The sequence below is a fragment of the Microcaecilia unicolor genome, chromosome 1 (genome assembly GCF_901765095.1).
Source record: "Microcaecilia unicolor chromosome 1, aMicUni1.1, whole genome shotgun sequence".
Taxonomy (NCBI): Eukaryota; Metazoa; Chordata; class Amphibia; order Gymnophiona; family Siphonopidae; genus Microcaecilia; species Microcaecilia unicolor.
In genome coordinates this window covers 399,888,629-400,176,986 of record NC_044031.1, presented here as the reverse complement: position 1 = coordinate 400,176,986, position 288,358 = coordinate 399,888,629, and the positions used below count along the sequence as shown (strand labels likewise).

General features: G+C 44.0%; 2 protein-coding genes and 1 long non-coding RNA gene across 3 annotated transcripts; 2 read left to right on the top strand and 1 right to left on the bottom strand.

The window, feature by feature from the left end:
- Positions 1-84,237: 84,237 nt before the first annotated feature.
- CD83 (CD83 molecule) lies at positions 84,238-105,089 on the bottom strand. The gene is made up of 5 exons (XM_030190087.1): positions 104,725-105,089; positions 104,526-104,641; positions 99,055-99,277; positions 93,572-93,678; positions 84,238-86,315 (listed from the first exon to the last, which is right to left on the bottom strand). The coding sequence occupies exons 1-5, from the start codon at positions 104,942-104,944 to the stop codon at positions 86,175-86,177; spliced, it is 807 nt and encodes a 268-aa protein (XP_030045947.1). The 5' UTR covers positions 104,945-105,089; the 3' UTR covers positions 84,238-86,174.
- LOC115460290 lies at positions 88,937-102,544 on the top strand. Its single transcript, XR_003940448.1, has 3 exons — positions 88,937-88,948; positions 95,235-95,243; positions 102,469-102,544. It is a non-coding gene; the product is annotated as an uncharacterized LOC115460290 (long non-coding RNA).
- A 55,766-nt stretch (positions 105,090-160,855) lies between the features above and the next one.
- Positions 160,856-287,411, top strand: RNF182 (ring finger protein 182). The gene is made up of 2 exons (XM_030211235.1): positions 160,856-160,917; positions 286,405-287,411. The coding sequence occupies exon 2, from the start codon at positions 286,596-286,598 to the stop codon at positions 287,337-287,339; it is 744 nt and encodes a 247-aa protein (XP_030067095.1). The 5' UTR covers positions 160,856-160,917; positions 286,405-286,595; the 3' UTR covers positions 287,340-287,411.
- Positions 287,412-288,358: the final 947 nt, after the last annotated feature.

Below are 288,358 nucleotides of genomic sequence, written 5' to 3'. Positions count from 1 at the left end.
TCAACCCCTCCAGTCCAATACCTTCAATGAGGCAAGAGTGATGCTCACTCCCTACTACCACACGTGCCGCAGCCGTCATCTTCAAAATAGCAATTCTCAGCCCTATGTGATGCATTCACGGATGCACTGGGTGAGATCAGTCTGCAATATAAAGGTATTTTCCCCCATAGGGTAGGTTCACCCTGCAAAGTGCATCTAAGGAGGCAGGAGCAAGTGGGCATCGCTCCTGCCTCATTTAAGGTATGGGCTAAAAGACCCTGGGTGAGGGGTTGGAGCGTGAGTACCCAGTAGACACCAGGGATGTTTTTTTGGGAGTAGGATAGGGGTGGGTGGACTAGACAACAAGGAATTGTTTTAAATTTAGTTGTGGGAGTGGCGGCAAGAGAGGAATACCACTAAGTGTTTTTCAGGGATCAGATCAAGTCAAGTCAGGTGGGGGCTGACCTAGACACCAAGAATTGTAAGTAGGAAGTAGATGGCTAGATGGGTGGAGTGGAGTGGAGTGGGGGTGCTCTAGACACTTGGGAATTGGTGTGTCTTGGTGATGTGGGGAGTAAGATTGAGGGCATGCCTTTAGAGGGGGCACAAAGAAGGTCAGGTGGTATATGTGGCTGGGAAGCAAGAAGAAGAGATGGGGATTGTATTTGGAAAAACGTGATTCAAAAGTGCCAAACCCCTCTGAGAAAAACTGCATTGGCTCCCAATCAAAGAACGTATTGCATTCAAAATCTGCACCATGGTCCACAAAATTATCTACGGCGAAGCCCCGGGATACATGACAGATCTCATATACCTACCAACCAGAAACACAATCGGATCAACAAGAACATACTTAAACCTCCACTACCCAAGCTGCAAAGGACTCAAATACAAATCAACTTATGCAACCAGCTTTTCCTACATAAGCACACAACTGTGGAATGCACTACCAAAAGCCATGAAAACAACTTATGACCATCTAAACTTCAGGAAATCACTAAAAACCAAACTATTCAAAAAGGCATACCCTACTGACCCAACCTAAATGCCTGAACCCTGCTACACAAGGAAACTAAAGCTAGTAATGGACATAACACAACTCTTCCTCTCTACGATTGCCAAATGTGTCTGTAACACATGAACCTTATTCTATCATAATACCACTTTGTACTTGTTCTTTACCGGCTAGCGAATGCCTTACGGTACTATGTAAGCCACATTGAGCCTGCAAATAGGTGGGAAAATGTGGGATACAAATGTAACAAATAAATAAATAAATAAACATTGTCTGCCCCATTGACTCTAATGGAAACAGAAGAAACAATTTGGAATCTGAAACCTTACTGAACGGGTGATTGATCCGAAAAGGAACCAGGCCAAAAGTGTTTCCTGTGCCCAACCCTCCTATCTGTTCAAGAATTTTACAGATATTTATACTGCTCAGGAGTTTTGCAAAAGAGAAGCCACAGAGCATCTGACTCCCTTCACCTGGTTTGAAGTATTATGAAAATGTCTGAGGTTTTATTTATTTAGACCTGATGTTTAATGTGAGCAAGTGCAAAGTGATGCCGTGGACGAAGTGTAAGACCAGTGATCATCCTTCAGAAAACATATGAGCACTTACTACAAAAATTGTTTTTCAATACATAGTCACTATATCACAGTGTGGGAATTTTGTAGCTAGTAGTATACTTACTATTCCCCTGTTATGATTTCTTTCCCTCCAATTGTTTAGCAGTCTATTTTAAGACTAGCAGCATGATTGTCAAAAAATGACAGGATTTGAAAGTTAAAATATTGTACAGTGTAGTGCTCACTCAACCAGTTCCCTACCCCCTCCATTGCCACTCCTCTCTCTGCCCTCCTTCACCCTTTCACTTCTACCATAACCAATCCAATCCTCCCCATCAATGGCAGAAGGAGGAAAGTACCTCCTGTCAGGTCAAACCTGTGGCCCTTAAAAATGGGTTACCATGACAACTATTATTGCCATGCACGCTCATGTCCCAGGGCTTGCTTTTACCAATAGAAAGCCCTTATACTGCATTATAGACACTGGCTTTTATTATATAAGAGGTTACAAGAATTGTGTAGCCAAAGCGCTTCCATTCTGCTGGCCAAATGAAACGAAGGAGTTAATGTGTGTGGCATTAAGGTTGTGTTTCTCTGTTCTTCACTATGTAAACGTTTTGTCAAATTTTGCATGTTTAACCTTAGGCCTCTTCACTCCCCCTTCTCTTTCCAAAAACACACACAATTTTAAAGCTTTGAAATAACTTTGAATTATTTTATCTACTCAGGTATCATGTTTGTTTAAACAATCATATAACAACTGACCCACTCCCTGTGCTTTGACTGAGCTCTTTCTCTTCCAGCGCTTTCCTTAGTGTTTAGATTTATCCACTTCAATGAATTTGTTGAGTTTTCAGTGCTCCTCCTCCCTTTCTTTGGGTAGATTGACCCTGCTGTTAATGAATGCTGTCCCTGGTGTCTGAGGTTTAAGGTGACTACAAAATGTCTGCTCTCACTGGAATCTCCAAAGGCAGGCCCCCCACTGCTAAAGGATCCAGGCCTAGAGGTAACCATGGCAATGAGTTAATTACAGTGACCAAGTTGACCATACTCATGGATCTGACTGACAGCACATTCAGAGCTTTCTTTTACCTTGAAATTTTCTCTTTTTGTGTTCTTTTGACAAGTTTTCCAGTTTTCAATAGTACGTCTGGCTTTTTAGAATTCCCCAGTTCTTCCAGCATGTAGACTTCCTCAGTGATGTTTGTCTATATAATTGGTAATGTTAAAGTGTCATTCCTGTGAGATTCTTATATGGAGCTGATTCACAAACTTTTACTATCATTAGCACATAGGCTACACCAATTTAGCATATGTACTAGCATGCTATGCACTATCGATTTAGCATGGGTGCATACCTATACTAAGGGACATATAGTAAAATTCATACAAAAAGGTTTTACCATGAACATAATAAAATGTTCGCATGCATAGCTCTTAATGGTTGATGTATTTAATATTTTTGTTCACCAGTTAAATGTTGTTGTTATACCAAACACACTAAAATAGCCTGTATACTACCTGAAAAAGTGTAGTATGCTAAAAAATAAAAAAGGCTGAAAATGAAAGAGCTGGTTCCCATGAGGTATTTTGCTCTATATAATGTTCACTCACAAATAATTAACAGTGCTCAATCTGCACTTGTATCCCCACAGTGCTTTCAATTCCCAGAGGTTTTTCATAAACACAGTCCTCTGCTGTGTCTATACTCCTTTTCCCACGAAAAACAGAGTTTGACAACTCATTTCAAAACGCTGCCAAAACTCCACAAACAACAAACAGAGGGGCCTTTATATTAAGCCATGGAGTGGCCTAGTGGTTAGAGCACTGGTCTTGCAATCCAGAGGTGGCCTGTTCAAAACCTACTGCTGCTCCTTGTGATCTTGGTCAAGTCACTTAATCCTCCATTGCCTCAGCTACAAACTTAGCTTATGACCCTCCTGGGACAAAGAAATATCCAGTGTAGCTGAATGTAATTCACCTTGAGCTACTACTAAAAAAGGTATGAGCAAAATCTAAATAAATAAATGGCAGGTACTAGCATGTGCCTACCATGCACCAAAAAGCACTGCCACAGGATGGGCTGAGGTGTCCTGAGGAAGTGTGCCTATCAATGTGCATTAATCCCATACTAAAAGGAATACTTTCTATTTTTTAGCGCGGGAGGTGTGTCTATGGGTGGAGCATAGGTGTGCCCTGCACAAATCAGGTAGTGCGGGTACATTGCCTTGTGCTGCCTGATTAGCATGGGAGCCCTTACCGCCTAGTAAATAGGTGGTGGTAAGGGCTCCTGAGGTAATGACCACCTAATGGCTAGACCATTGATTCCCAAACCTGCCCTGTTGATTGGTATTATTTTTGTATGTTTTTTTATGTAAACCGCCTAGTGATAGGTGGGATATAAATGTTTTATATAAATAAATTCAGGTTTTTAGGATATCCACAATGAATATTCATGAGATTGATTTGCATACACGGCCTGCTTGGTATGCAAATCTACCTCATGCATATTCATTGTGGATATCTCGAAAACCTGACTGGCTGGGGTTCTCCAAGGAAAAGTTTGAGAATCACCGGGCTAGACACTCGCAGAGTAGTTCTGGAAAGAGCAAAAGTGAATCCACAGTGGTGTTGAGCTTACTAACTGTGAGCTTAAAAGTACGAGTGCTCACATAATTTTGAATATAGGTGCCCTATTGAAAATGTATATATTTATTTCAGTAGTCTTGATATATTGCACTTCATCTGTAAACTGCAAAGTGGTAAACATTAGAGTGGACAAGGGTCCTACAGGTATAGGAATAAAGTATTGCAGACAAACAAAAAAGCAGGGGCAGGTAATAGTAATCAGAGATTTAAATATATGTATAATAGTTTTCAAAGATCTCGTGCCTGGTTCATGGAAAGATATTTGGCCAAGGTACAGTGTTCAAATTTGATTTTAAGGTCTTTTGTCCCTATTCCTATTGCTTATGTTAATGCTAGATCTCTGGTAAATAGGATTACTTTAATTAGGGATTGGATAACTGAAGAACAATTTGATATAGAGTGTATTTATTGGCTTCACAGTAAAGATGATCCAGTGATAGGTGAATTGTGTCCAAATGGTTACAAGTTGTTACATTAACTAGAGCAAAAAAAAGAGAGGGGTAATAGCTGTTATAAGTCCTTTTTTAAAGTAGAATTGGTATCGGAGTCTAGTTCCCCATCCCTTGAGATCTTAATGTGTTCAATCTGGGATCATTCACTTTCAGATCAATTAGGTTGCATTTTAGGTAGATGGAATATGGCTCAAGATGAATTCCTGGATTTGTTTCTCTAATGTTTATGTAAATCGTACGATTATTATTCTGGTTGGGAATATCAGTTTGCTATTAGAGGAAGCAACTTGTGCTAAAACTAGTTTTGTTCTAGATTTTTTTTAACCTCTGTGGATCTAACCCTACCAATTTCGTTCCCTACTCATGTAAAAGGTCACCAATAGATATTCTGGCTTATAGATTTCAAATTGAAGGGACTATTTTTGTAAAGGATTGTGTATGGGAATAGATTCCATGGTCAGATGACAATAAGTGCCCTTTTTATTTAGATTTTGCTCACACCTTTTTCAGTAGTAGCTTAAGGTGAATTGCATTCAGGTACACTAGATATTTCTCTGTCCCAGGAGGGCTCACAATCTAAGTTTGTACCTGAGGCAATGGAGGGTTAAGTGACTTGTCCAAGCTCAGACGGAGCAGCAGTGGGATTTGAACCAACCACCTCTGCATTATAAGACCAGTGCTCTAACCACTAGGCCACTCCTCCACTCCTATTTTTACAAAGATGTGCTAGCATTTAAAAATTAGCATGCACTAACCATGTAGCTACCCACAGGAATATTATGGGCATCTACATGGGTAGCGTGCACTAATGCTTAGCACTCGCTAAAAACACTAACATGTAGCTTAGTAAACAGGGCCCTAAGTTAACTTTTATTCTGCATTCTATCCACTTCTAACCTAGTTGAGATAATATTTAATCACCTCTCTGACTTCATGTTCAACTTTCTTTAAATTAGTCCCCTTATTTTCTAACTCTCTTACCTATCTATCCAGCTTATAATCGAAAGAGAAAAACGCCTATATTTCGACCCAAATCGGGAGATGGGCGTTTTTCTCGCAAAGGCGCCCAAATCGGTATAATCGAAAGCCGATTTTGGGCGTTTCCAACTGCACTCCGTCGCGGAAACGAATAAAGTTGGCGGGGGCGTGTTGGAGGTGTATTGGAGGCGGGACTGGGGCGTGGTTATCAGCCGAGGAGAGGTGGGCGTCTGTAGCTGATAATCGGAAAAAAAAAGCGTTTTTACCGCGATTTTGGGTCACTTTTTTTGGACCTTTTTTTCATGAACAAGTCCCAAAAAAGTGCCCCAACTGTCCAGATGACCACTGGAGGGAATCGGGGATGACGTCCCCGGACTCCCCCAATGGTCACTAACCCCCTCCCACCAAAAAAAAAACCCACTTTAAAAACTTTTTCCCAGCCTGTATGCCAGCCTCAAATGCCGTACCCACCTCCATGACAACAGAATGTGTTCGATCCTCTCACAGCCTTCCCTAGGTCAGATGTGGCTCTCGGGTGCACTACAGGGTCACATCAGCATTGCATTGTGGTGGGTGTAGGGTATTGGGCTCCGTGATTTCATTAGCTTGTGTTATAGTCTCACTATGTTGGTAGTTGGTACTTCTCCCATGGTGCTTTTCCGCCTGCCTACTGGGTCAGAGTGTGCCCTGTTGTTTTTCCTGTTGTAGTCCATGTGGTAGTGGCCATTTTTGTAAGCCAGTTTTAGTTCCCTTTCCTGTGTTAGCCACGTTAGACAACTTAGTTCTTACCTTGAATGTGGCTGAAAGAGGGCATTGTACAGCATTCTGCCAGCTCTGACCTACTGCTAATCTCAGTACCAGGGAGACTCGTTGCCAGTGGGGCACAACCTATGCAGTTAACTGTGAGTAAATGTGTTTATTCCAATAAAGGACGTTTTCGGAGAGATTAGTCTTCAGGTGTCAACTGGTGTGCCAATGTTATACAGCAGCAACAAGTCCTAGAGGCCTGCGTGTATGTAGGTCCCTGGAGCACTTTTAGTGGGTACCGCAGTGCACTTCAGCCAGGTGGACCCAGGCCCATCCCCCCCCCCCTACCTGTAACACTTGCTGCTGGTAAATGGGAGGCCTCCAAAACCCACTGTACCCACATGTAGGTGCCCTCTTCACCCCTAAGAGCTATGGTAGTGTTGTACCTTTGTGGGTAGTGGGTTTTGGGGGAGGGGGTTGGGTGCTCAGCACCCATGGTAAGGGAGCTATGCATGTGGGAGCGTTGTCTGAAGTCCACCGCACTGACCTCTAGGGTGCCCAGTTGGTGTCCTGGCATGTCAGGGGGGCGAATGTACTATGAATCGTGGCCCCTCCCATGACCAAATGGCTCGGATTAGGACGTTTTTGAGCTGGGCATTTTTAGTTTTCATTATCACAAAAAAAAAACAAACGCCCAGCTCAAAAACGTCCATTTTTTTCGAAAATACGGTTCGGCCCGCCCCTTCACGGACCCGTTCTCGGAGATAAACGCCCATGGAGATAGGCATTTGCGTTCGATTATGCCCCTCCACATGTTCCATCTTTGCTTATACCCTATGCTGTCTATTAAAATGTTTTATTATGTATTGCATTGACACTGTTGCAGTCAGAGATTTTTCAAGGTTACATTATCCTTCTTGTAAGAAAATTGTTTATAAGTCTATGCATTCGTCTTGCTTTATATATCAAGTGACAAAATGGTGGCACTTGCCGCACATCCATTTTGGGGGGAGCACTTACCGCCACCCATTGAGGTGACGGTAAGGGTTCCTGGACTAACTTCTGAACTGCTGCAGACGTTAAGACATATTGAATTCTATTACACTTTCTCCTTTTCCACTCCTTTGCTGTTACTTGCTTCTCTTTACTTCATTGATTTTGATTGTTAGCTGCATTGATGTATGTTTTTTTTGCAGACTGATGTAAGCCACATTGAGCCTGCCCATGGTTGGGAAAATGTGGGATATAAATGCTATAAATAAATAAATAACCCAGCAGTAACCGGGCAGCTTGTGACACTGCCTGATTACCACCGGGTAACCCCTGCAATTGAAAATCAGACCTAATTTTCTGTAGCGCCAGAAATGATGTGTGCTAGGGGTGGAACTACTGCCGGTGCCTGCATTGGGCCGGCGGTAGTTCCAGTTTGCCAGGTGTCAAACCCGTTGCCACATGGTAACCCTTTAGTAAAAGGGCAAGTTTGCAGATGTAGGGTTGAGTTTTAGTTTATTGTTTTTGATGCTGTATGTAAGCCACATTGAAGTCCTGAGAAATATGTGTGATATAAGTGTCAAAGAAAGTAAAGTAAAGAGAAATGATCCCTCATGTATATCTGATGCATGCTCACTAGCCCTCAACGCTTTACCAAATCCCTGGAATACGTCTAGCTGAAAGGCCTGGGAGAAAAAAAAAAACGTGTTAAGGCCGGTGTTAAATTTCAGATACAATAGCTCCTGTCTCAAATCAAAGGGAAGTTTGATTCTGAGAAAAAGGAGCAAAATAGGAGACCAAGGTATGACAGATTGGTAAAAGTGGAAATTTAACAAATTATAGTACATGTGCACATTGAGTATTGTAGAGAAGTTTAACAGCATGTTTTGAGCTCAAGATATTTTAGTGAAAGCACAAAGGGTCCTTTTACCAAGCTGCGGGAAAAAGGGCCCTGAGCTAGTGCCGGGGGCCATAAGGTGGGTTTTGTCATGGGCCTGACTATAAGGTGGGTTTTGTCATGTTCTTCAAAATACTAAAAAGAAGCTTCAATTAGTTCCCATGACAGCAAATACATTGCGTGAAAAAGGTGATTTTTATGACAAGGATGTTCTTTCTGTACAGTAAGTGGACTGGATAATATTTAGTCCACAGCAGGTCATCATCCCCCTCCTTCCCACCCCCAATGATTTGAAGGTCCTGACTGAGCTCCACCCCACCCCCGTAGTACCCTCTCCCAGTCTTACCTTGTATGTCTCTGGTAGTCTAGTGGGTCCTATGGGCAAGAGCAAGGTCTATTTGTCTCTGTCTGTCATGGCTCCGATACCACAAGACTGCTGCTAGGTGACGTTGAGGGGCATAATCGAACGGGGCGCCCAAGTCTTCCTGAGGGTGTCCTCGCAGGACATCCCTGCGAAGGGGCATGGAAACCCGTATTATCGAAACAAGATGAGCGGCCATCTTTCATTTCGATAATATGGTCAGGGACGCCCAAATCTCCACATTTAGGTCGACCTTAGAGATGGACGTCCCTAGAGATGGTCGTCCCCAATTTTCAGCGATAATGGAAATCGAGGACGCCCATCTCAGAAACAACCAAATCCAAGCCCTTTCGTCGTGGGAGGAGCCAGCATTCATAGTGCACTGACCCCCCTGACATGCCAGGACACCAACCGGGCACCCTAGGGGGCACTGCAGTGGACTTCAGAAAAAGCTCCCAGGTGCATAGCTTCCTTACTTTGTGTGCTGAGCCCCCCAAAACCCACTCCCCACAACTGTACACTACTTCCATAGCCCTTAGGGATGAAGGGGGGCACCTAGATGTGGGTACAGTGGGTTTGTGGTGGGTTTGTGGTGGGTTTTGGAGGGCTTACATTTACCACCACAAGTTTAACAGGTAGGGGGGGATGGGCCTGGGTCCGCCTGCCTGAAGTGCACTGCAGTACCCACTAAAACTGCTCCAGGGACCTGCATACTGCTGTCATGGAGCTGGGTATGATATTTGAGGCTGGCATAGAGGCTGGAAACAATTTTTTAAAAACGTTTTAGGGTGGGAGGGGGTTAGTGACCACTGGGGGAGTAGGGGGAGGTCATCCCCGATTGCCTCCAGTGGTCATCTGGTCATTTAGGGCACATTTTTGTGGCTTGGTCGTAAAAAAAAAAAAAGGACCAAGTAAAGTCAGCCAAGTGTTCATCAGGGATGCCCTTCTTTTTTCCATTATTGGCCGAGGATGCCCATGTGTTAAGCACGCCCCAGTCCCGCCTTCACTACGCTTCCGGCATGCCGCCAGGTACTTTGGTCATCCCAGTGACGGAAAGCAGTTGAGGGCACCCAAAATTGGCTTTCGATTATGCCGATTTGGGCGACTGTGGGAGAAGGACTCCCATCTCCTGATTGGTGTCGAAAGATGGGCGCCCTTCTCTTTCGAAAATGAGCCCAACAGTGGCTATTTTGTGACTGAAGCCACAAAATGGCAGGAGTGAGTGAGAATCGCTCCTACCCATTGGACCCCTAGATCATCAGGGAAATATAAAGTAGTGGTGGGAGTAGGGGCTCAGTCAGGGCCTTCAAGTCATCAGAGGTAGGAGGGAGGGGGAATCAGAAACTCCTCAGATGCAACATAGAAGTTAACCACGCATCTAGTAGCGCTACAGAAATGATAAGTAGTATCAGCCAATATTCAGACCAGTGCCTGGTTAGCTCTGTGGCTAAAGTTAAGACAGTCTTTTTGCAGTGCAGAGGTGATCTGTATGGATATTCATCAACTATATAGATAGTGCTACTGAATATCCATGGCAGCACAGCTAAGGGAATTATTCAGATAATAGTCCCTGTTATCTGGATAATTCTTTTTAACTATCAGGTCTTAAATATCAAGGATAGAAGCTGAACTTAGCACCAGGCTGCCAAGAGGGGGGGGGGGGGGGAATCCCTGGGCCTGGTCTTCAAGGGGGGAGCCTGAGCTAGGGCCCTGCAAGCTTCTTCCTGCTCCTTTGTGCCACCCAGGACCTGGATGATTGCATTTAACGCAATATCGCGTTAACGCAATCATCCAGGTCCCAACTCCTAGCACGGACAGGAATGGCGCAGGAGAGGACAGAGCGAGAGAACAGACAAAAAGGAGCAGGGGCGGAGGCCCGAGTGTGGGGGAGCAGGGGCGTGGCATGGCAACAGAGGACCAAGTGGGGGAGGGGGCATGCGCGCAGTGATTCAGTCCTGCCCCGGGCCCGGCTATGTCTCTCGGCAGCCCTGCTTAGCACATGTTTGAATGGGGAGCTAATGCAGCTGACACAGCAGTGGGGCTGCTTCAAAAAGTCTGAATCACTAGTTTTTTTAATAACTTGAAGTCTATATGAAGCTGCTCAGGTAGACCCACACATGAATCATTACTGTAATCCAGTTTCAAAATGACTAAATTATGTGCAAACCTATAGTCATTACATGACAGCTCAATAGGTAAAAAGTTCTCAAAGATCACTCACAATCAGGATGCATAAAGAGATCATCGGCAGTACACAAGAATACAATACAGTTGAAATTAAAATGACCACACTTTGAAACAAATGGTACTGGCTTTTTCATCCATTATCTGATATATGCCCTTTGAACTGTGAAGTTTCAATGTTTCCTTCATTTCTGTCACATCTCCCCTCCTCCGCCTTCCCTTTACTGAGCTGTAGTAACAAATTCAGGAAGCTGATTTTGTACTATTTAAACCTAGTAAAACTGTGCCAATGAAGGCAGAATAACTCTTGAGAGCTAATCACAAATACATGAATTTAGTACCACAAAAAAGGATTCACCTACAGTTATTTGCTGGCACTTATTTCTAAAATATGCAGGCAGACCAACACAGCAAACACAATAGTTTCCTCATTATCTTCTAGAAATATCCTTTTAGCCTTCTTTATCCAATCATATTGCCCATAAACATTTTCATGAGTTGTGTGCAAACTGGTCTGTTTGCTCTTACAAATTAACTCCCTTGTTTTCTAAGCCACGTTGTGTCTGCTTTGCCATGCAGCTTAGTAAACAAGGGGGTAATTTATTTACCAACTACAAATTTATTTTGCATCTGCCTTTCAGTTTATTGTGGATTACAACAAGATTTACCAACACAATAATGCTGGGGTGGGGGGGGAACCCAATTAATTAATTAACTAGAAACATAGTTTAATCTCCTACAAAGCAACTAAAGTTTTTAGTTTCTTTCAAAATAGCTAACATTAGATTCTAATCTGGACAAAGACGGAAGAGAGTTCCAAATATATGCAGCCTGAAATGATAATAATAATAATAAAGCAAATGCACTTTTCTGTTTTACACCAGCCATGGAAGGATAATTAAGCTTTAACTTAGAATGAAGGCCTTTACCATAAGAAGAAAAACACATTAAGCCCAATATTCAGACTGTGGGAGTTAGCCTGACTAACTCCTGCAGTCGGCACTGAGCCCAGACATTGAATGCCAGGCTGTTTCCAATGACTGGCATTGAATATCCAATTTAATTTTGGCCGGTAGCCAAGCCGATATTCAGCAGGTATTCACATGGCAAATATGGCCACCAAACATAGGCTGGTAATCGATGAATAGCTGGTTATATCAGGCAATATAACCAGCTATCTGCTAACCGCAAATTTTCAGCGGGTTATGAAGCTCAAATGATAACACAGGGAGTAACAAGACTCCTAATACTTTTAAAACTGATTCATTTTTCAAAGTTGTACTTTTCAAAGGAAGGAGATGGTTTACCAAATCATTTTTGTCTAGTCTGCACTGAGTTTAAGATCATATTCAAGAGCCCACTATTCAATCAGATCTATACAGGATTGTACTAGTTCTGTTGGAACAGATGATTTTAATTTAAAAATGTGTAACCCCAGGTTGGGTATGAGCATTAGATGGACTACAAAATGTAATTATAGTATTGTCTCTAATAAATAATCACCCAGCCCCTGCTTAAGAACCCCAAAACACTAGAAAAGTTTGGTCTTCAGACCAAATCAGGATTCCCCCAATAATCCCCACCCCTCGGCATTATTCCCCTCTACTCTCCACAACCTCCAGCAATGACCAGATTTCTCTACTTTCCTCGTCTTGAGGTTATGGAGCTGAGCCAGTGCAGGGCCTTCAGCATCTCTGCATGCTCCAGGCCCCAAGCATATGCACATGCTCAAGATCTTAACCATGCACAGATACTCAAGGTCTTGCACTGGCCCAGCACCATAACCTCAAGATGAGGAAAGAAGAGAGATCAGTTCGTCGCGGGGATGAGGTGGAGGGTGGAGGAGAGAAATGGTGGTTATTGTGAGGGGCAGGGTGGAGGAGAGAAATGATCGTTGCAGGGAAACTCAGTTTGCCCAACATTTAAAACCATTTAACTGGCCAGGAACGGGTCCTGGCCAGTTAAATGACACTTAACTAGTTCTCTGGCAATATTCAGCAGAAGAGAGCCGGCTATCTCCTGCTGAATATTGTCGATTAGCGCTTAGCGAATAGCCAGTTATATTGTGTTATATTGCAGTTAGTCCCCATGACAGCAAATACGTTGAGTGAAAAAGGTGATTTTTATGACAAGGATATTCTTTCTGTACAAGTGGACTGGATATTATTTAGTCCACAGCGGTCATCATTCCCCTCCCTCCCATCCCCAATGACTTGAAGGCCCTGACTGAGCTCCACCCCACCCCCCATAGGACCCTCTTATAGGCCTACCTTGTATATCCCTGGTAATCTAGTGAGTCCTATGGGCAAGAGCAATGTCTATTTGTCTCTACCTGTCATGGCTCCGAGTACCACAAGATTGCTGCTAGGGGATACAGTGGCATTGCGATATTCAGCTCATCGCTGGCTGTTTGGTGGCCGAATTGGGCTTCCAAAATAGCTGGAATATCTTTGGACGGTTTATACTTAACTGGCCAGCGCTGAATATCAGCTTGGCCAGTTAAATTTAAACTGGCCAAAAACACCTGGATATTTAATGCCAGTCACCAGAAATGGCTCTACATTGACTATCTGGGCTCAGCGCCGACCACTGGAGGCAGCCTGGCCACTTCCCACAATCTGAATATCAGGCCCAGTGTTTCTAATAATAGCCTGGGTGATTATTAGAGAGAATACAGAATTTTAATGGACAGGTTTAAAGTCAGGGTCAGGACTAGTAAAACTAGGAGGCTGGCTGGCACTAAATCCACTCATACCACACTCCTCTTCCAGTCAAAGAAACAGTCTAGAGCAGCATTCTAAACCACTAGAACTTGGAATTTCAAACAACACAAGGAACTGGTTCGAGTGCAACTATGTATGTGAAGTATATTGTGGAAATATTTCTTCTTTACAATACTAAGCAGTAGCTCTTGCACTCCTCCATTGCTCCTTAGGAATTACCCCAAAGGTAATTCCCCCTCTAGTTTGGTTCCTTATATATATATCAAAGTGCTGAGCTCCCTGAGCCTCGACTCACAGAGTCCATTTTGTAGGTTCCTTCTCGGGAGCTCAGCTTCTGACTCCGGTGGCTAAGTCTTGATCTTGATTTCTCTTCCTTCACTATCTCCTTGTGGAACTAGGAGGTGGGAAGCTGGTTCCCCAGTTCAACTTACTGCTTAAACAAGGGTAGCAGCTTTTGCAACAGTGGCATAGCTAAAGGTGGGAAAGGGCCCAACTACTTTGGGCTCAGGCTCACCTAACAGCAGCACACCTTCACTATGGCTAGTGGGTATCCTCAAGCCTTGCTGTCGGCCAGAACTCCTACCAAGCTCGGTGATCAGAAACAATGTCCTTGGACAGCCATCATTGCCGGCATACCTCTCATGCTCAGATTTCACACATGTGCTGGTGACGATTCAGGGACGTTGCTGCCAAATGTCTAACTTGGTAAGTGTTTTGCCACTGGAGGAGGAGGTCTTTAGCTGGTGAGGCCTTGGATCCCAACCAGCTAACGTATTTATATTTTGAGTTACGGGGTACAGGGGGATGGGGAGGGGGCAGAGAGTGGAAGGATGGTGGGGGCAGATAGAAAATTTTTGTGCCCACCTACTGTGGCCTCAGATCAACCCAAAATTGGTGGTCTGGCTGTGCTGGTGCTGGTGCTTTTTTGCCACTTAGTTCCTTTCTCCAGATGTTCTGGCCTGAGTGGCCAGGACAGTGACATGGTTGGGCTAACCAGGCCTACCCACTTTGGGCTCAGAACCACCCAGTAGCAGCACACCAATGATGTAGCTGGTGGGGATTCCCAAGCTTCCTTGCACTCTTTTCAGGAGTTCCTCAAGAAATTAGATTATAGAATCTGCTTGTATGAACATATATGTTAACATAAATTAAGAGTTCCTCAGTGAATGAAATAATATTTTAGGGGTTCCACAATAGTAAAAAGTTTGGGAATCACTGTTCTAAGGTATGGAGGTTCCTTTTAAGTTTTTTCCCACATGAGGGAAGAAAGTCAAGGGCTCTCTCAACATATCTAAGGGCTGGTGGGTGGCTCCCTGTGTGATAAAGGAAGACATCTGGCTCCTGAAAATCCTTAGCATTCACTAATGACTCTTCAGTGTGAAAGGGAAAAGCATAGCATATTCCCAATCTGATCTTGGCCACAGGAGTCATAAAAGCTAAGACCCAATCAGAAAAGTCCTCTTTTACATTAAAGCAGAGGATCAGTTAAATACAAACTTATTGACATGTCCAAATATATATTTTTGTTAATCCCTAGTTTGGAGAGACCCCTAATAGTTATATATATATTGAAGAAACCTGAACTCTTACCTTATACCATATGTAGGACATAATTAAGATGGCAACCCACTGTATCGATTAATTCTCCCATAATCAACATGGCAGGACACAGGTCAATACAATGGCAGACCTCCAACTGTACACAAATGCACCCCCCCCCCTTTCTTGGAATCCTAAAGGTGGATGTATGCTTAAGAAATAACTCTCCGTCAGGTATGGATATGGTTGAGGAATTACAGCAAGTAGCAAACAGCAATTCATGACAATAAATTCCTACATTTACCCCTCTGTAAAGTAGCTATTAGACAGTGCACTTTATGTAGTAACAATAAACACCAATTAACTTTATTAAACAATATCAAATTCTCTTTCTCCTCATTCTCAATGTGGCCTTAGGGAGAACCCTTGGGTTTACCATAACCTTTGGATGCAAAATTAATATAAACTGCAACACCATATCTTAAAGCCCTCTTTTACTCCCATTCTTTAATGCAGTCAGTGATCTACCACTGCCCTCTGCAGTGTCTGCATTGTATTACTTTTTTTTTTACCTGGAGTAAAGCAGTGGTAAGAAAGACAAAGGCATAAAAACACAACATTGAACAAGAAAACAGCTCAGGCAGGTTTCTTTAGTCAGGAAACAGTTCTTTTATAAGCGGTACCATTTCAGGTCTACCTTTCTAATGATTACTCCTCCAGAGAGAATCCTGATCACACACTAATAATGTTAGCTCTTCCTACTTAGTCTACTACCATCATTGAATGCTTTCTGATGGATCTCCCCATCTGTTAGTTATGAAACTGCTTCTCAAGTAGTACCTTTGATGATGACCAGATCATCTGGGCTAAGGACACAATACACAAAGTCAGGTTTTGTGTGGTAGACAGTTTTGTCACTGACCCATGCATCTCTTTTGGCTTCCACCATGCACATCATCGGTAGTGAAACATGAGTACCAAATCTTCCATAAGTTCTAGGTAAGTTTTTTAAGCTATTGCCAGCTCTGCTCCATCTCGGTAGTTTCTCCTATCCTCCTCTGCCTGGCTCTATCCATGGATCACACAGATAAGGAGAACTGGTATAGTTTATAATTATAAGACCTACTTCTCCTTCCATTAATGTGAGACTCCTCTGTGAGGATCTCAGTTCACTGCTCTCATCCCCTAACATATCACCCAGACTGTGATCAACTTCTGGTCTAGAGATGTTGCAGTCCATGAACACTCTAGACGATGAGTTGTCTTTCAGTGTTCCTACCACAAGACACAAATTCAAACATGTTTGCCAAGATCTTCCTTCTGCCTTTTCTTCCTTTTTGAGCTACATAGTGTGCTGTAGAAATCTATGGAGTACCATGCTGACCAAACAGCCGAACTGAGCTGTGAACCGCATGGACAGGGGAGGCACCAGAGTCAGAAAGATTGAAGTTGAGACGCATTGAACCTGCTGAACCACCAGAAACACTTTTTTGGTTTCAGCTGGGATTGGATGGCTGTAGGGAGATGCCACAAATTCAGACATTGCCCTCAGCTGTCTGGGACTCTCACTATGCCACTGCTCAGACTAGGTATGTTAGGGTATGGAAATATAAAATAGGAGGGACATCCCTAGGTAGTTGGGAATTAAGGCTTACTGCACCTGATGGCAGTAGAGAGTTGCACTGAGACAGAAATTTCACCCATGCCAGCCCATCTCAATGGAATCTAACCCATACCCACCTGTACCCCCTAAAATCCATTCCTTCCCCACAATTAACCTCCTCCATCCCCACTCATACCCACAGGAATTGACGCTATTATTTACTAGTTTGCAGCCCTCTGTTTCCTCCCAACCCCAGCAACCTTTGCTTTCCTTCCAATGTTTCAATGTTCGTTTCCATTGATATATTCCTTAACGATACGTTGATTTTGTCTCGTATAACTCTTCACAATGTAATCCATAACCGAATTGTAACAAATTGTATTTCCATCATTCATAATGTATTGTAAGCCACTCTGAGCCCGCAAAAAGGTGGGAAATGTGGGATACAAATGCAATAAATAAATAAATAAAACCTCCCGTGTTTTTTTTTTGGGATGGTATTCACTATTCAGTCAATGAGTGTTCCAGGCTGCAGTCTGGTGTTCCGGCTGCTTCTCTGGGCATTCCAAGCCTCATTCTGGTGCTCCAGCAGTCTCTTTTAGTGCATTCCAAGCCTCATTCTGGAGTCACTACAAACTTTGACTACACTCTCATAGGAATCCCATGGCAACTTCTTCCATCCCCACGGGAATCCTGTGGAACATCTTCCATAAATACCCAGTGTACCTGAATGTAACACACCTTGAGCTACTACTGAAAAAGGTGTGAGCAAAACCTAAATAAATAAATACCCGTGGGAATCCCATGTGTTCCACGGGTATTCCCACTTGCCTCATTCCCATGCAGCTGTCTAGATGGCAGCCCTGGTTCTGACTAAACTAGAAGTACAAAGAATCAAAAGGATACCTTCAAGTCAAAAAAGAATAAATTTCTACATGTAATCTAAAATAATCTTACACTTATATCCTGCCTTGTAGCTTAGAACAGATGAAAATACAAACTACAAAATGCAACAAATTAAAGGGCCTTTTCACTAAGCTGCACTAAAAAGTGGCCTATGGTATCAGCAGCATGGAGCTTTCCCAATTAGTGCATGGTCATTAGCGTTTCTCACTCAAGACTGTGGACTGCACCAATGTAGTATATTTGTACCTCTTTCCTAGAGGTTCATTTGCTCCTGACCATAGCTCCACGCTTAAATGCCTTTTTGACCCCTGAGGAAGGCTCTTAGCCGAAACACAGATCATGTAGGGTCCTAATAAACTTTGTTTTGGTGCTCTTACTACTGTGTTTTGGGCTGGTCATTTAGACTTGGTTCACTTTCACCCCTATGTACTTTGCTTTTGCTTTTTTGTGGAAGACTTGGATCCCCTTCTTGTACTCCTTGAGCTCTGTAGAAACCTTCATTGGTAAGGGTTGTCCAGAATGATGAACCGAAAAAAATCTTCTCATGGGACTTTTTGATTAGGCTATGTAAATACACACCCTGAAAATCCTGTGTGGATAGATCCCCTTCTTTTTCTTCTTCCAGAATGATAAAGTCAGGGTGGCAAAATAATTTGAAAATAAATATATCTTCGAGTCTTTCCAAATCAAGCTCCTGAGTAATTGCTTTCAACTTTAGGTGGTGACAGACTCTGAAAAATGGTTGTAGTCTTCTCTGGATCTCTCATGGGCTTACAAGCAATATAAAGAAGAGAGAAATTCTATACATAAATGGTCTGATTATCCTCTTAAGTGGACAGAAGTCAGTATTCTATGATTTGTTAAAGGGAAGCCAAACGATCAAGAGCTCTGCTTACTGGCCAGGGACAGGATCTGTTACATAGCCTTAGAGTGGAAAGATCTAAAAACACAACTGGATGACTTGCTGAGCCTGATTAGAGACATTTCTCCGAGAGAGCTCTGAAACTGTTATCAGTTCTGTAAAAATCTCCTAGGTCTCTGACACTCAACAGGTAAAAACGCTTTCGTATTCTTTGCAAGATCCTTAATCCTTTCCTGACCAGGCCCAAACAAGGAACCACTATCAAATGGAAATCTTAGGAGCTTTACTGACAATAGCAAATCAATGGCTTGATCCATACATTCCATCCAATTGCCACTCTGGTGGTCATGACTTCAGCCATAACAGAAATTAAATTTTATGTCATATCCTTGTGGATATTTGGAAGAGTGATAAAGTCTTGGGTGAACCCCTTTTCCTAGAGCCAGTGTAGTCCACTAAGTATGCTGCAGTGCTGGCAGAAATGTCCTACAATGCAGTAGTTGTACCTGGTTAGTAAATTGGAAGACAGGCAGAAGAGAACACTGAAAACTCAAAGGCTTTCATCTCTGAATATTGAGGGAGACTTGACAGATATGCTAATGCCATCAGTTCCCATTTCACTGATGACCTTACAGTCTGAATAGCTTCCCAATGACTTTGGCATTTGTCCTTTGAACAGTATCAGAAAAGGAGATGGGAGGTGACAGTCTTACAGTTTCTTAATGTCTCATAGCTCAATGCAAACTCTTTCATTAGCTCTTTTCCTGTTCGTGAAGTCAAAGCAAAACACTATTTAAAACACCCACATCGTGACATTAATGAAAAACTCCACACCACTTTAAAATTCCATTTTGCTGAAGTTTGTGTGGGAGGATAGATTATGGTTGTGATTTGTTCTGAATTCTACTGTGGTTAAAAGCTATACAAATAAAAGTAAACTGTAAGCCGTGATACTGTTTCTCTCAAATAGGTGTTAGAAAGAAATGAAAAGTTGTTGACAGTGTAGTCTGTAATTAAATTAGTCTGCCTTTTAAGGGTGTCACGATACAAAAACAATTTTGTTGTTATTGGCAGACAGGGTCAAAATGTACTGGGATGAAGGTAAGAAACAGTTTTTGGTGCAGGTGGTTTCTGAAACTGTGAGCCATGACTTTCTGCTATGCCACCTGCAGAAGATAAAGGTGGAAGGGGTCCTTTAATGATTTGGTTCATTTCTTAGAAGTCACAGCTAGTTCATAGCTTGGGATAGGGAGCAGTTCTCCCTGAAACCTTTGAAATCTAGCATTCTGCAAGGGTGAGTGCCGTCACCCTTACTTTTTAATGTCTACTTGGCACCCATTATGGGTATAATTCAGAACTATGGGATGGACTGCTACCAATTTCCTAATGATATTCATTTACCAACCAGTGTAGAAATGGATCAGTTTTCAGCATTGTCTAATCTACTGCCTGTTTACAGACAGTGGCAAAAAGGCTGGGTAAGGTCAAGTTAAAACAACTCCAGTAAGAGTGAATTACTATAGATAAACAGTCAGAATAAGGAACTGAAGGCAAGATATTCAGCCAAAGTAGTCACCATTTAAGTGCAAGAGAGTAGGCATGATCCAAGGAAACTGCATTTTAAGACATTCTGATGCAGGCAAATGAGTTTCTTGTAAGATTAAAATATCAGGGTTTTGTGTTTTTTTATGTGGAAGGGCATTTTTGATATGACTTCTAAATCAGATTTTGAATATTTTGCTGAAAACATCCAAAAACCAACTGACAAACATAACATTATGTGCTCAGTGCATTTTTCTTTTGTGACCATTTTCAAAACAAAAACATCCAAAGGAAAAATGCACAAAAACAAGCCACTGGGACATATGGGAGGCCAGCAGTCTTAGTAGACTAGCCACATAGACATCCCAGCAAAGCAGTGGGGCACCCTAGGGGAGCACTGCAGTGGACTTCACATATAAGGTCCAAGGAACACATCTCACTGTTACCCCCTTATATTTTATGGGGAGCCCTCAAAACCCACCAAAAACCTACTGTACCCAACTATACACCACTACAATAGCCCTTATGCCTGTAGATGTCACCTATATGTGGGTACAATCGATTTTTGGTGGGTTTTAGAGGGCTCACACTTTCCACCATAAGTGTAACAGTTAGAGTGGGATATGGGCCTGGACCCCCTTCTGTAAAGCCCACTGCACCAACCACTAGGCAAATCCAGGGACCTGCTTGCTGCTCTAATAAAATTAGCCATAACACCTGAAGCTGTCATAGAGGATGGTATGTACTGTTTCTTTCACATCTTTGGAGGATAGCAGGGGGGGTCAGTGACCACAGGGGGAGTAAGGGGGGGTCATGTTTTAATTTCTCCAGTTGTCATTTAGGGCAACATTTTTTTGACTGATTGATACAGTTCTTGACATGTTTGCTTTTTTTTCTATTATGGCAGAACAATGTCCAAATCCCAAATCCTGCCCCCAACATTCCCCCTTGTGATTTGGACCACTGCAGACAAACTGCATAGAAAAAGTCTTAAAATGGGCTTCAAAATAGCGATTTGGTCGTTTTGGACACAAAACATCCATCTGCAGCTTTGTGCTGCTTTTTGGATGTTTCAAAATGAGCCCCATAAGTAATGATTTTCTTCCTTATCCGTTCCTTAAATACCCACATCAGACTCTATGAAAAGTTAAACAAATAGAACATTACAAAAGAGCTAGCCACCAAGTGGAAAAGAAAGAAACTAAAGTGCTGAATTTGTGTTCCGGGATTCTAACTGGAAGAGTATAAATAGGAATAATTCTAAAAGATTATATTCATTTATAATGTGGATAGTGGGGAACACTGCACTGGAGTGCCTGGTCCTTTTAATCATCATGGAATCTCTTTCAGAGTTCACTCCATGGAAGGAAATTGAGCCAGTCCAGGTTTTCCAGTGAACCAAAGTATTGTTGTTGGGGGGGGGGGGGGGTTCCCATACAGCTTTTTCAGTGTCAGAAATTCAAACATCTAAGGCAAAAATTGACACCACCAGTCCTGGGTTCAGCTGCCTGAGGCTGCAAAGGTAGAATGGAGAGCAAATGAGTTAGTTTCTCAAGTGTGGAAGATTCCATGCAGATGAGAAACCACCTCCACCTTAACAACGTTAAAGCAACATTGAGGGTAGAAAATGGCATCTAAATCACAGGATTTAAATGTCATTCGTCACAAAATGTTTTCATGTATGGGTAATTATCAAAAAAAGTCTAAGTGGCCGCACCTGAAATGTCTACAGTGCCCTACAAAAATTAGCATTTCAGGATTTTCAACTCTCCACATCCCACAATTGCTATGGCAAAAAGAAAGCCCCGAGCAGGAAGTGCAATTTCAGTAATAGTGAGATTGAACTCCTTGTTAAGGAGATCACAGCACGCCATGCCAATCTCTTTGCTCTGAAGGGGAAAGGGGGGAAACGGGACTTGATATACTACCTTTCTGAGGTTTTTGCAACTACATTCAAAGCGGTTTACATATATTCAGGTACTTATTTTATACCAGGGGCAATGGAGGGGCAAACAATATGCACTTATAATGCGGTTTACCACGAAATAGGGAAGTGGAGGAATGCAAGAGGAAATGGAGGCAGCAGAAGAGATTTATGAGACACAAGGCTGGGGCCAACCCGCCAGATGTGGACACTGTGAACCTCAACCCTATGATCCGTATGGTGCTCAGGCTCCTTCCCCAGGACAGCATCCATGGCCTAGGAAGCCACACCACCTCATCACAAGCTGGGGAGTCAAGTAAGTTTGGGAGAACAAATCTGTGCTGGCTGTTCTATTTCATCCTCTCTTCCTCAAGAAGGGACAGTATGGGGGGCCTCATTGAGAGCACTCCCCTGGGTAGTACAGTTCTCAGGTAGGTGGGGGAGGGGTAAGAAGGCACACCAGAGTGCATGCTGAAAGGCCGGTTGTCAGGAGCCATGTCCCAAAAATTCAACAGGGAGTTCTGATTAATGGGCAGGTCTGGAGCCACTCAGCTTGGGTGGAGAGCCCCTGTATCTGTCATGTTTAGTGTAGCTGCTAAGTCTCAGAGGGCCCTGCAAGCTCTACCATTACCCCTGGCTGAATACCTCAAGCTCACAGCTCACCTCTGAGCTCAGAGACAATTAAACTAACCTTGTCTCTAAAGTTCTAAACTATGGAAAGAAATGGAAACTAAAATGATTTTGAAACCAATAACCAGACAGATGGTAAAGTATAAGTTACTTCTTTATTTTAAACCTATTTTGGGGTATAGAAAATGTGGTGTTCAAGTTAACAAAATTGGTTCTTTTGTTGCATAAACCTATTCAAACAATTCTTCATGTAGAACAATTTAACCAGCAGTTTAAATCTCTTTAATAGGTACAGTAATACCACTCTGGAACAGCAGTGAAACCACCAGATAAGTATTGACCAAGTTATCTTACTTTCTATCTTTTACTCTATAGCTATAACTTTCTTTTGTAGTGTAAGTCTTAAGACTTGATTCTTCTGTGATCTATTTTATGTTTTTCAGGGGCAGAGGCCCTTCCTTCTGTACCCACCTGGCTGTGTGACTGTCCGGCACCCTGGCCTCTGAAGTACTCAGTGTACCATACCCCTTGGCTCCTGCAGTGTTGGATGTAGAGGCATACATCTTTGGGTTGTATGATAATGCCATTCCTCATCAGCTGTGGTCTAGAAGTGCACATGGACGGGTATGTTCGGGAAAGCTACTGCAAGACTGCCAGGTTAACTAGATTTTCTCTACTTTCCCTATGGAGGCGAGGACACGTAGTCTAATGCAGGGGCGTATCTGCGTGGGGCCACAGGGGCCTGGGCCCCCGCAGATTTCACCCTGGCCCCCCTCCCGCCGCCAACCCTCCCCCGCTGCCATTTCTTACTTTTGCATCTGCTTCCTCCTGCGCCTTTAAAAATATTTCTTCAGCTGGCGGGGGACCCCAACCCCCGCCAGCCAACCAGAGGTGACGTCTTTCAAGTTCTTCCTCCACCGTGGCCAACGTGCTGGAGTTGAAAGCGGCTGAATCCAGTTCGGAGTCTGACGTCGCAGCACTGGATTCAGCCGCTCAACTCCAGCAGGTTGGCCACGGCGGAGGAAGAACTTGAAAGTTGTCACCTCGGGTTGGCTGGCGGGGGTTGGGGTCCCCCGGCAGCTGAAGAAATATTTTTAAAGGCGCAGGAGGAAGCGGACGCAAAAGTAAGAAACGGCAGCGGGGGAGGGCTGGCGGCGGGAGGGGGGTGGAGAGAGTCGTTGGTGGCGGTGGGGGGATCCGGTAATGGCAGAGGGGGGGTCGGTGGTGGTGGGGGGAGGCTAAAATGTGCCCCTCCCTCTGGCTCTGGCCCCCCCCCCCTACCGCCGGAGGCCAGATACGCCCCTGGTCTAATGGAGAGCCTGGAACAAGCAGCCAGAAGGCAGCACAGGTACATCAGGAGGAAGAGGACAAATCAATGGCAACTTAGGGCTCACAGGAGGGCACCGTGAGACAGGAAGAGCACGTTGAGGATACCACTACTACTACTACTACTTATCATTTCTATAGCGCTACTAGACGTACGCAGTGCTGAACACCAGCCAAGAACCACCTGCAGGGGATGAAGAGCAGGAGCAATTAGTGGTAGAAACCCCACCACCACCACCACTACTACTACCACTGTAGTATTGCAGATGGCCCAATAGAGGCAGAGGAGGCTGATGAGGAGCCACAGCCAGCTCGTAGGGGACCCTACCACCACATGGAGCAGGTGCTGTGGCTGGCCAACAAACTGCTGGTGCAGAATTTGCAACTGGCGGACTACAGGCAGCGGAAGCTACACCTGCTGTATAAGGGGTTCCAAGTCTAACAAGAATCAGATAAGTACATACTTTGGGCCCAATATTAAAAAAAAACTGAGCTCCTAAAGTTATGCTCTGTTAGGCTCCTCAATTTGTGCCCTATTTTCAGTAGAAAATTCATCAGTATACCACAAGCAGCCAGATTGGTTTCTCCTCTTCTAGCATCATTAAAAGGGATTCTGATTCATCTAGCTGGGGAATTGATGATTCTGCGCAGTTTGTATCACAGTTCAGGACTGCTCCCCCTCCACCCCATTTTCCTGGTCTTGATTGATGTTGAAACCTTTGGGCATAGTTCAGACAGTGGTACACCCCCAGTTTCATCTAGCCAGGTTTCACTTATTCCTAAGATGTCTACATGCTGTTCATGGATGACATCATGAATCATTGAGGATTTCTTAGCAGCTGATCTGATAAATGTATTTATGGAACTCTGGGGTCCTTTGACAAAGGTGCAGTAACAAAATGACCTTAGCACGCCCTTACACAGGTCTTTCCCAAATGCTAAGGCCATTTTTACCTGTAAAATAGCCTGTTTTCTATTTTTTATTAATGGCCATGCACTAAAGATGCCATTAGCACATGCCCATTTTTAAAAATTGCCACGTGAGTACTTACTGCCCTTGACATGCCTCCTCAAAAAAAAAAAAAAACATTGTGTAGCGTGTTCACATTTTGAAGTTACTGCAGGACACCTAAGCATATCCTACAGTACTCCATTTTTAGTTGCATTAGGTGTGAGTTATCACCTAATACAACTTGGTAAAAGAACCCCTTTGATAAGTTGTATCCTGTAATTATTGGGGCTAATATTCTACAGGGTTTAAGCAGACAGGCCATCCCCGGATATTTGTTTTTAATGTTTTATGTTTTATCATATTTTATATGATTTCTTATATATATATACATTTGTATCCCACCTAGCATCACACAGATAGTGCGAGTTAATCATTTTTTAAATAAATTAATAAAATGAATTTTGGAGCAATTAACCTCACAGTACTGCTGAATGTCCCTGCTGACTGCTGCAATATTATGCAGTTATTGCCAGAGCAGTCCATGTTCAGAGTCAGGGAGGATCCGTCGGTCCTACAGGCACAGCCATATTCAGTACTGAGGCCTGTATAGCTAAGCAGGTGAATAGGATTGCCTTTGTGTACTCCTATCCTTGCCCAAAGCTATGCGGGTGCCAGCACTTAATATTAGCCAGCACCTGCATAACTTCAGGTTGACCGCTGACCCAGATATTCAATGTCTGTGCCCAAACAGGCCATGGTATTCAATATCTGGGTTAGATTTAGCCCATGGTGGTCAGCAGCTTTAAAAATGCTGACCACAGCAAGCTGAGCTGTACTGTATTTAAATAATTTTGTGTGTGAACATTAAGAGGATTGGTGTAATGGTGAGTGAGATATGGGCTGTTTATTGATATTTTATTTGTCCCTGTAGGTTTTATTGTAATGTATGTGTGTGATTATTAGACTCTTGAAGCAGGCGACAGCCAAAACGTGGCCATGTTGAGTTGATTTTGCATGTTTTTCTGCTGCTATCTTTTGTGTCTGATCACTGACAGGCATATATAGGTACTAGCTTCTTCTCATATATGCTACTTTATGTAAGGGGCTTTTAAAAATAACTTTTTATTTATAGAAATGTAAACAATGTAAATCAAGATAAATTCTGGAATAGAAATGACAGTAATCATCCCACAATTATTATAAAGAAAACATTATACAAAGCACACAGATCTCATACACTGTATGATTAATGATCCATGAAGCTCTCCAGTTCAAGTTAGCCAATAAAGCAACAGATAAAACAAAACACATATACCAAATACGTTGACAGAAAGTTTTGAGCATAACTGTCAAAATAGAAAATAATGAGCAGCCAAACAAGCTCACAAATAAGGCTGGAGCTGTCAAGGCTATAGAAAGCAATGACAAAGAAAGTTTATCCCTCAAAAATATAAAGTTGCAATGTTCTTATGTTGTTAATACATTTGCAGGGAATTTAAGGAAGAACCAAAACCCTAACTGACCAACTTAATGTTTTAACTCTAAAAAGGACTTCTGCTTTATTTGTAATGCTGAAACCATAGCAAGGAACGTGCACACCCTCAAGTTTAAAAAATTAAAAATTTTAAAGTAGAAAAGCAATGCAAGAATCCAGTATCTGTATTTTTCCAATGCAAAATTTATGATCAGGTAGAGTTCATTATCTTCTCTTCCTCAGACCTTTCCAAGCTAGGAAAGGGGAAGTTCTACTGATAGGTGACTTCAATATGCCGGATGTTGATTGGGGTGTCCCAGCTGCGGGGTCATCTAGAAGCAAAGAGATCATAGATTCCCTACAGGAAGAATTGTTCCGGCAGTGTGTGACGGAACCAACGCGGGATGGAGTTGTTCTGGACCTGGTGCTTACGAATGGAAAGTACGTTTCTGATGTCAAGGTGGCGGACCATTTGGCATCTAGTGATCATTGTATGGTATGGTTCAATATTAAAACAGAAGAGAGGGCTCATTCGAGATTGCAGGTCCTGGATTTCAAAGGAACTAACTTTGCTGAGATGGGGAAATTTCTCAAGGAACAGTTAGCGGGATGGAAACAGCTGAAGGACGTAGAACAGCAATGGACTAGACTGAAAGGAGCTATATTAAAGGCAACTAACCTTTATGTTAGAAAATTACATAAAAGTAAGAGGAAAAGAAGGCCTCTCTGGTACTCAAATATAGTAGCTGAAAAGATAAGGGGAAGGAGGCTAGCATTTGCACGTTACAAGACGTCTCAGAAAGATGAAAACAGGAGAGAATACCTAAATAAGCGAAGAGAAGCTGGAAAAGCTATCAGGAAAGTGAAGCGGCAAATGGAGGAAAAGATAGCTAATACTGTAAAATTGGAGGACAAGACCTTTTTCAGATATGTAAGTGACAAGAGGAAGGGCCATAATAGTATTGTGAGGCTCAAAGCTGAGGGAGAGAAATATGTGGAAGATGATAAGGATAAAGCTGAACTGCTTAACAATTATTTCAGCTCTGTGTTCACGAATGAAAGACCAGGGGTAGGGCTGCAGAAAACAAAGGCTAAAGGTGATGGATGTATGGTAGACCAAGACCCGTTTACGGAGGACTGTGTTCGTGAGCAGCTCACCAAACTAAAAGTAGAGCAATGGGGCCTGATGGGATACACCCGAGGGTGCTTAAGGAACTCGGAGAAGTTCTGTCGGCTCCGCTGACGGATCTCTTCAATGCTTCCTTAGATACTGGAGTGGTCCCAGCAGACTGGAGAAGTGCAAATGTGGTTCCTTTGCACAAGAGTGGAAGTAAGGAGGAGGTTGGGAATTACAGACCTGTCAGTCTGACCTCGGTGGTGAGTAAGCTAATGGAAACGCTTCTAAAGAGGAGGATTATGAGCTTTCTTAAGTACATAAGTATTGCCATACTGGGAAAGACCAAAGGTCCATCAAGCCCAGCATCCTGTTTCCAACAGTGGCCAATCCAGGTCACAAATACCTGGCAAGATCCCAAAAAAGTACAAAACATTTTATACTGCTGACCCCAGAAAGAGTGGATTTTCCCCAAGTCCATTTAATAATGGTCTTTGGACTTTTCCTTTAGAAAGCCAGCCAAATCTTTTTTAAACTCTGCTAAGCTAACCGCCTTTACCACATTCTCTGGCAACAAATTCCAAAGTTTAATTACACGTTGAGTGAAGAAAAAGTTTCTCCAATTCGTTTTAAATTTACTACATTGTAGCTTCATTGCATGCCCCCTAGTCCTAGTATTTTTGGAAAGCGTAAACAGACGCTTCACATCTACCCGTTCAACTCCACTCATTATTTTATAGACCTCTATCATATCTCCCCTCAGCCTACATGGAATGCGGGACCTGAGGCAGCATGGCTTCACTAGTGGCAGGTCGTGTCAGACGAATCTGACTGTCTTCTTCGACTGGGTAACCAAACAGTTGGATGTGGGAGAGGCGCTTGATGTGTTATACTTGGATTTCAGCAAAGCCTTTGACACGGTTCCGCACAGGCGACTGAAAAATAAATTGAGTGCCCTCGGTATGGGACCTAGAGTAACGGATTGGGTTAAAAATTGGTTGACTGGTAGGAGACAGAGGGTAGTGGTAAATGGAGCTTGCTCTGAAGAAAAGGATGGTGTCAGTGGAGTACCACAGAGATCGGTCCTAGGGCCGGTTCTTTTTAACGTCTTTGTGAGCGATATTGCGTAGGGGCTGTCTGGTAAAGTTTGTCTCTTTGCAGATGATACTAAACTCTGCAACAGGGTGGACAACCTGGAGGGTGTGAATGACATGAGGAAGGACCTAGCAAAGCTAGAGGAATGGACCAATATTTGGCAACTAAGGTTTAATCCCAAAAAATACAGGGTCATGCACTTGGGTCGCAAAAATCCGAGGGAACGGTACAGTATAGAGGTTGAAGTGCTTCAGTGTGCGAAGGAAGAGCAGGACTTGGGGGTGATTGTGTCTGATGACCTTAAAGCTTTCAAACAGGTAGAAAAAGCGACGGCCAAAGCCAGAAGGATGCTTGGGTGCATAAAGAGAGGCATGACCAGCAGGAAAAAGGAGGTGATAGTGCCATTGTATAAGTCTCTGATGAGGCCCCATTTGGAGTACTGCGTGCAGTTCTGGAGACCGCACCTATGGAAAGAAATAAACAGGATGGAGTAGGTCCAGAGGGCGGCTACGAAGTTAGTAAACGGTCTTGAATGCAAAAATTATAGAGACAGGCTTATGAATCTCAACATGTATACGCTGGAAGAGAGGAGGGAGAGAGGAGACATGATAGAAACGTTTAAATATCTCAAGGGCATTTATGTACAGGAAGTGAGCCTTTTTCAAATGAAGGAGAGCTCTGGAATAAGGAGGCATATGACAAAGTTAAGAGGGAATAGGCTTAGGAGTAACCTAAGGAAGTATTATTTCACAGAAAGGGTGGTGGAGGCGTGGAATGGCCTCCTGGTGGAGGTGGTGGAGTCTAGGACTGTTCCAGAATTTAAAAAGGCATGGGATAAGCATGTGGGATCACTTAGGAACAGGTAGAATTGGGGGTTACAGAGGATGGGCAGACTGGATGGGTCATTTGGCCTTTATCTGCCATCATGTTTCTATGTTCTATGCTTCTAAGTTTCCAAGTTTATTTAGAATTTCATATCCCACTCTCGGGATAACATCAGGGTGGCTTACAAACTAATAAAGCAGAGAGAAGAAAGAGAGAGAACTAAAAATGAAAAACAAATGTCCAAGCTGCCAAAATACAACAAAGAAGCATCAGCCTGACCAACCCCTTTTCCTTTTCTCTTACCTGGAAGTAGATACTAAACTTTATCAGTGGCATCTTCGGAGCTTCTTGCAGGTACCATAGAAACATAGGAAATGACTAAAGGAAACGACCGTATGGTCCATCCAAATCAACAACCCAGCCTCTACAATCCCCATCTTCTCCCTCAAAGATCCTCAGTTCTTCTCCCTTGCCTTCCTGAATTCAGATATTGTCTCTACCACCTCCACTGGATGGTCATTCCATGCTTCCACCACACATTCTGTAAAGGAATGTCCTTAGATTACTCCTGAGTCAGTGGCGTAGCCACAGGTGGGCCTGGGTGGGCCGGGGCCTACCCACTTAGGGTTCAGGCCCACCCAACAGTAGCACATGTTTAGTGGTAGCTGGTAGGGATCCCAATCTCTGCCAGCTGAAGACTTCTCCCTGATGATAACGAAAACGCTACTCTCCAAGATACCGGCACCTGCACATCTCAGTTTTCATCCCATACCTGCTGCAGACTACCAAGGTGGAGAGAAGCATTTTCCCACCAGCTGAGATATTCTTTGGGGGGGGGGGGGGGGGAGAACATTTGGTGCCACCCACTTGTTGCCTAGGCCCACCCAAAATCTGCTGTCTGGCTACGCCCTTGTCCTGAGTGACCCTCATCCTATGACTCATTTCACCCTGATCCTATGACTCTTTTTCCAGAGCCCCCTTTCCAGTGAAAAAGGCCTGACTCCCATATATTTATAGCCTGTAGGGATTTAAAATGTCTCTATCATATCTCCCCTTTCTGTCCTTTACTCCAGGATATACATATTTACCCCCTGTTTACAAAGCCGCTCGGCAATGCCGACACAGCCTATTCAAAGTGAAAGTACCAGCAGCCGCTAGAGTGGTTTTGTAAACAGGGGGGTTAGCATGCAAAACCTTGAAATCTTTAACAGCAGGTAATCCAGTACCCTGGAGTTTTCTCCACCTCTGTTCCCAGATGCCATGAATTTGATGACCAGGAAGTCGAGTAGCCTACTGATTAGAGTAGCAGGCTGAGAATCACAAAAGCCAGATCCTGCTTCTCCCACAGATGCTCCTTGTGACTTTGGGCAAGTCACTTTGCCCTTCATTGCCTCAGGTACAACTAGGACTGTAAGTTCACTTGAATAGGAAAATAACTGTGTACCTGTTTGAACTTTGCTTGAGCTCAGATTGGGATAAGGTGAATAATTAAACTAAAAATAAATCTCAGATATTTGCCTTGAGAGGGATTACTTCAAATTCAAAATTTCCCCAAGCTGATTGTCTTTGGCTCCACCAAAATTGTCCTGAACACTTTATCCTCTGCTCCATTCTCAGAAACCTGGGCCAAGATCAAATCCACTTGGCCCTGCCTTCCTGTTCTCCAACAGGTCTGTCCCAGCTTCTACAAACGTTCAAGTGGGGCTTACAGTTTCCTTCTATGGTAATTCAAACTTCACCCATTTATCACATCTCATCTTCATGCTGGTGCTGACCCAGAAGCATCAACAGCAGCATCTGTGCCAGCAGACATCTTACCAGAAATTCATATTACATGGCATGTGACTTATATTCCCTGGAATACAGGGGTGGCCCATCCAGAGACAACACCAATATAATTTCAGTTTCTGTTATTCCCAAAGAAGTTGAGGCAGTCCATGACACCAGGCCACAAACTGTTGCAGAGCCTGAGGAGAAAACCCAAGGACTCTCCTTCCTTTTAACTATAGCATTGGCTTAAGAAAATAGGGGGGAAAGCTAATAAAATAAAACCCAAGAGGAAATTCAGGACCAAGGAGAAGAAGATTCATAGAATCAACATAATTTTACCAAAGGCAGATCATGCCAAATTAATCTAAAGAATTAGATCAAGGGCATGTGATGGACATGGTCTACTTAGATTTCAGCAAAATCTTTGATATTGTTCCTCATAGGGGCTCACAAATAAACTGAGCGGTTTGAGGATGGCACCCAAGGTGTAACTGGATCAGAAATTGGTTCACTATCAAACAACAACATAGGTTGGTGGTTAAAGGAATTCACTTGGAAGAAAGAAAGGTGAGTAGTGGAGTGCCTCAGGGATCCATCATGGGGTCAATTCTGTTCAATATTTTTGTGAGCAGTATTGCTGAAGAGTTAGAAGGACAATTATGCAATTTGAAAATAACACAAAGATTAGCCACAGAGCTGGCACCCTGAAAGGAGTGCAAAGCATGAAAAGTGATCTATAAATATTAGAAGCTTGGGCTAATGCTTTGTAGTTTTATTTTGTTTCTTATTTTGTAATGACTTCTTTTTAGCTTGTTAGCCCCATTGAACTCGAAATTCTATGGGGAAAATGTGGGGTATATATATAATTCATTCATTCATTCATACATACATACATATAATAACTGTCTCTCTCTACGATTCTCTTCCTCTCTACGATTCTTTAATGTGTCTGGTTATCAATAGAAATCAAACAAAATAAAACATGGAAAAGAAAATAAGATGATACCTTTTTTATTGGACATAACTTAATACATTTCTTGATTAGCTTTCGAAGGTCGCCCCTCTTCGTCAGATTGGAAATAAGCAAATGTGTAAACACGAACCTTATTCTACCACAACATTACTGTAGTTGATCATACCCCTTTACAGTACTATGTAAGCCACATTGAGCCTGCAAATAGGTGGGAAAATATGGGATACAAATGTAACAAATAAAAATAAATAGTGGTAGCAATGGGGTGCAGAAACTCAAAGGAGCTGATGTGTATGGACTAGGAAAGAGATGTCAGGGTGACAGTGTCTGAGAATCTCAAGGTGGCAAAACAATGTGACAAGGCAGTGACCAAAGCCAGGATGCTCAGCTGCATAGAGCTAGGCATTACCAAAAGAAATAAAGAGGTAATAATGCCCTTGTACAAGTCATTGGTGAGACTTCATTTAAAGTACTATGTTCCATTTTGGAGGCTGTAGCTTAACAAGATTATAAAGACCAACGCTGTCCAGATGAAAGTGACCAAAATGGTATGAGTTCTACCCATTAACAGTTTCAAAGCAGTAATAAACTGGTATAAATAAAATGTCAAACACAATCCAAAAAATACCATGTAAAGAAATTTGTGCAACCTTTGTGCGCTCAAAATAGTAATTGACAATGTTTCAAAAGTTTATAAGTATTTTTAAATTAGGAGAAAAGCCCTCTGAGACCTTAAAGGAAGCATACATTTGATTTACAGTGTTGCATTACCATGAGTCCATAACTCAAACAATGTTGTGCAGTAAAAAGTGAAGACAGTCCATTATAGTCAATCCAATGCTGATTCAGCACTTATATTTTGAACCCAACAGGGCCTCTGTTTCATACAAACAGGCTGGCTTCCTTAGGGGTTTAGTGCTGTTAAAACTCAATCTTTATTTTTCAAAGGCTCCACGTTTCCTGTCACACTGCACTCCGGACAAAATGAATCACTGCAGAGCACGAAAACGGAATAAACTTAACCGACCTTTTTAAAAAGGCATAGAAAGGAGTAACCTGCACAGAGCATCAGTTACAACCCTAAAAACCAAAGCAGGGTTAACCTGCATGGAGTAGCAGGTGTACAACCCTAGCCTTTTTACTTTGCTACTATTTTACTATTCTGCTATGCCTGCATCACCTTAGAACAGACCTCTGGCACTACTTTCCTTTAGCTGACTTTCTGCATCCATATACTTTCCTATGGTTCTGTCACAATAAAAGAGTTGTGGTCATGTAATATTGTGCATGTATTGTTATTTCTGATTTTTATTTTTTTATTTTTTTGTAATCCACTTAGAATTCAAGATGGGCAGATTTACAGGGGCGTAGCCATGACTTCGACGGGAGGGGGGTCCAGAGCCCAGGTGAGGGGGTACATTTTAGCCCCCCCTGGCGCCGCCGACCCCCCTGCCATTGCCGACCCCCCCCCCCTGGCGCCACCACCAACTTTGTCCCCCCCTGCCGATGACCATTTTGCCCCCCCCCCCGCCGCCACCGTCATCGCCTACCTTTGCTGGCAAGGGACCCCAATCCCCGCCAGCCAAGATCCTCTTCATTCTCCCGCAAGGCTTCATACTGTTTCTGACGTCCTGCATGAACAATGTGCAGGACATCAGAAACAGAACGAAGCTTTGCGCGGGAAGCAAGAGGACCTCGGCTGGTGGGGGTTGGGGTCCCCCACCAGCAAAGGTAGCCCAAGGCGACGGCAGGGGAGGGTTGGCGGCGGGAGGGGCTGTCGAGAGGGTCGTCAGCAGGGGGGTCCAGGACCAAATCTACGGGGGCCCAGGCCCCCATGGCCCCACGTAGCTACGCCCCTGGGGCAGAATATAAATGAATAAACTAAAGGGCCCTTTTACTAAGCTGCGATAGGGCTAACTTCCAGGTAGCGTGTGCCAAATCGACACTACTGCCGGGCTAGCTCGAGTGTCTGGCATTAATTTCAAAGTGCGTGCTGTTTCCTGTGGTAGAAAATATTTTTCTATTTTCTACCATAGGGGGGCGCTCCCAGCAGTTCCTGAGAGCATTCCTAGTGGCCACATTAGCACACCCTACCTGATTAGCGCACGAGTAGCTCGTGAGCCCTTAGTGCTAATAGTGCTAGGTCAACAGGTGGTGGTAAGTGCTCAGGCAGTAAATAGCCACATGCTACTTTTAATTTTAGCACACAGCCATTTACCGTTCCACAAAAAAAGACCTTTTCCCAGCCGCGGTAAAAAAATGGCCCGGTGCACACCAAATTCACACTTCCAGACTACCACAGGCCACTTTTTACCACAGTTTAGTAAAAGGGCCCCTTCATGAATACGGGGGTAATTCTATATAGGTTGTCTACAGTCAAGCGCCAGAATGATGCGCTCTGCGCGGATTCTATAATGGCAATTGTCGTTATAGATCACTAGCGTAGGTCTGCAAATACACGCCTAACTTTAGGTGCAAGCACTTAAGCTAGCTCAATGGCTGGTGTAATGTTTGTGCCTAACCGTAGTCCGTAAGGCTGCGTCCATAGGGCCTGGAGGAGACCACAAAGATTTTACATGAACAATGGAAACACCAGTTCTAGTAACCCTATGAAAAAGTTTTTTAACTAAGGTTTGCGAATGAATTGGAAAATGGCTATTCTCATTTGGAATGGATCTTATTTCACGTAAGTTGTGGTAACTGTAGTCAGTTGCACATGTAAATGCTAGTATTCTAGAACCCGCATGTGTAAGTGCTAGGCATACTCCTGATCTGCCTAAGCCCCTCCCGGATCCAGACCCTCTTGCAGTTGCGTGCAATAGATTTCGCACGCGCAATTACTGGAATACCAGTTATGCATGTAATTACCAACTGGTGTCAATTAGCATCCCTTAAGACCAATTATAACCAATAATTGGTCATAATGCTAATTAGAAATTAATTAAGCTATTAAGTTATGAATGCTTGAATATACACCATTTTGGGTTTGAAGAAGCCAACCAGATGATCAATGTGGAATAATGATTCAGATAAATAATAACAGGGGATAATCAGGTTAATACCACGTTTTTTCCGTTTACTGTTGTTTAATTGATCTCCTTGTCTTGTTTCACTCTCCCTATTTTGTGGTCTAAGGAAGAGTATAGAATTACCTGATTGAAATAATCTTGTGTATTATTTTCTCTGTATTTCTGGCAAGTTATTTTATTGCTTGTAAATTTAAATTCTTATAAATAAATAAATAAGTTATGAATGCAACTGCCTTTATTCTATAACTTGCATGCCTAACATTGGGGCCCTTTTACTAAAGGGTTGGTGCATGGCAATGGAGCAGAAGAGCACACATTATGTTCAAATAGTGCACACTTTTTTAAGAACAGCATACACTATGGCACTGAGATTTCAGTGCTAGGAAAAAACAGCACAGAGCACTATTCTATGAACAATCTTCTGGGTTCAGCGCCATTTGTAGACTAGCGCTTAGAGCCCATTTGTTTGTTTGTTTGTTACATTTGTACCCCACACATTCCCACTTATAGCAGGTTCAATGCGGCTTACATAGCAGTAAAATGACAGTGTAGTGCATAGAAAAACAGGCTGAGCTAATAGAGTGATGGAGATGTATAGTTAGGGAATATTAAAAGGGAGAGGGGTAGAGGAGGAAGTGGAAGGTTCTAGCATTAGGATTAGCAAACGCTAACTGGATAATGCCAAGTTAAATAGGAGATGAAAAGTGCTCCCGCATTAATTTTTTTAAAGGTACCATACATTAATGTGAACATTAGCACATAACCTGCAAAAAAAACCAAAAAAGTAAAGCCTTGAAAATATGCCACAGTAAATCTGAGCTAACAATGAAAAGTCTAGATTTTACCACACTTTAGTAAAAGATCTCCTTATATTTTTAATCATTTTAAACTACTTATGAACTACATGAAACAGACACTAAATGAAAAGGTAAATTAACAAAAATAAAGGTCAGAAAGAGTTTAGAAACCTACTTTTCATTTAGCATTATACACTGAATTAAGTATAAAACATTTCCATTCATAGGTTGGGCATCAGTATTCACACCAGCTGAAACTTGATATAAATGCCGGAGCCCAGCTCTGGGAATTTTGGCACAGAAATGGGGCTAGTCCTAAAATCTGGCAGTCAACGTTTAGGAATGCCCCTTCCACTCCCCTAGTCACCCCCCCTTTTGAGTTGCACACCAGGGAATTTTAGATGTGCTGTATTATAGAATAGGCCACAGAGAAATATGGTTGCGAATTGCATTTATTGCCAATTAATTGCAGTAATTATTGACATCAATTAATTGCATTAATTGGCTCAGAAGCTAATTAATTTGCTAATGGATCCTTTGATCTACATCCCAATTTCAGCACCGACATCTCAGAACCATATATAGAATCCGGAGATCTGTGCGCATACCCCCTGATTTTATACATCACGCCTAGTGTTCTGCTCTGAAATCCAGGCGTATTCTGTAACAACGCATGTAACTTAGTCGACTTAACAATCTTATCATCATTGATAACAGCACTTAACAAGCAATAATGAGCACTAATTGGCAATAATGAGACATTACGCGCACAACTCGCTAAGTGTATTCTGTAATGAACTGTGCTTAAATCCTAATGTGTGCAGTTCAAAAGGTCAATGGCTATGGGTGGGGAAATGGGCGTTTTGTGGGTGTTCCAAAATTTACACATGTAGTTATAGAATATGACCCAGTGCACATAAACCTATGCACAGAGATTTAGGCCACAGCTTTGTTGGCCTAAATGGATACACATTGTTTTAGGCGCTAGTATTTCCGCCTAAGCGTGTTCTACTGTATATACCCTGTTTAAATCTAAGCACCGCTTATAGAATACGCTTAGGCGGAAATCTTTACTGCGTGGAATATTTTAGGCACTGTCGTGTCTGCCGTGTCTCTGATGTCTATCTGATGTTGGTGAGCTCTCGCGTCTCCCCGAGCCCCACAAGGCCCCAGGGAACAGCCGAGCACCCCGAATCTTCACCCGCGGCGACCGCCGTTCACCGAGGGTTGAGCCCTCAGCTGCAGGCGGCCAGCAGGACTGCTGGAACCGCGGGGTGACGGCTGGCCTGGCTGGAAGTCAGCACACAGTCTTTAGGGAAGGACTAGTAGGACGGCTAGTTGAACACTAGGAACAAACACAGTCTTCACAAGAGGTGGCTAGCAGGACGGCTAGCTGAACACTAGGAACAAGCACAGTCTTCACAAGAGGTGGCTAGCAGGACGGCTAGCTGAACACTAGGAACAAACACAGTCTTCACAAGAGGTGGCTAGCAGGACGGCTAGCTGAACACTAGGAACAAACACAGTCTTCACAAGAGGTGGCTAGCAGGACGGCTAGCTGAACACTAGGAACAAGCACAGTCTTCACAAGAGGTGGCTTCTGATACACAAAACGGAAGCACTGGACCCCTTCCGTGTCTCCGTTTAAATCCCCCGCTCGTCCCTCCGATAGCAACAGCTGGAGCCAATCCTCTTCGACCAGGCAGGCAGAGGGGCCCGGATTGGTCCTCCCGTCCGGCGGGCGGGGTCTCCCTGTGGATGCACCAATCCGGCACGAGTGGGCGGAGCTACCTCGCTGGTCCTGCTCCAGCGAGGAGAACGAAGACGCCGGCGCCGCCATCTTGGCTGGCGGATCTCCTTCTCCGAGGCCGGCGCCTGCTCCTCTGGATCGCCGGCCTCGGAGCAGCTGACGGCAGTGCCGATCCCCTCGGCAGCCTCTCCCTTCCGTCCCGGATCCCACGGGCGCCCCTGGTTCCCGCTCCTGCCCGCGGACCGCCAGGTAAGGGCCCGGAACGGGACAGGCACCATATATAGAATCTGGCCCATACTGCATGCTCTTAATGACATTTGTTTCCACACACACACACACAAATATGTTTTTGAGGTGCCCATCCCTAACATACACTAGAAAACTATGGCAAATGTTCAAACCACATCAAAAGGCTCACAAAATAATACAATGTAAAGCCTAAAGTTGCTTGTGAACCCTAAAGCTGCTGTTGCATCGAGAAAGTTGGAAGCAATGTCACAGAGCAAGAAGGCTAAGCCAGTGGCGTAGCCAGACTGCCAATTTTGGATGGGCCTGAACCCAAAGTGGGTGGGCACAAAATTTTCTCTCTACCCCCCTCCCCCAGCAAAATTTAGTCACGCTAATCAGATGCATTTGTCACACAGGGTAAAGTGCTGCTTTTCAGTGCATCAGATTTCAGAAAATTTATTTAATAGCCTAACACCCTTTTCAGTGAGCTTTCAGAGGCCAAAACCTCCTGCCTCAGGTCAGTATAATGCTGTTACGGTATCCTCGCCTGACCTAAGGAAGGAAGTATTGGTCTCTGAAACTTCATTAACACAGGTACCATATTACTTTATCCTAAATTAAAAATAAAATTATTTTCTTTACCTTTCTTGTATGGCCATTTACTTTTTCTCATTGTGATGCTCCCAGTCTCTAGATTCTGCTTTCCTTCGTTTTCGCTTAACTCTTCTGCCACGGTTTCCTGGCCATTTCTCATTTTTGTCTCCTTTTTCTTTGCTTTCTTCAATATTTTTCTGCCCCCCTCTCTCTCTCTCTCTCTCTGTCCTGATTTAATTCATTCTTACTATCCATTCTTTAATTTCCTTCATCTACTTATGGCTTTTCATCTTTTTCTCACCCTTGTTCTCCCCATGCCCCTTCCTCTTATTCTCCAGTCTTTCACTACTCTCCTTTTCCATCCAGCAGCTCTATTCTTTCTCTCCCCATCCTTCCAGTCTCCCCTCTCTCGCCCCATCCTTCCAGTAGTCTCCCCTCTTTCTTTCTGCATCCTTCCGTCCAGTGTCACCTCTTTCTCCCTACCCTTCCATCCAGCGTCTTCCCTCTTTCTCTCCCCATCCTTCCATCCATCTACCCTCTCTCCTGATCCTTCTATCTAATGTCTCTCTCTCCCTCTTTCTAACCAGTGTCTCTGTATCACTCTACCCTTTTCTGTTCAGTGTCCCTTCTCTCTCCACATCCTTCCAGTCTCTCCGCTTTCTCTCCCCATCCTTCCATCCAGAGTCTCTCTCCCCATCCATCCGTTTTCCCTCTTTCTCTCCCCATCCTTCCATCTGTTTTCCCTCTTTCTCTGCCATCCTTCTGTTTTCTATCTTTTCTCCCCATCCTTCCATCTATATTCCCTCTTTCTCCCCATCCTTCCATGTTTTCCCTCTTTCTCTGCCATCCTTCCATCTGTTTTCCCTCTTTTCTCCCCATCCTTCCATGATTTCCCTCTTTCTCCCCATCCTTCCATGTTTTCCCTCTTTCTCCCCATCCTTCCATGTTTTCCCTCTTTCTCTGCCATCCTTCCTTCTGTTTTCCCTCTTTTTCTCCCCATCCTTCCATCTGTTTTCCCTCTTTTTCTCCCCATCCTTCCATGTTTTCCCTCTTTTCTTCAACGAGGCCCGCCCTGCATGCCAGCACCAGCCCCAGCTCCCATTGCCGGCCACTGCTGCTTTTCCTGTTGAGCAGCAGGGCCGGCACTACAAAAAGAAGAAGCGCTAACGGCGCTAAGGACGAAAAATGTTTTTAAAAAAAAAGCGCGGCACCGGCAGGCACTGTCTAGGCAGCCTTGAGGCATTGGCTGCTGGCTTACAGGCTCCTCCCGTCTCCTACATCACTGCGAGCCAGCAGCCAATGCCTCAAGGCTGCCTAGACAGTGCCTGCCAGTGCCGCGCTTTTTTTTTTTTTTTTAAACATTTTTTGTCCTTAGCGCCGTTAGCGCTTCTTCTTTTTGTAGCGCCGGCCACTGCTGCTCAACAGGAAAAGCAGCAGTGGCCGGCAATGGGTGCTGGGGCTGGTGCTGGGCGGGCCTGGGCTGAAATTGGATGGGCCTGGGCCCAGCCAGGCCCACCCATAGCTACGCCCCTGGGCTAAGCAATAAAGCAACAGTACATTTTCTATGGGCTGTAGGAGAAAACAATATTTATGAAAAAACTATCATTGGAGATCAGGAGGCATTGGAAAAACAGAAGTTGAATAGACCTCTTCTCTTTAAAGAAGGGTAGCAGCTTTTATTTGCCTAACTGCTGACAAATAAGATTTTGCAGCCCCCACAAAGCTGTCATGGAATTTTAAACCTCTTATCCACAGATTATGTGTGCTCCTTCTGGGAAATGTAAAGTGCATGCTTTTAATGCATCTTGCCTGAATGACCTGGCAGCTTGATCATTACAGTACAAAGCTTTTCTGTTTTGCAGTTTTATAATAAGAAAATTGTGTTAAAAAATGGGCCTGACCTAGGGTTTCAGAAAAATGAAATCCCCCATAAAATGATCCAGTGCATTTCTTTTATTTTTTATTTAATTATTTAATTATTTTTAATTGATTAGATCTTACTCAAATACAGAACCAATAATTTTGCCGTTTCCAAATTTCTATCCTAACATCATCCAGATTTGCTCCCATAGTGCTTCCTAGATATGGTTCAGCACAATTGTCATATCCAATCTAATTTTACAGTTTTGACATGTCACCTTCTACTCCAATCTCCCCGACACCTCTCCTTAGATGGTTAGTCCATACAGTTACACAGTCATACTTTCCTTTCCTGTCCTAGGATGCCCATAAACCTGGTGGTAGGTTTCCCAGATTCACTGAAATCTTTCCAGTATTTCTCTTCTCTGTTTTGCTAAGACATTCTATATTCCTTACAATCCCACACATTGATCAACCACCTAACCCTCCCTGGGGTATCCACAAGCTTCCAAAAAGCCAGCAACGCCAGTTTGGCTGCAGCAAAATGATAGTTGATCAGAATTTTTTGTTTCTGCTTTCCCTATTTAGTAGATAAATTCCAGAGTACCACACGAAATCCAGACCTGATTTGATAATCATTCTCCAAAAGGTCTGATTTTCCTACATTGCTGCCAAACGTGACTCATGGTCCCTTTTCCTCCACAATTCCTCCAATACGTCTTAGAGGTCACTGGAAATATATGTTTGAATCTGGCAAGTATCAAATACCAATGATATGTCAATTTGTAATTGTTTTCCTGGCCCTGGGTTGTAAGGGAATTCTTAGGCTGAGCTTCTTCCATTTGTTTCCATTGTTGCTCACTATAGGTTACTCCCAGTTTTTTCTCCCATGCCCCTTATGCTTTTTGTATGGTTCATGGATCCCCACGAATGTATTCACATTCATTATTAGACCTTTTGTTGTTTCACAATGTTGACACAAACTAGCCAGAAAAGACTTGCCCTTTGCCAACTGGCATTTAATTTCTCTGCTAGCAAATAAGTATGCAATCTGCAGACATGGGAAGTGATGGGAATCTAGAAGACCTTATTCCTGATTGAGTTCAGCAAAGCATAGCATAGTCCCATCCTCTGCCAAATTCACTCCGCAACCCTTATAGGCCTCCCGCTGTATCCCTGGGTGGATCACCTGATTGTTCTGTGGAAGTGTGACCCTAAGTAATGCTTTGATTACATGACTACTATGATACCTTATGAGGTGACCACAAACTTTCTCAAAATATTGCAGTAAGAACCCTCACCTATGCAAAGAGGTGAGATCAGGTTATTTCACTGCTGAAACAACACTAGTTGCCTATCCAATTTTGTATTCAATTTAAAATACTTACCCTCAAACACAAAGTTCTTCATTCAGGTATCCCTTCTTATCTTTCCTCATTGGTTCTTTTACATACCCCAGCTAGGGCTCTTCATACACTACATGATGGACATGTATTTGCTCCCCTACAGTGTTCTACACACCTTGACTCAACTTGGAGTAGTGCATTCTTTTTTGCAGCACCCGTCCTTTAGAAATATTAGAAAAGGAATGGAAAACAACACAGAATATTATAGTGCCTTTGTCTTGCTCCTTGGGGCATCCACATTTCGAATACTCTGTCACCGCATCTCAAAAAAGATATAGCAGAATTAGAAAAGGTACAGAGATGGGTGATGAAAATGATAAAAAGGATGGGATGACTTCCCTATGAGGAAAAGCTAAAGAGGCTAGGGCTGTTCAGCTTGGAGAAGAGATGGCTGAGAGAAGATATGATAGAGGTCTATAAAATACTGAGTGAAAGGGACTGGGTAGAAGTGAATCGCTTGTTTACTCTTTCCAAAAATATAAGGACTAGGGAGTATGCAATGAAGCTACTATGCATGGGCGTAGTTTGACTGTTGCATTTGGGGGGGGGCAAAGGAAGGGGTGGGGCATATTAGCATATTCATTTGCATATATATATATATATATATATATATATATATATATATATATATATATATATATATATATACAAATGAATATGCTAATATGCCCCACCCCATATATATATAAACATATATATATATATATATATATATATGCAAATGAATATGCTAATATGGAGGAAGGAAGGAAGGGAGAAAGAGCTGGCTTTTTTGGGAATAACCATAATGAAAGCCAGCTCTTTCTCCCTTCCTTCCTTCCTTCCTTCCTTCCTTCCTTCCTTCCTTCCTTCTTTATCCAGAACTCCCTCTTCCTCTCCAGTAGTATTTCCCCACCCCCTTTCCCATACCATGCCAGTTAGACCTTAGAAATGCATAAGCTCTATATGTAGATCATTCAAGAGGTAGTGTGTCATGATTTAGGCTCTAAAACCCTTTCTGATGTTTTGGTGCCACCTCAGTAAGGCACAATCTCTCCACTGCAAAACACTATACACAAACTTGTTCAAAAGCACACTCATAACCTTACCAAACCATAACGGCACTAATTCCAAGGACAGAACGAGCTACAACCTTATGCGTGGAAAGGCAGCATTGTAATTACACCAGGCTCTAAAACACCAGTACACTACCTAATGAGAAAAACAAAACAAAAAGGGCTGCAAATACTACATGCTAGCAGAATACTGCTCCTAGATCACACATGAAAAACACATGACACAACAGATATGACACAAGAAACTAGAAATGAAAAAATATGAAAGCAAAATACTGAACTGGAAAGTTACCTCAAGAAGTCAGACTCGGCATGCAGCAATACTAGAAAAATTGAAACTTACATGCAAAATATCACAGATGCACATTTCCAAAAGCTGACATATTCTAATTAATAATTTCTGAATAAAATACTTTTTTCTACCTTTGTTGTCTGACCATTCAGTTTTTCTATTCGCTTTGGTCCAAGTGTCATCAGTTTTATGCAGTGTCTTCTTTCCATTTGAAATTTTTTCTCTCACCATGTCCACCATTCTCCTGTGTCCTTATGCATCCTGTCTACCATCTGTAGCCCTGTCCCTATCCTTCCTCCAGTTTCAGCATCTGCCCTCAAAGTGTTCTGATCCAGCCCTTAAATTCAGCAGTTTTCCCTCCATCCATATCTAGCATTTCTCCTCACTCTCCTCCCCTCCCCTCCATCCATGTGCATCTACTTCCTCTGTCTTCCCTCCCCTCCATCCATGTCCAGCATTTCTCCTCTCTCCCTTCCCCTCCATCTGTGTGCATCTCCTTCGTTTGTCTTTCCTTCCCTCCAACCTTGTCCAACATTTCTCCTCTCTTCCCTCCCCTCCATCCATGTGCATCTCCTTCCTGACTTCCCTCCCCTCCATCCATCCATGTCCAGCATAGGTGGTCGGTGGCCCAACTGTTTGGGGAGGCTAAAGGGGGCGGGGCCAGGGGCGGGGCTTACATCCATAGTTGTCTGACAACACAGAAAAAATAAGTAAAAATAAGTCACAATTAATACCTTTTATTACATTTAGATATTAAATATGTATCATATGTCAAAGAACAAAGTGGTTGCTCAAAGCATGTACTAACCACAATTGCTCAGCTGTAAACACTATGCACAAATTTATGCAAAAACACACTCAGAACCTTACTATACCATAACACTGGGCAGACCCTAATAAACCAATATACCACCCATAAGGAAAATGCAGACCGTCAACAATATGAAACAAGGGATCATAATATCACAATTCTCATGTAGAGCCACAAAACACCCTTTTAGGGTGGATAGTGTTCACAATGAGCTCCTTTTATGAACGACTATATGTAGATCCTTCAAGAGGTAGTGTGTCATGATTTAGGCTCTAAAACCCTTTCTGATGTTTTGGTGCCACCTCAGTAAGGCCAATACACAATCTCTCCACTGCAAAACACTATACACAAACTTGTGCAAAAACACACTCATAACCTTAGCAAACCATAACAGCACTAATTCCAAGGACAGGACGAGCTACAACCTTATGCGTGGAAAGGCAGCACTGTAATTACACTGGGCTCTAAAACACCAGTACACAACCTAGTGAAACAAAAAAAAAACCCAAAATGGGCTGTAAATACTACACACTAGTAGAATACTGCACCTTGATTACACATGAAAAGCACATGACACAACAGATATGAAGGCAAAATTGGAAAGTTGCCTCAAGAAGTCAGACTCAGCATGGAGCAATACTAGAAAAATTGAAACTTACATGCAAAATATCACAGATGCACATTTCCAAAAGCTGACATATTCCAGTTAATAAATTCTGAATAAAATACTTTTTTTTACCTTTGTTGACTGATCATTTAGTTTTTCTATTCGCTTTGGTCCCAGTGTCTTCTGTTTTATGCAGTGTCTTCTTTCCATTTGATATTTTTTCTCTCACCATGTCCACCGTCCTCCTGTGTCCTTATGCGTCCTGTCTACCATCTGTAATCCTGTCCCTATCCTTCAGTATCCCGATCCAGCTCTTAAATTCAACAGTTTTCCCTCCATCCATATCCAGCATTTCTCCTCACTCCCCTCCATCCATGTGCATATACTTCCCTCCCCTCCATCCATGTCCAGTACCTTCCCTCTTTCTCTCCTACTATTCCATCCAGTGTCATCCCTCTTTCTCTCTCCATCCTTCCACCCATTATCCTCTCCCAATCCTTCCGTCCATTGTCTTCCTCTATCTTCCCTTCCTTCTAGACAGTTCTCTCTTGACCCTTTTCCATTCAGCATGTCCTCTCTCACCCCATCCTTCCAGTGTCTTTCCTCTTTCCCTCCCTACCAGTTTCTTCCCTCCTTCCAGCATTTTTCCTCTTTCTCCCTCCTTTCATCCAGCCAGCATTTCTCAGTCTGACAGCTAGGGTCTCCCCCAGTTTCTCCCCAGCAGCTTCTCTCTCTCTCCTGCCCATGTCCCCTCTTTCTCTCCCCATCTCTTTTTGGCTCTCCCCTGCTTTTTTCCATGTCCCTGGCTCTCCCCTGCTCTTTTCTATTGCCCCTCTTTCTCTCCCCATCTCTTTTTGGCTCTCCCCTGCTTTTTTCCATGTCCCTGGCTCTCCTCTGCTCTTTTCCATGGCCCCTCTTTCTCTCCCCATCTCTTTCTGGCTCTCCCCTGCTCTTTTCCATGGCCCCTCTTTCTCTCCCCATCTCTTTCTGGCTCTCCCCTGCTTTTTTTTTTCCATGTTCCTGGCTCTCCCCTGTTCTTTTCCATGGCCCCTCTTTCTCTCCCCATCTCTTTCTGGCTCTCCCCTCTTTTTTTCCATGTCCCTGGCTCTCCCCTGCTCTTTTCCATGGCCCCTCTTTCTCTCCCCATCTCTTTCTGGCTCTCCCCTCCTTTTTTCCATGTCCCTGGCTCTCCCCTGCTCTTTTCCATGGCCCCTCTTTCTTTCCCTTTCGCTCTCTGGCTCTCCCCTGCTCTCCTTCTCTCTCCTCCTACCGTTTCCACACATTCTCTTCTCTCCCTCCGGCCCGGGCTTCTTTACAGCAGCACTGACAGAAGAAGAAAAAGAAGCGCGAGGCCGCAGCAGCGTTCAGACATGCGCTGTCGGCTCTGCCGGTCCTCTGCCCCCGGAACGGGACATTGACGTCACGGGACTGAGACCGGCAGAGCCGACAGAGCATGTCTGAACGCTGCTGCGGCCCCGCGCTTCTTTTTCTTCTTATGTTATGCTGGCTTCGAGAGAAGCGGCTGCCGCTGCGCTGCTCAATAGAAGTGGCGGCAGCAGAAGATTTCGTCGTCGGGAGTCTCGGGGTACATTTGGAGAGGGAGGCAGGTGGGGCCGCCACGAAGCTCACAGCTGGGCTGGGGAGGCTTAGCCTCCCCAAGCCTCTTATACGGGGCGCCTATGATGTCCAGCAACTCTCCATTCTCCCCTGCCCTCTCCTCCATCCATCCATGTCCAACAAGTCTCCTCTCTCCCTTGCCCTCCCCTCCATGTCCAGCGATTTCTCTTCTCTCCCCCTGCCCTCCCCTCCATCCATGTGCATCTCCTTCCTGTCTTCCCTCCCTTCCATCCATGTCCAGCAACTCTCCTCTTTCCCCTGCCCTCCCCTCCATCCATCCATCCATGTCCAGCAACTCTCCATTCTCCCCTGCCCTCTCCTCCAGCCATCCATCCATATCCAGCAAATTTCCTCTCTCTCCCCTGCCCCTGCCATCTATCTATATCTATTAACAAAGAAGGAGAGGGATGGTAGTGCCAAATGTGGAGTACTATTACAAGGCAGCTATAGAGCAGAAGCCAAAGTGGGACTGTAAGCTTTGGGCACAGAAACAGCAACAGCAGGTATTGGTAGGAGAGATCCCATTGGGAGAGCTGTTGTGGACTCCCAGAACATTTAGAATATATGAGGGTGGGTCTTCCCTTTATGTGGATCATATTTTGAAGATCTGGGATTCTCAGTTTAAGGGTGAAGATTTATAGTTTATGGTTCATTGAACCTTTTTTACTGCCTTCCCTGACAGGTAGCAAAGCGTTTCACACAACAGTTCATGAGAAGAGGAAAGGAGCACCAATTAAAATAACAGGGACAGGAGAAGAAGGGAAAAATTTAAATATAAAGGGAAATGGGACTTGATATACAGCCTTTCTAAGGTTTTTGCAACTACATTCAAAGCAGGATAGTTTTGAATAGACAGCTTAATCCATTTCTCCATTGAATGGAATTAAGAACATAAGAACTGCCATACTGGAACAGACTGAAGGTCTATCAAGCCCAATAACCTGTTTCCAACAGTGGTCAATCCAGGTCACAACTATCTGGCATGATCCCAAAAGAGCAAAACAGATTTTATTCTGCTTATTGTAGAAATAAGTCCATCTTAATAAAGGCTTATAGATTTTTCTTTTAGGAAATTATTCAAACCCTGTTTAAACCCTGCTAAGCTAACTGCTTTTACCACATTCTCTGGCAATGAATTCCAGAGATTATTTACACATTGAGTAAAGAAATATTTTCTCTGATTTGTTTTAAATGTATTACTTAGTAGCATGGGTGTAGTTTGGGGCAACGCTGCAGGCAGCTCTCGGTCGCTCCTTCCCACCCTCAGCTTCCCGACAGCCCTCCTCTCCGTTCCTTCCTGCCCCCCCCCCCCCGTGGAATTCCCTTGCTTTAAGATTAGAAGACTTGAATAGCAATGATAATTTTCAAAAACATTTGAAGATTACACTCATTAACAGACTTGTCAGTTAACTTTGTTTCTATACAATTAGATGGTATAATTGTAATTCCAGAGATTTGTCTCAGTACATTGTTTTTAATCTATTGTAAACCACCTAGAACTTATGGGGTAGGCGTCTAGAAATTTAATGCAATGTTCTTTAATATGACCTTTGTATGCAAGAATTGCATTTAGATTCAGGTTCTCTCCCTGTAATAGCCAAAGCTTTTCATGTTCCAGGCTCTATTAAAACAATTGAGACCTGAGTTAGTGGATTTGACTATTGAGAATAACATGAGATCCTTGAGAGGTCTGAACAGGAAATCACCTTGAGGGGTTATGCTAAAATAAAATTATGTTGGCAATTTTTAACTGTCTCCTAGATCGAGACTGAGTATTGTCAGACTTTTTAAAAGAATGTTTGATGACTTTTCATGGACATAAAATATGTGTTTACTCTGATTTGTCTATGAACGAAGGAAGAGGAAATGTTTTCACAGACACACTGGATGAACTGGAAACTTTCCACATGGATCACATTCGGACACTAAATTTTATTATGATCTTGTCCAGCAACCACACTAAACACAGTTCAGGGAGATATACTTATATATCTCCCAAGGCCATTTAAAGTATTAAACTATTGCAGAAAATCTTGAAAAGGAGAAATCATTTTGATTGTACTGCTATGTTTCTATCACTTTCACATCATACCACCCTGTGTAGATGGTTGTTTTCCTTTAACATCTGGCTGTTGGTCTGATTTCAAGGACATTTTAAATCTATAATGTGATAATACTGGGAAAATATGTCAGTATATGAGGTTACAATGGTTTTATATGTCATATAGCAATAAATGAGGATTTACTATTATATATATAAAATTTTAACTGTTCCAGATTATATGATAATGAGGAACTAAAAAGGTTCAATTTCTCCAAAAATTGGCAAATGTGAGAGAAGCAATAGCAAGAAACACTGAGAAACTTACAATATGAACAGTCATACTAGGTCAAAGTCACACCTGACGGTCCATCTAACCCTGTAACCTCTCCCCCTCTCTCTAACAATGCAAAGTAGTGGGCAATTCATCAGTATGTTTGTAGCAAGGGATGACAGGTCTTTGGAAGGAAATGGAATAGCAGCTGACCTTGCAGTTAAGGTTCAGCCCATCTATACCAAATGGACAAAAATGGATTCTAGAAGACAATGAAAGGGCAGACATTATCAGATAAAGTGAGTTATTCCCTAGGGCTCAAATTCTACTAAGGGACTGCCTTCACTGATACTCAGAGGACAGGAAGCATTCAAGACATTAGTAAAAATACAATCTATCTGATTTGGGTCATCGAGAACCTGGAGGGAACCAGAGTCCACGTCCAGGAGACGTTATTACTGTAAGTACAGTGACTATTCAATGACAGGTATCCCTAGAGCAATTTCCAATTAGTTAAGCTTGAAACTCTGGCTATAGCCCACATGTGAGACTGTGACATGTGAAGGGACATTTTTGATATAACGTCTAAATTCAACTTTGGATGTTTTGCTGAAAACTTCCAAAAATCAAGTGGCGAGCATGGCCATTTTTGAACCAGAAAACCATCTTTTTTTTTTTTTTTTTCAAAAATGGCCATTCTCTAGATGTTTTCCCCAGATTCTATATATCGCAACCAAAATTGCATGCGCAAATCAAGTCTGGATTTGCGCATGCACTTTTAATTACTTAAGCCAATCAGCGCTGATAATTGCCACTTAACAAGCAATTATTGATACTAATTGTTAGAATTTACGTGAGCAACTTGCTAGGTGTATTCTGAAAAGAGGTGTGTGTAAATTCTAATGTGTGCTGCCAAAAAGGAGGTATGGCTATGAGCATGGAATGGGCGGACAGTGGGTGTCCTGAAAATCTACACACACAGTTATAGAATACACTTGCTAAACACCTAACTTAGAAACTGGTATTCACACTAAGTTTTACTTGGCATAAATGGACACACCTAGAGTTAGGCACAGATATGGCCGCTAGGCGTACTCTATAAACCAGCTAGGCATATTCTATATGCCTAGGTGGAAATATTTTTGGCAATGATTACATTACAAATTAACAAACAATTTTTAAAAATTTAAAATAAGGTGACACATTTTATTGAATTACATAGAAACATAGATTAACTTCAAATATTTTTGACTAGCTTTCAGAGGTCGAAACCTCCTTCTTCTGGTCAGGACAGTATACTGCTATTATGGTATACTTTCTTGACCTCAGGAAGGAGGATTAGAGAAGATGCTGGATAGAAGGGGGTGTTAGAGAGTGTGAAGATGATGAGGCTATTGTGAAGAGGAAGCTCCCACCTCAGGATCCCAGGTCCATCTTTCACTCAGGGTGAGCTGGTTCTCAGTATGCAGATGTTATGCAAATTAGTATCCTACCCCTTTCTACTCGGGGTGACCTGGTTCTCAAAAAGGCAAACAGTCAGGTCTTATCAACAGGATTTTTCTCATACAAATCTTTATTCCCGCCTCTGGGGCACACTTCTTTTAGCTTAAAACACTTCTTCTTGCACAGTTCAAACCCAACAGATTTCTTCACCCTGAGCCCTCTCACACAGGCATTTGGGCTCAGTACTAACTCAGTCCTGGACACACAGTCCCTCCTTGTAGCACACAGCTCTAGACACACAGTCTTTTCTCAATATTAACTCAGTCCCGGACACACAGTCCCTCCTTGTAGCACCCAGCTCTAGACATACAGTCTTTTCATCTTGGACACACAGTCCCTCTTCACTGTTCTAGACACACAGTCTTTTCCTCTGGGACACACAGTACCTCTTCACTGTTCTAGACACACAGTCTTTTCATCTGGGACACACAGTACCTCTTCACTGTTCTAGACACACAGTCTTTTCATCTGGGACGCACAGTACCTCCTCAATGTTCTAGACACACAGTCTTTTCATCTGGGACACACAGTACCTCTTTGAACACATAGTTCTTATTCTTGATACTCTAGGGCCTTCTTACCCCAGCCAGCTTCCTTCTTGGGAACACACAGTTCTAGACACACAGTCTTAAGGGCACAGCCAGTACTTCTCATGGGGATCCTCCTGCTTCAGTTACCAGCTCTCTCCTTTAGCTGCTAGCTCTCCTCTCTCCCTCACACTCTGGTGGGGTCTTAAGTGGTTAATGGCTAAACAGGACCCAGCCCATAACCTGCTGCACCTGTTTCTATCTCCAGGACTCTTCTCGGTCCTAGCGACCTCCAGCTATACCTCCCTTTACTGCTCCCTTCAGCGACTCACCCAGCCCTTCTCCCTGGACATTTTAGGGGAACAGCGCCCTCTAGGGGCCTAACCAGGGTAGGACAGCCTCTTCCTTCTCACAAGAGGGAGAGATTCTGAATGGAGAAGCTAGTCAAAAATGTATTAAGTTAATCCAATAAATTGTTTACCTTATTTTTCATTTGTTTTATTTTTATGTATTAACCTTTAGAGTGGGCTAACACAGCTATCACATTACTTCATCCTAAATTAAAAATAAAATTATTTTTATACCTTTGTTATCTGGGCATTTACGTTTTCTAATAGCATTGGTCCCAGTCTCTGGTTTCTGCTTTCCTCTGTCTTCTCTTAACTCTCTCAACAGGGTTTCCTGTCCATTTGTCATTTTCCTCTTTCCTCCTGTCTTCTTCACTTCCTCCACTGCTTCTATATCCCACATTGATCTTTTCCTTTCAGCTTTCTTCCCTCTCACTCTCCAGGCTCCCTCTTGCCTCTCTCTGTTTCTCTCTCTACCTCTTCTTCCATCCAGTATCTGCTTGCTATCGTTCCTCTCTTCCATCCAGTGTCTCCCCCCCCCCCCCCCCATTTCCATCCAGCTAGGGGACGCTGAACTTCTTTTTGGTTGAAAGGGCCAAACAGACCTATCTGCAGCCCTATACCAAGCTCTCTAATGGCTGATGTGCTGGGCAAAATATTGATAGGCCATGGTCCCTGTGACTCACCCCATTCTGCTTCATATTCTTCCAGAGTATCCTCTCCCTTTCATACAGCATGCCTCCTTCTCTTTCTCCTTCCATCCAGAATCTTGCTTCTCTACACTCTCCCCCTTCAATCCAGCCTCTCCACCATCCTTTCAATCCAGCAACCCCCTTATACTCCTTACATCCAGCATCTCTTCTCTCCTCTCCCCTATCTACCTCCCCTTGGTATCTTCTGTTGCCCACCACTCTCTTCCATCCAGCATGTCTCCCTTTCCATCCTGCATCTTCATTCTTTCTTTCCCCTTCCACCTAGCATCTCCCCACCATGTTTTCCCCAAATGGCTGCCGAGAATTTGGCGGCAGTCAATACGGCGGGGCCATCCGCAGCACAGAAGAGAACAGTGGAGAGCACCAGAGATGGAGTAGTGGCAGCGGGCAGGAAAGAGTGGGATTCTTGCCTGCCCCTGCAGCCGCAGAGACCACTACACCACCAGGGCAGTTGGCAAGGTAGTAGTATGAGGGAGGGAGATGGCGGCATTGCTGTGGGGGGGGAATCAAGGGTAAGCATGGCAGTCTCTGGCGCCCCCTGCCATGCATACCCTACTTACCGCATTCCACCGACCCTGTTAAAATGCATAAAATTATGTCTTGCTTACAAAAAAAAAAACAGTTACTAGCAGGGTGATTCCTTGCCCCTTTCTTCCTACTAGCCATAAAAAGAGAGTGTTAGTTGAAGGACCCCACTACTATACTTTTGGAATAAGAGGTAGGAGGCGTTCCTAGCACTCTTCTTACCAGCAGGGAAACAGGGACAGGGAAACCCCCTACCAGTAGTCTTTTTTATGTAAAGAATATGGGGTAACCCTTATTGCCAGGGGCCCAGATCAATCTCAGTTCGCCCCTGCCCTAAAGTGCCAGGAGTGGCAATTAGCCTCAGAACCAGGAAAGCTGCTGGACTGTTCAGGGAACCTATCTGCCACCCCTGCTTGCTATGAAGCAGAAAGAGAAGAGAAAGAGGAGGTGCAACACAACCCAGCCTGAAAGCAGGGACCAAGAAGATCAGCCAAGCTTCAAACATCAGATATCCCTCTGAGGAGAATCAGCTTTACTCTAAGAACTAACTAATAATAGTGAAATACAGTGGAGAATTTCAAGGAGAAACAGGGTTTCAACACATGCCTGCACTGAAGGCTGCTGTCTCTTTGACACCTCCATAACAGGAGTCTGCAGTCTGCATTGAAGTAGGTGAGGGTACAGCAAGACCTCAATGTGTACATACTGTATGCTTCCTTGTTACTTAGCTGCTAGCTTGCCTGCTCATTCCCACTGTTGTGCTGGTTACTGTTTAGAAGAAGGAATTTAATACTTTCAAGAACTACCCACTATGTTGCTAATCTTCCCCCTTCCTAAAAAAATTTCAGTGCTCTAAGCAACCACCTAGTTTGCCTAATGGAAGTGTTCACCCTTGAGAGGAGAAAGGGTTAATGGAGAGAGAAGTATGTTAAATAAGGATACAATAGGAAGAAAAGAGAGAACACACATTTTGTATCTCTTAGGGTTCTTGCCCATTGCATAGAATAATGTATAAATGGTTTATTCTGCGCTGAACTAGAAGTACCTTTTGTGTATACAAGGATAACAGTAGTCTACAGTGAACACTAGGCCATCAGAGCTATGTATTATATGTATATAGTTATGAGACTCTGTTAAACTGATTCTTCTCAGAGTTCGTAGATATAAGAGATGGATATGTATGCATGTATGCATTAATTGTGTGAGGCAATATGCTTAGTCAAGAGGAAACCTAAAAAGTGATTTGATGGAATTAACACCTTTATTAGGTTAACCAATATTCATGCCTGTCCAACTATTGTGAATTTTTAGCAAATTATGGGGTTCTTTTACTAAGGTGAGCAGAAAAATAGGCTAAACTAATGTAGGTGCGTGTTTTGGATGCACGTAGATCCATTTTTCAGCGCTCCTGTAAAAAAGGTCTTTTTTATTTTTTCCAAAAATGGACGTGCGGCAAAATTAAAATTGGCGCGCATCCATCTTGAGTCTGAGACCTTACCACAAGCCATTGACTTAGCAGTAAGGACTCTCATGTTAACCATGCAATAATCGCCTAGCGCGTCAAGTCAGAGTTAGCGTCCGATTTTTGCCATACGCCAGAAAATAAAAAAAATTTTCTGGCTCACGTAGCGGATGCATGTCAAATAAGAAATTACCGCACAGGCCACACGGTAGCCGGGGCGGTAACTCCCAATTGATGCACGTTGGGGGGCGCGTAAGCACCTACGCAGCTTAGTAAAAGAGGCCCTCTATTTTGGTTCCAACTATTGTGAATTTTTAGCAAATTATATTTTGGGTAGGTTGACACTATACATCAACAGGCCTAAAAACCTTTATGAACTTTTAATTATTGATGTGTTTCAACAAAAAAAACAACCTTGGTTAAGCAATATGTACACTAAGGCAATGAATTATTCAAATATCTGCATCATTAAATTATTTCTTGGCCTTAATAATCCTTCTGAAGGACTTTTATTCACTTAACGACACTGAACTGCCTCTTCACTACACAAGGGGGAGAGAGAAAGTGTTCCAAGGTTTTTCTTTTTTTTTCTTTAGCCAGTTCATTATTAGACAACCTCAGATAATAGATGCAGTCATGTCTAAATCAGATGACTTAAACATCAGACTTGCATTCTGCATTAAAACTTGAAACGAGAAGACAGAGCCAAGTACACTTAAGAAGCAAATGATTCACCCAAGGGTGCAGTCAGAGCTGTTGATAGAATATGTGTCTTTTTAAGTGGTACAGTGGTCAGAGACCTCTATGTTATAACAGCCAGTCTGTACTAGTCTGGTTTTTGCAATATACCTACACAGTGAACTCAGGGTAGCAATGCAAGGAAAATCTCTAAACAACTCAAAACAACTAAGCTAAATCTTCATCTATTTGAATTTGAAAGCTTCCACTTTTTACTGTAGCCTTTGATAAACATCTTGATTTCCTCTGTAGGATGACTGTTCCGTCTTTCTTACCTTTTTCCTTACAAAACCTTTCTTTCTTGTGTAAAATATGATTTACATGCAAAAACAAGCTGTTATAACATTACCCACCCAAATTTGTGAGTAGAAACATAATGACAGATAAGAGCCAAATGGCTATCCAGTCTGCCCATCCTCAGCATCCACTAAGAGTTCCCACGTGCCTGTCCCACACTTTCTTAAATTCAGGCACAGTTCTCATCTCCACCACCTCCACTGAGAGTCCATTCCATGCGTCCACCACCCTTTCGATGAAAGAGTATTTCCTTAGGTTACTCCTGAACATATAACCTCTTAACTCCATCCTATGCCCGCTCATCCCAGAGTTTTCTTTCATTTGAAAGAGACTCACCTCCTGTACATTAAAGCCACAGAGTTCAAACATCTCTATCATATCCCCTTCTCTCCCGCCTTTCTTCCAATGTATATATATTGAGAGCCTTAAGTCTGTTTCCATAGCTTTACGACAGAGACCACTGACCACTTTTGTAGCCACCTTCTGGACCAACTCCATCCTGTTTATATTTTTTCATAGGTGTGGTCTCCAGAATTGTACACTGTACTCTAAATGGGGCCTCACCAGAGACTTATACAAGAGCACTATCACTTCTTTTTTCCTGCTAGCCATTCTTCTCCTTATGCACCTGAGCATCCTTCTATATGTGGGCTGACAGTCTGACTGTATTTATATGTGTAACATACACATCTAGATGTTTCTGATGACATAGTTTGGATGGACCTGGTGCAGAGTTGCAATATAGGCATGTATTTTATAAAATCTACAGGTACACAAAGATTGTAAACACACATTTACATCTTCTTTGGAGCAAGTATAAATCTGCGCATGAGCATTTGTATGCTACCCACATTTTAGGATAAGCACTGCCACCCAGTCATAGAACATCCAGCTTTCCCTTTCTGGATTTTGACCAGCTTCTTCACTATACTGATCTCTTCCAGGAGTGGCCCATGGGGGATGGGTCCAAGTCTTTGGTAAGGCCTGTTGGCCGAAACACGGACCGTGTAGGGTCCTAATAAACTTCTTTGGTTAAGGCCCTTTCTACACCAGCATAAAGACAGGGAAGGAAAATCTGCTTGTATACACAGGATATTTAAAGGTAAAAACTTCCGTTTTTGTCCAGTTAATGGTATAACTTGATAAAGTACCAAATTTTTCTATTAGCTGGAATAGGATGGAGACAGAGGATTCAGGTGATGTGATATATAAAAGCATGTCACCTGCTTAAGCTGAAAGTTTAACAGAGTGACCCGCTATCTCCATTTCTTCAATTCCCTTTGATTGTCTTATACAGATTAAGAGGGGCTATAGTGCAATTATAAACAATAATGGAGATAGGGGGCACCCCTGCTTGGTGTCGCTAATGAGTGATAATTTTGATGATATAATGGAATTAACATATACACGTGCCAAAGGGTTAGAATATAAACAAGCAACCATATCAATAAATGCGTATTCCAACTGAAACCAACTCAATACAGAAAACAAGAATTCCCATTCAATGTAGTCAAATGCTTTTTCAACATCCAAGGAGATTGCTCAAGCAGATTTCTGCAAAGAATGGGCACTTGAATCACATGACCAAATATCCTGGTGTTGTCTGCCGATAACTGGCCCTTATTGAAACCTGCTTGAGAAGGATGAATAATCTTTGTGATTATTTTGCCAATCTTGCAGTCGTAGAGATTGGACGATAATTCTTCATTTAAAATGGAACACGGCCAGGTTTATCTAACACAATAATTGTTGCCTCTGTAAAAGAACCTTTACTACTCCTGGAAGAGACAAAGTTTGAGAACAGTTTATCTAGTTTAGGATATATGAAGGGATCCAAATGAATGTAGAAATCAATATTTAGACCATCATTGCCAGGAGCCTTATTTCTTTTTAATGACTTAATGGCTTCAGAAATTTCTGTAACTGACATCGGAGCATTCAATGATTCAACCATTTTAGATGACAATTCAGGTTTGCATAAGGGTTGCAAAAAAAAATCTGCATTGTTGATCAGAAGGCTGTTTCTGAGAAGTATAAATTTTTGAATAGAAGTCTAAAATTAAATTAGCTATGGTATGTGGGTCAGACTGTACTGATTTCCCATCATGAATGGCAGAAATGAAAGATGATTTTCTTTTTGCTCTAAGATAATTGGCTAAAGCTTGTCCAGCTCTGTTCATTCCCGTATAATAGGAAGCCTGTTCAGATGATATGATAATACCCGCTCTGGAACTCAAAACACCATTATATTGGGATTTCAATTTTTGTAATTCCAGAAGAGTAACTTTATTGTTAAAATGGTAATACAACTGTCCAAGCTGTTTAGTATCCCTTTCTATGTTGGAGAGTTCGTCTTTCTGCTTTCTATACTTTCAGGATATGAACTTGATTATTTCACCCTGCACATATGCTTTGTAAGCAGCCCAAACAGTATGATAGTCCACGTCATCTGTTTCATTGATGTTAAAATATTCTTCAGACCAAGTTAATAAAGATGAACAAAACTCCTTGTCTCTCAATAAACCAGAATTAAACCTCTAGGCCTTGGAAGGTAAAGCAGGTGAGGAAACTCTTTAAGTTGGGGGTCAAACAAGCATTATCTGATACCACTATTGGTTCTATAGAAGATTTAGCTGTCTCTGGAAGTAAAGATTGAGAAATAAATATATAATCTAGGCAAGTGTAAGAATCATGTGATGATGAATAAAAAGTAAAGTCAATATCTGTTGGGTGCATTATACGCCAAGAGTCTACCAAATTCCATGAATCCAGAAATGATATAAAGCAGAAGTGGATTTTAATATTTGTGGTTTACTAGAGAATCTTCTGTCTGTCCAGAGCTATATCCAGAGGTAAGTTCATGACTCCTGACAATATGATGTAGTCTGAGCCGGCCAGTGCCAATTGTGTGTTTAAATCGTAAAAGAATGGCCGGTTATCCACACAGAATGCATACACATTTACGAGAGATATGATGTGGTTGTCATATTTAATTTTCACTAGAACCCAGTGTCCCTCAGAATCACATGTATGAGAGAGAACAGAATAATTCAAATTCTTAGCGAACAGTATTAGTACCCGATTCCTTCTGCCATATGCTGGTGAGAAAAAGCAGTCTTTTACCCATTCCTGCTTAAGCTTGACCACCTCTTGTGCAGACAAGTGAGATTCTTGCAGGAATACAATTTCTGGTTTAAAACTTTTAAAATATAACAACAATTTCTTCTTCTTGATGGGGTTCTGTATGCCTTTAACATTTAGAGTAAGAATGTTCATCGTCATTTTTCTAGAAATCTATAAGGGTGAATAGATGTTATCCATAATAGATAAACATGTGAAGGCAACATCCATATTACTATGAGGATATTAAACAAAACAGAAAACCATCTTCATCCACTTACCACCTTACTAACTCCACCAAGGAAATGTGGAGTCGAGGTATGGGTTGAAGCGAAGAGGGAGCAGAAGAGCACTTATTTTTATGGTGAGTGATTCAGATGCTGGAACAGGTCAGGTACCAGCAAAGTTAAGATGTTAGCATCTTGGAAGATTCTTGCTCAATTATATCTTTTTCCAATTCTTTGGGTCTGTAAATGATTTAGTTTCATTCATATATGTGACCTTCATAATAGCTGGAGCAAATAATCCATATGTAGCATCTAGAGATCGCAGGCACGGTCTGAGATTCAAAAAGGCTTTTCTTTTCTGTGCAGTATCTCTGCAAAAATCTGCACTTATAATGAGATGGTTATCTTTCCACATAATAGGATGCTTAGTTCTCACTGCTTGGAGAATTGCGTAAACCTGTGGGAATCTTAGGATCTTTACAAGTAAAGGTCATGGCCCTTTCAGTTTTTGACTCCTATGGGAGGGCACCCTATGTGCTCTTTCCAACTCAAAAGGTCTGTTAAACTCAATGTTGAGAATTGAGGAAATCAGTTGTTCAATAAATACCCGAGATCCGGATATTATTCCTGCAGTTCTGATTACTCATGTCTTCCAGAGCTTCTTTAATTTCTAGTGCCATTTTGTGGGTGTCTTTAAAGACCATACGGCCATCCTCAAGGCTCTTATCCTCATCTTAGCTTCATCTAAATGAACTTCAAAGTGAGTAAAATGATCTTTCATTTGAGAAATATCTTTCTGGATAGATCTTACTGTAGAGTTGTTCTCAGTAAGCAGAATCATAGTGTTCTAGTTGTGGCCTACACTTCACTGTTGTTCGCCATATTTTTGCTGAGTGAGGCTGGGTCAGATGTCCAACGGTTAAACATGGAGTTACTTCAGAACGCTGATTCCAGTTTTGTTTGTCTTTGCGGTGACATCTTAGATGCAGATATTTCAGCAGGTAGGATGCACCTGAAACACCGGAAAAGTATATATCGTAGTAGTGCTCAAGGAGCTCAACCTCTATGCGTCTATTCAGCACTAGCACTCAAACACCCCCCCATGCCGCAAACTTATGATGCCCCTCATCCCCAAACAAATTGACATTTATTTATTTATTCATATTTGATATACCGCCAATCGCCAAATGGCATCTGGGTAGTTTACAATAAAAAGCTCAAGAAACATAAAAGCAGTTTTAAAAAAAGGTAGACAGATGGGGGGAATAGAAGGGATGGACAAAACAGAGAGTAAAGGGATAGAAGGAGAGACTGTGTTGGAAAGGCTTGGCTGAATAGCCACGTTTTCAGGAGTTCCTTAAATGTGGGGTATAATGACTCAGTTTTAAGATGTAATGGCAGGGCATTCCAATGTTGAGGACTGGTGTATGCAAAAGAAGTGGTACGTATGACATCCAGACGTATGACGGGGGGAGAAAAGGTAAAGTAAATGCTGTTGTGAAGAGCTTAATATGCAAGGGGATTGATAGGGAATAAGCAATCTTGAAATGCCTATAGAAAGTAGTTGCCATTGTTTTAATATTGCAAAAACACACTTAGCAGTCAATTCTAGTTTAGTAATGGAAAACATCATAATAAACAATGTGCTCAACTTAATTATGCCTACTGGATATAGGTGAGGCATAGGCACCCAGTATAAGAGGCTTGGGGAGGCTAAGCCCTCTCCAGCCCCAGTAGGTCTTTCCCCACCTCCCTCCCACTGCTGCTTTGCAAGACCAGCAGCAGCAGCAAAAGAAAACAAAACATAAGTGAGACTGCAGCTTCTATGTGGGTGGTTCCTGGTTCTGCCCCCTCTGACATCAACTTCCTTTTCCAGAGGGGACAGGACCAGTAGAGGCAGCCATGCATATATAGGCAGAGGCTCTGCACCATTGTATTTGTAATTGCTGTTGTTGCTCCCGAGAAGCAACAGCAGGCGGGGTGCAGGGAGAGGGAATAGGCGAAAGAAAAGTCACTGGCTGCATGGGGGAAGAGAGAGAAAGAGGGTAGGGAGTTGCTGGCCAGAAAAGGGAAGAAAGATGAGAGAAGGGGAGTAGAGAAAGAGGGCAAATGGGAGATGGAAGAGAGATGGAGGGGAGGGGAAGAAGAGATGCTGGATGGAAGGGGGAGAGAGATGGAAATGCTGGATGGATGTGTGAAAGGGAGAAAAAGGGGAGATGCTGAATGGAAGGGGGAGAGGATAGAGTTTATGAAAGATAGTGTAATAAGAAGAAGGGGAATGGGAGAGCTGGAGTGAGGAAAGGAGATAAAAACCTGTAGGTAGACACAGTAAAAAGATGGAAATTAAAGACTGGATAGTAAGAATGAAAGAAATCTGGAGCAGAGAGGTAGAAAAATAAATGGAGGAAAGCTGACAGGAAAAGATCAATGGATCTAGTGGAGTAAGTGATGATAACAAGAGTGTGAAAAATTAGAAAAGGACAGGAAACCCTGTCAAGAGAGTTAAAAGAAGACAGTGGAAAGAAGATCTGCAAATTCAGTGCTGATGCCCAGGCATGATCCAGGATTGAATATCAGGGTCTAACTTAGCCGGCAGTGATCAGCTTAAAAAAAAAAAATGCTCACCTCCACCAGTTGAATTTTGACCCAAAAGATACACAATCAACACCTGAGTTCTGTTAAATATAATTCTTCCCTAACACCTGCCCTTGCAGATTATATAATAAACTTCTTCTCCTCCCGCCATTAATTCATTACAAGCAGAACCTGTATATACTCTGAAGCCCTTTTAGTAAGGAGAAATGAGTTGGCTGCCTTACATGTCAATGAGTGAGTGGTACAGAGACTCAGAAATTTCTTTTGTGGGCATTATAAAAGATTAGCACTCAGGAGGTATGTCAATAGTAAACTTTTGTGTTTCAAGGTCTTTCCACCACACATATTAACATTTCGATTAATGTCGTGCAAATAAGGGCAACAGGGCATTGATTAGAAATGATCCAACAACAGGTTCACCAAGGTCAAGAGCAGCAATAGCATGTACTTCTCATTTATGATTAAATTTCTTGAGCCACAAAAGCACTTATTCAAATTCTTCTGCTGCCTCACTTGCTTCATCACCGTCATGCATTTTTCATTGAGTTAACGCCACCGCCATCTTTTGATGCCAGGTAGGAAAAGCAAATGATGTACATATGAGGTACCTTGTGAAGGTTCTATTGCTTGGAAGAAAAAGGGAGGAATTATAGGCTAATTAAACTTTTGTTGTATTAATTATTGTGCAGAATCTCGGTGACTTTGGAACGCAGTGCGATGGCCTCTTTGTACAGTTTGCAAATGTGCTTGCAGCTGCGGCATAAACAAGGCTGCTGATGTCAGCTTAGCCAGGGTATAATTAGCTGGACAAAAGGTTAGTTACCTATCCTTGTATGAACAAATAATGACAATGTGGTACTCACAAAGCCCTGGGCATTAGTGGAGATGAGAGGGAAGCGACGTAAAGGATTTGAACTGTAGTAGCTCCTGAAGGGATTGTTATAGATTGCAGACTAGTAGCTTCCTTTTTCCTTTTCCTGTCCAGCTGGAACACATACGTACTGGAGGATGTTTCCATGAACAGTGTGGAGATTGTGTGAGTGCTTCCATGGGCCACTGAAGAACTGGAGTTTCTACTATGGGGTAAAGCAGCGCTTGCATGCCTGTCACAGCATGGGTCCTTTTGAAGAGCTTGGATGGCTGCCAGGAGAAAAGGAGGAATTGTTACTGCAGATGGCAGAGGGAGAGGGACCCAGAACACTTTTATAAATGCACTCAAAATTTCCATATCAGTAGTTTCTAGTCTCCCTGTATTCTTAAAGTCTTTTTGTTGTTGGGGGGGGGGGGGGTTGTTTTTGGTTTTTGTTTCTTTACATGCATCATGATTATAATTACCTCTGGGAAATATTAGAGAAACCATTCATTTTCCAGCTAGGGTTCAGAGAGAAGTTGAAGGGTACAGAACATGATGGTTCTTGCTTAGAGAGTAATGCTTGTTTTCTCCCTGCCTTTCAAGGCAAATGTTCTGTTTTGGGTAGCTCCCAAAGCCTCAAAGGATTGCTCCTGTTTCCAGTTGACTCTTGGGCACTGACCAGAATACTGAGAAGGACCATAGTCTCAGCTTCAAAAGTGATTCTCACCAACCCAGCATGCTGCCTAAACTGAATTCTTCCAAAAGGACACAAGTTCATTCAGTTAATTCACAGTTTCAAACAGCATTGTGAGGCAAATTGCCAGCAGTCAGCACTGCATATTTCAAATCCCTGCTTCATTATCTGTCTTTTCTGTCAGGCAGTGTTGACTGTTGACTGATAACTTTCAGGGCTCACCTTGCTAGAGGCAATAGGGCTGCCTGCATTGCTTTGTTGACACCCAGCTGCCAGACATTTGTCTTGCAATGCTTCTTGTATGTCCTCTAATCTTTTTTTGCGGATGACGGGAAGATAGTTAATAGAGTGGATACCCTGGAGGGAGTAGAAACCATGTGAAATGATCTCCAAAAATTAGAAGAATGGTCAAAGGTCTGGCAGTTAAAATTTGGTCATCATAAAATAAATCAATACAGTATTTTTAAAAACTCCTATAAAAAATTAATAAATATGTAATGATAAAATGTGCTCAGTTCAAACCATTACAACTACTGAAGGAGGAACCATCACTGCACATTTAATGTTTCTATATAAAGATGTAGGTACCCACACCAAACGCCTCACCGGTTGTAAAATTCAACTAAACATACACAGTTGATGTTAAACATATATGAATGATATCAATTATATATGAATAATATTAGATGTGCAAAAAAAAAACAGCCAATGAACCCCAACACATCTCAAAAACATCTTTCTCAAAGTTGACAACATAGTTTCATTTCATGGTTGTAGTGAGCTGACAAGGGAGAAGCCATTGTGATACAAGATAAGGAGTAATGTTTACGGGAGGCATACTCTCAGCTGTCTGATGAACGGTTTTATGTGTGTTTGCAAGAGGATCCTACTTCTGGTCACCAGTGCATTCCAACTTTGCTGATGAAAGCAACATAAGCAAGCAGGTTCATATGAGTGCCGTGGAGGGGCATTTTCGATAAGACGTCTAAGTCCAATTTTTGGACGTTTTGCACAAAACATCCAAAATCCGAATAGGAAAGGAGGTCATTTTCAAAAAAAGAAAAACGCCTATCTTTTATTTCAAAAATACTGTTTCGGACAAGGTTTTGTGCTTTGGACGTTTTGTTTTTTGGTCCATTTTTGAAAAAAAAAAATGAATAAGTGCAAAACGTAGAGATTCATGCCATTGAAATATAGGAGGAGCCAGCGTTTTTAGTAGACTGGTCCCCCCAGACATCACAGGACAGCACTTCATAAAAATGCTCCCAGGTAAACATCTCAACTTTGCCACCTTATCCAGGGCTGCTGAGAGGGGGGGGGGGCATGGGGGAGCAAAATTCCCTAGGCCCTGCCTCCAAGGGGGAGCCTGAGCTTGGGCCCGGCACCGGCAAGCTTCTTCCTGCCTGCTTCCAGGTCTGTCCTCTCCTGCTTCTGCATGCCGCTCAGGACCCAGATGATTACATTACACGGTATTGCATTAATGCAATCATCCGGGGCCCGTCTCCCAGCACACAGGAGCACTGGAGCAGAAGAGGACAGAGCGAGGTAGCAGTGCAGCAGTGACTCAGTAACAGATAGGCGTGGGGGCAGGCAGCCTGGGGGGGCGTGCGCAGCGGTCCAGTCCTACCCCGGGCCCCGCTGTGTCTCTCGGCAGCCCTGCCCTTATGTTGTCCTCTGAGCTCTCCAAAACCGACCCAAAACATACTGTCTCCCCACTGTACACCACTACAATAGCCCTTATGTGTGAAGGGGGCACCTATACGTAGATACAGTAGGGTTTTACTGAGTTTGGGAGGGATCACAGTTTCCACCACAAGTGTGACAGGTAGTGGGAGATAGGGACCTGGGTCCCCTATGCCATAGTGCACTGCACCAGCCACTGCACTACTCCAGGGACCTACATGCTACTACTACTACTATTTAACATTTCTAAAGCGCTACTAGGGTTACACAGTGCTGTACAATTCAACATAAAGGACAGTCCCTGCTCAAAGAGCTTACAATCTAAAGGCTGCTCTAATAGACCTGACTTTAACACCTGAGGTTGTCATAGAGACTGGTAAGTCAATTTTTATTCACATTTTTTGGGGGTGGGAGGGAATCAGTGACCACTGGGGGGGGGGGGTATTGGGGGATCACCTCTGATTCCCTCCAGTGGTCATCTGGTCATTTAGGGCACCTTTTTGTGCCTTATTCATTCTGAAAACAGGTCTAGACCAAAACGTCTTAGTTTTAGTCCTGGACATTTTTGTTTTGGCCATTATGGCTGTAAAATGTCCAAGTGTTAGGCACACCCTAATCCCGCCTTCAAAATGCCCCGACATGCCCCCTTGTGATTTGGATGCACTGCAGATGAATTGCATAGATAAACATCTGCAAAATAGGTTTTGGAAATATCAATTTGAACGTTTTGAGAATAAAAACATCCAAATGGTGCTTTATGACACTTTTTGGACATTTTTCTCTTTTGAAAATGAGCCCCAAAGTAACTTAAAACCAGATAAGTACTTTTGGAAATCATAAATAAACAGAGAGATATAAAAAGCCACCTTGGATGCAAGCAAAGTTGCTGAAAAATGAAATTAAAATATACATATTCTAGAGAATAAATAAAGTTATGTCCCCAAGACTGAGGTCTTGTGACCTATGACCTATATGTTCTTAATGGCTCCTTCTCATTTGTTCACATTATACTGCTGTTAGCTGTGTTACTGAACTGCTGTATGAGGCTGCCATCTTTTGGCATACACTAGTAAGGGTTTTTTATTTGGCTGCATAATATATTGCTTCACTGCTGTGTGAGACTGCCACCTTTTGGCACATGGTTGATGTTTTTGTCTTAGAAAATGATTTTAAGTGGTGACTTCCCCTTCTCCAAGGAGGTGAAGTAGCTTGTTTACACCGCTTGGGTAGGTGTCCTTGTGTTATACATCTCTTTGTATCAGCTTTGATGATTCATATATATGTTCATCTTATTTATTAGTTTCTCATTTACTATTCATTTATTCATTTTATATTGGTTTGGGATTTATTCACTGTACATGAAGTGGTATGTAACTATTAATATCTTATTATTTATGATGTGTTTATGTTTTTTTTTTAATTTAAATTAAGGAATCCTGTTCAGAAGGAATGGATCCTAAGGAGCTTAGCCGAGATTGGGTGGCAGAGCCGGAGGCGGGGATAGTGCTGGGCAGACTTACACGGTCTGTGCCAGAGCCGGTGGTGGGAGGCGGGGCTGGTGGTTGGGAGGCGGGGATAGTGCTGGGCAGACTTATACGGTCTGTGCCAGAGCCGGTGGTGGGAGGCGGGGCTGGTGGTTGGGAGGCGGGGATAGTGCTGGGCAGACTTACACGGTCTGTGCCAGAGCCGGTGGTGGGAGGCGGGGCTGGTGGTTGGGAGGCGGGGATAGTGCTGGGCAGACTTATACGGTCTGTGCCAGAGCCGGTGGTGGGAGGCGGGGCTGGTGGTTGGGAGGCGGGGATAGTGCTGGGCAGACTTACACGGTCTGTGCTCTGAAAAGGACAGGTACAAATCAAAGGTAAGGTATACACAAAAAGTAGCACATATGAGTTTATCTTGTAGGGCAGACTGGATGGACCATGCAGGTCTTTTTCTGCCGTCATTTACTATGTTACTATGTTACTATTATTGTTCACTAATATGTTCTTTGTTTTCTTTTGTTATTAGTTATCATAGTCCCTGATGCAGCCCTTGTGTGGGCAAAACAGGACCACTGTTGTTGGGCTTATTTTAGTTTTAGACCTCACATGAATAAAAGTATTTCCAAAGGGACTTCCCTTGTGTGATCTGCTCTTTTCTTACCGCTGTTTTGGATCTTGTGGATTGCTTGCCCTGCTGTTCTCTTTAAGGATTGAGCCTGCAGCCTTAAACAGCCAGCAGCCACCATGCCATGGTCTTTAAGGACATCTATAGTGATGTATCAAGCACTACTTCCTATATTTTGTTCATCGCTCATAAGCTACATTACTGCACTGTTTTGCTACAAAGTGACTTTACCTCAATGAACTTTGAAGTAATTGAAACTGCAATTATTTGACTTGCAGACACAAAAATATTTGGCTTCCATAGACATTTTTTGTATAGTCAGTTTCCTGCCATTCCCTACATCTGTTTTGTGCCCAAAATACACAAATCTGTTTTCAAACCTCTGGGACGCCCAATAGTTACAGTAATCATGTGGATACACATATCCAGTTCATTGCTCACTAGGACAAGAAACAAATTAATTTTTGGACATATTGATCTCCTTGTCGGGGGAGATCAGTACCATTGTTTATAGAAAGGATATGGACCGTAAAATGCTTGTGCATTATTCCAGCTTTCGTCCTAGACATTTGCGGGATAAAAATTCCTATTAGTCAATTTCTTCGACTGAAACAGTTGTGCTCCTCCATGGACCAATTCAAGTATCATGTGATACAGATGTTCCATGGATTTCAACAACAGGGTTATCTGGTTTCAGGGGTCCTTTTACAAAGGTGCGCTGAAAAATGGCTTGCAGTAGTATAAGCATGGGTTTTGGGTGCGCGCCGATCCATTTTTCAGCACGCCTGTGAAAAGGCCTTTTTAAAATTTTAGCCGAAAATGGACATGTGACAAAATCAAGGCACATAAAAGTGCCCGAAATGACCAGATGACCACCAAAGAGAATCAGGGATGACCTCCTGTTACTCCTCCAGTGGTCACTAACCCCCTCCCACCATCAAGAACATCTTTAAAAATATTTCATGCAAGCCTGTACGTGTCACGTTCATGTGTCCTTGTGCCGGGCGGAGTACAGGGGCGAGGAACTCAAACCTGGGCTCTGCTGGGCAGCCGAGCAACCCCGAGGCTTCACCTCTGGTGACCGCCGTTCCCCGAGGGTTGAGCCCACAGGTGCGGGCGGCTGACAGGACTTCCGGATGCAGGCAGTGGTCAGAGACAGGCAGCAGGCAAAGATTAATCCGGGTTCAGGCAGTGGTCAGAGACAGGCAGTAGGCAAAGAGTAATCCAGGTTCAGGTAGTGGTCAGAGACAAGCAGCAGGCAGAGAGTAATCCGGGTTCAGGCAGTGGTCAGAGACAGGCAGTAGGCAAAGAGTAATCCGGGTTCAGGCAGTGGTCAGAGACAGGCAGCAGGTGGAGAGTAATCTGGGTTCAGGCAGTAGTCAGAGACAGGCAGTAGGCGGAGAGTAATCCGGGTTCAGGCAGTGGTCAGAGACAGGCAGCAGGTGGAGAGTAATCTGGGTTCAGGCAGTAGTCAGAGACAGGCAGTAGGCGGAGAGTAATCCGGGTTCAGGCAGTGGTCAGAGACAGGCAGCAGGCAAAGAGTATCCGGGTTCAGGCAGTGGTCAGCAACGAGAGTCAGCAGAGAAACACACAAGAGCACAAAGCAAAACCTACCGAAGTAGAAGCCGAAGCAGACAAGTGAAGAGAAGACGCTCTGAAAATAGCCCCCACCATCAGGAGTCAAGGAATCAGCTGGGAAGGAGAGCCCTCCATTGGCTGGTCCACCTGAGGAGGAGGAGTCTGGCAGCGAGCTCCAATCCTGCCGAGGCAGGAGGCGGGGCGAACACAGCCATGCTCCGGGACCGCACAGGCCGGCCGATAGCAGGCATGCAGCACGACTGACCCCGGACACGAACCCCGCACCCCGAAGGAGAGAGCCGGGGCAACCCTTGGAGTGCCGGCCCTGCCAAGATGGCCGGCGCTCCACTCCGACGGCCAGGCCTGCTCGGAGCGCAGCGAGGAGGAGAGGAGCGAGGTGAGGAGCGTGACAGTAGGCCAGCCTCAGATGTCATACTCAGGTCCCAGACAGCACATGAAGATCCCAGGAGCCATTTTAGAGGGTACTGCAGTGCACTTCAGACAGGTGGACTCAGGCCCATACCCCCCCCTACCTGTTACGTTTGTGGAGGAAACAGCAAGCTCTCCAAAACCCACCACAAACTCACTGTACCCATATATAGTTGCCCTCTTCACCTGTAAGGGCTATGGTAGTGGTGTACAGTTGTGGGTATTGGGTTTTGGGGGGGGGCTCAGCACACAAGGTAAGGGAGCTATGTTCCTGGGAGCATTTTATGAACTCTACTGCAGTGCCCCCTAGGGTGCTCGGTTGGTGGCCTGGCATGTCAGGGGGACCAGTGCACTAGAAATGCTGGCTCCTCCCATGTCCAAATGGCTTGCATTTGGACATTTTTGTCATGGACATCTTTGGTTTCGAAAATCTCCAAAAGTCAGAAACGTCCAAATCCAAGGATGTCCAAATTTAAGGATTTGGACATCTTTGATAGTATTTTCGAAATGAAAGATGGGCATCCATCTTTTTTTGAAAATACAGTTTTCCCCGCCCCCGGATTTGGACATTTTGCAAAGATGTCCAAATTGCAACTTGGATGTTTCTTTCGAAAATGCCCCTCCTAGTGTACCTAAATGTAATTTACCTTGAGTTACAATTTTAAAAGGTGTGAGCAAAATCTAAATAAATAAAGTTATATACCACTGCTTGTCTTGAAAAAACTTGGCTAAAGACAAGCCCATCTATTGTATTTATATGGGCACACCTGAGTCTTGTGGTAATTCTATTGTTTTTAACATTAACTCTTTCAACTAGGGCCAGTGGAAAGGTATTTTTGCCAAGGTATGGGCCCTCAGTTAATAGCCCAAACCCTTAACTAAAATGTGTTAAATTAACAGAAGATTTATAACAATCACCCCAATACCGACATTTCCTCTGATAACAAACACCCCAGTGGAAACAAGAGATGGCAGGACAGTTGCTCATTCCACTCTAGAGGCTACTGTTCAGTCTGAACAGGCCAAAATAGGGTAGATCACAGAAAACAGAGACAAGTACAGCCCAAAACACTAACACTAAAAAGGAAAAATTATTTTTTATCAATTTATTTTCCTTTTTGGAGACAAAAATGAACAAGATCGTAATAGTTCAGCTGATCATGGCAGGCAGCAACAGCTAGAGTGGCATGCAATAAGAGAGCAGAGCACTGAATCATGAGAGCAGGCAGGGCCATGCCAACACGGTAAGCGGGGTAAGCATGGCAGGGGGGCGCCTCCCTCTGGGGGGCGCCACCGCACCATGCTCACCTCGCTCGCCCTCCTGCTCCCATTGTTCAACTACTGCCCGCCCTCTTCTCCCCCCCCCCCAACATCCCTTTTCTTTTTTTTCTTTTTAAATTTATCTCCGTGGTGGTCCAGCAGTGCAGCGTCAGTGAAGGAGGCGGCGCTCCCGACGTCTCTAGCCTTCCCTTCGCTGTGTTCCGCCTTCTTCTGACGTCAAGGAAATGACGTCAGAAGAAGGCAGAACACAGCGAAGGGAAGGCTAGAGACGTCGGGAGGCGAGCGCTGCCTCCTTCACTGACGCCGCGCTGCTGGACCGCCACGGAGGTAAATTTAAAAAGAAAAAAAAGAAAAGGGATGTTGGTGGGAGAGAAGAGGGCGGGCAGTAGTTGAACAATGGGAGCGGGAAGGCAGGGGAGAGACGAGCATGGATGCGAAGGGGGAGGGGAGAAGAGGGCGGGCCAGGCCAACTAGGGCATGATGGGAGCAGGAGGACAGAGGAGAGAGGAGCATGGATGCGAGGGGAGGGTCATGGAAGGGAGAGAGGGGAATTGCTGGATAGGGATTAATGGATGACAGAGGAGCATGGATGGGAGGGGCAGGGCTCAGGGAGAGAGGGGAATTGCTGGATAGGGAATTAGGGATGAATGGAGGGGACAGAGGAGCATGGATGGGAGGGCAGGGCTCAGGAGAGAGGGGAATTGCTGGAAAGGGATGAATAGAGGGGGCAGGGCTCAGGGAGAGAGGGGAATTGCTGGATAGGGATGAATGGAGGGGACAGATGGGCATGGATGGATATGGATTGCAGGGCAGGGCTCAGGGAGAGAGGGGAATTGCTGGATAGGGATGAATGGAGGGGGCAGGGGACAGAGGAGCATGGATGGGCAATGGATGGGAGGGGTAGGGCTCAGGGAGAGAGGAAAATTGCTGGACATAGAGGGGAGGGAAGAGAGATGAAGGAGATGAAATGAGGGAAAAGGAAGAGAGGAGAAAACTGCACATGGATGAAGAAAATAGGCAGAAGCTGAGGACCAGAAATGAAGAAGAAAGGAGGAAAGGAAAGAAATAAATGGAAAGGAAGCCCTGGAAACGGAGTTAAGAGGACAGATAGCAGCAGAATCAGATACTGGGCCAGCATGATCAGAAAAGAAAGTCACCAGACAACAAAGGTAGAAAAAAAATCATTTTATTTTCATTTTAGTGTTTGGAATATGTCCAATTTTAGAATTTACATCTGCTATCTTATTTTGCAATGTATAGCAATTTGTTTCTAAGAATATTGCTGACAATTCCTGTCAGTGTGGCAAATGGTGAGCGATCATTTTCACGGGGGGGGGGGGGGGGGGGGGGGGCGCCACCGCCAACTGATAGTCTGCAGGGGGGGCACCAACTGATAGTCTGCAGGGGGGCACCAGAGACCCTAGGCACGGCCCTGAGAGCAGGCTGGGCAAGTGGCAAGGCAGGCAGTGGCATAGTGGCAGCAACTAAAGTAGCACTTGTAGGGGTGGCCCGAGGCAAGATGCTGCCTGATGCAAGGCCGAGATGCCACCCTCTCCCCCCCCCGGGCCAGATTTTGGCATATCCCCCTTCCTTGCTTCACCCCATTCCCCAACTTTACTTTCTTTCTTCATGTTCCAAAAGCCAGTGGCAGTAGCAATTCCTACACGCTGCAGTCTTCTCTACTGCAGCCGCCTCTGCAAGAGAAGAGGCAGGTGCCAGGCAGGACAGCGTATGGAAATCACGCCTGCCATCACCAGCTTTTGCAACATGAAGAAAGAAGGTAAACTCGGGAAACGGGGTGGAGGAAGGAAAAGGGAGATGCCACTCCTGAAAGAGTACTGTCTGAGGCCCCCGCCTCGGGTGGCCTAATGGTCAGGCCGCCCCTGAGCACTTGCAACGATACAACAGAACAGCAAACCAAGAGACCAGAGCAGGCAATGACACATCAGTACAGCAGGATCTTAGGGGGGGTTTTTTCTCTCTCTCTCTCTCTCTCTCTCCTTCTCTCTCTTTCTGTTTCTATGTGGGGAAAAAAAGAAATCAGCCAGCTGTGACTACAGATGCAACTAGTAAAACCACAGTAAGATATTGACGGCAGAGTGTGAGCATGAATTATTTTAGTACAGCTGTGCACTCAGTCCTTTTCACCATTTCTATGGAAATTGAGGGAAACCAAGCAAAGGAAGGTTGTCTTTAAGAAACACCATCTTTTCCTGGTGCTAGTTGTGAACAATGGATTCACAGTATCCCTGCTATTGATAATATATGTTCACTGAGCATGCTGGGTAGATGGCAGGACAGGAAATGCTAGAATACTTTGCTCAGGTCTAGTCATACTGAGGACTTGTGTGCCTAGTATGCCAAAGAGTCAGTGCTCAGCTCAAGAGCTTGATAGGCTTCACAAGTCACCATGTGAAAGATATTCATGCAGGGGTCTTATTGGAAGCACTAACACTAATCTCTGCCGCTTAGCGCTATAGCAAAGGACCCAGTAAAATATGGTTCAGTAGTAGGAAAGCAAGCAATAGGTGAAAGCAGGGTCGATCTTAGCAAGTGCGGGGCCCTATGCAGACCAATCTGATGGGGACCCATCCTAGCCCCGCCCCCACCCTAGCTCCAGGGCCAGCCACCCCTCCCTCCGAGCTCCCGGGCCATCCCCAGGGCTCCCCAGCTCCCTCCCTCCCTCCCAGCTCCAAGGCCTCCCGGCCTCCCACCCAGCTCCAAGGCAGGTCTCTCTCTCTCTCCCTCCCTCCCACCCACCCACCAGCTCCAAGGCCCCCCTCCCTCCCTCCCAGTTCCAAGGCCGGCTAGCCGGCCGGTCTCTCTCTCTCTCTCTCTCTCTCTCTCTCTCTCCCACCCCCCAGCTCCAAGGCCCCCCTCCCTCCCCGCTCCAAGGCCTGTCTCTCTCTCTCTCTCTCTCTCTCTCTCTCTCTCTCTCTCTCCCTCCCACCCACCAGCTCCAAGGCCCCCCACCCAGCTCCAAGGCCCCCCTCCCTCTGAATTTTAAAAGTTACCTCATCGTCGACGTCGGAGCGGCTGGCAGGTAGCAGCAGCAGTGAAAAGCATGCGAGCTGCTGGACTGCGCTTCGGGAGTCTTCCAAGTTCCTTTCCCTCGCTCAGCTCTGGTCCCGCCCTCAAATGAGGGCAGGACCAGAGCTGAAGGAGGGAAAGGAAGACTCCCGAAGCGCCGCCCAGCAGCTCGTACACTTTTCACTGCTGCTGCTGCTGCTGCTGCTACCTGCCGGCCGCTCCAACGTCGACGACGAGGTAACTTAAAATTCAGAGGGCGGGGGGACTGGAGCTTGGGCGGTCGGGGCGGGGCGACTTCAGGCGCGTCGCGCAGGGCCCCCTTGAGCGCGAGGCCTTATGCAGTCGCCTCGGTCGCCTCGCCCTAAGACCAGCCCTGGGTGAAAGGGTGCTACCTGATGGCCTTTCCACTCCTTCCACTGCTGCATCCCCACTGTACCTCTGCCTCTGGAGCTTCCTCAAACCCCTAGCTCAGTAGTTCCCAAACCTGGTCCTGGAGGCACCCCAGCCAGTCAGGTTTTCAGGATACCCACAATGAATATTCATAAGAGAGATTTGCATGCATTGCCTCCACTGCATGCAAATCTTTCTTATGATTATTCTTTGTGGATATACTGGCTGAGATGCCTCAAGGACCATGTTTGGGAACCACTGCACTAGCTTTTCCCTCCATCGCATCAGTGTGTTGCACTGGATGATAATAGTACCATACTTAATTTTATAGCACTGTTGGATGTATACTGCTATACAATAGTGATAAGTATTCAGATACAGTATGTCCCTTATCCAATCTAAGTGAGTACTTGAAGCAATGGAAGCGAAAGTGACAGAAGCAAGATTAGAACCTTGGTCTCCTTTGTTCTCAGTTCTGGTCGCCGTATCTCAAAAAAGACATAGTGATTCAAAGAAGAACAACCAAAATAGTAAAGGGGATGGAACACCTCTCATATGAGGAAAGACTAAAGGTGTTAGGGCTCTTCAGCTTGGAAAAGAAGGCTGAGAGGAAATATGATTGAGGTCTTCAAAATCATGAGTGGTGTAGAACGAGTGGAAGTGAATCGATTTTTTACTCTTTCAAAAAGTACAAAGACTAGGGGACACTCAAGGAAGTTACATGGAAATACTTATAAAACAAATAGGAGGAAATATTTTTTTACTCAAAAAATAGTTTATTTATTTATTAGTTACATTTATATCCCACATTTTCCCACCTATTTGCAGGCTTAACTCTGGAAATCTTTGCTGAAGTATGTAGTAACAGTGGTTTGCGTATCTGGTTTTTTAAAAGGTTTGAACAAGCTCCTGGAGGAGAAGTCCGTGGAGGGGCATAATCGAACGGAAACGCCTATCTCCATGGGCGTTTATCTCCGAGAATGGGTCCGTGAAGGGGCGGACCGAACCATATTTTCGAAAAAATGGACATTTTTGAGCTGGGCGTTTGTTTTTTTTAGCGATAATGGAAACTAAAAACGCCCAGCTCAAAAACGTCCTAATCCAAGCCATTTGGTCATGGGAGGGGCCAGGATTGGTAGTACACTGGCCCCCCTGATATGCCAGGACACCAACTGGGCACCCTAAGTCAGTGCGGTGGACTTCAGAAAAAGCTCCCACATGCATAGCTCCCTTACCAAGGGTGCTGAACACCCAACCCCCCTCCCCCAAAACCCACTACCCACAAATGTACAACACTACCATAGCTCTTAGGGGTGAAGGGGGCACCTACATGTGGGTACAGTAGGTTTTGGAGGCCTCCCATTTACTAGCACAAGTGTTACAGGTGGGGGGGATGGGCCTGGGGCCACCTGGCTGAAGTGCACTGCGGTACCCACTAAAAATGCTCCAGGGACCTGCATACACGCAGGCCTCTAGGACTGGTTGCTGCTATATAACATTGGCACACCAGTTGACACCTGAAGACTAATCGCTCCGAAAACGTCCTTTATTGGAATAACCGCGTTTACTCACAGTTAACTGCAGATCAGAGGTTGTGCCCCACTGGCAACGAGTCTCCCTGGTACTGAGATGAGCAGTAGGTCAGAGCTTGCAGAATGCTGTACAATGCCCTCTTTCAGCCACATTCAAGGGAAGAACTAAGTTCTGTAACGTGGCTAACACAGGAAAGGGAACTAAAACTGGCTTACAAAAATGGCCACTACCGCATGGACTACAACAGGAAACACAACAGGGCACACTCTGACCCAGTAGGCAGGGGGAAAAGCACCATGGGAGAAGAGCCTACCAACTACCAACATCTTGAGACTGTAACACAAGCTAATGAAATCACGGAGCCCAATACCCTACACCCACCACAATGCAATGCTGATGTGACCCTGTACTGCACCCGAGAGCCACATCTGACCCAGGGAAAGGCTGTGACAGGATCAAACACATTCTGCTGTCATGGAGGTGGGTATGGCATTTGAGGCTGGCATACAGGCTGGAAAAAAGTTTTTAAAGTGGGGTTTTTGTGGTGTGAGGGAGTTAGTGACCACTGGGGGAGTCCGGGGAGGTCATCCCCGATTCTCTCCAGTGGTCATCTGGGCAGTTGGGGCACTTTTTTGGGACTTGTTCATGAAAAAAAAGGGTCCAAAAAAAGTGACCCAAAATCGCGGTCAAAACGCCTTTTTTTTTTTTCGATTATCAGCTAAAGACGTCCATCTCTCCTTGGCTGATAACCACGCCCCAGTTCCGCCTCCACCACGCCTCTGACACGCCTCCGTCAACTTTATTCGTTTCCGCGATGGAGTGCAGTTGGAAACGCCCAAAATCGGCTTTCGATTATACCGATTTGGGCGCCTTTGCGAGATAAACGTCTATCTCCCGATTTAGGTCGCACTATAGGCGTTTTTCTCTTTCGAAAATAAGGCGGATAGTCTGCTATTGAGACAGACATGGGGAAGCCACTGCTTGCCCTGAGATTGGTAGCATGGAATGTTGCTACTATTTGGGTTTCTCCAAGGTACTTGTGACCTGGATGGCTACTGTTGAAAGCAGGATGCTAGGCTAGATGGACCATAGGTCTGACCCAGTACGGCTATTGTTATGTTCTTATGTAACCAACCTGTCTAACATCAATTCAAGAATGTGCTAAACACAACAAACTTTGCCTGAAACCAAGTAAAAATGACCAGACAGCAAAGGTAACATAGTAACATAGAGGGGAATAATTGAACGGCACCAGCGAAATACATGGCCGGCGATGTATTTTGGCGCCGCCTCAAACAGCTGGCCAAACCCGTATTTTCGAAAAAGATGGCCGGCAATCTTTTGTTTCGATAATACTGTTCCGGCCAGCCAAATGCCTTGGATTTGGCCGGGGTTTGAGATGGGCGGCTTCGTTTTTTAGCGATAATGAAAAGTTATGTCGGCCATCTCAAACCCCGGCCAAATTCAAGGCATTTGGCCGTGGGAGGAGCCAGCATTTTTAGTGCACTGGCCCCCCTGACATGCCAGGACACCAACCAGGCTCCCTAGGGGTCACTGCGGTGGACTTCAGAAAAGCTCCCGCGTGCATAGCTCCCTTACTTTGGGAGCTCAGCCCCCCAAACCCACTACCCACAAATGTACTGCACCCACTAAAACTGTTCCAGGGACCTGCATACAGCATCTAGGACTTATTGCTGCTGTATAACCTTGGCACACCAGTTGACACCTGAAGACTAATCTCTTTGAAAAAGTCCTTTATTTGAATAAGCACGTTTACTCAGTTAACTGCAGATCAGAGGTTGTGCCCCACTGGCAAAGAGTCCCCTGGTACTAAGATAAGCAGTAGGTCAGAGCTGGCACAATGGTGTATAATGCCCTCTTTCAGAACCATTCAAGGTAAGAACTACGTTCTCTAACGTGGGTAACACAGGAAAGGGAACTAAAACTGGCTTACAAAAATGGCCACTACCGCATGGACTACAACAGGAAACAAAACAGGGCACACTCTGACCCAGTAGGCAGGGGGAAAGCACCAGGGGAGTAGAGCCTACCAACTACCAATACCTACACCCACCACAATGCATTGCTGATGTGACTCTGCAGTGCAAATAAGAGAAAAGGTGTCACACTCACCCCAGAGCCACATCACAAGCAGGAAAAGGCTGTCGGAGGACAGAACACATTCTGCTGTCATGGAGGTGGCATACAGGCTGGAAAAAAAAGTATTTAAAGTGGGGTTGTTTTGGTGGGAGGGGGTTAGTGACCACTGGAGGTCATCTCCGCTTCCTTCCGGTGGTCATCTGGTCAGTTGGGGCACCTTTTTGAGACTTGGTCGTGAAAATAAAAGGACCAAGTAAACCCGACGAAATACTGCTTAACGCCGTTTTTTTTCCATTATCGGCGAAAGCCAGCTATCTGGTAGCCACGCCCATACCTGCCCATGTCCCGCCTTTGCTTCGCCGCCGACACGCCCCTTTGAACTTTCGCCAGCGAGACAACGGGAAAGCGGCGATGCTGTCAAAAAAAGCAGCTTTCGATTATACCGATTTCGCCGCTTTTCCGAGATCGCCAGCCATCTCCCAATTTGTGTCAGGAAATGGCCGGCGATCACTTTCGATTATGAGCTGGATAGTAACATAGTAGATGACGGCAGAAAAAGACCTGCATGGTCCATCCAGTCTGCCCAACAAGATAACTCATATGTGCCACTTTTTGTGTATACCTTACCTTGATTTGTACCTGTCTTTTTCAGGGCACAAACCGTATAAGTCTGCCCAGCACTATCCCCGCCTCCCACTACTGGCTCTTGCCACCCAATCTCGGCTAAGCTCCTGAGGATCCATTCCTTCTGAACAGGATTCCTTTATGTTTATCCCACGCATGTTTGAATTCCATTACTGTTTTCGTTTCCACCACCTCCCGCGGGAGGGCATTCCAAGCATCCACTACTCTCTCCGTGAAAAAATACTTCTTGACATTTTTCTTGAGTCTGCTCCCTTCAATCTCATTTCATGTCCTCTCGTTCTACCTCCTTCGCATCTGCGGAAAAGGTTCGTTTGCGGATTAATACCTTTCAAATATTCGAAAGTCTGTATCATATCACCCCTGTTTCTCCTTTCCTCCAGAGTATACTTGTTCAGGTCAGCAAGTCTCTCCTCATACGTCTTGTAACGCAAATCCCATACCATTCTCGTAGCTTTTCTTTGCACCGCTACATCCTTAGCAAGATACGGCCTCCAAAACTGAACACAATACTCTAGGTGGGGCCTCACCAATGACTTATACAGGGGCATCAACACCCCCTTTCTGCTGGTCACACCTTTCTCTATACAGCCTAACAACCTTCTAGCTACAGCCACCGCCTTGTCACACTATTTCATTGCCTTCAAATCCTCAGATACTATCACCCCAAGATCCCTCTCCCCGTCCGTACCTATCAGACTCTCCCCGCCTAACACATACGTCTCCCGTGGATTTGTATTCCCCAAGTGCATCACTTTGCATTTCTTCGTATTGAATTTTAATTGCCAAACCTTAGACAATTCTTCTAGCTTCCTCAGATTCCTCAGATCCTCAGGTAGAAAAAAGAATTGTATTTTTTATTGATTGATTAGAATATGTCAGTTTTTGGAATGTGCATCTGCCAGAACCGGTTTTAGACATGACTGGGGCTCTTGAGAAAAACGTCACTCATTGGCCTTCAATCTCCAGCATAGTGGTGGTAAATCTCCAGATTTGAGCTGGGCCACTCTTAAGGTCCCTGAACTCCTTTACCTTTGCTGGCAGGGATACAAGCCCCACCAGCCAAATTAAATAGACTGCCGCTGCTCCCTGCTGCTTCTCATGCAAGTATGTGCGAGAATTCAGGAAGTATTTTTTCACGGAGAGAGTGGTGGATGCTTGGAATGTCCTCCCGCGGGAGGTGGTGGAGAGGAAAATGGTAACGGAATTCAAACATGTGTGGGATAAGCATAAAGGAATCCTGCTCAGAAGGAAGGGATAACCCAGAAGCTTAGCCGGTGGTGGGAGGCGGGGCTGGTGGTTGGGAGGTGGGGATAGTGCTGGGCAGACTTATACGGTCTGTGCCAGAGCCGGTGGTGGGAGGCGGGGCAGACTTATACGGTTTGTGCCCTGAAAAAGACAGGTACAAATCAAGGTAAGGTATACACAAAAAGTGGTACATGTGAGTTTATCTTGTTGGGCAGACTGGATGGACCGTGCAGGTCTTTTTCTGCCGTCATCTACTATGTTACTATGTAATTCCTGGTATGCTGCTCAGAGGCAGAAACAAGCAGTGAGGAGTGGCAGTAGTCCATTTATTTGGCTGATGGGGCTCGGCATCCTTCTCAGCAAAAGTATGCCTAATGTGCCTGCACTGGGGAGGGGGGAGAGACAGAAACATAGAAACATCACGGCAGATAAAGGCCATATGACCCATCCAGTCTGCCCATCCTCTGTAACCCCTAATTCTACCTGTTCCTAAGCAATCCCACATGCTTATCCCATGCCTTTTAAAATTCTGGAACAGTCCTAGACTCCACCACCTCCACCGGGAGGCCATTCCACGCCTCCACCACCCTTTCTGTGAAATAATATTTCCTTAGGTTACTCCTAAGCCTATTCCCTCTTAACTTTCTCATATGCTCCCTCATTCCAGAGCTCTCCTTCATTTGAAAAAGGCTCACTTCCTGTACATAAATGCCCTTGAGATATTTAAAAGTTTCTATCATGTCTCCTCTCTCCCTCCTCTCTTCCAGCGTATACATGTTGAGGTTCATAAGCCTGTCCCTATAATTTTTGCATTCAAGACTGCTTACTAATTTCGTAGCCGCCCTCTGGACCGACTTCATCCTGTTTCCAAATGAGGCCTCACCAGAGACTTATACAACGGCACTATCACCTCCTTTTTCCTGCTGGTCATGCCTCTCTTTATGCACCCAAGCATCCTTCTGGCTTTGGTCGTCGCTTTTTCTACCTGTTTGATAGCTTTAAGGTCATCAGACACAATCACCCCCAAGTCTCGCTCTTCCTTCGCACACTGAAGCACTTCACCCCCTATACTGTACCGTTCCCTCGGATCTTTGCGACCCAAGTGCATGACCCTGCATTTTTTGGGATTAAACCTTAGTTGCCAAATATCGGTCCATTCCTCTAGATTAGCTAGGTCCTTCCTCATTCACACCCTCTGGGGTGTCCACCCTGTTGCAGAGGTTAGTATCATCCGCAAAGAGACAAACCTTACCAGACAGCCCTTCCACAATATCGCTCACAAAGACGTTAAAAAGAGCCGGTCCTAGGACCAATCCCTGCGGTACTCCACTGACGACATCCTTTTCTTCATAGCAAGCTCCATTTACCACCACACTCTGTCTCCTACCTTTCAACCAATTTTTTACCCAATCAGTTACTCTAGGTCCCACACTGAGGGCACTCAATTTATTTATCAGTTGCCTGTGCGGAACCGTGTCAAAGGCTTTGCTGAAATCCAAGTATATCACATCAAGAGGAATGCATTGTCCCCCCTAATCCCCATGCCCCCCCAAACTGCAGGACTAGCTACACCTGGAGAAAGAGCCTGTTGTTAAAAATTCCCAGCACACCACTGCCCAAAACCCAGTATGAACTGCTCCACAAAATCACTCCATTTGCAAAGTTACATACATCTACAGCCAAAGTTTGGTTTATGTTAGTGCATCTCTTCTTGAACTGTTTCATGCCCCTTTCTGTTTGTGAATTCCCCTTTTCTCGGTCTATTGTTCTAAACAATAGGCCACTTCCTCTCCCTATCACCCATGGGTGTTACAGTTTGATTAACATGTAAGCATCTTCCTTGCTGAGGGGTTTCTATCTCTTTTCCACTTGAGCACGCAACACCTGTGCTTCCAGTCCCTCATGCTGATGAAAACCCTGTACTTTAACCTCCAGGATATTCACCAATAGTTTATAGGTTTATTTATTTATATTCCGCCTATAACTAAGTGGAGTACAGCATAACACACATAAAATTACAAATAAAACAACAGCACAGAGACATAGGAACAAAATAAATATGTAAACTTTCTACTATCCCCTTCACAGATCCCACCCTCACTTAAACCTTTTAAAAATCAACATTTTCATATTATTGGATCAGTAATGACAAGAACCCAGGAGGCCTTATTGAACTTGACTCCCTTGTGGCCTCCTTGAAAAACTTCAGGACATCTATGATCTGAGTCATATGTGTCCAATCCTGACATCCCAGGGGGACTTCTGTACCAATCTCGACCTCCAGTGGCATCTGATGGAGGGATGGCCCACTAACTTCGCCACTATAAAAAAACAAAACTTTTTTTTTGAAGAGTAAAAGACAAAACAAAATAAAGTACATTAAATCAGGGTATGTAATGAAACAGAATATATGTAAAGTAAGAGTGACCACCAGTATTTCCACTATCTGTGTATAACATTAAATACTGTGACCTTGAAGCATCAAACCTTTCAAAGGGGCATAAGAGTGAAGGGGATATTGGTTTGTCAAATCACAGGTCATGCTTACTATTGTGAAAAAAACACAAAGCAAAAGTGCTATAATGTGTAAATGTTCACATATCCCAGTCCTTCCCAATCTTTTTCTGGCTGTGACCCCATTATCGGGACCTAATAAAATTATGTGACGCCCCCTACCCCCTCGTACGGGCAGAATAATGATACACCTATGGAGATCTCACAAGAGTTGTGACCCCCAAAGGCAGGTTATATGACCCCATTTGAGGTCTGACCCACAGTTTGAGAAGGTCTCACTACTACTACTACTGCTACTTTTAAAACAAGTAGGAGGAAATATTTTTTCACTCAATGAATAGTTAAGCTCTGTAACACTATGCTGGAGGATGCAGTAACAGTGGTTAGCGTATCTGGGTTTTAAAAAGGTTTGGACAAGTTCCAGGAGGAAAAGTCCACAGTCTGCTATTGAGACAGACATAGGGAAAGCCACTGCTTGCCCTTGGATTGGTAGCATGGACTGTTGCTACTAATTGGGTTTCTAAAGGCAAAAATAGAAGTATTGACAAAGTGGCAATGAAAAAATTATCATTAAGACCATACAATATTCAATGCTCTCATATATAAACTTATTATCTTTTAATCGAAAAACTTAGACAACAAAGGAAGGAGACAAAACAAAGTGACCACTTATCTTAATAAATACTCAAATCCAGCTCTGTGTTTTGTTTTCAAAAACATTTTTAGGAGGAGAACTGAGGCACATGATTGAGGACTAAAATAAAAATACAGAACTGACTTGAAATAGCTGTAAGCGCTATAAGAGGTCTGATAGCTCTCTTTGAGGGCTGTCTGATGCCACAGTCTCCTTCCTTTGTTGTCTAAGTTTTTCGATTAAAAAATAATAAGTTTATATATGAGAGCATTGAATATTGTATGGTCTTAATGATAATTTTTTCATTGCCACTTTGTCAATACTTCTATTTTTGCCTTTAGAAACCCAATTAGTAGCAACAGTCCATGCTACCAATCCAAGGGCAAGCAGTGGCTTTCCCTATGTCTGTCTCAATAGCAGACTGTGGACTTTTCCTCCAGGATCTTGTTCAAACCTTTTTTAAACCCAGATACGCTAACCAATGTTACTGCATCCTCCGGCAAAGAGTTCTGAGAGGGTTCTGAGCGTAAATGTAGATGGGGACATATCTACCACATTTTCATTGGTGCAAGTGGGTGTGCCTAAATTTACAAGTGACCCCTGAGACTTAAGCACTATTCTACAAACTGCACCTAACTTTAGGAGCGGCTTATGGAATAGCTTTTAAGCGGGGTTTTTTGTCACTGATTTTTTAGGCACAATTTATAGAATTCACCCCTATATGCAGGTACGTTCTCTATCCCTAGTGGACTCACAGTCTAAGGTGTTTTTGTACCTGGAGCAACGGAGGGCTAAGTGACTTGTCCTATATATTGTGAGGAATGGGTTGATAAGCAGAAGCGGCAGGGGAGAAAAGGGGCCCTTCTTCCATGTAGGGAGGAAAAGGGGAAAGAGGGGGACTACAGAAATTACCGATCCCAGAAGGCTGAGCAGGGCCGAGGGAGGGGGGAGAGGGGGTACTACAAGTCCCAGGAGCTTGAGTTGAGGAGGAAACAGGAGGGGGAGGACTTTCCTTCGCAGAGAAGCCAGGGGGAGGAGGCTGATTGGGAAATGAGGTCTGAGGAAGGGAATGAGGAACACCTGCTGGGGGAGGGAGGGACCGAGCATATGGACTGGCAAGTGGGAGAAGAGGATAGGGGGCAAGAGGAGATGGATACCTCAGCTTTTGCTCGTGGCCAAAGGGGACTGAAGGAACGTAAGTCCTGGAAAACACACTGTATGAGTTCTAGACCTGAGCGGGAGGTTGTCAGGAGTGAGGGCTGACAAATGAGGGAGGTGGGTCTCTAGGTTTAGCTGAGAAGAAATTGCTAAACCTAGGGGAATTCATACAGCAGTGATAAAGTTGGGAACTGGAGAGCATTTGAACTTGAAAGCTGAACTTTGTTTTACAGCTCTGTAGTGGGTAGAGAAATGAACTGAAGGGGCCTGTGCCAGGAACAGGATCAGTATGGAGGCATTTTTTGCTTGATAGCCTGGCTGGAGAGAAGCCAAGGAGCAGATAGGCTCGGTTGCTGGCCTAAAACTGTGAATGCTTGGTCTGCTCAAAAGTAGATGATGGCCTCAACCTGAGGAAAAGACCTCCGGACCTGCAGAACCCGGGCGGGTCACCAGGAAGGGGGGGAAGTCCTGGATGACGGAACTGTTTCTTGGGGATACACAAAGAGCCGTATTCTTTTGGAGTGGCCAGCCGGTCCTGAACTTAATGGGCTCGCGGCTGGCTAGAGTGAACCTAGCAGAGGAAGCATGATCTGTGTTTGAGTAACAACTAGGAGGAATACTTGCGGTGCGGAGGTGGTTCCCGGAGCGGAGCAAGGAGGGGGCAACCCCTCGAGGTGTCGACTGGTATCGAAGTGACAATATATATATATATATATATATATATATATATATATATATATATATATATATCCACCCAAAAAATTTAAACTTATCTGGACTAAGACGCTCCGATTGAATGAAAGAAATTCACACTAACTGCCACAATGATTTATTTGAGAAAAATCCTGTTAAGTCCTACATAACCATGTTTCGATTACTGCTTCAGGAACTGGTGTAAACGTTATGATGCAGAAACAGAGTATTACTGGATAACTTTACATATATTCTGTTCCACTAACTTCTCCAACATCAGATAAGTGGAATTCTACCTGATACCAACAACCTGAATCAGCTGGTACACATCTGCTTCTGCTGCTTCCTTCTTCTCATGTGGAAGTGTGATGTTGAGAAGTATTTTATAAAATACCCAAGTACCAGCATAGAGTACATGCCTCCATTTATACCTTTTTTTTTTATAGCAGATGTAAATTTGTACATGAACATTCACACACTATTAGGGTTGGTTCTGGGAGTCTATATTGTACAAGGTACCTCATGTTGCCTTTATAAAAGAGGCTTAAAATGGAAGCCTTTTTGTACTTCTCGCATAGGTGCCCTGTTATAAGCACTGCCCTTCTCTCTCTCTCTCTCTCTCTCTCTCTGTGCCTACTTTATACTCTCGTAAATGCCCCAGCAATTTTTACTAAAGACTACCTTAGCATGTAAAACACCATTCTACACACTCAGGTCCCTTAAAAAAAATTCACCCCATGGTGGCCTACACATGTGCTTTCTTTTCTTCTTCTTCTTTTTAAATAAGTTTATTCATCAACAAAATACAAGAACATGACAACAGAGCTACATCATAACACAAAGGCACTGACAGAAACAATCAGCTCTAGGCATCCAATAGTCTCACTAGACACCAGCATAGCCTTGAAATGGAACCACAGGTACCTGAAACCTAATAACAGAAGACAAAGCCCTCTGGTGGTCTCTTATCCAGAAAGCTACAGGCATCTCACATCTTGTCAAACATTTTTAATATTCTCCCAACCCCCAAACTCACAGAACATGCACCCAACAAACACACAACCCCCCCAGCCACACCCTACTCCCCACCCTCCCAACACCCCATGAACCATGGCAGGACTTCCTAAGGGCTGAAGCAGGCACATATTTGTGAAACCTTCAGCTATGCCCCCCCCCCCCCCCATCTGAAACATAAAGATATCCCTTCAAGAACTTCTTCCAGCAGGCCACATGGTTTAGTGTGACATGTATACCCTCGGAGTTCAAAAGACCCCAGCTTACACATCCACTGGGTCCACACAATGGGATCAGGAGCTGTCCCAGAGATTCATTCTTTCAGAATTTGTCTTTTCACCATCAGAACAGCATGTACAATGAATTTCTTTTGGGCTACAAACACTATTCAACCAGTCTCCCCACCCTCCTAAGGTTCCCAATCTCCCAGCATCAGGAGAGTATACATGAACTGATTAGGCCTAACCGATACCTCCTCCAAGGCCATGCACACTGCCCCCCAAAGAGGTGCCAGCACATCACACTCCAGGAAAGAATGAAGAAAGGTGGCCAAACAAAGCCTACAGTGAATGCACTCAGTGGTATTCCATAATTTCATCTGTACACATCTGTGCCTAGTAATATACACTCTATGGGCAAGCTCTAACATAATTTCTTGTAGGGGTACAGAAGAGATAAATTTGTAATTCTCATCCCAATAAACACACAGATTGTCAGCAGAAATATCAATTCCCAGCAACTCCGACCAACACTGAGCCAGGGCAGTCAAGTGAGAAATGGAGCAAGCTACAATAATATCCTTGTACCAAATGAACAACTTATTAAATTTGACCGGGAGGCCTCTAAGATCTTCATCAATCTCATTCCAGCAGATACTAAGCTCCGCCTTATGTTTTAGGGCAGCCCAATAGTGACGTAACTCTAAATAATGAATAAGATGAGAATTAGGAATGCTCCACTTCTGCTTGACCAGCTCAAAAGAGGGAAAGGAGTCATCCAAAAGAGCCAGCACACCCCCCAGGGTTCTACAGCCCTGCTGCACCCACAAACGAAATCTAAAATTCCCTTGTCCATCAGGAAACTCCAGAGGAACTTGAAGTCGATTCATTTTTCTATCAAAATCTTGGTAGATGGGGGATACACTGTCGAAACACCCAATCCCACTGATCAGTCTGATAGCAGAATTCTGCATCAGCTGTAGGCGCTTTAATTGTTTTGCTGAGATACCAGAATAGAGTGGGTTACAATAGTCCAATTGTGGTAGCAAGCAGCTTGAGCAACTAATATGAAGTCATCTTTCATTAATAGTTCAGAGCTGTCGCAGTCTGAAAAATAATTTTCTGCTGAAAGCATTAATCTGTTTCTCAAAAGATAGCATTGAGTCCTGAATTATACCTAGCACTCTGGAGTGGTCTTAAATGTTCAACACTTCTCCTGAAAGTAATGTGATGGCTGAAGCTGGGATTTTGTTTATGTCTCCCGTCCAAACCAGAGTACCCTTGTCTTCTGTTTGTTTAGTTTCAAAAGGTGCTTTGTGGCTCACTTGTCTATAAAGGAGATGTGGTTTTGATAGAGTCTGAGGTCCTATCCCAGCTGGGTGAAGCGGTGCCTAGAAAAAAGATGTCATCTGCATATGTCAGTACCAAAGTCTCATCCTCCAGCAAACAGTGGCCAAGGGAGCGTAAGTATACATTGAATACACCTGGAGAAAGCAGGGAACCTTGAGGAACTCCACAGCCAGGGGTCCAACTAGAAGATCTTCCTCCTCTTCCCTTGACGCTGTAGGTCCTTTTTAAGAATTGGCTGAACCATCTATGTACTTTTCCGGAGATGTCCAATTCATTTATTCTGAGAACACAGTCAATATGTCGAACTGTAGCAGGAAAGCTTGTTTTCCACCTCCGAGAATGTGTCTTATTTTTGTGGTTAGAACAAGCAGTTGTCTTTCTGTGCTGTGATATGGTCTAAAACCATGTTGCATTTTATGGATTATGTTAAAAGACTCCAAAAAGTGTTGTCCAGTCACCAGAAATTACAGCAATTTGGAATTCAAGGGAATGCCTTCTACAGGTCAGTAGTTTTCAGTTTATACACTAAACCTAGCAAAAAAGTCAAACTAAACAAGATTTCTTAAGTACCGTTGTTCCCAAATGTTGTATCTTCTCCTTCTCTTGAGTTCTGAGTAGGAGAAAGTCAGATGTTTTTCTACTTTTTGAATCCATTGAGAATATCTTCTGAATCTGTAAGCATTTCTAAAAACAACAACAAAGGAGATGTGTTAAAAATGAATGCTTGCTTTTGAGATGGGTTTAACATTCTTGTACACCAAAATGAGTATTACAAAGAGATTATCATCACTCCAGAATGAGGGATCTACTGTATATAAATGAATGTACTCCTATCTATGACCTGAGTAAAATGTTCTGAATGAGGTGAAGATGAGGACAAGAGAGGGGTTAAAAATGGCAAAAAAAAAAAAAAAAAACCCAAAACAAAATACAAAAAAAACCCCAAAAAACCCTAAAGTAAAACAGGTGAACCAGAAATGAAGACTTAAGACAGCCAGAAACACAATGTACTGCAATGAAAGCTGTTAGGCCATCAGAGAAAGGTTATTAATAAACCATTTGAAATGCCTTCTCTGCAGTTTTCATGGCAAGTTGTCCAATCAGAAAACAGGTAAAGCCATGGGCCACCAATCAGAAAACGGTTACCATGCCACTCTGTTACCATTATTGAACAAAGAAAAATGGTTGACAGGAGAGAAAAAGAGTAGTTACTTACCTGTAACAGGTGTTCTCCGAAGACAGCAGGCAATATATTCTCACATATGGGTGACGTCACGTCAGCCCGGAGGACTTTCTAGCAAAGTCTTCATCAAAATGAAAAAATGTCCCTCGTCGCGCGGGCGGATGCAGTGCGCATGCACGCGTCCGTTTTCCCGCCCGCCACGAGGACACATTCCTCAGTTAAATTCCAAGAAATAGAGGAATACAACTCCAAAGGGGAGGTGGGAGGGTTGTGAGAATATATTGCCTGCTGTCTTCGGAGAACACCTGTTACAGGTAAGTAACTACTCTTTCTCCAAAGACAAGCAGGCCAATATTCTCACATATGGGTATCCCTAGCCCCCAGGCTCACTCAACATAACAAAGAATGGTCAATTGGGCCTCGCAACGGCAAGGACATAAGTGAAATTGACCTGAAACAAAACACAACTAACTGAGAGTGCAGCCTGGAACAGAATAAAAATGGGCCTAGGGGGGTGGAGTTGGATTCTAAACCCCAAACAGACTCTGCAGCACCGACTGCCCAAACCGACTGTCGCGTCGGCTATGCTGCTGAAGGCAGTAATGAGATGTGAATGTGTGGATTGAAGACCACGTCGCAGCTTTGCAAATCTCTTCTATGGTGGCTGACTTTAGATGAGCCAATGACGCAGCCATGGTTCTAACATTATGAGCCGTGACATGGCCGTCCAAAGTCAGCCCAGCTTGGGCATAAGAGAAGGAAATGCAATCTGCTAGCCAATTAGAAATGGTGCGTTTTCCGACAGCAACTCCCCTCTTATTGGGATTAAAAGAAATAAACAGATGGGCGGACTGTCTGAAGGGGCATGTCCGCTCCACGTAACAGGCCAGTGCTCTTTTACAGTCCAAAGTGTGCAACTTGCTTTCGCCCGGGCTCATGTGAGGAGGGGGAAAAAATGTTGGCAAGACAATTGACTGGTTCAGATGGAACTCCGACACCACCTTTGGGTGCGTGCGGAGAACCACCCTGTCATGATGAAAGACAAGGAAAGGTGCATGAACTACCAGGGCCTGAAGCTCACTGACCCTACGAGCTGAAGTAACCGCCACCAAGAAAATGACCTTTAAGGTCAAGTACTTCAGATGACAGGAATCCAGTGGCTCGAAAGGAGCTGTCATCAGCTGGGTGAGAACGACGTTGAGATCCCATGGCACTGGAGGAGGTTTGACAGGGGGCTTTGTCAAAGACAAACCTCTCATGAAACGCATGACTAAAGGCTGTCCAGAGATACGCAGACCATCTACATGTGAATGATAAGCACTGATTGCGCTAAGATGAACCTTGACCGAGTTGGTTTTAAGACCAGACTCAGATAAATGTAGAAGGTACTCAAGCAAGGTCTGTGCAGGACAAGAGAAAGGATCTAGGCCCTTGCTGTCACACCAGATGGCAAACCTCTTCCATTTAAAAGAATAACACTTATGTGTGGAATCTTTTCTGGAAGCAAACAGGACTCTGGAGACACCCTCAGAGAGACCAAAAGAGGCAACCTCTACGCTCGCAACATCCAGGCCGTGAGAGCCAGAGACCGGAGGTTGGGATGCAGAAGCGCCCCCTCGTTCTGAGTAATGAGGGTCGGAAAACAGTCCAATCTCCATGGCTCTTCTGAAGAAAGTTCCAGAAGAAGGGGAAACCAAATCTGACGGGGCCAAAAGGGTGCTATCAGAATCATGGTTCCCTGGTCTTGCTTGAGTTTCAGGAGAGTCTTCCCCACTAAAGGGATGGGAGGATACGCATATAGGAGTCCTGTCCCCCAAAAAAGGAGGAAGGCATCCGATGCTAGTCTGCCGTGGGCCTGAAGTCTGGAACAGAAATGAGGAACCTTGTGAGTGTCCTGGGAAGCAAAAAGATCTATCGATGGAGTGCCCCAAACTCAAAAGATCTTTTTGGCAATAGTCATGTTCAAGGACCACTCGTGAGGCTGCATAATTCTGCTCAGCCTGTCGGCCAGACTGTTGTTTACACCGGCTAGATAAGTGGCTTGGAGAAACATTCCGTGTTGGCAGGCCCATAGCCACATCTGCACGGCCTCCTGACACAGAGGGCGAGATCCGGTACCCCCTTGCTTGTTGGTGTAATACATTGCAACCTGATTGTCTGTCTGAACAAGAACAATTTTGTTGGATAGCCGATCTCTGAAGGCCTTCAGGGCGTTCCAGATCGCTCGCAATTCCAGGAGATTGATCTGGAGATGCCTCTCCTGAAGAGACCAAGCTCCTTGAGTGTGAAGCCCATCTACATGCGCTCCCCACCCGAGGAGGGATGCATCCGTCGTCAGCACTTTTTGTGGCTGAGGAATTTGGAATGGGCGTCCCAAGACCAGATTGGATTGAATGGTCCACCAATTGAGGGAGTTGCGAAAATTGATGGACAGCTGGATAACATCCTCTAGATTCCCTGTGGCTTGAAACCACTGGGAAGCTAGGGTCCATTGAGCAGATCTCATGTGTAAACGTGCCATGGGTGTCACATGAACTGTGGAGGCCATATGGCCAAGCAATCTCAACATCTGCCGAGCTGTGATCTGCTGAGACGCTTGCACTCTGGAAACCAGAGACAGAAGTCTGTCCGCTCTGGGTCCTGGAAGATAAGCACAAGCTGTCTTTGTGCACAACAGAGCTCCTATGAATTCCAATTTCTGGGCTGGGACGAGATGGGACTTGGGATAATTGATGACAAACCCCAGCATCTCTAGCACCTGAATAGTCATCCGCATGGACTGTAAAGTTTCTTGCGGGGAAGTGTTCTTCACCAGCCAATCGTCCAGATAAGGGAACACATGCACTCCCAGTCTGCGTAGCGACGCTGCCACAACTGCCAGGCACTTTGTAAATACCCTGGGAGCAGACGCCAAGCCAAAAGGCAAAACACAGTACTGAAAGTGCTGTGATCCCAGCCGAAATCGAAGATACTTCCTGTGAGCTGGAAGTATCGATATGTGAGTGTAAGCGTCTTTCAAGTCCAGCGAGCATAGCCAATTGTTTTCTTGAATCATGGGAAGAAGGGTGCCCAGGGAAAGCATCCTGAACTTTTCTCGGACCAGATATTTGTTCAGGGCTCTTAGGTCTAGGATGGGATGCATCCCCCCTGTTTTTTTTTCCACAAGGAAGTACCTGGAATAGAATCCCAGCCCTTCTTGCCCTGGTGGAACGGGCTCGACCGCATTGGCGCTGAGAAGGGCGGAGAGTTCCTCTGCAAGTACCTGCTTGTGGTAGGAGCTGAAAGACTGAGCTCCTGGTGGGCAATTTGGAGATTCGGAAATCAGATTGAGAGTGTACCCGGACCGGACTATTTGGAGAACCCACCGATCGGAGGTTAAGAGAGGCCACCTTTGGTGAAAAAATTTTTACCTCCCCCCGACCGGTAGATCGTTCGGCACAGGTACTTTGATTTCGGCTATGCTCTGCTGGAGCCAGTCAAAAACCCGTCCCTGGTTTTTGCTGGGGAGCTGTAGGGGCCTGCTTCGGTGCCCGCTGCTGACGAGAGCGAGCGGGCTGGGGTCGAGCCTGAACCGGCTGACGGGAATAAGAAGTGTACTTGCGGCTTCTAGAAACATAAGGAGCACTTCTTTTTCTCCTAAAAAACTTCCTAGAAGAGGAAATGGATGCAGAAGGCGCCCGGCGGGAGAGAGAATCCATAGCGTTGTCACGCTGGTAGAGATGATCAATCATCTCTTCTACCTTCTCTCTGAAAAGGTGATCCCCCCGGCATGGGATATCTGCTATCTTCTGCTGAGTTCGTTCCTCCAGGTTAGAGGCATGCAGCCATGAGAGTCTGCGCATCGCTATGCCTTGAGCAGAGAAGCGAGATACTACATCGCAAGTGTCAAAAACGCCCCTGGACAGGAACTTGCGACACGCCTTCAGCTGCCTGATCACTTGACGAAAGGGTTCGGCTTTCTCCTGTGGGAGTGCGTCTACCAAACTCTCAAGTTGCCTCACAGAGTTCGCAAATGAATACTCGTGTAGAGCTGGTAAGATTGAATTTTGGCGGCAAGCAGACCAGCCTGATACGCCTTCCTCCCAAAAGAGTCCAAGGTTCTGTACTCCCGCCCCGGGGGCGCCGAGGAGAAGTTCCTAGAACTCTTGGCTCTTCTGAGAGCGGAATCCACCACCGCTGAATCAAAAGACAATTGAGCCCGCATGAGACTGGGTTCCCCGTGGATCCGGTATTGGGACTCAACTTTTTGGGGGACGGTTGGACAAGAAAAAGGCTTCTCCCAGTTCCTCAACATAAGTTCCTTGAGAGTCTCATGGAAAGGAACTGTGGCAGAAGATGTAGGTGGAGATGGATAGTCCAAAACCTCAAGCATTTTAGCTCTGGGCTCATCCACAATTTCCACAGGGAAGGGGATGGCCTCAGACATCTCCCGAACAAAAGAGGAGAAAGACAAGCTCTCGGGAGGAGAAAGCTGTCTTTGGGGCGAGGGAGTAGAATCTGATGGGATGCCTTGAGAGTCCTCACCAGAGAACTCCCCATGCATTTCATCATCATCCTCTGATGAGGTATTGTCAGATGGGGCTAAAAGCTCAGACAGAGCCGCCCAAATCTGAGCCCGTCTCGACGAAGAGGCTTGACGCCCTCTATGATGGTGTCGAGAAGTTGACGGTCCCTGAGACTCCGGCGAAGCTTCCTGCCCCGATGTCTCGGGAGAGCCAACCCGGGAAGTCAAAGACACCGGCGCCGGAGGCGGCACCGGTGAGACAGACCTCACCACAGGCTGAAGGCCTGATGCATAAACATCTGGCAATGTCGATACCTCCGACGCCGTCGGCACCGGTGCCTCTGAAGTCATCGACACCGGTACCGCCGGCACCGTCGGCACCGACAACCTCGGTGCCGATTGCCACTGCTGCATCATTTCCATGAAAAAAGGAAATAGGGCCTGCATACGCTCATCAAGAGCTGCTGCCGGAAGATGCTGAGGGGTCGGTTGAGGCATTGGAGGCAAAGTCTGCTGAGGTTGGGGAGTGGGGACTCGGCTGCCAGTGACCCCACGCGTCGGTACCTCAGTAATAGAGGGGGAGCGATCCTCTCGGCACCGACGCTTCTCGGGTATCGAATGTATCGATGACCCGGAGCTCCCGGTGCCGTGACGCGAAGGAGAACGACGACGGTGCCTCTTGGCCTTCGCCCGACGCCCGTCGTCGAGACTCCTCGGCACCGGAGAAGAGGACGTGGAATCCACACGTCTCTTCGGGGCCGGGTCCGATGCAGGACGATCCCGGGGGGTCTGCAAAGCAGGAGGCGCCGAGGTGGGCGGAGACCCACTCGATGCATCACTGCTCCCAGCGTGCATCAGTTGAATGGCAGCCTGTTCCCGGTCTCCCGGTGCCGACGCCTCCTTCGACGTCGACCTCGACGACGCCGGCTTCAAAGGCATCGTCCTCGACGGCACCGACTTCACTGGCGCCGATTTGGACGGCGCCGACTTAGACAACGCCGCCGACGCCGAGGCACCGGGCCCAAAAATCTTCTCCCTTTGGGCATCTCGGGAGAGCAATGTCCGCTTCTTCATAGCGAGACACAGTTTGCAGCCCTCCGAGCGGTGGTCCGGCCCAAGGCACTGTAAACTCCACGAGTGTGGGTCAGTGCTGGAGATGGCCCGATGACAGCAGGCACAAGGCTTAAAGCCGCTGGGCGTCTTCGATGACATTTTGGGAAAAACAGCCCCTGCCAAATCAAAAGACGCGATTGTGTCGTTAAAAGAAAAGGACACAAGAAAAAAAGGGGGAAAAAGCCCCGAACGAGCGATTTAAATAAAATCGCAGGCTAAAAGAAAGAAAACTTAAACAACGAAAAAATAATACTAATAATACTAAAAAGGATACTTTTTGTAGTTTTTCTTCACCTCCAGGCACAGCAACACGAAGACGTTAACAATCACCGTGTCACCTCTTGACGCGGAGAAGAAAAAACTGAGGAATGTGTCCTCGCGGCGGGTGGGAAAACGGACGCGCGCATGCACACTGCATCCGCCCACACGATGAGGGACATTTTTTCATTTTGATGAAGACTTTGCTAGAAAGTCCTCCGGGCCGACGTGACGTCACCCATATGTGAGAATATTGGCCTGCTTGTCTTTGGAGAACAGGAAAACTTCTAGTTTTTGAATTAATTATGTTAAATATTCAAAACCATTAAATTATTTTTTGGCGGACTAGACCAGTGACTCAGTGGTGCTGCCATTTAGAGGATCTATGTTTGCATCTCAGGCTGGCCAGGGTTGGGGAATGCTGCATAGGCAGTGTTCACAGCCTTTAGGAAAAAGGAAGGCCCTACCATTACTCAATCGTTAAACTCAGTGGTAGGATTCTAGAGAGAAGCCATAATGCATGATTCTCTGCAAGGATCTTTTACTGCACTAACTGGACTTAGGAAAGTGGTATATAAAAAGGAGGAAACCCTAGATAGTCACAAATGAAAACTCATGACTGTATTAAACAACACAGACCCCGGTTATGAATGAGCCTGAGCCTCAAAAGAACAGGAGAAAACTTCTATCAAGCAGGGGCTGTCTCTTATATGTTTTACGTACAGCACTGTGTATACCTATCTAGTAATGCAATAGAAGTGATAAGTAGTAGTAGTAATAAAAACTAACATACAAATTGCAATTTTCATAAATGGTATTAAAAACATGACAGTGGACATGGACAACAGATCAATTGTGTAATTAAGAAAACAGATCACTTACATAATTAAGAAACATGAGGAACAAACCAAAAACCACAAAGATGGATATCAAAAAAAATTCTAGCATATGGTTTTTAGGCATTTCACCTTCTTCTTGACCAGGGCAACCTAAAACAAACAAAGAAAAAACATTTGCGGGTATATCATTAGTCTTTGTATTCAGTATTTCTATAATCATGGAGCCTGTTAAAAATAACCTCCCCCCACACACACTTTTACAAAGCCATGCTGGCGGCTGCCGGTGCGGTAATGCCAACACAGCCTATTCAAAGTGAATGGACTTTGTCAGCATTACTGCGCGGCTTTGTAAAAAAAGGGGGGGGGGGAATTAGTTACAGGAAAATCCACAGAGTGGTGAGCAGTAGACATGATATCTTTGCAATAGCTTTTAAAAACAGATGATAAAACCCAACATAGCCCTGATGCAGACAAAAGGCAAAAGATGACAGATTTGATCATCTGTTTTTAAAAGTTACTTATTAAAATTTTGACTTTGGACACTTTCCCTGCAATTCTATATATCATGCTGAGATTTCCACACGGAAATCGAAGCATATTCCATAACAATGAGCATAACTTAATTAGTTAACAAGCTAATCAGTGCTGATAATGGGATGTTAATCAATTATAAGCACTAATTGGCATTAATTAGAATTTACATGCACTATTTGCTAAGCATATACTGTAATGTGGGACACATAAATATGTCACATAGTTGAAATATGGGCGTGGTTATGGGCATGGAATGGGCGGGTCATGGGCGTTTCTAAAATCGATGACATTGTTATAGAATACACTCGCTCAGTGCCAAATTTAGGCGTTGGGATTTATACCAGACATAATTGACTGCCATTAAATTTAGTCACATGGACCGATGCTTGCCATATTCTATAAAACCACATGGAAATTTAGGCTTATTCTAGAAAGTACGACTATATTAAAGCGTACTTTATAGAATATGCCTAAGTGAATTTCATTTTGGTGCCAAATATTTAGGCGTGATATATAGAATCTAGTCCTTTTTGTATTGGTGCTTTTGTGGTTCCTCTAGTTGGTTAGGTTTAAAGAAAACTGGAAACTCATATTTCTAAATCTTTTTTTATTGCCTTGTGGCATTCTTCAATTTAGTAATCCAAAGAGAGAAAACAAAAAATCGTAATACTCAATACGTTCCCACTCTGGGGTCTGAACATTTTCTGGAACAATAATATTCATCACCTCAGATTTATAAACATATTTGTATCCTATATTGAAAAAGGACAGCCATGAAGCTCCATTCATCTTGACTATAGGGCTGTAATGAATATTCATATTCATTTCGATTCGGCCCCAAATACATTATTCGTATTCAGCCGAATAGTGATTTAAATAAATACGAATAATCCAGGGCTCTACTGTGCTAAATCCTACTGAAATAAACACTTGATCTCTGATTTCACATTACTTCTTTTATTGTTATGTTAAAGCTCGATGCCCATTATTTGTATTTGGCCGAATAATATTTTTCATTATTCGTATTCGTCCGAATAGTAAAATATAGTACTCAGTACAGCTCTACTTGACAGTGCTGAATATACCCCCTCACACAGGTTTTTAGTCTGGCCTTCAGTTGTGTGTAATACGTTATCAGCTTCATTACACTGTACATGAACCTCTCTATTTAGACATGCCAAGTCACTCTTTGGATGTCACCAGACCATGGCTGCAGCATGATACACGCTTCAACACTACTCTGTATTTAAATGTGCTCTGAAATATTTAAAACACCCCTGCTCCTGTTATCAAAAACTCAGATAAATTCCTGTGCCTTAAGAAGATACAATGGATGATAAACTGCAAGATTCAAAAAGAAAAAGAGAACTATTTTCACCTATCCACTCTATTTGCCCTTTACTTTTTGTATGATTGTACTGTGCGGGACCAGATCCTGCAAGTGGAGGTGTATGAGGTGTTGTCTATGGCTTTGGTGCCTTTCTGCTTTCACTATCAATAGGGGGCCCTTTTAATGCCATGCAACAACCCGGAATTACCTCCGGCCCAACACAGCTGCCAGCGGTAGTTCCATCCCCAGGGCGCAGCATTTCTGGCGCTGCCAGAATTTGTGTAAAATTAATAGCACGGGGGGGGGGGGGTTACCCAGCGGTAATCGCTGCCCGGTTACTGCCGGGTTAACATAGTAGCCCTTACTGCCACCTCAATGGATGGCAGTAAGTGCTCCCTCTGAAATGGCTACGCGGCAAGTGTGAACTTACTCCATGGCCATTTCATTTTGGCCTTTATACCCGCTGCAGTAAAAGGGGCCACTAGAGCGCAGCAAAAATGGCCACCATCGCTAGCGCAGGGCCCCTTTTACCACAGCTTAGTAAAAGGGCTCCTTGATAAGAGGAGCTTTGCGCAATCTCATTCTGCTCTGGAAAACTTAGTAGTCTCCACACAGGTCTTGAGGTTCCTGACATGTTTCTTTACTTTCAAAATTAAACACAGAGGTATACACAAACTTGAAACAAAGCCACAATCTTTTTGACCTTTCATTCAAAAGTAATAGCAGGAATTCTTTATTACAAGTCACTTAGGGATCTTTTTACAAGGAGTGGCCTAGTGGTTAGAGCACCAGTCTTGACATCCAGAAGTGGCCAGTTCAAATCCCACTACTGCTCCTTATGATCTTGGTCAAGCCACTTAACCCTCCATTACCTCAGGTACAAACTTAGATTGTGAGCCCTCCTGGGACAAGAAATATCCAATGTAACTCACCTTGAGCTACTACTGAAAAATGTGTGAGCAAAATCCAAATAAATAGTAACAAAGCAGCAGTAAGAAATGGCCTTTACTCACCCTTATGTGGGTCTCTGCTGCCCACTTAGGTCATTTTTGCCATAAAAAAGGGCTATTTTCCATTTTATTTTCAGTATATGGCCATGTGCCATATATTAGAGTGCATCCATTTACAAAAATTACCATGGGAGCACTTGCCACCGCCTATTTTGTAGGTGGTAAGGGCTCCCACATTAACTGTGGGCTAACCAGTTAGTGCACAGTAATGTAGATTCATTAACTTGTTAGCGCAGGATCACCCACTCTCCGCTTCCGACACACTCCTCAAAACAAAAACTAAGAAAAAAATAATTACTGACCCCCTAATTCTGTATATGGCGCCTTAACTTGTGTGCGCTAATTTGGCTACATGGCAAAATTGCACACACAACTTACTTCATTAAGAAGTCAATCAGCGCCGATAATTGGTACTTAACAGCCAATTAGCAGCACTAATTTGCTTTAATTAGAATGCTGTAAATTGTAATGCATGCAGTCAAAAAGAGGGCATGGCCATGGGTGTGGAATGGGCGGGTTGTGGGCATTTCAACAAACTATAGGCGTCTTTTACTAAGGAGCGCTCACATTTTTAGCGTGCACTAAACATTAAGAGATGTCCATGCATTCCTATGGGCGTCTCTAACGTTTAGCGTACCCCCACAATTTTAGCGTGCGCTAAAAACGTGAGCACGCCTTAGTAAAAGACGCCCTATGTGCACTATTATAGAATACACCCGATCTGCACCTAAGTTAGGTACCGGTATTTAAGCCTAGTTTTAGGTGGTCTAAATGGGTGTGCCTAAATTATAGCCGTAAGAACGGAGTGTGAGGATATTCTATAAACAACACCTAATTTTAGGTATAGTTTATAGAAACACACAAACTACATGGTTTTTCAGTGCCAATTTTTAAGGTGTCATTTATAGAATTAGGCCCTAAGTGCTTAGCACACACAAATGACAAAACTAACACGGAACTCTTTAGCACATCCTATGTTAGGCCATCTTTGCTGCATTAGAGCGCATTAGTGCTTAAATCAGCTTAGTAAAAGGCAGGGGCATAGCCAGACTTCGGCGGGAGGGGGGTCCAGAGCCCGAGGTGAGGGGGCACATTTTAGCCCCCACCCGAGCGCTGCCGACCCCCCCCCCCCCCAGCCATTATCGACCCCCCCCCGCCACCATCGCCGACCCCCACGCCATTGCCAACCCCCCCCACCACTACCACCGCCGCCAACTTTGACGACCCTCTCAACCCCCCCTCCCACCGCCAACCCTCCCCTGCCATCGCCCACCTTTGCTGGCAGGGGACCCCAATCCCCGCCAGCCGAAGAGGTCCTCTTCGTCCCGTGAAGGCTGATCTGCAAGGCTTCGTTCTGTTTCTGTGAGTCTGACGTCCTGCACGACGTCAGAAACAGAACGAAGCCTTCGCGGGAAGAAGAGGACCTCCTCGGCTGGCGGGGATTGGGGTCCCCCCCCAGCAAAGGTAGCCCACAGCGACGGCGGAGGAGGGTTGGCAGAGGGAGGGGGGTCGAGAGGGTCATCGACAGGGGGTCCAGGGCCAAATCTACGGGGGCCCAGGCCCCCCCTGGCCCCACGTAGCTACGCCACTGGTAAAAGGAACCTTTAGTTCTTAGAGATGATTAAGAATGAGAAATATTAAAAGTTACTACCAGTCTCAGCCCTGGATGGCTATGGAGACACACAGTAGAATTACAGGAGTCTATTACTTATCCTAAGCACTTGCTACCTTTTCCCAGTCCAAGACAGCAAGTCGAAGGAGAGATACTTAGATCCTGGATAAGAACAACTGCAAGATGATCAGAATTTTTGAATCTAAAAAATCCCACATCAAATGAGCTCACTTGGCCAGCTTGCAAGTAAGCACAGCAATAATGGCACAATGAGCCTTCAATTTGGGATGTGGTATCCAAACTTTAGTACAAGACCCCACATGGGCCAGCCATGCTTCAATTGATCACCTGCTTCAGGGGTGGGTAATTTGAATCACTTTGTGAAAACAAAGTGAGTTCAGTCACGTAGGAGTACCCTGAATGGAACATCCCACGCATGTTTGGAATTCAAACATGCGTGGGATAAACATAAAGGAATCCTGTTCAGAAGGAATGGATCCTCAGGAGCTTAGCCGAGATTGGGTGGCAGAGCCGGTGGTGGGAGGCGGGGCTGGTGGTTGGGAGGCAGGGATAGTGCTGGGCAGACTTATACAGTCTGTGCCAGAGCTGGTGGTGGGAGGTGGGGCTGGTGGTTGGGAGGCGGGGATAGTGCTGGGCAGACTTATACGGTCTGTGCCCTGAAGAGGACAGGTAAAAATCAAGGTAGGGTATACACAAAAAGTAGCACATATGAGTTTATCTTGTTGGGCAGACTGGATGGACCGTGCAGGTCTTTTTCTGCTGTCATCTACTATGTTACTATGTTACTATGTCATTGAGGCAGCCTCAACAAACAGCAAGTTCTACTCGGTGGGGGGAAGGAGGCCAGAAAAGGAAGGTCCCACTTAAAACCATTCTTATGTTTCTTAAGGTGAATCGCACCTGCTCAGAGAGGGTCCCTTTCTGATATTTTGCTTGGGTGCTCTAAATTTGAACTTCTGCCAGTGCTTTTCAGGAACATTCAATAAATTAGAACCCGCATTGTCACAGCAAATTAGTACCTAATACTGTCAACTTGAGGAATCCACGTGTGTTCAGCTTTCCTACTGGCGCCCAGAGGCAACACTTGTATATTCCGCTGTTAGATATTGTGGAATTCTTTATCTTCAAATACATTTTGTTGAAAACCTCTTCTGAGTCTTCTAAGTCTTCAGAATAAGGCTCTGTGTTATTTAGAAGGTTCCTCCGTGCCAACATACTCATCTGCTCGCTGCTTCCATTAATCTGTAAAACAGAACCACAGTGAAACAGCCACAGAGATCACAGCCTAACAATTTTTCTGAGCTTTAGGATAAAGATGTGAGGAGTAGCTTAGTGGTTAGTGCAGTGAACTGTAAACCAAGGGCTCAAATCTCACTTTAGCTTTTCTTTTTTTTTTTTTTTGTAATTGTGAGCCCTCCAGAAACAGAAAAATATGTACTGTATCTAAAAATAGAAGCCACCTGCAAGCCTTAAGGCTATAGAAATGGTGTTCATTCAAGTTCAGTTGGTATTTTTCTGTTCCTGGAAGGCTCACGATTACAAAATAAGGAGTCCTTTTACAAAGGCATGCTAGCATTTTTAGTGCGTGCTAAAAATCACACGCTAAATGCTAGAGACACTACTACTATTTATTATTTCTTTTTCTTTTAAATTTATTTATTAAATTTATTTTACAAGTTAACATCCACTTGCAAAGGAAAAACAGATCCAACCGTGCTAAAATTACATAGCAGTAGTATACATCACTATCCATTCAAAGAAACACTTTATATCTTCCTTAGACCTCAATTATGTGGTTAGAGGGGGGCGACAGGTATTTAAATGGAGAAATTAACCTCAATATTTAAAATAAATCGGCTTAACCTGGAACCATAACTATTATTCTTTAGTTGGTAGAGTTGTTTCTATATTGCGTTTACTTAGGTTCTTCAAGTCCAAAAATGTCCGTAGCTGTGATGGGTCATAAAACACATATTTAGTTCCTTGAAAATTGATCCTACACTTACATGGATATGCTAACATATATGTCGCCCCTAAGGCTCTAGTCTCATTTCTTAAGTCCAAAAATTGTTTCCTCCTCTCTTGTGTTGCTTTCGCAACGTCAGGATAAACCCAAACCTTTTGTCCATGAAACAATTTTGATGAATTTTTAAAATAAAGCTTCAAAACCTGATTTAAATCTTGTTCAAAAACAAATTGAACAATTAAAGTACCACGATTAGTTATTTCAACATCCGATTCTTCTAAGAATGCAGTTAAATTCTGAGGCTCCTGCTTTTCTCCTTGTACCTTCTTTACAGAATCTTTTAAAGGTAAATAATACATCTTATTACATGGGGGCATATTAGAAGAATCTATCTGTAAAATTTCCTGAAGATACATTCTAAATAAATCACTTGATTTTAATAATGATGAAATAGGAAAATTCAGGAGCCTCAAGTTTAAACGACGATTATAGTTCTCCATTTGTTCAATTTTTCGCTGAGTTATTTGTTTATCTTTTATCAATGCGTCCACTGAAGATTTTAATTCATTAGCCACAATTTGGTTTTGCTGAGCCTGTTCAGACGCATCTTTTTTAACTTTTTCAAGTGAGGCATCAATTTTTTCTAACTTACTTACAACCGTTGTAATCTCATTAATAGACTTAGTCACTGCTACGGTCAAACCTTGAACCGCTTTCCAAACCTCCGTAAGAGTCACCTCTCCTGGATCTTCCCTCAATATCAAATCTTCCCCGCTTAGGTCTTGAGGTGATCCGCCGATCGAAACGCCGCTAGCAGCGCCTTCCGCATCAAGCTGGGTTTCCTCACCTCTGACCTTTGCTGGGCAGGGAGGCGGTACCAACTCCGGCGGCGTGAGGGAAACCTCTCGTCCTAGAAGCTCTGACGCTCCCTCGTCTCGGCTCAACAGCGGACTCGCCAAACCAGACTCCTGCATGGTTCGCTGTATAAAACGGTCGAGAGTCTGCTGGTCTGGAGTTGAAGTAAGTGCCCTCGGCAGCTGGGTCCTCACCGCTCCTTTACGTTTAGTATGTGGCATTGTAGGAAATTTTTTTCTTCCAGCGCTTCTCGAACCACTCTCAACAGCAGCGTTCAGGTCGCCATCTTGGAACGCCCCCCCCGTGCTCTACTACTTATTATTTCTATAGTGCTACAAGGCATACACAGCGCTGTACACCTCCCACAGGAATATATGGGTGTCTCTAGTGTTTAGTGCGCACTAAAAATGCTTGTGTATCTTTGTAAAAGACCCCCTAAAAGAATTAAAATGGGATGCTATCCTTGGCTCACAGTGTACTGAACTAACCACTAGGCTGTCCCTCTGCTCTGCACGGATCTCTGTGTGGCCATTTTCAAAGAGTGCTGCCATACAGACCTTCATGCCCCTTGTTACCCCCGTTCATAATTTAGATGTTTCCAGCATATGGACATCCAATTCATATATTTTCAAACAGGAAATCTTGACATATTTCCTGTTTGAAAATACGTATGAGATGGATATCATTTTGGGACATTTTGATTTAGATATCCTTTTGAAAATGCCCCTCCATGTGTCTTTGCAAACTACTAGTGACAAACTGACAGAAAGCACAGCTAGATTGAAACTACAGACATTTGGCTCAGGAACAGGCAGGTACAGGCCATGTGGATGCACATATTTAATAAACCCATCTACACTGCAACTCTACCTACTTACATGTGGTCATATAAATGTGCGTGTCTTCTTGTCAACCAGATGTACTGTCATACACAATAGTTTTATAAAGGCCATTCCCACACACACAAAAAATCCATTATTGTTATTATTATATTCTGTGGTACAACTATTACATATTATCTACATATTACCTCCTTAATTAACAAGCAAAAGCCACACATGGGGCTTACACGCTTTTTGTTTTTGATTGAACTCTCTACCTATTCCCATCAGAACAGAAAACAGCTACCTCAACTTCAGGAAGAGGCTAAAAACCTTTCTCTTCCCAAAGACTGCTTCATAATAATCCATCATGACTTCTACTTCCTATCCATTATCCTTTCCTTTAATGTTTTTAGTCTCATGCATTACACCGGTGGTCTCTAATGTTTCTCATACCTTACACTATCTGCTTTTGTCTCACCTAAAATGTAAACCGCACTGACCCCTGGAAAGGGGATATTAGCAATATACAAGAATTGAATTGATTTGTGGATCTCTCCCCCCCCCCCCCCCCCTTCCAGAATCTGGGGGATATTCAAGCCTAGGACAAAATGCTGTGCTGTTTCAAAACCATGTACACAAACAGGCCAACAGGCTTTTGTGCACTTTTTAAAAATTATTTAGAAGCCCTTTTACTAAAGGGCTTTAAGCCCTAACACTCAATTAGCGTGTGAGAAAAAGTTTACTGCAAAATGCATTCGGCAGTATTTTGCCTGTTAGCGTGCACTAAGCCATGCATTAGCTATTTTTAAAAAATATTTTTTTGCTGGGGAGTGTCATGGACAGAGAATGGGCAAGGAAGTGTTATCCAGCTAGTGTGTTCTGATTAATGCTCGCAAAGGGCCAAATTCTATATATGGTGCTTAAAAAACCCACATGAAAAACATTTCCGCCTAAGCGTGTCTATAAGTATGTAGAATGCGCTTAGTCAATATCCTAGCACCTAAAACTATATGCATCCATTTACACCAGCAAAAATGTGGCTTAAATCCTGGCGCACAGATGTAGGCACAGAGGGCCATATTCTATAACAATGCGTGTAAATTTTGGAACGTCCATGAAATGCCCATTTCCATGTCCATAACCAGGACCCATTTTGCCTATGCGCATTAAAATTTAGGTGCAGTGCGTTACAGAATACGCTTAGGGAGTTGTGCACGTAAATTCTAATTATTGCCAATTAGTGCTCATTATTGTTAAGTGCTGGATTTCGGCACAGAATTTTAGATGCGCTATATAGAATCCGGGGGAATATGAATAACACAGAGTTAACGCGGGAGTACTTAGTGCCTCCTCCATAGGAAGCAGTAAGTGCTCCCACATTCATTTTTTACAGGTACCGCGGGCTAATATGAATGTTAGAATACAACCAGGGCTTTTTTTGAGGGGGGTACTGAGTACCGGTACCTTTTCCATTGTCTGCTAAAATTGACCCATGGTCCCGAAGTTTTAATGAAAGAGCTCAGGCTGTACACACAAATTCTGCCTCATCATAGATTCTGTGACTGGTTGCAGGGGGCCTGACTATTGTGGGGTGGGTCCCTCAGTGATCACCCCACCCCTGATGGATGGCCTGGTATTCAAGTACCAGCACCTTTTTTGCTAGAAAAAATGCACTGAATACAACACACAAAAAAAAAGAAATAGCTTTAAAAATAAGCCACGGTAAATCTGGGTTTACCCACGATACTATCAAGGTTGCTAAAAACTGCACGCTCAAATTTAGGCACGTTCCCCATTAGTGTGCACAATTTAATAACAAGCCATTTAGTGCCACACTAATCTGGTCTTATCTGTATGCAGCTTAAATTCAGTTATTCACTGAAATAATTCCATCAGTTAGCAGAAACTAGGTTTGTGATAAATGATGAAGAACAGGAAATTAGCAGCAAAATATCATCAGCATAAAGAGTGAAAATTAATACCAACATCTCTTAAACCAGGCAAAAAGTAACTTAAATACACATGAAATAAAGTTGGAGGTTGAGGGAAACCCTGTGATACACCAAAAGGAGCAGACTATACTCACAGAAATGAGGCCCTATTTTTAACTCTATAGCAGGGGTGCTCAATGTCAGTCCTCAAGGTCACAAACGTGGTTGCACATCCGAAACGTTTGTGACTCGCTGCACCGCCATTTGCTTGTTGGAGAGAAGGAATTGTGTATTCCTCAGTGCTTTATCTTCTAGTGGGTTAACTACATAAACACCGAATAAACCTTAGGAAGACTCCTGAAGAAGGCGCTACGGCGCCGAAACACGGCTGTGTCGAGTCAACCATTTGCAATAAATATCATTATTTAAATTATACGTCTCCCCCATTGTTTGGCTAGAGCCTATCTTCCCCACCCCTCCTCTGTTTCCTTTTACTTGTTCCATGGGGATTAAGTGCACCTCCACACTTTGTGTGGTATTTTTCTGGTTAGAACACACCAAACCCAGATTTCTCATGCTGCCCCTTAGTTTCTTATATACTGCCTGCAAGCCTGAAAGCTATCAAAGGGGGTCTTTTACTAAGGCACGCTTACATTTTTAGCACGTGCTAAACATTAGAGATGCCCAAAGGTACACATTGGCGTCTCTAACATGTAGTGCACGCCTATTTTTAGCACGTGCTAAAAACGTAAGCGTGCCTTAGTAAAAGCCCCCCAAAGTGGTGTCCAAGTACAGTAGGTATTTTGATTGCCCAGCTTTACCCAATCATTCAATCTAGCCTGAAAGAATTTTACCAAAAGAAAATGTCAGGAGAACGTGCAGCCAAGCAGTCCCATCCTGAAAAACAGTCTTACCTTATACCAAGTGATGGCTCTGTAGGTAGTATTTGGGTCCCGTGGGGCAATACAGGGCAGCACAGCATCCTCTGTGCACATCACTGACACAGTAGTCGTATGGATCACACACCAAACTGCAAAGCACAATCAGTGAACATTCAAACATTTAGCATCTGCACACTACTGGTTGAAGAATAAGAAAAAACAGGATACTTACTATTTTGTAGAAGGAGCGACTTGAAGTACCACTTTGAAAGCATTGCTTCTCCTTGGTGCCTGCCTGACTGCTGGGGATGGACAGGCTCTAGGAACAACTGTCTTCTGAATGATACGTTCAGTTCAGAACTAGTAAAGCAGCCAAAGTGAAAGCAGAAGGCTGGACTTCTGCTAACCGTAGTCCTATCTCTCCACCCCCACTTCTCTCTTTCTCGCTCCATTGCAGGGGAAGTCCCGATTACAATTTTAGAGAAACAAATTAGATCTGACGTTCAGATACATCAAATTCCCCCACCAACTCTCTGCCAATTTCCCCACCTACTCTTTGCCGTCAGCTTGGAAAGCACTACACACTTGTGCAGTTGTCGTTTGCAAGTCTAGCCAATAGTACACTGTGACATTATAATTGTAGTGTTTGTGTGTGTGTCAGCTGCTTCAGTCTACGAGGGCCAGATGTTGTATTAAAAGCAGCCTAAGCAGGTTTGAAACCTGTTTGTCAGGGGGTTCTTATGACACCAAACCCATTTGTTATGGGTAAAGCTACTGATATGCAGTCAGAGAGAGACGCTGCTGCTGTATTTCTTGTTTAAGAAGCAATTATTATTCTTGGGAAGTGCAGAGACAGCCATCAGTGGAGAATCTAGAAAGCAAAACTGAAACTCAATAAGGGAAGTTCTGGTAGGTAGCAAAATAGTAGAAAAAAACCCTGTTCTATCCCAATGGTTTTCCCCAGCTGACGTTTACAAATGTACATTCCCATTTCCCAAGCCTGTTACTGAACACATTGATATAATTGCTTACACCGGAATCTGTAACACCTCTCCGGTACTATGTAAGCCACATTGAGCCTAAAAATAGGTGGGAAAATGTGGGATATAAATGTAACAAATAAGCACGGCTTTTTTTTTGAGGGGGTACTTGGGGGTACTGAGTACCGGCACCTTTTCTATTGTCTGCTAAAATTGACCCATGGTCCCCAAGTTTTAATGAAAGAGCTCAAGGTCTACACACCAATTCTGCCTTGTCATAGATTCTGTGACTGGTTGCAGGGGGCCTGGCTATTGTGGGGTGGGTCCCTTAGTGGTCACCCTACCCCCTGAAGGGTGGCCTGGCATTTGAGTACCGGCACCTTTTTTGCTAGAAAATATGCACTGCAAATAAGTAAATAATTTATAGCATACTTATCATATTTGCAGAGGCGAAAAAAAATCCTCACTGAGTGCACTGCAGGATCACGGTCTCTTTGGGCTGGCTGTGCTGGATGGTTACCGTGCTGTAGCAGGTGCGGAGGAGTTGGGGAGCGCAAGGCTGATGAGTCACAACACAGTTCTGCAGGAATGATCTGGTCAGCTGGGTTCCCAAGAAGGGCTGACTCCAGGCCTACAGTATCAGGGCTCAGGCCTGCTGCCCTTCTTCCTCTATTAGATTGTAAGCTCTTTGAGCAGGGACTGTCATTCTTCTATGTTTGTGCAGCGCTGCGTATGCTTTGTAGCGCTATAGAAATGCTAAATAGTAGTAGTAGTAGTGGTGTGTGTCTCGGGGACGGGGCCTCAGAGTCACAACAGTGCAGGAATGGTCCTGGTCAGGCTCAGTTGATCCTCCAAAGGACTTGCTACAGTGTCAGCTCAGGCTTGCTTCCCTGCTTCTTCTCATCCCAGTTATGGTGGTGTGTGTCGCTGGTGGGAGGAGGGCCACCGGAGCAGTAAACCAGCCCAGTCAGCAGCTTGTGTCAGCCGCAGAAGAGCGAGTGCAGCAGGACCAGCAGCTGCCCGTTCTCTTGGCTCAGCTAAGAGCTTGGCAGTTAATAGGCAGTGGCGGTGAGCTGAGCACAAGTCCCGGCCTTTCTCTCCCAACACTCCTCTCTCTGGGTCCTTGCCGGCTGCGAGACGAGAAGGATCTTCTAGCTGGCACAGGACTGGCATGCATGTACCAGTAGATCAGGTGACCTCTACCAGTGCTGTGACTGCATTCACTGTTCACGTTGCTCCTTGCCCTTTGCCAGAAACCAGGGCCGCCGAGAGACTGAGCCGGGCCCAGGGCCCCCCCCCCAGAGTTCCTGCCACCCCCCCCCAATCGCTACCACTGTCGCCTCCCTCTCCTGCTCTCAGGCACCGCAGTCCCCAGTCTCCACACATCCACCCACAGCCCTGTCGACAGCCCCCCTCCGTCCGCCACCAGGCTCCCTGCATTCAAATCGGCAGCGCCTCACCTCCGTGTGAAAGCGGCAGATCGCCTCCCTTCGGGCCCTCCCTGTGTCCTGCCGTCGCGGAAACAGGAAGTTACATCAGACGAGGGCGGGACACAGTGAAGGAAGGCCCGAAGGCCGGAAATCTGCCACTTTCACACGGAGGTGAGGCACTGCCGATTTGAATGCAAGGGGCTCGGTGGCAGACGGAGGGGGGCTGTCGACGGAGCCGAGGGCAAGCAGGTGAGACCGGGGACTGCAGCGCCGGCGGCCTGGGAGCAGGAGGAGAGGGACTCCAGTGCCGGGCCCCCCTTGGAGGCCCGAGCCCGGAAAATTTTGTCCCCTCTGCCCCCCCCCCCTCTCGACGGCCCAGCCAGAAACCCAGAAAAGGACTCACAATTTTAAAAACCGCCCTGACACCTCACAGTGCCCTGGAAAAGAGGACATGTCTGGGGAAACCCGGACATATGGTAACCCTAGGGCTACTCATGAAAGATTCTTTATTACTTAACTGATCGCTGCTACTCTGTTAAGGTTATTTGGTATCCACAGAAGATAAGGAAAAGTGTAGCCCTAACTTTAGAAAAATACACATATTTTCCTGTAGCTCTTTGGCAGTACTTACTCCTCCCACTCCTATGCCCAATCATTCCAGGAAAACTCTGGAATAAGAGGGCATAGGATGAAGTTAAGAGGAAATAGACTCAGGAGTAATCTAAGCAAATACACATTCATGGAAAGGGTAGTGGATGTGTAGAATGGCCTCCCGATGGAGGTCATGGAGACAAGGACTATGTCTAAATTTAAGAAAGCGTGGAACAGGCATGTGGGATATCTTACGGAAAGGAGGAGTCAGTGGTTACTGAGGATGGGCAGACTGGATGAGCTCTTATGTGCCATCATGCTTCTATGTTTCTAACCAGGTGCTCTGCTGATGAAGTCTCTCACTGAGCCATTGTCAAGTGAGACATCACAGTGACTTTCCCTACCACAAGGCTAAAAAAAAAATTTCCAGCTTTTGTTTATAACATTCATGTATTCAAACAGATAATATTTTGAGAGACAGCAAAATTGATTTTAGATATTAAGGGCTCCTTTTACAAAGCCATGCTAGTGATTCCGGCATGGCAAATGCAACGAAGCCCATAAGAACTGAATGGGCTTTTTCGCATTTCCATGCCAGAATTGCTAGCGTGGCTTTGTAAAAGGAGCCCTAATTTATTAAAAAATGACATTATTTTTACTTGCACATCTGAAACAAAATAAATGCATATCATAGATTCACAAGGGGGATCCAAAAAAAAGTAGAGATGAAAACTCATAGTAACACTTTTTCCAGGTATATCAGAAGTAAGAACACTGCAAGGGAATCTGTAGGATCATTAGATCAGGAAGGAGCAAAAAGAACACTCAAGGAAGGCAAGACCATAGCAGAGAGACTGACTGAATGAATTCTTTGCTTTGGTCTTTATGGAAGAAGATGTAAGAGATCTATCTATACCGGAAATGGTTTTCAGGGGTGACAATGCGGAGGAACTGAAAGAAATCTTTTTGAACTTGGAAGATGTACAGAGTCAGATTGGCAAATTAAAGAGTGATAAATCACCTGGACTGGATGGTATACACACCAGGGTATTGAAAGAACACAAACATGAAATTGCAGATCTGTTGTTAGTGATCTGTAACCTGTTGTTAAAATCGTCCTTAGAACCTGAAGACTGGAGGGTGGCCAATGTGATGACGATTTTAAAAAGGGTTCCAGGGGTGATCTGGGAAATTACAGACCTGGTAAGCCTGACTTAAGTGCCGGGCAAAATATTAGAAACCATAGGAGCCAAATGATTGGGGGGGTACTAACAATTTTTTTATTTTATTTTTTTACAGGTGGTGCAGTATTGTCAAAATACATGCGGATTGTGAAAAATTACAGGAAGACCTTAGGAAACTGGAAGACTGGGCATCCAAATGGCAGATGAAATTTAATGTAGACAAATGCAAAGTGATGCACATTGGGAAGAAGAATACAAATCACAGTTATGTGGTGCAAGGGTCCACTTTAAGAGTCAGCACTCAAGATAAAGACTTAGATGTCATTGTAGACAATATACTGAAATGTTCTGCCCAGTGTGTGGTGGTGGCCAAAAAAGAAACAGGATGCTAGGAATTATTAGGAGAGGGATGCAAAATAAGACCAAAAATATTATAATGCCTCAGTATCACTCCATGGTGCGACCTCACCTTGACTATTGCGTTCAGTTCTGGTCGCCAAATCTCAAAAATGATATAGCAGAATTAGAAAAGATTCAAAGAAGAGTGACCAGAATGATAGAGGGGATGGAACTCCTTCCCATATATGGGAAAGCTAAACAGGATAGGGCTCTTCAGCTTGGAAAAGAGACGGCTGAGGGGAGATATGACTGAGGTCTACAAAATTCTGAGTGGTGTGGAACGGGTGGAGGTGAATCAATTTTCCACTCATTCAAAAAGTACAAAGACCAGGGGACACTCAATGAAATTGTATAGAAATACTTTTAAAACAAATAGGAGGAAATATGTTTTCACTCAAGGAATAGTTAAACTCTGGAACTCTTTGCCAGAGGATGTGGTAACAGTGTATCTGGGTTTAAAAAAGGTTTGGACATGTTCCTGGAGGAAAAGTCCATAGTCTGTTATTGAGATGGACATTGGGAAGCCACTGTTTGCCATGGGATTGGTAGCATGGAATGTTGCTACTAATTGGGTTTCTGCCATGTACTAGTGACCTGGATTGGATACTGCTGGAAGCAGGATACTGGTCTAGATGGACCATTGTTCTGACCCAGTATGGCTATTATGTTCTTATGTTCTTAGAATATGGCCCAGAGGAAGATGGATGGTCAGTTTTGCCTCCTGGATTACATAAGTACACAAGTGTTGCCATACTGGGACAGACCGAAGGCCCATCAAGTCCAGTATCCTGTTTCCAACAGTGGCCAAGATTGATCTGCGACCGCACCTTGAGTATTGTGTTCAATTCTGGTTGCCGCATCTCAAGAAAGATATAGTAGAATTGGAAAAGGTGCAGCGAAGGGCAACTACAATGATAGCGGGGATGGGACGACTTCCCTATGAAGAAAGACTAAGGAGGCTAGGGCTTTTCAGCTTGGAGAAGAGATGGCTGAGGGGAGACATGATAGAGATATATAAAATAATGAGTGGAGTGGAATGGGTAGATGTGAAGGATCTGTTCACGCTTTCCAAAAATACTAGGACTAGGGGGCATGCGATGAAACTACAGTGTAGTAAATTTAAAACAAATCGGAGAAACTTTTTTTTTACCCAACGCATAATTAAACTCTGGAATTCGTTGCCGGAGAACGTGGTGAAGGCAGTTAGCTTAGCAGAGTTTAAAAAGGGGTTAGACGGTTTCCTAAAGAACAAGTCCATAAACCACTACTAAATGGACTTGGGAAAAATCCACAATTCCAGGAATAACATGTATAGAATGTTTGTACGTTTGGGAAGCTTGCCAGGTGCCCTTGGCCTGGATTGGCCGCTGTCATGGACAGGATGCTGGGCTCGATGGACCCTTGGTCTTTTCCCAGTGTGGCATCACTTATGTACTTATGATGAGAGAGAGATGGGCCATCTGGCTCCATTAACAATATTTATTTATTGGGATTTATTCACTGCCTTTATAAAGAGATTCACCCACAGCAGTGTATAATAGATATAGTACTGTATTAACAACACAGAGATAGTAAAATGACCAAATGTCAATGTAAAGCACAGTTTAAAAATGAGGTAAACTTGATGGCAGCCAAAGTCTTAACCTACCTGTTTGACATTGCTGCCTGGATGGCTCACTTCCATCTAAATCTAAACTTGTCAAGACTGAGCTTCTTATCTTTTCCCCTAAACCCACCTCTCCTCTTCTCCCATTCTTTATCTCTGTGGTTAACACTTTCATCCTCTCTGTCTCATCAGCTCCTAACCTTGGGATTATCTTTGACTCCTCTCTCTCTTTCTCTGCACATATCCAACAGACAGCTAAAACCTGTTGTTTCTTTCTCTATAGCATCACCAAAATATGTCCCTTCCTTTCTGAGCACACTACCAAAACTCTTATCCATACTCTTATCATCTCTCGCTTAGATTACTGCAACTTGCTTCTCACAGGTCTTCCACTAAAACAACTCTCTCCCCTTCAATCTGTTCAGAACTCTGCTGCACAACTTATATTCCACCAGTGTCGTTATGCTCATATTAGCCCTCTCCTCAAGTCACGTCATTGGTTCCCTTTCAGTTTCCGCATACAATTCAAACTCCTCTTATTGACTTACAAGTGCATTCACTCTGCAGCTCCTCAGTACCTCTCCACTCTTATTTGTCTCTATACTCCTCCCTGGGAGCTCCATTCTTCGGGTAAATCTCTTATCTGCACCCTTCTCCTCCACTGCCAACTCCAGACTCTGTTCCTTTTATCCTGCTGCACCATATGCCTGGAATAGACTTCCTGAATTAGTACATGAAGCTCCAGCTCTGGCTGTCTTCAAATCTAGGCTAAATGACCACCTTTTTGAGGCTTCTTTTAACTCCTAACTCTTATTCACCTCTTCAGAACCCATGCTTGTTTTATCATTTTCAGCTTTAAAAATTCCCTTATCCCTTATTTGTCCTGTTTGTCTGTCTTGATTAGATTGTAAATTCTGTTGGGCAGGGACTGTCTCTTAGCGTTGTGTAAGTCTAGTAGCACTATAGAAATGATAAGTAGTAGTAGTGGTGTAATGAGGTAAAGGTATATATGTTTGGGGAATTGTATTAACCTGCACTGTATAATGTGCTTAGAACATAAGGGCTAGATTCATATTCTCAGGTACAAATAAAGTCTATTTACAATACAAGTAATGCAATGATTTTAGAAGGCAGTTGAGGGATTTTACACTAGGGAAATGTGCCGCAAGATAAATATTGTTAGCAAGGCAGAATTATTAACTATGCTGGATTAATAGGTAACTCATTTTGATTGAGGCTCAGATGTATTCTTTCTGCTGCTGGCTGGAGTGGTGAAGGAGGTCTTTTTTCTGTAGCTGGATGATGGATCCTTTATTGGGGAAAGAAGTTTTTTTGATTGCAGAGTTGGTGCAGGGTCCAGAGAAAAAGAAGAAGAGAAAGGCAGAGACTGTGTTCCAGTTTTTATAATTCATGTTGGGCCATAGGCTGGAAGTCAGGTGGGGATGAATTATTGATCTAATCAAAACTCAGGAATATATGAAACTGGTTCTTTCTAGTTTTTGAGATAGAGACTTGGAAATGTTGATTTAGCTGGTTACATGTTTAAACTATATCATAAGGGTTCCTGGCTAACCATATGCTGTCGTATACACATCCAGAATGTATTTGACAAGATTAGGTGGTTCATTGTCTGGGAGTTTCAGGTAGATGGGCTTTATTTTGTTACATCCACCCTCTGTGATTGCTGTCAATATACAGATTCTGTTCTTTGGAGAATGGTGGTGATTACTTTCCCCGTATCCACCTAGCCAGTTCTATTGTTCTAGGCTTTCAGTGGTCTGGAGGAGGATGGTGGAGGTCAGATCAGTTTTTCTGATACAGATCAAGTTGCATAGCCCAAAACTTTTATATATCTGTTTCTGTTTTCCAGAAAAATCAATAACTCTGAAAATTAATCATATCATGCTACAGTGGTAGTTGTCCTGGTCAAGGGAGCTCTTATTCAGTAGGGGCTGCACCACAACTTAAGGGGTAGGATGCTCTAGCTTATCAATGGTAGGGCAGCCCACCCTGGGTACAGGCACAAGGGACTGGACAGAATAGCCACATGGCTGTCGACTCTGCCAATCCCCTGCCCCCTCTGATGTCAACTTCCTGTTCTGGGGAAGGGGACCAGCAAAACTGACAGCCGCATGACTGCTCAGCGTACCCCCTTGCTCGGAGGAGGGAGTGGTCCACCCTGGATGGCAACACAGGTTGGTACGCCACTGGTAGGATGTTGGCACTAAGAATGTCATGATTTCTTTCAAGAGCCTCTTCTGTTTCCTGATGAGTCCCAGTCTGGCTGTGCTTGGGGGGGGGGGGGGGAGGGGAAAAAATGAAAAATGTTCTCATTAGCTGGTGGGAAGTTTAGGGGAACTACTTGTAGGTCTTCACAGAAATCTTTAATTTTGCATGCAAAGTATGTGGGAAAATCATTGCCGCTCAACTGTGAATGGGAACACTGATTCTGTTGTGGGGGTTGCATTAGACCATTTGCTATTCAGAGCTGCTTGGTTCAATTTGCAGTATGGTCAATGCATTGAGAGAAATATTCCCGCCAATGGTACTTATCGGGTTAGCTGCTAACTGGACAAGTGTCAGCCAATGGAATATTCAGAGGCACTAACCGCCTCAGTACTATCCGGATATTGCTGTGGCAGCCATAGGCGGAACTTCGTCAGATTTTCATCGGAAGGTTAAGGCCTGATTGTTTAAATGTATTTTTAGAAGATAATTTTATAACAGAGCAGCATGAATTAGCATCTACCTATGTGCTATTTTATAAGGACAAATAGTTGCCTACTTGTCTTTATAAAACTCTAGCATTTGTGGCAAAGAGCATGCCATGAATGTAAGTGCAACCATTTATACCTGCTCAGGAGGAGCACACTTATGCACATAGAATAAGGTGTTTTATAATCTACAGAGGTAATATATAACCCACTGAAGTTCATGTATTTTTAAACTCTAGCCAAGGAATGTTTTTTTAATACCTAGATATTCAGTGCCAGGCCATACCAAGATACCAAATACAGAACCAACCATTTTTAGGATTGTATCATCTCTTTTACTATTATATTGGCAAGGATTCATGATTGTACACAAAGGCTTGTTGCACTAGCAGCAGACAGACTCCAGGACTGAGGGAAAGAGACAGTAAGTTGCTTTTAGATCTTTCTTTTCTGGGTGATCTGTTTAAAACTGTTTGTACATATCCTTAAAATCATTCTTGTTTGATTTACCTTTGTAGCTTTAATCTGACTTGGTATAAGCTACAATTCACACCTATCTAGGTACATAAAACAAGCTTCTTTGAGCTTTTGGTGCCCCAGTGTTACCTTTTACAAGTTACTCACAGGCTGATACTCAATGGTTCACATTAGAATCAAATTGTACTGCGAACCTAGTATAGCAAAATTGCCACAGCATGCTCAGAATAATGAGCATGCAAATTAATGCCAAATTAAAATCGTAGTATTAATTAGTTGCTCACTATTCTGTGCTAATTTTCCTGTCAGTGTCTGAGCGCTGATTGGTTCAGACACTGTGAAGAAAGTTGATGTTTCTTTACAAAAAAAAGCATGCCACAATGTCCCTTACCCCATCCCCTTCCCTATCAATAAAGTTTTGTTAACAAAACCTGGCCTATGCCGTGCTATGCCATGCCTCCCCCCTCCCGAGCATCGGCCCAACCTTTAACAAAAATGTTGGTCTGGTGGACCCCTGAAACCCCCCAAAATAATTAGAGAAAGCTCTGATGGTCCAGGGGACCCCTGAACCCCCCTTTCCATAAACTTTGAAAATCCATGCTGGTTCAATGGGAGCCCAGTCCAGCCAGGCCAGGACCCCCTCCCCCCACCACCACCGTAGTCTACCTGGTAGATGACCCCCCCCCCCAGCCCCTTTCTACCTGATAGGAAGCAGGATGGAGGAGAGAAGGATTTTCCCTAAATCCCTCCCCCGACACAAGGGCACAGGAGGACAAACCCCCCCAACCCAAAAAAATGTCCCTAGTGGCCAGGGCAACACTGCTCCCATCCCACACCCACCCTGGCAGTCTAGCGCCCCCCCCCCCCCCATATCTCAAGATGATGGAGGAGGGAGTAGCACTGGGATGCGCTGGGCGAGGCTTCCCTACTATATAAGGGAGAAACCTTAGTGACAGGATGAAGTGCAAAAATGTTGTGAAACTCAAAGGTGAAATGGAAAAATATGTAGATGCTGATGAGGGAAAAGCAAAATTGCTTAACCAATTTTGTTTGTTATTCGCAGAGGAAGGACCAGAAACAGAACTGCAGAAACTGTACACAAATAAGAATGAAAATGAGGTCGACCTCAAATGATTTTTTGAAGACTGCTTATGAGGAACTAGCTAAACTAAAACATAGACAAAGTGATGAGGCTGGATGGAACACATCCAAACGTATAAGAGAAATTCTGGCAGCTGATCTTTCCAACACTTCTTTAGAGTTGGGTGACGTCCCAAAGGACTGGAGAGGGGAAGTAAGGTGGAGTATGAGACCACAAATAGTCTGACCTCTAAGCTGAGTAAATTAATGGAATCACTGCTAAAACAGAAAATAATACAGTTTCTGAAATCCAATAGAATCATAGAAGCCAACTTTTCAAAATGATTGGGGGTGTTCAATTTGGCACAAATTACCAAGTCCACATAAAGGAAATAAAAGCTGGTGGATTGTGAAAACAACTGACCAAGCTGTCTTTAAATGTACAGCACAGCAGGTGGTGCTCACAAGGGAGGATTCATAGGTAAAAGAAATGCTAGGGGAAATACTGCAAGTCCCACCAGTTTACCATCCTACTTCCAGCCCATTTACACTGCACTCATGCTATGCCTTCCAGTCCACCTTGGCTCATCTATACAGTCCATATTCTCCCTCTCCTAGTCAGTCCTCAACAGACCCTCTTCCCTATATAACCTGTGCACACCATACACTTTCTTTTTTTCTCTCATACCATCCCCACTTCTTTTTCAGTCCCTCCCCACCTTAATGTCTTCTTCTTCCTCTCATCTTCTTATTCTCTTTTTCCCTAACTTTTTTCTCCTAATGCATAGTTCGACTTTTGTTTTGGGGTAGGATACTTACTACCCCCACCCCTGTACAGTTGTGGCCAGCCCTTTTGCTTGTTTTTCCAAAAAATCTAAACGTTGTTGTCTGCATTACTCGAACATAAATAACTGTTCAATTTATTAACAGCCTTCAAAGCAGAGAATAAGAACATAAGAATAGCCATACTGGGTCAGACCAATGGTCCATCTAGCCCAGTATCCTCCTTCTAACAGTGGCCAATCCAGGTCACAGATACCTGGTAGAAACCCAATTACTAGCAACATTCCATGCTACCAATCCCGGGGCAAGCAGTGGCTTCTCCTGTGTCAATAGCAGATCATAGACTTTACCTCCAGGAATTTGCCCAAACCTTTTTTAAACCCAGATATGATAACTGCTGTTACCAAATCCTCCAGCAGTAAGTTCAAGAGCTTAACTATTCCTTGAGTAAAAAAAATATTTCCTCCTATTTGTTTTAAAAGTATTTCCATCTAATTTCATTGAGTGTTCCCTAGTCTTTGTACTTTTTGAAAGCATGAAAAATCGATTCACTTCTACCCATTCTACACCACTTAAGATTTTATATAATTCAATCATATCCCCCCTCAACTATCTCTTTTGCAAGCTGATGAGCCCTAACCACTTTAGCCTTTCCTCATATGGGAGGAGTTCCATCCCCTTTATCATTTTGGTCGCTTTTCTTTGAACATTTTCTAATTCCACTATATCTTTTTTGAGATACGGCGACCAGAATTTAACACAATACTCAAGGTGAGGTTGCACCATGGAGTGATACACGGGGACAAACTTTGTCCCCGTCTCAGTGGGCTCTCTCCCCATCCCTGCCAGGTCCCTGTGGGCTCTGTCACTGTCACCGTGTCATTCTATAAACCAATGTACTGCATTAGGGGCTTATAGCCCATTTAGGGCCTCTTTTATCAAACCACACTAGCGATTCCCAGCACAGCAATGCCGACAAAGCCCATTCACTAATAAGTTAAATGATTAACTAGCTTTCTAGATAGGATTATATAACCTTTGGATGCATGACTAGGAACACAAACAAAAAAAACAGCGAAGGCGATGACCAAACACTGAATAAGATCAAGGTGTAGCATAAAAAAGTTTATTGGTTGACCATTTGAGACTCAACACGAGTCATGTTTTGGCCACTAAGCCTTCATCAGGAGTCAAAATGAAAACAATGAATTTTAATAAATGCAATACATGCAGAAAGACAACTGTAAAAAATGTAAATCTAAAACATTAAAATTATCATATAAAAGTTAAGATCATATTTTTTTTCTTACATTTGTACCCCACGCTTTCCCACTCATAGTAGGTTCAATGCAACTTACATATTATATACAGGTACTTATTTGTACCTGGGGCAATGGAGGGTAATCTGACAGCAAGCAGCAATGTGGCTGCACTGCCGATTATCACCAGAAATGCCCCCTATTGTGGGAAACTGCGAGCACCGACTTTGGAACTACTGCCAGGCTTTCACGCTACCTCAGTGGTAGAGCCTATTTGGTGCTCGCTACCCGCACAGTAGCCCTTCCACGCCTTTGTAAAAGGGTCTCAAAGTGACTTATCCATTACACTAAATAAAAAACTAGAGACCAACTTTACACAGGTAGAAAAACAATGCGTGAGACTAGGCTACTCGTGAACACCTCAGTAAACTGTACAAGTGAAAAAAACTCAAACTTTAGAAAAGAAAAACTCAAACATTACTGATGACATTAAAAGCAAAATCTTGCAAATCAGGCATAGTAAACGAGTGTAAAAAGTAGTTTAAAAAATACCTTATCAAGGGGTCCTTTTACTAAGCTGCAGTAAAAGGGGGCCTGTGCTAGCATCAGTGCATGTTTTTGACACGCGCTAAGGCCCCCTTTTACCGCAGAGGGTAAAAGACTGTCTTTTTTGCTGGAAAAGAAATGGCCATACAGTAAGTGAAGCACTTGCTGCATGGCCAAGTCAGGAGTGAGCACTTACCACCACCCATTAAGGTGGCGGTAGGGGCTCCCACGCAAACCCGGCAGTAACCAGGCAGCACTGCCGGGTAAGTACCAGAGCTGCAAAAATAGAAATTTGTTATAGAGGATGCCACTCAGTTTTTCGGTTGGTTACAAGCTTTAGTGTGGTGTATTTCCTGCCCATGCTTACTATATTACAGTTCCAGTGGTCAGCAGGATTTCACAATCCATTGTGCTATTGACAGGACTCCTGATGAAGGCAGACGTGCTAAACACGGCCTGTGTTGGGTTTTTGTCAAGCTCATCCTGTATACCGCATCGGAGACTGTATGGTTGTTTTTTCTCAGCTGTACCCTGCACACTGCATTTGAAGATTTTTTATATACACACCTCTTGGATTCAAAGAATAAATTCAGCCTTTGGTCAAATCAAACTTTTGGCATTTTTTGAGCCTTTGGTCGTTCTGGGACTTTGTTTTGGTGCCTTCCACCCTTGTGTTTGACTGTTGACTGTTTGTGGAAGGATTTTTCTCCTTTTCCTTTTTGTAGCACATGTTAAAACAGACTGTGCGGTAAAAGTCTGGTACTACTACTACTTATCATTTCTATAGCGCTACCAGACGTACGCAGCGCTTCACACTTGAACATGGAAAGACAGTCCCTGCTCAATAGAGCTTACAATCTAATTATGACAGACAGACAGGACAAGTAAGGGATAAGGGTTAGGACAGACAGGACATATCAGGGATAGGGGACAGTTGAAGGTTTAGATTTAGGAGTTAAAAGCAGTACTAACTGGTACTAACTGCTTAGCGATGGATAAGTGGCATTAGGTGTCTCTGCACTCTAGTGCCTGAAAGTAAGGCACTTTAGAAAACTTAGTTGTGCAGAAACTGCAGGGAAAATGCAAGAAACACCCCCAACAGTTACCGCAGAGCCTTTGCACTTAGGGTGGGTTACTTTTGGCTGTTAACTCGCATTAAGTGCAAAGACCTAACACTTTACAGTAGATATGCCCTTACGTTTGTACCTGAGAAAATGGAGGATTAAGTGACTTATCCAAGGTCACAAGAAACAGCAGTGAGATCTGCATGAGGCTTCCTAGATTGTCAGCCCAGAGCTCCAACCACTAGGCTACTTCTCAATATCAATATGATTCTTATAAACCACTGTTTCCCTATCATGAGTTCAACACGCTGTATAAATAATATATAAACAAAAGTTATAGGAAAAAAATAATCTAAAAAAAATTAAGAGTCAGCTTGAATATTACTTATCAAACTAAAAGGTTTTAACCTTTTTATGAAATTTCAAATAGTTTTTTTCTGTCCTAATGTCACCTGTTTCTATGAGCTTCACACCGTTTGCTTATTTAACCTTTTATATGTAGTCGTGAATTTTTAGCCGAGGTACCTTAAACTGTATTCAGCTCACAGAAGACAGGTTAGACATAAGAAAATACCTCACCCATGAGAGATGTTACCGGATGAAAATTATTATAAAATGTAGTGGGAAAGGTGAAAAACTGCAAAGAGAATCAGTTTATGTTACATTTAAGTTGCTGAGACGCTCACAGAGGGTCCTGTGCTGGACTCATGATTCCTAAGGGAAATGTTCCTCCTGAAGGAGTGTTCGAAATGCGGTCTCGCATCGAGGAACAAAAGAGAGAAGGTGTGAAGAGTTAGAAGGTGCTTAAAGTCTGGAAACAGTATGTAAATTCCAGGAAGCCCTTGACACACTGCACTGATTCACTCTGCTGAACTAACACTACTCCAAGAAGAGTGCTGGAGAGACTTTGTTGTGAACACTGTGCTCCTGCTTGATGTGATTTAGAAGATTTTTATGATTTAAAAGGACTATAATTTGAACCTTTAAGGACGATATCTAAGCCACAAGTGGAAGATTTGAAATTGAGGAAACAACAATTGGGGAGCATGTACACAGATTATGGATATATAGAAATGTGCCCACACAAGGTTTATGTGAATGGGTGGTGAAGTGAAGGGTGTGACTGGGCAAGTTCCGGAACTTACACAGCATAGGAAAGCGAATAGAATGTTGGGTGTTATTAGGAAGGGTATGGAGTCCAGGTGTGCGGATGTTATAATGCCGTTGTATCGCTCCATGGTGCGACCGCACCTGGAGTATTGTGTTCAGTACTGGTCTCCGTATCTCAAAAAAGATATAGTAGAATTGGAAAAGGTACAGCGAAGGGCGACGAAAATGATAGTGGGGATGGGACGACTTTCCTATGAAGAGAGGCTGAGAAGGCTAGGGCTTTTCAGCTTGGAGAAGAGACGGCTGAGGGGAGATATGATAGAAGTGTATAAAATAATGAGTGGAATGGATCGGGTGGATGTGAAGCGACTGTTCACGCTATCCAAAAATACTAGGACTAGAGGGCATGAGTTGAAGCTACAGTGTGGTAAATTTAAAACGAATCGGAGAAAATTTTTCTTCACCCAACGTGTAATTAGACTCTGGAATTCGTTGCCGGAGAACGTGGTACGGGCGGTTAGCTTGACGGAGTTTAAAAAGGGGTTAGATAGATTCCTAAAGGACAAGTCCATAGACCGCTATTAAATGGACTTGGAAAAATTCCGCATTTTTAGGTATAACTTGTCTGGAATGTTTTTACGTTTGGGGAGCGTGCCAGGTGCCCTTGACCTGGATTGGCCACTGTCGGTGACAGGATGCTGGGCTAGATGGACCTTTGGTCTTTCCCAGTATGGCACTACTTATGTACTATATGTAAGTGGTTTTGTGTGATATATGTATTGTAATAAAAGAAATTAAATATTTTAAAGGAAGAACGTTTTTTGTGACATATATTTAAACAACAAACACTGGTTAAGTAATCTATTTATTAAAGTGCAACTAGTGAGTTTATTGCACTGAAAATTTACTATAGCTAATTAAAATATTAAAACCATAAATAGATAATTAAAATTCCCTTCTGGATCCAGATTTACAATACTAAAGTTATTCTCTCTCTCTTACAGAATTCAATGTTCTTGCTTAGAACCTCTGGGTAAATATTGCATATAAACTATATCACTGAATCTTGAATAAATAAAGCTATTATAATTTCACTTAACAATTAATTTTTCTTTCTCTTATAAGGTATACTTTTAAGGTAAGTATAAAGTGTAACTATAAGAGATCAATTGTACTTTCATAAATAGCTAAACTATTTTAACACTTCTATTTTTTTTAGGTTTCAAATTCCTCTAAGTAAGTATGAGTAACTAATGCAAGTGTAAAGTGTCTCTCTCAGTTCCAAAGTCCTGTAGAATTAATTTTTCTTCTTTACTTATCTCCAATTCCAGCTTTCTTGGCTCTTCAACACTTCATCTGTCTTGAATGTCTTTACCTTGGTCTTCACCCTAAACCTTTGAAACCAAATGAAATTAAAGGGAAAGAAACTACTTTCCTGCACTACGTATATATAGCTATGAGTGAGCCTGCCTATTACAGGAGCCTTAACTGAATATTCTAATTTAATAAAAATACATTTAAATTTCTCTGTGTCTGGTTTTCTGACTGTTTCTAATAAACATTTAATTCCTACACTGGCTACTGTGAGAGCAGGTCCTCTTCTTGGAAGTAGCTGTGTCCTTGAAAATTTTCAAACATTTATACAACACACACACACACAGCGTCATTTTATTCACACAGCACTAGGAGGTTTGATTTCAGTTAAATCTTTTCTTTACTTCTCTGAGTTCAGATTATTCAACTATCTGTCATGTTCTGACTATAAATAATAAACCTATTTGATTTAAATAAATTCTTTATAAATAGGCTTAATATTCTAACATCTCAAAGGAGATTGTTCCTTTAGGGAGTAATATCAAATCAATTCCTGTATTAATTTCTTCAACTCACTGAAGGATCTCTAAATTTCAATGCCTATACAGCACTGTTCAGAACAAAGTAATTATTATTTCTTCTGAATAGTATTTTAACTATTCCTTAAATTAACTACTATCACTTATTAAGTATTAATTCTGTCAACTACAAACTTTCTCCCTGAAGAGAAAAACTAAAACCTCTCAAATTTGTACAAACCTCCTTATAATTTTAAACACTCTCAGTTATAATATACCCAGACACTCTTTTATTATTTCAATCAAATATTTTTCATGTATTCCTTCCTTTTAACCCCTCATACAGACAAGTCAGGAAACAGGTCCTCTCTCTTTGAAATCTTCCCTTGCTCTCACACCAACTGTTTATTGCCAGGTTCCTAACTGGAGTAATGCTGTCAATCAGCAAGCTCCATTTAAAGACACATTTCCATACTAACATTCTATTATGTATTTTTGGATTAAAAATACTATATAAAACCTTCGTTTTTGGATTTTAATTATATAACTCAAGATAGAGCAGTGCCCTAATGTCTACTATATAAACAATTTCACTTAAATTGACCCCCAATGTTAAACTTCTAGCTATTGCCCTGTACCCTGCGTTATTATGTTCATTTGATGCCATAGCAAGGGAAAAAAGGGGGGGTGGGAGGGGAGGGAAGGTTAAGTTCTATTTGTTGGGGTAGAAGTACTATGTGTTAGTTTAGCCATATGGGGGGAAAATATCAGACGTTCATACATGATGATGTTAACTTTTCCTCTTAAGTTTTGAATAAAAATGATTGAAACATAAAAAATTGACCCCCAAATAGTCAAACTACAACCTTATAAAATCGGAGTAATTTGCATACAATTAATGCTCAACTAACCCCATAGCAAACATCTACAGGCTTCCTACACCTAAATTCTACCATTAACACTTTTGCAATGCAAAAGCTTTTAAATTTTATTTTAATGCTTTTTAATTTGCAGATGTCAGTGCAGGTCTCCATTAACTTTACTGTGCCTGTGCCTGAATTCGCGCCATTTTCAGGGTCACCCTGGCAACCAGGATGCCTCCAACAACCCCTCTCCATTTCCCAGCAGCCTCTGGATCAAATTAATTAAAACTACACCATATGCACATGCTTCGCGCATGCACAATTATACTCAGGGTCCCGATTTCAGCTGCATCTTTATTTTTATAAACAGACCCTTTCCTGGCCCTATTTCAATATTTTTTTTTAATAAACATTTGTGGTGCAGTAGTCCCCGATGCTCCGGGACAACGCCGGAGTCATCGGACACATTCAGGCTGCCGCACATGCGCCGCCAACGTCATCGATGACGTCAGCGCGCCTCACCACCGAACCCGGGATTGCCAGGGCCCAGCATGTCTCCCCAAGCCCCAGGAAATTTACTGCCACCAGACCCGGCTTTCCTTCCCTTAGGGATGGCCTGGAAACGCCATGGATCACGCCGAAAACACGATTCCCACAGCGGACCTGCCCCAACCACAAAACAAACACCGGAGCCCCCCTGCAGCTCCCAGGACCGAGCAAGTTAGAAATACAATTTTTTCCATACTGGTTACACTAACATGACAAGGAAAAGAACTCCAAAGAGACACACCCAAAATTGAAAATATGGTCTTAGTCACGCTATAGAAGCATGGAATAAGCTTGTCAAGCAAACAAGAAGAAAATCTATATAGTGGAAGAGAAACAGTTTTTATCAAAAGTTCAGAGGCTGAACCATATAAAATCTGATAAAGCAAGCAGGCGACTTTAAATAAAATTTGTTTACTTACAAGCAGCCAGTACAATTTAGGGGTCCTTTTACCAAACGCCAGTAAAAGGGGCCTTGCGTTTGCTTTGGCGCATGGATTTGCCGTGCATTGAGGCCCCTTTTTGCCACTGCTGGTAAAAGGCATTTTTTTCCTGGAAGGAAAGAGCCATGCGCTAAGCCAAGGCACTGGCAAGCAGCCATTTCCTGGGGGTTCCAGCTTTAGCCCAGCAGTAACTGGGCAGCATATGGCACTGCCCAATTACCACCAGGCACACTCCCTGTGCTAAAAAATACACAAGTATTTTTCTAGCACCATAATTGCTCAATACCGGAACTACCGCCAGGCTCCTGAACGAGACCAGCAGTAGGGCCGATCTGGCACGTGGCTACGCGGTGGTATGACTACCAATGCTTTGTAAAAGGGCCCCTTAGTGGTGTAACTAGATACACTGGTAAACTTGCTAAGTCTAAAAACTAATCAGTGGAAGTTCATTGAACCCAATGGAAGTTCATTGAACCTATTCCTTACAACATTGTCAGAATCCACTAAAGACATGGTCAAACTAGACATGTGTCTAAGGCCCAAACATTTAAGGGGCCATGTCAGATGTTCTCAGGATCACCAAATACAATGAAGAGATGGAATCACCTTGTGGAACTAAACAGTCTTTATTCTAACCAGTATATACAGTAAAGAACTGATGACCCAACTCAGCCATGTTTCGTCAGAAAGAGTGCCTGCATCAGGGGTCTATAAATATATAAATCAATTAATAAATAAATAATTGCATTATAAGTATATAAAAATCACTTGATGTTCTCAGAACTCAGGAGGTTAGGATTGCCAACTTGTCATATTCATCTGACTGGCATGCATGAGGATTTTTAATTTGCCACTCTCCCCATGATTTTCCACTTCTAGTAACATGGCTAGCCTTATGTAATGTAGTGGGAGCGACTGGTTCCGTAGGGCAGCTCGGCTTAGGAGGTTCCGAATAGGGTGGAGGGGTTAGTCGGTCATCAGGGCATGGCCGATTATGAGGTTTAATTACTAGCAGGTCATCCTCCTGTGTTAACACATTATCCAGCTTATAATCGAAAGAGAAAAACGCCTATATTGCGACCCAAATCGGGAGATGGGCGTCTTTCTCCCGTGGGCGCCCAAATCGGTATAATCAAAAGCCGATTTTGGGCATTTCCAACTGCAATCCGTCGCGGAAAAGGGTAAAGTTGATGGCGGTGTGTTGGAGGCGTGGTGAAGGCGGAACTGGGGTGTGGTTATTGGCCGAGGAGAGATGGGCGTCTTTAGCTGATAATCGAAAAAAAGGCATTTTTACCGCGATTTTGTGTCACTTTTTTTTTACCCTTTTTTTTCATGAACAGGTCCCAAAAAAGTGCCCCAACTGACCAGATGACCACTGGAGGGAATCGGGGATGACCTCCCCGGATTCCCCCAGTGGTCACTAACCCCCTCCCACCAAAATAAACCCCACTTTACAAACTTTTTTTCCAGCCTCTATGCCAGCCTCAAATGCCGTACCCACCTCCATGACAGCAGAATGTGTTCTATCCTGTGACAGCCTTTCCCTGGTTCTGATGTGGCTCTCGGGTGAGTGTGACACCTTTTCTGTTATGCGCACTGCAGAGTCACATCAGCAATGCATTGTGGTGGGTGTAGGGTATTGGGCTCCATCATTCCACTAGCTTGTGGCAAATGCTCACGATGTTGGTAGTTGGTAGGCTCTACTCCAATGGTGCTTTTCCCCCTGCTTACTGGGTCAGAGTGTGCCCTGTTTTGTTTCCGGTAGTCCATGAGGTAGTGGCCATTTTTGTAAGCCAGTTTTAGATCCCTTTCACGTGTTAGCCATGTTACAGAACTTAGTTCTTCCCTTGAATGTGGCTGAAAGAGGGCATTGTACAGCATTCTGCCAGCTCTGACCTACTGCTAATCTCAGTACCAGGGAGACTCGTTGCCAGTGGGGCACAACCTCTGATCTGCAGTTAACTGTGAGTAAGCATGCTTATTCCAATAAAGGACGTTTTCGGAGAGATTAGTCTTCAGGTGTCAACTGGTGTGCCAATGTTATATAGCAGCAACCAGTCCTAGAGGCCTGCGTGTATGCAGGTCCCTGGAGCACTTTTAGTGGGTACCGCAGTGCACTTCAGCCAGGCGGACCCAGGCCCATCCCCCCCTATCACTTGTGCTGGTAAATGGGAGGCCTGCAAAACCCACTGTACCCACATGTAGGTGCCCCCTTCACCCCTAAGAGCTATGGTAGTGTTGTATATTTGTGGGTAGTGGGTTTTGGCCATGCATATTGTAGTTACGTTCCTTTCTGCCTCTGCAGCAAAGATGAATGCATTGTAAATGGTACATGCCTCACATCATCCACTGCATAAATCAAGGAGGAAATTCAGACTTCCTGTGATTTATTATTCAGTTTGTTACCATTCCTGAACCTTGTAAGGTGCTCTTTCCAGTCAGGTCAGTGTATTGGCCTAAGGAACTGAAAGCTCTAGAGGGTTGAACTTTGGCATTTTCACCAGTTCAGACTTAGATCACTTCTGACACCATGTCATGTGCATCAACCCTTCACTCTCTGAAAAGAATGGAATTAAATTAGTAAACTAAGAACTTATATTTTTATAACAGTACTCACATCCGCCTGACTCTCTGCCAGCTTGACTGTCTTCCTCTATTTCCTAGTTTCATGCCAAATAATTTTGTGTATTTGATTTCTCTTGTACAGCTGTGTGACAGTTATATTTAAATTGTAACATCCTACTGATGACTAGATAATCTCTTGTGATCTGCATAGAACCTAGCCGGTACCTACAGAATACAATTTTTTTATTAGTGTAACCTGGTCTCACCCTTGCACTTGCTCTGGCCCTGGGCCACAAATGAAAATCCTCACACAAACTTCACAGTCTTCGCTCACTATCAGGCCACTCTTACCACACACCTCATTTCCAGTCCACTTAGAGGGGCATTTTCGATATGACGTCTAAGTCCAACTTTGGACGTTTTGCAAAAAATCTCCCAAATCCGAATAGGAAAGAAGGTCATTTTTGAAAGAGAAAAACGTCTTGTTTTCGAAAATACGGCTGTGAACAACATTTTGTGATTTAGCTGTTTTGTGTTTTGGCCCATTTTTGGAAAAAAAAAAAAACGTCCAAGTGCAAAACGCACAAAATCAAGCCATTGGGATATAGGAGGAGCCAGCACTTTTAGTAGACTGGTCCCCCTGACATCCCAGGACAGTAATAGGTCACCCTAGGGGGCACTGCAATAGACTTTATAAAAAGCTCCCAGGTACACATCTCACCATTGCTCCCTTACCTTGTGTGCTGAGCCCCCCAAAACCCAGCCAAAACCCACTACCCCCAACTGAACACCACTACCTTAGCCCTTACAGAGGAAGGAGGTACCTATATGTGGGAACAGTGGGTTTCTGGTGAGTTTTGGAGGGCTCACAGTTTCCTCCACAAGTGTAACAGGTACGGGGAGGTAGGAGCCTGGGTTCACCTGTCTGCAGTACACTGCACCCAACACTCCAGGGACCTGCATGCTGTTGTAATGGACCTGAGTATAACATCTGAGGCTGGCAAGTAATGTTTTTCATCACATTTTTTGGGGGTGGGAGGGGATTAGTGACCACTGGGGGAATAAAGGGAAGTTATCTTGATTCCCTCCAGTGGTCATCTGGTTATTTAGGGCACCTTTTTGTGCACTATTCGTTATAAAAAGAGGTCTAGTTCAAAACTTCTTAGTTTTAGTCCTAGACAGTTTTGTTTTGTTCCATTATGGCTGAAAAATGTCTCTAAGTCTTAGGAACGCCCATGTCCCCGCCTGAACACACCCATGATACACCCCCTTGAGGTTTGGATGTACTTCTGACCAACTTCATAGAAAAACGTCTAAAAACTGGGTTTCGAAAATACTGATTTGGACGTGTTTGTGAGAAAAATGTCCAAATGATGCTTTATGCCACTTTTTAGACGTTTTTCTGTTTCGAAAATGAGCCCGATAGTCAGCTAGGATGGGTCAATGATCCGGAATAGCGATCCGGGGGTTTGGGAGGCACTTTCCAATTCTGAGTTCCACTCAGCTCTTCAGTCTAGGAACCACACTGTACTCCAGAAGGCTTAATAACCAAATTAACATTTATTGCAACCTCTGCAACAGGCAGGCTTTTAACTTTAATCTTCGTACAGTCACTTAATAAACTCCAGAACAATTCAATCCCAGACTTCTGTTATTCTCAGAGGGAACATCTTTTCCACTATTCTCCTCAGGTATATTTACAGAGGCACTTTTTTTCAGGGACTATATACATTTTCACAAAGCTCCTGTCCATATCTATCCCAGAGAATATTGTCCCAAAGGATGTGCTCCTCATTTTTACAGATTGAGACCCTCCTGGCCTGACCTCCCTCCAATGTGAACTTTACGTTGGCTCCCCCTGGTCCTTCGATGGGCACTCCCTGGCTCCAATCCCATGCTCTCGGGCTGGGTCTCTCTTCTGCCGACCTGGAGCTCTCCTCTGTCATAGTTGCCACTTTGCTGAGCCACATCTCCTCATTAGAGCCAATAGTTTGCTTCTCTTAAAAATGGGATTTCCTTTTACTGCTCCTTTTACCCCTCCCCGACCCGCCAAACGACCCTCTTCTGCTACCCGACCCGGCCTGCACCTCACCTGACCCAACATTTAAAAAAAAATCTCCAAGCGGTGATGCCTGCGTCTGACTAAAAGAAGAAAAACCGCTTCGCAGTTCATCCATTGGCCGGCCTTCCCTCATGTCCCGCCCTCTGATGTAACTTCCGCAAGGGCGGGACATGAGGGAAGGCCGGCCAATGGATGAACTGCAAAGCGGTTTTTCTTCTTCTAGTCAGACGCAGGCATCGCCGCTTGGAGATTTTTTTTTAAATGTTGGGTCAGGTGAGGTGCAGGCCGGGTCGGGTAGCAGAAGAGGGTCGTTTGGCGGGTCTGGGAGGGGGGGCTCAGATGGGAGGGGGGCTCAGGTGCCTGGAGGGAGGGGGAGCAGGGAAACGAGGAGAGTCGCGTGCTGGACATGGGTGGAGGGCATGGGGGACGGGGGGGTTACTGGACATGGGTAGATGGCAGGGGAGGGGGTTTTGGACATAGGTGGATGGCAGTTGGCAAAGGAGGGCAGGGGGGACAGGAGGGTGGCTGGACATGGGTGGATGGAAGGGGAGGGGGTTTCTGGACATAGGTGTATGGCAGAGGGGACGGGGGTTGTGGACATAGGTGGATGGCAGGGGGGACAGGAGAGTCGCTGGACATGGGTGGATGGAGGGGAAGGAGTTTCTGGACATAGGTGGATGGCAGGGGCGGGCAGGGAGGACAGGAGGGTCGCTGGATATGGGTGGATGGAAAGGGAGGGGGGTTTCTGGACATAGGTGGATGGCAGAGGGGACGGAGGGTTTGCTGGACATAGATGGATGGCAGGGGGGACAGGAGGGTCGCTGGACATGGGTGGATGGAGGGGAGGGGGTTTCTGGACAGGTGGATGGCAGGGGCGGGCAGGGAGGACAGGAGGGTCACTGGACATGGGTGGATGGCAGGGGAGGGGGGGTTCTGGACATAGGTGGATGGCAGGGGCGGGCAGGGAGGACAGGAGGGTCGCTGGACATGGGTGGATGGCAGGGGAGGGGGGTTTCTGGACACAGGTGGATGGCAGAGGGGATGGGGGTTGCTGGACATAGATGGATGGCAGGGGGGAGAGGAGGATCGCTGGACATGGGTGGATGGAGGAGAGAGAAGAAATGCTGGACATGGATGAAGGCGAGGGAAGAGTGAGGAAGGAGATGAGGTGAGGGAAAAGGAAGAGAGGAGAAAAAGTGCACATGGATATAGAAAATAGGCAGAAGCTGGATCCACTGGACAGTCAAGTCTGCAGAGGACCCGGCTTTTACTTACGGATGTAGGGCAAGAAATGAAGAAGAAAGGCGGAAAGTAAAGAAATAAATGGAAAGGAAGCCCTGGAAACGGAGTTAAGAGGACAGATAGCAGCACAATCGGATACTGAGCCAGCATGATCAGAAAAACAAAGTCACCAGACAACAAAGGTAGAAAAAACTATTTTATTCAGGATTTATTAATTGGAATATGTCAGTTTTTGGAAATGGTGGGGGTTCCCTAGCGTTTACAAGCTGCCGTCATTTAAAGATAAGTTTATGCACTGAGATATGTTGGGCATATTTTATTATTAAAAACTGTTTTGCTGGATTACCTAAATTATACGACTTGGAAATTAAACAGTGTGATATGAATGATAAGAAGGGGATTCAATGAGGATTTGCACCACACCATTGCGCTTGTGACGCAAAGAACATAACTGTTCAGATGGATGTGAGAGGCAGTTAGATCTGATGAACCCCGAAAATAATTTGGAGTAAATCGTGGATGACTATAGAAATTTGTAAACCCTGCAGTGAATATATATGTTTGGGATACTAATAGGATATTGGATGGAAGTTTAGTCCCCACATTTGTTCTATCTGGTGGGCTGTAATTTGAATAGTTTTTGGAAATGTGCATCTGTGATATTTTTCATGTAAGTTTTAATTTTTGTAGTATTGCTGCATGCTGAGTCTGACTTCTTGAGGTAACTTTCCAGTTCAGTATTTTGCCTTCATGTGTTTTTCAGGTGTGATCAAGGAAGGTGCAGTATTCTGCTAGCGTATAGTTTGCAGCCCTTTTTGTTTTTTTTGTTTTTTTCACTAGGTTGTGCACTGGTGTTTTAGAGCCCGGTGTAATTACAGTTGCCTTTCCACGCCACACATAAGGTTGTAGCTCGTCCTGTCCTTGGAATTAGTGCTGTTTATGGTTTGTTAAGGTTATGAGTGTGATTTTGCACAAGTTTGTGTATAGTGTTTTGCAGTGGAGAGATTGTGTGTTGGCCTTACTAAGGTGGCACCAAACATCAGAAAGGGTGTAGAGCCTAAATCATGACACACTACCTCTAAAAGGGTGTTTTGTGGCTCTACATGAGAATTGTGGTATTATGATCCCTTGCTAGCTTCATATTGTTGACGGTCTGCATTTTCCGTATGGCTGGTATATTGGTGTATAAGGTATTAATTGTGTCTATTTTATTTTTACTTATTTTTTTCTGTGTGTTGTCAGACAATTATGGATGACAGACAGAGTCGGAGTCTTCTTGAGTCAGAGAGTTGTGGTAAATATTTTTAAACAATTTTAATACCTTGGTGGTCTATATGTTTTTATATTGTACATTATATTTTACACATCACTTAATTTTATTGTATATCTTTTCATTTCATTTTTATTTTATTGCATATATGGGTTACAGACTAATAGGGGAATTTGAAAGTACTGAATCTTTTCTTAATATTTTTCCTTTATTCTCCTTTGTTATGAGAATTGGAACTACTAATTGTAGTGGACTTGAACTGAATAATTTCTGGGGAGGTTTCATGATAGCATTGTGCTTATTATTTCAATCAGTTTTTTTGTACAAGTTTAGCTTCATTTGTCTTTATTTGAAATTTCATTAAAAATGTTCTAAAATGGAATAATCTTATCATTGGGGTGGAGCTAGGGTGGGGGCGGAGCTAGGGTGGGCAGGGCTACAGTGGGCAGGGCTAGGATGGGGCCCCACCAAATTGGTCTGCATAGGGCCCCGCACTTGCTAAGACCGGCCCTGTCTGTATAGCATAGCACCCACTTACAAACTAAGGGCCTCTTTTATCAAGCCACGCTAGTGGTTCCTGTTTGGCAATGCTGACAAAGCCCCTTCAAGTGAATGGGCTTTGTCAGCATTACCACACCAGGGACTGCTAGTAAGGTTAGATAAAAGAGGTCCTAATTCTATTATGGAAGACAGAGGGAAGACAAAGAAGGAAGAAAAAAATGGAAAGGTAGTGGAGAGGGGTTGAAAGGAGAAAGAAATTAGGAAGGAAAGCAGATGGGAAGAAAGCTAGGAGAGAAAGAAAAGAGAAAAGCTATGGCTATCAGTGGGGGGGGGAGGGGTTGGTACATATGATAGTGCTGGAAATTAACAGTGCTGCTTACCTGCAGATAGGTAAGATTATTAACATAAGCTGATATAGCTACATAAATATTTATATTAAGCCCCCTATAGATGGCAGCAGCATACTATTTGAGGAGAAACAAATCAGTAATTGTTGAATGTTATTAATAAATTGAGCGAGCCGAACATGATTTGAGATAAGAAGAAAATGTTTTCTCCTGTTTTCAAAGTCTCAATCCCTGGTTCTCTCTCTTCCGCCTCCCCCCCCCCCCCCCCCCAACAATGTTTTACATTTTTGCTTGCACAAAATATCAATACAAAGTCTCTGTGCAGTCACTGAGTCATCATCCTGACTTTTCTAAAATGTACCTATCATGGAATAGCAGAATGTGTAAAGCCATCACCAAAGGATAGCTTAAACTTACTGTCTGGTCTTGTACCACCCAGAGGCGTAGTCAGGTTTTGATCTCAGGGGGAGCAGACTTTTATAAAACAGGCGCTGGTTGGTGTCAGCTAGACAGCACTGTCTGTGTTGTTGCTCAGGGGCTGTGGCGGGCAATAATTAATACAGACTATCTCTGTTGTGTCCTGCCTACAAGGAAACAGTAAGTTACATCAGGAGGCAGGACGCAGAAGAGGTCCCTGGACTGGCCAGAGCAGGCAACCTGTCTTCTTAACTTCAAATAAAAATATTCAAATCGTGACCATCACCTCAGGAATAGCACACCCAGTCCTTCCACTGCTTGACACCTTGTTTAAATCAGATGGGCTTTTGTTTGTGTGGTGACTCTACGGGATGTGAAGACACTAGGCTTGAGCATTTTTATTTTGGGTGACAAGGGCCACCAAAGGTAGCCCTTGCCCCAGAGCCTACTTTCAATTAGGGCTAGACACTTTGTGAAATAACACAAACCCCTGCAAAAAGACACCCAAAACCTATACTGAAAACTTACCACACCAAAACAGCCCTAACCCACCTTTGAAAAGACAATGCTATAAATATTACAGTGGGACCTAGAGAAGTGTTTCCCTAGGTGGTCCTGGAGTACCCCCTTGCCATTCAGGTTTTCAGGGTATCCACAATGAATCTGCATGAAAAACATTTGCATGTAATGGAGGCAGTATATGCAAATCAATGTCATGCGTATTTATTGTGGATATCCTGAAAACCTGACTGGCAAGGGGGTACTCCAGGACTGCCCTAGAACACAAAATTTACCACACCATAACAGCCCTAACCCACCTATCAGAAGACAGTGATACTGTATCACTGTCTTCTGATAGGTGGGTTAGGGCTGTTATGGTGTGGTAAATTTTGTGTTCTAGGGCAGTCCTGGAGTACCCCCTTGCCAGTCAGGTTTTCAGGATATCCACAATAAATACGCATGACATTGATATATATATGTTACACTGGGCTCTGGAGCACCAATATACCTACTATTGGGAAACTGGAACAAGCTGCACTGTTACACATTCCTACACAGATACTACATGCTGGCAGAATCCTTCACCTTAGGCACACATGCAGGACATGAACAGACCCTCATCTATATAACATAAGAGTAGCAATACTGGGTCAGACCAATGATCCATCTAGCCCAGTATCCTGTTTCCAACGTGGCCAACCCAGGTCACAAGCACCTGGCAGAAACCCAAATTGTGACAACATTCCATGCAACCAATCTAATGCAGAATAGGGAGCCACACAAAAAAAACCCCAAAAAACAACAAAAATTGAAATAGAGACACACCCACCCACCCCCCACCCCCGCCCAAGGAAGCCAGACTCTAAACAGTGCAATACTGGTAAAAAAGAGACAAATGCATTTTCTCCTGTACTTTGCAAAATAAGAATAGAAAAAATGTACATTTTACAAAGCAGGTACATCTCAGTCGTTACAAAGTATTAAATAAAAATAATTTTCTTCTACCTTTGTTGTCTGTGAATCTGGCTGGTCCCAGTGTTTTTTCCATGTTCCATGAGTCAGCCTTACAAATTCTTTTCCAGGTTGGCCTTTCCATTTCTTCTCTCGCCTCTTGTCTTCTTCCTTTCATTCTCTACATCTGTTTGGCACTGATCTTTCGTTTTATGTCCCCACTATCAAATAGCTGTGTATAGAGCTGCCAAGTGATCCAGTTCCAGAAGGGAGATTTTTCAACCAGTCCTAGTGTGAACTCACATCCCAAATTCATGTGGGATTTCCAGTCCCTGATTCTACCCATCAAAATCTGTGCTGCAGTACATCCAAAATGACTTAAGAAAATGCACTTGAACCCCTCTACTGTTGTTTGAACAATTTATTTTCTCATTTGCTTTGGTCCCACTGTCTCTTTTCTGTTTTTCTCTGTTTCATTCTGCCTTTACAGGGTCTCTTGCCCATCTGACATTTCTTCTGTCTCCAAGTACACCATCCTTTTTTTCTCTGCACCACTATTTGTCCTGTCCAGCATCTCCCTTCTGTACCCCTTGACCCTATTCTACCCCCAAGTTCAGCATCTGCCCTTTCTGTGTCCCGCATAAGCTTACCTGGTCTCCTCATCTCCCCATTTCTAGCATCTGCTGTCCAGGTGTCCCCACCTCTCCCTTTTTCTAACATTGTCCTGTGTCCCCATCTTCCCCCTTTTTCCAGCATTACCCCTGTTACCATCTTCCCCCTTTTCCAGCATTACCTCTTTGTCCCCATCTCACCCCTTTTTCACCATTGTCCCCATATCCCCATTCCCCCTTCCAGTGGTGCCCCTCTGTGTCCCAGGGGCGTAGCTACGGGTGGGCACCCAATTTCAGCTCAGGCCCACCCGGCCGCCCGCCCACCCAAGCGCACACACATTGCAGCAGAAACAGTACCCGCTCTGGCTCATCTGATCGCTCCAGACTCGCAGCGGCGAACTGGCGCGGGCGGCGCCAGTAAAAGCATAAAGCAGCCAGGCTCTTCGACTCCGTCCGTCCTTCGCTTCCCTGCCCTCTCAGCGCGTCCCGCCCACCCGAAAGGAAATGACATCAGAGGAAGGCGGGACGCGCTGAGAGGGCAGGGAAGCGAAGGACGGACGGAGTCGAAGAGCCTGGCTGCTTTATGCTTTTACTGGCCGCCCGCGCCAGTTCGCCGCTGCAACTAGAGAAGGAGGGAAGGAACTGGAAGCCATTTAGAAAATCTTTTTCTACTCCCCCGCGCAGCCGTCGCCTTCACTCAAATCACAGGAAGCAAACCTGTGAGCTGCTGCCTGCTTCCACGTTGTCGTTCTTTATTGTTGGTGAGCAGAGGGAAGGATGGGATTGGGAGGGGTGGTGAGTACAGAGTATGGGGAATGGGGGACTAATGAAGTGGGTGAAAGATGGGGGGAGGAATTTAGGAGACTGGGTAAGGGAGAGACAGAGGGGGGGACTAGGAGTGCTGGAAAGGGAATGAGAGGGAGATGGCCAAAGGGGAGAGAGGAGCATCGATGGACATGGATGGGAGGACAGGGCCCAGGGAGAGAGGAGAAATTGCTGGACATAGAGGGGAGGGCAGGGGAGAGAGGAGAGTTGCTGGACATGGGTGGGTGGAGGAGATGGGATGGATGTGAAGGAAGGAGATGCACATGGATGGAGGGGAGAAAGAAGAAATTCTGGACATGGATGGAGGGGAGGGAAGACAGAGAAAGGAGATGCACATGGATGGAGTGGAAGGGAGAGAGAAGAAATGCTGACATGGATGGAGAGGAGGGAAGAGAGAGGAAGGAGATGATATGAGGGGAAAAGAAGAGAGGAGAAAAACTGCACATGGATGGAGAAAATAGGCAGAAGCTGGATCCACTGGACAGTCAAGTCTGCGGAGGACCAGAAATGAAGAAGAAAGGAGGAAAGGAAAGAAATAAATGGAAAGGAAGCCCTGGAAATGGAGTTAAGAGGACTTATAGCAGCAGAATCGGATACTGGGCCAGCATGATCAGAAAAACAAAGTCACCAGACAACAAAGGTAGAAAAAAATCATTTTATTTTCATTATAGTGTTTGGAATATGTCCACTTTGAGAATCAGGTGCTCAACATTAAAAGTTTATATTTATTTACTTATTTATGGCATTTTATCCCACATTAAACATGAATTAGATTGGCACCTGGGATCATTTAATTTTATTTCCTGGAGAGAGTAATGCATTGCCTCCACCCCCAGGCTCTCTCCCCGGCTATAGCCAGCTCTGCAATTTTGAGGGGAGGTGGACCGGGGGGGGGGGCGCAGAGGTGGACCAGGGAGAGAGCCTGTTGTTAAACATTTACCAGCAAACCACTGTCTAGTGCCCACCCATCCAACCTGTTGGCCCACCCAAAAATTGACTTCTGGCTACGCCACTGCTGTGTCCCTATCTCCTCCTCCCCTTTTCAGTAGTGCCCGCTTTGTGTCCCTATCTCCTTCCCCTCCCATGTGATAATCTTTGAAAAACTGTCTATACTAATGGCTATGATTTCTGAACATGTAGTATCAATAAAGGACAAACTTTTAAATGCCCATTTGGGTATATATGCTAATCTCAACTTTGTTAAATGTTTCAGACATATCCATCTATTTATTCCCATGATATAACTAAATTCTATTATTCTGTCTCACTGTATTTTCAAATGTAAGCCACACTGAATCTGACTTTGCTTGGGATAATGTGTGATATAAATATATATTTTTTAAATCCTTTATCCTCCACCTTTCAAGACACTGCCTATCCTGCTGGATAGTGATGGCACAAGGAAAGCAAGTTTGGTCCAGTGAAGACTAACTCAAAATAACTTGTTCCTTAGCTGGGCCCTACTATTACATATTCTACCAGCAACAATAATTTTTGACACTGTTTTAGTGATATTCAACTGTTATTTCTTTACTCCTCCAGCTTTTAAGGCACTGCCTATCCAACTGAAACAGCTTTAGCATTGTTACAGATGGACCAACAATAAAGAACGACAATGTGTATGCAGTAGATCATAAGTTTGCTTGCTTTGAACTGAACGGCAACGACAGCTGCACGGGGGGGTGGGAGGGGAAATGGAAACAGATTAGTATTACCCAAATTGGCTTCCTTGTTAAGTGGACTAGATAGGCTCACTTCCACTCCGGTCAATTAAACCTCCCTGGGCAGCTTTCTCCAGCCCCCCCCCCCCCCCAAGCTTTGCATTTTTCACCTTCTCTTCTGTCCCTCTCTCCCGTCCGTGTGGTCACTTTTTACTTCCCTGAAGCTTTCTCCCTCCTGCTCAGCACCGGTGATTCACAGTCAACGTTCTGCCAGTGTTGGGGCCTCTCTCTCCTCAGGCGCGTCCTGCCTACTCTATTGCAACTTCCTGTTTTCCGCAGAGGTGGGATGCGCCTGAGGAGAGAGAGGCCCCGTCGCTGGCAGAATGCTGACTGTGAATTGCCGGTGCTGCGCAGGAGGGAGAAAGCTTCAGGGAAGTAAAAAGTGACCACGCGGACGGGAGAGACGGGCAGAAGAGACTGGAAAAGATTAAAGACTCGGGAAGGAGCAGAAAAAAATATTTCTTGGCACGAGTTGCATAGGCACCATTTTTTCTAAACAGCTGTTTGGGGGAGCGACCACTCCCCTGCACCCCACCTAGCTACGCCACTGGTACCACCACATATCAAGAGGAAGGTAGTGAGCCAAAGGAAAATATCACAGCATGTGGCAGACCCCAGGCATCTACTATGGAAGTAATTTTTCAACTTTCCATTTTGAGGCAAAGTCAACAAGTAGTTTTTACCCATGGACTTTTGCACCTGCCTTTTGTGCAAGTAAATTGTGCAAAGGCAACAATGCACATAGACTTGACAATACAATTTACCTGTGTTATTTTCTGATCCCGCTCCCAGGAACACCTCCCTTAAGTACAGCTAAAACAGCATGCATTGTGGAGCAGCTATGCTTTTAGAGGTGGCAGCCAATTTATGAGTGTAACTCATTATGTACATGGGTGAATGTACCATGTGAGGCAGGGTGCTGCCATTTTAAAGATGATAGCACCGGAGACAGAAGTAAGTACATCATTCCAGCCTTCAGGTACAGAGGGGGGTCGGGAGAGGGGCATAAAAAAGAGGGTTATAGAGATGCCAATGGTAGCCCATCCCAAAGCTGGAGATTTATGGCACTATACCGGAGATTGAAGGCCAATGAATAAACTTTTTCTCGGGGGCCCCAGGCAGATCTAACACCAGTTCTAGCATATGTACATTACAAAACCTAACATAGTCTAATCTATTTAATAAAATTCAGTTTTCTACCTTTGATGTCTAGTCATTTTATTTTTCTGATCATGCTGGTCCCAGTCTCTGGCTTCTGCTTTCCTCTGTCTTCCTGCTGCAGGTCTTTTCCTGTGAGCACCTAGCTGCAAACCATCGCTCAGCGAACTGCCAAAGGCACATGCCTTTGCGTAGTGACTTGGGGCAGTGCTTGGAAGGCATTATAACTGCAAGTACACTAAGGAGTCCTTTTACAAAGGTGAAGTAGCATTGTTAGCACATGCTAATGATTAGTGCATGCTAAACACTAGAGACGCCCATAGGAATATATGGGCATCTCTAGCATTTAGTGCGTACATATTTAATGCACATGCTAAAAACGCTAGTATGCCTTTGTAAAAGGACCACTGTTTGTTCTCACTTTGGTTTTTAGTATTTGGTACTGCAAAGATGTATTGGTTTAGTGTTTTACTGATTTTCTGTTTAAGTTTAGGCTCATTAGGAGGCAATGCAAAAGAGGTCTAAAATTTACAATTGGCCAAGACGAGTTAAACTACATAGTTATAATACTCAAATAGTTGGAAATCTTATAGATTGAGTGTATTTCCAAGAGCTATACCAATTATTGTGAGTTCTAGAAGGAAAAAAGCCCAGTGCTTTAAAGGTCAATGAATTTGTAGGGATATTGTTCCAGTAACTCGTATGCAGTTTGGAGAGTATAATGGAGATTTTGAAACAATGAAGTGCCTCTATTTTAATGCTACGTCAGTTTTTGGAAAAGCTCATTTAGTTAGGGATTTTATTGCAGATATTTCTCCTGGTTTAACTTTTATTGTAGAGACATGGATTCCAAATATTCATTCTCCTTATGTTTTATCAGTTGTCTAAATGGTTATAGGGTTATTAATTGCCCACGTAAAGATTAGAAGTGTAGATACAAGGGTAGAGGTTTGGCCCTGATTTTTAAAGATTTTTTGATATTAGGTTAATAGATCACTATCAAGATAGGAATGTGGAACTTGTGATTTGTCAATTTATGAATGTGTGTAAGAGAGGAACATTGGGTTTAATTCTGATTTATAGACCACCAAATAGATGGGAGTTTACACAACAACATTTATTTGAGAAACTTTCTTACTATACCACACAATTTTCTGAAGTCATTGTATTAGGAGATATAATTTTACATTTGGAGGGCCTTTCTGATTTAGATGCATTGGCATTTATGCATTTTTTGGAATCTTAAAATTTGGTTTTAGATCAATCCTTAATTGCACATCAAAAAGGACATAAACTGGATTTTATAGCCTATTCTAAATATCTAGGGTTTATTGGTTTAGATCGTGTACATTGGGATCAACTAATATGTCTGATCATTTTTTTCCTTTCTATTTAAAGTTGTTTAATGTACAACCTAAACAATCAAGTAATAGTACCAGAAAACTACAGAGGAACCTCTACATTTTAGAATGACGTTTCTTCTAAAATTTGTAATGAAGAAGCAAATTTTAATCTTAGTCTGGGAATATTTTGATAAATAGTACGTTAGAGATACTTGCACCTTTAAAAGAAAAAAGTCTATATTAATTAATAATCCATGGTATAAAGAATCCCTTGCATTGTTGAAAAGAAATTGTAGACGATTGGAGCAGAATTGGAAAAGAAAGGGTGATGTAAGTTATGGAGGAATGAGTTAACTAAGTATGAACAACAGGTTAATGAAGCAAACAAGGCTTATTTTAGCCAAGAGATCAGAAAATCAGGAAATTCTTCTAAACTTCTTTTTCAGAATTTTGAGAAATTAACTAATACCGAGTCATTACTTATGGTTTCTAAATCTTTACAACCTGATGTAGACAACTTGGCAGAAAATTTTCAGGATAAAGTAAATAAAATTAGGCATTCCTTTTCACAGATTAATCTAAATCAATTGGCAAATATACATCAATTTATATGAGTTAATAAATGATACTTATTGAATGACATACCATCAGATAGAAATTAGGAAAATTTTGAAAGAGGAACTTCAGTTCCTGTTTATATTCTTCTTCTTAGATTATCAAAGAAGGGTTGCATTTTGATGTATGTCTGTCATATCTGTTATGTGATCTTCCAGTACAAGTCCTTCAGTGGTTGACAGAATTTGTTAATAGGTTGTTGATGGAGGGTTATTATCCAAAATCATTTTCTGAAATTATTTTAACTCCATTACTGAAATCTTCTAATGGGGATTTGACCAAAGTTGAAAATTAACGACCTCTAGCAAGTATTCCTTGGATGGCTGAACTTTTGGAATTTTTAGTGAATGAACAATTTCAAAGATTTTTCGAGACTTTCGATATAACCACAACATTGTTTTCAATCCTTTCACAGTACAGAAACATTACTCTTGGTTGGTCCTCACTACAAAAATAAGATATATTCTTGGCATGGGAAGAGAGGCTTTTTTGCTGCAGTTCAATATATCAGCAGTGTTTGATGTTGTGGATCATTCAGTTTTTAGTCTTAAACTGAATGAATTGGGTATTTCTGGAAGAGTACTCAGATGGTTCAGGCAATTTCTACAGAATAGATCTTACAGTATTAAAGGAAGGAGTGGAAGATCTTCAAGTTGCAACCCAGGTTGTGGAGTTCCACAGGGTTCTTCACTTTCGCCTTCTCTGTTTTATATATTTTGTTCTTTGGGAAACTATTTTTTAGGTGAGGATAATGTTTTGCTATCTTGTGCAAATGATATATTTTTATTAGGTACTGTTCTGCCCAATTGAGAAGGGACATTATATTCCATCAAGTATTATATTTCTCTGATAGATAATTGGGCTACAAGCCATTGTTTAAAATTTAATAAACAGAAGACAAAAATGTTATGGTTTGGTGATATAGCTAGATTGTCAAATACAATTGTTACCTTATTTTCAGGGGAGATATTAAAAATTGAGGATCATTCTAGAGTATTGGGTGTAATATTAGACTCAACTTTGTCTTTTGAGAAGCAGATCAATGCCCTTAGTAGAAAATTATTTTTTAAGCTTCGACAGCTTTGTGCAATAAAATCTAAATTAATGGTAGAAGATTTCAGATCTATTGCTCAGGCTGTCTTGTCGCCACAATTAGATTATTGCAACTTACTTTGGGCCCTGTTTACTAATTCGTGCTGTAGGTGAGCTAACGTAATTAGCGCGTGGTAACACTAGAGACACCCATGGGTGTCTCTAGCGTTAAATTTTAGCACTTGCTAAAAATGCTAGCATGCCTTAGTAAACAGGACCCTTTAATCTTGTACCTCAGTAAAACAGCTAAAGCAGTTGCAGGTATTGCAAAACACTAGTAGGGTAGTTAGTTGGGTTCCCCAGGGGTCTGTGCTGGGACCGCTGCTTTTTAACATATTTATAAATGACCTAGAGATGGAAGTAACTAGTGAGGTAATTAAATTTGCTGATGACACAAAGTTATTCAAAGTCGTTAAATCGCGGGAGGATTGTGAACAATTAAAAGAGGACCTTACGAGACTGGGAGACTGGGTGTCTAAATGGCAGAAGATGTTTAATGTGAGCAAGTGCAAAGTGATGCATGTGGGAAAGAGGAACCTGAATTATAGCTACGTCATGCAAGGTTCCACGTTAGGAGTCACGGACCAAGAAAGGGATCTAGGTGTCGTCGTTGATGATACGTTGAAACCTTCTGCTCAGTGTGCTGCTGCGGCTAAGAAAGCAAATAGAATGTTAGTTAGGTATTATTAGGAAAGGAATGGAAAACAAAAATGAGGATGTTATGCCTTTGTATCGCTCCATGGTGCGACCGCAACTCGAATATTGTGTTCAATTCTGGTCGCAGTATCTCAAAAAAGATATAGTGGAATTAGAAAAGGTGCAGAGAAGGGCGACGAAAATGATAAAGGGGATGGGACAACCTCCCTATGAGGAAAGGCTAAAGTGGCTAGGGCTCTTCAGCTTGGAGAAAAGGCGGCTGAGGGGAGATATGATAGAGGTCTATAAAATAATGAGTGGAGTTGAATGGGTAGATGTGAAGCATCTGTTCACGCTTTCCAAAAATACTAGGACTAGGGGGCATGTGATGAAGCTACAATGTAGTAAATTTAAAATGAATCAGAGAAAATATTTCTTCACTCAACGTGTAATTAAACTCTGGAATTCGTTGCCAGAGAATGTGGTAAAGGCTGTTAGCTTAGCGGAGTTTTAAAAAGGTTTGGACGGCTTCCTAAAGGAAAAGTCCATAGACCGCTATTAAATGGACTTGGGGAAAATCCACTATTTCTGGGATAAGCAGTATAAAATGTTTTGTACTTTTTGGGGATCTTGCCAGGTATATGTGATCTGGATTGGCCACTGTTGGAAACAGGATGCTGGGCTTGAAGGGCCTTTGGTCTTTCCCAGTATGGCAATACTTACAGTGGGGGAAATAAGTATTTGATCCCTTGCTGATTTTGTAAGTTTGCCCACTGACAAAGACATGAGCAGCCCATAATTGAAGGGTAGGTTATTGGTAACAGTGAGAGATAGCACATCACAAATTAAATCCGGAAAATCACATTGTGGAAAGTATATGAATTTATTTGCATTCTGCAGAGGGAAATAAGTATTTGATCCCCCACCAACCAGTAAGAGATCTGGCCCCTACAGACCAGGTAGATGCTCCAAATCAACTCGTTACCTGCATGACAGACAGCTGTCGGCAATGGTCACCTGTATGAAAGACACCTGTCCACAGACTCAGTGAATCAGTCAGACTCTAACCTCTACAAAATGGCCAAGAGCAAGGAGCTGTCTAAGGATGTCAGGGACAAGATCATACACCTGCACAAGGCTGGAATGGGCTACAAAACCATCAGTAAGACGCTGGGCGAGAAGGAGACAACTGTTGGTGCCATAGTAAGAAAATGGAAGAAGTACAAAATGACTGTCAATCGACAAAGATCTGGGGCTCCACGCAAAATCTCACCTCGTGGGGTATCCTTGATCATGAGGAAGGTTAGAAATCAGCCTACAACTACAAGGGGGGAACTTGTCAATGATCTCAAGGCAGCTGGGACCACTGTCACCACGAAAACCATTGGTAACACATTACGACATAACGGATTGCAATCCTGCAGTGCCCGCAAGGTCCCCCTGCTCCGGAAGGCACATGTGACGGCCCGTCTGAAGTTTGCCAGTGAACACCTGGATGATGCCGAGAGTGATTGGGAGAAGGTGCTGTGGTCAGATGAGACAAAAATTGAGCTCTTTGGCATGAACTCAACTCGCCGTGTTTGGAGGAAGAGAAATGCTGCCTATGACCCAAAGAACACCGTCCCCACTGTCAAGCATGGAGGTGGAAATGTTATGTTTTGGGGGTGTTTCTCTGCTAAGGGCACAGGACTACTTCACCGCATCAATGGGAGAATGGATGGGGCCATGTACCGTACAATTCTGAGTGACAACCTCCTTCCCTCCGCCAGGGCCTTAAAAATGGGTCGTGGCTGGGTCTTCCAGCACGACAATGACCCAAAACATACAGCCAAGGCAACAAAGGAGTGGCTCAGGAAGAAGCACATTAGGGTCATGGAGTGGCCTAGCCAGTCACCAGACCTTAATCCCATTGAAAACTTATGGAGGGAGCTGAAGCTGCGAGTTGCCAAGCGACAGCCCAGAACTCTTAATGATTTAGAGATGATCTGCAAAGAGGAGTGGACCAAAATTCCTCCTGACATGTGTGCAAACCTCATCATCAACTACAGAAGACGTCTGACCGCTGTGCTTGCCAACAAGGGTTTTGCCACCAAGTATTAGGTCTTGTTTGCCAGAGGGATTAAATACTTATTTCCCTCTGCAGAATGCAAATAAATTCATATACTTTCCACAATGTGATTTTCCGGATTTAATTTGTGATGTGCTATCTCTCACTGTTACCAATAACCTACCCTTCAATTATGGGCTGCTCATGTCTTTGTCAGTGGGCAAACTTACAAAATCAGCAAGGGATCAAATACTTATTTCCCCCACTGTATATATTTATGTACACTGCTATTAGATTGATCAGTGCGGCCGGGTGATTTGATAGAGTTTCTCATATTTATCGAGATTTCCATTGGTTAACCATAAAAAATCAAATTGATTTTAAGGTTCTCGGTTTGATTTTTAAGTCATTATCTGGTTTGAATTCCGAGGGTCTAATTGAGTTGTTGGTTTGTCCATTGGTGGAAAGCACCTTGGGTTTTTCAAGGACATTGAAGTTGGGTTTTTCTTCCTTAAAAAAGATTTGATTTGGTTTAAATCTATCATAAAGGCCACTTTCTCTTTTGTAGGGCCTAAATTATGGAATAAGCTTCCTTTGGAAGTAAGGCTAGCATCTTCTTATCTTTCTTTTAGGAACATGTTATAAACGCATTTATTTCAAGCTTTACAATTATCACATTTATAATGACCTAGTGGCATCGGCTTGACTGTCACTGTGGGCATTTTCTGATCATATAAAAGTTCTTTCAAATTTGTAGTCCTAGACAATGCTACTCTAAGATCCTGTTCTTCAAAAACAGGATGTGTCTGTATAATCCGCCAGTGTCTATGTAGAATATTCACTACTACTGGGGTCCCTTGCACATAACGCATTACACAAGTTTGCATATGTTTATCTTCACTAACATCCTGTTTAGTTGCTAACAATAACTCCCGATAGTTATATTTCTCACATCAATATACCTTCTTCAGAATTTTCTTGGGATAATCCCATTTTTCTAGTCCAAGGTATCTGTGCAAATTCGGCAATGTAAATATTGGGAAAATGGAATGAGAAGAGAATGTGCCAGAGAATGTAGTAAAAGCAGTTAGCTTAGCAGGGTTTTAAAAAGGTTTGGATAATTTCCTAAAAGTCTATAAACCATTATGACTTGGGAAAATCCGTTATTTATTTCTAGGGTAAGCAGCAAAAAATCTGTTTTACCATTTTGGGATCTTGACAGGTACTTGTGACCTGGATTGGCCACTGCTGGCAACAGGATACTGGGCTTCATGGACCTTTGGTCTGTCCCAGTATGGCAACACTTATGAAAGTAGAGGTGAGATCCCATATCCAAAAAGTAGAGGTGATTTACTCAAGTGCCCAGGCCTCAGTCCAAGAAGCAAGTTCATGCATTTCTGGGACTAGTTGCAAGCCTTTCTGATGCTGAGAACGCTGAAGTGGGAGGAGCAGATAGTCCAAACTGAGGCGCATAGTGATAACATCATTAACTTTGAAATAAAAGCGCATCTGATCCTGAGGCATTAATATCATTGCCATTACTCCCCCTTTAGGCCAACTAACTAGTGGCTTTTTGGTATTTCCATCTACTTCAAATAAGCTTTGCAAGCCTTTCTGATGCTGAGACTGTTGAGGTTGGAGGAACAGATGATCCAAACTGAGGCACATAGTGATGACATCACTGGCTTTGAAATAAAAGTGGCTCTGCTCCTGAGGCATCAAACCTCAGGCATCACTCTGAAGGGGCATGCCAAAGGGGCGTATCTTCGATCATATCTTGACTAAGACCTTGAAGTATGGGGTTAGTTTAAAAATTGTATAGTGTGATTATAATTGTTAGAGCCATTATTGTTTATTCTTGTTTTGTTGGGAAACCTGTATTCAGAGTAGTATGATATACTGACATTATATACATTGGGAGTGTTATTCTCAACAGGCTGAGGTTGGGAGGAATTGAAAAGGGGAGGTTTTGATTGGTCTTTATCGGAACTTAATTATGGGAATTAAAATGTAAAACAGAAGTTAAATTATGCTAATAGTATTTCTACAATGTCAGGAGGGGGGAAACATCAAAACCCAGAAACTCAGTTTTATTATAGAAAATTGTTCTGCTTTTGGTTCTTTCGAGTATATCTCTGTCAGACATAGAATATAGAGGCGGTCAAAGGTTATTAAATAAACTTTATACAATTAAGCAAAACATAAACCATACATTACCCGCTTGAGTTGACAACATCCCTGTCAGTGGCTGGGGAAGCTTGGATTGCAGCCAGGCAGAGAGTCTCAGTGGGCACAAAGGACCTGGGTAACACGTCTGCTCCCATCCTGAAAACCTCCGCTCGGCCATCCTTATCTCCCAGCTTTTAAGTCTGATGTGTAGCTAAGGAATGACAGTTTCTCAATGCATCCCCAGGAACTGGCCAGGTTTCCAGAGATTCATGTGAAACATCATCCTTAGCCCTAAGCATGTTATCATTCCATTTAGTACAAATTACTTCATTTAATATTTATTTGGATTTTGCTCATACCTTTTTCAGTAGTAGCTCAAGGTGAGTTACATTCAGGTACACTTGATATTTCTCTGTCCCAGGAGGGCTCACAATCTAAGTTTATTTATTTATTTATTTATTTATTGCATTTGTACCCCACATTATCCCACCTTTTTGCAGGCTCAAGTTCATGATAATGCTATCAATTCCTGTACTGAGAGTCCATTACGTTCAAGAGAGCATTAACTATGATATCATTACTTCATTATGTACTTTCAAGGAAACATTAAATATGATAACAATACTTAGGCAGAACTTAATATCAAGCACAAACTTTTCTATTACAAAAATGAATGTGTAAAACTAGGAATTTGGAACTACCACTAGGCTCCTGCGCTACCCAGCGGTATGGTTGATTTGACACATGCTACCCACACGGTAGCCCTACCATGCCTTTGTAAAAGGACCCCTTAAGTAGTAATTTAGAAAATTGCAAATTTTTAGCAGACTCAAATAAGATTTTTGACAGGTATTGGTCGGATTTTCATCTTATTATTTTATCAGAGGTTGAAGAACTGATGGGGGAAATTTGGTATTTCTTATTGCATAGTAGATGCTTGTCTTGTCTAGTTAATGAAATTTAGTTGCACATTGTTTTTGGAAGTCTTAACAGACTGGATGAATTAGTTATTAGAAAGTGGACTTTTTCTGACAGGTTGGTGTAATATAATCTTGATAACTTGTAGTGGCAATAGTCTAGAATATTGTCCATTGCCCTCTGGCCTACACTATGTAAATAGGTCAGCTGATTCTTAGAACACTAGTATAAAAGGCCCGTTTCGGTAGGCAATGAAACGGGCGCTAGCAAGGTAATCCCCCCCCCTGCACGTCCTTCCTGTCTCCCCTGCCCCCCCTGCAGCCACCCATCTGGTCTCAGGACCCCCTCCCCACCAACCCTCCTCTGCCCCTGCAGCCACGCATGTGCAGCAGCCCTCCTCTCTCCCCTGCTCCCCCTGCAGCCACCCATGTCCAGCGACTCTCCTCTCCCCCTACCCCCCCTGCAGCCACCCATGTCCAGCAACCCTCCTCTCCCACTGCAGCTACCCATGTTCAGCGACCCTCCTCTCCTTTCTCCTTGCCCCCTTGTAGCCACCCATGTCCAGCGACCCACCTCTCTCCCCTGCCCCCCCTGCAGCCACCCATGTCCAGCGACCCTCCTCTCCCCCTGCCCTCCCCTGCAGCCACCCATCTGGTCTCAGGACCCCCTCCCCACCTCCCTCTTCCCTGCCCCCCCTGCAGCCATCAATGTCCAGCGACCCTCCTCTCCCCCTGCAGCCACCCATGTCCAGCGACCCACCCCTCCCTCCTCTGCGCATCACCCAAACCCCTACCCCCCCAGCGCATCACCCAAGCCCCTACCCCCCCCCCCTCGGGCACATCAACCCCCTTGCCACCCGCAGCCGCCAATACTAACGCTGTCCAGCCACTGCTGCGTCTCCGGTTGAGCAGCAGCAGCCGGTACAAAAAGAAAAAAGCCAAAAAAAGATTTTAAACCTGAAACATGGCTCCGTAGATAGCCATCTAGCATTGGCTGTCATCTCTGCAGCCGCTCCTCCTCTCCCCTCTGACGTCGCTGCGCTCCTCCGGGGTCTTCCTGCAGGGGCAATGATGTGGAGGGGAGAGGAGGAGCAGCTGCAGTGACGACAGCCAATGCCAGATGGCTGTCTATGGAGCCGAGTTTCAGGTTAAAAATCTTTTTTTGGCTTTTTTCTTTTTGTACCGGCCGCTGCTTCTCCACAGGAGAAGCAGCAGTGGCCGTACAGCATTAGTATTGGCGGCTGTGGGTGGCGAGGGAGTTGATGTGCCCGAGAGGGGAGGGGGTAGGGGCTTTGGTGATGCGCCAGGGGGAGGGGCTTGGGTGATGCATCGAGGGGGGGTAGGGGCTTGGCTGCTGCGCCGGGCGGAGGGGCTTGGGTGTTGTGCCGAGGAGGGGGGCACAGAGCTGATTGGTAGGCAGGGGCTCACGGTTTTGCAGGGCAGGGGCTTGGGTGTTGCGCCGAGGGGGGGCACTGACAGCTGTTTCCCAGGCAGGGGGAGGAGTAGGGAAACACGCGTAGCGTGTTTCCCTACTCCTCCCCTTGCCTTGGAATCAGCTGTCAGTGACATCACTGACATCAGTGCATTCTAAACTGCCTAGCACACCACCTCCGATGGAGCCACGGTCCCAGGCACATTAGAACGTTGGAGGTGAGAATTATTATATATAAGGATCTGCTGTCCTTTAACTGACATTAGTATCTTGTAAATGCTCTGTTGCTAAATGATATATAAGATGTTTTATTCAGATCATGTACTGTACTTGTGATCACAGTATGCTCACTGAGAGGAAGACCCATAAAAGGAATTAAGCAAGTCATGCCTATCTGGATCTTCTGCCGGCTGATCCAGACAGGCAGGATGTGAATGAGAAAGAGACACTATTATTTAATTGGGTTGCAAAGTTCCAAAAGCTGAAGTCTCATGCCTGGGGCTGAGAGTTGTCAGGGCCTTTCCTGCAATATCACTCCTGACTCACCCGCTGAATGGAGGGACTTTTCCAGCTTGAATGGATGTTGGGATATATTGCGGTGATGTATTATTATTATTAGCTATAAATATATACATTGTGTTCACTTTTATATATTCATATATATATATACACTACATTTGCTTTAAAAGCTTGGGACTAGTTATAAATAAACTACATCTTATCTACTGAAAATGTTTGTGCACTTCTTCCTCTTTCCTGGGCATTGTTTCAGGTCAAAACACAGCTACACCAAAAAAACCCAATAGGTGACCTGGCAGAAATCTCTAATTATAGACCACTGGCTTCCATCCCTCTTTTTACTAACATCATGGAGGGATGAGTAGCCCAGCAGCTTGTACATTACCTGGATCATTTTGACTTATTACATCAGTCATAATCTGGATTTAGAAAGGACTTTAGCATGGAAACAGTGCTGGAAGCTATAATAGATTGGGGTAGATTGTTTCTAAGTAAAAGTCAGGAGGTGCTGATGTAATTGGACTTATAGAGTCCATTTGATCTTGTAGATCATGATCGTTTATCCATTTTTCAAGATTTGGGTATTCTAGGAAGAGTTTTGAATTGGTTTAGGGGCTTTTTGACTTGTAGATGATATACCAGCTTATTTTTGAAAGAGAAAAACGCCCAAATTCCAACCTAAATCGGGAGATGGACATCTTTCTCTTGTGGGTGCCCAAATCGGTATAATCGAAAGCCGATTTTGGGCGTTTCCAACTGCACTCCGTCGCGGGAATGCATAAAGTTGACGGGGGCGTGTTGAAGGCATGGTGAAGGCGGGACTGGGGCGTGGTTATCGACTGAGGAGAGATGGGCGCGCTCGGCCGATAATCGAAAAAATAAAGGCGTTTTTAGCCAGAATTTAGGACACTTTTTCTGGACCCTGTTTTTTCACGAACAGGTCCCAAAAAAGTGCCCTAAATGACCAGATGACCAACGGAGGGAATCGGGGATGACCTCCCCTGACTCCCCCAGTGGTCACTAACCCCCTCCCACCAAAAAAACCCGAACTTTAAACACTTTTTTCCAGCCTCTATGCCAGCTTCAAATATCATCCCTAGCTCCATGACAGCAGTATGCAGGTCCCCCGAGCAAATTTAGTTTAGTTGGTGCTGCACGGACCCATACAGATAGCAAAAATCGGAAGAAAAAAAAAACATGCAAGTGCAGTTGGGGACGTCCAAATTAAAAAATAGTAAAAGGGAGATCTGAACCAGCCACCTTCTGATTACCAGGCCAGTGTGCTAAGCACTGCACCACATGAATCAGTTGTTTAGACGTCCTTCCCTTTCCATTAAGTCCCTTCAAGTTTCTGTCAGCCAATCACAGTTAGTTTAGCTGACATCTGTTTTTTTTTTTTCTTCCGATTTTTGCTCTCTATATGAGTCCGGGCAGCACCAACTAAACTAAATTTGCTCGGGGGACCTGCATACTGCTGTCATGGAGCTTGGGATGATATTTGAAGCTGGCATAGAGGCATCTCAGGGGGACCAGTACACTACCAATGCTGGCCCCTCCCATGACCAAATGCCTTGGATTTGTTCGTTTTTGAGCTGGGGCGCTTTGGTTTCGATTATTGCTGAAAAACGAAAACGCCTAGCTCAAAAAACGCCCAAATCCTGTGCATTTGCCCGGCACAAACCGTATTTTCGAAACTAAAGATAAACGTCCATCTTTTTCGAAAATACAATTTGGCCCGCCCCTTCACGGACCCGTTCTCGGAGATGGACGTTATTACAAATGGGTGTTCGCGTTCGATTATGCCCCTCATAGAGTGAAGATGCAGGGAGTTAATTCAGAACCTTGGATATCACGTTGTGGGGTCCCCCAGGGATTCCCACTGCCCCCCATAGTGTTTAATGTTTTGATGCACTCTTTTGGAAATCATCTGGAGCAATTGGGAGCAGATATTTATATCTATGCAAATGGCATTACTATTACATTTCCAAAACCCTGTAATTATGATCTTTTATTGGAAAAAGTGAAAGAAACGTTAAATCTAGTAGATGTTTGGATAGCTTTGTGTAGATTAAAATTAAACAGGGAAAGAAAACAGAATTTCTTTTACTAGGTAATCATGAGACTAACCAGGTGATACATTCGTTTTCTATAACTATTCACGCTTATGTATTGGAGTCTTTGGCTAGGATACTAGGCATTCAGGTAGATAGTCTACTGACTATGAAGTGTCAGGTAAATAAGGTAGTAAAAGACCTCATTTTTGTTATTAAGAAAGTTAAGATTAGTCTGGAAATATTTTGATACTCTTATTTATAGTCTGTTTGTGCAAACTCTCATTCTCTCAAAACTGAATTATTGTAATGTAGTGTAGCTGGGTTGCTTTAGGGCTTTATTGAAGAAATTACAGACAGTCCAGAATATGGCAGCAAGATTGATTTTCTTTGCCCAGAACATTGATTGGATTGCTCCTTTATTAATTAGTTTACATTGGTTGCCTATAGAAGCACGGATTCAGTTTAAAAATGTGTATGTTTGTTTTTAAAATTGTGTACAGTGGAGCACCACATTATATGAACTCTGTAGCACAATTAGCTACTGGTGGTAAAAGATTTGGCTTACAGAATCAATTATTATTAAGCTTTCCATCATCTGTCAGAAATGCTAAGTCAAAAAGGATTTTCTCCTCTGTGCTTTCTTTTCAAGCAGCTATAGTTTGGAATAATTTGCCATCATCAATCAGACTGATCTGTTAGTATGGAACTTTTAGAAAGGCAGTGAAGACATTTTGATTGATAAGTTGTTATTAACTTGATTTTAATGTTATCTTATTATATAATTTGATGCTTTCTATGGACTTATGATTTTTCTAGAAATGTTATTTCCTTGTTTCTTGTGCTAGGAATTTTACTTGTTATCTGCACAGAACCTAAATAAGGCAGTTGTGGAATATAAGAACCAAGATAAGAAAAATAAGATAAAATCAGCAGCTGTTCATTCCAGGTTTCTCTGAGAAGGCTTACCTTCTGCAAAAGAAGACTCTGAATAAGGTTTGCTGGTCTTCTGAGCTGGACACTGCCTTCCAAGGCTTGAAAAGCGCCCTCTGCTCCGAGTCAGTTCTGGTTAGCCTTGACTTCAATTGATCATTCTTGGTGCAAATTGATGCATCTGATATGGGCCTTGGTGTAGTTCTGGCCCAAGAAACTGATAGAGAAGAACACCCAATTGCTTTCATCAGTCAGAAATTTCTTCCTGGGAGTAGAACTAGGCTGTAGTCAAAAAGGAGGCCCAAGCTGTCAAGTGGGGTTCTGGAAACATTCCACTGCTATCTGCTGGGACGTCCCTTTACCCTGATTACAGACCATGAACCTCTCAAGGAGCTGCTCCACCATAAAGAATTAAATGCATGAATCTTGTGGAAGTTCCAGAGACTCCAGCCCTTCCAATCTGATGTACAGTACAGGGCTGTCCGGGAACATCAGAATGCTGATTTCCTCTCTCAGGAGATGGACCCCATTAATACAGGTGCTCAACAGGGTTGAGCTATGGGGGAGAGTATGTAAAGAACTGTATAGGAAGTTACCAGTCCCCCTTAATAGCACTCCACACAGCCACATTAAATCCTGCAATACAGAGCAGAGAGGGCATTGCTCATTCAGGGCAGAGCAGGGAGAGCATGGTACAGGCAAGATAAAACTCCTGAGTATAGCTAAGCCAAAGAGGTCCAGGGAAGACAAGAGCAGCCCTCCAGCATATGCCTTCACCACATATGTGTAAGAAGTGGAAGCTTGATTCAGGTAGGCTGTTTTATCTTGGAACCTTGTGAAAGCTTTAATCCTGGAGGCCAGGCCACAGCCAAGCCTGGTTTTGATTTATCTCGATGACAAAGACTAGTGCTCTTTGCTGCTCTGCCAGACAGGCCATTGGGAGATTATCATTGAATTCAAAATTTGTTCTCATTTCATCATGCCTGTGAAAGGAACAGGCTATAAACTGATTTTGAATATTAATAAAGAACTTTGCTCTGGACCCCTCTCCCGCTGACGTCTGGCTACGTCCCTGCTCCTAATCCTTACTTACTTGTTCAATACCCATATTTTATCATTCCCACCTTAGTAATTCCCTTTTCTCTTATTTGTCCTGTTTGTCTGTCCTAATTAGACTGTAAGCTCTGTCGAGCAGGGACTATCTCTTCATTCTCAAGTGTACAGCGCTATGTACGTCTAGTAGCACTATAGAAATAATAAGTAGTAGTAGTAATTATTGGCGCTAATTATTTTATTTATTTATTAGGATTTATTTATCGCCTTTTTGAAGGAATTCACTCAAGGTGGTGTACAGTAAGAATAAATCAAATGTGAGCAACAGGCAATTACAGCAGTAAAAATATTCAAATAACAATACAAAGTATGGCATAGTATACTACTTATATAGCTTTGTACTGCTCTATTTTATTTATGGGATCCCTTGGTTCCAAATCTATCTCAATAACATTATACCAAGAGCAACTCAAACTTGGACACTTTTATGCCATAATGGAACAAAGCAAAAGCGTCCAGGGCTAAAAGTTAGATATTTTGGTCTAGACCTGTTTCAATCAAGTCACAAAAAGGTATCCTAAATAACCAGATGACCACTGGAGGGATTAAGGCATGACCCCCCCCCCCTTTAGTGGTCACTGATCCCATCCCACCCCCCCCTAAAGATGTGAAAGAAGCAGTACATAGCAGCCTCTATGACAGCTTCAGATGATATGGCCAGTCCTATTAGAGCAGCAAGCAAGTTTCTGGAGTAGCCTAGTTGGTTGGTGGAGTGCACTGTGGAGAAAGGAACCCAGGCCCATATCTCACTCTAAGTGCTACACTTTTGGTGAACAGTGTCAGCCTTCCAAAATCCACCAAGAACCTACTGTACCCACATTTAGGTGACACCTGCAGCCATAAGGGCTATTGTAGTGGTGTATAGTTGGGTACAGTAGGTTTTTGGTGGGTTTTGGATGGCTCACTATACAATATAAAGGAATAACAGTGAGATGTGTACCTGGGATCTTTTATGTGAAGTCCACTGCAGCACCCCCTAAGGTGCCCCACTGCTCTTCTGTAATGTCTGTGTAGTGAGTCTAGTAAGATTGCTGGCCCTCCAATGGCTTGTTTTTGTGGGGTTTTCCCTTGGATGTTTTTTTTTTTTTTTCCAGAAATGGTCACAAAAGAAAATGCACTGAGCACAATACATCTAGGAAATGGCCATTTTTGAAACAACATATAGACATTTTTTGGTTCAAAAATAGCCATGTTAACTATTGATTTTTGGACTTTTTCAGCAAAACGTCCAAAATCGGATTTAGACCTCATATAAAAAAATGCCCCTTCACATATTTCCCAGAATCTGTAGTTACTTCCTTTAGGCTGAATACGCTTTGGGTAAATCAGTCACATAATATCTAACATATACTTTCAGGCTCATTTTCGAAAGAGAAGGATGTCTATCTTTCGACATAAATCGGAAGATGGACGTCCTTCTCCCATTAACGTCCAAATCGGTTTAATCAAAATCCGATTTTGGACGTTTCCAACTGCAGTCTGTTGCAAGGATGTCCAAATTTCAAGGGGGCGTGTCGGAGGCGTAGTGAAGGTGGGACCTGGGCATGCCTAACACTTGGACGTCTTTGACCCATAATTGAAAAAAGCAAGGACAACCCTGACAAACACTTGGACGTTTTCACCCAGACATGTTTTTTTTACGAATAAGGCACAAAAAGGTGCCCGAAATGACCAGATGACCACCGGAGGGAATCGGGGATGACATCTGGTTACTCCCCCAGTGGTCACTAGCTCCCTCCCACCCTCAAAAAACATGTTTTAAAATATTTCGTGCCAGCCTCTATGCCAGCCTCAGATGTAATACTTAGGTCCATGACAGCGCATGCAGGTCCCAGGAGAAGTTTTAGTGGATACTGCAGTGCACTTCAGACAGGCGGACCTAGGCCCATACCCCCCTACCTGTTACATTTGTGAAGGAAACAGCAAGCTCTCCAAAACCCACCAGAAACCCACTGTACCCACATCTAGGTGTCCCCCCCCCCCCCCCCCCGTCACCTGTAAGGGCTAAGGTAGTGGTGTACAGTTGTGGGTAGTGGGTTTTGAGGGAGTTTTGCGGGGCTCAGCACACAAATTAAGGGAGCTATGTTCCTGGGAGCATTTTATGAAGTCCACTGCAGTGCCCCCTAGGGTGCCCAGTTGATGTCCTGGCATGTCAGGGGGACTAGTGCACTACAAATACTGGCTCCTCCCATGTCCAAATGGCTTGCATTTGGTCATTTTTGACATGGAATTTTTGGATTCGAAAATCGCCGAAAGTCAAAGACGTCCATCTCTAGAAACGTCCAAATCCAAGGACGTCCTTGGTATTTTCAAAACAAAAGATGGATGTCCATCTTGTTTTGAAAATACGGTTTTCCCCGCCCCCAGATTTGGACATTTTACAAAGATGTCCAAATTGCAACTTGAACGTTTCTTTCGAAAATGCCCCTCCACGTCACTCTACTGGTATAGATCGCTGTCAAAGCATTATGTCTCCAAATGGCTTAATTTTGCACATCCCATAACACATACAAACCTCACTCCTAAACATATCTTGGTGCTCTTCTTGCTTTGTTTGCTTTGTTCCAATGAGAGCCTCCTTTTGGAGTTTATAGGGTTCAATATGCACAGGAAAACATATTAAGGTGCACTTGCAGTTATTTTTAATAAAGCTAGTCGCCACCTGTGAACATTTCATAACTGTTCCTTATATGGGCAAACACTGGAGTATTCCTTTTACCATATTTTACTGTTGCTGTAGGCAATACCTTAAAAACAGACCTGTGCTGCTTTGATCATATCCGACAGAAGAATTGCTACTTTTGAACTGGGCATCTTATGGGTTATGCAAGAATTTCCATTATAGATATTACAAAATACTGTTCATAAAATGGAGCATTACTTTGTACTGACAACGCTGGTGCCAGTGACTCTTAATTATAGCCTGTGACATGCCAAGTGATATTTTTTAAGTCATTACTGTATTCTTATATGGGGAGGCCTCTTTAGGTTGTGCCTCCAGCACTGATCTCAGTAATTCCTTCAATACATCAAGCCCAGTTCCCGGTAACTCACAATTGTGCTGTCTCAAATTGCTGTCACTAGACTTATAGACAGAGCAAAAAGTCTTGGTATTTCATTAAAAGGACAAAGTACATTTATTTATTTGGTTAGTTAGAAAATGTCTAACCTGCATTATCTAAAAGTTTAAGCAGGTAACAATTTACATACAAATCATTAAACATACTATAATGCAAACATAAAACAATAATGTAAATTAATAGAAAATACAATAAAAATAAAACCTTCCCTAATTGTTGTAACTGCATTGCTATGCCATTTGTTATGTATGTTCCTTTGTAATCTGCTCTGCACAAATATAATGGATTAATGGGATTTAATATTATTGAAATTAATTAACATCAGCCAGACCACTGCCATTTTCCAAGACGACAGCAGTGAGATGAGGAAGATGTCTGACGCTTCCCCGGGACTAGGTATTATTGTTCATCGAGCTTGAGGTGTTTGAGGTTTGAGGGCTCTCTAATCAAGGGTCTCCCTGTGCCAGGGACCCAAGCAAGGGGTGCCTGGGTCAAGGGTGCCCTGGTCTGGGGTAACCTAGGCGTCCTGTCTTAAGGAAACCTAGGAAAGGGGGTCTCTGAACCAGAGAGTCTTCTTCTACTACTTATCATTTCTATAGCGCTACTAGATGTATGCAGTGCTGTACACTAAACATGTAAGGGACAGTCCCTGCTTGACAGAGCTTACAATCTAATCAAGACAGACAAACAGGAGAAATAAGGGAATTACTTGTAGTGAGTGATGTAGGGGCTGGAAACACTCCATCATTGGTGTGGTTCAGCCACCTGGCAGCACTTGGTGCAAAATTGTAGAGTTGAGCCTGAGTCAGAGGGGTGAGGCTCAGGCCAGAAGAGAGCTAAAAGCACTCGGGCAATACAGATCAGGGAGGCCCCAATATAGAAGCTCCAGGAAGAGAGAGCAAGCAGGAGGCCCCAATACAGAGGCCCAGGGAAGAGGTTACGGAGGCCCCGATACAGAGACCCACAAAGACGAAGGAGTTGAAACCCAACGTTATGATTAAGAATTGTGACCTGCCTGAGGTAAGCAACTTTTGTTTCTTGTTTGGAACTGACAAGCCCTGCTCTGAGGTCTGGCTGGAGCCACACCCTAGTAGTTGGAGAAGAATTCAGAAAGACTGCTGATTGAATTACAAGAGGTGTTTTTCTTGTGTTCCTGGCCTTGTGCTGTTAACAGGCCTCAGGATTCAAGTAAATAAGTACTTGTTTCAGTGATATACCCTTTGTTTGGCTGTATTATATGAGGGTCTCCTGCTCAACTCTGCACATATTATCACAGTGAGAATGATAAAACAGACGTGGGTACTGAACAAGTGAATAGGAGTTAGGAGTTAAAAGCAGCCTCAAAAAGGTGGGCTTTTAGCTTAGATTTGAAGATGGCCAAAGATGGAGCTTGATATACTGTCTCAGGAAGTCTATTCCAGGCGTATGGTGCAGCAAGATAAAAGGAACAGAGTCTAGAGATGGCAGTAAAGGAGAAGAGTACAGATAAGAGAGATTTAGAGAGGAGTGTAGGGAGAGATAAGAGTGGAGAGGTACTGAGGAGTTGCAGAGTGAAGGTACTTATAATTCAATAAAAGGAGTTTGAATTGTATGTGAAAAGGGATAGGGAGCCAATGAAGTGGCTTGAGGAGAGGGCTAACATGAGCATAGTGACAAGGGTGGAATATAAATCGTGCAGTAGTATTTTGAATAAATTGAAGTGGAGAGAGATGGCTTAGTGAGAGACCTGTGAGAAGCATGTTGCAGTTATCTAAGTTAAAGTTAAAAGTTAACTTTGCTTCTATTTTAATGCTGAAGTTCAAATGAAAGTAAAGATATTAAAGGGTACTTCAGAATATATTTTCTATTTAATGCATTACTTCCAATTTAGCATGATTTTTATTTTATTTTATTGATTACACTCAATTAGCTCATCAGAGTGTTCAAAGCAAGGCACAAACCCCCAGATTTTATATAGCATGACTTGTTGCATGAATAGATTCGGTTGTATTCCAGATCTGCATGCGCAACTTAATCAGCGCTGATAATTGACATTAATTACATTGCATGTGCACAACTGTCTAAGCATATTCTGATGCATGTAAATTCTAAGTTGCATAGTTGAAAAGGAGACATGGCCATGGGTGTGGAATGGATCTTGCATCTGGGGCAATGGAGGGTTAAGTGACTTGCCCAGGTTCACAGGGAGCAGCAGTGGGAATTGAATCTAGTTCCCCAGTCTCAAAGTGCACTGCATTAACCACTAGGCTACTTCCTCCACTCCATGGAATGGGTGAGCTGTGGGCATTTCTCAAATCTATGCGTGTTGTTATAGCATACACCTGGTCTATGCCTAATTTAGGTGTCAGGATTTACACCAAGTTTTACTTGGTGTAACTGCCCACAACTAAATTTAGTAATGTGGATGGGTGCTTGGCGTATTCTATAATCCACAATGAAATTTAGGTGAATTCTATAAAGTATGCCTAAATTTAGGCTTACTTTATAGACTACGCCTAGGCGTATTTTTTCGGTGTGGATTTTTTGGGCACCACATATAGAAACTTGTCTAAAATGTCTAAATACACAAAAATCAGCATTATCCATCTTGCCCTTCCGTGATTTCACTGTAAAGTTTTACTTTGCTGCTTTTTGACATAAATAGGGGCCTGTTTTACTAAAATGTAGCAAAATTTGCAGTTATCACAGCTTAACGACTTTACACAGTAGCTCTAAATTTTACATTGCAGGGTGGGGGGAGGGCAGAACTAGCATTTTCCTAATTAGGTCTTGTGTTAATGTTCTCATTAGCATGCAGTACCTGCTGGCAGTTAGGGCTAGATTCTATGTATCATGCCTAAAAAATCAGCACCGAAACAAAATACTCTGAAATTTAGGCATACTTTATAGAATAAGCCTAAGTTTTCATATGGTTTATAGAATACGCCGAGCGCCTGACTGCGCAACTTGATGTAAATGCCAATACCTACATTACTTGTGAATCGGGTGTACTCTATAACAACGCACATAGATTTTAGAAGTGCCCATGACCTGCCCATTCCATGCCTATGGCCATGCCCCCTTTTCAACCATGTGACTTAGAATTTATGCACATCACATTATAGAATACGCTTACACAGTTCTGTATGTAAATTCTAATTAATGCCAATTAGCGTCAATAATTGCTTGTTAAGTGGCAATTATTGGTGCTGATTGGCTTGTTGAATAATTAAGTTGCATGTGCAAATCCAGAAAACGACCGGATTTGCATGCGCAACTTAAGTTGTGCTATATAGAATCCGGGGGTTAACATGGAAGCACTTAGCACCTCCTATTTAGGAATTAACTAGTCTCGTATCAACTGTGCATTAGCCAGATAATGTGTGGTACATGCAGAGCACTACCTGCATAATACTTCCATGCCCACTAGCACAAAAAGCACTTAGCATGTAGTTTACTGCATAGTAACTGTTAGAATACCACAAACTCTTTATCCAATTATGCGCTAGCAGTTCCTGCACAGTAAACTGCATGTTAACCCCCAAATTCTATAAATGGCACCCGAAGTTAGACACACAATTGGAAGCGCAGTTATAGAATAAGGTCAGTTACACGTAACATAGTAACATAGTAGATGACGGCAGAAAAAGACCTGCACGGTCCATCCAGTCTGCCCAACAAGATAACTCATATGTGCTAATTTTGTGTATACCCTACTTTGATTTGTACCTGTGTTCTTCAGGGCACAGACCGTATAAGTCTGCCCAGCACTATCCCGCCTCCCAACCACCAGCCCCGCCTCCCAATCACCGGCTCTGGCACAGACTGTATAAGTCTGCCCAGCACTATCCCCGCCTCCCAACCACTAGCCCCGCCTCCCACCACAGAACTTAATTTGTTCATTAGTGCTAATTTGGCACTTAAGTGGCTATAAGTACCAATAATTGGCAAAACTTTGTAGGTACAGGCATAGCTGACTTATGGCCCTAGTGTCTAATTTCTATGGAATGCACCTCCAGGGAGGGGGGGGGGGGCTTGGCCACAATTTTATAGAATACTGTCATTTATGTGCTTAACTGCCAGCACTTATTTATTTAGATTTTGCTCACACCTTTTTCAGTAGTAGCTCAAGGTGAGTTACATTTAGGTACAGTGAATATTTCTTTGACCCAGGAGGGCTCACAATCTAAGTTTGAAACTGAGGTAATGGAGAGTTAAGTGACTTGCCCAAGATCACAAGGAGCAGCAGTGGGATTTGAACTGGTCATCTCTGGATTGCAAGACTGGTGCTCTAACCACTAGGCCGCTCCTCCACTTAGGTGTGGTGCTAGCATTTACACTATCCAAATAAAGTAAAATGTTAATGTGGAAATAAAAAATATTAGGTTCAAAATCTAATGCTATTTTGAATACAGTTTTATAGCATCAGGCTGGAAGTTACCTCTGCTTTTTGTAAATATTGCAGGTTTCCTAAGTGTGGGAAGCATGAAAAACAGAGAAAATGTCTGCCTATAAGAATCACTTGGTTATGGGAAAAGTCAGAGTAATGTTTTCGTCCACCTTCTTGGCAGACATAAGGTGGATACAGTGTCAGCTACTTCTGTCAGAAGACAGAGACACACATTCTTCTGGCTACAGTCAGCAGAATCAATCTATCTAGCAATTAAGGACTTTACTTTAATTTGTTGATGGATGGAGACATTGCCTCAGTCTTCCAAAGACGTGAGCTATTTCTCTATCTTCTTAAACTCACTTTAGCGATCAGGTCATCAGTCTACCACTTGATATCTTTTAAATCTTAGCATGTGTGAGCCTACTTGGACCTTTTCTACCCCTCCTGCTAATTAGTCTTTTTTTTTTTTTAATATATATATATACATATATATATACCCTTTAAAATGGGAAGTCGTGCATCCCCTTGTACATACCGAATAAGAACGAAAATACAGCCAGGCATACCGAAGCTGTATTCATGATGCTAATTATAAGAAAGAAAACCAGCTAAAAAATCATGTGTCACTTTGTACGATGTGCATTATCATGGCTTTTTGCTTTACTATATTAACATCGGCATGGGTAAAAGAGTAGAAGCTCAGCGCGATGAAAACATACAATAGCAATCGCACATTTCATTTGCTCGTCAGACAGGGAGTGGGACCCACCAGCAGCACAACAGCACAGGCTCTGTTGACACACACGGGGCTGAATATTAACCAACCAGGTATCAGCCGGCGCTTCTATCTTTCCCTCCCTCCCCTAGGGTTAGTTCCCGCTCGAGCTGCTGTTGCTATGGCGACTCGCAGGCATCGGGCCCGGCTTCCTTGTGTTCCAGGTGCAGTAGAGATTTCATTTCTCCCGGCTTTGCCCATGGAAGAGGAGGATGAGGAGGAGCGCAGAGCGGCAGTAGCGCAGCTTCCCCAGGTAAATATACACAAAAATGCGACTCTTCTTTGGCGTTTCTTAAGCGTTATTCAGCGTGCCCTTCGGAAATGACCTGCAAATGCTGGTGAAAGAAAGCCTGTACACAGTATGTGGCATGTTACTGAAGTCTGGTACTGCACCTCTGTTTCCTCAGTGGAGCACGAGGGGAAAAAAAGAACATGAACGGATAGTCGGTGTCTTAATGTTTGGTTTTGGCTTTTGTGAAGCGGCAGGGGAGGGAGAAGGTAGAAAGAAATATACCCACTGTAGAAAAGAAGGATGGAAATATGAAAAAAAAAAAAAAAAAAAGCAAGGGAAAACTAGAGGTACAGTGCCAGAGTGAATGTCCTCAGCATCTAGAAAGTCATTAAAAGAAAAAGTTTAATTTTGACAAAAACTTAGTCTTATAAAAGGGATGCTGGTGTTCAAGTTCTGTATCTATTACTTTGTCTTATCTGTCTCGGCGCACCATCTCCACTTACACCTTATGCTTTATTGTGTATTGTATCCACATTGGAAATAGCATATTATGCCATAATATGTACTATTTGAATGTTCTTTCTGTTGATATTGTCTATTGCCAATGTTCATATTGATCTTGTACACTGCCTTCTGTGAATTTCTTCACAAAGGTAGTAAATATATCCTAATATATATATACTCATATCACCCCTCTCCTCAGGTCACTTCACTGGCTTCCAATCAGATACCGCATTCAATTCAAGCTTCTCCTTCTTACCTACAAATGCACTCAGTCTGCTGCCCCTCACTACCTTTCTACCCTCATCTCTCCTTACATTCCCGCCCGTAACCTCCGTTCACAGGACAAATCCCTCCTCTCAGAACCCTTCTCCACCACCGCCAACTCCAGGCTCCGCTCATTCTGCCTCGCCTCACCCTATGCTTGGAACAACCTTCCTGAGCCCTTATGCCAAGACCCCTCCCTGCCCATCTTCAAGTCTTTGCTTAAAACCCACCTCTTCAATGCTGCATTCGGCACCTAACCCTTACCATTCAGTGAATCCAGACTGCCCCTATTTTGACTGCCCCTATCGGTCCGACCATTCACGTGTCTATTAGATTGTAAGCTCTTTGAGCAGGGACTGTCTCTCTTTGTGAAATTGTACATTGCTGCGTAACCCTGGTAGCGCTTTAGAAATGTTAAGTAGTAGTAGTAGTAATACATACATATGTGTACTGTGGAAAGAAAGGAGAAAAAAGGTTGGGGAGGGGAGCTGCTCTTATTTCTGTCCTAAGGCTAAGCGAGGAAGGTTTGGCAAGCCTGTGCCACCTCATTGTGGGGTTGATGGATGCCTTCAATCTCACAGGTTTGGCTTAGTGTTCTGGCAACAATTGTAGACCAAAAAAAACCAAACAAACAAACAAAGGTTACTTTGTACCACTTCCAATTTCATTCCTTTATTATTTTCATGTTCACTCTTTGTTACTCGGAAATGTTGAGTTGGAGGTGCCAAGAGGCACTGCCGAAATAAAAATGAATCCCAGTTTTACAGTCTCTCTTGTACATCAGAGTTTTCACATCTGCTTCTTTCATGCTTTTCAGTGTTTCTTGCAAGATAAAGGAAAGAGCAGGTGAGGCTTTGAGTTCCCATCTAAGAAAGGACTGAGAGACTGGTTGTTTTCTGTGGATCCAGTAAAGGTGCTTTGCACTTGCAGGATGAAATTTAAGTCCGAATTGACTTTTGACTATTAAGTGAAACTTGGGATTCCCAGATCGTTCATTTATTAATAGCCGTTGACAGTTCTTTACCTTAACTATTCTATTTCAGAGGCACAAAACTCAGCCGAAGTAGGTAGGGAAGTACCAGTGCTTCTCATTTCCAAACAAAAGAGGAAAAAGAGGGAGTATAAAATCAGTTTGTGCACTTGGCATGTAGAGAAAACAGGGTAGAGAAAACTGAAGAACCATCCTCACCCCTAAAAAAATGTGTCTGGTCGATATTCAAAATTATTTAACTAGCCAGAAACGGCTGCTGGCCAGTTAAATTGCTTGTTTGGGGCTATCCGCTAACTTTAAGCAGCACTTTGGGAGTCTTTTTGTAAGACGTGATAACGCTTTTACCTCACAGTGGAAATCAGCACGCTGTAAACGCTGAGATGCCCTTAGGAATATAATGGGCATGTCGGCGTTTACCACCAGCTGATTTATACTGTGAGCTAAAACGCCACCGTGGCTTAATAAAAGACCCCGTTAAGCAGTTATTGCTGCTGACAATTAGCGGTTAGCACCTAAGTGAAAGCTAGCTATTTTGGGAGCGTTCCAGGGGCAGACTTAGCACTTGGCTGGTTAAGTGCCAATATTCAGCACTTAATTGGTCAGGGTAACCGCATAAATGGGACCACATAAAACACAATTCTACCTTTATGCAGCAGCCTATGGCCACTTAAGTTCTGAATATCAACTTAAGTGACTATCGGCCTTATTTTCGAAAGTGATGGGCGTCCATATTTCGACCCAAATCGGGAGATGGGCACCCATCTCGCAAAGGCGCCCAAATCGGTATAATCGAAAGCCGATTTTGGGCATCTTCAACTGCACTCCGTCGCGGGAACGAACAAAGTTGACAGGGGTGTGTCGGAGGCGTGGTGAAGGCGGGACTGGGGCGTATTTATCGGCCGAGGAGAGATTGGTGCCTTCGGCTGATAATCGAGAAAAAGGGCGGCAGAATCGAGAATTTGGGTCGCTTTTGTTGGACCCTTTTTTTTCACGACCCAAGTCCCAAAAAAGTGCCTCAACTGGCCAGATGACCACCGGAGGCAATCGGGGGTGACCTCCCCTGACTCCCCCGGTGATCACTAACCCCCTCCCACCACAAAAAAAGAACTTTAAAAACTTTTTTTGACAGCCTGTATGCGAGCCTCAAATGTCATACCCAGCTCCCTGACAGCAGTATGCAGGTCCCTTGGAGCAGTTGTTAGTGGGTGCAGTGGACGTCAGGTAGGCGGACCCAGGCCCATCCCCCCTACCTGTTCCACTTGTGCTGGTTAATGTTGAGCCCTCCAAAAAACCCCAAAACCCACTGAACCCACATGTAGGTGCCCCCCTGCACCCCTTAGGGCTATGGTAATGGTGTAGACTTGTGGGTTTGGGGGGGATTTGGGGGCTCAGCACACAAGGGAAGGGTGCTATGCACATGGATGGGAACTATTTTAATTTTTTTTTTTAATTTGTAAAAGTGCCCCCTAGGGTGCCCAGTTGGTGTCCTGGCATTTGAGGGGGACTAGTGCACTACGAATCCTGGCCCCTCCCACGACCCAATGCCTTGGATTTGTTTGTTTTTGAGCTGGGCGCCTTCGGTTTCCATTATCACTGAAAACAGCGCCCAGCTCAAAAACGCCCAAATCCTAGGCATTTGCCCTGCACAACCCGTATTATCGGAAAAAGATGGGCACCCATCTTTTTTCAAAAATACGGTTTGTCCCGCCCCTTCGCATGGCCGCCCACGGAGATGGGCACCCACGTTCGATTATGCCCCTCCACGGGGCTAATTTTCAAAAGAGAAAAACGTCCAAAAAGTGATATAAGTCTGCATTTGGATGTTTATCTCATTAAAATGTCCAAATCAGTATTTTCAAAACCTCTTTTTAGACGTTTTTCTCTGAAGTACTACTACTACTACTACTTAACATTTATAAAGCGCTACCAGGGTTACGCAGCGCTGTACAATTGAACACAGAGGACAGTCCCTGCTCAAAGGAGCTTACAATCTAAAGGACAAAAAAGTGCAGTCAATCAAATTGGGGCAGTCTAGATTTCCTGAATAGATGAATAATGGTTAGGTGCCGAAAGCGACATTGAAGAGGTGGGCTTTGAGCAAGGATTTGAAGATGGGCAGGGAGGGGGCTTGGCGTATGGGCTCAGGGAGTTTATTCCAAGCACAGGGTGAGGCGAGGCAGAAAGGGCGGAGCCTGGAGTTGGCGGTGGTGGAGAAGGGTACTGAGAGGAGGGATTTGTCCTGTGAGCGGAGGTTACGGGTAGGAGCATAAGGGGAGATGAAGGTAGAGAGGTAATGAGGGGCTGCAGATTGAGTACATTTGTAGGTTAATAAGAGAAGCTTGAATTGTATGTGGTACCTGATCGGAAGCAGGTGAAGTGACTTGAGGAGAGGGGTGATATGAGCATATTGGTCTAGGCGGAAGATAAGATGCGCAGCAGAGTTCTGAACAGATTGAAGGGGGGATAGATGGTTAAGTGGGAGGCCAGTGAGGAGTAGGTTGCAGTAGTCAAGGCGAGAGGTAATGAGAGAGTGGATGAGAGTATGGGTGGTGTGCTCAGAGAGAAAAGGGCGAATTTTGCTGATGTTATAGAGAAAGAAGCGACAGGTCTTGGCTGTCTGCTGGATATACGCAGAGAAGGAGAGGGCGGAGTCAAAGATGACTCCGAGGTTGCGGGCAGATGAGACGGGGAGGATGAGGGTGTTATCGACTGAAATAGAGAGTGGAGGGAGAGGAGAAGTGAGTTTGAGTGGAAAGACAATGAGTTCGGTCTTGGCCATGTTCAGTTTCAGGTGGCGGTTGGACATCCAGGCAGCAATGTCGGATAAGCAGGCCGATACTGTGGCCTGGGTTTTCGCAGTGATGTCAGGTGTGGGGAGATAAAGCTGGGTGTCGTCAGCATAAAGATGATATTGGAAACCATGAGATGAGATCAGCGAGATCTTTCTCTGCACATATCCAGCAGATAGCCAAGACCTGTCACTTCTTTCTCTTTAACATCAACAAAATTCGCCCTTTCCTCTCTGAGCACACCACCCGTACTCTCGTCCACGCTCTCATTACCACTCGCCTTGACTACTGCAACCTACTCCTTACTGGCCTCCCACTTAGCCATCTATCCCCCCTTCAATCTGTTCAGAACTCTGCTGCACGTCTTATATTCCGCCTGAACCGATATACTCATATCACCCCTTTTCTCAGGTCACTTCACTGGCTTCCAATCAGATACCGCATACAGTTCAAGCTTCTCCTTCTTACCTACAAATGCACTCAGTCTGCAGCCCCTCATTACCTCTCTACCCTCATTTCCCCTTACGTTCCCGCCCGTAACCTCAGCTCACAGGACAAATCCCTCCTCTCAGTACCCTTCTCCACCACCGCCAACTCCAGGGTCCGCTCTTTCTGCCTCGCCTCACCCTATGCTTGGAATAAACTTCCTGAGCCCTTATGCCAAGCCCCCTCCCTACCCATCTTCAAATCCTTGCTCAAAGCCCACCTCTTCAATGTTGCTTTCGGCACCTAACCTTTATACCTTTCAGGAAATCTAGACTGCCCCTATTTGACTGACTGTACATTTGTCCTTTAGATTGTAAGCTCCTTTGAGCAGGGACTGACCTTCTATGTTAAATTGTACAGCGCTGCGTAACCCTAGTAGCGCTTTAGAAATGTCAAGTAGTAGTAGTAGTAGCGAGCCCAGGGAAGAGGTGTAGATTGAGAAAAGAAGGGGTCCAAGGACAGATCCCTGAGGAACACCAACAGAGAGCGGGATGGGGGTAGAGGAAGATCCATGAGAATGTACTGTGAAGGTACGGTGGGAGAGATAAGAGGAAAACCAGGAGAGGACAGAGCCCTGGAATCCAAATGAGGATAGTGCGGCAAGGAGTAGGTTATGATTGACAGTGTCAAAAGCGGCGGATAGGTCGAGGAGGATGAGGATGGAGTAGTGACCTTTGGATTTTGCAAGGAACAGGTCATTACAGACTTTAGTGAGTGCTGTTTCTGTCAAGTGTAGAGGGCGAAAACCGGATTGCAGCGGATCGAGGATGGCATGAGAGGAGAGAAAATCAAGACAGCGGCTGTGAACGGCGCGTTCAAGTATCTTGGAGAGGAAGGGTAGGAGGGAGATGGGGCGGTAGTTGGAAGGACAGGTAGAGTCTAGTGATGGTTTTTTGAGGAGTGGTGTGACTACAGCATGCTTGAAGGTGTCAGGGACAGTTGCAGTGGAGAGAGAGAGGTTAAGGATATGACAGATGGGGGGGGGGGGTGACAGTAGGAGAGATGGTGTTTAGTAAGTTGGTGGGGATGGGATCAGAGGAACAGGTGGTGCATTTCGAGGAGGAAAGAAGGTGGGCAGTTTCCTCCTCGGTGATATCAGGAAAAGAGGAGAAGGAGGCCTGGGTTGGTTGGTTGAGGGAGTGGGTTAAAGGCTGAAGAGAAGGAGGTGGCTTGGTAGTGAATTTGAAGTTGATCTTCTGCACCTTGTCGCGGAAGTAGTCAGCCAGTGATTGAGGAGAGAGTGAGGGGGGTGGGTGGGAGTGGAGGGCACTTTGAGGAGGGAGTTGAGGGTGGCAAAGAGACGATGAGGGTTGGAGCCGAGAGAATTAGTCAATTGGGTGTAATAGTCCTGTTTGGCAAGGAATAGGGAGGACTGGAAGGAGGATAGCATGAATTTGTAATGAATGAAGTCGGTATGGGTGCGAGATTTCCTCCAGAGGCGTTCAGCAGATCAGGCGCAGGAGCGAAGGTATCGGATGCAAGGTGTCAGCCAGGGCTGGGGATTAGTACGCCTTGTGGGACGGGGGATGGATGGTGCAGGGGTGTCCAGAGCAGAGGAGAGAGTGGCGTTGTAAGCAGAGACAGCCTTGTCGACAGACTCGGAGGACATGAAGGAAGGGAGGAGATTAGAGATACTAGAGGATAAGTTGGGAGGATCGACAGCCTGGAGATTCCTGAAAGTAGTGGTTAGTGTTGGGCGGGATTGAGGGGGAGAGGATGAAGCATGAAGATGATCAGGTGATGATCGGAGAGAGGAAGAGCTGAGGCACAGAATTTGGAGGGTGAGCAGGTAGAGGAGAGGGTGAGGTCAAGACAATGGCCAGTTGGGTGAGTAGGGGTGGTGGAGCTCAGCTGGAGGTTGAAGGAGGATGTCAGAGTGAGGAACTGAGAAGCGTAAGAGTCGGATGGGTCGTCAGCGTGTATGTTAAAGTCTCCAAGAATGAGGGACGGAGATGAGGGTTCAAGAAAAATGGAGAGCCAGGCATCGAAGTCGGTAAGGAAGGAAGAGAGGGACTTATCAGGGGGGCGGTAAATGACTGCAACTCTGAGTGGCAGCGGGTAGAATAGACGGATGGAGTGAACTTCAAAGGATGAGAAGCAGTGAGATTGCTGTAGGAGGAGGGGTTGAAAACTACAGGAGGGCGAAAGTAGAAACCCGACGCCTCCTCCGTGGGCAACTGGGCGGGGAGTGTGAGAGAAAAGATAACCTCCATGGCATAGGGCCGTGACTGAGGCAGAGTCGTCAGGGGTGAGCCAGGTTTCAGTTAGGGTGAGCAGTTGAAGGGAACAGGAGATGAAGAGATCATGGGTGAAGAAAAGTTTGTTGCAGACAGAGCAGGCATTCCACAGGGCACACGAGAAGGGGAGAGAAGAGGGGGGAGGAGGGGAATAGAGATTGGAGACATCCCGGAATCGTTTGCATGGATAGGACGAGGACAGGTGTGAAGGACCAGGATTGGGATTAATGTCCCCAGTGGAGAGCAAGAGAAGGAGTAAGAGAGTACGGAGAAGAGTAGGAGAGGTACGACAACAGCGACGAAGGCGAGATGTACTCAGATAGAAAGGAGATGGATGAATAGAAGGAAGAAAATGTTTAAGGTTGAGAGCTGAGAAAAAGGAAGAGGAAAAAAAGAGATGGTGAGATGACGAATACCCATGGTGGAAATTGTGTTCCTGCAGTGTACAGTGGTTTAAGATGGAGAAACAAATTAGGAAGGGACAGTGCCAAGAAGAAAAAGTGTACTGGAGCCATAAGTAGTAACTGGGAGAAAAATAGATGTAAAGAGTAAAATGCCCCGGCGCGCGGCACCTAGAGCGGAGGCCCTGAGTGGATCGGAGTGGACCTGGGAGTCACCCCAGAGAAGGCTGCAAGTCCTCCACAGCACCTGAAAGGCAGCCGGTGGTAGAGCTGGGCACCTCTCAGCTGAGGAAGGCTTACCAGGGGTTAGGCCGAAGCCAGCATTCCTCCCCCTGAGGGTCGCCTGAAGGACGTCTAAATCTCAAGGGGGCGTGTTCAAGGTGGGATTTGGGTGTGCCTAAGACTTAGGTGTCTTTCTGCCATAATGGAACAAAACAAAAACTTAGACGTTTTGAGCTAGACCTGTTTTTATAACAAACAGTTGCAGTGGGAATTGAACCTACAACCCCAGTATCAAAGGTCAGTGTACTAACCACTAGGCTACTTCTCCACTCCACACAAAAACATACTCTTACTCCCCCAGTGGTCACTAACACCCTCCCACCCCCAAAAAATGTGATTAAAAATATTACTTGTCAGACTCTGATGTTATACTCAGGTCCATTAGATTAGCATGCAGGTCCCTGGAGTAGTCTAGTAGTGGTGCAGTGCACTGCAGACAGGTGGACCCAGGCTTCTACCTCCCCCTACCTGTTGCATTTGTGGAGGAAACTGTGAGTCCTCCAAAACCCACTGTACCCACATACTGGTGCTCTCTTCACCTGTAATGGCTATGGTAGTGGCGTACAGTTGGGGTAGTGGGTTTTGGGTGGGTTTGGACGGGCTCAGCAGACAAGGTAAGGGAGCAATGGTGAGATGAGTATCTTGGGGCATTTTATAAAGTCCACTGCAGTGCCCCCAAGGAAGTCCTATTGCTTTCCTGGGATGTCACTTTTCCACTATTCTACCTGATGCCAAGCTTTCTGGTTTTTTTTAATAACATCTGAGCCTTGTGTCTATTGTTTATTAGTAGATTTGGGTTTTGAATTCAGATCTATAGATAAAAAGACAGTCTCATTTTTCCATACTTCATAGCAAGAGTGTACATTCCCTAATTACCTGTCCCAATACAACTGACGCTTTTACCTCCTCAGTGCATGTAAATGGTGTCATCCCTGTGTGGATTCTCTGATGCCATGTGAGGCTTTCTTTCTAACCAAAGCTTTTACCACACTCAGGACATGTAAATGGTTTCACTCCTGTGTGTATTCTGTGCTGCATTGTGAGGTTTACCTTCTGACCAAAGCTTTTACCAGACTTTATGCATGCAAATGGTTTCTCTCCCATGTGTACTTTCTGATGCACTTTGAAATTTACATTAGAACTAAAGCTTTTACCACACTTAGAACATGTGAATGGTACATGTTTTCACTCTATTGTGGATTTTCTTGTGTATTTTGTATGTTTTGCATTTGTAAGTAGCTGGTTTGAAAATGGACCAAACAATAAAACATCCAAATCACAAAATGTTTTTCCAAACAGCATTTTCAAAAGGAAAAGATAGACTTTTTTTTGTAGAAAATGACCTTTCCTGTTCTGATTTTGGACGTTTCAAAAACGTCCAAATTCAGACTTAGATGTCATATCCAAAAATGCCCCTTGTGCATTTGACTTGCCCATAGTCACAAGGAGTAGCAGTGGGAATTGAACCCATGTTGCCAGGATCAAAGCCTACTGCACTAACCATTAAGCCACTCCTCCTCTGTTTTGGATGTTTTGCATTTGGACGTTTTTTTGTTTGAAAATGGACTCCCACCACACCAAAAAAAAGTCCAAATCACAAGACGTCTATAGTATTTTTGAACACAAAAGATAGACATCTATCTTTTTCGAAAATGACCTTCCCTGTTCAGAATTTGGATGTTTTTGTAAAACGTCCAAATTCTAATTTAACCCCTATTCTCTAATGGGTATGTTGCAAGTAACCAGTCGTATTTTAATTCACATGCCTTCTAATCACAACTGCTAATTCTTCATCATAAATCTTTATTAATAATTAACCATACTCTTACAAATATAATTTTTCAAATGCTGTTATCTATATAAATAAAATCCCCCTCAGACATTCTGAATCCCCCTCAGACGTTCTGAAGCTCACCTCTCTCCAACTGTGGCTCCTGACCTAGGCTATTCGGACTCCCGCACTAAGCCACGCCCATCTGCGCCCTAGGCCACGCCCCATCTGGACATAAAAAGCACTCTCAACGTTCCATTGACCACTGACATCAATGAAGCCAGTTCATTTGTTCGAAGCTCTGTAGCAGCAGATGTGGGCCCCGCCCTCGCGTCAAACGTAATGACGTTGAGGGCGGAGCACATTCAAGGAGCCAATCAGTAGCCGAAAGCAGGAGACAGGCCAGGTTCACACTCTCGCACAGGACGAAGAGGGAGGGCGGCAACACGGCGAGCAAATGGCTGCGGCGAGTGTCCAATGTGGAGGAGGCGGGTGAGGGCTCGGGGTCGAGGACCACTGGCGACTCGGAAGCGGGGGGGGGGGAGGAAACACCACTGGCTACGACTCCAGCGCAGCCGTCATCCCATTCACTGAAAACAAAAGAAGCAAACCTATAACATGCTTCAGGACGTTTAATACACAGGAGTGGAAGTGACCCAAGCAAGTGTACAGTAAGCAAGGAAGCCCATTGGTTAATCTCTGTTTCAACTCCCCCACGCAGCCGTCATTGCTATACACTCACAAACAAGCAAACCTAGGAGCTGCTGCTTCACATTGTTGTTTTTAAATTGAGGACAAAAGGAGAGGGGACACAGACAGACCCTGCAACTGGGAGGGGGGACCCTGCAACTGGGAGAAAGGGACGGGGGGAACCCCCCTGGAACTGGGAGGGAGGGGGGAATCCCCCCTGCAACTGCAACTGGGAGACAGACCGGGGGGGGGGGGGAGACCCTGGCACATACTCTCATTCTCACACACACACTCGCACCCAGTCTCACTCTCCCTCTGTCACACACACACACACGCGCGCACATTCACTCTCTCTCACACACTCACTCTCTCAAACATACACACTCCCAGGAAAACTTTGCTAGTGCCCGTTTCATTTCTGTACGAAACGGGCCTTTTTTACTAGTATTATTATAAAACATTCACCCAAATTCTCAACCATATCACATTCATCCTATCCCATATATTTCCAAAATTAAAATCTATAGTATTTTCTTAATTACAAAAACAGACTGTGTTGTTGATGACTTTTTCCAATCCAGTTACTAATCACTTAATACATTGAACAGGCTTGCACTATTAGCTAACAGTTTTAATCCACAAATCTTCAAGGTGCGCGCCTCATGAGACACTGAAAGTTCCTCCTGTGTCTACTAGTTGAACACTTTGATCCACAACCTTTGCTCTCACATCCGTAATTATGTTTCACTCCAAACCAGATAGTCTGAGTTACGCAAGGTCCATGATTCCACTTAACAACTTCCTCGCGTCCACTCCAGCTTCTAAATTGTGTCACATGCAAAAACTCCTTCAATGATCTTCAGCGTCAGCAACATCACCATGTCTGTGCTTCCAATTCTTCATAAACGTTCCATTGTTGTTACCCTTGCTATACTAGAAGCAGTGGTGTGCTGGTAAATTTTTAACAACAGGCTCTCTCCCCGGTCCACCTCGGCACCCCCCCCCCCCCCCCGTCCACGACTGCGCACCCCCCATCCACCACTGCACCCCCCCCCCCGTCCACCTCTGCGCCCCCCATCCACCTCTGCGCCCCCCAAAATTGCAGAGCTGGCTATAGCCAGTGGGGGGGGGGGGGGGGGGGGTAATGCATTACTCTCTCCAGGAAAAAAAAATTAAATGATCCCAGGTTCCAATCTAATTCATGTTTAATGTGGGATAAAATGCCATAAATAAGTAAATAAATATAAACTTTTAATGTTGAGCACCTGATTCTCAAAGGGAACATATTCCAAACACTATAATGAAAATAAATGATTTTTTTCTACCTTTGTTGTCTGGTGACTGCTTTTCTGATCATGCTGGCCCAGTATCCGATTCTGCTGCTATCTGTCCTCTTAAATCCGTTTCCAGGGCTTCCTTTCCATTTATTTCTTTCCTTTCCTCCTTTCTTCTTCATTTCTGGTCCTCAGCTTCTGCCTATTTTCTTCATCCATGTGCAGTTTTTCTCCTCTCTTCCTTTTCCCTTATCTTATCTCCTTCCTCACTCTTCCCTCCCCTCCATCCATGTCCAGCATTTATTCTCTCTCCCCTCCTCTTCCCCTGCCCTCCATCCACCCATGGCCAGCGACCCTTCTCTCCCCTGCCCTCCATCCACCCATGTCCAGCAGTGACCCTCCTCTCCCCTGCCCTCCATCCACCCATGGCCAGCGACCCTTCTCTCCCCTGCCCTCCATCCACCCATGTCCAGCAGTGACCCTCCTCTCCCCTGCCCTGCATGCACCCACCCATCGCCAGCGACCCTTCTCTCCCCTGCCCTCCATCCACCCATAGCCAGCGACCCTTCTCTCCCCTGCCCTCCATCCACCCATGGCCAGCAACCCTTCTCTCCCCTGCCCTCCATCCACCCATGGCCAGCAGTGACCCTCCTCTCCCCTGCCCTGCATGCACCCATGGCCAGCAACCCTTCTCTCCCTTGCCCTCCATCCACCCATGGCCAGCGACCCTTCTCTCCCCTGCCCTCCATCCACCCATGGCCAGCAGCTCACTTCTCTCCCCTGCCACCCCCTCCCGACTTGTTCCGCAAATTCTCCTGCTTCCTCCCTCCCTCCCTCCCGATCTGGTCCCTCACCGACCCTACCTTGGCCATCAAATTCTTCGGGGCAGGCAGTGTTGCCTGCCCGCTGCCATCGCTGACTTTCCTCCGCCGCCCGATCGCGCTTCAAAATGGCCACCGAGACTTACAGAAGTCTCGCGAGGCCGCCTCTGGAAGTCTCGGCAGCCATTTTTAAAGCGCAAACAGGCGGCAGAGGAAAGTCAGCGATAGCAGCGGGCAGGCAACACTGCCTGCCCCGAAGAATTCGATAGTCAAGGTAGGATTGGTGAGGGACCAGATCCGGTGGGCGGAGGGAGGGAGAGCCGGCTCGCCCTTTCCAACAACCGGCTCGCAAGTCCAGCCAAAATTTAACAACTGGATCTTGCGAGCCGGAGCGAGCCGGCTCCAGCACACCACTGACTAGAAGTGACCCGGCACGTACATGTTTCGCTGTTTTTAGCATCTTCAGGGTCAGATATTCTATATAAAACAGCAAAATATCAACCACGTCATCAACTACACATCTACTATACAATTATGCTATCTTACAAACCAATTGTTTAATAATGCTTTGATTCTCATAATATGATGTCTTTTTTAGTGGTCCTTTACCAGAAGAAAAAATCTCTGCACAAATACAACGCATGCTAAGGTGTTCCTTTAACCAGCCCCTCCAAATGACACACTGATTACAATTTATAACAAATTACTACTCTACCTATGAAAAGTTATTCCGTTATTATACTTCCTCTGTGTACATTCGTATTCTGCACAAGTTGGCATTTTGAAAATATGTGAGATCAAATAAAAATAGTACCAACAATAAAGAACGAGAACGTGGATGCAACAGAGCATAGGTTTGTTGCTTTGTTTTGAGTGTACGGGGAATCGGGATGATGGCTGCGCGGGGGAGCGAGAGAGATTAACCTCCATGGCTTCAGCTTTTTGATGTCATGCTCCTGTTCTCAATCAAACCTCCTTGGTCAGTGAGCCATGGGTAGTGCTGAAGACAGCTGTTTCCAGCTGCCCTGGTCTGTCTTGCTGCTTAGTTCCACTCACAGGAAGTTGAAAAGGCAGGATGAAGCAGTAAACGGACCAGGGCAGCCAGAAGAAGCTGCCTTCAGCGCTGCCTGGGCCATGGCTCACTGCTTATTGAGAAGACCATGGGAAGAGGGAGGAGAGATGTAGCCAGCCAGACCAGAAGGAAGGGAAGGAGAGCTCGGCTGCCTGACCGTGGGGACAGGGAGCAAAAAAATGACTTTTGTGGTACCAGTTTTTTTTTAATTTATTTATAAGCATTAACAATGATTACAAGAAATCTTTTGCCATGTAAAAATGGAACGGATTAAACATCATTACCATTCAAATCAAATATAAGGAAATACATTTCTATCTCATCCATTTGAAGTCCACAATTGGGAGAGAAAACAGGGTACATACAATTTCATGAAATAGGAAATAGAACAGACGCATAATAAGCCTGACTTTCCTATTACGGAGTTGATGTAGATAAGGCTACTAGTTGTTGCTTAGGACTGACAACCAGCTTGGAATCTAGAAAAGCACTCAATTGAGTTGACTCATAAAGATATATGTAACTGAGTTAATTTTTAACACACATTTACATGGAAAGTTAAACCAGAATAATCCCCCCAACTGTAGGACCCTAGGATGGAGTTTTAGAAATGCTTGACATCTCTTTTGTGTTGTTCTAGCAATGTCAGGAAATATTCTTATTTTATTGTTCATAAAAAGTTCATCTCTATGACGAAAAAATTGTTTGAGTACCCAATCCCGGTCAGGTTCCAAGACAAAAGAGACTATTAATGTAGCTGGTGTCCCCTTCTCCTCTTCTTGAATTATTTGTGTTAAATTCAGTATGTCAAATGAAACTTCTGCTCCTTGTTCATTTTGATCCACTCTTACTTTTTGTTCTTTTTTATATGGTGGTAAATAATAAATTTTTGACACAGGTGGATATGCTTGTTCAGGAATTTTTAAAATTTCTGACAAATATTTCTTGAATATTATTAATGGAGCTACCAATGAAGTTTTAGGAAAATTAATCAGCCTAAGAGTCTTAGCTCTTAGTTGGGTTTCCAAATTTTCAACCTTTGGATGTAGTAAAACATTTTCTTTTATCAAATTATATTGTGTCTGCTGACATGACTTTATATTTTCAGTATTTGACAATATAGTTTTCTCATTATTGCTCATCCTTATTTCTAAATTTGTAATCTTTTCCACTGGCAATTTAGCAGCTTGGGACACCAAAAGCAGTTTCTGAGAAAAAGACTTTTCTAGCCCCACTAGGGCCTCCCAAATAGAGTCAAGAGTTATTATTGCAGGCCTAAGAGGCAAAAATGACTTACTAGTCGCTATTAATTCAGATAAATCCCCTTCAGGTATTTGTTCCACTTGAATTGCAGTTGAATCTTCCAAAACGCTGGCTCTCTCCCTTGTCTTATCTCCGACGACGATGTTCGGCGGTTCTAGGCTGGCAACGGACTCCTCTGCAGGAAGCACTCCTAGGTCAGTGACGCTGGGTGTCTCCTGCTCCTGCTGCCGACCCCACGCCAGCATCGTTGGAGGCCTCCGTTCTTCGGGGCTAAGAGTAGTCTCTGCCTCTGGCTGGGGAAGCAAGGAACCTCCTATCGCCCCTTCCAGCAACGAGGAGTTTGATCCCAAACTTCCTCGAGGCTCAGTAAAGCGGTCCATCGGACCCAAGGATCTCACAGCTGTGGAGGGAATCACTCGCTGCTTACCCCTCCGTTTCAGCATTGATTCAGGTATTTATTATCAAGTTTAAGGAAAAACGGGTAGAGAGCCGCTTTACAGCATTCTCTTCAGGACTGTGGTACCAGTTTTAAAGGTCAGCCAACAGCCTGGGTGGCCACTATTGTTGGGGGGGGGGGGGCTGTGCCCCTGAGGCACCCTGTAACTACGCCACAGGCTTTTAGTACCGTTATGTTCAAACAAAGCTATCCTTGCTAAGCAATTTGTTGCAGTATGATTGTTTTTTGTATTTTGCTTTGAAGTTAGACACCAATGCTCTTTGGGATTTATTTACTAAACCAAGTTAAAAATTGTCTATTAGTAAATTAAGTGTTAAATTGAGTGTTTTGTGGGAAATATTACTGATGTGTTATGGTGCTAATTACACGTCCTAATGGGTTTCTGAACTCTCCCCCGTCTCTTCCCTTGATGCCGGAATCTCCTCATCCCCCATTACCCTACTCAAAATAAATTTCCTGCTAGCTCAGTTTCCCAATCAACTACTTTATGCTCCCCAAGATTTCAAATGAGGCCTCCACCAGTTCAGTCCTGTGATTTGCATGAGTCCATTTCACTATTAATGAGATGTTTCCATTAATTTGCATATGACAACTTATTGCAACACTGAATTAAATAATGCAAACATCAACATGACTTTTTGCTTGCATCTGCAGTAATATACTTTAGTAAATAGGTTAATGAGTCAATAAAAGCCCTGAGCCTCAGATCTCTGAGAGTAAGAATAATCCTACCCTGAAGGAGCCATAATCCCTCCAATATTCAAAACTATTAAACCCTTCCCAACTCCCGCTCACCCCTAGCATGTCTCTTCATTGACAGCCTTAATTTATAGTCAATTATTCTAATTAGGATAACAAGAGGGGAGTTTGCATTACAGAGTTTTAATTACATTTAATTACTTTCTGAGAAGCAAACACTAAATAAATCATACAGTATACTATATAATCTTAAGGCGCTTTATATTAATCTAATATCCCTAGTACCTTAAGAAGTTTTAATTAAACAACTCAATAATACTAAGATGCAGACTGCAGTGAGAGTGGTGCTGTCCAGTCTTTTGCATTGAGAGTCACATGAATCCCTCCCTGAGCTGACAGTAGTAGTAAAGTTTCACAATTGTTTCCTGTGCTGTGTGATTAGTGCCACAGACCTCCATGTAAGCTGAATTTTTTTTTTTAGCATGCTCTTGTGTTCTTAAAAATGCAGCATTTCATCCTGCTTGCTTATTTTTTAGCTTATTCCTCCCCACAAACATCCATTTTTCCTCATATCTTATCTGCTCCCTACTGTAGCTTCTTTTAATTGCCTCAGGTTTGCTCCTGCTTCACTCTGCTGAGCCCCACCCTTTCTTCCCCCAGTTTCTCTTACCATCTGTCCTCCCCCGCCCCTAAGCTTCCTGTCATGCTATAGCAGTGTTGCCAGGTGGCCGGTTTTACCGCCCAATTGGGCGGTTTTCCGCGACCCGCCGCGGGAAATTTTTGCCCGCGGCGGGTTGCGGTTTTTTGGGCTTCTTTTTTTTTCTTTTGGGCGGTTTTCAGGCGGTTTTTTCGGCCACGGGGGGCGGGGTTAGTGACGTTTTGGGCGGGGTTAGTGACGTTTTGGGTGGGGCCGATGACGGGGGAGGCGGGGCCGATGACGAGGGAGGCGGGGCCGGTGACGGGGGAGGCGGGGCCGATGATGGTGGGGGCGGGGTTGATGACGGCGGGGCGGGGTTGATGACGGCGGGGGTGATGACGCGGGGGTGGGGGTGTCAGGGGCGGGGTTTGAGTTTGGGCGGGTTTTGGGCTGTTTTTAGGCTGGATTGGGTGGGAAAAAATTTTTCCACCTGGCAACCCTGTGCTATAGTTTATTCTGGAGCTGAAGCCACAGCAAAAGCAAGCACAGGGGGATTGGGAGGCAGGAGAATTTCCCTTAGGACTGCTACTTCTGCCTCCTCCTGTGATCTGTTGGTTGAGCAGACAGGAACAGTACTAATGTTTGAGAGATGTGCTTCCTGTCTGTGCCCTGAAAATGGCAAGGACAAACCAAACTCTGATATACATATAAAGTATTGTATATCATGTATAATTAGTTTCTTGTTGGGCAGACTAGATGGACCGTACAGGTCTTTATCTGCCATCATTTACTATGTTACTATGTATGATTATCTTCCAGTTGGCAAGCTCAATGCAAAGAGCTCCTAACTCTCAGAGAATGAGTCAATTTTCTTGAGGCTAGAGTAGCAGACTTGGAGGAGCTGAGAGAGGTACGTAGAGGAAGCCTACAGGGACATTGTAGAGAAGTCCACCTCCAGTCTGGCAGCCCTTGTGCTGCCCTGAAGGAGGGAGGTCTCCTAAAAGGAGAGCATCACCTGGGTGAAGTCAGAAGTAATCCTGTAGCCAGGACCTGTCCACCAGGGGATGCAATATCCTCTGGCACTAAGAATGTGTCTCCAGGAGGGAAGGGATTAGAACAGCTGTTGTAGTTGGTGATTTGATCATTAGGCATGTGGATTGCTGGGTGACTGATGGACATGAGGATCACCTGGTCACTTGCCTACCTGGTGCAAAGGTAGTGGACCTCATGCCCCACCCAGACATGATTTTAGTTAGTGATAGGGAGGAGCCAGCTGTCTTGGTACATGTGGGAACCAATGACTTAGGAAACTGTGGGAGGGAGATTCTGGAAGCCAAGTATATGCTCTTAGGTAGAAAGCTATAATCTAGATCCTCCAGGGTAGCATTTTCCGAAATGCTTCCTGTTCCACCTACAGGACGCAAGAGGCAGGCAGAGCTCTGAAGTCTCAATGCATAGTTGAGATGATGGTGCAGGGTTGAGAGATTTAGGTTTATAAAGAATTGGGCAACATCTTGGGGGAGGGGGAGCCTGTTCTGAAAGGATGGACTCCACCTTAACCAGCTGCTAGTGCTAACATTTAAAAAGGAGGTAGAGCAGCTTTTAAACTAAAATGGTGTGGGGGGAGCCAACAGTTGCCCAGGAGCACATGGTTCAGTGTGGAGTATCCTTGAAGGATACTACTGAAACAGGATCTTTAGAGAATCCCGTTAGAGAGGTTTCAATAATGGTGAAAGAAAGCTAGGAGTGTTTAACGGGAGAACAGAGTAAAGGATGCAAATTATCCCTGTCAACTTCAAAGCAACTTGTAGATGCAAGGAAAAAACACAATTTGAAGTGCCTGTATTCAAATGCTAAAAGCCTCAAAAATAAGATGGGAGAGTTGGAGTATATAGCACTAAATTAAGAGGTAGATATAATAGGCATCTCAGAGACCTGATAGAAGGAGGACAATGCCTGCACTACATCTTGTTTTACTTCTCTGATTATGTTTGTGTTTCTTTCTTACTGTATATTAGAAATTATATTGCAATGATAGAGTGGATCAAATTGGAGGGGGGTTGTGCTATATATAAACAGGGAATTGAGTCAAACAAAATAAACATTCTACATGAAACAGATAGCAACATGGAATCCTTGTGGATAGAAATTCCATGTGTGGTAGGGCTGTACTACTGTCCGCCAGAACAGAACGAACAGAGAAAAGCTGGCAAATTGGGCAACATTATAATAATGGGTGATTTCAATTACCCCGATATTGACTGGATGAATGTTACATCAGGGAGTTACATCCAAGAATCGATAAGAGGGGGAGGTTCCTAGTGGAATGGTATGAGAGGTAATGGTGTTGGATCCTCTGGGAAACAGTGATCATAACATGATCAAATTTGAGCTTGCATCTGGAGTGAAGTTACTGAGAAAATGTACTGTATCAGCATTTAATTTTCAAACAGGCAACTACGACAAAATGAGGAAAATGGTTAAAAAGAAGCTAAAAGAATCATCCGCAAAGGTTGGAACTTTAGATCAGGCATGAACGATGTTGAAAAATATAATCATGGAAGCCCAGACCAGATGTATTCCATATATTAACAAAGGTGAAAAGACGAGCAAATGACAGCCAGCATGTTTTAAAGGTGAAGTGAAAGAGGCTATTAGAACCAAAAGAACATCCTTCAAAAAATGGAAAAGGATCCAAATGAAGAAAATAAGAAGCAACGTAAGCACTGTCAAGCTAGATGCAAAGTATTGATAAAGAATAAAAGAAAATATGAAGAAAAACTTGCCACAGAGACAAAAACTCATAGTAACACCTTTTTCAGGTACATTAGAAGCAGAAAGCCAGTGAGGGAATCTGTGGGTCCATTAGATCATGATGGAGCAAAAGGGAGGACAAGGCTATAGCAGAGAGATTGAGTGAATTTTATGCTTCTGTCTTTATGGAAGAAGATGTAAGAGATCTACCTGTACCGGAAATGGTTTTCAAGGGTGAAGATGTGGAGGAACTGAAAGATGTCTCGGTGAGCCTGGAAGACATAGTTTTATAGGACAGAGTCAGCATGGATTCAGCCAAGGGAAGTCTTGCCTCATCAATTTGCTTCATTTCTTTGAAGGCGTGAATAAACATATGGATAAAGGTGTACTATATCAAGATTTTCAGAAAGCTTTTGACAAAGTTCCTCATGAGAGATTCCTGAGAAAATTAAAGTCATGGGATGCAAGGGGTTCCCCCAAGTGCAAGCAGCACTTTATGCAAATCTGGAACCCGTATCTGCAGATTCTGGGCCCTCGGGGACGTAGTCTGCTTGTTAACATGTTATAAGTCATGACTGCAATATCTCTAATCTAGACATGATTTGGTTGAGGGGGATAGAGATAGGTCTTTATTGGCCTCGGGTATTGGAGGTGTTTATTGATCTAGTATGTTTGTCATATAGGTTGCTATTCTCACATGGTTTTGGGATTGGATTGCTATGGATATATTATACCACAGTTGCCCTTTTCTGTTATGTTGGAATAGAAAATACTGCACTGTTGTGATTATCTGTTTCAGTATTTGCAATAAAAATTGTTTAAACTTAAAACGTCATGGGATAGGAGGCAATGGCCTGTGAATTAGGAAGTGGTTATTGGACAGAAAATAGAGGGTCTAGTTAAATGGCCACTTTTTTCAATGGAGGAGTGTGATTAGTGGAGCACCGCAGGGATCTGTACTGGAACTGGGTGCTATTTGACATATTTATAAATGATCTGGAAAACAGAAATGACAAGTGAAGTGATTAAATTTGCATATGACACAAAACTATTCAAGGTTCTCAAAACACATGCGAATTGTGAAGAATTGTAGGAAGACCTTAGGAAATTGGATGACTGGGCATCCAAATGGCAAATGGTAGGTGAAATTTAATGTGGACAAATGCAAAGTGATGCATATTGGGAAGAATAATCCGAATCATAGTTACCTGATGCTTGGGTCCACCTTAGGAGTCAGCATGCAAGAAAAATATCTAGGTGTCATTGTAGACAATACGCTGAAATCTTCTGGCCAGTATGCGGCGGTGGCCAAAAAAGCAAACAGGATGCTAGGAATTATTAGGAAAGGAATGCAAAATGAGACCAAGAATATTATAATGCCGCTTATCGCTCTATTGTGCGACCTCAGCCTAAGTATTGCATTCAATTCTGATTGTCGTATCTGGAAAAAAAGATATAGTGGAATTAGAAAAGGTTCAAAAAAGTGCGACCAAAATGATAAAGGGATGGAACTCCTCTCCTATGAGGAAAGGCTAAAGAGGTTAGGCCTCTTTAGCTTGGAAAAGAGATGACTGAGGGGGGATACGATTGAGGTCTACAAAATCCTGAGTGGAGCAGTACAGAGACCAGGGGACACTCAATGAAATTACATGGAAATACTTTTAAAACAAATAGGAGGAAATACTTTTCAACTCAAAGAATAGTTATTATTATTATTATTTGCTACATTTGTATCCCACATTTTCCCACCTTTTGCAGGCTCAATGTGGCTTACATATATTATGGTCTGAACAAATACATGGTATGAATGAATACAAAGTGATATTGTGGTAGAATGAGGTACATGTATGGTAGGTACAGCTGGGGGGAACTTAGAGAGGGAAAGGGAGTAGAAGAGTTACGTAATGTCCATTACAGTCTTTGGTTGCATTGTGTCACAGGTGACCAGGTATTTTTATGTTGGGTCGGTGGGGTATGCTCTTCTGAACAGGTCTGTCTTTAGTGCTTTCCGAAAAGTTAGGTGGTCGAGTGTAGTTTTTACTGCTTTTGGCAATGCGTTCCATAGCTGTGGAACTCATTTCCGGAAAATGTGGTAACAGCAGTTAGCGTATCTGGGTTTTAAAAAGATTTGGACAAGTTCCTGGAGGAAAAGTCCAGGTCTATTATTGAGATGGACGTGAGGTAAGCCAAATTCATTGCCTATTCAAATAAGTTTAGTATTCAAATAGGACCGCATAAATAGTTGTCCTATCTTTAGCCGCTAAAAAGTTAACCAGTTAGCACTGAATATTGACATAGCTGGTTAACTTTTTAGTGGTTAAAAATACCCAGATATTCAATACTGGTTGCCAGAAATGGCCTGGCATTGAATATCCAGGTTTAATGCTGGTGGCGGACAGCAAAAGTGCCATTGTCTGAATATAGGGCCCAGTGAGGCTATTGAGGGAAACAAAATGAAACTAAACAAACACCACTGTGGTATCAATAAACATTTTAAACATGTAGTCTTTTAATTTTTCTCTTTCTCTCTCTGCTGCTCTCTCTTTCTCTGCTTCTCAATGACAATCTCTCTGTGGGGTTCCTATTGTATTGTTGATGAGCTGATGAGCCTCTGAGGTAAGCTTAAATTGTCAGGCAACCAAATATGATGTAACCTACCACTTCCACTGAAAGGTCTGCTAGGACTGTACAGTGGGAGCTAACAGAAGAACGGGGAATGATAAATCATATGTAATTTTCCTGAGTATTTGTAGGCATTAAGGGTAGACTGCATAACAATAAGATTTCCCAAATAAAGGGGATAGAGGTATTTCATTAGAAATCAAAACTGGAATTCAGTCTCTCATTCAGCATAGCAAGATACTTTGGCTTGTTTGGGGATACAGTATTATACAGCACCGGTTATGTTACCATTTATTTCTTGGAAGAAAATGTTACTCATCACATATTTTCAGTGCTCCAGAACTATCATTATAGACTAATGATATAAAGCTAAGACCCAAAGAACCAAGATCAGATCTCATCTTTGGCTAAGTGTAAAATCATGTTATAGCCCGGGTCTACAAAATAAATTTGTATAACTCAGCAATTGAAGGGCTTATTTCCAAAGTCCATTGCTACTAATATGGACTTAGTGGGTTTTGGAAATAACTCTTCAGCTGGGTCCTGATAGATGGAGGGGCAGGGCTGGTGCAAGGGTATTTGGTCCCTAAGCAAATGTTTAACACTGCACCATCTCAATTAGTTTTCAGACCTCTAGTCCCCCCAAGTTTTTGATGAGTTTATTATGTTCATCCCAATATCTCACCTCCTAGAAAGTCCATACCAAAATGCACAATTGGAGATCATACTTTTAAATGTTACAATTTTGTTTCATGTATACATATATACTATACACCACCTTGGGTGAATCTCTTTATAAAGGCAGTTAACAAATCCCAATAAATATATAAATAATAAGGGTAATTTCCAGAGGTCCCTTACCCAAGTAAATGGGCTATTTGAAAACTGCTCACCATACTGTGGGTAAAGGAACATGCTGATGGTTTGTGGGGCTGTCAGGATCAATTCTTTTGCTTAGACTCAGCTGTTGCCCCCAGAGCCTGCTGCCATAGGCAACCTACCAAGACCTTCACGGGATGTCAGGGTGACTCCACTCCACTCAGAAACTAATGTTCATGCAGATGTATGCTTCCAAGTAAAATGTTCATCATGGTTATGGTGAAATCTTCAACTTAAACATGTACAGTGGAGGAGTGGCCTAGTGGTGGACTTTGGTCCTGAGGAACTGAGTTCAATTCCCACTTCAGGCACAGGCAGCTCCTTGTGACTCTAGGCAAGTCACTTAACCCTCCATTGCCCCAGGTACAAATAAGTACCTGTATACAATATGTAAGCCACATTGAGCTTGCCATGAGTGGGAAAGTGCGGGGTACAAATGTAACAAAAAAAAAATACACAACAGAGATTTCAAATACATTTAAAGACATCATTTGGTGGTAACTTGAAGTCCTCTTTTAAAGTCTCTTTTAAAATCCTAAAAACAATTTGGGGTTGATATTCAAAACAATTTAAACAGTCAAGAGAGTCTCCTGGCTGTTTAAATCGCATGTTCAAGGCTAACCAGTCATATTCAGTGGCACTTAACCACATAGTAGCGCTGAAAATGCCCGGTTAATGCCTAAACCAAAACATATTTTGTGGTGTTCCAGGAACAGAGTCAGCAGTAAGCTAGTTAAGAGCCGATATTTAGCACTTAACCACTAAGTTAACCAAATAAATAGGACTGTATAAAACACAGTTCTGTCTTTTTGCAATTCACCTTAGCTGGTTAAATGCTGAATATCATACGTTACCAACTAAGTTTTATCCAGCCGCATGTGCCTGGATATTCGTTGCCAGTATCCAGACATGGCCACCAGCAGCAGCCAAAAAAAAAACAAAAAACGCTGACGGCTGCAGCTGAATATTTATTCATTTATCTATTTATAAAATTTATAACCTGCACCATCTACAGTTCTGGGCAGTTTACAAAATCATATCCATAATAATTTTCCACATAAAATTCAAGACAGAACCAACACATTGGCTGAATATATATATACAAATCACTGCCTATGAACATTACACAGTGGCGAAAGCTTGCTGGAAAAAATGCCTTTAACTGCTTCCTGAAAGGGAGAATCACTTGAGCATCACACAAGTTCTGTGGCAAACTACCCTTTGATTTTATGTTTTCAGGTAGAGTACCTCCTATACTTGTCTGGGCCACTTCCTCATAAATTAGTTTTACTCCTTTTCTTCTGCTCACTGTGGGTTATAGATCTTACTCTTTATCTTACATATTACTCTTTATCTAAAAGACACAACATACTCTCTAAACAGAGATGTGTTCTGGCACGTGATTTAAGCAATTTTATCTATGTGGTGGATCTTCCACTGCCTTCTTCAGGGGTCTTCAAATTGACGTATACAGATGTACCTCCAAAATTCTCATGGAGTAAAAGGCATAAACGCTGGTGCTGTCCAAAATCGAGCGTAGGTGTGAAAACCTGTAAAAAAAGGTTTTCACACCTATGCTCGATTTTGGACAGCACCAGCGTTTATGCCTTTTACTCCATAAGAATTTTGGAGGTACATCTGTATACGTCAATTTGAAGACCCCTGAAAAAGGCCATTTGGCCGAAACACGGACCGTGTAGGGTCCCAATAAAACGTTTTTGGTGCTCTTACTCTTTGTGTTTTTTATCTGGTCTATTTTGGTTTTCTTCCACTTTCTTTGTTGTTTCATGTGTTTTTTGCAGGAGACTTGGACCCTCTTTTTGTTGGATCTTCCATTGCAAAATCCCCAAACTCATTTAATATCTTTTTACTACCATTATGCAAGTTGTTGCATTGCCTGGATCTGCAATTTAGAATATATGCAGACAATATTCAGTTTTTATTTCAGATTGATCAATCTTGTAATGACTCATTTATCGTGTTGCAGCTCAGTCTGCATACCATTGGTCAACTGATGAGAGGAAACCAATTGAAGTTAATTGTAGCTAAAACTCAAATATTATTTCTATGTGGGTTGCTGAATTATGATGTATCGTCTCATTTCATTGTGGATGTTGTAAAAATTCCAATTGTCCATAATTTAAGGAACTTAGGTATTATATTTGATTCAGCTCGTACAATAAAACTGCATGTGTTGAAAATAATTAGGCAAATCTTCAAATTGTGGATTGTGAGGAGACTTAAAGATTTAGTCAATGATACCAATTTTAGGACGGTTGTGCAGAGCATTGTATGCCCTTGTTTTGACTATTGTAATGGATTGCTTTTAGGGATTTCTAGATTCTCTCTAAAAGCCTTACAGATTAAGGTAGCCACCGTGAGAGTGATAGCTGGTACAAATTGCTTTGAGCACATTACACCTATATTGAAGAAGCTGCATTGGCTTCCTGTGGCACCACAAAAAGAAAACATTTAATGCGCTGAGGCGAGATCACAGAAGCAATCTCTCTGCTCTGCGGAAAATGAAAGACTGAACTGCTGGTCCTGCGCTGGGCGGGAAGGCACCTGCACATACGTGGTGCAACGCTGCCAAAGACTTAAAGAGATATGCCTAGCAGTGTCCACATCGGGCTCTGTCAGATGATATCACAATATCTGAGAATACACATCCTGCTGTCCTCGGAAAACACCTTCTACAGATAAGTTACTTTGCTTTGTCACACACCAATTCCTGCTCTAAACTACTTAGTACACCTTGGAGTGGAGGAGTGGCCTAGTGGTTGGAGCACTGGTTTTGCAATCCAGAGGTGGACGGTTCAAATCCCGCTGCTGCTCCTTGTGATCTTGGGCAAGTCACTTAACCCTCTATTGCCTCAGGTACAAACTTAGATTGTGAGCCCTCCTGGGACAGAGAAATATCCAGTGTACCTGAATGTAACTCACCTTGAGCTACTACTGAAAAAGGTGTGAGCTAAATATAAATAAATAATAAATAAATAAAAGAAACTCTTTGTTTGGTGTTGTCATCAGGGCCACAGAGAGAGGGGGGCAGGGGGGACAAAATTCCCCAGGCCTGGGCCTCCAAGGGGGGCCCGGTGCCGCAGTCCCCGATCTCACCCACCCTCGGCTCCGTTGACCATCCGTCACCGGGCCAGGCCCCCGGCATTGAAATCATCACAGCGCCTCACTTGTCACCTCTGTGACTGAAAGTGCAGCGGTGGCAGATCGGATTTGCCTCCCTTCGGGCCTTCCCTCCCTGTGTCTCGCCTTCTGATGTAACCTCCGTGAGGGCGGGACACAGGGAAGGAAGGCCTGAAGGGAGACGAATCTGATCTGCTGCACTTTCATTCATGGTGCGAGGTGACAGGTGAGGTGCTGTGATGATTTCAATGCAGGGGGCCCAGCCCGGTGGCGGATGGAGGGGGGCGGGTGGGGACTGCGGTGTGGCGGCCTGGGGGGGGCGGTGGCGACAACCTCAGGGGCAGGGCCCCCAGGGCGGCCTTGCCCCAAGCCTTGCCCAGTCTCTCGGCGGCCCTGGTTGTCATGTCATTTCATTGACAGCAATGTCCTATTGTTTCATTTGTCTTCTTTTGTTGTTCTTCTGCCTGTCAGCTTGAGTCAGCATCAGGATTCTCCATTATTTGCATCAGCATAGCTCTGAAAACATGAGGCTAGCTCCTTTGGCCAATGATCTAGCATAGTGCTATCAGAGTAAAGCTAAGGCTGAGCCAGAAACAGTTAAGGGGCAATCATGCTACCTGCTGCTTAGCATGGAGTGTTTCTGAGGCATTCTGAGTAGAGAGGTTTGGTAGCCATGTTAGTCCACTTTTAAAGGTAATCAATAGAAATAAAACAAAATAAAACATGGAAAAGAAAATAAGATGATACCTTTTTTATGGGACATAACTTAATACATGTCTTGATTATCTTTCAAAGGTTGCCCTTCTTCGTCAGATCAGAAATAAGCAAATGTTGGTAGATGACAGTATATATAAGTGAAACATCAATGCATTTCAGTGACAGTCTAACAGGATGGGGGTGGATAGGTGAGAGACAGGAAGAGTCGGGTGGATGAGGGACAGGGAGATATGCATGGAGACAGGAGGGTGACAAAGCAGTACAACTTTATGGTTTATAATGGGCTAGAAAATCCAGATCTTTGTTAAGTCCTGTCTTGTAGGTGTCAAAATATTTAATAATTCTGACTTCAAAGGTCTTACTTTTCTGTATTGTTTTAAAGTTCCCTTGCAGGATTCTTACCATGAAATCACTGGTACAGTGTTCTGGTTTTGTAAAGTGCTGCCCCACAGGCGTGACATCTTTATTGGTACTAGCATTTTTTATATGGTGTCTATGTAAATTAAATCTCTTCTTTAGCATCTGACTTGTTTCTCCAATGTAGCAGCCTTCGTTGCATTTTTTTACACTGAATGATATATACCACATTGGAAGATAAGCACGTGAAAGATTCCTTAATGTTGAATATTTTTCCTTTGTGAATGACCGTGGGGTCCTGTGAAATGTTTTGGCATAGTTTGCAGCTGGATATATTGCAAGGATGTGTGCCATTCTTTTCTTTTGAGTCTGTGTTGGGAGCTTACTTCTAATTAGCTTGTGTTTTAAGTTGGGTGGCTGTCGGAAGGTCAGCACTGGTGGGGATGGGAATATCTCTTTCAGTAATTCATCCTCCTGGAGTAGAGGCTGCAGATCTTTTATGATTTTTCTTAATTTTTCCAGCTCTGGGTTGTATGTCACTATAAGGGGAATTCTGTCTGTGGCTTTTTTTTCTTTATACTGTAGCAAATTTTCCCTGGGTGTTTTGAGGGAGGAGGCAATATTCTTGGAGATTATTTTGGGGTTGTAGCTTTTCTGTTCGAAGGATGCAGTCAGGATTTCAAGATGTCTGTCTCTGTCCCCTGGGTCAGAGCAGATACGGGGGTATATTGTGACTTGGCTGTAAATAATGGATCTTTTTGTATGTGAAGGGTGGAAGCTGGAGTTGTGGAGGTAGCTGCATTTTTCTGTGGGTTTCTTGTATATGATGTTTTTATATAGCCATCGCTGATTGAGACTGTGGTGTCCAAAAAATAGACTTTTTCTGGGGAATAGTCAATTTTGAATCTGATTGTAGGATGGTATATATTGAAGGAATTGTAAAATTGTTTCAGAGTTTCTTCCCCCTCAGTCCAAATCATTTATTTATAACATAGTAACATAGTAGATGACGGCAGAAAAAGACCTGCACGGTCCATCCAGTCTGCCCAACAAGATAACTCATATTTGCTGCTTTTTGTGTATACCCTACTTTGATTTGTACCTGTGCTCTTCATTTATATCCCACAATTTTCTCACCCACGGGCAGGCTCAATGTGGCTTACAACAGTTTACCAAAAACATACAACAATTCAGCAAACAAACAATCAATTTCATAGAAGTAAAAGAGAGAAAGGGTAATAGCAAGGGAGAGAAAAGGAGAAAGAGTAGTGGTGATCAAAATGCTGCTATGACAGTTACAGTTCAGAAGTAAGAGATGCCAGGCAGGTTTGGAGCGTAAGCATTTCCAAATAAAAAGGTCTTAAGAAGCTTTTTGAAGGTCGGGTGATCCGGGGTAAGTTTTACCAATTTAGGTAGACCATTCCACAAATGAGCGCTAATATAGGAGAAGGTGGATGCGTAGGTGGTCTTATACTTGAGGCCACAAAGTATTGGGTAATGGAGATTTAAGTAAGAACGAGCTGATCTGTGAGAGTTCCTAGGTGGCAGGTTGATTAGGGTGTCCATAAAAGCTGGGGCTTCACCGTAGATGATTTTATGCACCAGAGTGCAAATTTTAAAAGCGATGCAGTCCTTGACAGGAAGCCAGTGCAGTTTCTCACACTGTGGTCTGGAACTTTCAAATCTCGATTTACCATAAATAAGTCTAGCAGCTGTATTCTGGGCAGTTTGTAGTTTTTTTAGAAGCAAATCTTTGCACCCAGCATATATACCATTGCAGTAATCAAAGCGGCTTATACTTCTCTAGGGAAATACGGTTTGACACGTTTTAGTTTCCAAAGAGAGAAAACATTTGTCTGGTTGTAGAGTTCGTTTGATGCTCCAGTGTTAAGTTTCTATCAACAATGACACCTAATATTTTTAGGATCTCTGAGATTGGCAAGACAAGCTCAGGAGTGATTAATGTTGGGGGCGTGAATTTGTTATAGGGAGAGGAGAGTACTTGGCAATGAGTTTTCTCAGTATTGAGTTATTTAAGTGAGTTGGCCCAATCAAGCACGGTGTGCAATCCAAGACTTATTTCATTTGTTATTTTGCTTAGGTCTTTTTTAAAAGGAATAAAGATTATGATGTCATCAGCATAAATAAACAGGTTGAGAACAAGTTTGGAAAGGGCAGTGGCCAGAGGAATCAACGTTATGTTGAAGAGAGTGGGTAAAAGTGGGGAGCCCTGTGGCACACCACAGTCTGCCTTCCAAAGAGGTGATAAGCTTGAGCTGGAGTTAACTTGGTAGGTTCTTGAGGTCAAAAAGCCTTTCAACCATGCTACTACATTTCTACTGGCTCCAAAATAATCAAAAAGCTGCAGTAAGATGTTGTGGTTCACCATGTCAAAAGCACTAGACATGTCAAATTGTAAAAGCAGAATACTCTTTCCTACAGCTACTTCCCTTTTAAAGTTGGTCAGGAGTGTGCCGAGCACTGACTCCCGACTGTGAGTCATGCAAAATATTGAACTTGTCCAAATACTCGTTGAGTTGTTTGTTTACCATGCATTCCATTAATTTCACGAAAAGTGGAATAGATGCAATCGGCCAATAGTTGGTAAGATCATGGCTGCTTTTCTTGGCATCTTTGGGAACTGGGGTGAGTAAGATGTTTCCATAGTTTACAGGGAACTTACCATGACCAAGCATGAAGTTAAAATGTAGCGTCAGATCAGTAAGAAAGCAGTTAGGGGCACATTGGAGTAAGTATTGTGGGCAAATATCTAGTTTGCAAAATTTCCTGGAAAATCTGCGGAACTCCTGCGTGACAGAATCAACAGAAAGAGGCGTGAACTGTGAGAACGATCGGTCAGCTGGGTGCTCACCTGGACCCGGGTCCAGACCACTAATGAAATCACTAACGCTGGAAGTTTTCTGAGGCAGGGAACTCTGTAATTTTATGATTTTTGCTTGGAAAAACTTGGCCAGATTTGCAGCAGATGGGATATATTTACTGGTAGATGTGAGCGCAATAGTATCCGTTAACTTGTGAACAAAAAAGTAGAGTTTTTTCATATCATTGTAATCCGAGCGAATTTTAGTATTATAGTAGAGTTTTTTAGATTGCCTAATTGCATATTTGTACGTTCTCTGAGATTGCTTCCATGCATTGAGATGTTGAGTGTCCTGGTGCTTTCTCCAGGCCCTTTCGAGTCTTCTGCAATTGGATCTGAGCATCCTAAGATCATCATTAAACCACGGGGCAGCGACTTTCCTTTTTGTTGGCCTTGTTTTGAGGGGTGCTATGGTATCAAAAATTCTTCTGCATCGTTGTTCCCAGTTTAAGAAGAAGTTTTTGGAATCCACAGGTTCTGGCCACTCTCAAGCTCATTTTCAAAGCACTTAGCCTCCCAAAGTTCCATAGAAACCTATGGAACTTAGCCTCCCAAAGTGCTTTGAAAATATGCCTCAGTGTCTCTTAGATTGACTGCCAGAATACCTTAGGGTCAATATAACCTCTTGTATTGTATGATGTTTGGACTTGAGTGTGCTGCGGACCTTTTACCTGCCATAAAATGGAACAGTTGAGCTTTAAATGATCTGACGAAGGAATAGCTGACCAGTGAACTTTGGTTAATTGCAGATTATGCTTATCGGCTGATTTGAGGGAGAGGAGGTCAAGAGTGTGACCTTTTGAGTGGGTTGCTTGATGATTCCAGCAGGAGAAGTCCCAGGAATGGAGAAAGTCCAAGCAGTCATGCGTGTTGTTAGAGGAATAGTTTTCTAGATGCAAATTGATGTCTCCTAGAATGAGTATATTGGGACTGGACAAACGTGTTAGAAATGAAATCCGCAAAAATAGGCTGTTCATCATTCCAGTTGCTAGGTGGTCTGTATAACAGGATGCAGGTCAGGTGACCAAATAAGGTTTTGTTAAGGATTCTGATAGAAGCGATTTCAAGATGCAGTGCAATGGAGTCTGCAATGGGTTCTATAATGAAGTTGGAGCGATAAATAAGTGCAATACCTCTACCTCTCTTACCGGACCGTGGCCAGTGGACTAGTTTATAACCTGAGGGGCACAAGTCAAGTAAAATAGGATCAGTTTGATTATGGATCTAAGTTTCAGTGATGAAGACCAGGTCAAGGTTTTCTGACGTAATCCAGTCTGCGAGAATTGAAGTTTTATTGACCACAGATCTGACATTAACATAGCCCACAAGAATAGTATAAAAGGAGGACTCCAAGGTCAGCGAAGAAGAAATGTTTACAAGATGACGGTCTTTGGCTGGTGCATTCTTGAAATGGTAATACTTGCCATGCAACAGACGTTTGACATAATGACTGGATGATCTGCTTGGTAATCTATATGGATTATGTAGATTGGGAATATAATTGCTTTCAATTGGTGAAATGGAAAGAGAGAAGTAAAATAATGAAAGAAAAAAACGTGAAGAAAGACAATTTTGAATCTGATTGTAGGATGGTATGTATTGAAGGAATTGTAAAATTGTTTCAGAGTTTCTTCCCCCTCAGTCCAAATCATAAAAATGTCATTGATGTACCGGTAGTATTTTAGGGGTTTGGTCTGGTATGTATTCAGAAATGTCTCTTCCAGCTCAGCCATAAAGAGGTTGGCATATTGGGGTGCTGTCCTGGTGCCCATCGCAGTGCCCATTATTTGTAGATAGATATCATTGTTAAAGTGGAAATAGTTGTGAGTTAAAATAAATTTGATTAGTTTTGTAATGGTTTCTGGTGTGTATTGATGGTCCAGTGTGGATGTTTTCAGGAGTTTCTCACATGCAGCTATGCCATCCGCATGGGCAATGTTGCTGTATAGTGATTCTACATACATCGTGACCAGAAGGGTACTTGGTGGTAATTGCTTGATATTTTTCAATTTATTCAGAAAGTCTGTGGTGTCTTGTATGAAGCTATTTGGGGCATTCTGGAGATTACAGGTGGCATGGTGGCTGAACAGAGATTCATGTTCAAACATTGATGGAGGGAGGGCAACTGCATGGCAGATTTAAATTGTGAGGTTTGTGCAAATGAAAGAAACCAAACCACTCCCACAAAGAAAACTAGCAAAAGCAAGAAAGGGTGGAAATGACCACAGAGGGATGGACCAGGATGACAGTGACAAGTCCTTTATTCAAACTGGTAAATAACAAGCGTGAAGGGGAAACACTTCTAATGAACCCAGCATGGACCCTTCTTCAGCTGTGGAGCCTTTCTCAGGGGTCCCACTAGTTGTAAAACATAAGCATCACCTATGTGATAAAATAGTAGCTCTCTCCAGCACACTCTGCAGCACAAATTGCAGCTGTAGTGAATCACTATCACTAATTAAAAATATTTATTAATACAAGTGTGTGAAATGAACCAAAATTTAGGAAAAAAGCCCAAAGAAACTGAAAGTAAACCAAAATGTTTTGCTCTGTGCACATCTCTAGAAAGCATATCCCTATGGAGGAGAAAGAATCATTAAGAGAAAAGGGCTTCTAGAATAGCTTGGGACCTGCAACAGAAACCCTACACAGAGAGCTTCATGAAAGTGATGGTGTTAGATACCTTGAATTGTCTACCAGCAGAAATGGTAAGAAGACTAAGACAATTGTAGCAGACTTGGAACAGACACAGAGGACACCAGAATAGGTAAGGGAGTTGATGACAAGAAGTCAGTTAGGTGACATGAGCAGGATCAATGCAGACCCTGACCAGAACCTGGGTATTCTTATTATTAACCTCTCTGCACATTGTAATTTTATTTTACTATTGCTAATATTATTCTCCAAGGACAAGCAGGCCAGTTCATTCTCGCCATTTGGCATAAGGTGTCTTTAAGAAATCGCAGCAGCGCTCCCTCTGCACGTGGGCAAATATCTTCCTGCCCGACGTGTGAGCATGGAACCATCAGTTTCTCTTCATCCGCAGTGAGGAGAGCACACGTTGGTCATAGCTCCTCACAGCGTCTGCATATTTTTTTGTCTTTTGAGGTTTTGTGCCTTCCTCACATGTATTTTTGCCCTTTTTCCTCTTCAGGATATTTTTCCTTCCTTATCATAAGAACAAAAATAAGATCAGCCATCCTGGATCAGACCAATGGTCCATCCAGCCCAGTATCCTGCTTTCAGCAGTGGCCAATCCAGGTCACAAGTACCTGGCAGAAACACAATTAGTAGCACCATTCCATTCTAACAATCCCAGGGCAAGCAGAGGCTTCCTCCATGCCCATCTCAATACAGTCTATGGACTTTTCCTCCAGGAACTTGTCCAAACCTTTTTAAAACCAGATACACTAACCACCGTTACCACATCCTCCGGCAACAAGTACCAGAGCTTAACTATTCTTTGATTGAAAAATATTTCCTCTTATTTGTTTTAGTAATATCCCCATGCAATTTCATTGAGTGTCTCCTAGTCTTTGTACTTCTTGAATGAGAGAAAAACTGATTCACCTCCACACATTCCACTCCAGTCAGGATTTTGTAGACCTCAATCATATCCCTCCTCAGCCATCTCTTTTTCCAAGCTAAAGAGCCCTAACCTCTGTAGCCTGTCCTTATACGGGAGCAGTTCCATCCCCTCTATCATTTTGGTCGCTCTTCTTTTAACCTTTTCTAATTCTGCTATATGTTTTTTGAGATACGGTGACCAGAATTGAACACAATACTCAAAGTGAGGTCGCACCATGGAGTGATACAGAGGCATTATAATATTTTTGTCTTATTTTGCATCCCTCTCCTAATAATTCTTAGCATCTTGGTTGCTTTTTTGACCACTGCTGCACACTGGGCAGAAGATTTCAGCGTATTGTCTATGATGACACCTAGGTCTTTTTCTTGAGTGCTGAGTCCTAAAATGGATCTTAGAAAGATTTGGACTATTCTTCCCAATGTGCATCACTTTGCATTTGTCTGCATTAAATTTCATCTGTCATTTGGTTGCCCAGTCTTCCAGTTTCCTAAGGTCTTCCTGCAATTCATCACAATCCGCATGTGTTTTGACAAATCTGAATAGTTTTGTGTCATCTGCAAATTTAATCATCTCACTCGTTGTTCCGATTTCCAGATCATTTATAAATATGTTAAATAGCACCAGTCCCAGTACAGATCCCTGCAGCACCCCACTATTCACCCTCCTACATTGAGAAAAATGGCGATTTAACCCTACCCTCTGTTTTCTGTCCAATAACCAATTTTTAATCTACAGAAGGACATTGCCTCCTATGCCATGACTCCTTAATTTTCTCAGGAGTCTCTCATAAGATACTTTGTCAAAAGCTTTCTGAAAATCTAGATACACTATCCTGCTTATAATCGAAAGAGAAAAACGCCTATATTGTGACCCAAATCGGGAGATGGGCGTCTTTCTCCCGTGGGTGCCCAAATCGGTATAATTGAAAGCCAATTTTGGGCGTTTCCAACTGCAATCCGTCGCGAAAACGGGTAAAGTTGACGGGGGCATGTCGGAGGCGTGGTGAAGGCGGAACTGGGGCGTGGTTATCGGCCGAGGAGAGATGGGTGTCTTTAGCTGATAATCGGAAAAAAAAGGCGTTTTTACCGCAATTTTGGGTCACTTTTTTTGGACCCTTTTTTTTTCACGAACAAGTCCCCAAAAAGTGCCCCAACTGCCCAGATGACCACCGGAGGGAATCGGGGATGACCTCCCCAGACTCCCCCAATGGTCACTAACCCCCTCTCACCAAAAAAACCCCACTTTAATAACTTTTTTTCCAGCCTCTATGCCAGCCTCAAATGCCGTACCCACCTCTATGACAGCAGAATGTGTTCTATCCTGTGACAGCCTTTCCCTGGTTCTGATGTGCTCTTGGGTGAGTGTGACAACTTTTCTGTTATGCGCACTGCAGAGTCATATCAGCAATGCATTGTGGTCGGTGTAGGGTATTGAGCTCCATGATTCCACTAGCTTGTGGCAAATGCTCACGACGTTGGTAGTTGGTAGGCTGTACTCCCATGGTGCTTTTCCCCCTGCTTACTGGGTCAGAGTGTGCCCTGTTTTGTTTCCGGTAGTCCATGAGGTAGTGGCCATTTTTGTAAGCCAGTTTTAGATCCCTTTCACGTGTTAGCCACGTTACAGAACTTAGTTCTTCCCTTGAATGTGGCTGAAAGAGGGCATTGTACAGCATTCTGCCAGCTCTGACCTACTGCTAATCTCAGTACCAGGGAGACTCGTTGCCAGTGGGGCACAACCTCTGATCTGCAGTTAACTGTGAGTAAGAGTGCTTATTCCAATAAAGGACGTTTTCGGAGAGATTAGTCTTCAGGTGTCAACTGGTGTGCCAATGTTATATAGCAGCAACAACTCCTAGAGGCCTGCGTATATGCAGGTCCCTGGAGCACTTTTAGTGGGTACCGCAGTGCACTTCAACCAGGTGGACCCAGGCCCATCCCCCCTACCTGTAACACTTGTGCTGGTAAATGGGAGGTCTCCAAAACCCACTGTACCCACATGTAGGTGCCCCCTTCACCCCTAAGAGCTATGGTAGTGTTGTACATTTGTGGGTAGTGGGTTTTGGGGGAGGGAGTTGGGTGCTCAGCACCCATGGTAAGGGAGCTATGCATGTGGGAGGGTTGTCTGAAGTCCACCGCACTGACCTCTAGGGTGCCCAGTTGGTGTCCTGGCATGTCAGGGGGGTGAGTGTACTACGAATCGTGGCCCCTCCCACGACCAAATGGCTCGGATTAGGACGTTTTTGAGCTGGGCGTTTTTATTTTCCATTATCGCTAAAAAAAACAAATGCCCAGCTGAAAAACGTCCATTTTTTTCGAAAATACGGTCTGCCCCGCCTCTTCACGTACCCGTTTTGGACATAGACGCCCATGGAGATAGGCGTTCGCGTTCGATTATGCCCCTCCACATCCACCATTTCATCTTTATCAACATGTTTATTCATGCTTTCAAAGGAATTAAGCAAATTGGTGAGGCAAGACTCCCTTGGCTGCTGACTCTGTCCCATTAAACTATGTTTGTCTACTTGTTTTGTAATTTTATTCTTTATAATAGTTTCCACCAAGGGCAGCAGAATGCCTTTTGTATGTGGGGGGGGGGGGGGGGGGGCAAGCTCTGACCCCAGCTCCACCCATGCTCTGTCCCCGGCTCCAGCATCTCCCCTTACCTAGCATCCCATAGTCACCCCCTCCCATGGCATCCAGCATCCTTCCCTACCTTTGAACCCCCCACCATAGTGCCCAGTATTTCTTTCCTCCCCTCCCCCATAGTGTCCAGTACTTCTCTCCAGCTCCTCACCCCATGACATGTTTAGTGCCCTACATACCTTCCCCGGGGTGGCCATACTCCAACCAGTATAGCACTAAAAGTATAGAGGCTTTTAGTTCAATTCTGGTTGTCATATAGCGGAATTAGAAAAGGTTCAAAGAACAGCAACCAAAATGATAGAGGGGATGAAACTGCTCCCATATGAGGAAAGATTAAAGAGTTTAGGGCTCTTCAGCGTGGAAAAGAGACAGCTGAGGGGGGATATGATTGAGGGCTACAAAATCCAAGTGGTGTGGAGCTGGTGGAGGTGAGTCAATTTTTCACTCATTCAAAAAGTACAAAGACCAGGGGATGCTCAATGAAGTTCCATGGAAATACTTTTAAAACAAATAGGAAGAAATATTTTTTCACTCAACAAATAGTTAAGCTCTGATACTCATTGCTGGAGGTTGTGATAATGGTGGTTAGTGTATCTGGGTTTAAAAATGATTTGGATAAGTTCCTGGAGGAAAAGTCCATAGTCTGTTATTGAGATTGAGATGGACATGGAGGAAGCCACTGCTTGCCCTGGGATTGGTAGCATGGAATGGGGGCCTGCGCTGGCATCAGCGTGTGTTTTTTACGCGCTCCGAGGTCCCTTTTACTGCAGTGAGTAAAAGGGAAGTCTCTCTTTCCTGCAGGAAATGGCCATCCGACAAGTAAAGCACTTGCCACGCATCCATTACGGGGAGAGCCCTGACCGCCACACATTGAGGTGGCAGTAAGGGCTCCTGTGCTAACTCAGCAGTAACAGGGCAGTGCGCGGCACTGCCCGATTACCGCCGAGTACACTATGGCGCTGCAGAAGTAAATATATTTTTGTAGTGCCAGATATGATGGCGCACTAGGGGTGAGAAGTACCACCGGGCTGCTGCAGTAGCCTGGTGGTACTTCCTGTTTAGCAAGGGGTAAGCCTGCATTAGGCTTACCGCCGCTTCGTAAAAGGGGCCCATAGTAACATAGTAGATGGCGGCGGATAAAGACCTAGATGGATGAAAGTGAAGATACTTACCTGTAACAGGTATTCTCTGAGGACAACAGGCTATTCGTTCTCACATACCCTCCCACCTCCCCTTGGAGTTGTCTTGTATAGCTATATTACTGTACTGATGGTTCCGCATTTGCATGGCACACAAGAAGGCACTTGTGCATGTGTGGTAGGAGTGCTGCTGAAAGCTCTTAAAGACATTGTATACTAAATAGTGTTCTACACTGAACGCCGTGGATGACATCACCCACATGTGAGAATGACCTGCTGTCCTCAGAGAATACCTATCTTTGCTCTTTGTAAATTATCTCTTTCTCTCTTTATATTCTCATTACTTTTTGGCAACACATATAAATTGTAATGCTAATAAAATTATTTGAATTGATCAGAATCTGACAAAGTACTGTAATTAAAGGCCAATGGACAGACTGAATGAGTCAAGACAATCAAATTTGCTGACATCTGCTTTGTCTGTCACTGAGTTATTTACTTGTTATTTACTATATATGCCCTTGATCAAACCCTTGTTATTAATTTTTTGCTTTAATCCCAATTTCCTCAGATGAAACCATCTTTTTCCATAATTCTTTTAAAAATAATTAACAAATGCTTTCTTTAAAAAAAAATAATTTCACTAAGTGCTGTGCTAAGTGTCAAAGAAGGGATAAAGGTCAGTTCATAGAAGCTCAGCATGGCAATTTAATTTGATTTAAGACAGGCATTTATATTCTGCTTTACCACTTTCAGATTATGTAACATGTGGTTTACCACATACAGCCAAGAAAAAACATTTTAAACTTAAAAAATTAATATATTTAATCAATACAATCATCTTAATAAGCACGTGCAGAGTAACCACGTTTTTAGTGCATTTCTAAATTCCCTTTAAAATTGTTTCTCCCTTCTAGTAGCGCTTTAGAAATGATAAGTAGTACTAGTAGTAGTAGTATTGCATATGGCAAGAAATTCCATAAAATCAGACTACCAACCAGTATAGAGCGCCTTAAAGGCATTAAGCACTTAGGGGTCCTTTTAAGGTGTGCCAATGGATTTAGCACATAATACTGATTAGCATGCGCTAAATGATAAGACACCCATTATATTCCTAAGGGTGTCTTATCATGTAGCGTGCACTAAATCCATTAGCGTTGCTTAGTAAAAGGATCCCTTAATGCATTGTTAACACACAAAAACAAGCTACCGCACAGCTGCATTAAGGAGTTTTGCGGTAGTCTACCTGCTTCTGCATGTTAGTGAATTTTTTTCTCAGGGGGCGTGGTGTGGGTGGAGAGTGGACATGGGAGCATTAGCCAGTTGACACATTATACCTACTGTGTGCTACCTGGCTTATGTACCCTTAACAAAGGAGCACTTAGCACCTCCTAAATAGGAGTTGGTAAATGCTCCCACATTAACCTGGAATAGGTACTGTGCATTAATCCAAATTTTAAGGCATGATCTGCAATAAAAAAAAATAGTGGGATGCCCCTTTCTGATGCAGCATTAGTTTTGGGCTTGCCACACATTTAAAGTCCATTTTATAGCCTGTTAAGCCCAAAGCTTAAAGCATTTTAGTGAAGGGCCCCGTGGTCTTCTGTGTTGTACTTTGCAATATAATAACAGAAACAGCAAGTAGCAACAATAAAATCCCATTTTCTGAGCAACAGAACCCCCCTGTTTTCTCCCAGGGGGAGGCTAGGAGGTGGGTTTGAACTAAAAAGGGATAAGGCCACAGATGGCATGAATGTCCTTCTATGCTGAAATACAACAGTGTTACTTTCTTCCCTTTACCAAATGATGTGGTATACAGTTACCTGAAAGGTGTACACAGCTTCTGTCTAAAGGCAATCAATTTTACATGTGGAAAAAAAAAAGTGAAATCAGCACATGGGAGAAATCCATTTCATTTTTTGGTTCCCTGCTGATCAGCTGTGTCTTTAGAATATTTGGTTCTTAATAATATGAGAGGCCGAATGCTTTTCAAAAAATATACACCTTAGCTAAAGTTGAAAACAGGGAAGCCTATCAAGATCAACACTGCAGCCAGTTCACCATAACCTGGAGAAATAATCAAGGGGTCCTCTTATTAAGCTGTGCTAAAAAGTGGCCAGTGCAGACATGGGTTTCGCGTGCACTGCAGTCATTTTTAGCACAACAGTAAAATGGCTGCGTTCGGGGGGTATTTTTGTGATGGCCATTATTATTGTTATTGTTATTTGTTACATTTGTATCCCACATTTCTCCGAGGACAAGCAGGCTGCTTGTTCTCACATATGGGTCGTCGTCATCCACGGCGGCCCCAGGACGGAGATTTTCTAGTAAAATCTAAAAGAGTTTTGCGACAGCCAGCAAAGCATGGGACGGACGCACTGCGCATACGCGGCCATCTTCCCGCCAAGCGTGTCCGTTCCCACCTCAGATCAATCTCCTGGAGCTGCGAGCGGTCTGGAACGCTCTGAAGGCTTTCAGAGATCGGCTGTCCAATCAAATTATTCAGGTTGCCATGTATTACGTCAACAAGCAGGGGGGCACCGGATCTCGCCCCCTGTGTCGGGAGGCTGTCCAGATGTGGCTTTGGGCTCGCCGTCATGGCATGTTTCTCCAGGCCACGTATCTGGCAGGCGTAAACAACAGTCTGGCCGACAGATTGAGCAGGATCATACAACCTCACGAGTGGTTGCTCAACTACAGAGTTGTTCACAAGATCTTCCGAGAGTGGGGCACCCCCTCAGTGGATCTTTTTGCCACTCACCTCAATCACAAGCTCCCTCAGTTCTGTTCCAGACTTCAGGCCCACGACAGGCTAGCGTCAGATGCCTTTCTCCTTCATTGGGGGACAGGTCTTCTGTACGCTTATCCTCCCATATCTTTGGTGGAGAAGACTTTGCTGAAACTCAAGCAAGACCGCGGAACCATGATTCTGATTGCGCCCTTTTGGCCGCGTCAGATTTGGTTCCCTCTTCTTCTGGAGTTGTCCTCCGAAGAACCGTGGAGACTGGAGTGTTTTCCAACCCTCATCACTCAGAACGAGGGGGCGCTTCTGCCTCCCGACCTCCAGTCTCTGGCTCTCACGGCCTGGATGTTGAGAGCGTAGACTTCGCTTCCTTGGGTCTTTCTGAGGGTGTCTCACGAGTCTTGCTTGCTTCCAGGAAAGATTCCACAAAGAAGTGTTACTCTTTTAAGTGGAGGAGGTTTGCCATCTGGTGTGATAGCAAGGCCCTAGATCCTCGCTCTTGTCCTACACAGACCCTGCTTGAATACCTTCTGCACTTGTCAGAGTCTGGTCTCAAGACCAACTCCATAAGAGTTCATCTTAGTGCAATTAATGTTTTCCGTTATTGTGTAGAGGGTAAGCCTATCTCTGGACAGCCTTTAATTGTTCGCTTCATGAGAGGTTTGCTTTTGTCAAAGCCCCTAGTCAAACCTCAACCAGTGTCATGGGATCTCAACGTCGTCCTCACCCAGCTGATGAAACCTCCTTTTGAGCCACTGGATTCCTCCCATCTGAAGTACTTGACATGGAAGGTCATTTTCTTGGTGGCGGTTGCTTCAGCTCGTAGAGTCAGTGAGCTCCAAGCCTTGGTAGCCCATGCTCCTTATACTAAAATTCATCATAACAGAGTAGTCCTCCGCACTCACCCTAAGTTCTTGCCGAAGGTGGTGTCGGAGTTCCATCTGAACCAGTCAATTGTCTTGCCAACATTTTTTCCCCGTCCTCATACCCGCCCTGCTAAACGTCAGTTGCATACATTGGACTGCAAGAGAGCATTGGCCTTCTATGTGGAGCGGACAAGCCCCTTCAGACAGTCCGCCCAAATGTTTGTCTCTTTTGATCCCAACAGGAAGGGAGTCGCTGTCGGGAAACGCACCATTTCAAATTGGCTGGCAGATTGTATATCTTTCACTTATGCCCAAGCTGGGCTGACTCTTGAGGGTCATGTCACGGCTCATAGTGTTAGAGCCATGGCAGCGTCAGTGGCTCACTTGAAGTCAGCCACTATTGAAGAGACTTGCAAGGCTGCGACGTGGTCATCAGTCCACACATTCACATCTCATTACTGCCTTGAGCAGGATACCCGACACGACAGTCAGTTCGGGCAGTCGGTGCTGCAGAATCTGTTTGGGGACTAGAATCCAACTCCACCCCCCTAGGCTCATTTTTGTTCTGTTCCAGGCTGCAGTCTCAGTTGTTCTTTGTAGGTCAATCTTTGTTTGTTGTTTTGATTGAGCCTGGGGGCTAGGAATACCCCACATGTGAGAACAAGCAGCCTGCTTGTCCTCGGAGAAAGCGAAGATACTTACCTGTAGCAGGTATTCTCCAAGGACAGCAGGCTAATTGTTCTCAGCAACCCGCCCACCTCCCCTTTGGAGTTGGTTTTATTCTTTGTTTGCTTTTCATATAACTGAGCTGGGAACGGATGCGCGTGGGCGGGAAGATGGCCGCGCATGCGCAGTGCGTTCGTCCCGTGCTTTGCTGGCTGTCGCAAAATTCTTTCAGATTTTACTAGAAAATCTTTGTCCTGGGGCCGCCATGGACAATGATGACCCACATGTGAGAACAATCAGCCTGCTGTCCTCGGAGAATACCTGCTACAGGTAAGTATCTTCGCTTTTCCCACCTATTTGCAGGCTCAATGTGGCTTACATAATACCTTAAGGCATTTGCCAAGACCGGTAGAGAAACAAATACAAGGTGATATAGTGGTTGAATAATGGTGCATGTGTTTCAGGTACAATGGGGATCGAGGAGAGAAAAGGTTATATAGTGTCCATTACGAGCTTTGGTTTTGCTGTGATGTAGGGTGTAGGTATTTATGTTGGATCAGTAGGTATTTATTTTGGATCATGTGCAAATTTCCCCATTAGCCTTTACTGCCGGGAGCTCTTACTGCCACCTATTTAGGAGGCAGTAAGGGCTCCCGTGCTAATCGGGTAGTTCACGATAATGTGCCCACACTATCTGATTAGCACAGGCATGCCTACTCGCCGCTTCTGTGCTGGAAAAATAAAAAAATATTTTCCAGTGCAGGATTGGTGTGCTCTAAGCAGAACACTACCGCGGAGGCTTCAGATCATCCCATGGAAGTGCTTTTTTAGCATGTGGTAGGCCCACAGTTGGCCTAATACACCTTAGTAAAAGTGCTCCTAAATCTGTTACCACAGTAATATTCAAAAATGTATAATTTTTGTTGTCACATATCCAGTGTTCTTCAAACATCAAGTGTGAAACATACTGTGGGACTGCTAATGTTTATGCACCATAGGTGAAAGACCTTATTATTCCATGAGGGGCATAATCGAAAGGGGCACCCAAGTTTTCCTGACGTCCCGATGAAGGGGCGGGGAAACCTGTATTATCGAAACAAGATGGGCGTCCATCTTTCATTTCAATAATACAGTCAGAGTCGCCCAAATTGCGAAGTTTTGGTCAACCTTAGAGATGGTCGTCCTTAGAGATGATTGTCCCCGATTTTCGCCGATAATGGAAACCAAGGACGCCCATCTCAGAAACGACCAAATCCAAGCCATTTGGTTGTGGGAGGAGCCAGCATTCGTAGTGCACTGGTCCCCCTGACATGCCAAGACACCAACCGGGCACCCTAGGGGGCACTGCAGTGGACTTCAGAAATTGCTCCCAGATGCATAGCTCCATTACCTTGTGTGCTGAGCCCCCCAAAACCCACTCCCCACAACTGTACACCACTACCATAGCCCTTAGGGATGAAGGGGGGCACCTGGATGTGGGTACAGTGGGTTTCTGGTAGGTTTTGAAGGGCTCACATTTACCACCACAAGTGTAACAGGTAGGGGGGATGGGCCTGGATCCACCTGCTTGAAGTGCATTGTACCCACTAAAACTGCTCCAGGGACCTGCATACTGCTGTCATGGAGCTGGGTATGATATTTGAGGCTGGCATAGAGGCTGGGAAAAATGTTTTTAATTTTTTTTTGTTTGAGGGTGGGAGGGGGTTAGTGACCACTGGAGGAGTAAGGGGAGGTCATTCTTGATTCCCTTTGTTGGTCATCTGGTCATTTAGGGCACATTTTTGTGGCTTCGTCGTAAGAAAAAAGGACCAGGTAAAGTCGTCCAAGTGTTCATCAGGGATGCCCTTCTTTTTTCCATTATCGGTTGAGGACGTATGTGTTAGGCATGCCCCAGTTCCGCCTTCGCTACACCTCCAACATGCCCCCGTGAACTTTGGTCGTCCCCGCGATGTAAATCAGTTGAGGATGCCCAAAATTGGCTTTTGATTATGCTGATTTTGGCGACCCTGTGAGAAGGACCCCCATCTTGCGATTTGTGTCGAAATATGGGTGCCCTTCTCTTTCAAAAATAAGCCTGCATATGAATAGTAGAAAGATTGTTTTTCACAAATAGATATTTTAAAAAAGATGTAAACAATAAAAAGTAACTTGCAGGCTCTCGCTCTGAAAATATTTTATGAAAACAAACACAACAAATTGTCAAAAGTTGAGTGGTTGGCAGCATAGACTAAGAAAGAGGAAAACTAGAGCTGAACCCCTGCTTCTCCCACAGACATTTCTTGTGAGCTAAATGAAAGTCACTTCACTCTCTACTGTATTAGGGATAAAACTTAGGGCTAATTTACTAAAGTGCATTACTATGTTAGCATGCATTATTAGTAAATTCCATTGCATGAAATAGGACCTTCAGTAAATAATGCATGTTAGTGTGCAGTTAGAACTCTTTCCTTTAGACTGTCTCTGGTACATGGCTTTCTGAATGTCCAGGCAGATTATCTGAACAGAAATGGAAGATGTCAACAGAAGTCTTCCATTTGGTGACAAAGAGGTGGGGAACTCTGGCTGTAGATCTCATGTCAAAATGCCAAAATCCCCAGGTTCTTCAGCAGAAGACAAGAGTACAGTTCAGAGGGAATAGATGCTCTCTTTCAACTGTAGCCAAGCATGTATCTTCTATATGTCTTCCCTCCCTGGTCAATGATAAAGAGAGTTCTTCACACAATCCTTCAACATCCAGATCTGGTGATTCTGATTGCCCTAGGTTGGCCCAGGAAGCCTTGATATGTGGATTTTGTTTGCCTTCTAGTGATCAAGCCTTTTTGACTTCTTTTGTGTCACTGTCTCCTTGTTCAGGGTCCAGTCCAGATGGAGGGTCTGTCCCCCTTTGGTCTTACGGCTTATCTCTTGAGAGGTCAAAGTTGAGGAGAAAAGGTTACTCTGACAAAGTCATTAATGATATAATTAATGATATCCTGTTTACTGATGGGTTTATCTTAACTGTTGTAATCTGCCTTGGGAAGCCTGATGTTATTAAGATTGGAAGTAAAATTAAACTATTCTTTCATTGGGGCACATGGAATCACATCTTCACCTCACCTCTTTTGTACAAATGGATTGTTCTGTTTTGAGCATGTTTCAGGGACAAGTGGTTTTCATAAGTCAAAATAATAAAAATAAATATTTTCTTTCATGAAGATCTTTCATTTGTTTAAATATAAATAAATGGGCTATAAGCCACTTATGCAGTCCATTGGTTTCTTATATTTTGTCCTTATGATGACTTGTTTTACCAAAACTAGAAATACGTTGTGACAGAACAGTGTGTTTTAAGCCTGTAAAACTGCCTTAATTAATTCCTGAAGGGTATTTCTCCAGTTTGGTCACAGGTGGTGCATGTTAATGTTTTGAAGCTGCTGCAAAACCAAGGCTGTTTTCTTTGTTTAAGCCTTTTGGAAAGGCAATCTGCAGTATACTTTCAAACTTGTTGTTCTGGGCTGTGATTGGCCCAGGACTTCAATTTCATTTGGAGTGTACTGGCTTTTGCCCCAGACTTAACCAGGGAGAAAAGAGAGACAGATCTTTTTGTTGAGGCCCTGTGATCAGTTATATTTGATAATCTGTGAGCAGCATATTTCTGAGCTCCCCAGGTACTTTTTAGAAAGTAAAGAAATGTTTAGTTAGTGTTATAATTGATCCATGTTTCAGTTACCTGTTATTGTTCTGCTGATTGCACTTTTTCTGTTTCACTGTTCAATATTTTTATGACAATAAACACTATTAGTTTGTTGTCTCTGCGTGTCTGGACTGATAAAGAATCCTGCTGGTTTGTGTGTTGGGTCTGTGGGTGCTTTCTTGGAACTGTGGGACCCCAGGGAGCATGGCCTCAGTTACCCAGAAATCACAGGGGTTAATTGGAGAGCAGGAGATTTGCCCTGAGGTGCTTGGGACCCAGTCAGTGGGAGGTGGGTGCTAGTGTAGAACACATGCCCAGGTGCAGGCGAACCTGAGCAGTGCTGGGGCAGACCCTCTAAGTGGCTGCATGGATAACCCAGACGGGTGATAGGTGTTGAGACAGAATAATAGAATTCAGTAACATCCAAAATGTATTTTTTATATTTTAGTCATCTTTATTCAAAGCATAACAAATTGGTTGATAAGCGTCATACAGAACAAGAAAAAACTGAACTGTCCAACATGGCACAATAAAAACTTTTACAGAGAGCATACCTAAGAACCCTTCCCCTACCATACTCCCCTCCCTTCCTGTAAGCCCATCCGACTGTTTCCACTCACCAAAATAACAGGTCAGTAGGAACCAAGCAGTACAAAACAAGTAAAGTCATAAACAGCACCAGTTTATACCAAATTGTTTAATCACCCTTAGGTTTTGCCTTTGGGTTTAACAAGCAATATACCATGTGCATGTAAGGTCTAGATAAATGCATTTAAGCAATCTATATTTAAGGCATATGCCCTAAATATGTAATACTTGGTGGTAACAATGAAAGAGTGATAGAATATTCACATTGCAGGCAGCCAACAGATTTATTTTACTCTGAAAATAATTAACTTGGTTTGAACATAAATGTCATTCAGCTCCAAATGTTCTACCGCTGCTTTCCCTTAGCCATCATTATTCCCAGGACTCATCTAAATACAAACACACAGCCAGGAGACAACGATTAACATCCCCTCCCCCACCCACCCCCCCCAAAAAACCCCATGCCTTTTGCAACCAAACAGACTTGAAAATGAAATAACTATATACTACAGAACTGGAAAATGTTGGCACATTTAGACTGGCTCTGGACTACTTCAGGAAGGTAGCTCTGCCCTGATTATTCTATTTCTCTCTTTTAAATAGTAGTAATAAACAATATTACGTGCATTTTTATAATATACTACTGCATTCCACAAAACAAAAGGAGCAAGTTCCCACAACCCATCTTTCTCTTTTGATCTAGGCAAAGGGGAAAAAAAGGATTTTAAATGTTCCCAGGTTTCAACCTAATTCAAGTTTTATGTGGGATATAAATGTCATAAATAAGTAAATAAATAAATAGAAACTCTGAATGTTGAGCACCGGATTCTCATAACATGATGTCTGTTTTAGTGGCCCTTTACCAGGAAAAAAAATCTCCTCATTAATATAACACTTGCTAGAGTGTGTCCCTATAACCCTTACATATACGCAGATGATGTCACAATCTACATTCCGTTCAAACATGACCTAAAGGAAATCACTAATGTCATCAACCACAGCTTCCAAATCATGCACTCGTGGGCGGATGCATTTCAATTAAAACTTAATGCAGAAAAAACACAGTGTCTCATACATCTCAACATAACACAAGTAAATTCACCACTATAACCACACCAAACTTCTCCCTTCTCGTGTCAGACACCCTGAAAATTCTTGGAGTTACCTTTTACCGGAATCTCACACTTGAAAACCATGTGATAAACACAACAAGGAAGATGTTCCACTCTATGTGGAAACTAAAAAGAACAAAACCTTTCTTCCTAAGAAACATCTTTCGTAACCTGGTACAGTCAATGGTGCTAAGTCATCTAGACTACTGCAATGCACTATATGTTGGCTGTAAAGAGCAACTCATCAAGAAACTTCAAACAGCCCAAAACACAGCTGCCAGACTCATGTTCGGTAAAACAAATTATGAAAGTGCCAAACCCCTAAGAGAAACGTTACACTGGCTTCCACTTAAAGAAGGTATTATGTTTAAGGTCTGTACTCTGGTTCACAAAATCATCCACGGAGATGCTCTGGCATATATGACAGACCTTATTGGCTTGTCATCCAGAAATGCTAAAAGATCAGCACGCACATTCCTAAATCTTCACTTCCCCAGTTGTAGAGGACTAAAATACAAACTAACACATGCATCTAGCTTCTCCTATATGAGCACGCAGCTGTGGAATGCATTGTCAATGGACATGAAAATAATCTACAATCTAATTAACTTTCGCAAATCACTGAAGACCTATGTTTTCAACAAGGCATACCACAATGACCTATAATAGGAACTTAATACATCACCTCTTACTTGATATCCAAAATGTTTTCTCCCTATGCTTGTTGCTTAGCTCTTGTAGATCATCTATATTCTCTGTAGTATACAAATGGCATCTATACTCTGAAATGACGTTCTACTAATCTATCTGTTTAATCTACCAGGTCATCAATATTCTTTAGATAATGCCACTTGTCTCTTTTACTCTGTAATGGCAATCCATTATGTTATTCACATAATCTATTACGTCATCCATGTTCTCTATTTATTATCAACTGTACCTTTTTACTCTGGAGTGGCAAATGCCATGAAGGAACATTGTAAGCCACATTGAGCCTCCAAATAGGTGGGAAAATGTAGAATACAAATGCAGCAAATAAATAAATAAATAACCTGTTACCACAAATGACACTCTGATTATGATTTATAACAAATTACAACTCTACCTATGAAATCTTATTCCTCTGTGTGCATCCATATGCTGCACAAGCTGGCATGTTTGAAAATATAAGTGAGATTAAATAAAAATGCTACCATCAATAAAGAACAACTACGTGGATGCAGCATCTCATAGGTTTGCTTTGTTTTGAGTGTACGTAGAAAGACGGCTGCATGGGGAAGGGGAAGCAGAGATTATCCTAATTGGCTTCAACTTTTTTACATCATGCCATCCTCAATCAAATCTCCTTGCATATGACAGAATTCAGTTCAGTGCTGTCTATCTCCACCTGCTGGTAGATGGTCATATGCATAAGTCTCTGGATTCATCTGTGTGACTAAAGGGAAGAAAATTATCAGGTAATACATAATTTTGCTATATATTGCCTGTAATTTGTTAGTCATGTTTCTGTTTGCAGATATGATGCTTGTGAGATATTTGTTAAATGATAAATATATTTTAAAAAAACAATTAGAGGAAAATAGCCAGCGGCTAGTAAAGAGGGACCCAGGAATAATGATTGCAGATGACATTAAAGTTGTCTGAAGCATGAAAAGGTTGTGGAAAAGCACACAGTGTATTTGGGTGATTAGCAAGATTTATCATCACCAAGGATGGAGGGGGAGTGGAGGATAAGAGGCGGAATATTGTGTTTGTATAGAGAACTCATGAGACCACATCTCAGCTACTGTGCTCATTTCTGAAGGCCATACGTTTATAGCAGAGTTTCTCAACTCAGTCCTTGGGACACACCTAGCTAGTTAGGTTTTCAGGATACCCATAATCATTATGCATGACATAGATTTGCATGCACTACCTTCACTGTATGCAGATTTATCTCACTCATATTCATCACAAGTATCCAGAAAACCTGACTGGCTATGAGTGTCCCAAGGACTGGGTCGAGAACCCCTGCTTTATAGGGACATTGAGAAGCAGGGATCTTCATGAAAACAATTTTGCAGTTTGTTATGTTTTGCTATACTTAGGAGGGACTTTTGCTAAAGTGCGGTAAAGTCTTGCTCTTGGGCAGTCCTGTTTTTAAAAAGGACGTAGAAGTCTGGATGTCTCAAATTTCACAAGTATTTTAGAACAGAATCTGCTGACATAGAAGACTTAGCGGTAAAGTCTCACGCACTACCCGGGAGATAAGTATGTAGCGAGCGCCCAATGCCATTTACCATCGAGTAAGCACCCTATAGTAGAAAGTATTTATTTATTTGTAGCATTTGTATCCCACATTTTCCCACCAATTTGCAGGCTCAATGTGGCTTACATTTGCCATAATGGCGGATGCCATTTCGGGTAGTAGAATTGCAAAGGTTATTGCGTATGGTGCATACATACATGATAACATACATGGAACATAACATATATGGAATAGATCATGGTATATATATATATACCATGTGCGTACATACATGGTAGAGAAGAATAATTATGGTTTTGCCTGAAGGTTTCAGAGTGATAAATTGCATTATAATCTACATTAGGTCGTTGACTGTAGAGAGATCTTGTTTTACATAAGGTTTAGGGTGGTGGTGTCTGTCATGTGATAAGAGTTCGGTTTTGTATAGCTCGTGTGTAGTGTTATTAATTAGTATTTAAGATGAATGTTTATGGTATGCCTTCTTGAAGAGATCTGTTTTCATTAGCCTTCGGAAGATGGTTAAGTCTTGCATTGTTTTTATGGCCTTCGGTAGTGCGTTCCATAGCTGCGTGCTGATGTAAGAGAAGTAGAAAGTATTTTCTACTGGGTGTTTTCAGTGCACGCCAAATTCAGTATTACCACCCGGGGCAAGTGGTAGCTGGGCGGTAATGCTGATTGGTTGCATGCTGGATGCGCAAAGGCCCTTACATGATTTATAAAAGGGCCCTTTAGTCTACAAAGAGTGCACACGTTCTTCCATTTTAGCCAAAATGGCTTCAATTTTTCCAATAGGTTGAACTATTTGGGAAGAAAATTCACATAACTGAGTCACTGGTTTCTTCAGATGCACCTCCAAACCATGCACTCTTTTCCACATTTTTATCAAGTTACTTCATTTGGAGGAGTCAAATCTTCACTAGGAAAATCATTTTTCCAATCCACTGGTCGAGGCAAAGTAGAAGTCTTCTTAGGTGGACATGGCAACAGTGCTTCAAGAGTGGAGACATTCCTGCTCAGAGGATTAGAGAACCCCCCCAAAAAAAATACCACTCAAATCCTCTGGATTTAAGGAAGTCATAGGTGAGGGCGGGGTGGGTCAGTCCCCTGAATTCAGTGAGACTCCCAACACAGGAGTGGAGGAGGAAGATAAAATGGTGGAGTCTTTAGGAACTGGGAAAACGTGTTTGTCCATCAGGCCAGATGATTTCACACTACTTTTAGCATTCCATTTCCCCATAGTGAGGAAATAAAGTATAAAAATACCTGAAACAGCGAGACACAATTCAAAGATAGTCCCCTTGCTCTTGTCTTCTCTTAGGCTTCGAAGGGGCTTCAAATGGGCATGCCCCTTTGGTTACACCCCCTTCGGGCCATCCTCCTGCAGCCACACGCCACAATAACAGGCAGACTTCTACTGATGGACCTGAGTGTAAATTTTAAAGAGCTTCGACGTTAGTTTCAGAACATTTAGTACAAGAAGAGTGCTGGGCAGACTTATACAGTCTGTGCCCTGAGAATGGCAAGGACAAATCAAACTCGGGTTTCCATAGCGTCCCCAGATCAATCCAGAGACTTGTGGGTTATGCCCCTCCTCTAGCAGGTTAGATGGAGAGAACTCAGAAGTTTGCTACAATAGAGCATGTGCAGCCAGCCTCACTTCAGTATTCTCTCTATCTAGCAGGTAGAAGGGAGCATAAAGTGCAGCTCTGTGGCCTGAGGCTCCTATCCCGTTCCCTCGGGTGTGTTGAGCTTTCTCTGGGGTTGAGGTGCTAGAGCACATTCTGGGATACACCTGGTGGTGCCAGGTCCCTACCCTTCTCCCCCTGTCGGCCTACTTAAATTCTTTTGAGTATTTTGGCTGTATTCCTCTCCTGTCTCTTAAAAAAAAAAGAACCAGACGGAACGATTCTTCAGTCCAGCCTCATTTTGGCTTGCTTGGCGCTTGGAACAATTCTCCGTTCAGCTTAATGGGAACGTGAGCAGGGCTGGGACTGCGGAGAAGGTAAGACTTTTGGGGATATGTCCGTTCCGTTGGAGTCCATTAAGCGCGGCTCGCGCTGCGGGGCACGGTGGCACGTCGCTTCCCTGCGAGTTTTGTTCTGTGAAGGTAGTGAGTCCTAGTGCGGATCAGGGGATCGCACGTTGGGCACCACGGCGCCAAAAGGGATCGTTTCTCGCTTGGCGGGAAAGTCTGTGACTGGAACAGTTGATCTGTCAGCGCCATTTTCTTGCTAGCGCCGCGGTCTCAGGATGTGGCGGCAGGATCTGCTGGGGCTCCCTCCGACAGAGAAGCCTCGATTTCTCTCCCAGAAAAGGCTATTATGGAGGCATTTCCCCCGGAGTTTGTGCTTTTTTGCTCAAAGCATTTTTATTGCGCTGTGAGGGAGAGGGGCAGGAGGCGGCCATTTTTGAGGCTCTGCTGCCTCGGGCTCTGAGTTCGTACAGAAGCCGCCTAAGATGGCCCGGTTGGGTTTAAGGGGCCAGTAGAGTGGAGGAGTAGCATAATGGTTAGTGCAGCAGGCTTTGAACCTGGCTGTCTGGGTTCGTTTCCCTCTGCTGCTCCTTCTGTCCGTGAGCAAGTCACTTAGCCCTCCATAATAACCCTGGGACGACATATGGATTCGGAGGGTGTCCCAGGGTCAGGGGAATCCTTTTCAGGGCACCTTGAACAGAGGGAGTTGCCCGCGGGTGAGGGAGTTGACCTCACTTCGACCAGGCTCTTTAAAGCGAAGAACTGATTCCGTTCTTTATACAGGTATTGTAAGTGCTAATTTTATATCCTCTGCGGTTAGCTCTTCCATTTGGTTGGGCACTAGGATGCCGGTGCAGCCTTGCAAATCTCTTCAATAGAGACTGACTTTAGATGAGCAACTGACGCAGCCATGGCTCTAACATTATGAGCCGTGACATGGCCCTGTAAAGTCAATATCGAAGGACCGGACTGAGCCCCAAAAAGCTTCTCTCGTTGGGCCTCTCAAGACGCTTGGGTCCGTTTCTTCATGCGAAGACACACACTACAAGCAGCTGGGCTGTGGTCGGGCCCAAGGCACTGGATACACCAAGCATGGGTATCGGTACCCGAGATAGTCCAGTTGCACCGAGTACAACATTTGAAGCCATTGTGTGTCTTCGATGACATGTAAGAAAAAACGGCTTTGGCGAAATCAAAAGACGCGATCGTGCCTGTTAAAAGAAAAAAGGGCACGAAAAAAAGAAGGGAGCAACCCGACTGTGCAGCCTAAGCCGGCCACGTCGAAAAATAAAGGAAAACGTAAAGAAAAACTACGGGAGTTTTTTTTAAACTGTAAATTCTAATAACAAGAAAGAAAAAAAACAAAGAGTCAAAAAGACAACCAGAAAACTCTTTCTCGGGCCTAAGAGGAGCGGTGAAAACTCGACCGCACCTCATCGTGGAGAAAAAAATAACTGAGCAGGAACGCTCGCGCGATGGGTCGGAAGATGGCTGAGCGTGCGTGGTGCGCGCTGCACACGCACCAGTAGACGCTGGAAAAATGTTTTTATATTTTGCTGGCAAAATTGCTGGTTTCCCGGGCTGAATGGTATGTCGACCCACATGTGAGAACAAGCAGCCGGCTTGTCCTCGGAGAAGCTCTGCTTAGTGTGCTGCACCAGCAAAGAAAGCAAATAGGATGTTAGGTACTATGGAATGGAAAAAAACCTGAGGATATTATAATGCCTTTGTATTGCTCCATGGTGTGATCACACCTTAAATACTGTGTACAATTCTAGTCACCACATTTCAAAAAAGATATAGCAGAATTAGAAAAGGTACAGAAAAGGGCGATGAAAATGATAAAAGGGGATGGGATGACTTCCCTATGAGGAAAGGCTAAAGTGGCTAGGGCTCTTCAGAATGGAGAAGACATGGCTGAGGGGAGATATACAGTGGTGGAAATAAGTATTTGATCCCTTGCTGATTTTGTAAGTTTGCCCACTGACAAAGACATGAGCAGCCCATAATTGAAGGGTAGGTTATTGGTAACAGTGAGAGATAGCACATCACAAATTAAATCCGGAAAATCACATTGTGGAAAGTATATGAATTTATTTGCATTCTGCAGAGGGAAATAAGTATTTGATCCCCCACCAACCAGTAAGAGATCTGGCCCCTACAGACCAGGTAGATGCTCCAAATCAACTCGTTACCTGCATGACAGACAGCTGTCGGCAATGGTCACCTGTATGAAAGACACCTGTCCACAGACTCAGTGAATCAGTCAGACTCTAACCTCTACAAAATGGCCAAGAGCAAGGAGCTGTCTAAGGATGTCAGGGACAAGATCATACACCTGCACAAGGCTGGAATGGGCTACAAAACCATCAGTAAGACGCTGGGCGAGAAGGAGACAACTGTTGGTGCCATAGTAAGAAAATGGAAGAAGTACAAAATGACTGTCAATCGACAAAGATCTGGGGCTCCACGCAAAATCTCACCTCGTGGGGTATCCTTGATCATGAGGAAGGTTAGAAATCAGCCTACAACTACAAGGGGGGAACTTGTCAATGATCTCAAGGCAGCTGGGACCACTGTCACCACGAAAACCATTGGTAACACATTACAACATAACGGATTGCAATCCTGCAGTGCCCGCAAGGTCCCCCTGCTCCGGAAGGCACATGTGACGGCCCGTCTGAAGTTTGCCAGTGAACACCTGGATGATGCCGAGAGTGATTGGGAGAAGGTGCTGTGGTCAGATGAGACAAAAATTGAGCTCTTTGGCATGAACTCAACTCGCCGTGTTTGGAGGAAGAGAAATGCTGCCTATGACCCAAAGAACACCGTCCCCACTGTCAAGCATGGAGGTGGAAATGTTATGTTTTGGGGGTGTTTCTCTGCTAAGGGCACAGGACTACTTCACCGCATCAATGGGAGAATGGATGGGGCCATGTACCGTACAATTCTGAGTGACAACCTCCTTCCCTCCGCCAGGGCCTTAAAAATGGGTCGTGGCTGGGTCTTCCAGCACGACAATGACCCAAAACATACAGCCAAGGCAACAAAGGAGTGGCTCAGGAAGAAGCACATTAGGGTCATGGAGTGGCCTAGCCAGTCACCAGACCTTAATCCCATTGAAAATTTATGGAGGGAGCTGAAGCTGCGAGTTGCCAAGCGACAGCCCAGAACTCTTAATGATTTAGAGATGATCTGCAAAGAGGAGTGGACCAAAATTCCTCCTGACATGTGTGCAAACCTCATCATCAACTACAGAAGACGTCTGACCGCTGTGCTTGCCAACAAGGGTTTTGCCACCAAGTATTAGGTCTTGTTTGCCAGAGGGATTAAATACTTATTTCCCTCTGCAGAATGCAAATAAATTCATATACTTTCCACAATGTGATTTTCCGGATTTAATTTGTGATGTGCTATCTCTCACTGTTACCAATAACCTACCCTTCAATTATGGGCTGCTCATGTCTTTGTCAGTGGGCAAACTTACAAAATCAGCAAGGGATCAAATACTTATTTCCACCACTGTAATAGTGGTCTATAAGTACATAAGTAATTTCACACTGGGAAAAGACCAAGGGTCCATCAAGCCCAGCATCCTGTCCATGACAGCGGCCAGTCCAGGACTAGGGCACCTGGCAAGCTTCCCAAACGTACAAACATTCAGTACATGTTATTCTTGGGATTGTGGATTTTTCCCAAGTCCATTTAGTAGTGGTTTATGGACTTGTCCTTTAGGAAACTGTCTAACCCCTTTTAAAACTCTGCTAAGCTAACCGCCTTCACCACGTTCTCTAGCAACGAATTCCAGAGTTTAATTATGCGTTGGGTGAAGAAAAAATTTCTCTGATTTGTTTTAAATTTACTACACTGTAGTTTCATCGCATGCCCCCTAGTCCTAGTATTTTTGGAAAGCGTGAACAGACGCTTCACATCCACCTGTTCCACTCCACTCATTATTTTATATACCTCTATCATGTCTCCCCTCAGCCGTCTCTTCTCCAAGCTGAAAAGCCCTAGCCTCCTTAGTCTTTCTTCATAGGGAAGTCGTCCCATCCCCGCTATCATTTTAGTCGCCCTTCACTGCACCTTTTCCAATTCTACTATATCTTTCTTGAGATGCGGCGACCAGAATTGAACACAATACTCAAGGTCGCACCATGGAGCGATACAACGGCATTATAACATCCTCACACCTGTTTTCCATACCTTTCCTAATAATACCCAACATTCTATTCGCTTTCCTAGCCGTAACTCCTAACGTGGAACCTTGCATGACGTAGCTATAATTCGGGTTCTTTTTTCCCACATGCATCACCTTGCACTTGCTCACATTAAACTTCATCTGCCATTTAGCCGCCCAGTCTCCCAGTCTCGTAAGGTCCTTCTGTAATTTTTCACAATCCTGTCGTGAGTTAACAACTTTGAATAACTTTGTGTCATCAGCAAATTTAATTACCTCACTAGTTACTCCCATCTCTAAATCATTTATAAATATATTAAAAAGCAGCGGTCCTAGCACAGACCCCTGAGGAACCCCACTAACTACCCTTCTCCATTGTGAATATTGCCCATTTAACCCCACTCTCTGTTTCCTATCCTTCAACCAGTTTTTAATCCACAATAGGACATTTCCTCCTGTCCCATGACCCTCCAATTTCCTCTGTAGCCTTTCATGAGGTACCTTGTCAAACGCCTTTTGAAAATCCAGATACACAATATCAACCGGCTCCTCTGTGTCCACATGTTTGTTTACTCCTTCAAAGAATTGAAGTAAATTGGTCAGGCAAGGTTTCCCCACATAAAAGCCGTGCTGACTTGGTCTCAGTAATCCATGTCCTTGGATGTGCTCTGTAATTTTGTTTTTGATAATAGCCTCTACCATTTTCCCTGGCACCGACGTCAGAATGGAGTGGAATTGGTATAGGTGAATCTCCCATTCCAAAAATACTAGGACTAGGGGACACACAATGAAGCTACTAAGTAGTACATTTAAAACATACCAGAGAAAATATTTTTTCACTCAACGTGTAATTAAGAACATAAGAATAGCCATACTGGGCAGATCTGTCCCGGCAATTAATCAATCATAAATAAGAAAATATTTTAATTGGCAGACTTTGTACCCGAAAGGTCTTAATCAAGAAATGGAATGGGCTGTGAATTTTTTTTGAAGAACATATGGGAGTGGCTTACGTAGTTTTTTATAAAAGGAAGCAAAGAACAGGATGAACGCACTGATGTTTTTTTGGCGATAGCGGTAGCTGTGTTGGTGAGAGGAGAACTCTACAACAAATAAGCCATGCAAGATCTATAATGTTTTTAATGGTTTTTATTTTAGGATGGTCATCAGTCCACACATTCACATCTCACTACTGCCTTCAGTAGGATACCCGACGTGACAGTCAGTTTGGGCAGTTGGTGCTGCAGAATCTGTTTGGGGTTTAGAATCCAACTCCACCCTCCTAGGCCCATTTCTGTTTTGTTCCAGGCTGCACTCTCACCCAGTTGAAATTATTTTCAGGTCAATCTCTGTTATGTCCTCACCGTTGCAAGGCCCAATTGACCAATGTTCATTGTTTTGAGTGAGCCTGGGGGCTAGGGATACCCCATTCATGATGATATCCAGCCTGCTTGTCCTCGGAGAAAATGAAGATACATACCTGTAGCAGGTATTCTCCGAGGACAGCAGGCTGGATATCATCACAACCCACCCTCCACCCCTTTGGAGTTGTTCTTCTTCTTCTCGTTTTGCTCTTTATATAACTGAGGGAAGCACGCGGGCGTCGCCGGCAGGAAGTCACTCACGCATGCGCGGTGCATTATCCCCATGCTCACCGTGCTCTTCTGGATCCTTCTAAAAGTTTTTTGTTATAGTCTGGTCTCCTGGGTCGTCGCGGACGACGACCCATGCGTGATGATATCCAGCCTGCTGTCCTCTGAGAATACCTGCTACAGGTATGTATCTTCATTTTATTGGCACTAATTAGCTTGTTATTCAATTAAATTGCGTGTGCAAATTGGGCACATGTCTAAATTTGTGCATACAAATTTTGGCAACTTGTATAGAATTAGGGGGTTGACACCCAAATAATCAGCACCAAATAAAGCGCTATTTTATAAGCCGCGCTTAAAGTTAGGTACAATTTATAGAATAGTGCTTACTTCTGGGAGTTGCACCTAACTTTAGGCGTGACCATTTGTACCAACTGAAATGTGGCGCAAATATAGGCACCTAAATTAGTCACATATCCCCCATATCGTATAACAACATGCTTAAATGCTTGGAATGCCCATATTCTGCCCATGACCCTCCAATTTCCGCACCCTTTTTGTAACTCTAAAATCCAACACTTACATTTATGCATATAAGTTCCAATTAAATCTAATTAGTACCAATAATTGCTTGTTAAGCCAATTAGCATTAATTGGCTTGTTATTCAATTAAATTGTGCATGTAAATTGGGCACGCCCAAATTTACGCACACAATTTTTAGTGACTTTTATAGAATTAAGGGGTTTAGGTGTAATTCTAGATACCACTCTTTCAATGAAACCTCATTTACTACTACTACTACTACTACTTATCATTTCTATAGCGCTACTAGACGTACACAGTGCTGTACACTTGAACATGAAGAGACAGTCCCTGCTCGACAGAGCTTACAATCTAATTAGGACAGACAAATAGGACAAATAAGGGATAAGGGAATTACTAAGGTGGGGATGATAAAATAAGGGTAAAATGATTGTTCAAAAATTATTTTTCAAATTGAAGTTGCTGCAGCATTTGCAGAACTTTTTGAGTCCTAATAACTTCAGGACCTTTGTTCAATCTTTGTTAATTCCACTTTTTGATTATTGTAATGGACTTTTTCTTGGTTTATCTCAGATGTCTTTATGTGCTATTCAAGTAGCTCAAAATGCAACTGCTTGTTTAATATCTAATACCCCTTGTTTCACACACATTACTCCTGTATTAATCCAACTTCACTGGCTACCTATTCAATTTAGAGTAACTTTTAAGATCCTCACGTTTATATTCAAGGCCTTACATGATGATGTTCTACCTAACATTGTTTCTCTTTTGAAAATGTATATACCACATTGCTCCTTGTGTTCCGCTTACAAAATATTTACTAGAAGTACCTTCATTTAGACTTATGAGGCTTAATATTTATCAGGAGTTGTTTTTTAGAATCGCTGGACCATTTTTCTGGAATGCTGTGCTAGATACAATACAAAACATACCATCTTATTTGACCTTTAGGAAATTACTGAAAGCATGCTACTTTGCACACACCTTTCCTAGTCAAGCTTAACAACATTTAAACAATACATTTGAATGTTATACTTAATATGAGTTGAACCCTGGTATGATTTGTTATTATTTTATGAGAATTGTCATATCTGTGTATTTGTTGATGTAATGTTTCATTTTATTGTGTATGTTTTGTTGTAACCCGCCCAGATTTAAGAGGAGATGGTGTGGAATATAAATATTTTTAAATAAATAAATATAAAGCTAGAAAGAAAATAGAATGTTCCACTGGCAGTGGCTTTGAAACCTGATTAAAATAAAATAAAATTACAACAGCATCACAGAGACAGCATTATAATATAGAGCAGCTGCCTGTTGTTCATGTTTACCTGTGGGAAGAAAGCAAAGAAACCATAAATCATTGAGGGATTTGCTAGCAGTGCGAGAAGAAAGTTCCTCTGCAGCAGTCTTGAGCCAAGGTAACATTCCAACTGGGACAATCCTTTTAATCACCTCAACTAGCAAAGTAGTTTCATTATATCACAAGCTACATCAGCAAGCATTGAGCTCATTGCTTTCATTCATTTGGAGCCTAGGCAGGAAACCTCACCACAGCAATTTTTTTAGCATGTGTTCATTAGCCATGTTAAACTACACATTAAACTGTCACGAGAATTTTATAAACAACTTAAGTGTGTAGAACAGCATTTCACATGCTCAGAAAGGCCCATATAAAATTGCCTGGGAACATACAGTATTCACTTAAAAGTAGCCACTTAGAATCATAAACCTACTTTTATGCAATACAGGTTCATTTCTATAAGTGAGTGCCTCCTTTTAGGTGTTCCAACGCCACATGATGAGAGCCTATTCTATAATGGCATCTGGCGCACAGATTCTGTTATAGAATACTAGTGTAACCTGGCATCGTCATGCATAACTTACAGTATTCAAGTTACTCATGCCACTGCTGCATTTAAGTGCTGACAGTATTTTGTAACTTATGGGTGTAACTGGAAGCCCTATCCTTGACCTGCCCATGCTTTGCTCATATGTAAGCTCCATTGCAATTGCATGCTATAGCACGTATGCACACCCTTACAGAATAGTGCTTATGATGCTTTGGCATGTAAGAGCTAATTTTGTCCAAGGACAAGCAGGCATAATATTCTCACATATGGGTGACGTGATCCACAGAGCCTGGTGCGGACACTGCAAAGTGCACTATCACTTTAAATCTTCAAGGCAGTGCCCCACTGGGCACTTGCGGGTGCCTTCCTGCCTGATGCACGAGTGCGGGACCAGCAGCCTTTTGTTTTCTGCAGAGCAGAGAGGTTGTGTGTTTGATCTCTCAGTGCGAAATCCTTTGCCTTTTTGGTGCTTTCCCTTTTTTTGGGATATATTTTTGGGATATATTTTCTTCATATATTCTCTCTTTTTTTGTCATAATTTGTTTAATCATTTTTAGATTTTTTTAAATTTTTTGGCCCAAGAGGCCTCAGCCTTTTTCCTACTCGAGAACCATCGGCCTTTTTCGGATACAGAACACTTGAACTCCACGGCCCATAGAGCCTTTTGACCTTGCGTCAGCCGTTATTCCCTTCACGTCATTAAGGGTGCCAGTTGACTTTAAGAAGTATACTCAATGCAATAGGACTGCTTCAAGCAAAGACCCCCCATAACTGGTGTGTTCAGTGCCTAGGTTCAGACCACAGAGACATTCACTGTCACCTCTGCCAGTGTATGTAGATGAGGTCCCTTAAAGCCCACCAAATCCAGTGTCAAAAACATTTTGGTTCTACATCAACATCCGCATCGAGCATGGCAGTAGACTCTTTGTTCAATGCGGAACCTGCATCAGCATTGGGATCAACAGGTGCACCCATGGAACATTGAGATGCTGCTACATTGGGCTCGATACTGCCAATCACGTCAGGACTCTGTATCCTCATCATCAGACCTGCAATGCAAAAAGCCTAAGCATTGCAATCATTCCCCCTCCAGGCACTCAGCCCATACTGCCACTTCATCAATGTCCTCGATGCACTGGAAGCATCCATGATGCAGTGGCCACTCTCCATCTCTCCAACTCATATCACATTGAAAGCCTTCGAGGTCTTATAGATCCCCTATGTCTGCACAGGCTATCTCTCAGACTGTATCCACACCGGTTTCTCAGTCAGCACCGACCCCTATCCTTCATGAGGAAATCCGTGCTATGCTCAAAAGGGATCCTTCAGGGCTACTGCCTCAGTCCAGCCCGTAGATACATCAGAAAGTCATGGGAGAGGTCCCGCACACCAGCTAGATGTCAACCATCAGGGGCAGCCATACCTGACCGATGCACCCATCATCATCGGCAGAGGAGCTTTCTCCAACTTCAGAAGTTTATATGCCTTTGATGCACCTCGATGCAAAGCCAACATTCTGGTTGACACTCTCTTCCCCGTGCTGCTCATGAGCAGTACTTTGAAGACTTAGACTCAGATCTCTCCTAGGAGGCAGATCAGGACCTACAGGACCTCTCAGATGAGGAGTCCTATGGTATTCCATCTGATCCTTCTCTGCATCTTAGAGGCATAAATCTCCCCCAGAAAGTATATCTTTTCCTGGCTTTGTCCACGAGATGGCTCAAGCTATATTTTTTAAAACTAGAAACAGAGGAAGAACCTCATTCAGAACTTTTTGAAGTTCTAGATTATGGCTGTCCACCAAAGGAAGGTATTACAGTTCCTCTCCATTCTGTTATGAAACGTACTCTACTTAAAAACTGGGAGACTCCACTGACAGTTCAGATTACACAATGTATAGAATACAAAAATGTGCAGAGTTTGAAAAAACACAACTACCACATCATTCTTTAATGGTAGAGTCCACTTTAAAACACACTCGCAGTGCCAGATCTTACACTTCTGCTCCTCAGGCAGAGAATCGAGAATATTGGACTCTTTTGGCAGAAACTTTTCAAGCATCAATGCTAACCAATTGCTTTTGGATTAGCAACTTTATTCCACCATTTGCTTAAAATCTCTAATACAGAATACTTTGTCATTTGCAGAATTTGTTCATCTGACAAACAGAATTCCAGAAACTTCACAGAAAACTTCTCAACTGTCATAAATATCTTGCAAGGCAAGCTTTTCATGCCTTTGATGTCTTCTCACTTATCTCAAGCCATAGCAGTAGCAGTACGCCGATTATCTTGGCTCTGAGTATCTGACCTTGAATTAGCTGTCCAAGAGTGTCTAGCAGATGTCTCTTGTCATGGAGAAAACTTGTTTGGGGACAAAGTTGAGGAGGTGGCTGATCTAATTAAAAAACATACAGATACAATAAAGACTTTAGGTCTCAAACTACTACACCTTCTTCCTCTACTAGAAGATTTCAAGGAGGCTACAGACGCTCCAACTACTTTATTTCTAAGCATTGTTACTCCCCTTCACCTCCTCCACCCCAGCATACTACATCCCAACGCTTGTGTCCAAAGCAGCAGTAGGGTCAAAAAAATCCCAGACACCATCTCAATCTAAACAGCAACCTAATTACCTACCTGTTGGAGGGAGACTTTTTCTATTCCATCAAAGATAGCCGCTCATAATCTCCAAATGATGGGTGTTATGTAGCGTTCAACACGGCTATGCTCTACATTGCCAAAAAGTACCCCCCCTCGATCAGCCACCAAGAAAGTCTCATTTCAACTCTCTCCAACTGAGATTACTTTGAGAGGCAGGATGCAACAGAACCAGTTCCTTTGCTGGACAGGGATCGAGGGTTCTACTCCAGATATTTTCTCATTCTGAAAAAGACAGGAGAAGAGCATTCAATTCTTGATCTATGAGATCTGAACAAATTTCTCCACAAAGCAAAGTTTCACATGGTACCTCTGGGGTCACTACTTCTCATTATACAACTCAACAATTGGCTTTGCTCTCTAGACCTCAAGGAGGCATATACCTACATACCTGTTCTCCCTGCACATAGAAAATTCCTTTGCTTCCGCTGTAGAGCTCTACACTACTAGTATAAGGCTTGTCACGAAATGTCTAGTAGTAGTAGCTGCAGCACTTCAAAGATAGGCCATACATGTCTTCCTGTACTTTGATGATTGGTTAATCAAAGCAGCCTCTCAGAAGTCTGCCGTTTCTTCCATGCAGTCAGCGATACAACTCCTTGGATTTGTTATCAACTATCCCAAATCATATCTTCAACCAATACAGACTTTAGAGTTCATAGGGGCTCTTCTCGACACAACTCAAGGTTGAGCGTGCCTTCCTCAAACAAGAGCGAACAGTCTATTACATCTCGCCACTCAGGTATCCTCATATATCTGCTCATCAGATGCTCTGCCTCCTCCATCACATGGCTTCAACAGTCCATGTGACACCATTGGCTCATCTTCATTTCCAAATTCCTCAGTGAATACTCTTCTCTCAATGGTCTCAAGCCACAGGATTACTATCTGCTCAGATCCAAATAACTCCACAGCTCTCTACAGTGGTGGATGGTGTCCTACAATCTGACTGCGATCTTCCATCTCACCACAGATGCTTCCATGACGGGTTGGGGAGCTCACCTTGACAGTCTCCATACACAGGGTTCTTGATCTCTACGAAAGCAGTGACATCATATCAGTCTCCTTGAATTGCGAGCTGTTTGGAACGCTCTTAGAACATTCCAGAATTGTAATCTCAATCAGGTTATACTAGTTCGCACAATCAAGTAGAGATGTATTACCTAAACAAACAAGGCGGAACTGGATCTTACCTCCGCTGTCAGCAAGCAATCCAAATATGGACATGGGAGGCTTCTTGAAATATCTTTATAAGAGCTGTTTATTTGGCTGGCAAACAAAATGTCATAGCAGACAAACTGAGCAGAGTCCTTCAGCTTCATGAATGGTCTCTCAGTACTTTAGTCATTTGTTAGATATTTTAGCAGTGAGGAACCCAAACAATAGACCTGTTTGCTTCTTCTCAGAACAACAAACTTCCCTGATTCTTTTCCAGACTCTGTGCTCCCAACTGTATAGCCCCAGATGCCTTCCTGCTCCACTGGGCAAAGGATCTTCTATATGCTTTTCTCCCACTGACTGTCATCAGGAAAACTCTTCTTAAACTGTGTCAAGACCAAGGAACCATGATTCTAATTGCCCCCTACTGGCCTTGACAAATCTGGTTCTCTCTACTCCAAGAGTTGTCATCAGGTTGGATCCTTTCCCAACCCTCATAACTCCTTCATCCAGAGACCCTCATTCTCTATCCCTGACAGCTTGGTACCTGATGATATAGAGTTGCATTCATTAAACCTTCTCCATGCATTCTCTCAGATACTTCTTGCCTCCAGGAAAACTTCCACAAGAAATGTTACTGTTTAAAATGGAAAAAAGTTTTACTCTGGTGTTGAGCTAAGTCACTTGACCCTACCACATGCTCTCTACCTAGCCTTATGGAGTACTTCCTCCATCTTTCCAATGCTGGACTCAAAACTAACTCAGAGTACATTTGAGTGCCATCAATGCTTTTCATACTAAAATTGATAATAAACCAATTTCATTTCATCCCTTGATCACTGGATTCATGACGTGTTTATTTCACACTAAACCTCCTATCAAACCACCTACAGTGGCATGGGATCTCAGTGTTGTCCTCACTTCTCTAATGAAACTTCCGTTCAAACTACTTTGTTCCTGTTCCCTGAAGTTCATCATGTACAAAGTACTGCTCTTAATTGCACTTATTTCTGCCAGAAGAGTCAGTAAACTTCAAACCTTCTGGCAGATCCACCTTACACCGGATTCCACCATGACAGGGTTGTACTCCAAAATCACCCCAAATTCATCCCAAAGGTGGTTTCAGAGTTCCAACTCAACCAGTCCATTGTACTACCTGTTTTCTTTCCTAAACCAAATTCTCATCCTGGAGAAGCAGCAGAGACTGCAAGTGTGCTCTAGCATATTATCTAGAACAAACAAAACCTCATCGAGAATCCTCCCAGCTTTTTGTATCCTTTGATCCTATCAGATTAGGAATTCCCATCACCAAGCTTACAATCTCTACTTGGTTGGCTGACTAGTGGGCTCATTTTCGAAAGAGAAGGACACCCATCTTTCGACATAAATTGGAAGATGGGCGTCCTCACAGGATCGTCCAAATCGGTATAATTGAAAGCCGATTTTGGACACCCCAACTGCACTCTGTCGCAGGGACGGCCATAGTTCAAGGGGGCGTATTGGAGACTTAGCGAAGGCGGGACTTGGGCGTGCCTAACACTAGGATATCCTCGACCCATAATCGAAAGAAACAAGGACGTCCCTGATGAGCACTTGGACGACTTTACCCGGTCGTGTTTTTCTTACGACCAAGGCACAAAAAGGTGCCCAAAATAACCAGATGGCCACCAGAGAGAATCGGGGATGACCTCCCCTTACTCCCCCAGTGGTCACTAACACCCTCCCACCCTCAAAAAACATTTTTAAGAATATTGATTGCCAGCCTCAGATGTCATACTCAGGTCCATCACAGCAGTATGCAGGTCCCTGCAGCAGTTTTAGTGGGTGCAGTGCACTTCAGGCAGGCGGACCCGGACCCACCCCCCCTACCTGTTACGTTTGTGGAGGAAACAGCAAGCCCTCCAAAACCCACCACAAACCCACTGTACCCACATCTAGGTGCCCCCCTTCACCCGTAAGGGCTATTGTAGTGGTGTACAGTTGTGGGTAGTGGGTTTGGGGGGGGGTTGGGGGGCTCAGCACACAAGGTAAGGGAGCTATGTACCTGGGAGTAATTTATGAAATCCTCTGCAGTGCCCCCTAGGGTACCCAGTTGGTGTCCTAGCATGTCAGGGGGACCAGTGCACTACAAATGCTGGCTCCTCCCATGACCAAATGACTTGCATTTGGTCTTGCTGAGATGGACGTCCTTGGTTTCCATTATCGCCGAGAAACAACCAAGTCTAGGGACGACCATCTCTAAAGATGACCAAATTTCAGGATTTGGGCGTCCCTGACCATATTATCGAAACGAAAGATGGATGTCCATCTTGTTTCGAAAATACGGTTTTCCCCATCCCTGGATGGGGACGTTTTGCAAGGACGTCCTCATCAAATCTTGGACGTCCCTTTTGATTATGCTCCTCTATGTGTCTTCAATTCAGATCAAAAGCACCGCACTTACAATTCTTAACGCTCCTATGTAAAGTAGCAATGTGTAATAGTCTTCAATGCAGACCAAATACACCGTACACAAACAGAGTATGGTGTGTTTGATCTGCACTGAAGACTATTACACATTGTTACTTTACATAGGAGCATTAAGAATTGTGAACCAGCACTTTTTGACATCTGCTATAATATTGTTTAGAGACCCCTTATGCAGGCATATGTTTATGCTGAAACACAGTTGTGTCGTCATATAACTGATGCTGGCAATAAAGAATACTTGGTTCCTATTTTTGTTGTGGACTCCACTTTTTGTTTTCTTTCTAGGCTTGCTTCTAGTGTCAAGCGACCTAGGGTCTCCTGGGGATCTGGAAAAGGAATTTTTGGATGCAGAGCCTTTGTTGGAAGATGATAAGGAGGGCTTCGGGGACGAAAGTGTTCTCGAGGGTGCTGTAGGTGGAGGTCAGGTTCCCTCAGTGGTAAGGATATTTCACAAGTAAGATTTGTAGGAACTTATATCTCTGGTATCCTCTACTTTGAATTTTGAAGAGGAGCCAGCAGCGGCTGAGGGGCATAAAGTGGACCCCCTAGTGAAAGGAATTCATAAGCCCGGTAAGACTTTTCCTATGCATCAAGACATCAGGGACATTGTCCAGGCCCAGTGGGACATTCTAGATGCTCCACTTAGGCGGACTAGATCCATAATCCAGCTTTATACAAGCCACTGGTTGTCAATGCTGTGGTCTCTGCTTTTACTGAGAAAACTATGGTGCCGGTGGATGGTGGTACGGCTCTTAGAAATCCTCAAGATCACCATATGGAGCCTCTTTTGAAAAATAGCTTTGATGTTTCAGCTATGGTGATTCAGGTGGCTTTCTGCAGTTCTTTGGTGGCCAGAGCATGTTGGTGGTCTGAAAGGGTTTGGGGTAAAGTTTCTGATGACTTTTAGCTTTGATAGACAGGAAAGTCACCAAGATTGAGATAGGATCTGCTTTCTTGGCAGGCACTCTCTATGATTTACTTCGGGCTTCTTTGAAGTCTTTGGCATTGGGGGTGGCCGTGCATCACTCCCTGTGGCTTCGCAGATGTTTGGCGGATGTGGTTTCTAAGTCCAAACAGTAAATTTCCCTTGTGGGGCACCTTCTTGTTTGACAAAGAGTTGGACAAGCTGGTTAAGTATCTGGGAGATGCTAAGGTGCCTCGGCTTCCTAAGGATCATCTTAGGTCTGCAGGTCATGGACTACTTTCCAGTAGAGGCTGTGGGCGTGATTTTTAACATTTAAAAACAGAGAGAGTGGCTGGCTCACAGAAGTCACATTTCTTCCAGTAGTCTCAGTCCTTTTGTGGAGCCACACGTGGGGAAAGGGATGGTGGGCCCTCCTCTCAGTCCCAAGGTCATTCTCCCCAGTGAAGGTGTCAGGGTCCAACCTCTGATTCATGTGGGAGCTTGGTTAAAAGAGTTTTATTGAAAGTGGGTCCAGATTGCCTCCGATCAGTGGGTGCTCAAAGTCATTCATAATGGGTCTGCCTTGGAGTTTGCATGGAATCTGTCAGATGTCTTCCTATTGTTTCCTTATCATTCGTGGGTCAAGGCAAGGGCAATCAGACTTCTCGATCTGCGGGCAGTGTGTCCGGTGCCTTCTTCAGAGATAGGAACAAGTCGCTATTCCATCTATTTTGTCATACCGAAGAATTCCTTCCGTCCCATCTTGGAATCAAAGGTGTGAATTGAGCCCTCAAAGTCTCCAGTTTTCACATGGAAACTCTTCGCTCAGTTGTTGTGGTGGTTTACTCTGGAGAATTTTTGACCACTTTAGAGTTGGACTTGACAGAGGCCTGTCTTCACATCCCGATCCGTCCTGTGCACCACAGATTTCTTTGCTACGCAGTTTTGGGCAGGCATTATCAGTTTCATGTAGTTTTCTTTGGGCTGGCGACAACTCCTCAAACCTTTACCAAGGTTATGGTGGTAATGGCTCCTGCTCTCTGCAAGGAAGGGATCTTGGTCCATCCATATCTGGATAACTGGTTGATCAGGGCAAAGTCGTATCAGGAGAGTTCTCAAGTCACGGCTCAGGTAGTTCTTTTTCTGGAATTCCTTGGTTGAGTGATAAACCCTTTCAAGAGCCACTTAAAACTCTCACAGACTCTCGATTATCTGGGGGTGTCTTTTGATACTCTTCATGGGTGAGTGTTTCTTTCTTGGTCCTGGATTCACAAGCTGCAAGGTCGGATTTGTGAGCTCCTTCAGAATTCAGTTCCATGTGCGAGAGACTATCTTCAGGTCTTGGGATCCATGGCGGCATCCGTAGAAGTGGACCAGAGTGCATATGAGGCCTTTTAAGCAGTCTCTCCTGTCGCGATGGTCTTCTCAGATGGATTCTGTGGCAGTCAGATTGCAGCTCAGGGCAGTGGAGTGCAGGAGTCTCTGCTGGTGGCTCCAGACTTCCAACCTGTCCAAGGGAGTTTGCTTGGATTCTTCACAGTGGAGATGATAGTCTCAGGGGTTGGAGGGGCTCATTGTCTAGGTCAGCTCATGCAGAGTCTCAGGTCCCAGGAGGAAGTGCACTGCTCAATAAATCTATTGGAGGCCAGAACGATTCGCTTGGTGCTGGAGGCATTTCTGCATCTGATCGAGTGCAAGTCAGTGTGAGTTCTGTCTGACAATGCGACAGCAGTGGCCTACATCAATCATCAAGGAGGAACAAGAAGTTGTCAATTGGAGCAGGAGACGGCTGTACTCGTCAGTTGAGCAGAGCTTCATCTCTCAGAACATTCAGCGTCTCATGTGGTGGGGACATTGAATGTTCAGGTGGATTTCCTCAGTCATCAAATGATAGACCAGAAAGAATGGGTTTTCAGTTGAAAAGCTTACAACAGCATAGTCAGCTGCTAGAGAGTACCAGTAATGGATCTCATGGTGACACATCTAAGTGCCAAGAAGGCCTGGTTCTTCAGTCGCAAGAAAACTCAATTCATAGGGCATTGATGCTCTCATTCTGCCTTGGCCCCTCAGGGCTTCTTTACATCTTTCCTCCTTGGCCTCTGCTGGGTTGTGTAATACAGAGGATCGAAGCTCACAGGAGCCTGGTAGTCTTGGTGGCTCCGGACTAGCCACAAAAACTGTGATATGCCAATCTAATGCATCTAGTGGTAGGCTCGGCACTGAAGCTCCCGGAGTCACCTGGGCTCCTGACTCAAGGTCCAATTGCTCTACTAGATCTGGCTTGGTTTTGTCTTATGACTTGGCTCTTGAAAGGGCTCAGTTGAAAAAGCAGGGTTACTCAGCGAAGGTGATTGTCATGATGCTTCGCTCTTGGCGTCAGTCTACTTCTCTGGCTTATGTTGGAGAATTTTCGAGGCCTGGTGTGCAGATCGTAGAGTGGCACCCTTGCAGGCTTTGGTGCCACAGATCCTGGAGTTTTTGCAGGATGGGTTTGACAAAGGTTTAGCTCTCACTTCTCTTAAGGTACAGACTGTGGCCTTGTCTTCTTTTCGAGGCTTGGTCAAAGGGAAGTCCTTGGCGAGTCATCCGAACATGGTGTGTTTTCTCCACAGAGTCCATATTCTTAGGCCACTGAGTCGAGTCGCGTTCCCGGCTTGGGATCTCAACTTGGTTGTCTCTGCATTTACCCCGCCGCCTTTTGAGCCTCTGTCTACTTGTTCCCTTAAGGATCTGTCTTTCAAAACTGAGGAGATTCAGCTCTCGGATCGTCTTTTTGTTCTTCTCAGCGGTTGCCATAAAGGGTTATCGGCTTTTAAAGCCACCATTGTACAGTGGATTAAGGAGATGATTGGTTCTGCTTATCTTCTATTCCGCAAGGAAAGAGAGCGTGTTCCATGAGGGGTCAAGCCCTGCCTGAGCGTTCTGTGGTTCCTCCGTTGGAGATCTGTAAGGCAGTAACGTGGTCTTCTTTGCATTTCTCTTTTGGTGATTATAGAGTGGATGTGCAGGCATGTCAGGATGCTATTTTTGGTGAGCAGGTGCTGTCGGCAGGGCTAGTAGGGTCCCTTGCTTGAAAGTACTGTCATTCTCTGGGCTGGTCTGGAGGGATGCTAAGGAGAAATTAGGTTTTACCCGCTAATTTGCTTTCCTTTAGTCCCTCTGGACTGGCCCAGAACCCTCCCTCTGCTGTGTGTCTTTCTCGGTACAATTTTGGTTGTTTTGGTTTCTAGTTGGTTATCACAGAGAACTGCTTAGTTCATTCATAGTTTTGTTCTTTCTCAGATTTAAAAAAAAACTTTTGAAAGACGTGAACATTTTGTCCACAGGCCAGTCATGAGAGCTGTATGTCATAAGTGGCTGACGGCGCAGGGGGAGCAAGAGTGGACTTCCACTGACTCCAGCGCACATTTTCAATGCAACACATTGAGAAAAAAATAGGCGCCGGTGCCGGCAGAACTCCATTTGGGGGAGCGGCTGCTCCCCTGGCGCCCCCCCTAGCTACGCCACTGTTGTGAGGTTCTCCAGTTGCACAGATGCTACTATTTCTTTGTTTTCCTCTCTCCTGCTTTGGCTTTGTTAAGATAATACTGGTTCTAGCTTATGCTGGGCAGGGCTGTTATTGGCTCTCACAAGAGTCAGAATTCTCAGTCTCTACCTACTGGTAGGCATGCACAACCCATCAGTCATTTTCTGGGCTGGTCCAGAGGAACTAAAGGAAAGCAAATTAGCAGGTAAGACCTAATTTCTCCTTGGACATTTTTGAGAGAAAAACATGCTTCTGCCATTTTATGATGTTTTTTGGACTTTTTTTTTTGTTTTGAAAATGAACCCCAAAGTTACTTATGCCTGCCTCTGAGCAGGTGCGACTTTGTTCCGGAGCTTTTGAGGAAGGCTATTTTATAAATGCACACAGGCGCTTGGTGCATATATTGCCTTTATAAAGTAGGTGCAACATATGTGCTTGTGTGCTTTTCTTGCCTAGATGCTCAAGTTACCCTTGTGATGTGCACTGCTAAAACATGTGGACACACTATTCACATGTGGGACTTGCCCTATATCCACCTTATTGCTAAATAGCATGTAGATGCTACAAAATTATTATTGAGTTGATTTTCAAACAGTTTGTTTAATTTTGGATCCTAAATTGGCCCCTTTTAATACTGGCTAGAACTGAGTACCTAGATTTACTACAGGGCAGATTTATGAAGGGAAAAAGTTAAGGAGGTAATTCTATAACTTGGCACCTCCAGTTAGGTATGCTGATGGCCACTCTATTGCCCCAGATACAAAAACTTAGATTATGAACCCACTAGGGATGATATTCAAAGCTATTTAACCGGTTAAATAGTGTTTTGATGCCTAACTATGAATATTCAGTGCAAGATAACTAGTTATTTCCGTTGAATATTCACAGCACCAAAAAGTTAACCGGCTATATTGCGCCAATACCAGCAATATTCAGCACTGACTGGCTAAATTTAGCAGGCAAAGCAGACTACATAAATAGCAGTTGCATGTGTGCCCTAGAGAAAATACCTGAATATAAAATATGTAAACCACTTTGGCTGTATCACTAAAAGGCAGTATATCAAATGCATTAACCTTACCCTTTAACTACATACATGGGGCAAATGTTTCAAAAGATGTTTTTTTACATGGAAAACAACTTTTTATCCATATAGAAACTTTTGAAATTTTCCATCTATATGTTGTACTCAGCCTTTTTTTTCAATAGTATGCATACTCTACAATTAACACCTGTTCTGAGGCAGATGCTAAATTTTAGATCTTAGTAAACATATACTGAATAATGCAAGGAGAGGATAATATGTATTTTCAGAGCCCCAACTAAATCCTAATTTGCCTCTAATGTTTCTTCATTTACAAGTGCAAATTTAAGTCCATACATGCTCACATTTTAAGGAACAAATAAAGCATGTTCTGACAAACAGGATGCAAACCAATTATATATCTTACCCCCTATACCCAACTTCTGCAATGTAGCCAATAGTATAGCCCCTTCAACAGAGTCAAAGGCACATGACACATACAAAGAAAGCATGCAATAACATTGGTTTCTATCTATACTTCTCCCAAAGTATCTACTGTAAAGATTAATAATGTCTCCACACTATGAGCCTTTCTAAACCTATACTGAAACTTGTTCAAATAGTTATTCTCCTCCACAAAATCTTCAAGTTGTTGCAAAACAGCTTTCTCAATAACTTTCTCCAAAAAAGGGATGATAGAAATAGGTCTATAACACCTCATGCTTTCAGGATCTAATTTCTTATTCTTTAGCAGTGGTTTTATAGTAGCTTGCTTACAAACAACTGGAAATTCACCCTCTATAAGAGACATGTTTAAAGTACATATCAAAGGTAATGGAATTTTATCAGCCATTTGTTGTGGTCAGACAAAGATCGGGTAGGATATCCTAGAAACTATTTTTGTCACCTCTTGAATCCTAACCTCTTCAAACTCAATCCATTTGGACTCTATAAATGCAACTCCTGGTCTTTCCTGTGATGTTCACAATCACCCACCTCTGTTCTAATGTAGCCATCTTATCCATCAAAAAATCTGCATAAGCCATAGTATCAGTCCCACTCTTCTTACTCTTACCATCATAACCAGTGATCAAATACGTCACTGTGTGATACAACTTCTGTGGTCTAGTCAAAGCCCCCTGGACCCGCTTTCTAAAATAATCATTTCTCATCCGCTCACACAAATCAAGGTATTCTAGTAATCGTAATCTGTAATCATCATAATCTTCCACAGCACAAGATTTCCTCCATTTCCTTTGAGCCTGCTTTAATTCTATCCTAACTTGTATAACTGGTTCAGTTCTCCAAGGGCATGGTCCATAATCACACCTCTGCACCACCATTCTCATAGGAGGTAGCACATCTAAAGCATCATTCAGAGTCCTATTCCACTTTTCAACAGCAGCACTTATTTATTTACCACCTTTTTGAAGGAATTCACTCAAGGTGGTGTACAGCAAGAATAAGTCAAACTTAAGCAATAAACAATTACAGCAATAAACATTTTCAAGCAACAATACAAAGTATAGTATAGTATGTGTTTTTATTTACCTCTTCTTATAGACCTCTTTCTGACTCCGTCACATGGGGGACTAAAGGTACTTAGTTCATATATCAGGTTCTGTATAGTTTCTCTAACCTCCATTGTCACCCAATCATAAGGGGGTCTGTTCTGGGGTGGCATTAGGAGCCGTAATTGAAAACTAATTCCCATAACTACTGCTTTCTGTCCAAAACTGAGTGTCACTTGTATGTGATCTACCTTAGGCTAAATGTTAGGTAAAGAGAAGATAGAATCAATAAAAATAGAGACAGAGATAGGTTTAGATAGATAGGTACATTTTATTTCTTACCCAAACACAGGTCTTCAAGTTGATACAAATACAGACATCAGATTCTGGTTTCAACCGCACAGGGCTTCGCCGTCTGACAGAGGCTTTGGAGAAGACTCTCAAACTGAGCCAAAATCTGCCATCTTTTATACTCTATCCTCTCCATAGAAGTGAATGGTGAGATACCTAGCTCCTAATATTTCGCAATTTCTGAGATCATACTTTCCCATGCGATCTGCTATCTGATGTGCCCACCTCCTTCCGTTCTCAGCTACTGCTAATTATCAACATGTTTTGGGAAGCGTTGAGATAACAGTTTCACATCTTCCGGCTGCAATACTTTTCATACCTTTCTCATGAACTCTGTATTACCTCTGTATCATTGTATACCAAAACTAATAAGCTCCATTTTATTCATCTGATCTTTCATTACAGGTGCTATATTTGAATTAAAAATTGTACCAATTTGTGGCAGGACTCATTGTTCAGACCTGCTTTTTGCAGATTCTCAAATATTAAATCATTTACTTGTTGTTTGGCCTAGTCAGTACTTTTTCAGTTGTTTTTAGGCTGCATAGCTTTGGCCATCACTATTCCAGTGGTAGCCTTAAAGCTAGGCCATATATTAACATTCCCCTCTTCACCCTATCCCATAGGGTGACACCAGGGTTAACGTACCTTGGTACCATCCGTTCCAGAAGGTATTCTATAAGGCCATCAAATTATCTGAGTCTTAAGGTCAACTGGTACAATTTGTTTCGTTTTCGGTTTGAAAGTATCATCTTGGCAGTACTTCAATTATGTCAATCCTACTAAAACTTATGGTTACTACAATATAATTTTTCTTCAACCTTTTAATATGCAGGTTCTATCTTATTCTTATGTATGTCAATATATTTATATTGTTATAAATCACAAAATCATTGGTTATATACTGATTATATCTTAATTATACATTTACATAGATTTGCACAATTGATCACATCATCTTATACGGCTTTATATGGTTACATTCTATCCCTGTGCGTTATTATCTGATTATACAGTTGCAGACATCTCTCCAGTGTCTCTAACAGTTGCATAGCGATTGGTACTTCTCGGAGGGAGATAGTCCAATGTGTTTTCTCCTGTGGTGTTGGGAAGGAGATTTTCGTACAGGGCATATTGTCCTGCTGTGGTCCTTTTCATTATTGCGGTTTCAATTAAGCGTTCTACTAAGCCTCTAGCACAAGGGATTATGCAACATCCTACTAAAACAAAAATTGCTACTACTATGATTATAGTCGTGGCTGCTGAAATGATAAATGTTTTCCATTTACCAAAAGCTCTATCCATCCAACCTGTCCAGGATGTATCAACGCCAGAGTTCTCTGCCAATTCTTGCGACAGTGAGGTTAAGCCTTCTAAAGCTCTGGTAATTGATCCATCTGGAGCTGTATTGTTGGGGATAAAGGTGCAACACTGGGTGCCTATCTTTTGGCACACCCCTCCATCCGCTGCTAGAAGTTGGTCAAGAACTAATCTATTTTCCAACGTCATCCGGCTAGTGGCGTCTAATTGTGTTGCAATTCCTTGAACTGCATCCCTAGTATAATTCACAAATCTCTGCTGATTGTAATATATATAGTTGATCCAGTCAAGATTCTTATTGATAGTCGCCCACCAAAAGAAAACTGATTCAAATCCTGCAGCTATCTGGTTTCTGGCTTTAAACTCATCAGGAACCCCTCTTGGAACTCCAATAGCATCTATATAGACCCGATCATCAAAAGATCCAGGCATTGCATTTCTCTTCACTCGTGAGGAAGAGCTACTATGAGGAGGAGGCAAGGATGCTATAATGATTGGAATGACCAATTTGACTAGGGCACATCTGCCTGTCCAATTGTTAGGAAGTGTATGGCGGATAGTGCGGGTTCCACAGTACCACCATATGTCTGCTCTAGCTTGTGAGAACCGTGTTAGGTTCAGATTTTTCAGAGTCCCATTTCCTAAGGTTGTGTTACAATTGGTTAAGTTTCCTAAAAACCGTGTCTGTTTCACCCCATATCGTTCCAGACATGTATGATATTTGGTAGCAGGATTTGGAATCCTGAATGCAGGTGGGACCCTCATCCGAGGGGGTAAGTAGGGGTGGTGCTCGTCAAGATGTTGACAAGACTGATTTATGTCCTCTTTAACCTGCAATAACTGCAACATACACCAAAATCCATCTGGATCATTTTGGAGATCTAAGGGGAAAGGAACAACTGTTGGTTCTGCTCTTGCATGGGAACAAAAATAACAATTAGAGATATTCAGACTCTTTGTTGTATAATGTGCCCAATCGAGCCATAGGTTTGTCTCTCCAAATCCTGTTTCCAGTGCCACTAAATCTTTAGAATTATTAATTGGTACAATCTGGTAGGGAATTTTTATTTCTGGGATCTTTGTCGGCACTAAAGGATTGGTCGCTGTAGGTTGGGCTGGGGGTGGAACAATCTTGATTTTTCCAATGGGGTCTCTACCTGTGGCATCAATTCCTATGGAATAAGTTCTGTATGTAACATCCGTTACTCCTCTAAAAGTGATAGCCACTGGATTACATTTGGTCATTTGGCAGAGGCCAGTGACTCGCAATTTCATGATGGAAATGCTCCTTTTTAGATCTGGAATCTCAGTACCTGAGTAGGGAACCCATGAACCTGTATACCACCATACTTGTGCCCAACTTCCACAATTGGGGAAGGGACACAGGTATACTTCAAAAGCTGACAAATATCGCTGCACAGGATGTTCCCCACACATTGTGTAAGCACACACATCAAGGGTGATAGTGGTTGTGTCCTTGGTAGTGGGTAATGTTATTTCATAAGTGGTTGTAAATTGTTCTTGAGAATTTGCTAGGTACTGTGTTCCATGTATCATGGGTGTGGTGAGCACACACAACAGGAGGGCTAAGCACTTCATGTTGGTAGTTTTCATAATGAGGCACTGTATCACAATTGTATGAAAGGTAAGTAACGGCTACTGATTAAGGAGAGCGACAAATTTATCCCAAGGGTTTTAGCAACAGGTATTTGGGTATGGGGGGTAAATTCTAATAGCCCCTATTTCAGTAGGATCTGGGATTTGGAAAATACCATATACTTCCAAAGGTCTCGATCCAACCTCTCTGATAAACAGGAAGGGAATCCAGTCAGTGCCCAGTACAGCGTATGTAATTACCCAAAAATCTACAATGTCACCAGTTTGTGGCCTGATTAGGAGGTCGTCTGTTTGTTCAATTTGTAAGCCTAAGATTCCTCCAAACAGTAACTGAGTGTGTGTAACCGTACGGCTAGGACCTAATGTCCAACTGTCAAACAAAGGTTCACACAGTGTGTGGTATCGGGTGAAGGGGTCCCAATTTGTATCGTCTTCTGGAGCAGGGTCCCAATGAGGATGAATTAATTGTCTTAGATATTCTGGGGGTTCAGGGATCAAGTGTGCACCTAAATTTAAAGGCGACGGTGGGGGAGAATCAGGTGGAGAAGGCGGAGTGTCTGGTAAATTCTGGGACATATATTGATGATCACCTGAGCTATCTGGGAGGACGAGTGGCTGGGACGGTGGTGTTTGACGTGGCTAAAGTAGTATGTGTGGGAGGAGGAACGTCACTAGCAGGAACCAAAGAATAAGGAGGAGGGGTGGGTCGTAATTCAAGCAAGGCAATATTATCTTCAAAAGTAGTTGTACGATTGGGGACAATATGGACCGAGCTACTGATAGGATTGGGAACAGTTGTAGAATACAAAACAGGAGGATCAGTGAGGAAAGGAGTGGTTGCAGAGGTTTCAATAAGATCTGGAGGATTGCCAGTTGAAAAGTCTGTCGTGGCAGATGTGTCTGCCCAGGGGGTGGGATGACTGGTGGCAGCGGGGCTGATCTTAGAGATCGTCTGGGGGGGACTATATCCAAACGGGCGTGTGACTGTGGTGTACTGTTGGAGTTCTGTGTAAGATGCTGTAGTAGGTGGTAGAGCAGGAGTGGATGCAAATACAGAAGTAGTTGCAAGTATTGCTGGGGTAGTCGCAAGTACTGAAGTAGTTGCAAGTACCGTAGCGTTTCCGGCTGGCAAGGTAACGTTGCCAGTGGGAAAGGCTGTAAGTGTGATCCAAAGATCAAAGAGGTTACTGTCAGCAGTATAGGGAAACAAGGTAGTGAGAAACAAAACCAAACCTATACACAGTATGAACATGCACACGAGTCCAACAGCAAACAGTCTGGCAGATGGGAAGCAGAAGAAGAGGGTGTACTGATGTAACACCGTTACAGCAGAGGCAACACTTGGACGAGCGCTGGTTCCGGCCTTGTCGTCAGAAATGGTGTCGGCTTCCAGATAATTGTCATCCAAGTCTTTGGACCAATGGGAATTTGTATCAGATACCTGTTCAGAGTCACACTTATGTAGAGAAACAGTCTGTAAGGGGATAAATACTTCTGAAGTGCACAGCGGCGGAACTTGCTGTGGCATTTATCTGGCTTGATTTGGGAAGTACCGATGTAGAATGTCGAGCAGCTCACAGGTGTTGCTGTGCAAAATGTTTACTGTTGAAAACACAATGGACTCTCGGTCTTTCGGGGTCAACTGTCCTGCTAGGTTGCGGACGTGGAGGAGATCGTCTGCCAGATTGCGGATTCTGATGAGGCGGATGCGAAGATCCACGTAGGGAAGTGGATGAACAGGAACTGTGGGAGGTGGAGGTGAAGAAGGCAACTCAAATACTGGTTCAGATACAGGTGGTTGTTCAGATGGTGACTCTGGAGATTCTGCGAAGGCTTGGATAATAATGTCAGCCAGATCAAGGAGGTGTGATTCAGGAGAGGGGGTAAGGTGGTTAAGTCTTTGGTCAAGTTGATCAAGATGATTCAAAAGTGTTGGGTGCGGGGTCGGTGGTCTCGGGCTCAGTGGCGGTGGTGATGGGGTTCGTGGTGGGACTGGTCTCTCCAGTGACTGCTGTGCTGGGAACATCAATGGAAACATCCAGGAGACCTGATGGGGTAGTTGGATAAGCTCGTATATCTTTCAGATGGACCCAGGATGTGTGGTCCTCCAGCTTTGCAGCTGTGGCTGACAGGGCTTCTATCTTGAAGGGCCCAACGTAGATCGGATCTCGCCAGGTCTTGTGCGTGTAATAACGCCGGTGCACTAGATCGCCCACTTTATAAGGGGGGGGTCTATCGGCATCACAATCCCCTCTTCTGTCCGAAATGGCCTGTGGAATTGAGGACAGAGAACTTACAATAGTCTGCAAGATATCCCAATATACTGAGTATTGATCGGGTACTTGAGTGTCTGGATTGCCAGGTATGAGTCGCATCTGGCGACCTGTACATAATTGGAACGGCGTCAGTTTAAGGGAAGAGGATGGAGTGGCACGGAGAGATAATAGTGCCAAAGGAAGGGCATCAAGCCAATTCTTTATCCCATTTGCCATAAGCTGACGCATTTTTGTTTTGAGCAAGCCATTGTATCGTTCAACCAGACCATTACTGGTGGGTTTGTAAACACACACAGTTCTGTGAGTAATGCCGAGTGCAGGAAGAAGGTTCTGTAACAGTTCATTTACAAAGTGGGTACCATTATCTGTGGTAATTTTGCCAGGAATCCCAAATCGAGGAATAATTTCAGTGCACAGTGATTGTGCCATCGTTTGGGCGGTTTCTCTAGAGCAAGGGAAAGCTTCCACCCACTTCGAGAAAGCGTCCACGCAGACAAGCAGATATCGTTTACCACGAACGGGCGTCTGCATATCTGTGAAATCGATATACCAATGTTGGCCAGGTCCCTGGACAACAGGTAAATGACTTGAAGGAATAACAGGTCCTCGTTTAGGTGTGTACAGAAAACATTTGTAACAATTATGAACTACGGTGTGACACATGGGCATCATTTGGGGAGCCCATAATCTGGAAGACAATTGATCATACAGTGTAGTAGCATTTAAATGTAAGGGGTAGTGGAGGGCATGCAAAAGAAGAGATAAAACATGCTGTGAAACACATAATTGCCCATTGGGATGGGTCCAAATTCCATTCGGATTTAGGAAACATCCTGCCTGCTTCCACAAAGTGAGTTCTGCTTGTGAAAGGGAGGAAGTGAGGGTAGTAGAGAAGTCTGACGTTAAGGAGTCTGAGGGAGGGGACGTTACAGGGGGCTCAGATTCAGGAGATAGCAAGGAGGTGATGACAGGAGGGGTGTTGAAAGCAGGTGGGATGTCAGGGGAGGAGGATTCAGAGGGTGTTGAACCCGAGGGAGTAGAAGGGGGTGTCTCAAATAAAGGCGCTTCGGACGCGAGTACAGGAAGTGTAACATCGCAAGTGGATGCAGTAGGAAGATTGGAAAAGGAAGTGACTTCACGGGCTAGTTCATCTGCAGCATGGTTACCATTAATGGCAAAAGAGAAAACTGTCTCTTGATGTGCTTTAATCCAGGAGATACTGGTGCGAAGGCCTTTTTGATGGCGCTTCTCCAGTGCTTCAAAAAGTGCAGTCCACAAAGGTAAGTGACTTAGGGGTTGCCCGGTAGAGGAGATCATACCCCTCTGGTTCCATTTGCGAACATGGGAATGCAAGGAAGTGAATACATAGTCCGAGTCGGTGACAATGCTCAGATCTGAGTGTAGTGCTTTAAACAGTAAGACATACAAAACCGCTGCAAGTTCTGCGGTTTGGGCTGTGAATGAATCAGGTAACCTGAATTGTATAGGCTCCAGAATATCTTCTTCTGGTGTATAACGGAGGGCGGCAAAACCGGCAACTCCGTTTTGCTGAGAACCATCTGTAAACCAAACCTCGCCACTTTGCAAGATTTCTGAATGTAGATGGAGTGATTCAGGAATAGATAATCGGGTAGTGCACTCATGGGGAAAAATAGCATTCTGTGCTGTCTCTGTTACAGTGAGTAATGGATCCAGGCGTTGAAGGTCAGTTAAAGTTAAAGGGTGAATAGAGTGCACTACACTGAACAAAAGCACTTGATACTTTTGTAACCGGCAGACAGTCATGTGACTAATCTGTTTATCCAACAGATATTTAACATCATGGGACGTGTGAAGAATCACCGGAAGGTGAGGAATGTAGCTGTATAATTTTGTAACAGCCGTGCTGGCGGCAACAAGGCCTTTCTCACAAGTAGCAAAAGCTCTTTCGACAGGTGAAAAAGTACCCGAGAGATAACCACAAGCAAGGTCATCATGTTCTTGAGTGATCAGGCAAGACCAGGTATCCTCAGTATGCACGACCCAAAGGTGCACATCCTGAGAGACATCAATGGTTGCCAATGGTGAGGAGAGCATAACATCCTTTACAAGGGCCATAAGATCAGCTGTTTCTTGAGGTGTAAAAAGAACGGGTTCATGTTTTGCTTTCTGTTTGCCTTGTAGTTTCATATAAAAGGGCTGAGTCCGGGCTGAATAATTTGGTATCCACAGGCGACAAAAATTTAACATACCAAGGACACCTCTGAGATCAGAAATGGTAGTGGGCATTCGCAAGGAGGAGACATGTTGGAGAGTATCGGGACCTAGGCCTTTCTGACGGGGGCCAATGTGGTGGCCAAGGAAGGTAACATGTGTCTGAGCCACTTTTAATTTCTTTCTGTTAACCTTGTAACCTTTTGTAGCAAGAAAGCCAAGAAAGTCACAGGTGACCTGAACACATGTGTCAAAATCGGGGCAGGTGATGAGCATGTCGTCTACATACTGAACAATGGAAGTTTGTGGTGGGAGGCTATATCTGTACTGTTTGAATTCTTGTATGTGTGCGGCTAAGGTCTGGGAAAAGACTGTAGGACTGTCAGTAAATCCCTGAGGGAGACGAGTCCACTGATATGTTGTGTTATTGAATTGGAAAGCCGTTAGCGGCCGGCTTACGGGGTCAAGGGTGATGGAAAAGAAGGCGTTGGACAAATCAATGGTGGAATGATATGTCTGCAAGGAGATACTATTGAGGAGTGTGGTTGGGTTTTCCACGTTCGGGAATACCGCATAAGTGAGGTCATTTAACGCGCGTAAGTCCTGTACTATACGGAAGGCGCCAGGTTCCTTCTTTGGAATTGGGAATAATGGAGTATTGTATGGTGAATTACATTTTTCAATGATACCTTGCTGTAATAAGGAATCAATTTGTTTTTGAGCTCCAGCAATGACTTCAGGTTTCAAAGGGTACTGGGCAATTTTAGGACCTTTACAACCAGGTAACAACTGAATACGATGGGGAGGACCGGTAACCTTACCATAGGGTTTCTCAGGTGTGGCCCAAAGAAAACCCGGTAGGTCATTCAATGTTACCTCTATTTGTTTTTCAACCATAGAGGTGACAGCTATCAAAAGTGAAGTGGTTTCACTAGGGAAGGATCAAAATGAATTTCAAAATGAAACAATGTCAATAGATCTCTTCCAAGTAAATTAACTGGGCATAGCGGAGCGTACAAAAAGGGAGCAGATAGTTGTTGATCGGCATATTTAATTGGCAGGGGCTCAAGCAGTGGTGTGTCCGTAGGAACACCATCAAATCCTGTGGTGGTAATATTGTTTGGGGAAACTTTAAGAAGTTTCTGCAGTTTGTGTGGGACGTGGGCCAACACAGAGCGAGAGGCGCCTGTATCAATTAAGAAGTGGACAGGGACATCACGGATAAGCAGGGTGATCATAGGATCATCCATGCCTGCGTTGGTACGGACTACGCCTAGTCACTGTGGGCGGCGTTGATCTGGGTTCCATAAAGGGAAAGACTGGCGTTCTGGAGGATTTCGCCGAAGCTGTCTTATAACTCTATGGGATGGCGGCTGAGGACATTGAGCAGCGTAATGACCAAATTGTTGGCAACGATAACACTGAACATCTATATAGCGATCAGGGCTAGGCCGGGAATAATCGTTTCGGAACCGTCTGTTATTATCAGGAGGGCCCCGTAGGGGACCTCGCTGCGGTTGCCCGCGCCGACCTCTTTCTTGTGGGTAATCAGGTCTACGGTCTGGGCGGTAGGGCCGTAGGCCCTGATTTCGGCCGTTATTGTCATAGCGTTGGTCAGCATACATAACAATAACAGGGGGAGAAATGTCAGTGGTATTAGTATCAGTGTCAGAGCTCTTAGAGGCTCTTTTCTCTTTGAGATCTTCAGTCTGTAGCATTTCCAAGTTGGTGTGCACTGTCTTACGATGTTGGGCTTCATCTTGCTTGCTTTTAATAAGCCTTCTGCAATGATGAAGGATGTGTTCACGAATTTTAGGCCATTTTTCTAATTGGAGACCCACTGTATTCTCCAATTTTAATTTAATCTCTGAGGGTAAGGTTCCCTTCAGTAAATGGTAGAATACTGGGAGGGCATTATCAGAGTCAAATTTTTCCTCTGTCTGTTCTTTATATAGGTCTTGGAGTCTGAGTAAATAAGCTTCAATAGGCTCTGAATCCATTTCCCATCTTTGGGAAGTGATGACTGAAAAGTCTTTAAGGGTCGGATACATGGTCCGAATTTCCTGAAATACTTTGGTCTGAATTTCTGTCAAAGGGTTGCCATCATACTGAGTATCGGTGGCAAATTTTGCATAGCCCGATTGAGTGAATATGTCAGTGATACTAGCGTGTGGGGTTCTGCCCAGGAGCGCTTTCATATCGCCGACTGATAGAGTAGTCCCCAGGGTTATGTCCTGTAATTTCTTTAACCAGCGGTTACCTCCCTGTGCAATATCCGGGAGCTGTAGTATGAGGCTATTCAATTCAACAGCTGAAAGTGGGGTGTATTCCGTATGAGGGACACCACCTGACATTTTATTCAGCAGGGGAAAAAGTTTCACTGATTTAAGGAGATCAATCGAGGTGGTTGGGGGAAACTGATTCTCATACTTTTTCCAAACCTGAAGACCTTGGATTAAATAGAGGGTAGTTTTCTGATCCCAATGGGGGTCGGGGTGGTCATAAATAAGATCTCTAACAAGTGAAAGCTTGTCTGATCGTAAAGATCCTTCGCGTGGGAAGAGGGCGGACTGGGGCTGGAGCGCCTCAGACCATCCTGCAAGGTCATCAATCCATGGGTGAACATAATGCCATGAATTCTCATGCAAAGCCACATATTGGGCAGGTGTGTTAGGTGGACCAGATAGGATGGGTTCTGCACTGATATTCAGTCTTGTAGGGTGTTGGGGACTGTCAATGACTGCAAGGCAGCGGCTAGATCCTTCATCAGTAAGATAACTGTGAGGATCGCGCTGTCTAGTATGATGAGAAATGGCATCATGTTGTTGGGGTATCTGGGGTATTTCGGATTTTGATGTAGCAGATGCAATAGTGTCAGGGAGTGCCGACATGGACTTACGTAGGGAACGAAGTCCTTCTGAAACGTATACGAGATCATCTCCTATAGTGGCTAAGGTGAGGGCGGGTGACGGTAGACAGCCTGCACCTGAAGGAACTGGCGTGTCAAGGGGGAGGGGCTTGGGTAGGTCAAGGTGAGAAGAATCTCCTTCCATCGAGGAGGAGAAACTTAGTACTGGGGGAGGTTCGTTTCGAATATCCATCAAATCTGTTTTAATTGGAAGTTGTTGTTTTAAAATTTCCCATGCTTCTTCTAATGGGGAAGATATTACTTTTGGTAGATCCCCAGTACCTGGTTTGGCTGGAAGTATGAGAGGACGGCGGAGAAGAGCCAGTTCCTCTGCTAATTGGGGAATTTTACCCTTGGGGCGTGCACCCAATTGCTCCCATCTAGGAGGAGTAGAACACTCAGGTTCTAGAGTGGGTATGGAAGAGTTCACTGGAACGGGGGGTGCTTTAAAGAAACCCCGATCATAGAGTTCCTGACAAATAGCCCGTGCCTGTGTGGCGGGACTACATGGAACGAAACCCATCTGTCGTAATTGGGACAGGATAGGGTACTGTAGGGATTCAGCGGGCAAGGGACCAGTTTGGACATAAGAGTCCAAATGTAGTGGTGGAGGCGATGTTTGAGTTGTGTGCCCCATATGTGGGTAGGTAGTCGTTTGGGTGGTCATGTGTGAGGTCAATCCTGATCCTAGCCCAGGATAAATGGAGGTCTGGGCAGCCACGTCAATTTGACTGTTAGTAGGGTGCTGGATGGTGGCCGGAACCGATGGGTTCGGGACACAAGGATATTGCTCAATAATGGGTGGGGGTATCTCAATCTCATAGCCTCCAATAGAACGATATACATGAGGCGGTGGTGGGGTTAGCGTCTGGGTTGTTGCTTGCATCGTTGGAGCAGTAGTAATAGTAGGCAATTGGACGGTGGTCGTGGCCACTGGGATTGTTGGAGGGGTTAGGGGCGTCTGAGTTTGTACTGACCCCTGAGATATTGGAATTGGGTCCTTTTGTGATGAGGGAAGAGATAGATCAACTACACCAGCAATGTGTACGGTAGTAGGTGGGTCAAATTTTATAGGCGCGGGAGATATCGCAGGTAGCGAGGGTATCACTGTCTGAGATCCTTGAGGTAAGGGGGTCTGTGTCTGAGATCCCTGAGAAATCTGTAACTGAGGTTTATCACAATATCCTGGGGGTATTGGTGTATATCCCACTGCACATGGTAGAAGCTTGGTAGTACCTGCAGCATCATAAGGTGGTGGGGCAGAAGGTGTAATTGCCTCTTGGTAAGGGGCTTGATCGCAATCAGACTTCGCTAGGGCTCTGTCATGCTGGTTTTGTGCAATAAGTATAAATTTATTAATAGCAGCTAAATGCTTCTCCCTAGATTTTCCTGTTTTGTTGGATTCATTATAGCAGACCAAGGCTTGGAGCTTGCCCTGATCAAATGAGCCCTTTGTTGGCCATTCCAGTCCCGGGTCTTTGGCGGACCAAACGGTATGCCAGGTCTGACATAAACGGGAAAGTTCTTTTTTATCAGCGGGGAAAAAGTTGAGAACTCTTTCAAGGGGGCTAGTGGAGGACTGAGTGGACATAATGGAATTAAAAATAAGGGGAAAACAATCCACATAGGTGTGCAGTGTAAAATGGCAAAAGAAATCTCAAGTTGGATCCTAGTTCAAAGAATTATAATACGTGCCTCTATAAATATATATAAAAAAAAAATGTGCAAAGGGAAATTATTTAAACGAAAACATGCATCATGCGTACAGAAAACACCTTTATACTCACGCGTCTTCAAGAGCGTCCCAGAAATGGAACCTAAAATATAAATTACTAATTGGCGGAAAGCTCAATGCTTTTGCCGCACATTAGAATCACAGACGAACAATAGTAGCAAAGATGAAAGGAATATGTAAGAAATTAGGTATGAGCAAGTTAGTTATTATGTGTATATTTTAGTGCAATATATGCTTCAGAAAGGTATGTCAGTATATAAATAAATAAATGCCTAGTATCTGCCTAGTATCTGCTTATTTATGTATCCTACGTTAAAATAAAAAAACTGTTTCCCCAGGGTAGGCTTCCTACAACTGGGATTCTACTCTACCAGCTGCCAAGAGTCAGCTCCATTGGCCATGATTCGCTCCAATGGTGGAACCCTCAAAGGAGGGGAGACTACTACCCCTGAAAGTGCGCAGGAAACTGCGAAACTAGCTCCCTGAACTCGGAGAACAGATACCCCATGGATTTTCGCTGGTTAGGAAGATTCTGCTCTATTCAAATGAAGTTTCAGCTCAATTCGACTAACCTCCACCGGATATTTTAAATATACAGCTAAAATTTTAGACTGAAGATTCTGCTCAATTCAAACAACCAAAATTTAAGAATTTAGATACGCCCGAGTCACCTTGTATACAATCGCAACGAAAGTTATTAGACGTCTCTTTATTAACCCCGCGCTCATCTATACAGGTAACTCATAGGTGGGCAATAATGCCGAAACCGCAGGCCACTCCGAAAATGGAATGGAAGTCTGCTTTTGTTAATTAGGATCCCCTTCAATGCATGTAAGTCCCAGACATCGGTATCAAAGTTAATTGCATGACACTAGTAGAATAAAGTAGACAGAAATATTAAGAAATAAAGGAAAAAAGGGAAAAGGAAATAATAAATATGGCATGTCCCTAGAAAGAACCTCTGAAATCTAATCCAGAAGTAGCAAGCAAACAAATTATTTTAAGGGGAAAAAAACATGTACGTTCTTTGGGTGAGGCACCTTAACTTTACCGGGTATACTAAGGTTGCCACACAGCAAACTATGAAAGGAAAGCTTGAAGGTGGTAGAGCAGAACAGGAAGGTATACGTAGCTTAATGTTTTCTTGTATGGCTGATAAGATTAGTGTTAAAAACATGTAAAGATTATAGATGAGCAGCGGACCAGCGCAGCCATAACGGAAGTAAAAGTTATGAAGATTTGAGCACAAATATTTTTACAAGAAAGAGTCTGTATCTAATATGCCTTGAAAACCACGCTAAACCCCTGTGTCATAGAACACAAGCACAATATGATATCATTTAATAGAACAATAAAACAAAATATGCAACAGCTTTCCTAAAATACTGCTGGTTCAGCATTCAGCAAGAAATACATTATAGTGGACTATTAAGACATATATCTAGGAAGTGAGTAATACCATTTACAGTATAAGTCATGGGGGGGGCCACTAGGACAAAAAAGGAGAAAGCCGGTTTTTAAAGGGGAAAGTCAAGTAATGTATGTTTGAAGGAAAGATACCCTTTTAACACTTTGTAAGCACATGGTGTAGCACAATAAGGTCTATCAAGCTGTCAATTGCAGCACAAAAATAAAGAAACCTGTCTCGGGGTTAAAATCATGGCTCAGAAACAGAATGAGAAAGCCTTTGTTTAAGGGAGATGGAATGAAATAGAGAGCAACACCCAAAAGTCAAAGCAGTATGAGCAGTGAATATTGGGGAGTGGGAGATAACGTCCTAATAAAATGACACAAAAGAGGAGAAAAAAGTATGCCCTGATAAAAGGAGAATGCAGAGTAAGACTAAGATACAGTGAAAGCCAAGAAATACATCCGTACATTCTTACATGCTCAGAAGTGCACTTACAACGGACTTGGCAGCATGAGGCATGAAAAGATAAGTCATTTTACAATTATGGTGCCTGCTTAAGGAACCAATTTTTGAGGGGAAACCGGAGTTGAAAGATACCTGTGTATCAGCATAGAACAGGGACAAAAACGAACGGAAAAGGGGGAGAGGAGAGGGAAAAAAAAATCACTTTCTTGAGCTTTTAAAAGTGAACTGTAGAGCCTCTTCTGCCAAAGCAGTGCTGGACTGATAAGGCAGCTAAAGTGGGCAAGCTTCCCAGACTCTCATGTCCTTGAGATAGTGAACTACAGCACTTGTTAGGGAAAACCTTTAAAAGCTACAGAAAGAAATGGCAGTTACGGAAGCCTGGATAAGGATATTAAAAAATGTGAGAAAAAGGGGTTTAGAACTTACACCTCTTCGAGCGAATTTAAATAGATTTACAAAGGCAGAATCGAAGCCCAAGAGGGAGTATATATCAAATATGACAGTTACTAGTAATGTAATAAGCTTTGATCCGGAAAGAGAATCAAACCTCACACCACATGGGACTAAGAAGGAAAAAGAAAAGTTTTCTAGGAAATCAAAAAAATGATTTCTGGTTTGCACAAGAAGCCAAAAAGGTGTATGTAAGGTATCAAGTTACCCCAATTGGTACCGTGCGGGCCACACCCTTATAAATTTTACACGGACCACAGACATATAGTGTAGGAGTCGGTAGAGCATCAGAGAGGAGGGCAGGGAGGATTATTGTGGCAGAAAAAGGGGGACAAGAACAAAATGTTGTGGAGGAAGGGATTCAGATTGGACTTAAGGAAAGAAAAATGGCTATGAGGGTGGGGTAAGAGCACAGGACTGAGCAGCTGTGAAAAAGAGCAATCAGTTGAACTACGCAGTAAATAATAAAGATTTTGACAGGTGGAAATGAGAAATAAGAAAAGCAGAGACGGAACAGGATAGTTCACGCAAAAATACAATTCAGACAGAGTGCAAAGACACACACAAAGATGCAAAAGGAAAAAGAACGGAATAAGAGATACTACGCAGTTATTCATGCTGCACTATGAAAAAGAGCCGAGAAAAGTGTGGACAAGAAGGGGGGGTGTGGGCTGAGTGGTTAGAGAGAAAGCATAGTTCAGAAGACTGAAGGAACTGATTAGATAAGAGGAAAACAGCAGTTGGACGACGGTAAACAGCTACAAAGCTGAACACCGTAATTACTGTTTTTTAGCTACAAAAAGAAAGAGAGTTGTAGGAAGTCCAACAGAAAAAGTGAGGAAGAATATTAAAAGGGACAGTCTCGAGACATTGAAAAAACAAAATCTCGTGGATAGCAGTTTCAGCACAAGATCTAGTGTAAGTGGAAGGCAATAGCAGATGTGAAAAGGTGGGGGCTGTCTGTCAGTTTTGAAGAGTGATTATAAGAACAGAGAAACCAGAAGGATTTTAAGGGAGAGAGCAATTTGAAAGCGTGCTGTTCTCCTAGAATAAAGGGACTTCCCCCGATACGGGAACATACAGAAGAGAAAAAGAGCAGGATTAGACCCAGGGGACTAATAGAAAGAGGATTTGAAAAGGAGGGATTCAGACAGAACACAGGGTGGGATTGGAAGCAGAAAATGCGCAATCTCTAAGGATTGTTAAGCGAGAATTGCTAGCATAAAGACCAATCCAAAGATTTTGAACATTGAAATAAACTTACAGCAAAACCCAAATCGCAGTCGCCTGGATTCGTTGTTATGCTTCATTCACACAACAAGCACACTCTTGCGCACATCACGCAAATCAAAGAGACGGACAGGATAGAAGAAAATGAGGGAAACAGGTGTGTTAGTTCAGCGCAGGGCAAGAAGACAGCAAGAAAGTAAGATAGAGGTCAGAAAAAGTGTGCAAGTGTAGTGCTAAAGAAGGGAACCTGCAAAGAACAAAGGGAGAAGACAGAAAAAATAGAAAGACAGGGGTAAGAACAAGAAAATTGGACAGAACAATAGTGCCCAATACCCCTGAAGTGGGCAGTGTCCGTGTGAGGCAGAAGGACAGAAAGTAGCGGCAGGGAGAGGCAGGTGAGTATGAGAGAAAGAGAGAGAAGGAAAATAAAGTAACAGAGAGAAACAGAGAACATTTGAACGCACAAAATTAAGTATCCCCTCTTGCGTTCAAAGAAGATCAAGAAGGTCAGTGAGTGCTGTTAGCGTTCGGGGCTCACCACTGTTTTTATTTACCTCTTCTTATAGACCTCTTTCTGACTCCGTCACATGGGGGACTAAAGGTACTTAGTTCATATATCAGGTTCTGTATAGTTTCTCTAACCTCCATTGTCACCCAATCATAAGGGGGTCTGTTCTGGGGTGGCATTAGGAGCCGTAATTGAAAACTAATTCCCATAACTACTGCTTTCTGTCCAAAACTGAGTGTCACTTGTATGTGATCTACCTTAGGCTAAATGTTAGGTAAAGAGAAGATAGAATCAATAAAAATAGAGACAGAGATAGGTTTAGATAGATAGGTACATTTTATTTCTTACCCAAACACAGGTCTTCAAGTTGATACAAATACAGACATCAGATTCTGGTTTCAACCGCACAGGGCTTCGCCGTCTGACAGAGGCTTTGGAGAAGACTCTCAAACTGAGCCAAAATCTGCCATCTTTTATACTCTATCCTCTCCATAGAAGTGAATGGTGAGATACCTAGCTCCTAATATTTCGCAATTTCTGAGATCATACTTTCCCATGCGATCTGCTATCTGATGTGCCCACCTCCTTCCGTTCTCAGCTACTGCTAATTATCAACATGTTTTGGGAAGCGTTGAGATAACAGTTTCACATCTTCCGGCTGCAATACTTTTCATACCTTTCTCATGAACTCTGTATTACCTCTGTATCATTGTATACCAAAACTAATAAGCTCCATTTTATTCATCTGATCTTTCATTACAGGTGCTATATTTGAATTAAAAATTGTACCAATTTGTGGCAGGACTCATTGTTCAGACCTGCTTTTTGCAGATTCTCAAATATTAAATCATTTACTTGTTGTTTGGCCTAGTCAGTACTTTTTCAGTTGTTTTTAGGCTGCATAGCTTTGGCCATCACTATTCCAGTGGTAGCCTTAAAGCTAGGCCATATATTAACATATGCTACATTACAGTGCCAACACAATACACAATAAAACATTTTAATAGACAGCATAGGGTGTAAGCAAAAATGGAACATATAGATAGATAAGATAGAGTAACAGGAGTAAGAAAATAAGGGACTAGTTAAAGAGAGTTGCAAAGGGTACAGGGATTCCATTGTCAATACATAGAGTAGACAATCATTGATCAGCCGAAGTGAACATTTAGGACCTCAGCACATGACTTCGAACACATATCCCTTTTACTAATTCAAAAAGCAAAAAATATTAAACAAGATCTGACCAGGCAACAGTCCTAACTACCAGTGACTGACACACAGCTTGCATCAGCCCTGAAGACAGAAAAAGAAGACCCAAAACATGACCCGCCTTATTGGTGGCTTCCTTAACAACTTGCTTCAACTGCAAGGCTGATAGAGCACAAAAAAGAACATGTTCCCAGAAACACACACTGCAACGGATCAAAAGGAATATTAAGGTCCCACATCACACAAACATTCTCAAAATCACCACACCATTGAAACAAGGGGGAGGAGTGGCCTAGTGGTTAGGGTGGTGGACTTTGGTCCTGGGGAACTGAGGAACTGAGTTCAATTCCCAGTACAGGCAGCTCCTTGTGACTCTGGGCAAGTCACTTAACCCTCCATTGCCCCATGTAAGCCACATTGAGCCTGCCATGAGTGGGAAAGCAAAGGTTACAAATGTAACAAAAAAAAAAGTCTGTACTTAATACCCCTGGAGGACAGTAAAATACACACACCATCAATCTCACAATTTTTTAACATCAGACGTTCCCCCAAACCATCAATAATCAAACCAACCTGCAAAACATCCATACAGAGACAGGCATAAAATGACTAGATAAGCAGCTGTTAAACTGAACTGTGTTTTTGTGATTTTTAAGCTAGGATAGAAACCACACAAGAACAGTGTCTGTGAGTCTGATTTGCTGAGGGTGGCTGAGCAAATGGGGGTAATTAACCAAGTCAAATGCCAAAGAGAGATTCAATGATAAAAGAAGTGACTGAGAAGTCTGTATCGCTCCATGGTGCAACCTCACCTTGAGTATTGCATTCAATTCTGGTCGCCATTTCTCAAAAGAGATGAGAAGGGACATTTTCGATATGACGTCTAAGTCCGACTTTAGACGTTTTGCAAAAAAACGTCCAAAATCTGAATAAGAAAGAAGTTAATTTTCCAAAAAGAAAAATGTCTATCTTTTGTTTTCGAAAATACTGTTTCTAACAAGGTTTTGTACTTTGGCCGTTTTGTTTTTTGGTCCATTTTAAAAAAAAGTCCAAGTGAAAAACGTAGAAAATCAAGCCATTGGGATGTAGGAGAGGTCAGCATTTTTAGTAGACTGGTCTCCCAGACATCCCAGGAGATAAGTGGGCACCCTAGTGGACTTCAAAAACATTCTCCCAGGTACACATCTCACTATTGAACCCTTATTTAGTCTGCTGAGACCCCCAAAACCCACCCAAAGCCCACTGACCACAGCTGTACACAATAGCCCTTATGAGTGAAGGGAGCACCTGTATGTGGGTACAGTGAGTTTCTGGTGAGTTTTGGATAGCTCACAGTTTCCACCACAAATGTGACAGGTAGAGGGAGTTAGGGACCAGAGTCCCCCACTAAATGATGCACTGCACTATCACTACACTACTCCAGGGACCTGCATGCTGCTCTAATATACCTGGCTCTAATATCTGAGGCAGTCAAAGAGATTGCTAAATCATATTTGTATTAACATTGGTGGTGGGTAGGAGGGAGTCAGTGACCACTAGGGGGGTATTGTGGGGTCACCCCTGATTCCTTCCAGTGGTCATTTGGTCATTTAGTGCACCCCTTTCTGCCTTATTCATTATAAAAACAGGTCTAGCTCAAAACGTCTTAGTTGTAGTCCTGGACAGTTTTCTTTTGTTCCATTATGGCTGAAAAACGTCCAAGTGTTAGGAACGCCCATATCTCGTCGTTAACACGCCCCTGACACACACCCTTGTGATTTGAACGGACTTCATAGAAAAACGTCTAATAATTGGTTTTGAAAATACCAATTTGGATGTTTTTGTGAGAAAAACGTCCAAAAGCAGATTTATGCCACTTTTTGGATGTTTTTCTCTTTTGAAGATGAGCTCCATTGTGGAATTAGAAAAGGTTCAAAGAAGAGCGACCAAAATGATAAAGGGGATGGAACTCCTCTCATACGAGGAAAGGCTAATGAGGTTAGAGTTCTTCAGATTGGAAAACAGACAGCTGAGGGGGGATATGATTGAGGTCTATAAAATCCTGAATGTTGTAGAATGGGTAGAAGTGAATCAGTTTTGCACTCTGCAGTACACGTGGTTCTGTTTGTCCTGCTAAAAATTAGAGGGCTTCAGTGGGATCTCACATTCCAATGGAACCAGCATACCCAGCCTCTTTCTTCTATGCTTCGTCCTTCAGTTCCTCCAATGGTGGATATCCAAACACAACGTGACGACATGTTTCCCCTTTTTACCACTGGAGTATCACTTAGTCCCAACAACAGATGCTTCTGACATTGGGTGGGGAGTACATTTAGGAGGGAACTTATCAGCATGGGCTGCAGTTAAGATGGGTTATTTATAAGTACATAAGTATTGCCATACTGGGAAAGACCAAAGGTCCATCAAGCCCAGCATCCTGTTTCCAACAGTGGCCAATCCAGATCAGAAATACCTGGCAAGATCCCAAAAAAGTACAAAACATTTTATACTACTTATCCCAGAAATAGTGGATTTTCCCCAAGTCCATTTAATAACGGTCTATGGACTTTTCCTTTAGGAAGCCATCCAAACCTTTTTTAAACTCCACTAAGCTAACCGCCTTTACCACATTCTCTGGCAACGAATTCCAGAGTTTAATTACACGTTGAGTGAAGAAAATGTTTCTCCAATTCATTTTAAATTTACTACATTATAGATTCATCGCATGCCCCCTAGTCCTAGTATTTTTGGAAAGCGTGAACCGACGCTTCACATCTACCCATTCAACTCCACTCATTATTTTATAGACCTCTATCATATCTCCCCTCAGCCTCCTTTTCTCCAAGCTGAAGAGCCCTAGCCGCTTTAGCCTTTCCTCATAGGGAAGTCGTCCCATCCTCTTTATCATTTTCGTCGCCCTTCTCTGCACCTTTTCTAATTCCACTATATCTTTTTTGAGATACGGTGACCAGAATTGAACACAATATTTGAGCGATACAAAGGCATTATAACATCCTCATTTTTATTTTCCATTCCTTTCCTAATAATACCTAACAATCTATTTGCTTTCTTAGCCGCAGCAGCACACTGAGCAGAAGGTTTCAACGTATCATCAACGATGACACCTAGATCCCTTTCTTGGTCCGTGACTCCTAACGTGGAACCTTGCATGATGTAGCTATAATTCGGGTTCCTCTTTCCCACATGCATCACTTTGCACTTGCTCACATTAAACATCATCAGCCATTTAGACACCCAGTCTCCCAGTCTCGTAAGGTCCTCTTGTAATTTTTCACAATCCTCCCGTGATTTAACGACTTTGAATAACTTTGTGTCATCAGCAAATTTAATTACCTTACTAGTTATTCCCATCTCTAGTTACTCTCTACAACTCATTCTATTTTAGTATTTAATGCAATGAGACCTAGTTACTAAATAACCTGGGTTAACAGTAAAATAACAAGAAAAAGGGGGTCTGTTCCTTCCACAATCACGCAAGCAGAAAACAACACAAAGTGGAGGAAAAAACAAATCCAAGTGACCAGCCAAACACAGTGGTAAGAGCTCCAAACAAAGTTTATTAGGACCCAACACGGTCCGTGTTCCTGCAAAAAGCCTTCCTCAGGGGTCTAAAAACACAAATATTTAAAATCAATAATGCAAAAACAACATTGGGAATCAACAAATAATAATAATAATAAAAACACAGGAAGAATTAAATTTTAAACACATAAATATGGTTTAACTGTCATCATAATGTAACAAAGAGAGGGAACTAAGTACAAAAACAAACCAAGCAAAAAAACAGCACAAAGGGCCTTTAAAAACGAAAGGGAACACAGTTTTTTCATATAAAAAACTTTTAATGGTTAACTTTGCTTGAAGAAAGACCCGACACGGGCCGTGTTTCGGTGCCGCTGCACCTGTGTCAGGGGTAGATCCCAGCAGCGGGTGCGGCAGCTCCAAACCTTAGGATCTGGATGTCTCGGGATGCATGTGGTTGGTTTCTCCCCCTCGGGATGCGTGTGGTTGGTTTCTCCACACGCATCCCGAGACATCCAGATCCTAAGGTTTGGAGCTGCCGCACCCGCTGCTGGGATCTACCCCTGACACAGGTGCAGCGGCACCGAAACACGGCCCGTGTCGGGTCTTTCTTCAAGCAAAGTTAACCATTAAAAGTTTTTTATATGAAAAAACTGTGTTCCCTTTCGTTTTTAAAGGCCCTTTGTGCTGTTTTTTTGCTTAACTGTCATCATTACATAAAAATTTGGGTATGTATAGTTGTCGCGATGGTCTCCTCAGATGGATTCTGTGGCAGTCAGATTGCAGCTCAGGGTGGTGGAGTGCAGGAGTCTCTGCTGGTGGCTCCAGACTTCCAACCTGTCCAAGGGAGTTTGCTTGGATTCTTCACAGTGGACCCGTGTTGGGTCCTAATAAACTTTGTTTGGCTGGTCACTTGGATTTGTTTTTTCCTCCACTTTGTGTTGTTTTCTGTTAACAGTAAAATAACCCATTTTAATGGTAGCCCACTTTGATAACTTCTCCCCTTATATTCTCTCCTTACTCATAGAACTTGATCACAATCTGAAAGACTACTCCACATCAGTCATTTGGAGCTTCGAGCAATATTTTACTTCCTCCAAGTATGTGTCTTCTCCAGTATTATACGAATATACAGAAGAACAAAAAAACCTTGCAGACACAAGAAGTCGACGAGAACAGTGAAGGTGACTCAGAAAAAATTAAACGATGCTTCAGTAGTCTAGAAGATTTATTGGTCAACAACAATGACTCAACATGACCTTGTTTCGGCCTACTGGCCTGCCTCAGGAGTCTATACATAAAGAACATTTTAAAAATTTTTAAAATTGTGTTTAATATATATGTATTTTTAAAATGTTCTTTATATGTAGACTCCAGAGGATTGGGCAACAACGATTTGAACTCAGAAATGCAATCTCTGTGAGCTGTTGACTCAAAATTGGGACTTGCTGCAGCTCTGAGACTCCTTGGTAGCAGTCTTAGAAGTGTTGCCTTGAATGAAAGCACACATGCGGCCTCTCCAATCAGCCTTTTTGTTAGGGTGGCCTCCAGTTCTCAAGATTATGAGCACCTTTTGCCTATATTGGACAGGGCACAACCCTGTCTGCAATAGTGGGGCTGTGTAGTTCCCCTCCTTCAAGAGGTATCACTGGACGCCCCACAGTGAGTGGTAGTTACCACCAAGGTGAGTCTCCTCAGCTGGGGAGTACTTTGCTTGGACCTGGTCAATAAATCTCCTGGAGGCGTGGGGAGTTCGCCTGGCTTTGAAGTTTTTGATGATGTAGTGCCACAGTGGTGGCATACATAAACACAGTGGCACCAGGAGCCAGGCGATGGCATTGAAAGTAACAAATCTCTGATGCTTGGCAAAGAGGCATCTACAGGCCTGTCAGTGGTGCACATATCAGGCAGGACAATGTCCAGACAGACTTCCTCAGCCGCTCCTGGTTGTATCCCGGGGAGTGGGAGCTGGGACCAGAAGGCTTCCAGCTCCTTTAAGACCATTGAGAGCCACCATTGTGTGGCTCTTTAGCAACATACTGTAATGCTGAGACAGATCGATGCTTTAGCTGCTGGAGGGAGTTGTCCTGGTTCAGCCATGGCCAGGGAGGGAGCCTCTGTATATATTTACATTACATTACATGTTGGTCTTATATTCCGCAAAAAACCTTCGCAGTTCAATGCGGATAACAAAAGATTAAAACCAAGGCAATTCAGAAATTTACAAATGCAGAGATAGAAAATAGAAAAGCTCAGCCTACATGTTTTTTTAAAAAGAAAAGTTTTAAGCTGTTTTGTAAACTCCAAATAATCTTTCAGTGATCTAAATGTAGTAGGAAGTGAATTCCAGACCAAAGCAGCTGCATACAATAAACACGAAGTCAACTGTCTCTTAAATTTAACTGAGACCATTGAGGGGAACCTCAAAACTACCTGATCACAATCTAATTGTCTATCTAAGAAGGAAAAAAACTCAACCAAGTATGATGAAAGCCATAACACACAATTTAAATTCAGACCTTGCAACTACTGGTAACCAACAAAGTTTTGCAAGTTAAGGAAATACTTGATCTTCCGTATGTAATGAAAAGATAACTCTTACTGCTGCTAGGCCAGCCATTATGCAGCATAGCATGCCATCCTCATCTTGTCTTGCTGTTGGTTCCAGATTGGCCTCATCGGCCATGGTATGTGGATCTAGTCCACTTACAGGTGGCCGAGCTGCTTGCTGTGCTCAGGGGATGCAGTCTTCAACAGGGGCTGGTGCCAGTGGATAATTTGGCTTTCTTCTGGCTTACAGTCTGGCCCGTGAAAGGAGGTTTTTTTTTTTTTTTTAAATAATCTTTCAATATTACATTCATAACTTATACAAATGTAAAGATATTAGAAATATTACAAGTGGTAAATTATTCATCTCTAAAAACAAGATCGAGAAATAAACTTTTAACATTGACCACTATTTGGGACAAGATACAAGGAAAATAAGTATTATTATCAATCATTAATCAATCAGAAAAGGAACACACAAATACTTGCTAGCTGCTTTACCAGCATATTAAATCTGTGGGAAGATTCAAGTAGGATCACCACCATTACCCTGTTCTTTAGAAATTACATAATTTTGCATTTTTTTCGGATCAAGAAATACATAATTCCTTAGCGTCCCTCCGGACCGGACCAGGATTGGACTCTTGGGTTGTGCTCGCCTACCAGCAGGTGGAGACTGAGAAAAACTTGTGACTCTGGAGAGCCAATAAGAGCCCTGGTCATGTGACCCTAGCCTCAGTATTTTCTCAGTCTCCCAGCAGATAGGAAGTGAGCCCATTAGTCTCTCTCTTTATCTTTCTCTTTTAGAGGTTAATAATAAGAACTACAATGCTACCTCTTCTTCTGTGCCTAGGAATTCTCTGTTAGACGCTGGTCAGGTAGGGATTTCTTTTCCTTTCTTTCTTTTCAGCCTCTGAGGGTGTTAAACTCAGGGTGCCCCCGGGTCCCTCCCCCCTTCCTCCCCATCTCCCATACGTAGCTGGGAAGGGCTACCCTTTGTTTAGAAAGGGGTATGTCTCTGGGAGAGGCAGCCACTCTAGAAAGTCCCACATTTTTAACCAGCAAGCTCAGTTGTTTATATAAAAAAAAACAAAACAGACAGCTATTTTATTTCTCTTCAGCACTGTTCTTTTCTAGCTCGGCTGTATTGTTTGGCCATTTTTAATAGGCAGCCATTTGTTACTCTAAAGGAATTAAAAGAAAACGAAATTAAGACAAGAAGCTTTTTCTTTCTCCAGACTTTTGCTGGCAGTCAGCTCTTTCTTAGCTCAGCTTTTAAAATATATATATGTATATATGTGTGTATATATAGTTCTCCGAGGACAAGCAGGCTGCTTGTTCTCACGTCTGGGTGATGTCCGCAGCAGCCCCCACCAACCGGAAGAAGCTTCGCGGGCGGTCCGCACACAGGGCACGCCCACCGCACATGCGCGGCCGTCTTCCCGCCTGTGCGTGACCGTTCCCGCCAGTCTTTTCTTTTCCGCACCTGGAGAGAGACGTGTTCACCTCTCTCTCTTCCTCAGCCCCGGAAAACCGTCGCGTTCTTCGCGAACCTTTCTCTTTTTTCGTTTATTTTTGTTGCGCGTTCCCCTAAAAATTTTTTCTGTTAAAAAAAAAAAAAGAGAACGCGCTGTACTTTTCCCTCATTTCTAGCGGGGACGTCGCGTTGCGGCCTTGTGGCCGCGCGGTCGAGTTGTTTTTCGAGATGTGATTTTACCGCCACCATCGACGACTTTGATTTCGCCGACGCGATTTTTCCGTCGATGTCCTCGAAGGTCCCGAGTGGATTTAAGAAGTGTGGTCGGTGCGGCCGGCCTATCTCGCAGACCGACACTCACGCTTGGTGCCTCCAGTGCCTCGGGCCGGAGCACGATACCAAGTCGTGTACTTTGTGTCTTGGTCTCCGGAAACGGACTCAAGTAGCGAGGCAAGTTCTTCGGGACCGTCTTTTTGGAACTTGCGCCGGCCCCTCGACGTCGACCTCGACGGCATCGGTATCGACGGCCGGTTCTTCGGTACCGGTATCGATGTCCGCGAAATTGGCACCGATGGCATCGACCCCAGGAGCACAGGTTCCGTCGGCCCGCCGGTCCTCCGGTGACGGTAGGGGTGAGAGGCCGCGTGGGCAATCGACCCCGGTCACTCCCTCTGCCCATGGCCCTCGGGACCGAACCCTGTCTGACCCGGTCCCTCGAGACCGAGGGGGATCGACCTCCTCCTCCTCCATTCCACCTAGCGCCGATGACGGGCATCGCAAGAAAACAAAGAAGCACCGTCATCGGTCGCCATCGATGCATCCGGCCCCCGGCGCCGGAGAGGAGTCGACGCCGAGTAAGCGTCAGCGTCGAGAGGAGCGGTCCCCCTCTGTAGTAGAGGTACCGACGCATCAGGGTCCCAGCACTTCGGTGCAGTCTCCTGGACCCAAGCAGCTTCTGGCACCGACGCCTCTACCGGCCCCCCCGTCTTTCCCGGCAGCGGGCCTGGACGAGTGCCTCCGAGCCATCCTTCCGGGGATCCTGGAAGGGCTGATGCGCCAGACTGTGCCGGCGCCGGGGGTGCTTGCGCCCTTGTCGCCGTTGACTGTGGCGCCGGCGAGCTCTAGCAAGGGTGCCGAGGCCTTCGACGCCGCTTGCGGCACCGGTCTCGACCGCCACGCAGGTGGAGTCGACGTCGATGGAGGGAGCTTCGTGGTCAAAGAAAAGTTCAGGATGCTTTCCTTGGGTACCCTTCTGCCAATGATTCAGAAAAACGATTGGCTATGTTCCCTGGATTTAAAGGACGCATACACTCACATCCCGATACTGCCAGCTCACAGACAGTATCTCAGATTCCGCCTGGGCGCACGGCACTTTCAGTATTGTGTGCTGCCCTTTGGGCTCGCCTCTGCCCCACGGGTGTTTACAAAGTGCCTCGTGGTGGTAGCGGCGTATCTACGCAAGCTGGGAGTGCACGTGTTCCCATATCTCGACGATTGGCTGGTCAAGAACACCTCGGAGGCAGGAGCCCTCCGGTCCATGCAGTGCACTATTCAACTCCTGGAGCTGCTGGGGTTTGTGATAAATTACCCAAAGTCCCATCTCCAGCCAGCCCAGTCTCTGGAATTCATAGGAGCTCTGCTGAATACCTTCCTTCCCGAAGCGAGGGCCAACAACCTCCTGTCCCTGGCTTCGCAGACCAGAGCGTCTCAGCAGGTCACAGTTCGGCAGATGTTGAGACTTCTGGGTCATATGGCCTCCACAGTTCATGTGACTCCCAGGGCTCGTCTTCACATGAGATCTGCTCAATGGACCCTAGCTTCCCAGTGGTTTCAAGCCACCGGGAATCTAGAAGATGTCATCCGCCTCTCCACCAGTTGCCGCACTTCACTGCTCTGGTGGACCATTCGGACCAATTTGACCCTGGGAAGTCCATTCCAAATTCCACAGCCCACGAAAGTGCTGACGACGGATGCATCTCGCCTGGGGTGGGGAGCTCATGTCGATGGGCTTCACACCCAGGGTCTGTGGTCCCCCCAGGAAAAGGATCTGCAGATCAACCTCCTGGAGCTCCGAGCGATCTGGAACGCACTGAAGGCTTTCAGAGATCGGCTGTCCTGCCAAATTATCCAAATTCGGACAGACAATCAGGTTGCAATGTATTACACCAACAAGCAGGGGGGCACCGGATCTCGCCCCCTGTGTCAGGAAGCCGTCGGGATGTGGAGTTGGGCCCGCTGGTTCGGCATGCTTCTCCAAGCCACATACCTGGCAGGCGTAAACAACAGTCTGGCCGACAGACTGAGCAGAGTCATGCAACCGCACGAGTGGTCACTTCATTCCAGAGTGGTACGCAAGATCTTCCGAGAGTGGGGCACCCCCTCGGTGGACCTTTTCGCCTCTCAGACCAACCACAAGCTGCCTCTGTTCTGTTCCAGACTTCAGGCACACGGCAGACTAGCGTCGGATGCCTTTCTCCTTCATTGGGGGACCGGCCTCCTGTATGCTTATCCTCCCATACCTTTGGTGGGGAAGACCTTACTGAAGCTGAAGCAAGACCGCTGTCCCGTTCCCCGGTCCTACCTGCGCTCCGGGTGTAGGGGGCGATGATCGGTGGCCCTCGCGACGCCCGGGGCTGCGAGGGTGGACCTCCGGAGAGGCCGACGCTGTCGCGGGTCGGGCGGGGACCGGCGACCCGCTGGAGTGAGCGCCGGCCTCGGAGAGCGGGGCGTTGCGCCGGCCAAGATGGCGGCGCCAGCATCGATGCCTCCCGGGGCGGACCAGCGCGGAGGCTCCGCCCATCTCACGCCGGATTGGCGCGCCGGTCCTAAAACCCCGCCTGGAGGGCGGGCCGGCCATCCCGAGGCTCCATCGCCTCCTGGGGCCGGGTTGGTTGGTTCCTCTCCCGGGGAGGGGGCGGGATGGCGCGATATTTAAACCTGAGGACTAGGGGAACTCACTGCTTCCGTTTCTATGTTTGCTGAAGCCGTCACAGTGGTTTTCCCTGTGCTACTTGCTGGCCGCCCTTGCCAGCCATCCTTCTGAGACTGTGCTATTTGCTAGCCGTCCTGCTAGCCATCATTCTGGGACTGTGCTACTTGCTGGCCACCCTTGCCAGCCATCCTTCAGAGACTGTGCTATTTGCTGGCCGTCCTTGCCAGCCATCATTCAGAGACTGTGTTATTTGCTAGCCGTCCTGCTAGCCATCATTCTGAGACTGTGCTACTTGCTGGCCGCCCTTGCCAGCCATCCTTCAGAGACTGTGCTATTTGCTAGCCGTCCTGCTAGCTATCATTCTGAGACTGTGCTGCTTGCTGGCCGCCCTTGCCAGCCATCCTTCAGAGACTGTGCTATTTGCTGGCCATCCTTGCCAGCCATCATTCAGAGACTGTGTTATTTGCTGGCCGTCCTTGCCAGCCATCATTCAGAGACTGTGTTATTTGCTGGCCGTCCTTGCCAGCCATCTTTCAGAGACTGTGCCACTTGCTAGCCGTCCTGCTAGCCATCCTTCAGGGACTGTGCTATTTGCTGGCCGTCCTTGCCAGCCATCATTTTGAGACTGTGCTATTTGCTAGCCGTCCTGCTAGCATCATCCAGAGACAGTGCTTCTTACCCTTTCAGAGTGCTAGCCACCCTCGCTAGCTGCCCTTCAGAGACTGCGTTACTGACTACCAGCCAGGTCAGCCGTCACCCCGCGGTTCCAGCAGTCCTGCTGGCCGCCTGCAGCTGAGGGCTCAACCCTTGGTGAACGGCGGCCGCCGCGGGTGAAGATTCGGGGTGCTCGGCTGTCCTCTGAGGCCTTGCGGGGCCTTAGGGAACCTAAGGGCTCACCACTAGAAACAGGACAACCGCGGCACCATGATTCTGATAGCGCCCTTTTGGCTCCGTCAGATCTGGTTCCCTCTTCTTCTGGAGTTGTCCTCAGAAGAACCGTGGAGATTGGAGTGTTTTCCGACCCTCATTTCGCAGAACGACGGAGCGTTGCTGCACCCCAACCTTCAGTCTCTGGCTCTCACGGCCTGGATGTTGAGGGCGTAGACTTCACTGCGTTGGGCCTGTCTGAGGGTGTCTCCCGGGTCTTGCTTGCCTCTAGGAAGGATTCCACTAAAAAGAGTTACTTTTTCAAGTGGAGGAAGTTTGTCGTTTGGTGTGAGAGCAAGGCCCTAGAACCTCGTTCTTGCCCTGCACAGAACCTGCTTGAATACCTTCTGCACTTATCAGAGTCTGGCCTCAAGACCAACTCAGTAAGGAATCACCTTAGTGTGATTAGTGCTTACCATTATCATGTGGAAGGTAAAGCCATCTCTGGAGAGCCTTTAGTCGTTCGATTCATGAGAGGCTTGCTTTTGTCAAAGCCCCCTATCAAGCCTCCTGCAGTGTCATGGGATCTCAACGTCGTCCTCACCCAGCTGATGAAACCTCCTTTTGAGCCACTGAATACCTGCCATCTGAAGTACTTGACCTGGAAGGTCATTTTCTTGGTGGCAGTTACTTCGGCTCGTAGGGTCAGTGAGCTTCAAGCCCTGGTAGCTCATGCTCCGTATACCAAATTTCATCACAACAGAGTAGTGCTCCGCACCTACCCAAAGTTCCTGCCGAAGGTGGTGTCGGAGTTCCATCTTAACCAGTCAATTGTCTTGCCAACATTCTTTCCCAGACCGCATACCCGCCCTGCTGAACGTCAGTTGCACACATTGGACTGCAAGAGAGCATTGGCCTTCTACTTGGAGCGGACACAGCCCCACAGACAGTCCGCCCAATTGTTTGTTTCTTTCGACCCTAACAGGATAGGGGTCGCTGTCGGGAAACGCACCATCTCCAATTGGCTAGCAGATTGCATTTCCTTCACTTATGCCCAGGCTGGGCTGAATCTGGAGGGCCATGTCACGGCTCACAGTGTCAGAGCCATGGCAGCGTCAGTGGCTCACTTGAAGTCAGCCACTATTGAAGAGATTTGCAAGGCTGCGATGTGGTCATCTGTCCACACATTCACATCACATTACTGCCTCCAGCAGGATACCCGACGCGACAGTCGGTTCGGGCAGTCGGTGCTGCAGAATCTGTTTGGGGTGTAAATCCAACTCCACCCTCCAGGACCCGAATTTATTCTGGTCAGGCTGCACTCTCAGTTAGTTGTTCTTCGTAGGTCAATTTTCTGTTGTTCCCTCGCCGTTGCGAGGTTCAATTGACCTGGGTTCTTGTTTGAGTGAGCCTGAGAGCTAGGGATACCCCAGTCGTGAGAACAAGCAGCCTGCTTGTCCTCGGAGAAAGTGAATGATACATACCTGTAGCAGGTGTTCTCCGAGGACAGCAGGCTGATTGTTCTCACCTACCCTCCCTCCTCCCCTTTGGAGTTGCGTTTCATCATTTTTGCTTGTCATTCAACTGGCGGGAACGGTCACGCACGGGCGGGAAGACGGCCGCGCATGCGCGGTGGGCGTGCCCTGCGTGCGGACCGCCCGCGAAGCTTCTTCCGGTTGGTGGGGGCTGCCGCGGACGTCACCCAGTCGTGAGAACAATCAGCCTGCTGTCCTCAGAGAACACCTGCTACAGGTACAGTGGTGGAAATAAGTATTTGATCCCTTGCTGATTTTGTAAGTTTGCCCACTGACAAAGACATGAGCAGCCCATAATTGAAGGGTAGGTTATTGGTAACAGTGAGAGATAGCACATCACAAATTAAATCCGGAAAATCACATTGTGGAAAGTATATGAATTTATTTGCATTCTGCAGAGGGAAATAAGTATTTGATCCCCCACCAACCAGTAAGAGATCTGGCCCCTACAGACCAGGTAGATGCTCCAAATCAACTCGTTACCTGCATGACAGACAGCTGTCGGCAATGGTCACCTGTATGAAAGACACCTGTCCACAGACTCAGTGAATCAGTCAGACTCTAACCTCTACAAAATGGCCAAGAGCAAGGAGCTGTCTAAGGATGTCAGGGACAAGATCATACACCTGCACAAGGCTGGAATGGGCTACAAAACCATCAGTAAGACGCTGGGCGAGAAGGAGACAACTGTTGGTGCCATAGTAAGAAAATGGAAGAAGTACAAAATGACTGTCAATCGACAAAGATCTGGGGCTCCACGCAAAATCTCACCTCGTGGGGTATCCTTGATCATGAGGAAGGTTAGAAATCAGCCTACAACTACAAGGGGGGAACTTGTCAATGATCTCAAGGCAGCTGGGACCACTGTCACCACGAAAACCATTGGTAACACATTACGACATAACGGATTGCAATCCTGCAGTGCCCGCAAGGTCCCCCTGCTCCGGAAGGCACATGTGACGGCCCGTCTGAAGTTTGCCAGTGAACACTTGGATGATGCCGAGAGTGATTGGGAGAAGGTGCTGTGGTCAGATGAGACAAAAATTGAGCTCTTTGGCATGAACTCAACTCGCCGTGTTTGGAGGAAGAGAAATGCTGCCTATGACCCAAAGAACACCGTCCCCACTGTCAAGCATGGAGGTGGAAATGTTATGTTTTGGGGGTGTTTCTCTGCTAAGGGCACAGGACTACTTCACCGCATCAATGGGAGAATGGATGGGGCCATGTACCGTACAATTCTGAGTGACAACCTCCTTCCCTCCGCCAGGGCCTTAAAAATGGGTCGTGGCTGGCTCTTCCAGCACGACAATGACCCAAAACATACAGCCAAGGCAACAAAGGAGTGGCTCAGGAAGAAGCACATTAGGGTCCTGGAGTGGCCTAGCCAGTCACCAGACCTTAATCCCATTGAAAATTTATGGAGGGAGCTGAAGCTGCGAGTTGCCAAGCGACAGCCCAGAACTCTTAATGATTTAGAGATGATCTGCAAAGAGGAGTGGACCAAAATTCCTCCTGACATGTGTGCAAACCTCATCATCAACTACAGAAGACGTCTGACCGCTGTGCTTGCCAACAAGGGTTTTGCCACCAAGTATTAGGTCTTGTTTGCCAGAGGGATTAAATACTTATTTCCCTCTGCAGAATGCAAATAAATTCATATACTTTCCACAATGTGATTTTCCGGATTTAATTTGTGATGTGCTATCTCTCACTGTTACCAATAACCTACCCTTCAATTATGGGCTGCTCATGTCTTTGTCAGTGGGCAAACTTACAAAATCAGCAAGGGATCAAATACTTATTTCCACCACTGTATGTATCATTCACTATATATGGATATATATAGATATATAGATGTATATGGATATATTTATATATTAATACTAGCGAATTATTCAGCGTCTGTGTCTTTAAAGGGGCGATTTTTCTCTTCACAATTATTTTCCTCCATTTTCTTACTTATAAAAAAAAAGGCGCGAATCGCTTAGGCGCGGGCACGCTCTCCTCTGATCTGTCGACAAAGCTCATGTTGAGATGTGCTGTTTATCAGCGTCGGAGGAGAGGCTAAAGTTTTTGCTAGGTAACGGGGGGTACCTGTTCCTCTTCCTCTACCAGCGTCACCGATTTCCTGCTTCGTCGCCTCCATGTTTTTCTTCTTCGATCCTCGTTCTTTATTACTTTTGGCACGATAGGACGCCATTTTTGAATGCAGCGGCAGTTTCATTTCCGCGGAAGTGTTGCTTTTATTATGCTTTAGTTTCGACACTGTAGAAGAACGGAGATATTGTTTCTGGGATAGTCTGGAGATTTGCAGCAGAGGGGTGTTTCCCTCGGAGTCTTTTTCTTCTAAAGACTTTCAGCTTCAGTTCCTATTGTTCTCTCTATGTAAGGAATTCGGTGCTGCGTGTGTCTGGTTCCGCTATTCATATCTTAAAAATAATATTTTGATTGTTCCTTATGCTTTTATTCTTAGGTGGCCCCTATAGGGGATGACTGTATGCTTTGGTTTACTACTACTTACGCAGCAGCAGTTTTTCTCTTTCTAGAGTCTCCCTGTCCTTCGCGCTGCACAGCTAGTGCGGTAGGTAGGGGGCAATAGTCATCGTCGCTTGGACTTGTAGGTTTCTTTTTTGTTTTGTAGTCATCCTATTTGGTTTGTTGGCGGCTCTTGGATCTTCAAGCTTTTGCCTTCGTATTCATCCTAGTCTGTTTTCAGGTACTCTTCCGTGTTCTCAATGCCAGTCCCTCTCGTAACATTACTGCTTTGCTACTTCCCAAGAGTCCAATCCTGGTCCGGTCAGGAGAGACGCTAAGGAAGGAGAAATTAGACCTTACCTGCTAATTTGCTTTCCTTTAGTCCCTCCGGACCGGACCAGGCCCCTCCCATGTTTTGTCATTTTTTCAGCGGAATAGTAAAATAAATAAATAGATAATTTAAAAAAAAAAAAACAACAATAACAAGCTTGTATATTTAGCATTTTCAGTGACCCATGCCACATCTCTAGTTGGAGTTGCGGGTGGGTTCCGTTGCTGCTATATATGTGTACATATGTATGTATGTATCTATACAACTTTAAGGGGACCTTACCGCTTCTCTGGTGGGAGTTGCTGGTGACCTATACTTCAAGTGAGCCATGCCACTTCTCTGGTGAGAGTTGCTGGTGAGCTATTATACAAGTGGGCCATACCACTTCTCTGGTGAGAGTTGCTGGTGACCCATACTTCAAGTGAGCCAAGTGAGTCATACCTCTTCTCTTGTGGGAGCTGCGGGTGAAGTATGATACAAGTGGCCTGTACCACTTCTCTGGGGACAGTTGCTGGTGACCTATACTACAAGTGGGCTATACCTCTTCTCTAGTGCTGGTGAGCTAGAATATGAGTGAGCCTTACCACTTCTCTGGTGAGAGTTGCTGGTGAGCTATAATACAAGTGAGCCATACCACTTCTCTGGTGAGAGTTGCTGGTGAGCTATAATACAAGTGAGCCATACCACTTCTCTGGTGAGAGTTGATGGTGAGCTATATTACAAGTGAGCCATACCACTTCTCTGGTGAGAGTTGTTGGTGAGCTCTAATACAAAAGGGGCCATACCGCTTCTCTGGTGAGAGTTGCTGGTGAGCTCTAGTACTCGACTTTGTCGAGGAATTTGTGGCTGCTGGGATTCCATACGGCACAGAAGGTTTCTCTCTTTCTTTTCTGCTTGGTTAGTCAAATACTGAGGCTAGGGTCACATGACCAGAGCTCTTATTGGCTCTCCAGAGTCACAAGTTTTTCTCAGTCTCCACCTGCTGGTAGGCGAGCACAACCCAAGAGTCCAATCCTGGTCCGGTCCGGAGGGACTAAAGGAAAGCAAATTAGCAGGTAAGGTCTAATTTCTCCTTAATTTGGTTAACAGTAACAAAACACCTACAAGGATACTTTAATACATATGTTCCACCTAAAGTGAGTATTCTTGGTTTTAATGCCATGAATTCTCGCCTTCTTTTTTGTGTTTCTTTATTTAAATCAGGAAATATTTGAATCTTGGCTCCAAGGAATTGTGCATTCATATGTCTAAAATATAACCAAAAGATATTATTCCTGTCTGGCTCAAGTTCAAATGTCACTAGGAGAGTTGTTCTTTGTCTTATCACCTCTAATGAACTTTCCAGGAACTCAGTAATATTAAATTCAGGTTGAGATTCCAAGGGCTAAGTTCTCATTCCAGTTATATATTGAGCTCTGACAATAAGTGGAAATCCTTCCGTTAGGACTCCCAAAACTTCTCCAAAATATTTTTTTAACATATCAATTGCAGGAATCAGAGGTGACTTGGGGAAGTTAAGAAATCTTAAATTATTTCTCCTCCCTTGGTTGTCAAGATATTCTAGCTTCCTAGCAGAATATCCCTGTCTTTAACCATTTTCCCTGTTAAGTTTTGTAATTTTCTTATCTCTCATCCTAATAGTTCAGTCTTTCCTTCATTTTCTTGTACTCTAGCAGACAAAGAATCTTTAGTTTGTTTTAGACCTAAAACTTCTTCTTTAATTGTATTTGTTACCTGGATAAGGGTGGTATTCATTCCCTGAATAGTGTCCCACAGGGCCTCCAGCGTTACCACAGTGGATTTTTATTGACCTCCAATTCTCTTGGAAGCAGCCTCCAGTTCAAAAGAAAGTACAGGGCTATCGACCCTTATATTTCTTGATATTAACATCTCTGGAGTCGAAGTAACGGCGGGGCCTCCTCTGGCTGCCTGAGCGTTTGCCTCTTCAGGTGATAGCTCTAGCTGCAAGTCCGCCGACATCAGACTGCTTCTGTTTTGAGGCGGGCTTAGCGAAGCTGCTTCTATGCTGTGATCCATCTGACCAGCATCGGATCCATTCAGCGCGGGCGTCTGTGCTTTCAGTCCCTGAACGCGGAATCTTTCTAGCGTCTGTTGCTGAAGATCCGGGCCTCCAGGGTCGGAGGAGGATTGTACCCAGATTTTCCCCTTCCTCTTTCCCTCGCCAGCAAAGGTAGGCGACAGCGGGGGAGGGTTGGCGGCGGGAGGGGGGGTCAAAGTTGGTGGTGGCGGCGGCGGCGGGGGGGTCGGCAATGGCAGGGGGATCGGCGGCGCCGCGGGGGGGGAGCTAAAATGTGCCCCCTCACCTCGGGCTCTGGACCCCCCTCCTGCCGAAGTCTAGCTAAGCCCATGATAGGCAGTCTTACACAATGAACATCTCCAGCCCATAACAGATAGCAAAACAACTACCTAGTGGTGGGAAGAAAAACATTTGGAATTCGATCTGCTTTAAAAGTGTTTAGGGTAAGAGCAAAGCTGTCTTTGGACCCATTTGTGATTTTGTGGAGCTGAAGAGTGGACTGGAGAGCTGGAAATGGTCATTTGTGATCATAGGCGCCGACTCCGTGGGTGCTGTGGGTGCTCGAGCACCCCCAATATTTTAACCCACCGGAAGTTCCCAGCCAGCCCGACCTGCCCACCCTTGGTCTCAACAGTCCTCCATCCTCTCCTCACCATCCTGCCGCCCAGAATTTAAAACTCATCTTACCTCGGGTCCCGGCGGCAGCAGTGAAAGGCGAGCAGGCTCAGCGCTTCAGCCTTCTCTTCTCTCTCAGCTCTGGTGCCACCCTTGCAGAAACAGGAAATGAGGGCGGGACCAGAGCTGAGAGAGAAGGGAAGGCTGAAGCGCCGAGCCTGCTCGCCTTTCACTGCTGCTACCGGGACCCGAGGTAAGATGAGTTTTAAGTTCTGGGCGGTAGGAAGGCGAGGAGTGGACGGAGGACTTTTGTGGGAGAAAAGATCGGGCTGGGGTTGGGCCTGGCACTTGGAGGAGAGGGAGGAGGGGCCTGGAACTCGGAGGAGAGGGGGGCCTGGAACTCGGAGTAGAGAGAGGGGGGGCCTGGAACTCAGAGGAGAGGGAGGGGGCCTGGAGCTCGGAGGAGAGGGAGGGGGGGCTTGGAACTCAGAGGAGAGGGAGGGGGCCTGGAACTTGGAGGAGATTTGGGGAGGGGAGGATATGGAGGGGGGAGAGGGGGGAAATGCACCACCTGTTAAAAAAAAAAATTTTTCAGCACCCCCAATCATTTTGAAAAGTTGGCTCTTATGTTTGTGATGAAGAGTGGAGAGTTGCTGAGTGCTGTGTTACGTTTGTCTGTTTGCCCTAGTCTGAACCTCATCACCCTTCCTTACATTCCCTGGCTTGCCTCCTCTTGTCTCACATCCTCAGGTCCTTGCTTATACCCGCTAGCTCCCCCCCCCCCCCAGCCACACCAAAGCTGCCAAGGGGTCCCAATTTTTGAGAGGGAGATTTTAGTATATGCCCACAGCCCCGCCCCACTTTGCACAGGCCCCACCCACTCTACATGGCTCCGCCCCTGGCACGCCTCAAACCCACGGCCATTTCAGAAAATAATTTATTTAATAGCCTAACACCCTTTTCAATTAGCTTTCAGAGGCCAAAACCTCCTGCCTCAGGTCAGTATAATGCTGTTATGGTATCCTCTCCTGACCTGAGGAAGGAAGTATTGGTCTCTGAAACTTTATTAACACAGCTACCATATTACTTTATCCTAAATTAAAAATAAAATTATTTTCTTTACCTTTGCTGTATGGTCATTTACTTTTTCTAATTGTGTTGCTCCTAGTCTCTTGATTCTACTTTCCTTCGTCTTCTCTTAACTCTTTCGCCAGGGTTTCCTGGCCATTTGTCGTTTTTCTTTCCTTTTTCTTTGTTTTCGTCAATATTTTTCTGCCTCTCTCTGTCCAGATTGAATTCATTCTTACTCTTTAATTTCCTTCTTTTTACTTCATCTGCCTATGGCTTTTCATCTTTTCCTCATCCTTGTTCTCCCCGTGCCCCTTCCTCTTATTCTCCAGTCTTTCACTACTCCCCTTTTCCATCCAGCAGCTCTCCTATTTCTCTCCCCATCCTTCCAGTGTCTCCCCTCTTTCTTTCTGCATCCTTCCATCCAGCGTCTCCTCTTTCTCCCTACCCTTCCATCCAGTGTTTTCCCTCTTTCTCTCCCAATCCTTCCACCCATCTACCGTCTTGCCTGATCCTTCCATCTAATGTCTCTCTCTCCCCCTCCTTCTATCCAGTGTCTCTCTATCTCTCCACCCTTTTCTGTTCAGTGTCCCTTCTCTCTCCACATCCTTCCAGTCTCTCCCCTTTCTCACTGCACCCTTTCATCCTCTCCCCTTTCTCACTGCATCCTTTCATCCATCTCCCCTCTTTCTCTCCCTATCCTTCCATCCAGCGTCTTTCTCTCCCCATCCTTCCATCCGTCTTCCCTCTTTCTCTCCCCATCCTTCCATCTACCCCCTCTCCCGATCTTTCCATCCAGTGTCGCTTTCTCTCTCTCTCTCTCTCTCTCTCTCTATCCCCTTCTTTCCATCCAGTGTCTCTCTGTCTACCCTTTTACATTCATCATTTCCCCCTCTTTCTCCCCATCCTTCAATGTCTCTTCTGTTTTTCTCCCTATCCTTCCTTCCAGCTTCTTACCTCTTTCTGATCTCAGCCAGGATCCCCCCCTTTCTCCCCATCCTTATCACCAGCAGCTTCTCTCTTTCTCCAGCCCTTCTCCAACTCCCTTCCTTCTCTCCCCACTCTCTGTATTTTATCTCCTGCCTCCTGCTCCTCCTTCCACCAGATCTTCATTTCTTGGCCATTGGTGCTTCTCCTGTTGAGCAGCAGCGGCCGCGACAAAAAAAAAGAGCTAACAAACAAAAAAAATTTTAAAAAGCAAGCGTGGCACTGCAGGCAGCCATCAGGCATTGGCTGTTGGCTCTGCAGCTGCTCCTCTCTCTGTCCCCGGAGGAGCGCAGCATAGCAGGAAGTCAATCTCAACTTCCTGCTCCAGGGACAGTGACGTGAGAGGAGAGAGGAGTAGCTGCAGAGCCGACAGCCAATGCCTGAAGGCTGCCTGCAGTGCCGTGCTTGCTTTTTTACATTTTTTTTGTTTGTAAGCTGAAGCTCGTTTTATTTTTTGTCGTGACCCCTGCTGCTCAACAGGTGAAGCAACAGTGGCCAGAAATGGAAGAGGGAGCTAGCGCCGCTGCGTGTTTCAGTGGGAGACTTTCCCACTTTGGTGGGAGTGTGGGAGATGACCCGCCAAAGTGGGAGACTCCCTCTGAATGCGGGAGACTTGGCAGGTCTGCCACACCCATCCTTCCTTTGCTCTTGCTCCCTTCCCCCACCTAACACTCACTGTCCCCAAACCCCCACACCTCCCATTATACCTCCTTACCAGCTTGTTTTCTGTCTTTCAGTGTTCCTCTGTTTGTCCACGCCCAGTTTGTCACTGTGCTTTGTGCTACTGCTGTGTGTATGTGTGTGAGGACTGTTTGCTGGTGGCAGAAGAGTTAGTGATTTGTGCTGCAGCTGTGTATATCAGGATTGTGTACTGGTGTTGGGAGAGTGAATGATTGCTGCTGCTCTGTGTGTGTGTGAGGACTGTTTGCTGGTGGTGGGAGAGTGAGTGCTGGGTGCTATGCTGTCTGTTGGTGGAGGGATTCACTAGGTCCAGTAGGTGGAGGTGTGCACAGTAGTGTTTCTGGTGTAAGTGGGTAGCACCTATGGTGGGATATGGATATGCTGAATGCATTGGTGACTTACGCCTTGCTGGAGGTGGGAGAGAGCTTGGAGCTGGAGGTGAAGCCCTACAGGAGATACTCCCATCCCAGAGTATTCAGGCCCTGCACCTGCTTCCTCGACCTCACTGACCACCAATGCCTCACTAGATACTGCTTTGACTGGGCTGCCATACAGCACCTTTGTGATCAGCTCCAACCTTTTCTGCAGCCCAGGACACACAAGAATAATCCCATCCTGGTCCATCTCACTGTCACTGCTTCCCTTGCCTTTCTGGCCATCAGCTCCTTCCAGTCCATTCTAGCGGTCAATACAGGCCTCACCCAGCCTGCCTTCTCCAAATGCCTCACTCAGTTCCTTGACACCTTCCTCATCCACATCTCACACTACTTTACCTTCTCCACTACCCCCAGGCACTCCAGAACAACATGGCTCAGTTCTTCATGTCCAGTGTACAGCGCTGCGTACGTCTAGTAGCGCTATAGAAATGATAAGTAATAGTAGTAGCAGTAGTAGTAGTAGTTCTATTCCATAGACCACTTCCCCTCAGTCATAGGCGTCAGTGACTGCACACACATCAAACTAAGACCCCCCCCCCCCCCCCCCCCCACCAGGCATACAAGGTCACCTACCACAGTAGAAAATCCTTCCACTCCATGGATATGCAGTTGTGTGAAGCCCAAGGGAAGATTGTGGACATGTGTGCCAACTACTCAGGCTCCACCCACGACACCTATATCCTCTAGCATTGTGGAATCTACCGGAGGATCGATCAAGGGAAGATCACTGGAGGCTGGCTACTAGGTAAACGCTACAGGGATCCCCAAACTGCGTACCCCCTCCTCCCCCAAAGCATCTACACACTCCCTCCCTCTAGGTGCTCCCACAGTAAACACCCCACCTCCACAAGGTACCCAAACCAGCCATTACACACCCCTGTCTCTCTGCTTCCCCCACCCCCCAGGTGACAGAGAATACCCATAGTGAACCTGGCTCATGACTCTGATAGTGCACCCCCAAAATGAGGCAGAGGAGGGCTACAATAAGAGACATCACATCACATGCAGCAGCATCAAACACACCTTTGGGCAGCTCAAGAATTGCTTCCAGTGTCTTGCCCGGTCCGAAGAGGAGCTCCTCTAGAACTCTGAAAAGGTTACAAAGATCTTCATGGCCTGCTGCATGCCGCACAACCTGACACAGTGAGGAAGACAAGCCCTGCCAGAAGAGGGAGGGCAACCACTGCAGCAGGCACAGGACCCAGGGCATAAGGAGCTTCCCCCCACACACACACACCCACACCCACCTAGAGCTGAGTAGGGTGCCTACCAGGTGGGGGGTCTGAGCCAGGAAGACTCATATAGAGCAATTTTTAGTGAAAGTACATGATATTTATTTGTGTACAACGCCCCCAACACCACCACAATCAACCTCTCTGTGCCCTCCTCCCCTCCCCTGCAATCTCACCACACCTTCCCCCAAGCACACAGCAGCACAAAAAGCCCTTATCAGCCTGACAGGAATGCCGTATTAAGGCTTTCCTTGAGACACTTAGAAAATCTGTTTTTGGGCTCAAAAATTCGTATTTTTCCTGATCTCTCAAGGCCTACACAGATGAGACGGAGGGCCTTTTTGGAACTCTGCCCTAGGGTGGTGGCCCTGGGAGCAACTTTCATATTACGTTTTCCTTGTTATTGTAATGTAATGCTTGAGGGTAAACAGTTTCAATTTGTAGACCCAAAACAGTTAAAACAATTTCTAGATGCTAGAGTGGAATTGAATGTTGTGTGCCCTCCCTAAATGCAGGCTGGGGTCTGAACCAGAGGTTGCAACCACTAGTCCTTAATTATTGCTATATGTTTTACTTTAAATTCTAAATTCTTGGAGGTCACGTGGTGCCATGATCGGAGCTAGACGCGGGTAAGAGCTGCTCCGTTCCTCAGGGTTCCCCGCTCCCTGTATATCGCACCTCCGCGGATATTTTTCAAACTCAGAAGCAGCGCTGAAGCAGGAGAGTGTAAAAAAGTTGTTAATATTTCCCGGAGGGGGAAGATGGCAACGAAATCCGCCCAAAAAGAAAAGACACGAGGGAAAGACAAAATGGCGGCGCCGTCCAGCCCGGCGGAATCCTCGATATCATCTGCTTGGGTAGCAGAAATAACAGCTGAAATGTCGGCGGTATTTGAAACATCGTTGGAACGACGATTAGCGCCTATAGACATGAAACTGGAGACCCTAAGTGGCCAATTTGGTGAGTTTACCAAGGACTTAGTGAGCTGTCAGGAACGAGTGAATGCGGTGGAAGATCGCGCTACAAAATTGGAAGGCGGCCACGAACAGCTGAGGAAAACAGTAGCAGCCTTGGAAGCGAAGGTGGACGACCTCGAGAACCGCTCGAGGAGGAATAACTTGCGGTTGATTGGGCTGCCTGAAGAGCTGGAAGATAAAGATTTAATATCATTTCTAGAAAGGTGGATTCCTAAAGAACTGGCCCTGGATGGGAACTTCAAGTCTCTGCAGATTGAGAGGGCTCATAGAGTGGGTCCACGTGGCACGAGGATAGAGGCACGGCCCAGAGTGGTTATTCTTCGGCTGTTGAATTTTCGCCAGAAACAGGAGATTTTACAAGCGCTGAGGTCGGGGAAAACACTGATGTATCAGTCAAAAAAAATCCTTTGTTTTCAAGATTACTCGGCCGGGGTGGCGGCACAACGTAAGATGTTTGCACCGATATGTTCACAACTATTCCAGCGGAAAGTGAGGTTTGCTTTAGTATACCCGGCTGTGCTGAGAGTGACCTGGAATGGGACAACACGTATTATGCATTCGGTGGAAGAAGCTAAACTTTTTTTGGAGCAACTGAACAGCAGTGGACAAGCTACATGAATAGAGCATGAGGATTGGTATGACCGGGGACTATCGGGTGCAAAGTCAAAAGTCAGCGGTAGAGGCTGGGGAGAATATGTTTGTGATGGGGATATTGAGGGTGGTGTGGGAGAGTTTGATAACACCCTGTAGTGGTTAATAATGGGTGCGGGGAATTGGTTTATTGTTTGGGTTTCATTTGAGGGGAGAGGGAACCTGGAGAGGCACTAGATGTGACGTTCCAGATGTGTGTTCTGGAACAAGGGAAAGGGAGGATTAAGAGGGGGGGGAGGGAGATGGGGGGGAGGGACGGGGGGGGATTATTTGATATGTTTGCAAATGGAGTGTGTCGAGTGGAGAATCCGGAGGGGAGTTGGAAAGAGTTGGAGTCTGTATGGGGGGGGGGGTGGAGGCTGGGCTATCTCCTCCCAAATTCACAGAAAAGATTTTTTGATATGCTACTTTGGGGTTATAGGCTCATAAAGTGAAGGTGGTAACATGGAATGTGGGTGGCATAAATTCACCCATTAAGCGGACAAAAATATTACAACACCTACACAGGAACCACATAGATATTGCATTTTTACAGGAGACCCATTTGGACGCTGGAGAACATGGTAAGCTTAAAACCTGGTGGGTAGGCGATTGCTGGGCCGCAGATGCCATCCATAAAAAAGGAGGAGTAGCCATTTTATGTAAGAAGGGTACTATTGATAGTCATCGGGTGTTATATGTAGACTCAGGGGGGAGATATATAATGGTAGAAGTAACAATAAAAGGTCGCCCCTATCTGCTATGCAACATTTATGCCCCGAATCAGTATGACAAGCAGTTCTACAATCGTATAATACAGTTATTATTACAACAAAGGAATTTGGATAAGGTGGTGGGGGGAGATTTCAACGCAGTGTGGGACCCAGAGATGGATAGTACGGGGCGGAGGGCTTCAGAGACATATAGAGGGAATAGAGGTCTTAGGCAGCTGGTTCATCTGTTTGATTTGGTGGATAGCTGGAGAGCGTTGCACCCCACTGAGAGAGACTATACTCACCTTTCGAGAGCACACTCCTCTCAGGCAAGGATAGATTATCTTCTAATTTCTAGGGGGGTATTTGGGAGGGTGGAGAAAGGGGAGTTGGGACCATATGTGATATCAGATCACGCTTGGGTGCTAATGGAGTGGTCGGTGGGATTGGCAGATAGTAGACCCAAGAGCTGGCAATTCCCAATTGAATTATACAAAGATGAAAAATTTAGAGCACATATCATTGACTGCTGGCATCAGTATGCAAGGCACAATGAGGAACATACAAATGACCCGATTCTGTATTGGGAGGCCGCAAAGGCAGTTCTTAGGGGGGAAATAATTAGCTACACGTGTAGGAGTAGGAAGATTCGAGATAGGGAGATATTGAGATTGGGGGAGCAGTTGCGTAGGGCTAGGAAGAGATTTGGGAAGGAACAATCGGGGAAGACCAGGCAATTAGTACTAGAGACACAGGTGGCGTTGAACTCATTGCTCCATCAACGAGCAGTAAAGTCTCAAACATATTATAAATATCAGCTATATAAGCATGGTAATAAAACGGGGAGAATGTTGGCCAACTTGTTGAGACCTAGAGTCCGCCCTCAGGGGATACTGCAAATCCAGGAGTCGAGGGGCCATTTAGTCCGTACCGATCGGGAGATTTCCCAGGTATTTCACCGGTATTATACAGAACTATATAAAAGCCCTCCGGACTTAGGTTTGAGGGGGGACGTATATTTGGAGTCCAAGCTACTGCCCTTGATAGATGAGGGAACTAGAGGACAGTTGAATGAACAAATAAGTGTGGAAGAAGTGGAGGGGGCGATAGGGAAAAGTGCGTTGAACAAGACACCTGGAGCTGACGGGTATAGAGCCGAGTTTTACAAACTAATGGGTACGGAGATCACAACCCCGTTGGCTGCTATGTTTAATAAAATTATAGAATTAGAATCTATGCCGCAGTCCTTAACGGTAGCACAAATAATTGTACTGCCAAAACCTGGTAGGGACCCGTTGTTGCCAGAATCTTATAGGCCGATCTCTTTGCTTAATTTTGAAGTGAAGTTGATGGCAAAAGTTTTAGCTAATAGAATGGCTAAGGTGCTTCCGGAAATTATACATGAAGCACAGGTAGGATTCGTGAAGGGAAGATCAATCACCAAGAATGTAAGGAGAATTTTGACTTCTTTGGAGCAGAGATCAAAGAGAGGGATACCATCTATCCTAGTAAGCTTTGATGCAGAGAAAGCATTTGATAAGGTGAGATGGGACTTTATGTTTGAAGTATTGAGGGCATATGGTTTTGAGGGTCTCTTTGTTTCAGGAATAAGAGCATTGTATGCAGAACCACAGGCCACAGTGTTGGTGAATGGAATGTCGTCAGCGATGTTTCCAGTCCGCTTCTTTTTGTGTTGACTTTAGATCCCTTAATTAGAGAGATACTGACAACAGATGATATCCAGGGGGTTCGAGTTGGGGAGGGATGTTTCAAAGTAGCGGCATTTGCTGATGACATACTGGTACATCTGGAGAGTCCTCGAAGTTCCTTGGTGGCTCTTTTGGAAATTTTTGGTGAGTATGGAGACTTTGCAGGTCTCCAACTGAATTTGGGGAAATCGGAGGCTTTACCTTCCTCAGTCCAAGTGAAGGATGAATGGAGAGAGGGTTTCCCTTTGAGGTGGGCATCAGATTCATTTCGTTATTTGGGGATTAATTTAAGCATGGATGTGACAAATTTATATCAGCTTAATGTGGGGAAACTGATTGAAGATACTAAGGAAAAGTTGGAGTGGTGGCGTTTATTGCCAATTTCTTTAATGGGTAGAATTAATCTGATAAAGATGGTTCAGTTTCCAAAGTGGTTATATGTTCTTCAAATATTGCCTATACGCCTTCTTCAGAAAGATTTGAGATTATTTTATAAATGGGTGAGTGCTTTTTGTTGGGCAGGGAAAAAGCCGAGGCTGAGAATGGCACTATTGACAGGTCATTGGAGGCAGGGTGGTCTGGGACTGCCAGACTTGAAGTTATATAACCAAGCTTGTATGCTTCGGCATGTGGGAGATTGGATTGAGGGGACAACCGTTTACACACCATTATACCTAGAACAGGAACATTTTGCGCCTTATCATCTTTATTTTCTGTTGCACTGCAAAAAAAGTCAGTTGCCTGAGGGTATAAAGGGGAGTGTGCTCTTGGATTCACTGAGGGAGGGGTGGAAGGTTTTAGTGAGGCAGTTAGGTGGGGACCCTGAGGTGTCGGATCAGTTGCCTATTAGAGGAAATGGAAGGTTTAGATCAGGATGGGATAATGTTTGGTTTAAGAAATGGGAGCAAAAAGGGATATATCTTCTGGAGCACGTAATGGGAGCCACAGGGGAGGTGGAACCGTTAGGAACTTGGGAGGAAGAGTCTTCTGAGGGGTGGGGTGCACAGTTTGCCTACGCACAGCTAATACACTACGTAAGGACCTTGGACAGGAATAAGTTGCAATTCAAGCTAAGAGTGGAGCTCAGGTCATTCTTTTCAAAGATTTCTGATAGTGGGTTGTCTATCTCTGGGTTAGTGCAGGCCCTTGTTCAGCTATGCCCCGCTAGAAGGTTTGAGGGGATCAAGGCAAAATGGGAGGAGGAATCGGAGGTGGGGCTAGGTACTTGGGAAGTTTTGCAATCTTTAAAAGGAGTTTATACTTTAACATCTGATATGCGGTTGAGGGAATGTGGGGCTCGGGTGATCCTACGGGCATATATGACTAAGGCGATGTTAGCACATGTGGAAGGGGGCCAAGATTCGCAGTGTTCCAAATGTGGTCATCCTAGACATACATACTATCATGCATTTGGGCTTGCCAGAAAGTGAGAGGATTTTGGAACCAGGTGGTGCGTTTTTTGGAACGCCTGGTGGATAGATCTCTTCACGGTTCAATGGAACAATTACTTTTGGATGTGCCTGGAGCATTTCGCAGTTTAAAGGGGCCTGGGCGACTGCTTTGTAGGAAATTATGCTTGGTGGCTCGGAAAACAATTTTACAATACTGGGTGGGGTCGGAGACTCCAGCTTTGGGGCATTGGAGGAATCAGATACACCAATTGATGGCATGGGAAGCTCGAGATGCGAAAGGCACTTTAAGACGCAAGAAACAGTTTTTGACAATTTGGGACCCTTATTTACAAATAATGAGCCCAAGAGGTAGGAGTTTCATTATTAACAATTTGTAAAATTCCTGGGGTAAAGTCCATAAGAGGTGAAGGAGGTTAAGTTGCTCACACTCGAGACAATTGTAAGATGGCTTGGGAAGGGAGGGTGGGGAGGGGGCGTGGGGAATTGCTGTTTAGTATCTCAAGATAAGGGTTGGTTAAGGAGTGGGGGGAACAGGGGGAGGGAGCAAAAGTTTTGTGGAAACACTGTATTTTGATTCACTGATGGAGTTCCATGTCCTTTCTGGGGTACATGGAGGGTATGCAGCATGTTCAATAACAGTGGAAGATACTGGAGTTTTCAGAGGGAAGGGGCAGTTACGTGTGTATTGGAACGGATTGATAGATATTATGTTAAAAGTGAGTTTTGGGGATTCCGATAACAAAAGGTTTACAATTAAAAGGAGGGGAGGGTGGGGGGAGGGGGGTTGTTTGGGGAGAAAAAGAAGAAAATGTTTTGATGTATGTGGACGGACGGATAGTTGTCTGTTGTATTAGGAAGGTTAATCGTTGAACATTGTGTATCGATGTTTTATATAATACTTCAATAAAAAGATTTAAACATAAATTCTAAATTCTTGGATTCCAAAATTTCCTAAACTTGTGGATAGAAAGGCTGTTAATGATATTTCTCTTTATTTTTTATTTTTGCCTTTTGTATAAATGCCGATTGCATATTCACGTATTGTGATGATATATGGAAATATATGAATAAAGAAATAATTAAAAAAAAAAAAAAGCCCTTATCAAGCTACCCAGTCTAATTCCCCTTCACCTTCCCTGTCCCCTCTAGGATGTGCCTCGGCCCCCACAGCGGTGAGCAGCTGCCGATATACTGGCTCGAGCAGCAGCAGACAATGTCCTCCCCTGTGAGACTCACACTGTCCTCTGTGTCATCTGACATGCCTGCTGCCCCTTGAAAATCTGGCCACCTGGGGTCAGATGTTTCATGTGGCCTTGCATCCAATAAGGAAGTGTGGGTCTCCTCTGACACACCAGCTCTCTAGGTTTGTGGCATAGCCTGGTGTGCTGGGGAAGTCATGCTGGCACATGTAGCCGGTGGGTGTGCTGTAGCTGCTGATTCTGGCCTGGAGGGAGGTGGTGGCGCAGCATCATTGCCCTCTATGGCTGACATGACAGCAGAGTAGGGCTTGGGATCCTGGCCTGTGGCTCCACGCCAACGTCGTCTGTGTTCCTTGCCCCATCAGCAAATGCTCGCTGAGGTGGGGTGACCACCACTGAGGCCTTCTGTGTCTCCTCCCCTGCAGGCAGCTCCTGGAGGGTCTCATCTGCTGCCAGCTCTTCACTCCCACTGCCCTCCTGTGATGACACTGCTGCCACCATTTTTGCCACCTCCTCCTCCACTTATGGCTGCTGGTTGCTAAGGCCTACCTCGCCCTCTGAGTCAGTGTTATCACCTGGATAGGGCAAGTGGAGGAAATGTGTTTGTTGCACTACCTAACCTGCCACTGTGTTGCAGTATTCCTGTACATATCTCTCCATATGCACTTCCTGCCTACAGATGATGAAGAATGATGTCATGCAACCCAAAGATATGTGCCTCTATGTGCAACACCTCTGGAGTCAAGGGGTAAGGTGCACTGTGTACCTGTATGCCTGTATGACCAACATGCCAGACAGCCACACAGGCAGGTAGGTAGAATAAGAAGGATTGTGGAAGGGGTGTGGAGGGCACAGTAACAGGAACACAGAGATGTGGAAAGCAGATATACACACTGGTTGGTGATAAGTCAAGGTGGAGGGGGGAAAGAAGGCACCAAAACTTGACAGATACTGAGGCCCTCCACTCGACTAGCTGAATGGTCCCCAGCTACTCCTTATTGAATTGTTGGGTCATGGCCCCTGATAACCAGCCATTCACTATATCTTCTGGTGTTCCTTCTCACCCCATCCCCCACCTACCTGAGAACCTGGGCTACACATGGGAGTGGTATTAATAAGACCTCCCACACTGTTCCTGTTTGTAGAAGGGAGGGTGAAACAGAGAGACCAGACAGCACAGCTTTCATATCCCAAACGTACCAGACTCCTCAGGTGGGACTAATGTGTCCTGACTTCCAACTCCATGATTCCCTCCTGGGGGAAGAAAGTGTTTACTGTCCGCTCCAGGTGTGGGGCATACACAGATTACACCCTTTTTGGGTGTAATTAGAGAACGTGACTTTCAGTATGAATTATGGAAAAATGTGAAACAGCAGCACTTTGGTATTAGATAATGTACTGTTTGGAAAGTAACTACATTCCCTTTGTCTATAGATCCAAATCGTCACGCCCAAATATACTAACAAGCAGTGATACAGCACCCCAAGGTATTATAAAAACATAGCAGCAAGAACAAAATGAAAAGACAAGAGTATGACAAAGATGGTCTTATGAAAATAGCTCAGAGTGAACACATACCAATCCCTATGGTATGCTTCTAATACAGCCAGTAATCCTGGCCCAGTAGTACTACACAGCAATTACATGGCAAATATACAACCTGGATGTAGATGACACCAGACATCCAGCAGGTGGCAGAGTGTTCCTCAGACAGATCAGTGAGGTAGGCAGAGCAGGGGCTGTACTTCAGATCAGATGTAAAGCAAACAGCTATTTGCCTCAGATATGAGCCTCTTTTATGCAGAAACTGCAGGCTGCATCTGAGTTAGTGATGTGCATTCTGGCCTTGCTGTCGATACACAACCTCCGATGTTTACCATAACAAATTTGTCTCAGATGTCTGCAGGCTGCAGCTGGATTAGTGATGTGCATTCTGGCCATGTTGTTGATGTACAACCTCCGACGTTTATCATAGCAACTTTGTCTCAGATGTTGTGACTTGGAAGGCCACAGTACTGTCCCATTTATGTCACACTGAAGGGTCACCTTAACTATGAAGTCATTGTTCCAGTAAACAATGTGCATTCCTTGAATGAAATGGAGCCTCAAAGTCTAGAACAACCAATTTGTTGATTCCCAATGTTGTAATGTGTGAAACATAACACTATGCCACATGCATGATGAGACAGGGTCATTCTGACCATGAAATCCTGGTTTCTCAAACAATGTGCATTTGTTATCCTTCTTGACCATATGCAACCTTGGCAGTATCTGGCAGTGTTCCGCTTGACTGCACGCAAGTCTGAGGCCTAAAAAGCAACAGGCCCATGCATGAAAGATGAAATTAGCCAGACTGTATGGTAGGCTTTATCCCAACATGTATCAGGATGTTTGAGTGAGCCTGACTATGTCTTGTGGTGCCATATAATGAAATCATATATAGCTGTACCATATAGTGCCTTTTGCTCCCACAGTCCTCCCTTTATTTCAAGGGAATCAGCTCACAAAAGGGCTAAGTTGCTTGAAATACTAGGTCAAAATAAATGTGTGTTTACTCATGTACAATAAATGTCATTAACAATTAACATATATTTGTGCCCCCCCCCCCCCTCAGGGACTCCTTCCTCCACTATCATTTCACCTCTCCAGAAGTAGCAGGGAAAAGTACAGAGCCTAGCTGTGAGTATGATGGCAGTAATAGTTTGTGAGTGAGCATAGGGACTATGCAAGCACATGCTTTGAATGGAGAGGCTTAATGGTTGGCGGGAAAGCTGCCAAGTTACCCAGTTCCAGGAGGGAAATTCTGAGTCAGTCCTGGATTTCTTCAACCCTATCCTGGTACATTATGGGTCCCGAAGTGCTGATTTCAATTGATGATATCAGAGACTACAAAAAGAACACTGACTTTGGATATAAGTCCAAAAACAGGACTGGCCAAAAAATCTCCCTTCTGGACTGGAGCTGGATAACTTGGCAGCTCTGCAGCGGTGGGCTCAGAACCAGGGAAGCTGGGCAAGTCATATTGCCTCTGATATAAACTAGAGATTCCAAGGATTTACTGCCTGAGAGAGTGAGATTTAAGGATGGTGGTCCAAGATATAAATTTACAAAGTTTTACTTGTGAAAAAAGGTTCACAGATGGACAAAGCAAAATAAAATGTTTTAGCTTTTTTATGCTCTTGAAAGAATATATCAACTTCAAATGGAACCACTCAAAGGTTCATCTCACAAAAGATGGGGGCAAAAATTGTTCAACAATCAAAGAAATAGCCCAGCATCTTATAGTTCTAAAGAAATTCTTTATTTTCCAAACGCTTGAAAGATTTTACATATATAATGCTTCATTAGCTTTATAAAATCAGCTTGATTACTCATATAAGGACCACAATGCTTTTCTTTCTTACAATGTTTATTTGATGTAGTATACTTTTCTTCGATGAGCACAGTGTTGTGATGTGTGGAACCTAACACTGTGCCACATGTGTGATGAGGCAGGGTCATTCTGACCATGAAGTCCTGGTATCACAATGTGCATCTGTTATTCTTCTTGTCCACCTGCAACTTTGGCAATATCTGGCAGTGTCCTCCCTGACTGCACGCAAGTCTGAGGCCTAAACAGCAACATGCCTATGCAACATGTTTCAGGATGTTTGAGTGAGCCTGGCTCTGCCTTGTGGTGTCATTTAATGAAATAGTATATAACTGTACCATGTAGTTCCACATATATAGTGCCTTTTGCTCCCACACAGGGGGGTGAGTTTGGTGGAGCTTCAGCTGACGTCATTTCTATTTGCATTCCTCCACCTCCCTGTTGCTGTGGTGCTCTGAACCTTGTAGGGATAGTAGTGGGCTATAAATAGCCATCATCATCTTCGCCTGGGCAGGGTAACATAAGAAAACTATAATAGGTAAATACAATAATTACATAATAGCTACAGTACAACAGGGGTTCCTAAAAATTCATAACAGAAATTTAGAAAATAAATGCAATTGTTTCCGGAAACAAAAATAGGATGAAGATGCCCTAATATCTACAGGGAGTGTATTCCAATATTTAGGGGCCCTTTTACTAATCTGGAACTACTGCCAAGCTACCTTAGGAGCTTGGCAGTTATTCCTATCCCCAGTGTGCACCATTTCTAGTGCTACAAAAATTATGCGGTGGTAATTGCTGCTCGGTTACCACCAGGTTAGTATGGGAGCCCTTACCTCCACCTAATTGGGTGGCAGTCAGTGCTCTGCCCCCCACCCCCCCAAATGGCCACATGGCAAGTGGTACACTTACTGCACGACCATTTCTTTTTGAGAACAATAAAAGAGCCTTGTACTTGCTGCAATAAAAGGGGGCCTCAGCATGCATCAATAACACATGCGACCCTAGCACAAGCCCCCTTTTACCGCAGTTTAGTAAGTGGACCCCTTAGTCATTCAAAATACTGCAAAGTACATGCTATCAAAGATATACATTTACTTACAAAATAGCACATAGCCAGTTTATTGTTCAGAATTACCTCCCTAATGTGGAAGTTAGCATGTATATCTATGATTTGGGTTATTCTTGTCTATATCCATCAGTTGTGCTTGTCCACTTTGAATTTCATTTAGATGGTCCCCAAAAAAACAAGTGGGCAGACAGTCTGCACAATCCAGTCCAAAGGAAATGGGGAGCAGACTACAAAAGAGAAAGGAAATGGGACTTGATATACCGCCTTTCTGAGGTTTTTGCAACTACATTCAAAGCAGTTTACATATAGTCAGGTACTTATTTTGTACCAGGGGCAATGGAGGGTTAAGTGACTTGCCCAGAGTCACAAGGAGCTTCAGGACTGCAGAAGTCCAAAATAATACAAAAACACATTTATTATGCAACAAGAGTGAAGGGTTTTGAACACAGAACCCATCTTGACCAAGTTGCACCAAATAGCTGTTTCAGGGGCTAAAATAAGTAGTCTTTTCCTCCCAAACACTTGTGTCAGTGCTAGCATAATAAAGGTGTTTCATATGTATTATTTTGGACTTCTGCTGTCGTTTTGTGGTCTGTTTACCATTTCCTTCGATCTACCATTTAGATATTCAGTCCCCCATTTCTTCCTGGTTGTCCTATGCAAAATGTAGCTTTGGATCACCTTGAAAATGTACTCTCTAGCATATGTCAGTAATTTCTTTTTTTTGAGTGACAATTTTGATGTCATTCACCATAATGCAGCAAAATAATCACATTTTGTTCATTGGTTCCATACAGAATTTTATGACAGATCTGATATCATGTGTGAAAAATGCAACAGAAAATTAACCCATATTTGTTCTTAAAATATTAGTTCAGTCCCACTGAAAAAAATCTAGGAGCAGAAAGATATGAGTAGGAAAGCAGAGTTAGAGATTTAAAGTAAAGCAAAAAAAAAAAAAAATCATCTCTAAATGTTTCATCTTTTATCCAGAGAATTCCTAGAGGGATTCCTATGCATGAAAAGCCAACATAGCTGAAAGTGAGAACAAATCAACAGCTCACCAACTATCATTCTGATGCAAAGTGGCAGACTGCGTAAAGCCAACAGGGAACTGTTCATTGTTAAAAACTGCCTAGTGTTTATACAAATGTTGCATGAAACACTTCTTATGTAGCTTTCAAAGCTTTAACTACAGTGTTTGCAACTATGTCCAGACCAGAGCTATAAAGAAGGATGCCAACTGGAAAACTGTAACTGGACCATAGAACCAACCAATTTGTTTATTTAGTATTGACGCAAGTTTTTGCAACTGTTGTAAGACTATGCAAACATTTAAATCTCTATTTCCTCTACAGGAGCTCCACATTGACTTATCAGATGGTTGCATACAAACAGAATTTCAAATAGATGTGAAGAATAAATGGAAATACCATCACCTCCAGAATAAATGATTCAGGAGAATAATTTTAAAATAAAATTATTGGAAGACTGATTCTTTGGCACCACATCATCACAGACTTCTCTACTATCCCTGCAGAAACTGAAAATGACTGGTCAGTTAACAGAGGAAACCATGGAGTCTCCAGTTTTTAACTCAGATGAACTTGAATGCAAGATCTGCTACAACCGCTACAACCTTAGACAAAGGAAACCAAAAGTGCTGGAGTGCTGCCACAGAGTTTGTGCCAAATGTCTTCACAAAATCATAGATTTTGGGGACTCTCCACAGGGTGTTATAGTGTGTCCTTTCTGTAGATTTGAAACATGTCTGCCTGATGATGAGATTAGCAGTCTTCCAGATGACAACAACATCCTGGTGAATTTGACTTGTGGGGGCACAGGAAAGAAAGGCACACCAGAAAATCCTTCAGAACTAGTGCTGACCCCCAACAGACTATCCACCCTTGTGAGCCCTTCTCATAGCTCCTCCAACTGCCTGGTTATAACTATTATGGAGGTGCAGAGAGAAAGCACCCAGTCTCTGAACTCTACACCTGTGGTAGAATTCTACAGGCCCTCTAATTTTGACACTGCTTCTCCGGCACCTTACCACTGGACGGTTTGGAACTGTACCTCTTTGATCTGCCAAACCTCTGTTCGAGTGTTTGTTTGGTTGCTAGGTTTGCTGTACTTTAGTTCTTTGCCTTTGGGGATCTACTTACTGGTATGCAAGAAAGTCACCCTTGGGGTCGTCTTTGTCAGCCTGGTTCCTTCAAGCCTTGTTATTCTCATGGTTTATGGCTTTTGTCAGTGTATATGTCATGAGTTTCTAGATTGCATGTCCCCTTGAAGGTGAAAATTTAGATTATATGTATAGGTTTCTGTGTTTGTAAAATAGAAATTGGAATCAACTTACCTGGTAGATGCTATTTTTTATATTTTATATTCTTATTTATTATTATAGCACATCAGATTACCATAAACAATGGCTCATGTATTACTTTTAATGTGCTTTTAACTCTAGGACTTTACTCTGTATTAATCACAGGCAATAATTTTACTTTTTACCATTTTGTTTAAAAGTTAGGCTTTAGTTTGAGCTTTTAGTTCTCTGAATGCAGGTATGAAAAAGCAAAAGTGCCTTATTGACCCTTTTATAGAGAATACTGTAAGGCTTAGAGGGATAATTTCTGAATAGCTTTATGCATGCTTTCAAAGGGAAATACCTGGGTGGTTTCTCTTTGGGCTTGATTTACTAAGGCTTTTTTTTTTTTTTGCCTTGTTTCTGTAACTATATGGGAAAAGCATAAGCAGACCCTTTGAAAATCAGCAATAAAGTATATGTGCTAAGAGCACTACATGTATACTACATCTGGTATTTTAGATGAGCAGTCCAGGAGGGTAAATAGTGTACAACTGTGCATACTTGTGAAAATGACATGTACACACGCTTTTGTACTTCCCAAGGATAAAAATGCATCTGGAGACTGCCTTCTTTCAATCTGGCTTAAAACATATGTAGAGGTCCATAGTACATATTCATTTCACTGAGACAGTGAGGGGCATTTTTCAGACAGGGCAATGTTTTGAATTGCTAATTGCTTTTAAAATTGTGTCCTCTGAGCTTGGTGTCTCTTCTCCCCACCAAAAAAATATGTTTTCTCTTCTACAACTTTTTCTGTGTGTGTGACGCTGACATGAACAAGAAAACTGAAAGATGAAAAATGAATTAACTGCAAAGGCCTAAAATATAAACTAATGCACGCATCAACCTTTTCCTATAAGAGCACGCAATTCTGGAACGCATTGCCACGCAACCTAAAAGCGACCTATGAACTGACCAACTTCCGCAAACTGCTGAAGACCCAT

What these genes read in the sequence shown, in the direction of transcription:
- CD83 (XM_030190087.1), bottom strand. Translation starts at nt 104,944, where the DNA reads ATGGAGCGAGAAAGAGAGAAGTGGGGGTGGAGAGATAGGACTACGGTT. An exon ending in GAGCCATCACTTGGTATAAG is followed by an intron (nt 99,278 to 104,525) that starts GTAAGACTGTTT and finishes TCTGTTTTACAG; the next exon opens with ATTAATGGAAGCAGCGAGCA. An exon ending in TCCTCATGTTTCTTAATTAT is followed by an intron (nt 86,316 to 93,571) that starts GTAAGTGATCTG and finishes TGTTGTTTTTAG; the next exon opens with AAATGCTTACAGATTCAGAA.
- RNF182 (XM_030211235.1), top strand. Translation starts at nt 286,596, where the DNA reads ATGACTGGTCAGTTAACAGAGGAAACCATGGAGTCTCCAGTTTTTAAC.